Below are 253,507 nucleotides of genomic sequence, written 5' to 3' on the forward strand. Positions count from 1 at the left end.
TTCAAAATCTCATTCAGTATTTCCTCTTGACATACAGACAAACGATCAAATTTATCCTTTATTTGAAGCTTCAAAATTAAAGTAGCTTTCGAATCTAATGTCTCCTTTGAAAGCTCTACCTCCAATGCAGTAGCACACATGGTGAAAGATGCTCGAAGACCCTTTCGTTTGGTCTTTAAGGCTTTCATATCAAATTTCGCTACAGCTGTACAAAATATAAAGTTCTAAAATTCAGCCGTACGTAAGTTTCGCCCCTCGTTGGACACCAAAATATTTTAAGTGAAAATATTTTCAGAACAAATAAAATATATCTAAATAAATCTTCTCATCTTTCATGGGACTCTTGCATCTACCCGATGCCTTTACGGCTGTCGATTCAATCAAAAGATGCAACACTTGCTTAAAAAACAGAACAGTACAGTTTTATTTAAAAAGAAGACATATATACATAGAAACAGCAACACGTCGCTATTTAAAAACAACATCTTTTGCTTAAAACTGAAATTTTGACATTCTGATTACATTTATAAACTAGTATTTCGCTACACCTGCACAGCGATAAAATAATAATAATCAAGATATACATTACTATTTTCAACGACCATTTCGAGCTAGCGTGCTGCTATTAAGGAAAGACTGTACTCTAACCTTTTAAATTTCTACCTATTAATGAGCTCATTAATGTATCCATATTGTTGCATTTATTGCACCATTTCATGCACTGTGCAAAAAAAAAAAAAAAAAAAAAAAATACAATCTTTCTTATTCATCAGCATATGAGTACAAATGAAATAGGCAAAAACAGTTCAAACGAATGGATGTTTGATAGTACTTAATGGGAAAGAATAATAATAATTTTTAAAAAGTCCAAGAATTTGTGGTATTGAGTTTTATTTAAAACATTATTTATTATAAATTATTTATTGGTTGATTTGCTGTTTAAATAAATGCATTTTCACCCTGATTCCTTCAATTAATTGGCATGAAATATTTTTATTTCATTTTATACAAAAGTATGAGATATTTTACAAAATGAAATAGATGTGGAGAATCTAACAACTAATATGAAAGTATCATAGTCACTTTTAAGGGGTGGTACACAAAATAATTCATAGATGTGAACAATTTACAACTTGTAACTTTACTTTACATCACTATCGCTTCTTGCAATGAAGTGAAGATTCTTTTTTCACATGCTTATCAGAATCCAAATGCAAAAGTAAGTCTCTGGTAGACCGAAGATCCACAGAACACAACTTACATCGAATCAGTTTATATTCTGTGCTACTGTAAGAAGAAATAAATAACATGAACCAATAATAATAATAATAAAAAAAACTGTTATATTTGATTATATACCGGGTGTCCCATAAATTTGTAAATACTTTAAAAATTCATAAAAATTGAAGGAATGAGTATATTTTAATGAGGTTTGCGAAACTGTTGTTCTCATGAAGGGGGATTTTTTTTTCATACAAAAGAAAAAAAGTTCAAAAATTTGCCGATAGAGGGCGCTAAACACAAGCAAAACATACAATTCTACGGGAAAAATACTTTTATTTGCATGCAAGCAATTGTTTGCATGCGTATCACACCAGTACTACAGTACTTGTTCTATGTGTCCGCCATCACCACAAATAACAGTTTCGAAGCGGGAGACAACTCTGATAACTGCATCATACAGCATATCCGGATGAATGCATGAGATTTCGAGGCGAATGGCTTCCTTTAGCTGCACTAATGCAGTTGGCCTATGGCGGTACACTTTAGACTGAAGGTAACCCCATAGCCAAAAATCAAGGGGTGTTAAATCTGGTGAGCGTGGGGGCCATTCATGTGTAAAGTGACGGCTGATTATCCGTTCTTCAGTAAAAGTTCTTCTCAAAAATGCCTTTACTTCGGTGTCGATGTGAGGAGGTGCCCCGTCTTGCATGAATATCACTGTGTCAAGGACATCGTGTTCCAATAAGGACGGTATCACTTCCTTCTGTAACATTTCCAAGTAACTTGTTCCATTAACTGGACATGGCTTCCATCCTGCTTTTTTACTTGGCTTTTCAAAGAAAAAAGGGCCTACAATAATGGATGCAGTGAAACCACACCAAACAGTAACCCGTGGTGAATGCAGGGGCTTCTCAGTGTAAACATGTGGATTCTCATGTGCCCATATTCTACAATTATGGGTATTAACTGCTCCATGCAAAGCAAAATGAGCCTCATCTGTCCACAATATTTTCAGCAGCCATCGCGGATCATCTTCAATTTTCGCCAAAGCCCGATTTGAGAATTCCAATCTCTTAGCTGTATCATTTGGTAAGAGCTGATGTAGCGATTGCAATTTGTATGGGTACAATTGCAATACACCATGAAGAATACGGTACACCGAAGTCTTTGGTATACCAGTAATTCGTGCCACTTCTCGTGCGCTACTGACTGCACTTGTAGACTGTTCCCTTAGCGTGTCCATTTGCGAAGAGACATCGGGGGTACGGACTGTTGTTAAACGAGGTGCACCACTGCGTGGCCGATGACACAAACTTCCAGTTTCTTCGAAACGGCGTACTAGGGAAACAAGTCCAGCAGGAGTTATCGGACCTGAACCTTTCTTCAATCTTTTCTGAGTCCTAAACTTTCGTAAGGCTTCAGCCGCCGATTCGTTGCTGACATAAAACAACTTTACCAATAGTGCTTTATCCACCAGTGTCAACATCTTAATACAAACCTTATGCAAACCTTTAGAAATGATGTGTCAATCGCTCACTCTGCCTTTCATAAGACTTTAATTTGCATATTTCCACTGATTTGCTTGTGTGCAGCGCCCTCTATTGACAAATTTTTGAATTATTTTTTTTTCTGTATCAAAAAAAATCCCCCTTCATGAGAATAATAGTTTCGTAAACTGCATTCAAATATACCCAGTCCTTCAATTTTTATGAATTTTTAAAGTATTTACAAATTTATGGTACACCCGGTATATGTAGAAGCAGTTGTGACAGTCACCACGAGATGGCACAGGCAGGGCCAGGAAGAACGCTAACTCTAGTGAATATTGAATGAGATTAGAGAGCAAGTGCAGGACTGTTAGGGTTGAATGGCTGTGAATATTCCTATGTTTATGGTTATATATAAGGAACATTAAAAAGAAAAGCATGGTTAAGTGCTGTTCATGCCAACTCTATCATTAAAGAGAGTCAAATATTCTTAAACTTCAGCAAATTTAGTCATTCGTGCAACAGACAATCAAGCATTGCCAAATGACTTTTATATCAAGTGGATATAAGCAACATAACATAAAAACATATTCTAGATAATTCTTCAGATTAAATGAGCTTACCATTTTCTAAAAAGAAATCTTAATATTTTGACTCCATGGGGGACAACGATGTCCGATGGGCTCATATAAATTACATAGTAAGAAATTCAGAGTGGCAATCAATGTGTTGATCATAGCATTGATTAAATCAATGGAACTCAGTTAAGCGTGAAAAAAATTCAAATTCTTTGCCTGATTTGTATTATTCAAACATATTAAAAAGATAGTTTCTGACAATTATGATGAAAATTAAATTAATATCTCATAAAATGGAGTTGCTCTTTGTATTAGCATGAAGACACTCACAATTTGACTAGCCTTTACTATCGCAAGGACAAACTTTCCTTTGTGGGAATATACCATTAATGTTCTATGCTCATTCATGGAAATTTTATATATTGCATTTTCGAGAGTCAACAATCACAAAAATTGAAAACTTCAATGACAGAAGGAAAAGGGAAAGAAAAAGCAAATATTTGAAAGTTTAAAATATTTAAGCAAATAAATAATAGAAAAATTTAAGAATTTCTAAAATTATCCTTTGCAGGAACAGAAAATAACTTACATTCCATACTTCACCATTTTGTAAAGATTATTTAGATGTTCGGTTAAGTCCTCATCCATTTCAAAAGTAACAAGAGCAGCAGATCTATGTAAAGGCAGCACATCATGATCATTAGCTCCCTCTTCTGATTGTGCATCTAGAAGTTGATCTTGTGGGATCTGATTCCACCGACCAGGTCTGTGGTAGTATTTTGGCTCCATTGGGGTTCTTTTTTTCAGAAGCAAGCTTAAATAGAAAATAAAATTTTTAACCACTCAGTTAATAATAAATGCAGCATTATTGAAGGATTGCCATATACTGTGCTTCTTTTTTTTATATAGTTAAATAATAAACTATGACACTTTTGAGAGAAGATAGAACAAATATTAACGGTTCAATAGTATAGAAAATACAAATGTAAACAACATATAAATTGGGAACTCAAGGGACAAACTTAAATAGTGGTAGAGCTAAGTACAAGAAATAAATTTTTATATAATAATGCATGGGCACAAGGACAAGTGGAGGCATCAGAAATAGAAAGGAAAAATAAATTGCTTTTGTATGGTATTGATGATAAATAATTCAACACAATAATATTTACAACTTAAGAGATATCTAAAGAGTCTACTTTAAAAAACTCCAATTGACTTTATTAAGGGTCTTGCCATTCGAATCTCTTGTAACAACATTTTAAGAAATACTTTATATCTCACAAACTATATGCCAATTACTCCACAAATATTGCTAAGCACATATTATTGCTTCTGAATGGAATTTCAAGTAATTATTGCAAATATAGTAACTAAAAAACTAAGATTTACTTACTTATAAATTTTATATGTTTGTACCATAACAAGTCTAGTACCCTAGCATTCTTTTAAAAAAGTATTTCTTGCAGTGTGTTCCATCATGTCTTAAAATTTTCTGCAAATTCTGAAGAGCATTGCATATAGTATAAATGTTACTTCTCCATAGTGTATAGCTGAATGAGTTTCTTCCCCTCACCAATATATAAATATACATACACATATTTTAAAAGTGTGTGGTTGAAAAGAAAAAAAACTATTGGAATTTTAACTTAGATTTATTTTATTCCAAGAAGCCTACTTTGTACAAAGAAAAAGCGATAAGAGAGACGTCAGTCTATATTATAACACAAGAGCAAAAGAGATGGCAATTTGATCGTCAGTGATTGATTTAGATAGGGATTTCTTTTACATGTGTTGACTTAGGAAAGGGAATCTTAGGTATCATTAAAAGAATGTTGTCAATGTTAGGGATTTTTATTCCTTTGTTCTGCGTGTGGGAAATGCAAAAGTCATCAGTTTTCCAGGGTCATGTACAATTAAATAAAAAATGGGAATTGGGTTGGGAAATAAGAGGACATATTAGAATGAAATTAACATGGACTAATTTAAAATAAAAATTGGGAAATTAATTGGGATTGAATATATTAAAATTATCATTACACACACACACATATATATAAGAAAAGAAAAAAAGCCTCTTTCAATGACACGTTATGATGTAATTAGAGTCAGTGGATACCCCCCCCCTTTTCTTTTCGCAGATCCCTTTAAGAAATTCATTAGCATGTTTTATATCGGAATTCAGTAATTCTATACATTATTAGAATGAAAATGTGCATATCAAATATACACAAGATCCTTGTTACCATATTTTTTACCAGATAGTAATCTTAAAAAATTCATGGAAATAAACTGTTTCCAAAATAATTCTTTAATGAAATAAAAAATATTCTTTTGTACTCATTGTTTAATAGCATTTTAAGACTTCATCAATAAAATGTGCATTGAACTATAATTACAACTAAAAAACATTATTAACAATGAAGGTCAGAAGTTTAACCAAATAGTTTATGTAGAAAGGAGATACAGAGTTATGTGATACAATTTTCTTTAAGTAGATTTACTTACTGATCATCAATAATCATACATAAATATGTTATATATGGTTAATGATATATAAAATTATTATAAAAATATATTAAAATTAATATATTTATTATCATATAAAAGCCATTAATTATTACATATTCCAAACCATAAATAAATAGGAGCATAAAATGACTATGTATCAAAAAACATTGTCAAGGGCTGAAGAACTGAAGAATTTCATATTATATATATATTTTAAAAACTCATTTTTCAAACCTAATAAGTAATACTGAAAATATTAATCATTGTCTAATTAATAAACATGTAATCAAAATTTTGTTCTTCTTTCTTTAAGCAAACTTCTTTTTTTAGGCAATTACTAATATCTTTTTTAGAAACAATGGCTTTCTTTCAAACAAGTTAACAATTTTAATACTCAGAAATTTTCTAGATATATAAGCAATAATTCACAAATATTAATTTTCCAAAGCTGTTTGATGAAAATTAATATTCATTTTAATATGAAGTTGTCAAACAAATTGTTTATAAATCAATAAAATATTATGTAAAAAGATTTTATTTATTTAATACTAGCTATCTCAGGCACTGGAATTAATGCTAAAATTTTCAATATTTTATATAACTTGATCTATTGATATTTTCTTTAGACAAATATTTTTAAGCTTTAAATTTTGATAGTAATATAACTCCTATTTTTAACTGCCCGATTTTTAAATAAATAAACGTTTATCATTTAGGACTGATTAACTTATGAAGTTTAGAATATCACTATTTTATTACAATGAACAATTTCATAATTGTAGGCTAGTTTTGTTTGTAGGCTTGGGGAAGTTGTCCAGTGCTATTTAGCTTTTTTTTTTTTTTTTTTTTTTTTTTTGAAATGGAGCAATTTAAATCATGATACTAGCTAATTATATTTTTATGAGAGAGTAATATTCAAATTTTCACAACTTACTCAGTTTTAGTAGCAAATAGAGTGGGTCTTTCTTTTTATTTAAAATGTTAATATTTCAAAAATATTTTGCCAAATAAGAATCTATATAAAAATATAAAATTCGTTATTCATAGAACATTTATGGACTCAAACTGGACAAAATAATATTCTTTATTTCACTTAGATCAATTTCTCTTTTAGATGTATATGTCTATCATTAATGGTTTAGAAATTAGATGTTGAGTCGGATTTCCAATATTCATTAAAGAGTAGATATCCAGTATACATTAAATCAAATTTGCCTAAAGTATTGCAAAATGTTGAATTAATAATACAAATATTTTAAAAGTCACAAAATCTTTTCTCTCACATATATTTTTTCAGAAAATATCATGTTTTGTATCTGATTTCTTACAGACATGTGCTAACAATTACATTTTTCTATATTTGGCTTGAAGTGAGATTTATCTTAATCCTTTAATATGAGCTTTTGTCAGTGAGATGCAAGTTAAATTTTATTTTTATTGTTGGAAAAAATGCTTATAATATTTTTTAATTGAAAAAATTATATGGCTTTTTAGGTTTTAATTATATTAATGTCCTATCTGAAAGCAATTTAGGACAAAATTCATAACTTTGAACCATATTCAGATGATGAAGATGACACTTGAGCTGACACTCTCCCTCTCTAAACTTCTTCACCACATCAACAGTGGGCATCAAGCCCACATACATAACGGATCTTTAGCGGTATCGGGTTTCGAAGTCATGATCTTATCACTAGGCTATTAGAGCCTAAAATTTAAATGACAAAATAATTATTGTACTGTTTTTTGGCAACTAATATGGAAAACACCACAGTTTCAATTAATTTTTAATTAATTAAAACGTAAAAAAAAGGTCCGAGGTGCACATTTCCACCCTCCAAAGTATATATGTGCAAGTTCGGTTGCTCTAGATTTTACTGTGTGGTTTGTAGAGTTCAAACACACATTCATTTTTATTTAAAATAAGATAGGAGTTTTCATTTCATATGAAGAAATATGTCAGTACTTACTTAATAATTGTCTTTCGTGTTTCTTCATGAATAAGAGAAACAGGATTGGTTTGATATTGAAGTGCATCACAGTCACTATGCAAGAGCAAATTGAAAGCCATTCGAATTGAATTTATCTATTTAAAAGAACATGTAACATTTAAAATTCCATTTAACAGTAATCAGATATTTTTAACAGCATAATTTTTTAGCAATAAATCATGATTAAAAGTTGGAAATTTTATGCCATTGTAACAAAAGCAATTATAAATCCACAGTTACAGAGGTCAAACAGCTCTTAGGAATTTTAGTTGGAATACAAAAAGAAGCAAACAGTATTTTAGAGAAAGAATTTGTAAAAATATTTTTGTTAGAAGAAACAACAACAAATCGGAACAATATGATCATTCCAAATACTTACTTGCATAATATCCTCCAAATTTATTTCAACATCAAATGCAATTTCTATATCATGATCAGGGTACAGAGGTTCTCCAGTCATTGGATTAAATCCTAAACCACACAATGCACCAGTGTAGGACTTCCTTGCTTTATCAGTTCTAAATAAAGCAATAAGAAGTAAGTAATTGCTTAAGTCACATGACAGGCAATATAATCATTTGAATCAGTGTCACAGAATTATCATTAAATGCTTTGGTCTCTTAGCAAAATTAAATCTTTGATAGTTGAAGATTAATTTATGAATATAATCCACTTAAATTTGTTGTTCAAATGCAAATTATTAATTAATCAATCATCAATCTGCAAGAGATTTTCATAAAAATCTGATTAATTCATTTTGAAGATAAAATAAATAAATTGTATAGTGTTTTAATATGTTTACTTATACATAATAATAACAACACATTTTTAATTGTGAACACAATTCATTGCATTCCACTCATTTTAAGCACACAGTATTATCATTTTATTCAATAATAAAAAGGTCCAGAAAAGCCAGATCCATTATCATATTCAACATGCGAGGAAACCAAACAAAACAAAGCTTTCTTTGTACTTCTTGAGAAAATTAAGCATTCTTTAAGGACCTTCCTCAAAATTAAGTACTTTCAAAGTACTTAAAAAGGATTTTCAAATTTAAGCACCTTTTAAGTACTTTTCAAGTCGCTATGCATCCTGATTGTATAGCTATTATGCAATGCACCCTGAATATACACAATCCTAGATAGAGATGACATAAGCAACCTTCCATGCAAATAAATAAATAAATATATGTCATTGTTGCTTAGTTCAAAATATAAGTAAAATTATATTCAGTTCCTGGGAAGACTGTATATGAACAAAATATTCTAAATTTATTCATTTTTAGAAAGGAAAGACCTACATTTCTAAACTATGAGTTCAAAATAAATTTATATAATTTCAGACCACTTACAAAGTGAATAATTTATTTGAGTTATTTATCACTATTTTTTAAGTCAGGCAATAGATTGATGGCTAAAATATTCAAGAATTTCGCTCATATTTCACAAATACAATGGTATACTGCACTGGCAGATCTTTACCCATAAGAGTTTCTACAGAGTTTAAGTACATGAGCTAAGAAAGATTTGAATCTAATTTAACAAATACTTGAAAGAATAAATTAAATCTTTATTCAATAGCCACACATCTAAAATCTGTCATTGAGACAATGGATTTTAAATTACTCATAGTAAATGAGTATAAACTATTCAAAGATATTCTTTTTTAAGAATTATTCATTCATAGCTATTAATTTACAATAGATATTTATGACATTGATTTTTTGATTCATATATATGTAAGCATTATTTTATGTGAAGCAGAATGCAGGTGTGACAAGCAGTGAAGAGACTTTGTATTTTTAAGTTCGTTTTATTCTCTCTCCGGAGGCAGGCATGGTTATTTACAAGAAGGCGCAAACAAGGCACGTCCGTCACACACACACAAAAAAAGCGCAAAATAAATTATCCCTTGTCTTATATAACATGAGATATGGATAGGGAAAATATTTTTTTACAGTGCTAATATATAATTAAGATTCTGATAGGGATTTCTGATGCATGTCAATCACAAGTAAGGGAAATACTAGGATCTTTAAAAAAAAATGTGCTTATTGGACATTTTTCAAGTCCTTCACGTGTAGAGTGAGAATGTGTCAGCATTTAGCCGATTCAGCAAATATTTTAAAGCTTCTCTTGAATTAATTAAGTAAAGAAAGTGGAATTAGATAAAGAAATAAGAGAATGAACTTACTACAGGCTAAATTAAGATAAAACTTTGTAAATTAATTAAAATTGAAATCAGAGTTTAAAATGTCATTACAATTTTCCCACCACCACAAGACGTGGAAGTGCGTCAGGGCCCTTTCACACACAACCATACCCTACAGTGGTGTTCAAGCAAGAAACTAAAATTTAAAGACATATTAAAATTGATACCCCAGTTTCCCTTATCTTTACATTATATAAACATTAATACAAAAATCCTATTCATCATTTTATATTAGAAGTATAAAAAAGACCAAGAATTATATTTATGAAAATAGTATATAAAAACCTTAATAATCAATCATCAGTAATAACAAAATAAACTTTTAAATGATTTAGTGCACAAATGTATTCTTGTTATTATTCTGTAGTTCACTTAATTTGGTGAAAATAATCTGACAGGCTTGCTTATATTATTCTTAAATTCTAGAAAGTCTGACTCAACAAAATTATTAAATTAGAAATAAATTATTAAATATAATATCAATATTGTTAAGATTTCACCCAATTGAAATATCAGTATAATTATGATTTCAAATAAGGTATTTTAGCTGGAAATAAAAATACAAGATTCAAAACTTCAGGTAAAACTTGGACATGAAAATAATACATGCAGAATTGAAATATTTCATATTAAAAATAATACTTGTAAAATTGAATGGTTTCATATAAAACTTTTGGAAATATAAATGAATGTAAGATTCATGTGTGTCATATAAATCATTTGGAAACGGTAATAATAATTGCAAAATTCAAAAATATCAAATGAAAAACTTTGAACTAAAAGTAATAAATGCAAAATTCAAAGATTTCAAACAAAACACTTATGAATGAATGTAACAAGCACAAGATTCAAAATACTCTTATGATATTTGGGAAATAGAAAAAAAAAATGTAATATAGGAAATAGTTGAGAAATTGAAAAAAAAATATATATTTGTATTTGGAAACAAGTGTTTGGATACAGTGATAATAGAGGGTAGCTTAATGACTGTCAGAGGTGCAAAAATTTCCCCTGAGGAATTTACTAAATTATAATAATAAAAAGCACATGCCATTAATTAATAAATATATAAGCATCTTGGTATGCAATTTTTTTTTCATTCACAAGGTCTGTCTGCATATTAAAACAAAAAGCAATCTGACACAATAAATACAAGATTATAGTTTCATTACAATCAGAGGTGTAATAAATTTTCCTCTGAAGTATTAACTAATTTTCTCTCATATAATGTGACATGACTTGTATTTTTTTTAAATTTAAAAATAAATCTCAAATTCAACATTAATTACCTAGTGCTAATATTTTTGATTACTATATATATATATTTAAAAATATTTTATTCATATGCAATAATAGCAATCATAAGCAACCAGGGGAGGTGTAGTGAAATAGAAGCATAATGACTGGTGGCAAAAGAGGTATACATGCCCTGAGCACTGCTCTAAGAAGGTAGCATGGAAACAAAACATTAATATGTTATTTATTATTACAAATCAGCTGTAGATATTAAAAAAAAATGATTTCACATTTTCCTCAATTCATCTTTCTAGCAATAAAGCCAACAGAGGAAAGAAATTGCTCTACAAATGCCACACATAGCATCCCTTCTTTTGATGGTTCTTCGAAGCTTTAATTTCCTGAACTTTCTTTCGTAATCTGAACATAAGAATTTTTCACAAAAAAATATTTGTTACTTTAAACTCCCCCACCACCACATTTAAATGTTTCAAGTGAGAGTTAGAAATAAATTAAGAAATAAATTAAAGAGAGTTAATAAGCAAAAAAATATATAAATAACATACCTGAATTCAGCATACGGTGCAAACAACAAACAAACTATAGATGGAAGGCCTCGCAGTTTTGGTAGCAATGTAGTATTTCTGAGTATCAATTCACCAGTATTATGACCCACACCAACACGAGATGCAACTAACATACTATTATATGTATCTTGATATTGGGCATTCAGAGACACAGAATTAACACTGTCACGTTCAATTTTCACACTCCTACCAAATTGAATTACACATAGTTATTATTTAGGTTTAAAATATTTTTAAATATACAAAAAAAAAAAAAAAAAAAAAAAAACCAGTAATCAATGCATCACTTTATTTAGAAATCTTTTAAAGCTTGAAAAAATCAAGAGTTTTATCAAATCGGATTTAAAATTATTTTCAAAAATAATTTAATTTGACATAATTTCTATTAAAAAATTATGCTTGGGTAAATATGCTAAAAAAGCACATAATAAAAATATTTCTCACATTTAAGTTCATATATTTCATTAATTCAAATGCAGGGAAAAAGTAATTACCAAAGATAATTTAATAAAATAATTTATAAATCAATTTATATATCCAGCAATAAATATAAATTTAATTGATGATTTTCTTTAAAAAGGGGGCTTGAACCACCCAATTGATACTTTAAGAAATAAAAAAAAATTATAATTTTAAGTTCAGTTTTAACTACAATAAGAATTTTATAGCTTTATGAATTAGAATTAGAAAATTTGTGTGCTTTTATTTTTGTTACCTTTTGTTTAAAAAACATTTGTTACATTTTGCTTAAAAGATTATTAAAACTTAATTTTCTTACAGATATCTCAATCAAACAAATAAGAAATCCTGCAATTAATATATTTCATTATGAAATGATAAAGACTGCATGTGAAAGACATATCACTGCCTCACCCAAATACTTGTCAGTTTATTACATAAATTGAAAAAGTGCATCATACTCTATAAATCAGATACTATCTTCAGGTAAAAATGAATTATTTGGTCTATGTGCATTGTAAATTACACATGTACACACAATATGTTTTTCAATTTCATGTCGCAAAATTTTCAAAATAAGTTAATAAAAATACATATTTCAAATAATTGTCAGACCGTTTCTGAATGAAGAATTAAATAATCCTTTAAATTGCTATTTGATATTATAATTGCCAAAGTCATACATTTAAATAATTTTAATTCTGATAATAATAATTACATATATTTTATAAGTCTAATTAACTATTAAATGCAACAAGGTATTAATGCTGTGGTTCAGCAAACCAAAAACTTTATATGGATTATATTGTAGTGTAATATTGGTAGTGATATTTACTGAAATAATGTTAAATAATGAAGTTCATCCAACATTAAATTACCTTTATTTAATTTAATCACTTGTAGAAAATGAGTAGAATTTTTCAACTTTTTATTTCTTGCAATAAATATATAAGTATTATTATTATTTATTTATAAAAAAATACTTATGCCATTAATTATTTTTAAATTCAAAACATAAAGGAAAGATAAGTTGACTGTTTTAAAAGTACTATCTCTTATGCAATTTCTCTTTTTTTTGCCCCCCAGTATCTCAAAATTAAAAACTTTTAATATTTCTATCTGTACAAATCCATGCTTCCAGTACTTATATAAATATAGTACCTTTTCATCTATTACACTTCTTTTTCAAAAAGAAATGTGGTAAAAAAATTATGCACATACTGAAACAAAAATTTATAGCTGATAATTAAAAGTGAAGTTTAATCAAAAACAAGAAGTCTATACAAAACACTAAGCTAGAACTGCATTTTTTTTTAAAGTTGTAAATAAAAGATAACAAAGGAAAATGAAGCCATTTTAAAAAAAAGGAATTATTGCAAAAATTTATTTATGCATTTAATTTGTTAAAAGAAGTTAATAAAATTATAAAAAAAAAAAAAAAACACTTTTTGAAAATTTTTATATGTTTTGATGCCAAAGTTGATATAGAATAGCTGTGTTCAAAGGATTTATAATAATTTACATAAAAAAGCACTTAAATATCAAAACATACTTTCTATATGCAATAATGAAAAACACATATTTTAGTAAATACGAAGGAATTCAAAATATTTTCCAAAATATAATAGGTCATTTTGTTAGAGTCCAAAATATAATAGGTTATAAGCACAATACAAGGGTGAGATGAAAAGTTTCCGGCCTAACAAGGAAAAAAAAAAAAAAAACTCTCTTTAATGATTATTTTATTTTTCAACGTAGTTCCCTTCCAAAGACATACATACACTTGCTCCAGCAGTCCAGCAATGCTTGGATCCCCATTCTTTAAGAGCTTTCTTCTAAGGCCTCAAAGTGGGCATTCGTCGCTGAGATGACTTCGGTATCGAACAGAATTTCCTTCCAACTGGAAATTTTTTATGTAGGGGAAGAGATTGTATACCTGGGGGACCATATCAGTAGAATAGGCTGCATGAGGAAGAATTTCAAACTTCAGTTCATGAAGTTTTGCCATCACAATGTCAGCCTTGTGGACAGGAGCATCGTCCTGGTTAAGCAGCGTTCTTCTTAGCCAAACCTGCTCTTTTTGCTTTGATTTTGGAATAGAATTTTTCCAAAAGAATAGCATAATATTCAGCATTGATGGTCCTGCTTTTTTCTAGATAATTCAATAACAAAATTCACTTAACGTCTTAAAAAACTGTTGCTATATTTTTTCAGTTGGCACACTTTTTGCCTTTTTAGTGCTGATTTGTCCTTCGCTGTCCACTATTTTGATTGCTTTTTGGTCTCTCGAGTATAGTGAAGGATCCACTTCTCATCCACAGCAAGGAAACGCCACAAAAATTCAGTTGGGGTTGAATTGTAGAGCTCCGATATCGTCATATGTTGCAGTTTTTGATTCAAGGTCAGCAAATGCGGCCCCCATCTTGCTGACAATTTTTTCGCATCCAAAATATTGATTAAAATATGCGTTCATTTTTTGGATATATCAATAAACTCAGGAATCTCTATCAATTTCAACTGGCGATCATTCATAATATTTTTGTGAAGTTTTCTAATGATTTCTTCTGCAGCAGCTGATTTTGGTCTTCCAGAACACTTCGCATCTAGAGTGCTTGTACATCATGTTTAAAGTCTGCAACTCCTGTTTTAACAATTGTAAATGAAGGAACAGATTCCTTTAGTGTAGTATCTAGCTAAATTTTAATATTCGTTGGAAATAAGTCTTTTATAAAAAAAAAATATTTTTTATCACAGCTCGCAATTCAGTTTTCTCCATACTCGGCTAAAAACAAAAGAAGAAAATTTTAAAATAACACAGTATAAAAACAACCAAACACAAATCTTTTAAAATATGCAAAAAGTATTCAACAAAGATGGCACCTTGAAGTGCTTAAGTTGAAATTATTCCATGAGCGCCACCTCCAGTTGAGGCCAGAAACTTTTTATCTCACCTTCGTATATCATATAAGTACATCAATCACATTGCAAACAAAATTAAGCATGCATTCTTTTAAAATGAATAAATAAACAAAATATTTCATACTTGAAACGATCAACATTGGATAAACCACAGTAACTAACTTCAAGAGGATTATATGGTCCTCTAAGTTCTATCTACAATATAAAAAGAAGTATTTTTTAAATTAAGGAATAACAATACAGAATGTTTTTATCTTCATGAATAATGAAAATCAATTTCATGATATAAAAGAGTAACCGCAATAAAATATTATTTCATGATCAACCGCCTTGGTAAAATTACATCTTGCATCTTATTTTACAGAGCATGTGTATTAACCCATTCAGACCTAGCGAAAGGATAAAGAAGTATCCCCCCCCCCAAACTCCTGGAGTGTACACACCCACAGGCCCAAGGGATTTTCCCTGCTAAGCCTACTTTTATTTAAAAATTCACATAAAATCATTACTAAATATGCTGAAATTTAAAGTTTATTATCATTGGTAGTGTCTGAATATACTGTAATAAAATTATCGAGAAATTTAAAAAATAATTGCAAAATTTAGGAAAAATGAAAAATTAAAGAAATGTTTTGATTAAAATAATATTTTTTAAAAAGTTATGTATAATATACAATTTTAATTCTTCATCAGCTGGATCCGGACTATTTATGTAGCTATCACATTTCCAGAAAACTCCAAGGATAATGTCTTTTTGCCCATTAAATGGATTTAAATTATCCGCACTATTATTCCCACAAACAGTTATTTCAGTGTCATCTGAATAGTCAGATTCAATACCGCTTATATGCGAAAAATCACTTTCCTCTGTTTTACTCAGGATTTCTAATTTCAGTCAATATTTATAAATTGATGAATGAGAATTCATCAATTTAAAAATATCACTCTCACATAAATATTTCGCTCTTTCCATTGTAGCTATTAAAATAAAACTGCAACCAAAATGCACATGCACAAATTTCAAATGCAAACAATAAATTTACATCCACATAAATCAAAAAGTAATCTTTTTTCCAACTTAGTCAATATAAAAACGTAAACCCAGAGTGCAGTCAGTCAAGATAATTTAAATGTCCAATCCTCTTGACAGAGCCCAAAAAGCTCAATCGTTTATGTTTAGATACCCGGATTGAATTAAAAAAAAACTCAGAACCAAATGAACATATTGAAGATCAATGTTCTATGAAACACTATTCAAAATTATAACGAAATTCAATCGTCATTTAGTGTCATTTAAAAATTTAAATAAAACGTTCCCAAATTGAAATCGCATATACATGATCATGGGCTCCTGAGTAGGAAAGGCTTGTTTCATATATGATACTGTGGGTAAGAAAGGAAGAATTGCGTGATCATGTGTACGTGATCACGGTCCTGAATGGCTTAAAGCAGCTTTTATGTATAATATGAAAAAATTAAAGGTACAGATAAGGAATGGAAATGAGCTATAGCTTGAGCTACATGACCAAGAATAATCACAGTGAACGGTTATCAGATATGCAAGCAAAATTTTAATCCATTATTGCTCTACATTGTGTTCCTATTTTACAATTATTTGCTTCTCTTTTATCATGGAAATTATTTGTATTTGCAAACATCACATTTGGTACTGTTTTCATTTACCCTGTATTTCTTATTTGTAGTATCATTTTATTTCCCCATTCTTTTTTATAGACTTATTAACTTACTAGTGCATGGGAAGTAAACAGCTATCAAGAAAAATAGATATTTTCCAATGCAGTAGCAAGGTTTAATTTAGTTATATTAACATCCCGTTTTAAAGCAACACCAGGGCTATTTTGGGATGTATCTCGTAATTTTGAACTGCGGCCAGATGTCAAGGACAACACCTGAGCTGGAACCCCCTATCCAAACTTCCACACCACACCAACAGAAAGACATTTGACCCTGATGGATTTAACACGCACAAGACCCGCTTACACAACGGTTCTTCAGTGGAATGGGGCCTCGAACATGAAAACCCTCTACTTCTAAAGACGAAACCAGGCCACAGTGACCCCCAGTAGAAGCAAAGAGGGCAATAGCTTTACAAAATATGCCACCAATAATTAAAATGCAAGATATATTTAAGAAAAAAACATTAAAAACAAATTATACTTACAGTTCTTCCAGTTTTTGTAATGTCATTATAATTCTTTGCTTCCCTCCATGAAACTTCAAAGTCTTTGGCTATGTTGTTCTCAAAAATGATTGAGTTGGATGATTTATACGAAGCAATTTTGTCACGTTGTTCATGATTTTGCTACAAAAAATTTATGCTAATTTATTATAAATACACGCATTTGCATATTTTAATGATTAAAAGAAGATTTATTATTTAACAAAGTTATAATTAGTTTTAATGTGACAGAAAATTTAAATGATTCTAAAACTTCACATATCAGATATTTTGTAAATAAAACCATAGTATTATCAAATATTTTCCCCTTATTCTAATTTACAACAGGTTCATCTAAACAATCATTCAGAACTATCAGATTTAAGACAAAAACAAAAATTTAATACACCCTTTAAAATAATAAAAATTAATTCAGGAATATACACATACAAATGCAGAATATCTTTCCTTTCAGTCAAATGAAGTATAAAGGATACCTTTATTGATTTTACTTATTATTTCCCTATTTTTTTAAAGAAAGAATCTTTGAATGTTGGGAATACTAATATTGGGAAAATAATTACTTCTTGAAAAGAAAGCTTTAGAATCATACATATCATTCAATTGATTGAAACAAATTTTTAAAATGCATAATTAACTTATATAATGTAGAGTGTAAAATATTTATTGTTTCACAATATCATTAATTCACAATTCACTGGTATATGAATCAATAGTACATTAAAACAGTTGGCAATAAATTTTAGGTATCCCTGCTAATAATAAAAATGAGCATGTGTTTGGGTGTTGGCACTCTACAGGAAAGAGCATTTGATTATCTATCAAACTGGGCAATATCTACCATAGAAGTAGAAAATTAGTATTTCAAAGCGATTTTTTAAAATTTAAAATTTAATTTGAATTTTAGGATTTTTTCTCCAATAACTTCCGAAAATATTATTGCACAAAAATAAATTTAATCAAATTCAAAAATCTAAGAAATAGTTTTTATAATGATATCAATTTAAAAGTCATATGAATTTTTGCTGAATTTTGAATTTTTATGTTTGATTGCCAACAATCAATTACATTGTTGCCTTGAAATTCATAAGACAAATAAAAGAGTAAAGTTAAAACATTGCAAAATTCTGAAGATAGATAAACCAGACATTATATTTTTAAAAGTGATATCCTATGATATTATGGTTGTCTTCAATAGGAAGATTCATGAATACAATAAACAGAACAACAGTTTAATGCAGAACAATTTGATGAAACCATGTACATATATCTGAAATCAAATATAACCAATATTCTTGATGAACCTGCTCCTCGACTGAGATGATTAATGTTAGATGTAAAAGGCAAAAAATAAATAAAATGTTTTCAGAAATCCAAAATGTTTTAAAATAGCTAAAAGATTACAATTACATTCAAAAGTATAATAATCATTCCAAAAATAGAAGGCAAAATTATGTTAATATAAGCAAAAACACTTTATGGATGATTAGGTAATATGAATAGCACACCGACTATAACACACTCTTTTTTATTCTATATTATCACCCTTTTGATTTGCTTTTAATTTGTAAAACTGGTTTTACAAATGCTTAATGAATCAGTAAATATAAAAAATATGGCTTCAACAGCAAAATAATAAAAATAACAAAAAAATTTAAAATGTTCATCAATAAGATTTTTTTAAAACAAATTCTATCATATGCATGTACTACAAGCATTTATTTACATTTTAATTTAAAGCCAAATGGAATCTAAACAAATAACTTATACATTTTTGCACATTTCAAAAATTAGTGATCACTATTTCTACAAATTCAAAGAATTCCTTAAAACTCATACTTACTTTAAGAGAAAGAAACTATCAGGAATACTTATGAATATACAAATGGATACATCAGGTTCACTGTTACATAATTTCAATTGTTTATAAAATATCAAATGAAATTTAAAAAGTAAAATTCACCTAAACAATATTTCTAAGTTAATCTTGCATAATGGTGGCTACAGATTTTAAATAATAATGTAGTTTCAAAAACTAGCACTAATCACAGAAAAGGAATTTAGAAAATGTTAAAAATGGAATAATAATGTTGGGATACAAACTTTGGATGCAAGACTTTCTTCTGCTCGTTCAGCATATTCTAGGTCAATCAATGATTTGTTGAGACTAATAATTTGACCATCCTCAGCCCGTGTTACTAATTCCACTCTTATAACATTTTGGACAACAGAATACACCTAAAACAATGATAAAAAAAATTAACTGGATTAAATTTTTAAATGATCCTAAATACTTTAAAACTCTATAAAAATATATACCAATCAGCTATAGCTAAACAAAAACTAATATCAATCAGAGCAATAAAGCAGTTAAGCTAACAAAAATAATATATATTTCTTACTTTAGCAAACAGTTTTTGACCACTAACTTGAGTCTTGAACCACATATTTGCTTCAGGAGACCATTGTCCACTTGGATTTTTATATGATGAAGGCTTTATTTCAGCTAAATGACATTCAAAAGCCTGTGAAAGCAAATATAAATTAGAATTTACCTGACTGAATTCAGCAAAAATATTAGCAAAGAATATTCTTCATATCATTTCCAATTAAATATCTTATGCATAATTTAATGTTCATGATTCCCTTCAAGAAAATATTTTTAAGCATCAAATTGCAACAGAAATCAAATATGTGTTAAATTAAGTTTATTACATTCAGTGATTATATGAACTGTTCTAACAGATTCAAGTCCCATGACATCATAGAGCTGTTAAAAATGTAGCTCTCAGAATAATCTATTTTCTGACAATCATGGTATTGTATATCCACTTTCTTATTTTTCACGTAAACTACAGATTATAAAACAGAATCCTTTTTTTTTTTTTTTTAGTTTTTAACAAGAGGGGAGAAAAAATCATGCAATTAAGTATTTGAAGGAACAATGAAAATGAAACTCAAATGAAAATGATTTGAAAACTCAGAGCACTGAAATGAATAGTTAAATTATGGAAAAAATATTCTTAAAAATTAACCAAAATACAGAAAAAATTTATATGAAAATTGAAACATAAGTATTATAAAGAAGAAAAATTATAAATTTAAAATGGAGCTAAAATCAGTTTTGAGCAATAATATTTTAAGGAATCATCCAAAAAAACATTAACATTTTGCTGAATTTTAAGTTAATTAAATTTTTAAAGGAAAAAAGTAATGTGACAAATATGTTCACTCTCCAAATTATATCTGTGTCAAATTTGATAGTTTTCAAAAAATATATCCTCAGGGTGCATAGTGAGAACTGCTGCAAAAATTAAGTACTTTTAAGCACTTTAGTCCCAAAACCTTAGCACTTTAGCTTTTAAGCATACGTTAAGTGCGTATTTTCTATGCATAGTTTTTTTTTCTTTTCTGTTTTATAATAATGCATAGTTTTTATTGAAAAAAATTCTTAAAATTTAATTTCAAATGCTTATTTTTTTAATTTTAATTTGCATTCGCGCAACACCTTTTATTGTAAAATTATGGCATTTTGGATTTGACAAAATTATAGAAATAATCATAAAAATGGGGGGGGGGGGGAAAGCCTATGAATACCAAAAAAATTAAGACAACTTTTATAATATTAACAATAATAATCTGTGAGTTTTTTCAAAATTTTTTTTAATTAAAATAAAATATCGGATAGATAAAACATTTCTGAAAATGTTGATTTTCGATGTAGAAGCTCAGCATTGAAACGATTTTCACATTGGATCTTTATACAAGCAGTAATTTAGATAGAGCATGGCTGGGATGGAAAGAGTAAATTTCTCCCTGCACTGACTCATTTTAGTAAGTAATTTTACTTGTAATCTTAAAAAGTTAAGAACTAAGTATTCCTATGACTATCATTATACGAATGGTAAAACTGACATGAAATTGATGATAGAGCAATGCCAAGTTTTTTTAAAATCATTTTTTAATAGAAAAAAATAGCAATGTTCACAAATGATGAGATTAAAAAGAAATTATCTTATTGCCTTTTATTTCTCAAATGTAGTAAAAGTCTTTTTTTGAATGTTTAACCTTCTTAAAATTTAAAGAAAATCTGCTTTTTAATCTATAAACAAAATTTTTTATCTATTTTTTTATTAAAAAAATTTACAGAAGAAACGTTATATATATTTTATGAAGAAATCAAAATGCTTTAATAAGTCCGTGTTTTCATAAATAAATGGAAAAAAAAAAAAGAAAAACCCAGCTCTGCAGTTAGAAGCAAAATGGAAATAAATCAGCCACAGTATCTCCCCAAAAACTTTCTTGCATATTGCCAGGAAATACTTGCAAGGAATTGGCGTACAATAGTTATAAAATATTAACACTAGGCGTAAATTAAATATTTTCACTGATTCTATCGTGTAAATGTCAGTAAGTGTTTTGGGATTAATATCTGGCATGCAGTTGAAAGTATCCGAAAAGCGAATTTGGTTTTTAGACGCATTCTCCCCAATTGATTAAAACAAAAATTTTACTCAAAACTATACTAATAGTCACAAAATTATACACCAAATTTGATGTGCTTAAATCTCTGTATTTTTTAGTTATCGAATTTACATATTTCTGAAAGTACAGACGACATGCAGTGAATCCCTTGTTGGATTTGGCTCAAAAATTGGCAAATATTTATACAATAAATATTAAATCTGTGTACCAAATTTTAACTATGTAACTCTCTTCATTTTGTAATTATCATGCTAAATTATATTCGAACACTCGAACAGACAAACAGATTTCTCCAAATCGGATGAAAATTTGATCGAAATCTACAAGTTTGGCGTGAAGACCATATACCAAGTTTTATTCATCTAGCTCAAAGTGTTTCTGTGTTATCTTCGTCACAGACAGACATTTTCCAAAAATGTGTTATGAAACGTGGAGATTCATTAAAATCTCGAGTTCGAATATTTTGACGATTGCAATATTTTCTCTAAATTTTGTACACAAAAAAGTAAAAATGCCATTTGAAGCATTTTTTAAAAGGTCTTCCTTGAAGCCAGTGCGAAGCAATATATCGCATTGCTACAAAATTTAACAAAACTTACCAAATGAATAATTTTATTCAATGAACATGCTTTAAAATTTTCAAAATTTAAATAAAAGCAAAGAAAGTATTTTTTTTTTCTACATTTTTAACGGCTGCAGAATTTGATTCAACGATTCGAGGAAGAAATATTATTTTGAATTTCATTATAATAAGAATCTTTGTTATAAATTGAGTCCAAACCTAATTATTTTAGAGAAATTATTTTCAAAAAATTACATTCAACCAAACAAAATTTTTATTATTCAAAAGCTATTCTTTTTTTAACCTTTAAAGCGGTGTTAAAATAACTGTTATGCGATAATATGCTTTGATGCTACGATGAAAACACATCAAAATTCTATTTTTTAAATTCAACTTCGAATCAAAAGTTTGTGAAATCCATTCTTCCTCTAATGCCCAAATAATAATTTCCCAAAAATTATGCTCCTAACTTCAATGGCTTGATGCTAAGCGTTGTTCAGGGCAAGACTTTATATATAAAGAGGAATAAGACACAGAAAAAAAAGGTCATAATAAAACCTAAATCCTGAAAAAAAATTGCAAAATCCCTTTTTTTTCCCTTTAAAAATATTTAAGTACCAGATCCAGCAGTTTCTTTTTTTCTTAATCAAAATAAATTAGGGAATATTAGTCCAACAAATAAAAATGTTTAAATGAATAGGAACATTCAAAAAATACCGCGAAAGATATTGTGATTGAAAATTTAAGGATTCAAGTCAAAATTTCATCATACTAGATTTTATGCGATTGACTAACGCAAATAGATACCGCAATTAATTACAATTCAATATAGTACAGTTGAATATCTGTAGTAGGTCGTTCAAGCGATTGCTCAAAAACGACATATTAATGAGAATGATGATCAAATATGTTAGTGTTTTTAAAGCAGCTTTTCCCATGTTCGATATATCGTTTTGGTGCATCAAATTCATCCTGCTATTTTCATATTTTCTCTTGATCGGATTATACTGCATAATTTTGTTTAACAATACATAAAAGTTTCAATATATACTTACCAGGCATAACTTAAATGCGTAGTATGCATTTCGTACTGCCCCTTCCCGATAACCATTCCAGTATTTTAATGAATGGCAATGCACATTATTGAAGAAAAAAAGGAGAAAGAGAGAAAAACCCGCAAAGGAAAGAAAAAATAAAGAGGAGGGGGGGGGAGAATCATTAAGTTTTATCTTTATATGCCCTGGAACCCTGGATTACTTCTTCAGATTTTCCTCTTTTTTTAAACAACCAGCAAACAAGCCTTTACGACCATTATTTCGAGTTATCATATTCAACTTGTGAGGAAACAAAAATTGTTCTTCGTCTTCATGAGCAAATTAAGCACTTTTTAAGGATCTTTCCTCAAAATTAAGCACTTTTAAAGTGCTTAAAAATTATTTTCAAATTTAAGCACTTTTTAAGCATTTTTCATGATGCTATGCACCCTGATCATGTAAAGCATGCACATAGTCATACACACTTTTCTTATTAGAAGCGATAATAATGAAAATGAAAAGCATAAAACAAAGAAAGAACGAAAGAAAGATTCTTTTTAGATTATTACAATCATTTGAAAAATTACTTTTACTCAAATTACAAACAATTACTTTTACTCAATAAATTATTAACTACCATTACAAATTATTTTTTATTCAATAAATAAAAAGCAATTAAGTGTCTGCAACAAATATACACCACTGCCATTTAACACTAAGTTTACTAAGGGATCATCTTAAACCCTCAGAGAAACCCTTTTCATTAATTTTTTTCAAGAAATTGCCATATTTTATGAGAATATTTTAATTAATTTTTACTTACATTTCTAAGACAGACAATCACAAATCTTATCTTCTGTTAGTTTCGGAGGAATGTATAAATCTACTTTTACCAAGGGAGTCATTTTGACCATTTGAATAAATATTGTTGAGAATTCGTACATTTATATTTAAATATGTAACAGATTGATAGAGAAGAACACAGATATATGTATAAATACAGAAATAAGTATGTGTTAGTAAAATGACAGCAGAGTAGCAGCAAGAAGCTGAAGCCAAAAGTCAGTCAAACAGAAGCAATTATAGGTTGTCAGTAAGAAGACGTATGACGTAAATTAAGAATAACATGTGAATCATAAGCTTCAGACAATAAACCTTAACTTATTTGTTCATGGGCTTAAAATATTTAATCAAAAAATTTCCAAAATTTTTAAACTTCAATATTAAAATATTTCTTAGTGTTTTTAATTCGTTGCGTTGTATAGCAAGATTTCAAATAAGAAATCCAAGCATATACATAATGAATAATTAATTCTATAATGTGAAATCTAAAATATAAAAAGGCAATTTTAAAAATAATAAAATGAAATAAAAATGGTGAGGATACAAATATTTACTTTAATTACCAGCTTTTCTGTTAGGCGTAAAAAAAATCTTATCAACCATAAAATGCATCCAATGTTTTGCTTTAAAAAAAATTTAGCACAGATTTATACTAATTATTTTGTTTCAGAAAATAAGAAAAAATTACCTAGATTACAATTTTAAGTGAATATATATATAAACCATTAGAAGAAAATTTGTCTTTGAAAAAAATTACTGACATTTTGGATTTTTGTCACAAGCAAATATTAAATGCAAATATACATCTCTTACACACCAAACATTCTGTATGAAGTACATCTGGTGTTGATCTTGGAATCAGTCTTAGCTCAGAAATATCAATGCACTCCACATTGCCAAAATCCACATAAAAAACCTATAAAAAGGATTTTTAAAAAATTGAAAATTTCAAAACATTTAATAGCATTATAAAAAGGAAAAATGTTTGAGCAGAAATATGCTTACAGAAACTTTATTAGACTTTATTTCCAAGATTCGGACCCGGTAATACAGTGGTTCTTCACTGCCTTCAGCATATGGTGCTAAATAAAGCACATTAAATTTAGGTTCTCGGGTTAAAGGCTATGAAACAAAAAAATAAAATTATATTTTGCATTGTAATAAAAAAAAAAACCTATATGACATTACATATTTTAACGCACTATATAAATAATAATAATGTAATGGCTGCATACTGTACATGCAGTTCTTTATACAGCATGGTTTAAAAGAATTTAAACAAATTTTTGCAGCAGTGCATAAATGATTACTGGCTTAAATGATTCAATCTTTAAAGTACCACAAGAAAATACTTAAGAGTAAGAAATATAAATCAAAATAAAATACTTTTGCACTGAAACATATAAACATAAACAATAGCGTGTGCCGTAAGGCATTAAGTAAGCTTGGAAATTCCAGGTATTTTTTAATTAAATTCAAAGATATAATAATTGCAGTATGAATTTGTATAGAGATTGGCATACCTACATATAATGTATAGGACAGTAAATTCAAATAAGCAAGTAGCACTTATTTTTTAATAGGTTTACCTTGATATTTAGTTTTGATGTATTGGGTATAAGTTGATGATAATACTCAATTGTACCTGATACAGCCGGTAACAGAAACTTTTCCCATTAGAATGAAACTATGACTTGATGGGCATTGGTTCTCACATTAGGGTTGAGACTGCATTGCATCTAACACTTCCATATGATAATTTTAGATTTGATACATCCCGCAATTGATCTCTTTATATTCATCAGGTATTAAGAAAAAACTAGATAACAATGGAGATTAGTTTTTAAGATTCATACTTCTATCCAAATCATTCGTTACTTACGATTTTGGTTGCGAATTTTAATTTTGTCCTTAATTTTTTTTAAAGATTTATTAAAAAGTAAAATAATTAAAACTTAAAAACTGATAGCAAGATATTAGTTTCATTTTTATATTTAGGTATGTTGTCAAACTTTTTTTTAAAAAAATGTTTATTATAGTTTTAAAAATATAAATATTTTCTTTTTGAGTACATTTTTTAAATCTTTATATTTTGAAAATTCTATTCACATTCAACACTTAATTTTAATTTATTAATAATGTTTCTATTGTTTGAATTACTTATCTGCTTCAAATAAACCAAATGATTAAGGCAAAATAGATTTATTTGTCAAAAATCTCATCAATATTTTACACTTAAATATCTCAAGGAAACATTAGCACATCCATTAGAAATATTTTTCTATTACATCAGGATAAGAAATAATTTATAAAAGTAATTTGAAAAAATAATGTGTAAAGGTCAAAGATATAAAGGTGGACTAGGATTGAGTGATGCTGTGATGATTTGTTTCATGTTTAAACTGATGAAAGAACTCAATATCAACTTGAAACTCAGTAGATTTAGGGTCCAAGAAAACAAAATTAAGAATTTATAAAAAATATCTTTATTCAGAAACCTTTCATTTTACCGGAAATCGCGGGATATGCAGCGAGAGAGTTAACTACTAACTTATTTATAAAGTATACAATGAAAAAAAAAAAAAAAAAAACTCTACATGAGACTGCAGATTTATAGACTCCAAAAATTTGTCTATCACAGGACCAGATGACAATTTTCAAAACTTTACCAAAATTTCTTTTATCTGCCTCCATCAACGATTATTTCCAAAAGTTCAATAATCACTGAACGATCTGTCTCTGGTGAGAATAATTCAATCTTTAAAGACCTTTGGCTGGTCTTACCTCTCTGATGAGTTTAGTTTAGTTTAGTTTTTATTAACATCCCATTTTAAAGTTACACTAGGGCTATTTTGGGATGGGCTCTGTAATGTTGAACCGCAGTCCGATGATGAGATGGCACCTGAGCATAACACCACCCTCTCCAAACTTCCACACCAGCTGGAGGACACCTCTCTGATGAGAATTCAAACGGAAAAACTGTAGCAATTCTTACTTAAAAGAATTTTTTAAAACTAGATCTTTGCTGGGCCATCCTTCTCTGGCGAGAGTCAATGATACAATATAAAGAAATCTACTCTTTCCCTACATGGAAAATGCCTCAATATTTTGAAATATATCTGCTTCTTCTAGGCTAAATTTTTAAAAAGCATTCTTCATCCATTAAACCAAACCCTTGCCCAACTTTTTTTAAAAATTCATTGAATATTATCTCCAGCCAAAACTTGGAAAAGAAATCAAAATTGCTTTATCAAATGAATGAGCCTTTGTCTTGTGACAGCGAGAGGATAGTACCTGGCTATAATCTTTTTGAAGTAAATGAAAACAAGGCCTTTCCATCTAAGAATGGGACGTTGTTTGTCATATAAAATAGCTAAAGTATGAACTTTTAAAATTTGTTTATATCTTTTTTTGCTCCATGGTTTTATTATAAAACATATATTATCAAATTAGCATTTCACACATTTCAGCCAATAAAAAAAAAGTATGTATAAAAATCTTACCTTAAGATCTTTCCCTTTATGCATATTTATAGTAGTTTGCAAAAAATTAATAACTTCCTTTGCATCATCCGTGACAGATCGAGCCCAAAAAGTTCCACAATTATTTACCTTTGAAGAGAAAATTCATATTATATATAAATTTAGTTGTGTTTTTAAAATTAATTATTCTCTAAAAACTTGAATTCAAACCTTAATTTCTGAGCTACGCAGTGATTGGGCTTTCTCACTTTTGAGTATCTAATTTTTGCAATTTAAACTGTCTATTGTTAAATGTGAATATAAAAATAATACTAATAATAAAGAAGAATGTATGGGCAAGCACATTAGTGGTTTACAGGTAAGACCATTTCACTTGGAGACCTAATTTAGTAATTCTAGATATATTTTAGAAAGTAAAAATGTACACAACTTTAAAAAAATTGATCGGAATTTTTATTAATTAAAAAAGTGAGATTTTGATGTTTCTTCACAATAACTTCCAATAAAAATTATATTTATATAATAAATATTTAACTGCTTTGAAAGTTCAAAATTTGCCTTTTTAATATCTATTTGTCATGCAGTTCTTTCCTGAATTTTGACAGTCTTTAAATATATTCTTTTTCAAAATATTCAACAATGCGTTTTATTATTACTGGAAGGAATTCAAATCATTGTCATTGTTTCAGGAATTAAATTCTTTAAACATTTTTTTTTTTTTGTTCAAAAGAAAGAAAGATATATCTCTTCAAAATGTATAAAAGATAAGAAAGTGAATTTTCATTAAAGGAATAAACCACATTTAATTAGCAATATTATTTGGAAATTTAATGGCACTATGAAGATTTATTTACACAATAAACAAAACAAGTATAATGCTATTAAATTTCGTCTCTAATGTCTCGCACAATTTGAGCCCAGAAAATACTTTCTAAGGCAAGCAAGAACAAAATGAAAAGTGAAATTAATCACAACCTATAATCCTTTTAATCCATCTGATCAACAAAGATGATTGGTGTGTGCATGTATGCATATATCATATACTTTCCAAAATATTCATTTTTTTTTTATTGAATGTTACATAAAAAATATTAAAAAATATATACCTGTGTTATCAGAATGTGAATATGAGACTGTACCAGAGTAGGTAAAGGATGCTCTTTGTATGTTGTTTCTTCAGAAACAGTAATTCTAAATAAAAGTATTTGAATAAACATTCAAAATATATTTTTAAAAATAACACAATAAATTAAATAGCTTTTCATTTAAAAAAATCAAATGAATAATAATATTTGATACAAAGAATAAACTCTGCAATAATGTGTTTTTCTTCATTTACTATTTAGAACCACGGCTTTTCTTACTTATTATAATATAATATTGATAGTCTTGTTATTATCAATGGCTCTGAGTTACAAAAGTATCATGAAGATTTACCTAACAAACTGACCAATATATGACACAATGGAAATTGTTATTTAACACATTAAAAATTTTTAAGTCATTAGCTACATTATTATTTAAAGTAGAAAAGTTATTTGCACAATTAGCTTTTTAACTTAAAAACAAAAAGAAAGAAATGAATTCATCATACCTATTAGAAGATTGAAAAAGATTATCAGATGAGCTACTTCTTGAAGATAATAATTGTCTTGTTTTACGTTCAGCTTCTTCAGGACTAAAAAGTGCCAGTGATAATTTCATTCGCAGTTTCCTAAAGAAATATCATATACACTTGTTTGACAAATTTCAATAAGAAACAATAATAAAACTGCTAACATTTTTATAAAAAAGTATGGATTATTATATTTACACATAAAAATGAAGATATTTTATTTATGTATTTATTTAGTAACATGATACTAAAAACCAGTGATGTAAATTTTTTTTTGAAAAGATAAAGGTATAAACTTAAAACTTTTGACAGTTGAGATTCATTACTTGGGCACCAAATTCATCATCATCAAATTGTATGCCAACAAAGTTTTGAAAGTGATCAATTTTTTTTTCTTTTAAATCTTTAGCTCATTCTAGTTTTATTTTCAAAGATTTTAACCACTACCCTCTATTTTGGGGAGAATCTCCTCCTCAGCTTTCAGTAATAATCTTGTAAATTGGGTAAATAATTCAAATTTTGTTACTCTTAACATTAATAATCCAACACATAAATTAAGAATACAATCCATTATAGACTTCACACTTAGTATCACAAAAATTTTAACCAAAAATTCTGCTATGTTGTCAAGACAAATTTTGAAAGTGATCATAGTAATATCACCATTACTTGGTCGACTCTAGATATTCTAAGAAACATTTTAAAAGCAATAATCTGGTTGCATATAAAACAACAAACTCATGAAATGATTAATCCTATACACTAACTTTCAAAAGAAGAAATCAGAGAAAAAGTGACAAAGATAATCTCACAAAATATCTCAGTTAAGCCCCTACTGAAGAAAATTTTACTACTTTGGTGGAAGAATGTATGTCATAAACCAAAGTTGCCACTCAAATCTGGAAAAAAATTCTGTTTTTTTTTTTTTTTTTTTTTTTTTATCTACAGTGGGTGACAAAAAAACTCAGAGAAAAGGTTATTACATCTATTATAACATATTTTATAACGTATCTTTTAGTTTATGTATTGTTTTTTGGCTTTTTTACAATGCCCAGCAAAAGATATGCTATTTTAGAGTTGTTTAACCAAGGAAAATGACAGCATGAAGCCATTCGTTTGCTTACTGTGCCTCGTTCAACAGTGTCTGATGCAATCTATCGCTTCAAAGACCTTGGCAATGATGGTCAAAGCCCAAGAAGTGAATGAAAAAGTATGGTGAGCAGTTTCAATAGCCGCAAGGTTATCAAAATGTGAATTCAATGAAATTCGAGGGTTTCCATGAGAAAGATCGCTTGCGAACTGGAAATAAGGGACCGATCAGTGCAACGAATGGCACAAACAGAGCCTTAGAAGTTCCAAAAAGCTCAGCTTCTCACTGAAGAAAACAAACTCGTGCAGCTCCAAAGACTGCGCAAACTTTTGAAACGGGCCACAAGTCAGCGCTGAGAGAGATTCCTTTTCACCATAGGATCTAGTCTGTAGATGCTCCAAGCACTTCAGCAATTGTTGAATATCGCACAAATCCAAAGTCAGTCATGGTGTGGGGTGGAAATTACGCGTGGGGAAGCATCTCTGGTTTTTGTGAATGAGGATGTTAAAATAAATAAAAAAGTGTACCAGTGGAACATTCTAGAAGCTTTTTTATATTTCCGTGGATCAAAATGCATTTCGGCAATGTAAAGCGAGAGTTCAACAAGACTCCGCTCCAGCTCACAAGGCTAAAAAGACAGAAGAGTGGTGCAAGTTGCATTTTGTGTACGTGATATCATCTGGAGAGTGGGCACAATACTCGCCAAATCTCATTCTCATGATTTCAGTGTATGACCCATTTTGGAGTTAAGGACTTGCACTAAATGACATAAAAGTTTGGTCTATCTAAAGCATTGGCTAGGGCGGGAAAGGGATAGATGAAAGGTAGAAGACTTGCGGCCCTTTGCTGAAAATTTCAATAAACATCACTGCAAAAGGCAGACAGTTTGAAACAAATTAAATTTATTTATTAGAAAAAGTCTACTTTTATTATTATTTGTTATATTTTGTTAATTTATTTATTTTTAATCAATATATATTAAAATTGTTTGTCCAGGTTTTTCTGCTGCCCCTCTATAAATGTAATATAACAGAAATGTGCTTGTTATAATAGAATAACAATGCTCCGTAATTATTATCAGGGGGAAAAAAAATCAAGGGAAAATAAGCAAAAGTTTAACATTATATGAAATAATAGCATATAAATGAATACTTATACTTACAGACATTAAAAAAAATCTATTTATTGCTTGGAATTTAAGAAGACAAAATTCACACATTAAAAAGGGGAAAATTATTGATTACTTTCCTAATGATGTCTAATTTAAACAGGGGCACACAGTTGAAATAAACACACAATAACATTTTTGCTATTAAGAAAGAAACTATTTAATGATTTCTTAATAAAAAATAGTACAAATCAATTCATTTCTCTGAGCTGTAATAACTACTCTTTCAGTTTTTTTTTTCAGTCATAAATTTTATTTACTTTTTTCTTTTTTGCAACAATTTAATTTGCAAACCTGCTTTGTGCTTGTAGGACAATTTTTTCCCTGAACATTTTTCTGCCTTTCTAAAGTTTTATAATACTTCATATGCTAATTTTGGATACTGAAATAAATTTCTTGAGATCAAATAATTTAATACATCTGCATAAATGTTTACAGTATTATACATAGTTCTTAAACCAATTAAAGAATCTTCTGTCAGGTCTTCAACAGCATATCCTTGTTGATATTAAAATCCAGATTTTACAGCCACATTGCCAAATGATAATACAAATAAGAATTATTTTTACGATTTCCGAAAAATCAGAAAATTCTTTGGACTTCAAAATATAAGGCACTAGACACAAAAATTTCATATGTTTGTAGAGAAAAATGCTATCGGATAATTCATTTCATTTCATTTTTAAATATAAAACATGTAAAAAAACGTAAATAAAAAACAATAAGAAACTTCATGCAATCTTTTGATGTTTTGGTTTAAAAAAAAAATTTTTTAAAGCCCAAACTTGTAAAAAAAAAAAAAAAAAAAAAAAAAAATTAGTGCCTTTTTAACATGTTTTTGTTGATACATGGTATTCAAATAAATTATTTAATGGCATTTTTCTTCACAAACATATGAATATTTAGTGTCTTATAAGAGTAAACATATATGGGAACTATTTAATTTTAAAGACAAAACTTTTTGAGATTTTAAGGACAATCAAGTCTAAAATTTTTTTAATTGATACAAAAAATACAAAATCAAAATGAAAGAAGAATGAAAGTCTAAATTCAAATAAATTGACTTCATTTCCATTCCCACAGTCTTTCTTTCTTTAATATATGAATTTTAATCCAGATAATTTATTATGGATGTATTCTGCTCTCCCCTCCTCCATTGCAAATGACATCCTTAATAAATTATCTGGATTAAAATTTATATATAAAGAAAAGAAAGACTGTGAGAAGGAAATGGTGCCAATTTATTAGAATTTAGACTTTCATTCTTTTATTTTTAATTATTTTCGAATTTTTTTCAATGAAAAATTTTACAACCTCTAGAAACTTTATTGTTCTTCAAATCATTAAAAACTGTACTGTCCTTAAATACAGATTAATATTTTATAATAGTAAATATTATTCTTTCTAACATAATATTAATTACTTATCAAAATTTTATAGCAGATATCTAATATATTGAAAATAAATGTAAATTATGAAAATTCTAATACTATAACTTTAAAAAAAAATTTATTTTGTGTGGCATTCCCCCCTCCCTTGTTGCAATTTTTTATTTAAAAAAACAACCTAAAAAGGATTTTCAACCTAAAATTTAGATTTTCCTCTAATATTTATAGAGTGGGTCTTTTTATAATCATTTAGTAATTTAATTCTCTTAAGTGTACATGAATTTGCAGAAAATTTTCTTTTATTTTTTTGGATAAATTTTTAGATTTTGGATCATATTTCAATTCTTGTAATATTTCTAGATTTAGATATCTTTTTTGAAAATTTTTCATAATTCTTTCAGTTATGAGTTACCCCCCCCCCTCCCCTCCTTAATTGAAAAATTATAATATAAAAGGATTTTTATTCAATTATACATTATTATTTTACAAAGTCTCAGGGTCCGTATATCAGGCCCGAGAATTGTCTTCTAAATAATTAATACATCTTTCAGATTCCTTATTTTCGAGTGTATTTTAAAAGTCTTCTTCTAGTCCAAAATTCTTATATCCTTCATTTCATATTTAAGCTGAAAGGCTTAGTTAGGCTGAAATGCCTTAGTTTTATTTACTTTTTAAACCAATTTACCAATATTATTTATACATTCATCATTAAATTCATTAACATAAAAATTTGTTATAATGTTATTAACTTTTGAACTATATTCAGGTAACTGGTACTATGAGTTATTAAAATTTAAACATAACATAAGTAATCATTAACATAAAATATTATCAAATTAATGCATTATAATTTTTAGATATTATAACATATTTTTAAAATAAAACCTCCCTTAAATGTTTTCCTGGCTCCCAGGAGCCTTAAATAATCCAATAATTTTGGTTTTTAAATTAAAAAAAAAATCAATATATGGATGTTGATGAAGCAGAATGGTACAAAGCTGAGTGTGTTTTATTTTCTTATAGCAATGAAATTTCAAAAGAATCTGAAGAATATATAATCAAAGATATTTATATGAAAAGAATGATAAATAGATTAAAATATTTTAAAGGAAAGTAAAACTTATATTTAAAGGTATAGTATATGTTTCATCATCTCAATGATATTTAGTTATGAAAAATATGTATAATTATTTTGTTAAAAATATGTGAATATTATTCTATATCTAATAATATTACAATCAATAATATTCTTCTAAAATACAAATTATAATGTGGAAAGTTCCTGGATTATTTCAATTCAATAAAAAATGAAACTTTTATTATAAATGGTGTTTCTGTCAAAACAGGGCTTCATTTACCATTACTTCAACTATCCAAAAAGTATTAAAAAAGAAATTGCCTTGTAAGAAATATATTGTAATAAATGGAATTATCCAAGAAGACAAGTACCTTTTATTTACTTTTTAAAACTATAAATGGCTTCTATACTTTACATCAAAAGAAAGAATGCAACCTTTTGATTAAAATTCATTATCAATCATGTTGTAAAGACTGTGATTCAAAAATAAAATTTAAAAAAAATTAACTGTGATTGTGAAAAGAGTTATTCTTTTATGCATTAAAAACCTTTCAAAAGTAATTTTTAAATAATAAGTAACATTTGGAAAAAGTATTAACCCCCATCACCCCCAATAATTGAAGCTAGTCTTGAAATCTAAGACTAACTTTATTATAAGCAAAACTATAACAAGACAATAAAACAACTACATGAATATTGCTTTACAGTAATATTTGTAGATATTTAAGATTAAGAGAATAGTTATTTGATAGATTTTGCAATAGGTTAAATAAAAAGGAAAGAATTTATTTCAGCATTTAATACTACTACATTAATACACTATTTATAGATTTAATATTTTTATGTATATTTGGTGTTCATTTTATAATGTATCCTACAAATAATTTTTTTCTTTTTATTAAATAAATATTTAAAAAAATATATGATGAAAAGTAAAAAATACCTCATCTTGAGAGCCATATACACCGCTTTCTTCACAAGAGATTCATTGCTTTCATTATTGGTCATGAATTTAATGTAGGCTCTAAAAATCAAATAAATCGGTTAAAACTTCATGAGTGAGATAGGCAATAGTTTTATAGCAATTTTAAAAAGAAATAAATATAGATAAATAATAATTTGTCAGACTCAAAAAAGAAAAATAAGCATATAAACTAAAACAAAAATTTTGCATTTAAATGTTAAACATAGTATGAATCACATATAATTTATACTACATTTGTACATTTCACAAAATATAGTTTATTTCACATTTTTTTTAAAAAAAAGGCAGAGTAATTGCAATGCTCTTTCTTTCCTCTTTCTAAATTGTAATATCTCATGCTCACTCCTTTAATGAATAATTACAATTCAAGTTATCTACATATTATAATGTGGATAAAACAAATAATTGAACTTATAATAAAGATGAAAGTGTATTTGTGTATGTGTGCATTGGTGTTCTATAGTCTAAACCATTTGACCCAGATATATCAAACTAAGCATATATATACTTTGGAGAGTAGGAATGTGCACTTTGGGCATTTTTCAAATTTTATTTAAAATAAAGTAAAATTTTGGCATTTTTCTGTGATAATATCCAAAAATATTATGATTTTTAGATCATCTGAAAATTAAAAAACAATCTTTCCAATGGTAATAATTTTCAATACATATATTTTCAATAAATTTTTAAAAAATATTTTAAGTATATTTTCCAATAATTTATTTTACAGAAAGTAAAATTTAACCTGCATCAGCATGTTATGTGTGTATAAGAAAAATTATCTTTTATCAACTTATCATATTGAGAAGAGCTAAAATTAAAAAGTTAAAGTGTAATCTTCAGCACGTCTGAAAAAATATGAAATATGATAATGAATAAATATGAAATTTTTTAGAAAGATAAGTGCAAAAAGGAGCTTTTAAAATATCTACATTATTATTTCAATAAATCAGGAGTTTTTAAGGAAACATGGTTTATAATTATATAGGATGTTTAATTTTAACTGGGTCCCATCACTTAATTTCCAAACAGTCAGTGTTAGGTATATACATCTATTAAGAAATTTTTTTTTAAATGAAATAAAAAATGCTATTTTATGCAGTTTAATTCATGAATGTCATTCATAAATTTATAAAAAATGAATAACAAATTTTATATTTTTATACAGAACTTTGAGTCATAAGAGTTATATTTAGTAAATGTTCTTGAGACACTAACATTCTATATAAAAAAAGAGGTCCATTCCACTGTAACTTAAATTCAGTGAGTTTTAATAATTTAAGCATTATCTTATAAAAACACATGATTTTAGACCATTTCATTAATCGTCTCCAAGAAGATATGTCAATCACTCCTGAGTTTCCCAAGGCTGATAGGTCTAAAATTAAATTGTTTATAATAATGAAGTGATATTCAGAAGTTTTTAACTTAGATTTGATAGTAGAAAATAGAAATATTTTTCTTATTTAAAAGTAGGAGTTCCAAGAATATTTTACTGAATTCTTTCAGACCTTTCTGGATTCTTTTTCACACTTTAGGAACAAAGGATTATAGTAAATTTAGATTTCTTAATTTTTACAACAGTACATTTATCAAATGAAATAAAATATTACTATTTATGTCTTTTGAATGCAAAACTAAAAATTGAATTTTATGATAAACCAGAGAAATTTTATTGAATAATTCTTTGTGATATTGCATAAATTTTAAAAAATATTCTGTAGTGCACATAATGTAGAACAATATTAATTTCTGAATTCAGATTTCTAAAAACATAAAATTGATTTCAGTAGTGTAGATTCAGTAAAATTTTGATTTAGTATAGTTGTATTTGAAATTCAATCACACCTACTTCAAATTAATCAAATTTTAGGGGAGACAGAAAGTTATGGGAATGTACAATACAAATTACAGAATGCTGTGGGTTCTAAAATAATATGAGTTATATAAGTATCACAATCTTAAGTGTAAAAATATTTTGATGAAGAAATTACTATGAGATAATGTTACACAAAATGTTTAAGTGAAAATTTCAAGGAGTATTAATCCCAACAAACCAGCTGGCCAACAAAGAAAATGGTGACCAGCAAAAAGATGGCTAGTATAAATAAACATATGTCCTTGAAGAACCAGGCAGTTGTTAATATACTAATAAAAAATAATAATATTAAATATTCTTACTGTCACTTAAGTTAATAATCCATAAATAAATACATGTTCGAATTATTAATTTTTATGACAATTTTTAATTAATTCCTCATCATGACCATTATGAAAATGCTTCAAACATAGAAGTATAGATCATCAAGAAAGGATAATAATAGGAAAAGTATGGTAAAAAGCAGCATCTATGCCTTTACAATTTCAAAATGAGGTTTTCTTAAAAAGTACTTATTTTGTATTTTTAGGAATTTTCAGTGCTTATTTGTATTAACTTGTAACTGGAATCCAAAAATATTATGATTTTTAGATCATCTGAAAATTAAAAAACAATCTTTCCAATGGTAATAATTTTCAATACATATATTTTCAATAAATTTTTAAAAAATATTTTAAGTATATTTTCCAATAATTTATTTTACAGAAAGTAAAATTTAACCTGCATCAGCATGTTATGTGTGTATAAGAAAAATTATCTTTTATCAACTTATCATATTGAGAAGAGCTAAAATTAAAAAGTTAAAGTGTAATCTTCAGCACGTCTGAAAAAATATGAAATATGATAATGAATAAATATGAAATTTTTTAGAAAGATAAGTGCAAAAAGGAGCTTTTAAAATATCTACATTATTATTTCAATAAATCAGGAGTTTTTAAGGAAACATGGTTTATAATTATATAGGATGTTTAATTTTAACTGGGTCCCATCACTTAATTTCCAAACAGTCAGTGTTAGGTATATACATCTATTAAGAAATTTTTTTTTAAATGAAATAAAAAATGCTATTTTATGCAGTTTAATTCATGAATGTCATTCATAAATTTATAAAAAATGAATAACAAATTTTATATTTTTATACAGAACTTTGAGTCATAAGAGTTATATTTAGTAAATGTTCTTGAGACACTAACATTCTATATAAAAAAAGAGGTCCATTCCACTGTAACTTAAATTCAGTGAGTTTTAATAATTTAAGCATTATCTTATAAAAACACATGATTTTAGACCATTTCATTAATCGTCTCCAAGAAGATATGTCAATCACTCCTGAGTTTCCCAAGGCTGATAGGTCTAAAATTAAATTGTTTATAATAATGAAGTGATATTCAGAAGTTTTTAACTTAGATTTGATAGTAGAAAATAGAAATATTTTTCTTATTTAAAAGTAGGAGTTCCAAGAATATTTTACTGAATTCTTTCAGACCTTTCTGGATTCTTTTTCACACTTTAGGAACAAAGGATTATAGTAAATTTAGATTTCTTAATTTTTACAACAGTACATTTATCAAATGAAATAAAATATTACTATTTATGTCTTTTGAATGCAAAACTAAAAATTGAATTTTATGATAAACCAGAGAAATTTTATTGAATAATTCTTTGTGATATTGCATAAATTTTAAAAAATATTCTGTAGTGCACATAATGTAGAACAATATTAATTTCTGAATTCAGATTTCTAAAAACATAAAATTGATTTCAGTAGTGTAGATTCAGTAAAATTTTGATTTAGTATAGTTGTATTTGAAATTCAATCACACCTACTTCAAATTAATCAAATTTTAGGGGAGACAGAAAGTTATGGGAATGTACAATACAAATTACAGAATGCTGTGGGTTCTAAAATAATATGAGTTATATAAGTATCACAATCTTAAGTGTAAAAATATTTTGATGAAGAAATTACTATGAGATAATGTTACACAAAATGTTTAAGTGAAAATTTCAAGGAGTATTAATCCCAACAAACCAGCTGGCCAACAAAGAAAATGGTGACCAGCAAAAAGATGGCTAGTATAAATAAACATATGTCCTTGAAGAACCAGGCAGTTGTTAATATACTAATAAAAAATAATAATATTAAATATTCTTACTGTCACTTAAGTTAATAATCCATAAATAAATACATGTTCGAATTATTAATTTTTATGACAATTTTTAATTAATTCCTCATCATGACCATTATGAAAATGCTTCAAACATAGAAGTATAGATCATCAAGAAAGGATAATAATAGGAAAAGTATGGTAAAAAGCAGCATCTATGCCTTTACAATTTCAAAATGAGGTTTTCTTAAAAAGTACTTATTTTGTATTTTTAGGAATTTTCAGTGCTTATTTGTATTAACTTGTAACTGGAGACATGGAGTCAAAATGACACCATTGTTATTTTTCTTTTATAAACAGCATTGGAAGTTATTTTGGAAACACAATACATTCTAGAAATCATACAGTTACCAAAAATATTAAAATTATCAACGTTAAAAATGTTATATGTTCTAATATTAAATTTTGGAAAGATGTTATAAGAAAAAACTAAACATTCTTTTCACGAGTATTTACTTCGTTTAGATATTACGGAATTACATTAATGTAAGTTAGAATTTAACAAACAAAAATTAAGAAAATATTTAAAAATATTATTTTAAGTAAATTTCTTTATTCTTTTTGCATTATTCAAATTAAAAGCAATTTCAGAGATATGGAGTGAATGATTCCATAAATAACAACAACAAAAACTTTGAAAAAAAAATAACTCAGTTATATGCACATTTTCATACTTAAGACTATTGCTAACATACTGCTGAAAGAACAACTTGAAGGTACAGAGGAGATAATTGTATTTAAGGACAAAATACCACATAATAATCAGAGCTAATGAACAAAGCAGAGTCACTTTGACTCCAATCTCCAGTTACAGGTTAAACAACAAGTTTGACAATGAAAATCATAATTAGATTTTGAAAAATGAAAAGATGAAAAAAAAATTATTACATGTATTTCTACACTGACTTAAATTAAAAAAATCATCTTAAAATACAATTATCTAAAAAAATCTAATAAATCTTAATCGATTTTAGTAACATTAGAAGGAGATGTGGAGTGTAAAGGAGGAGGGGGGATATTTCATCAGGAACTACTGAAAAATATTCTTTGGCAGTTTGGCAGTTAAATGTATTATTCTTATTTTTACAGACATACAACTTTTAAAATCAAATGAGCAACAAATGTACAGAGAAAACAAACACTAAATAAAAAGTAAGAAGGTGAGAAATAAGACCAATCAATGGTTTGTAGTTATCAATTGAAAGCAAAATTAGATTACCAAATATAACCTTAGCATTCTTCGGTCTGAGTTATTTCAATCGCCTTGAAAACTGAGAATTTTTGTAATTTTGAATTTAAAAAAATACTTTAAGAACTTTTTCTAAGATATCTGAAACTGTTTAATGTATACTGCAGGAAATATTTAAATGTACTGAGAATTACTATTTAAAGTCAAATAATTGAAAAAAGCATATTTAAAATTAAAAAAGGTTCTGAAAAAAAACCCATCATTTTTTAAACAAATTTTCGAATAAAACTAATTTGAATAAAAAACTAAATTTGAGTAAAAACTTAATGACACCAAATCACAAACATCTGGTAAATCTAAAAATTGTTTACAAGATATAGCAAAATACAACAACTATCAAACATAAAAATATAATCAATTTAAGCTTTGTTTCTAGATTGTTCCATTTATAATACATTCTGTGTTCTTTTAGCATTGTCAGATAATATCTGAAGGGATATCTATTATATATGATAGGATATTTTATAGTCCAGAAAGTTAAAGGTTGACTCAAAAAAAAAAAAAAAATCCCTCATAGCTAATTTACTTCACCAAAAACTGCAATCTGAGTGACAGCTAGATTCGGAATTCCGTATTAAAATTGCTAGTTCAATAAGAAAAAATGATTAAAATTAACCAATTTCAGTTACTATTCTAACAGTACCAATATTTTCACTTTTTACAAGCAATATGAAGTTATACAAAATAAGAAGGAATATATTACAATTATATCCAAAATTAGAACAATTAGTAATCAAAAGCATAAAATCCAACTAAAGAAATAAAATAAAATTATCCCATAAATTAAATTTTGTTTAATTTTTAATTCACTTACTTGCACCCTTCAAATTCAATTGATATGTTTTCATCGCAGCAAGCGAACATTTCTTTCAAAGCAGTTGCATATAAAATACCATGTTTTGGTGGAAGTCCAGTAACCTGTTAAAAGTGAATATTTTGTAAATTATCTTTAATCATTTTTTATATTATCTTAACAAAGAAAATATTCTAATAAAATTTAAAAAATTTCACATATTTATAAAGATTAATTTGAAAAACATACTTTTATTGGCATATTAAAAAGCAGTTTTTTAAATTTAGTTTTTTTTTTCAATGCCTTGTAAACATCAGAGAAGTGCAGCATCAGAATATTTACAATGTAATTCTTTTGAAAATAAAAAATTAGTAAATATCAACATAATAATCATTTTTTAAAATTTTATTTACCATCTTTGGTGATCAAAAAATTTATCAACATGTGATATAACTTTATTAACATATCTTACAAATTTAAGATATTTAATAATTAAACTAGAAAATAATTATTCACATTTTTTTTATTTATAAAACTAATATATGTATGCCTAGATCATCAATTTTTAAAGTTGGATCAAACTCTTCTTTAGGCTCCGTCAAATCATTGAACAAATTTTATAAATTTACAAATTTGAATTCAAAATATTTTCAAAATTAACTATGCCTTCTCTGAAACTATCCTCAGACAAGCCTATCAATTTTAAAAAATGTATTTATATTATCTTAACAAAGAAAATATTCTAATAAAATTTAAAAAATTTCACATATTTATAAAGATTAATTTGAAAAACATACTTTTATTGGCATATTAAAAAGCAGTTTTTTAAATTTAGTTTTTTTTTTCAATGCCTTGTAAACATCAGAGAAGTGCAGCATCAGAATATTTACAATGTAATTCTTTTGAAAATAAAAAATTAGTAAATATCAACATAATAATCATTTTTTTAAATTTTATTTACCATCTTTGGTGATCAAAAAATTTATCAACATGTGATATAACTTTATTAACATATCTTACAAATTTAAGATATTTAATAATTAAACTAGAAAATAATTATTCACATTTTTTTTATTTATAAAACTAATATATGTATGCCTAGATCATCAATTTTTAAAGTTGGATCAAACTCTTCTTTAGGCTCCGTCAAATCATTGAACAAATTTTATAAATTTACAAATTTGAATTCAAAATATTTTCAAAATTAACTATGCCTTCTCTGAAACTATCCTCAGACAAGCCTATCAATTTTAAAAAATGTACAGTCATCAAAAACAACAAAAAAATGGAACACCTCTGTAACTTTATTTAATATCGCATCTTCATAAATTAGTGTCAATGGAAATAACTCAAGAGGTCAGGTTTGTTCTTTACAACTGATTAACCAAGTTAATTAACTACTATCTCAATTACTTTTTTTATTTATTTATTTTGCAAAATCAATTTGTTATTATGAAATTAGCATCTTATTAAAGTTCTATGGAATTCTGATGATAATATTGAGATTTAAAGAGTTTTAAAAAATGGCACTTTAAATGTTAAATGAGTTATCAAGTTTTGACAAAAACTCAGAAACGAATGAATATTTCTAAAAATATCTTTCACTCATTTAAAGAAAATTATCGTATTTCATTAAATTATGAAATTGATACATAAATAACACAAATTTTATAAAATTTTAAACATTATTATGCGAAAAAAGTGAATTGTAACATAGTAATATTGTTGCATTGGAGAAAAGCTAATCTGTAAATCAGAATCTAAAAAAATGTGAGCTTACTCAAAATAATTTTCAAAATATTCATAAAAATTGTAAAATTCTCACAATCAATTTGTAACATACCCTTTTTGAATAACTAATATTAAATTTACTTATATTTCTAGATCTATTATTCTCAACTTTCAATGGCCATTGTAATAATGCAGCATATTTCATAAATGCTAAATGAAAAATATCTTATCATTTGCAGATAAGATATTTTTCATTTAGCATGCATTTTAGTCTCTTTTTGAAAAAAAATGTTTTCTTTTGCTTAAAGGATATAAAATTTGATTGGATGATGACAAATTGTAGAAATGTAATATGTAATTAATTTTTTATTTTTTACCAGCAGTAATTGTTTGCAAGTAAATAAATAAATCAGCACAATCTTCAGCACATTTTACCATTCAGAAAGTTAATTCCAAAATAAACTAATTAGCATATATTTTTTTAACTCATTCCATCTTTGAAATTTGATATAATTTAAAATATGATTTTGGGGGGGGGGGATGGTTTTAGTTCAGAGAGGCCAGAAATATAAAGATTTGCTGAAATTTTATGATCAACTTATTTGAAAACTACAGCTGTTTGCCCTCTTTAATCATACAAGAAGGAAAAATGCTTATTTCAAAAAATTACTCATTGTCAAAATAATTTTCACATGCATTTCTATAATCAAATAAGTAGAATTTCAATCCGGAAATTAAAAATGCAAAATTTTCATAATCATTTCAACCTGAAAATAAAATTCCCTCCTTTTAATAAGCACTCTTTTTAATTTCATCAGCTTAAAATGTTTTTATGACATTTACATCTCAGCAGTCATGGAATGTGATGCATGGTTGCTTTGTGATGAAAATTATTGTGAAAAATTATTGAGCCAATTATTTGAGACATGCAAGGAGTACTGTATCAGCCATTATGATAGCATACATAAAATATGGTAATGTGGCATCTGAAAAGCATAACAGCAGACACAGGAAAGAAAAAAAAAAAAAAAAAAAAAAACCCTTATGTGAGGGATAAAAAAAAAATTTAACACATAGTGGCTTGAAAATGCAAGCAATCTTTATTTCAGATAATGTCTGAAATAAATAATCTCCAGAACCCCATTTCAGCAAAAACTGGTCAAAGGGAACTTCATGCTTTGAACATTTATGAAAGAATGTAACAATTAGAAAACATCACATCATACTTTTCAGCAAAGCCAATGGTGATAAATACACAGAAAATGAAGTCCACAATAGTGACAATAAGCCATCTAGTTTGATAAATCAACCTTCACCATATTTCAGACAACTGGATATGTTTACATGTGAAGAAAACTCATAAAAGCACTTTCTCCTAACTGCCTCTAGCAGATTATGAAGGATGATGTTGGTTCCTTATTGTGTTGGGATGTTTTGTCACTCTGTATGGGAAAGTTACAACTACTCACTATGTATATATTCTAGAGGATCAGGTGCATCCTTTGCTCCATACTTTATTTCCCAGAGAATATCCGCTTTAACAAAGCAACAACACTCCTATCCAAATAGCTAAAACTGTTCCAAATGGTTTGAACAGCATAAAGAGGAAATAGGACATCTTGCTTGACCCCTTCAGTTTGGAAATTTCTGGGAATACACAGAGTCACAACTCAATTTTTAACATCCTCCACCATCTATGCTTCAGGAATTGAAGACTATTCTTCAAGAATGACTTCATATTTCATTAATGTTGATCATGATCTCTCTGTATCTGTCTCACGTTGCATACGATCTGTAATTAAGTTAAAGGTTGGTCCATCTCTTTCTTAATAAAACTTTTCTCTTATTTTATAGGTGTTCAAATTATTTGGTTACCTATTTAAATATAAGGAAGGCTATGTTTGAAGATCACAAAATGATATTTGCTTTAATTTTAGCATACAACACTTTTTCTTATTTAAGACAAAACTTATTCAGCTAAAATATTGATAAATGTTATTTTCTAAATAACACAAAAAGTTTAAACGTACTAGTACAGTAGACCGTGGGTCATTCTCATTAAGATCTTTACTAACTTGAACTTCATCCAATGGCTGCTGAATGTAATAATATGGGAAGAATGCCCCAGCTATGACCATCTATAAAATAAAAAGAAAATAAAGAGTAAGAAGTTGCAAAGATTTTAAAATATGAAGAAAACTAGCAATAAGACAAATTTCTCATTACAAATGTCACTTCAAAAGACCAAGAGCTTTCTTTTCAAGATTTTCCCAAGCCTGAGAATACTATGGCTTTTTTTATAGAACAGAGAGAAAATCCAGTTTTCTGTTTGGTACAGAACATGTTCACATTGACAGATTTGATCCAAAAATTTATGCATATCTATAATTATAATGTGAAGACATTTCACACAAATAAGATATAGAAAATTGTAATAATATTTTTAAAGCCTTTTTGGCTATCATGGGATAATCGCATATAATGTTAATCCGAAATGAATTAATTTATTCTTCCAAATATTTTAAAATTATATCTCGATTATTTCACTTTATGAAAGGTCACAGTTATTGAAGATAAAAGCAGCTAAAAAAGGTATTTCTAGAAAACAGTTTTTAATTGTTGTAAAAACAACAGTTTTCTTTTACAGTGTACTTTTCTTTAATTTAAACAAACTTTATTCATATTAAAAAAAAATAGCATTCTAATTTTTACTATATACATTTCTAAAATTTGGTGGCACACTTTAAGAATATGGTAGCATACAAAAATTCAGCAGCTCAATGGTTGAGAATCACCGATAAAACAGTCAATAACTCTTGTATAAGTAAAATACAAATAAATACAGCACATTTTAAGTCTCATAAATTTATTGAATACATTTATGAGAAATGGATACACTTATTTATCACTATACAAATTTTGTACATTGTGAAATTAAATTTAATATATCTATTCTAATTTTCCTTTTCCACATTGCTTTTTGGACAATATTTTTGATTTTATGATAATATCTGAACACAACCCATTTCATACATATACAAAATAATAAATTGGAACTAAAATTTTCTGAGCTTTAGTACAAATGAAAATATATAATATATCACACCACCAAAGTAAAGAAGTTGTGGCTCCCAATAGCAATAAGAAGCTATTGGTTTACTCACTTTATTTTTGAATTATCATGTTTATAAATCCATAGAAATTAGTCTTCAAACTTATTGGTAGATTTTATACAAAATATGATAAAATGTTGATGCAAATGAATTTTATCAAAAATTTGTGTTTTGGTATCTATATAATAATTCCATATCTCACACTTTTTCTTAAAAAAGCTAACCAATTCTCATACATGATTATTGGCAGGAAAACTATAACTGCATATACATATTTTATTTTTATTTATTAATTTAATTTAAACCTGAGGAAATTTGCATCATGAACAGCTGACAGTTAATTTTTTGACAGCCATAGTACTTCATTTTAGATACTGGCAGATCTTCAACTAGGAGGCTTTCTAGGGCCACTGGTCTAAGAAGAGACCACAAGCAGATTAATCATTAAAAAACTTTAAACTTATTATTCTGACTGCTAATTAAATGAATTTGTATAAAAGATTTATGAGATAAAATATTAGGATAATATTGGCATTTCACCAAGCACAAATAATCAGGCTCCTATATATTTCATGATATTCACTTAATTATTAAAAATTTTACAATACCAAACATCTGCTTCAATAATATTGTGTGAATATATGAATGCAAGATACTTTGGAGTTGTAAAATAATGCATATAAACAAAGTTAATATTATTACAGTCACAAATGGATATTACAAATTTAAATAAAATAAAAAAAATAACCTAAAATAAATTATTAATAAATCATAATTCCATAAATCATGCTAAAAAAGTAAGACTAATTGATCATCTTATTAAAAATACAGCCCCAAAATGTTTTTTTAAACACCATAAATGAAAAATCAAAAATATACAGAATAAATATTTTAAAAGGTTATATATCCACAATTTTATTATCTACAATATGCAAATGTATATAACATCTAAAATGGAAAATGTTGACAGTTTTGGAGGACTAGAAATTATAGATCAAGTAAGAGAATCTGATATCAGGTTTAATAATAATTTTAAAAGAACATATTTCATTTTAAAGAATTTCAAATTATTCACAATTTATTACATAAAATTCTTTCCGAAACAACTTTTAATTCTTTTGTATATATAATTCTTTTGGTGAGTACAAAGGTATCTAAAACTATATTTTAATCAATTTTTCCAAATGATATAAAATATTTTTATCTTTAATATAAAATGTAGAAATATTTAATTTTTGATGAATGTATTCATTTAAACAAGGCTGCATTCATTAATAATAACTTTTAAAAAAACCTTTTTCTTTTCCCTTCTTTTTATAAAGAAATTTCAAATATCTTTATGGGATAATTCTTTGAATAGTTTTGCAGAACATAAATCTTAAACTAAGAATTGAATGATGTTGAGTCACTTTAAAAGTAAAATCACCAAAACAGATCATTAGAATTAATTTTTATAATCATATAATGATTTATTAGATCTGAAACTTGTATTTCTGATGTTTATCAAATACCGATAATGTCAATTCTGTTAACAGACTCCTATCTGGATTATGATGCAAAATTATTTCAAGGATGTTTGACATCAGATTATAATGCAAATGCATCCTAGCCACACTCATTTTAAACCTTTTGTGATGCTATGTTCATTTAACAAGGTCCATTCAGGTGTGACCCATTGAAAACAAGTTTAATTTCAAAAAAATATTTCAAGTTTCTGGTTTAATGAATAAAAATGTTAAAAGCAATATATGTAATCAGACATGAAAACATAGAACCTTACTGCAAACAATCTTTAACCAATTTGGCACAAAAATTCAAAATTATTTTTCACCATAGTTTAAATCATTAAAGGAGTGATAAATTAAAACTATTAGACATAAACAAGAACATTAATAAAAAAAGAAAATCACAAATTAGCAAAGGCAAAATAATAAAGGCTGTTATAACTATAGAAATGTCAAAAAGACATGAATATTGATTTCATAATATCAAAATAAATTTCATATGTATACATTACAAATGATATCAATCATTCTAAAACTGATGATATTGTTACATTTCATGAAATATAATTTTTTGTTTAAATTCCAAGCAAAGATTCTAAAATTCAAAGTTAAACATTATTTGTATGCAATTAAATTAACAAAATACACAATAACCATTGAATATATATGAACTACTTCCAAGATAATCATATCTTTATCAATTCGATTAAAAGGAAGAAAGGGATTTTAAATATAAAATTCAGCTACTATAATTATTATATAAAAAGTTAAAATATGACATCAAAAAATACCTTTAAAATAAGTATGTTGGACTCTTCAGCATTTGCAAATCGCTCACGACGATCAACAAAAATATTAAGTTTTTCCAATCGATTTTTTATTTCCTTAACAAGTAAATCAACCTAAAGAGAAAGAATTATTCATAAAGCACAAATAACAAACTAACACAAGATAACTTAAATGAAAAAAGTAAAATAGAATCCAATAAAACTTTTTTAGCTCAGATGAAAATTAAACATTGTTTGTAACTGCAATTCTGTTTAATAAAGGTTACAAATAAAACAATGACATAAAGCATACATATTTAAATAGCAACTACAAAGCCATAAATTTTCTCCAGAAATATTTTATAATATCTATATCATGTTAAAATTCAACATAATATAATGTATAGAAAATATAATAAAACTTACTTCCTTTATTCTTCTTATCTGAATAAAATTCAATATAGCCCAATTATTTTCACGAAGACCACCAGGCCTTTTAAACTGTCCTTGCACTGACATTTGCTTCCATAACTGAAAGAATTAGCAAAGCAAAATTAACTTCATGACAAGATATTGCTAGCAATATGGTAATTTCTTTCTAAACTATGATTATAAATTTCATAAAATTACTATAATCCTTTGAAGCTCTCAAAATAATTTTACTTTCACATCAGCATGAAACTTTCATTTATAAGAAAATATAAAATTTAATAGTCCCAAAAGAAGTAATTACAAAACAAGGAAGAAAAAAAAAAAGATTTAATCATTATCAGATATTAGATGTTTTTTATACATGATACAACTGACAAAGCACTGTTGTTAATGCGATGCGACTCAGGTCTGTTAAAGCTTAAATTCATATTATTTTAAAGAGTATATAAAATAATAATAGGAAAAAAAAAGAAAGAAAAAACAGGAAATACATATGTCTGCTAGTATATTATTAGAACTCTTTTAATGCAATGAATATATGAAATTTGCTATGAGATTTTGGCATCCATTTCTAGATAAGAGTCATTTTCAGTTGTTAAAAATAATTATTTCTTCAGACATTTAATTAAAAAAACAGATTATGACAAATATTTAAATAAAAATCATTATATTTCAAATCAACAGTGGATTTTCTTAAATATTTGTGTTGCTGGTATCTACTACCAATAAATAACAGAAACTATAAGAATAATAATACAAATAAGAAACTACTCCCCACCACCCTAAGACATGTGGAACTGTTGAAAGATCTAGATATCAAGACAGAATTGGTGGGAATTATAATTGAGCCCAAAGAACCATTATTGCCCATGATAAAAACCCCCTCATGCCATCTGAGGAGGCATATCCCATCTTCTGCAGGGAACAGTTAATCCCACACTGATATTATATATACTAGAGTGGCAAGAACCAACTATTACATCAGAAGCTTACTCATCCTCAGATCTGAGATGCAACCCCTCGATGGGACTAAGAAGAGTAATAAAGAAAATATGAATAAAAATTAAGTTTGAATCTATCTCAAATGAATGCAGACAGTAAAAAAGTGTTGAATCACAAATTGCCAAATGATAATTACTTGAAATGATATAGATTATTTTCTTCAGTGCTGATCAGAAATGAAGCATGTGCTAAATTTTGATTCCCATGCATACACTTTTCCTTATGGGATAAAAGATAAAGCGCAAACTCATTTCTGCATTAAACAACAAAATGAAAGAGGCTTATTTTGTACTTTGTGCATATCAAAATTGCAATTAACAAGAAGGTTTCGATATTTTAAAATATAAAAATATCCATCGCTTTTTTTTTTAATGCAACAAGCATTCCAATATAAAACCAGCCTATAAAAGCATTGTGATAGTTTCAACAATTCTAAGATACCAGTCATTTGCATAAAAGAAAAGAAAACACTCAAATTTTTCTCAACAGATACTTAATAGAGTTAGAGATCATTTCATATGTAGTCTGCAATCATCAAAGTACCAACTAGCCATGAAACACTATTCTATAACCATTTGGCAGATTCTACACTGCCAATTACATCTGAAACACAAAGTCCCCATGGTAATGACCTTGATAGGAAGAATCTGATGCTGTACAGATATGTCTTGATTACCTTATGATACATGAGCAATAATAATAATTTTTTTAAAGTTACTGCTTTTATGAACTACAATTTATTTTTATAGCTGTTATATCCCATGATATATAATGAGTTTAAGAAGGATGATTATCAAATAATTACCCTGCATAATTGGGTAGGAATCTGAATATGTAATATAACAATGCTCAAAGCAATTAAAAAAAAAAACACTCAGAAATCCCATCGAATATTTTGTGGACTGATATGGATCCAGCACACATTTGAAGACATTTTCTATTGGGAAATCAAGAGCAAAATTTGATATAGATCTACAATTCTCAAATACCATATGCCACTACCTTACTAGTTAAATGATATACAAACATAGAGATAAAAAAATCTAAACGTTGCAATTAAGTTTTCATTTACATGGATAGACAAATAATATAACAATTGACAGATTTACTCCAAATTTATATAAAGAGCTAGAGCTTTTGTTTTAGTCATCATATATTAAAGCTCTTCTATTCTGCTTATTGCATTTTTGAATAATTGTATTCAAAAGTGCATAAAGAGACATATTAATAGATAGTTAACAAATTCCTTGATTTGCCTCAGAATTTATAATTCTAAGAGGGATATTAAACAAACTCATATATCAAATTTTATCTGTATAACATGAAAACAAATTATTCCCCATTGACAGATTTTGATCAAAATTAAATAGTGATCTATAATTTAGACATAAATCAGCAAATCGTATTTCATCCTTCTAGCTTGTTTTGTTTTTGAGTTATGCTTTCAGACTAACAGACAATTACAAATCAAAAAATGCTCTCTATATATACACGTTTGTGTGTGTGTGTGTGTACATATATATATATGCAAAAATTTCTGATTATCTATATTCTAGAAACAATTTCCTAATCACACGAACCAAGGCTTCAATTTAACTTTCAAGTTGTACAGTTATTACTTTTTCACAGTGATCAAAATATGGTATAAGCAAACTCCCTTCTAAAACTACTTAAATTAAAAAGCTTTTTCAAAGTCTCTTCCTTCCTTTTTAGTGCATGTTATGGGTTTTACAAAGAAATATAAAGGACAGATTTTTTTTAAAAAATTGGATTATTTCTAAACAATTGCGAATAATAAAAATTATTACTGAACTCCGTGCTTATTCTTTCAAAGAATGTTTCACACACACACATAGATTATCTAAAAATTGAGAATAATTAGAATAATGATGCTATCACAAATCTTATACAAAAAAAAAAACAGTAAAAATACCTGAAACTATCTCATACACTTTACAATAAATTTTTATTTATTATCTCATACATAAAATTAGGAACCTTGGGTAAAGCTGTGAATACCTTGCACAACATTGGTGAATGATAGCTACAAAATAAAAAAACTTTGGTAGAAATCTAGAATTTTTACATAATCTAGCATGAGAATACGAGTTCCGGTGCATTTTTTGCAGACCGACTAAAATTAAATTTTGACAATTGCAAGATAATATACCATATTTCACTGATTTAAGTATTTGTGTTTTTGAGTTATTGCTCTAACATGCTTGTGAAAGTACAGACTGACAGACAAGATGGTAAATAGTTTGACAGATTATAGTTGAAAATTTGATAAGAATCCATATTTTAGATGCTAAACCTGACATCAAATTTTATTCATCTAGCTCTTAATGTTTTGAAGATATCAAATTCACTTGTACTTGAACAACCAGACAGACAGACTTTCTCTGAATGGATTTCCTTCAAAATTTAATATAAAATCCACAAAATTTTGGTCTAAATCCCACATACCTAATTTCATCTTTCTAACTCAAAACATTTTTGAATCACTGTTTTCATAGAAAAACAAACATAATACCAAAAATAAGTTTTTTGGATTTAGTGAGGTCTAAAACTTGTAGATTAGTCAAACTCTTGAGTTTCAACTTTTTAACGATTACAATTTTCTCTATATACTTTGCATATAAGAAAATAAAAAAAGGTAATACATAAATATACTTTTACATACAGATCATATAAATATATATGTTTAAAATTATTCTCTAATGTCTTAACTTACTTTGTATGCATTCAAGAAACATAAACAGTCACTAAAAGTACCATCTGTCCAAGAAAGTTTTGATCTATGGAAAGTAAAGTAATGATAATAGAAAAAATTTAATAAAGATGACATATATAATTCCAAAATATATATAAGAATTCAATTATTAAAGTATATATATCCTATACTGAAGATAAAAACTGACCTGTAAGCATCAAGATCTTTTTGAAATGATCTCGCAAAGAAACTTTGTAATGACAAACTTGCAGCTAAAAACAAAATACATAATATTTGTTCCTGTATTTCATAAACAATTAAAACAGCAGTAAAGAATATAATGATAAATGTATAATTTGCATATTTTGTACATAAAAGTACAAATTTTGATAAAACTTTATTTCATAAATAAATTTATTAAATACTTATCCTGATTCTTAAAACTAAGCAATGTTGTATATTTTCAATATGTAAAATGAAAATATATAATTATAATAAAGTAGTACACGCGAAAATTTAAAATCAAATTATAAAAAAAAAAAAATTTTAAATATGCTATTTCACATTGTCTTTAAATCACATAATTTCAATTTAGCATGGATAGACAAATACAGAAACAACTGTCAATCACAGCACATTCAAATTTCAGTCTATGTATTCAATCTATATTATATGTTAGAATCAGACAAATAGCATAAGAATGGAAAAGTAAAATTTTGTAACATGGAGATGGTATCTGTTTAAATAGATCTTAATGGACAGTTACATGTTTACATAATAGTTAAAAAAAAAAAAAAAAAAGAGCAGACTGAAGGGAGGGGGTGCTTTACAGAGATAGAGCAGTTTCTGAATGAAATTGAAAGAAACACGTACATATATTTAAAAGGATATAGATATTTAGAAGGATCTGAGAAAAGATTAAGACAACCTTTGATTATAAATTTTGTTGGAACAGCTCCTGCTATACATATATAAAATTTGTTAATGCATGAAAAAAAGAATTTGCTAATCAGTAACTTACCAACAACTGTGTAGATATAATGATAAAAATAAAAGTGGAAAAAGGGGCAGCCATGATATTAACAAAATACTTTTTCACCACTTTTATTTTTGTAAACTATTCAATGCATTAAATTTTAATTGAATTTTGAATAATTATATATATTTTTAATATATATCTATACATAGTATAAAATGAAGTCACCTGAAAGCGCCTGTATGTTTGAAAGAAAAAAAAATTGAGAAATACTTTACTGATATTGGAGATATTTTGTTGGGCATTTATCAGGGAAGGTTTTAGTATATTGAAGATACGATTTTAATTATTTTACTACTATGATTCGTGCATGTGTGAAACAGCATATATGTGCTTTGCACATATATCTGCACATGTGTGAAAACCTCAAACTGCACATGTGCAAATAGCAAGAGTTGTGGTATGCATATGCAATACATTATCTTTGTTTACATCCGATTTTAAACAGCAGTTCAACACTTATTTTGCACAAAAAAAGGAAATCTAACCTTGGTCGGAGCAGATTATGCCAAAACGCTTCGTTTGTTGTGCGATAATAAGAATGTACAGGAAAGAAACATTCACAAAAAAAAAAAAAAAAAAAAAAAAAAAAGCCCACACTTAGGGTTAGAAGAAATTTATGTTCAGCGAAGTAACCGTCTCTCTTTAAATCGTACTGCAATTGAATTTCAGATACAGAATAAATCTCATAAGGAGCGAAGTAATCAACCAGCCAATATAATTTACAAAGAAATATTATGAAGCAGGCTGAATTTTATTTTCATATCAGATTATACCAAGTTGATAAACAAGTATGGAACAGTGGGTACACTGACTTATTTGTATATCTGAAAACAGCATTTCTATTATATATTTTTAGTGAATTGTTTTTTACAAACATATCATGTGTTTACCTTTTTAACCATCAAAATATTTCTGAATGTGTGCAGTAAAAAATTGTTTTGTAGTTATTTTTGATGATTTCCAAATACATTCTTATGTTTATTTGATGTTACATGACATGCCCATGTCATATCAGGTGGAGGCTAGAGTTAACTTTAAAGCTAATTATCCCTCTTGGATGTTATGCCATGGGCAACGCTATGCGGATAGTTTTAGTAATTTTAGAAATTTTAACAATTAAAAACTGAAATGTGGCATCAAATATTGCAATATAAGCTGACACAATGTTTTCAATAAAGTAAACAGCAGTGTAAATAGGGTTATGTATAGAGATTCAATACAGAATAAATAAGTTAACTACCTATTATAATGCATTCTTCCAAGCAATGAAATACATATCCAAAAATAATCAACTTGCTCAGTTTGATATCCAATGGCAAATTTGCCATAACTCTGCCAACGAAGGTTAAATTTCCGTCAAATGGATCAGTTCCTTTTGAAGTTAAAGCTAATGCCTGAAAAAATATTGATAAGAAATTTATTACTATAAAGAATAATTAGAAAGTAAAATTTGCAAACAACTTATACACACAATAACAAACTGAAAATAATGTCATACAATAATACCCTTAACCCGTTTCCGCCCAGCGTCATATTTATAGGACAGTTCATTTTCACCGTTATAAATAAAGCTATTCTACGTTTCGTCTATTCTTTTTCTGCCCCCTGAAGAGTAAGGGTTTCATCCTACTTACTTAAACCGATTTGGACCGGATGGAAGCATTTTTCAGCCAGCTGCAGATTCGCCATTTTCATGATTTTTTCTTGCTGAATTTCACTGTAATCGTCCGAAAAGGTTTTAAAGGAAAATTTAAATATTTTTTCAGAATTTATACTTCAGATATTCTATTATCAGATATCTTATAACGTTTTAAAATTATTTTTACTTTTATTAGTTTTAATTACAAATTTAAACTACTGTCCTAAAAATAGGACGCTGGGCGGATTCGTTAAATTTTCTGATATATAGTTTATTTCATAAGTGCTCAAGATGTCGTGGATTTTTTTTTTTTTTTTTTTAAACTGCCGAGGAAGTTGTAGAATATCTATTTTCGGAGGAATTAGAGTCCAAAATGATTGCTTTACAACCTGAAGTAGATGAATTAACAGATGAAAAAGGTTTTGATGACACTGAAACTCGGGTATAAGATGTGGGCATTATGTGGGAATAATGGCTACTGCTATAATTTTGATTTGTATTGCGGCAAGGAAGTTGTCGGTGCTGCTTCTACCGTGGTTCTTTCAAAAAAGTTCTTGGGAACTCGAGTTGTAAAAAAAATGCTTCAGCCAGTTACTGATCCCAAGAGTCATATAGTTTATTTTGATATTTTTTTTTAATTCCTAAAATTTGTTAGTTGACCTAAGAAAGAGTGGATTTCGAGCAACAGGAACGATAAAAGTGACAGAATACAGCATTGTCCCCTTGAAATTGATTCTACTTTCAAAAAGACTAGCCGTGGTACACATGATTTCTACTTTGATGTGAAAAATAAAATTACTGCGGTAATATGGAATGATAACAAATGTGTTACACTTGCGACAAATTTTCACATAATTGAGTCACTAACATCTGTTTCAAGGCGTGTAAAAGGAAAAGCTGAAAAAAATAAAATCGAACAGCCATGTCTCGTAAATAATTATAACAAAAACATGGGTGGTGTTGATTCTCATGATTGGCTTTTAGAGAAACATACCATAAAGATCCGTGGAAAAAAACCAAGGTAGACAAAGATCGGTAGACCAAGTTATACAATTTCATCTCGAGTGAAGGAAATAGACACTGTTAGACGCGATGGAGTTGGCCATATAATTGGTAAAAGAGAAAAACAAAGACGATGTCAAATGCAAAATTATTTGGGAAAACTTCTTACATTTTAAATGAAATGTAATGTAACTCTATGTACCAAATGTTTTCCAAATTACCATAAATAGTGTGAATATGTTTAAACTTAATAAAAAATGTCAAATTTATTTCTGTTTCATTTTATTTTGCATTAAATATTAAAGTTCAATTGTTTGGGAACAGAAACGTAATCAAGTAACTAAAAACAAAGGAGAAGTATTAAGAGTTCCATATTCGCCCAACGTCCTATTTATAGGACAGTAATTATCTCGGATCCTAAATTAATGGTGTGGAGAGTTTAATTGCATATTATATTTAATTTAAGTGTTTAGAACATAATTTTAAAAGTTTTTAACAAAATTTCAATTTTAAATTAAGTTGGGCGTTAACGGGTTAAATTAAGCAACAGGTGTAACTGATGAAAAACATTGCTGAGGTTTAATTTTGAATATAAATACATACAAATTTTATTAAATGGGAGCAAGGCATAGGAAAGTAGGCGTGTGTTTAGAGAGTATGTATTTCTTACAACAACAAAATAGTAAATATTAAACCAAAAATACTTCATAAAATGAAAGCATTTCGACGATTTCTTAAGAGTTAAACTCATCTAATGATCTGAAGATTTCTTTATCTCTATTTAAATTTTTTCATTCCAAGTCTGGAAAAAAAATTCTCAGTTTTTTTCTGCATTTACCTTGTATGTGTATGACATATAAGAAGAAATGTATGGACAGTACCCATGTACTAGTTATAATACAATAACAATAGTCCACAGTTTTAATGGATGAAAAAAAGCAACATTCTTTAATAACTGTAGATTTAAACAAGATCTAGCTTCTAAAACAAAAATTTTTGTAAATGCATTCAAATATTTTTTATAGTATTTTTCAAATATATCTGCTCTAGTCTTCACATACACACTCTGCTAAAAAGCCTTATTGTTTTCAGCTTCAGTAACACCACTCGTAATCAAGTAATTTGTAATTATCCCAATATCAATACTCTTTCTCAGTTTTAGAGTTGCTTCAATTATGCTTCTTTTGACAATGTTTTTCATTAGCTTTTTAATAAAAAATGAAAAGATTTTTTTTATATATAAGAAAGGACCATTGGATCAAATATCTGAATTTTTTTAAAGAAATGGTTGAAGAATATTAATACCAATACAAGACCAATACCAATATTACCAATATCAATAATACCAATATAAGAATCATTATACCAATATAAGAGAAGTTAATTTTAGTCAAAATCAATTTTTCCTAACATGTATTTATAATATTATCACTTATGGCAGAAACAGGAATTTTTTTTTTTTTTTTTTTTTTTTTATTGTAACCTATGTATTTTGTTTTGTTGTCAAAATTTTTTAGAGTACTTTTTCAAAACACTGATATTTTCTACCCAGAGGAAAGAATAAAACTTCAATGAAAAATCAAAAGAACCAATAACTTTCAGAAAATTGGTACATCTAGCTGGACTATCTTTAAATATTCTACATATTGCTCTTAGAAAAAAAATCTACTTTTCATACAGTAGATTTATGTTCCTACATAAATGCTTAATGGATTATGTGTAGTCCACAAGTATCTAGATCTAAAATCTACAGTCATTTTTAAATGGAAGTTCTTTTTTAAAATTCTAAAAATTTTGAATTTACATTTGATCAATCCACACTAATTTGCAAAAATAACTATATGTCTAAACTTGGTATAAGTTCTTAAAAATTTTCAAATAATTCTTCAATAATTCAATAATAAATTTCAAATATGCCTTAAAAATATTGAATTCCAATATCTTGTAGAGACCCTATTGATTGATTCACACCAATATCTTAAGATAAGATCCTTTTGGTATTTTTGTGAAATGTGGTTCAAAGCTTCATCAAAGGACATTACAATTTTTTAAAAAGAATTTTTAAGAGATTGTTGAAAAAAATTAAGCTAATCTGTTACAAATAATGTATATTTTTGTACAACTTAAAGTGTACATTTTTTGACTATTTCGCTAGAAGTGAATATTTCCATCAATGAATGCATTAAAGGATGAATGGGATGCAACAAGTATTAATGCTCATAAAAGTTCAACTTAAAAGGACTGTTTGAAATTTGATGTTAACAGACTTGGTGTATCAGCTTTTTCTATATTCTTTTTACATACCAAGTCCAATATCAATTATGATTTTTTTTTTTAACTGGCAAGCAATTTTGTATGTTTTCCTCAATCGAAATGACTAATATTTTTCTATTTTCTCATATTGCTTAAGCTTATTATCTTCTTAGAAAGCATATATTATGCGGCAAACGGATTTGCAGAACTTATATAACCCATTCAGTAAAGTTAGAATTCATACTTTTATTTCATTGTTTAAAAAAAATTCTCTAAACTAATTTGAATAAGTTAAAAAAATTAGCAAATAATAAATAAACCATTCAATAAACATATGTGTGAATGACTAAATACCACCACAATGCTTCCGCAGATTGAATGTCATCATTCCCAACAGAGAAATTTATTACATTCTCTATCGCAATTACAGCAGTCTCATTAGCTGCATTCCTGGAATCTCATGAAAAGAGCAAAACTCTCTGAAGTGAAATTATATCGATTATTGAAAATAAGGGGAAACAACTACGATCCTTTATTCTTGAAATGTTCATAGATCGGCATTCCTTTAGATGGAAAAAATAAAAAAAAAATAAAAATGAGAAAAGGAAGAAAGAAACTAAGAAGCTTATAATTCCCTGTTTATTCCTGGTTTTATCAAAAATTTCAAATTTCTCTATATTTTCAATGTTTTTAAATGATTTTTAAATTCCATATATTTTCCCAGCACCATGGCAACCCTATCATAGCAAAATAGCAATTTTTTATTCATTCTTTGCATTATATTTAGAACATATTCTTCATTAGAATTTATGTCTCTTCTTATATATTCTTCGTTAGAATTTATGTCTCTTCTTATATATTCTTTATTAGAATTTATTAGAAAGACACTAAGAAGCTTACAATTTCCTATATATTCCTGGTTTTTATGGAAAATTTAAAATTTCCTTATATTTTCCCAGCACCGTGGCAAACCTGTCATAGCAAATTAGCAATTTTTATTCATTCTTTGCATTACAGTTAGAATATATTCTTCATTAGAATTTATGCGTCCAAAATATTTATCCTTTTTCCAACACAAATAAGATAAGACCTTTTATCGAATCAGTTTTCTATCATACCTGGTCTAAAGAGTTGGCTTTTATAGTAGCTATCTGTTCAAGCATCTCTATAAGTACATTGACTAAAAGTCATTTTCATATACGTCCAACAGCTCATTGCCAATGAAGTTCCAATTGTAATTGAACCTTTCTCTATTATAAGTGAAATTTGATCTCTTTCTGATATTTCTACCAATTTATTTTGAAAAGGATAAAACAAATTTTCTTTTTATTTCGGTTATTTGTTTCTATTTCTGTATTTTACACTTGTATGATATTTTAATAAAATAGATTCAAAGTAATAGAGAGTGTTTGGATTTACGATTAGCATAAGTCAAGATACATACACTGCTTAGAAAAATAAAAATATACCTCTTTCAACTGCTGGATAGCATTTCCAATATCATATATGTCAGGAGGGTCTAAAGCATAAGCCAGCATTTCTTGAGGTTCACAAAGATTTAATTTCTTTATGTGAAGAATAGTGTTGGTAAGTGGACATCGCTGAAAAGTTTAAATATGTTAACACATTTGTTCTGATTAACAGCTTTTCAGTTCATTATCTAGGACAACACATTTTAAGTTCCAAAAAATTAAATAAACATTGTAATATTAAAAAAATAGTGAGAACATTAAATGATAGCAAGTGCAATCAGATTCCTACTAAAGAAATTTTAAACTAATAAAAACAGAGAAATTACTTTCACAAACTTAAAAACAACAGAAATCATAAAAATATCACAAAAAATTATAGGGATAAATAAACTTTCATATGCATCAATAATTATCCTATTATGCTCAATAAAAATAAAAAAATTATTAAAATAATGGAAAATAAATGTTACATATAAAATTATTTTGAAATAAAATTGGAAAAGAATTGATAATTGTTCTTGATCTATAACAATAAAACCATTTCAAATGATTTTAATATTTACAAAACTGTTTCAGATTATAGTCCTTCAACACACCTTTATTTCAGGAATGCTATATTCAGGTAATTTATTGTAAAATGCCAATGGGACCAATCTATAAACTTTTCCGATATCAACTCTTCCAGCTCTGCCTACAAAATAAACAAAAATGTTTATTACTAAGTTTAAAAGAAGATAAAAGGAAGAAAAGAAAACTAATGTCTTTTAATATGTGGATGGCATATATAAACAGCTTTCTGCACACAATAAATCTATTATGCCACCTTTTACCCCAATCTGCAACTTTGCTTAAGGTTAAATTTCTATGCAATACACCTCAGTCATGAATCATTAAATTAAAAACTCTTTTTCACTCAGAATGTGGAATTCAGTTTCCTTACACATTAATTTCAAAGCAGTTTATTGCCATTTATGCATCCAGTTTGTTATCATTTGTGTAAAAATTCATTATATTTAAGATTAAAGTTTTTTCTTTATAAAAGTTCCTTTTTAATCAATAAAACATCTCCTAGAAAGAATATATCCTGTTCTTTCTGAAAAAATCATTATGCCGAGAATGAAGCAGGTCACTATACATTGGTTTTTGTACAAATGGATTGCAATATTTAAAAATTAGGGAAAATCACCAGGTATTGCCAAAGATAAAATAAAAATCTAGAAGAGATAGCCTTCTTAAAACAATAGTGTCATTTATAGATAATACTGAAGAGCATAAATGAATACAATATAAAATTAACAAACTGTTTCTTTGCAAAATCCAAAAAGTAATAATTTTAAAAATAATATATTAGTGTCTTTTACAGACAATACTGAAGAGTACAAATATATACGATATAAAAGTAACAAACCTTTTCTTTGCACACAATTGGATTTTGAAGCCCATTCTAACTTCAAGCAAGTATAATTTGAAATAGGATCAGTAATCAAATTCTTTGTCAAACAGAAATCAATCACTAAAATAAGGATACAAACAAAAGAAAAATTAAATTATTTTGTTCTTGGCAACAACACTGGAGGAATTTACTGTAAATACATACTAAAATAACACAAATTACTGCATTTTAAAAAAATGTAGAATTCCTGTAAATAGTTTAATTTTTAAAAATTAATAAATACTTAATTTTTAAAAATTAATAAATACTTAATTTTTAAAAATTAAATATTTATTAATACTTAATGTATTTGCAAATACCTAATTTTTAAAAATTTGCATAATTCTGTTTTGATGACTCACATTGCACCACTAGCAGAATAATGTTAGAAAAAATATATGTTTTGACTTAAGTCAATAATAGGCTTGACGCAATAAAAACAACTCCAAAGAACAATGACACTTATACCCAGTGACAATGACTGCAAATGATATGCAAAATATAAAAAGATTTTATTTTTTTTTTTGTTCTTTAGCCTAATCAATGGCTTCGAAAGTTTGTGAATCCGAATTAATAACTAAGAGTACTCAAAATAAAATATTAATTTATCATCTTATCATAATTGGCTGCGAAAAAAAAATATCCCTCTTTCTCACTGTTATGTAAAAATTTGTGCCTTCCAGCAGTAAGATAAAACAGATTTGTGAGATTGCTCAAACCAAGTAGTTATTAGGCAAGGTTTATTGTGAATTTAATTCAAAGTAAGCCTTAAATTCCGTTTTTTTTTTTTTTTTTAAGTTATGTAAATGTGCATTTTAATTATTTACAATATATTAGCCACCCTTCGCGATAAATTTCTTTCCCAAATTATTGAGTTTTTATAAGCTGTTTCTCCTTTACCTCAGCCATTTTTACATGCCTATGTTTATTATAAGAAAATTCAAATCAGTGCTTTTTTTTTTTGTAAAAAATTAGACAATATTCTATAATCTGATTTTTCTCTGTATTTAATAATGTAATACTTTTATATTATACTTTTCCAACATAAACGCTTCTTTAATTAAACATATTATATAATACTATTAAATATTAATGGAGGAACATATTAATTGAGGAAATACATAATATATTTTTTCTATTAATTAAATATTTTTTGTGTATCAATAATTGTATGGTATTCCATACTTCTCCAGCATTTAGATTTTTAAATATTTTACATTAGAAGAAAATGTATTTTTAAATATTGTTGATACAAAGAAAAAAATTTTTATGTTAAGTTTGGAAACAATTCATTTAAAGATTTAGCAATAAAATTTTTCAAAAATAGACATTTCTAATCATAATCTTTTAATCAAATACAAATGGTCATCAATATTTGTATCTTGTCGACTAATAATATGACATATCAAAGCTCATTTAAGACATTTTTTAATTTTCACTTAAATTAGTACCTAACCTGAAAAGTACTTAGAGATTATGTTTAATAAAGTGTTTCGATTTACGAATTATTCAACTTGTTTCATACTTACCATATTTTACATCTGGCACAGTGATTGAACTTTCAGCAATATTGGTGGATATAATAATCTGAAAATAGCATTTTATAATTAAAAAGAAAAGTCTCCAATAAATATGCACATTATAATAAAAAAAAAATATTAATTTTTTTAAATACCTTTCTTTGATCAGGAGATGCCTTTCGGAAAACTTTTGTTTGTTCCTCAACAGTTATAGTAGAATGAAGTGGAATAATCCAAAAACTACATAAATTATTTGAAAAAAATATATTAATGGATACATACATTCACAAACATTACACAAAATACCAACAAAAATATTATTTTAACTAATTGTGAAGCACTGAAATCTAAGCTGTATATATATACTAGCTATTATCCGGGACTTCGTTCACGTGAAAATTTTGATGTGTATGTATGAGAACCAACAGTCTGATCAAAATGTAAAATGTTATCAAACAGTATCCTTATAGTGCTGTTGAAAGCAGAGTCTGATACGATATAATCAAGAAACTTGTAATTGATTGATAAACTAAATAGAAAAATTCTTCTGAAAATAGAATTATCCAATCTGCATCCGTTTCTAGACGACCCTCTCCAATATGCAGAATCTTATTTGCAAAGACACCGGATTCATTGTCGTTGTACAGTTGGACGCGCATGTTGCTCGTAAGATGGAGCTTTTCAGTCCTAGACCACGGAGGCAACGCTTTGAAACATGTGTTTATTTCATCCACCAGTATGCCCTCTCAATAACTGTCAGTGTCTGAAATCGCCTGTGCGCAAAATGACAACGATCCCCATCACCACCTGGTTGTCGCGAATTTCCTGCAGGTTGTGATTTAATGCCGCTAATGCATGCATGAATTTTCAATGTCAGTTGGCGTAACGCGAATGCGTGAATTTTCTACGTCAGTTAGAGTAACGCAATGCAGATTAGAAATTTTTTATTTGTTTTATTTTAATTTAAAAGTACCTCAGAATGAATCCAAAAGATCGATCAATTAATTAATAATTTTTAATTTTAAAAGCATCAAATACAAAGAAAATGAACAGAATCATTTGAAATAATCGATCGAAACCATATTAAGCCTAACCTCTTTAGCGTGGGAAATGAAGACTTTTTGCGGGAAAGTTTTTAATTAATAAAAAATTAACCACTCAATTAACCGGAATAAATAGTAGCCTATGTTCTATTCCAAACTATAATTTATCTCTGTGGTAAATTTCACCCAATTCTGTTCAGCCGTTCTGGAGTGATTGACTAACAAACATCCATCCATCCATTCATTCATTCAAACTTTCACATTTATAATAGTAGTTTAGATTTTTTAAATGATTGGGTAAAGTATTAATATTGATATAGAATCATGCCAGAATGAAAAATTTGAGAACGAAAATTTAAATTTGCAGATTTTAAATAGTCATTTCCCACTGAATATCAAATGCTCATGAATAGCTATGAATGAATAGATGCTCATGAAAATATAGAATAAAATCAAACCCACTAAAAAGTGAGAGAACTTAATCAACTCAGCTCGACTTAAGAGTCACAAAGTAAAATTAAGAATTGGGAAGTTTAAAGAATCCTCTGAAAATATTTTGAAATCATAGAAAACAAAATTATTTATACTGATTGGTGGAAGATTATGTTAGTTAAGCATTTATTTGCTAAAATAATGAGCAAGAAAAGCATTTTCAAACATATAAACTTTCTAACCATAAATCAGTATTTATTGTTGAGATCCTTGATATGGAATTTACGGTAAACTTCATTAATAAAGAGAACTTTGAAAATGTATTAATTGCATCAGATTCTAGATTTATTTTAATGGCCATGAACTCTTTTGATGAACAAAGGAAGACATTCAATAACATTAAAAGAAGAATTATAGATATTATAGTACAGGAATACAGCTATAATGGGTGAAAAGGAAAAGTAGAGCTATAAATGTGAAAAGGTAGAGTTAAAGGAAAAACCACACAAATTCAAAGAAATGAGAGAACAGATAAACTGCTGAATATAGTACAAAGAAACCAGAAATAGGTATTACCCCCATGAAATGAGCAACCAGGTTAAATTCAAAATTAAGAAAAAGGTAAGGCAATGTGCAAGAAGATTACAGTAATTCTTCTAATGGATAAATAATTATAGAATATTTTAAGAAAGTAGATCCAAAAATAATAAAAGTGGAACAGATACTCAAACCAAGTTTTTCACAATGCATACATTTACAAAACTATCAGAAAGATTTTATATATATATTTTAGAAAGAATGATGTGGGGGCAAATAACAGTAATGTTAATTGCATCCTTTTGGAGTATGAAATCTAAATAAATGAACAGAATGAATTAATTAAAAATTGATCTTAACTCTCAACTAAATATTTCCCCCAAGATATCATCTATCCTGTCTATTTTTTTTTAATGTTATTTATACAAACTTCTAATCAAGAAATGAAGGAATGAATCTGTTATGTACTCAGTCGATTCTTATGCTCATCTTTTATTCACTTTATTTATTTAATTTCTGAAGTATTTTTGCTGTACTATTTTAATTTACTTAAATTTTTATTTTTTTTACTTTATTTTTTTAATTATTCCTAAAATTAAACTGATTGTTAGGTTTCTTATGATTTTATATCTGTATCCACCAATAAATCTTAATAATTACCATTGTACATTATTACTGGAAACTTATTGCAATATTCAATATACTTATAAGAACATTGATCAAAAAGTTAGTCACCTTTAAGAATTCATGTTAATATCATGTAACTTCACATCTGAATTTGAAAGCTATCCGTATTTAATTAGGAAGGCAGTCCACAAAATTTTGTAGATACATCATATCAACTTTAAACCACTCACTGCAAATTGCTCATGAAAAATTTGTAATAGTGGGAATGATGATTCCAACCTTTTATCAAATACTTCAAAAGGTTCTACAGATTTTTAATGGGAATGTTGACAGGTGTTTTATACATGCCAATAAATAAAAGGATGTGTAAATATTCAACACACCAGTCATGTATGCAATTAATGCAGAGATCTTGAAAAAAAAAAGGGGGAGGCAGGGGTAAACAGCATACTAATCATGAAGACTTCGACAAAACAACATTTGAGCATCAAGAATGTAAAATAAAAATACTGGTTATAATATTGATCACTTCTAAGGGTTTTTTTTTTTTTTTGTACTGTCCTTTTGTTTTTGCTATAACATAAGAATTTTAAAATTCTTTGTTAATTTATAAATTTTTAAGAAAGTAAAATTTTTTTATTACAAAATAAATTTGACTAGCTCTTTTAATACCTGTAAAAGAAAATTTAATTCTTTTGCTGTGACTTATATAGAATAAAAACATAACAAAATTGTATACACTGCATGTGTATTTGTGTATAAAATGTAAGGCAAAGCTTGATGAAATTCCAATGTCGTTATGGCATGATTAGTGCAGCAAAAATAAAACCCAGATTGGAAGAATAAAATTCAATTAATGTAATATATAAAATAAGTTTTGATTTCATTTAAAATTAAATGAAACTGTCCTTTACAATTCTCGCATCATTTTTTTTCTCCCTAAATGGAACATATAATTACATAACTTTAGAAGAAAAAAAAAAGCATTCAAACATTTCTATAAATATAGAAAATTCCCTATCATAAAAAATAACATTTCACTTACTTATTATTAAAGCTTGCTGTTTGGAGCTTATTTGTTAGAGCACAAATCTCTTCATAACCTAGGAAAAATTTTCAAATAATGATTTTTTTTAAGCTTAACATTAAAACAAATTACAATTTTCTATTTATTATCTAACTTTTGAGTTACAACATAATTTTTTGATACAAATAGTATTGCTAAAACATTTGTCTATCTGAAAACAGATTAAAAAATGACAGAAGTTTAAGAAACTTTGAAATAGAAAACAATTAAGAATAATCCTTTTTTCTTCATAAACAAATGTTACTATTACTAAGTACTTTGAAGCTGAAGCAAAATTAAAAATACTTTTATTTTAAATATCTGACAATATTTATTAATTAGAAATAATAAAAAGCTACAATCACAACACACATTAAATTTTTTTTCTAAAAGTGTTTAGGGGAGAATTAAATCTTGTTAATGTTCATTTTCCTTATCTATGAAATGCACGAGTGTGTGTGTGTGTGTGTGTGTATATATATATAACATACACAGAAGAGTAAAAAAAAATTGGTGCAACTGGTCATATGCAAATAATGGAGGTATGCAGCCAATCAGCATAACGTGATGCAATCGACAGTGCAATATAAGATAGTAGGTGTTCGAGAAGGCTATTACATCAGTTCTTGTTGCTATAAGGGCAGGTTATCAAAATTTAAGTGATTTCCAATGAGGACTAATCACCAAAACAGAAGAGATGGGGCATAGTAATGACGAAATTTGGATTTTTGCGCAAAATCATTTCAAGGGTGTACTGTAAATATCAGGTTTTCAGTAAAACTTCAAATTTACAACAATGGTACGGCCAGAAAAAGATCTTGATAAAAGCAGTTCATCGATGCTTGAAAGAAATCATTATACGAGACACATTCAACACTTCCTAAAATTGCTGTGGATTTCAATGTAATGCAACTTGTTTGCCATTGTTGACTCAGCAGCAGAAAGTTCTGGACCTCGCCAACACTGTCACTAGATTCTTAATGATGGTAAAAACGTTGTCTCATCTAATGAGTTACATTTCCAATTATATCAGGCAGATGGACATGCAAGGATGAGGAGAAAACCCCATGAATCTCTCATGTCTAGAGAGAGCTGTTCAATCTGGTGGAAGTTCTATGATGGTATGAAGGGTAGGTGCAGTTGGTATGAAATGGGATCATTGATACATCCAAACACATCAATGAGAGGTCAGAGGTACATTAACATCCTTTCTGATTACCTGCATCCATTCATGCCCTGTGTTCATTTCAATGGATACGGACAATTCCAACAGGATAATGCAACACCCCATAGGTCTACAGTAGCTACAGAATGGCTTGAGGAATACTCTTCTGAATTTCAACACCTCTCTTGGCCAACAAATTGCTCAGACATGAGCATTATCGAGCATATCTAAAATGCTTTGCAATGTGCTTAAGAGATCACCAACTCACACTCTCGTGGCTTTATGGACTGCCTTGCAGGATCATGGTGTGAACTGTCTTTAAAATATCATCACAAATCATCTGAATCCATGTTATGCTGCATTATGGCACTTCTGCATGCTCATGGGGACTCTACACAACATTATTGTGTAATGACATAATTGTGATATAAATAATGTTACAAATATATAATATTGCTTCCCTGTGCAGTAAGTCTTCTGGCAAGGAAGATAGTTTTACAGGTAGCATTAAAAGATGCTGAATGGATGCCAAATCACTGATCTCAGCCTTGGCGACAAAAACATAGGATCTAGAATAGTCAAGAATCTTGGTGACAGCTTCATTAGGACTTGAATTTTGACTACTGTTCTAGAAGATTCTTTGCTGTCATGGAAACCATAAAAAGCAGAGGGACAAACCTGAGATTCAGTCAGTCATGTGGTGTAGTGAGCCGAGTTCAAGAGAATTCTTTCTGAATCTTTGTGCTGTTTCAATTATTTTTTTTTATTATTTGTGTACTAAAAGTGCTTTTTGTTATGCTTCATTTGTGAATTCCTATTTTTATGTAGAATAAAACATTGTTATTTGTTATTAAGCCTGATGGACTCTTTTCATGCATATACCAAACAGATTCAGATATTTTCTGTAATAACATTCTAAAGACACTATCAAATAATATTTTCAAACATTTTTCAATATCATGTTTACAGTTGAGAGATAAAATTGAATATAATATCAATTGTGATACTAATTTGCTAAGTTTTTGCAGGCATACAAAAATGTGAAATAAACCATCCTTTACAAAAATTACAATTTTACACACATGAACAAAAGTAGTTGCAACCATGTAAATCAAAAGAACAGTAATATATCGCAATTGCTTTGATTAATATTCTACACACATTTAAACATATCAATTAGCATTAAATATATCAATATGTATTAGTGCAATTTAATTCAAAACAAAGGTATTATTTACTGATATTTTTTTCATAAAAAAATATATTTGAAATTTACCAGGAAGAAAAATCAGCACAGCTCCTCTAGAAGGTGCAAAATTACTATCATTGGGTACCCTGAATAAATTAAATGAGTAAAAAGAAATTGTTATACAAAGCATTTCCTTACAAATTATAGAATTATTATTTCAATTATAAATAGAACAGATTTAAAAATATATACTTTCTTACAAAAAAAAAATGCTATTTCATTTCATAAAAATTAAAAAATACATCTGCCTCTCAGTGACTTTACATATAACAAGTTACATTAAAGATAAAATAAAGAGGGGGGAATCAAGAAGCTAATACAATTATACTTCCCTTAATGAGCATCTCCCATAACGAATGATTAGTATAATGAGGAAAATAAAATGTAAAAAATTTAATGAAAATTTTCTTTTTATAAGGAATATCATAATGTTACAAGCAAAATTGTTTTGTACCTCAGATATCAACCTGTGCTGAGGATTTGCTTCAAGAGACTCCTTATTTCTGCAAGATTAAATTTGGTTGTTGAACATGATTTTATGGAATTTGAACAAGTGCCAGTGAAACCTAAATAGGCAAATTCTTTGGCCAGTGATTACAGGACTAAAGATAGATAGCAAAGAAATCAATGAGTTGGAAGAGAATAGCTAAAACTGCCAAATGGCTAAACTGTTTCATAACAAAAAATTGGGAATGAAATTAAGTCAGGACATCGACCTTCCAATGAAATATGGGAGAAGATAAATGCGAAATTTAATTTCATCATATGTTTAGAAGCATCTTCATAATCAGGCAATAACCAATCTGTCTATAAATTTATTTAAATGACATTTTTGTGTTATATTTTGCCAAATTTTGAAGCATACCCAAAGACAAATGTTTTTAAAGAGCTTATATATTGAAAAAAGCATGAACAATAAATAATAAATTATGTAATTATATATTTTGGTTTTTTTAATAGGGTATGATCCGATTTAATATGAATTAATAAGGCAAAAATAGTTTCCATTTAATGAGTATTTAACATTACAAATAAGATACAGGAGTGAATTAAGATAGATTTCACTGTATAAGAATTCAAATAAACAAATTTTTTAAAAAAAAATTCTATCAAAACTTATTGCAATTAATGACAAACACATATTTCAGAGTTCACTTTGACAAAAGTTTTTATTTTTGGGTAATTTGCATACAGCAGTCATCTTTGCATAATATTATTGTTTAAATTTATGAATCTATTAATCTAAATGATGCAATAAAAATATCTTTATAGTATATTTAAAATATTTGTTGAAGTTTTAACGAACAAATAAGAAATAATTTTAATTAAGAGAAGAAAAGATAAATCTGACAATTTTAAAAAGCTAAATTAGAGCAGAATACTACAAGATCAATATTAAACCAAAGAACAAAATAATAGTAGGAAAAATTTATCATTTTAATGCATCATTCATCTATAACATAACAAAAGAGAAATATTTTACTTACTGTTGTTCGGCTTTTTCTATTCTATCAAAGATGAATATCAGTTTCAAGACAACATCAAATAGGCATGGCTCTAAACGAGGATGATCCATGTCAAAAACAGGTATCTATAAAAATTAGAGCATTAATGAAGGAAACCAGTAAAGAAATACAATAAATTAAGGGTTTTTCTTTAATTAAAAGATCATGAAATTGTACATAAAAAAGTTATTTAATTAAAACTGCAAATTTTTTATTTCAAGATAAAATTAATATTTTGTAAAAATAAATCAAAAGCTTTTATAAATGCATTAAAAGGTTTAAACAAAAATTACAAGACAGTGAGATGCAGATATAAAAGCTTTTCATACATTGGAATCGTTATCATATTAGAATCGTATTTTTATTATCGTATAAAACTTCAGGATTTTTCTTTGCTATGATATTCATTATGGCAATATAGTCTATTTTTCCCCCTTACACTTTTATTTTTTCCTAGTTTTAGCCTGTATTTCTTATGATATTCAACGTGGCTTTAAAAAAAAGTCTTATTAAATTAACTGAATATTGTTACACTTGCATTATGCTATATGCAACAGCAACATATTATCACAGCACCAAATCGTCCAGCTTTTTTTACTCTACATTTGTATTTAAAAAGCTATACAAATTAACACCATGTAGAAAATTACATTTTATTAACATTCCAGAAATCTAAGAATCAATATGCTAATATGTATTCTAATATTCTACATACATATTCTATATATTTAATAATTCATACATATTCTATAAATTTAAAATTCTATTAGAAAAGTAAATATTATTATATTAAAATATATTCCAATTTTAAGAATATTTTTTTTAAATTTTTTTCTTTTATAATTTACAGCAAATTTATCTGAAAGATGCACACACACAAGTAAAAGACACTGCCACACAAAGGTAGCATTTGCAGAAATCAAGAACACATAACAGCAATAAAATCATTATTATATAAAAGTACAAAAAGCTCAAAGGGAAGTAAGTGGAGATCAATATTCAAAGAAAAAACTCAATGAACTATTACTTTTTATGAGTACGCTTCCATTTGTATCATTTTCCCTGACAAGATATAGAAATTTTTAAAAAGAATATGCGTTTTGGCTTTTTAATAAAGATATCTCCAAAATTTGTGCACTTTTGAGAATCAGCATTTATGTCACCAAACTAACTAAGTTATACAAAACTGGCACGTCAAGTTAGATCTGGAAAATTATCCAGGATAATTTTATATTGAAAGCCATGGATTTTATATATGATCTGAAAGGTACAAATCTTGAACTTGCAGAGAAATTGACTTCAAGATCACCAAGATTCAACTTGATATTGCTGATTTTCTTCTGAACTTTGCCCTTGCTTTCATCTTTTCATATTTTAGACATATTCTTTTAGACCCTGAACATCTATTCTTTCAATGTATTTGTTAACAAGACCACCGATTCCTTCAACTTGGGAACCCATCTCTGTTTTTCCAACTCAGATTAAGTTTCGGTTTCTTACATTTTCTTCTTGTTCTTATTCAGTTCTATTCTGCATTTTCTTCTTAACTCCAAGCATGGATCACATTTCTTTTCCCCTTTCGTACAGCTTCGATTTTATTCTGCATTTTCAACATTCCTTCATGTATAAATTTAAGTAAAACAATTAACTCTCTTCAAATCTTGTCAACACCCTATACTGTACAATTCCACTTCTCGACACTAGTGTCACAAAAAATATATATGATGGATATACAGTAAGAAGTCAAAGAAATTCAACAGCACATAACAATGCTTTACTTAACAAGAAAGCACAAAAACACAAGTAACAAAACATAACTTAAATGTACATGAAGAAACACAGAAATCAACATATGCAGGCAACAACTGCAACAGCATGGAGTGTTCATTAAGAACACATTAGAGATCAAAACTTCAAAGAGAGAATTCACTTGACTAGTGCTTCTGGCATGTGTGCCTAAATTTATAAACCTTCCATAACAGAAAACGGAATCTTGTCTTCTTACAGGGATATTAATAGAATTAGGGCAATTTTGAGAATCTTTATTGCCAAATGTACAATAAGATTGTTACCAAGATCGAGGGCCTTTAACCTGGCATTCAATAAAATGCCTGTAAAACTCTCTTTTTTATAATGAGACCAGCTGCACAGGAAAGCAATATAACAGATACATGGTAATATTCAGTCATTTCTGCTTTTTTAAAAAGCCTTATTTTTCCACAAATTTGAAAATAGAATGATTATAAATCACATAAATTTTTTAAAGATATTTAAGATATTAAGATTTAAAGATATTAAATTTTTTTATATAGTTTAGTTTATATATATTATTTACGATTCTACAAAATAGAAAAGATTTTTATTAAAAACAGTACTTTCAGGTTGTTGGAAATGGGGGATAAAAACCTTTGCGGCAATAAGCAGTAGTTTCTTAACATTTCAAATATATTCTATGCAAATCAGTTTGTTACTATATTTAGAAGCCATGCAACCCCAACAGCCCCATAGTTTCAGGGTTAAATGGAAAAATTCCAGGGTACTTATGAATGCTGCTGTAAATGAGACTGATTAACTGATAAATTAATTTGGAAAAGAAGTCTGTTTTATGAAATTTTCAGAATATAATCTCTTTTTCATCAAATATTATCATTTTGAATTGAAGTTGATGATGTCTGCAAAATTCGTTCTCAATTACACAGGTGCTTTACAAGATATAACTAATATTAATAGCCAAAAATACTTTAAATAAAAATAAGATCTTTATTATTTTTAATTATCTTCAATTTATCTTTTAATCATATTAAATGGACTATCAGCTTTTTAAAACTATTTAGATCTCTCTCTTTCTATCTCTCTTTATATATATATATATATATATATATATATAGTTAATGTTTCAAAAAATTATAGTTTACTCAATTATGAAATTTCTATATAAGTTTTGCAGTCAAATTCCAATAACAGCTAAAAAGAAAAAAATTAAAATAGCTATGAAGCTACAGAATTTAAAAATGTTACCGTTGGCAAAAGAGTAGATAACTCATGTAGATAGTGCTCAGTCACATCTTTGGATTTTCCAGTTATTTCCAAAATAGGAGCAGGATCACTTCGAGAAGAAAATGAAAAATAACGAGCAAATTCTGATGAATCAAATGTAGCAGACATTAAAATAACCTGGAAAACAATACAGTAAATAATTAAATAAATATACTGGTCCATACTAATCTTAGTTTAATGACTTAAATTTTTTAATCAGAATAAAATTAACTGAAGAGAATTTTAAAGAATGCCAACAACATATCCAATAACCAAAAATATACTTTATTTCGGTTATAATAATACATATCATATATTCTTATCCTATATATATATATATATATATAGGATTAAAGCTAGAAAACTATAAATAAATGAGAAGTTAAACATCAATATTACTAGAAAGGTTTAAAAATTAAATAAACTTACCTTCACTCTCTGTGAATTAGTTTTTAAGAATTTTTTAACCAATAAAAGAGCAAAATCAATATCTTGATTTCTTTCATGTACCTAAAAATAATATCAAAACTATTAAGAGCAAATAGTAATCTAATTTCTATCAGCATAATAAAAAAAAGACAATATATTTTAATTTACAATATATTTTATATAAAAATTCATAAACATTATACATATTTAAATCCAAATAAAAATTTAAATAATGTTAATTTTAAGTTAAATATATATAATGTGTTACTAATTTTATAAAACTATGTATTAATGTCATAAACAATTTCTTAGACTGCATTAAAATTTATTTTGATCCACAGATCAAACATTAAATATATCTGAAGTACACTATTCACTTCATTTCAGTTGAATTAATCATTTGAGAGCAGTAAATTGGTATTGTGCCGAAAAAAGAATTAGTACTTAGAAGTGCAATTATACTGCAGTTCGTTGCTATAATTTGTGCATTAATGGAAAATAGTTATACTCATACCAATTATGATTTTTATTCACATCATTCAATTGTGGCTTTTAATAAGATAAAAATTAATCTTCTAGGCACAATGTACTACTATAATAGCTAAGTGGATCATTGTTTGAAGAGAATTATCGTTTTCATATGTTCTAACTCTAGTGAGTCAATATATAAAGCAAACAAATCAACTTTTAATAAAAACAATTATATATTTTACCTCATCAATTATCACATGAGTATACATATCCATTCTTTTGGCAGTAACTAATTTTTCTAAGAAAACACCTGTTGTTACATAAGACAATCTGGTATCAGTCGATGTCTTAGAATCCATAGCCACCTGAAAGAAAGAATTAATAAAGTTTCATAATTTAGAACATTAGATTAAACTAAACAAGAAAAAATGTGATAAAAAATTGTCAATATAACTATTATAGCTATTATTTTACAGATATACACAAATATTGAATGCTAAATTATAGATCTAAATATAAATTTTTTTGAAAATAAGCATACTTTTATAATTGATGTTAATAATAATAAAAGAGTTAAAATCTAATCTGTAAAATCTTTTATTTTAAAGATTGTATCCTTTTCACATAAGAAAAATATTTTCTAATCCTGAGACAGCACTTATGGGCTTTCTGGTTTCTCAAAATGAGATTCCTAAAACAATTAAATTCTACGTATAAGGGTATTTCTAATTCTGTAATTCTATTTCAGGTATTAAGCATCTGTCCATGGTGATAAACAGAAGAAATAAATTAAATAATATCATATAAGAAAGAAAAATGAGAATTTATCACAGATGAAGTAAGAGCTCAATTTAAGCTTTTCCTTTAAAAAAAATTTATTTCCAAATATTCATTTTGATAGTGGAAGAAATGGCTCTTCAAATTCAGATAAAAATAATTTTATGAAGGATTCTGCCTTTTATACAGAGTATTACATTATCATTTATATTCTTTAAAAGCCCTTAAAAATAATTTTATACTTAAAGATTAAAGCATATGATAAATAATAAGTTCCAACAGAATAAATATTCATAATTAATTTTCAATTGGAAAAGATACCAGGACAATTTAAAATAATAAAACTAATTGCATGATTATTGAAAAATGATATCAAAAATAGAAAAATTACAATTAATATTTTACAGTCAATGAGGTTGTGTTCTAGAAAATCACACAGTGGCCCAATATAAAATCCCTAATATGAAAGAAAGCAAAATTTATGCAACTTTCAAAAAATTAAAGACTTGTAAATTATTTTTGTATCTGAATTTCTAAAATAAAAAAAAAAAAACACAATTTAAGACAATTATCTCACTTTTATATAATTTAATTAGAGCAACACACTATATAAAAATAAATAGATCCAAAAAAGATGGAATCATTGTCAAATGCAAATGTGTACTTTATTTAAATATAAAATTAAATTCTCAATTTTACTACACATAAAACATGTGACATACATCAAATATTTTTTTTGTTTATATTATGCACAAACATTTTGAATTTGCTATTCTGCTTCTGGTTGTTATACTGCCAAATGATAATATTTGGTACCTTACAAGCATTACAAAAGTATAAACTGACTTCATTGTATCAAAATTTGCAATTATTTTCGACAAAATATTATTCCCAGTCCTCCAAATCAGTCTATTTTTGAAGGTCTTGACAAGATTTTGAAATATATGTATCTTTAAACAGTGAAAAATGCAATTTGAACTAAGAATCTTCACCAAACCACAAATTAGAAATACTTGTTGGTAAAATTATATTAAATAACAAATATAGTTTCCTCATCAAAATTTTTTTTTAAAAAAAATCTCTTCTCGGAAGAATGTGTGCTGTTTGTTTCTGAAAAAAATAAATGCATTAGGAATGAACTATAAATATGAACTTTAAAATGCGATTTCAAATATTAAAAAGATCGAGAATCCATGCTCAAGCATATAAGTAAAATGAATAAAAATTCAGGCATAAAAATACTTTTAATACAATATGCATCTTAAAATTGAACAGCTTTAAATGAGTTATATCCAGAGAAACAAATCGATTAAAATTAACTATTCAAATTTTAATCACAATAGCATAGCAATCATAGCTGCTTTAAAATTTTATGCCAAATACATGGGAAATTTTTACATTTCAAGCAAAATAACTATAAAAAAAGAAAATTTATAAATCTATTATTTTGTCTATTATTGAAAAAATTTTGAAGTCTCATAACACACCTGATAACCAACTATGCTTCCTAACTGCCATTTTCTTTCTTGACAAACTCGTCTTGCAATACTGATTGCAGCAATTTTCCTAGGTTGAGTTACAATAATATTACAATAAACTCCTTTTGATTGGTGATAATCAAGAATATACTGGGGTACTTGTGTAGTTTTTCCACATCCAGTTGGTCCTTGGATAATAACAACAGGATGTATGTTTAGCTGCTGAAGAATCTGTGCAAAGAAAGAACATGTTTTTTAATTCAAAAATAAGTAAATAAAATATATTTATATATAATGTCAAATTCAAAATCTAACAAAATAAGGTTAAAAGATTATCTAAACCATAAATTTTTAGCATCAAGGAAAAAAAGTGAAATTTTAAATAAGCAAAGAAATTAGAAGAAAAATAATAAGAAAATGAATGTTGAAAAAATAATTTCTTTCTTTATGCATATTATATATATATATATATATATATATATATATATATATATATATATATATATATATAATTTGCTATCTACTTAGCTGATATTTACCCTGAGGAAAACATTGTTTTCAAAAATTATTTTTTAAACTATTCATTTTGAATTCTGAATTTCACAAGAGATTTCTTTTATTTCTTTAATTTTAATAACTCATCACATTGATAAAAACTTGAAAACATAAGAGTAATCTTATACATCAAATTTTTAGTGACCTGAACAAAAACACAAAGAACTTGAAATAAGATTATAGCTTCAATCATAGCTTATCTTAAAAATATCAAAACAGCCAATCAAGCAGATAATTAGAAAATTTAATATATATCTACAAAAAACGTACATTCTTTTCAAGTACAAGGAATTCAGAATAGAAGAAAAGGATGGACAATATCAATACAAAAAAACTTTAAGTTAAAAGCTGAAAATATTTTCTTTGTACATAAAAATGTTAGCAACAATTTTGGATCAATTTCATAATTTTTTCAATTTAAATAATTCATATATGTTCAACTTTTTATCAACTGAAAAGTAATAAGATTCATAGTTATTTACATATTAATATAAGGGTCGATTCGGTGCTAAGAAAGGTTATAAATTATTACCAATCTTGAAATTAATTCACAAATTTATGACATTCTGCAAATTTTATTCTACTCAAAATTACCAATGCTAACCTCAGCCATGAAAGAGATAAAATTAGACTAATCACAATATCATTTGAACAATATTCATCATAATATTATTTATCAATACATAGTAAAATAGTTGTGGTAAGTGAAATAAAAATTAATAAAAGATATTTAAACAAATCTACATGCCTCTTCTCTGTAACTTGTAATAGTAAGATCAGGATCATATGTTCTATTAGGAACATTAAAATAAGTTGAATAGATCTGTTGTGTTGTTTCCTCTTGTAAATCATCTAAAGCAGGTCCTCCTCCACCAATAATAGTTGACTCTACATCGTCAAGTGTATTGACACTTAATGTTGAATTAATCATTAGATTTTGTTGGCTCCGTCTCCTCTAAAAATATAAAAGAAAGGAATATTATAAGAAAGAAATAAACTTCAACCATTCTTCATAAATATCTAATTTTTTCCTTTTACAACATAGATAGATTCAATTTGGATTTGTAATTTTGCGCATATTTTATACTTAGGAAAGTATTAAAAATTATTCATCAAAAATATACAAAATAAATTATATCTATACAATAAAGAAAATGCATGTTCCAATTAGCTTAACATATCCAGCAGCCTAAGTGTTGACATAAAAGTTCTTACATCTTTTGATTTATTAAAGGAAATTGACATAGCAATCCTTATTATAGAGTATATTGCTTTTAATGGTCAAACATCAAACCGATTTAATTTTATTTTTCTGATAGAAGATCCTCAGATGGGAGAAGGTGCACAAGAAATTAAGAATGTGTATTAGAACTAGATATTTAGAATGTCTCAACAGTTAAAAAGAAAGTAAAGCTTTAAAAAAAATTACTGGAGAGTCAAACTGACTAACTGTAAACAAAAATTTGACAGATTTCCAAAAAGAAATTCAGTATCAAAATATAAAGCATGTAATTAAAAAAAAAAAATGACAACCCAGGTAACAATGACTTTGCTATATACTTTTTTTTTTTTTCCTATTTAGTTTAGTTTTATTTATGTTACATCTTCAAGTGGCACGAGAGCTGTTTTGGATAGAACTCATAATTTTAAATCATAATCAGATGATGAGGTGACACCAGAATGGTAAACCTTCTCACTTCAAATTTTTGTACAACAACAATAGTATGATATTCGGAACTAATGGTTATAAATGCAGTGGACTCGCATGCAGATTTTAGGTAGAATCGGGTTTCTCATCAAGAAACATTCAGCATCAAAAATGAGATCTTACAACTAAGTCATAGCAGCTCTTTTTTCTACTCAATAAATTTTAAATATAAAAGATACTACTACTACTACATTTTTTTATTTGTAATTAAACTAGCAAATAATAATTTATTATAATTAGCATTTACAAAAGGATAAATTAATGAAAAATCAGCATAAATAGTTTTGAAAAATACACGTAAAATTTTTGTATGCAAAATTATTTATGCTATACATACTTCAGCTTCTCTATCTCTGTCTAGAATTTGTTTCACATATTCCGTTCCTCCCTTCCTCCAGCTAGAAAAGATTTAAAAAATTTTTTCAAAAATTATAATTAAACACATACGACATAATATACTTAATATCATTTTTAAGCATTTAAGTTTGAGAGCACTTGGAAAAAATATGTCCAACAACATGTACAATCAGTGCTCTATCAAGATAAGCAATGTCATAATTTAGCATACCAATAGCCTGTATAATTTCCATAACATTACAGAGATTATCAATGTAATTTGTTTTTAGCTTCAAAAGAAGACTTTGTTTGCTTTAAGATTGTTTCTCAGGCAGAAACATGTATCCAAGACAAAATTTTATAGTGCTGCCGTCATAGAGACTCTACTGTCATCTTGTTTTGCACTTTTGTACAAGTATGAAGATGGAGGTGATAGTATTTTGCACTAAAATACTAATGTAATTTGAAAAGAATAACATAATAAAGATTAAACAATTTTAGAGACTGTGTACCTTGAAAAGGATAGCCCCACACAAGGATGATATTTTGGAAATAGATGCAGCATCACAAATTCATCCCATTTTCCGAATAAGAGAAGTGTAAATGATATTTTCTCAATTGTAGAGTTTGCATTTTTGACGAAGTCATAAATCAATAGTTTGATCTTTTTATCCATCACTAATGTATCCGGTTCTCGAAATCAGTTTTGGATAGAATTTTCATTTGCTTGTGGGAATTATGAATATGCTACATACTTCACAATAAAAACGACAGATTTCTTTCCATCTGCAATTAGTAAGCTTACCTAACTAGTAGGTGTAAGCTTACATATAGTTTTAAAAATGTCTAAATTTTAAGATAAAAACCAAAATACCTATTGCCTTTTTCTAAAAATCTTGTTTTAAAATGAACATCAAAGGATATATTCCCAAACTTCCATACAGAAATATTTTCCTCAAAAGAAATCTAACTCTGTACTTCTATAAGATTAGGATTTTCAAAAGATAAGACAGATTCAAGTTAGACAATTAAAGTTATGACAATTAGGCCCTAAAATACATAGGAAAAACAAAACAAAAAATTAACATTCAGAAATAAAAGGGTTTTTATTTTTGAATTTAATTGGCAAGAAACTGAATATCAAAATTACAAATAAACTGAATTTATTCTCACATTATATATATATATATATATATATATATATATATATATACACACACGCACTTTAAAGTTAATTTTTATTGCATAACTGCATTTAAATACTGTCCAAATTTATGACAACTGATAAAAGGGAAGGGGGGATATTTTTTTTTTTTTTTTTTACAAAGAAACTGTGTTTACTTACAAATCTATAGTATAAAAATAGAATTATAAGACGAAAATAACATTTTCTTCTGAATACTAGACATTTTTTCATTATTTTTTCCATTTTGGGAAAATTTTTATTTGAATTGACAATTAAAATAATTGTCTGAATTGACAAATAAAAATAATTGTCTGAATTAATAAACTGCCTTCACCACTTGCAAATACAGATATTTCTAAATATTAATTTTTTAATGTATCTAAATTTGGCAGAAGAATATTTTTAAAATTCAGAAATTGTGACTTTGCAGAATTTAAATCATCCACAGCCCAAATGAAAATCATTCTAGATTTCAATAGTTTTCATATCTATGTAATAAGATATTAATTCTGTCTAGAAGGGGAAAAATATTTTTAAAGAAAGAATAAAGAAAAGGGATTTTTTTTAATAAGAAAAACAACTAGAAAGAAATATTAAATCTACGAATTATATCTTGTTTTAAGTTTAAAGGCTTATTTTTAATAAGCCTTTAAATGTAACTTGTTTCAAATAAAGTGAAACTTCCTCTAAATTTGTTTAATAATTATATAATAAAAAATTCTAATGTAAATAAAATTTAAATCTCTAATTATATGATTATTACGTACTGAGAAAGAAATGTTTATAGACAAATTGTATTTATTAACATATAATCGAAATTTTACAATTTGGAGACATAAATCATATAATCACATTTAGTAACATGAAAAATTTTGAATAATTCACTCTGCAACAGAAATTTGCAAATGGAAAATAATCAGTCTGGTCATTTAGAAGCTTCAGATAGGTTTGAACAAAAACTATTATTGCACATAATAATACTGATTGATACATATACAGCCTGCAAATTTAGCATGCTTCATTAAAATTAAAAATACTTTCTTGTACATTTGAATGTTTAATTATTTAAAAATGCCACATAATATTTACCTGGGAGTAGACTGTCTTGGAGGTGGAAATTGTTCAATATTATTGATTCCAGCCCCACCTGTTGCAGTTGGAACAATATTCAGTTGCTGAAGTGGCACATCCAATGAAAAAAATGCATTTATATGATCAAGAGTAATTGCATTATTATCTGCCATGATAAAATGCAACTCCTTCGAATGAGAATCCTGGGAATGAATATAAAAAAATATGTTAGTAATACCCTAAGAATGAAAAATATCAGAAATATAATTTTTCATTGATATTCATAAGAAATTAAAATAGAAAAAAAGAATACACATAGAAGATGCCCAGTCATAAATAAGATGTTTGGAAATTTTGAGGGGGGAAAAAAAAGATTTTCAAACAAGGATGAATAACTTATATAATAAAATAATTATAAAATATAACACAATAAAAAAATATAATATATACAAAGTATTTACAATAAAGTATATTTCAAATCCTTGTATCACCTCAAAAATAAATCAAAGGGAAAAAAAAAACAGAAAAAAACTAAAAAGTTTTCATTTTAACATTTGATAGATGGGTGATAAATGCTAGTTGAAAATTGGGAAAATATATTAATTTCTCATACAAAAAAAATCTAAAAAAAGATCATCCACAAAAAGAAATAAAAGAATGCATTTGATTAATCCACAACAATGAAATGTAACTGCCATAAATAGGACAGTGGATATTAATTTGTTAAAAGAAGCGTTTCGATAATTCAAGATCTTAACTACATTGATGATGCCTATAAAAAAACTAAAATGTTTTGTAAGACAAAAATTTTAAAAATTAATATTTAAAATTTTGAAAAAGAAAAAGCCAAATTTATTTTATATTTTCAAAACAAGCTTGACAGGATAAATCCTTATGTAATAAATAGAGTTAATGATGTTTCATATTTTCAATATATGTAAATAAATAGCATTCGTCATATTTTTGTACTAAAATTTTTAATTTAACAAATGTCAAGTACATTATTTGAATTATCTGAAGTTCAAATTTTCTCATTTAGGCCAATAGAATACATTCTGCAGCCCTCTGAAATAGGAATTTATTCTTGCCGGCTCTGTAGTCAGAATTCATACATTCATGTTTGTAATATATCTCTTTCTTTAAAGTTCAGCATTTAAACATCATTCTATGAGGTCAAGTTAAATACTAATATCTGATATTTTTGTCTAGAAATTAAAATAACATTTTTAAAAGAAAAATCTAATAAAACATGTAATTAGTATAGCATTTCAAAATGCAAAAATCTAATAAAACATGCAATTAGTATAGCATTTCAAAATGCAAAAATTAGCTTTAACCATTAATTTAAAATACAACTGAATTGCAAGGGATCAAATGTCAAATTTTCTAGATTAGAACAAAACATTAAACATGATGGCTTGCATGCTACAAAATCTAAATCAATTTAAATTATGTAAATAAAGAAGAATAAAGGAAAAAAGACATTGTACATAATAAATCTATACTACTATTAAAAATGTGAAGGTTTGGATGGATAGATGGATGTTTGTTAGTCAATCACGCCAGAACGGAAAAGGATGAAATTTAGCACAGGGATATATTATAGTCTGGAATGAGATATAGGCTATTATTTGTTCCGGTTAATTGAGTGGTTAATTTTTTTATTAATTAAAAACTAACTTTCCCGCCAAAAATGAGTAAGGCTTCAGTTTTTAATCCCACACTAATGAAGTTAGGCTTAATAGGAAGGAATGGAGGTTTGTTTTCCGGCGTATGCTCCTGAACGTATTCTTAGCTTGTGCCGGGTTAACATAATCAAAACACGAATATCACAAAATTTTTAAAATCTGCCAGAAACCACAGTTAGGCTTAATATATTTTCGACCGATTATTTCAAAGGATTCTATTTTCTTGGTGTTTGATGCATTTTAAATTAATCATTGTTAATTAATCGATCTTTCGGATTCATTCTTAAGTACTTTTAAATTAAAATAAAACAGATAAAAGAAAATTAAAAATTTCTAATCTGCATTGCGTTACCCCAACTGGCGTTGAAAATTCACGCATGCGCAGTGTGTTCTGATTGTTGACAACTGTGTTTTCATTTTAATTAAAGGTTTAAAAATTATGTTTATCATACTGTTGTAGTTATCTCAATCTCGATCGATAAATAAAATGGACTTGACTTGATTTTAAAGACATATGGACTCGCTGTTTTGTTTTATTTCAGGTTATAATGTAAATCAATTGTTTTTAGGTTAGTTTGTTTTTGTAGCTAAATTGTATTTATGTTAATTATATATTTTTCGCATATGCTTATAGTTTTAAGTGCATCGGTTTTTAAGTTAGTTTTAATTTTTTTGATTTCTTATTATTTGACAGTTTTTCGAAATGCCCAGAAAACGCAAATCTAATCTTTCGAAGAGGAGTAATAAAGCTCGGGCTATGAAAGTAGCTAGAAGACCTGTTTGCAATTTTAGTGAGCACTTGCGGACTTCAAACCCCTCCCAGCTGTGGGTTAAATACAAGGAATCTTTGTCAAATGATATTGTGCATAGGCTGGATGGCGCTCACAATAACCTAATCATTAAAGAAACTTTGGTATTGATTTAATATAAAATGATTTCCATATCTGGAAAATGTCTCACTGATTTCGCCTACTTCACCGCAGCGAAGAGGGGAATTAGCAAGCAAAATTGTAAAGGAGCTAAACTATAAACTACGACACCGCGATTTTAGAAGCACAGGTCAATGAAATGATACCAAGATTACTTTCCGAGCAGAGTCAAACCTACGAAGCGATTCTGAATCGAGTAAATAGTGGAGAGGAGGGATTATTCTTTCTTGACGCACCAGGGGGTACGGGTAAGACGTTTCTGCTGAATCTCTACTAGCCCAACTCCGCAAGGACCGCAATATAGCTCTGGCTGTAGCTTCCTCAGGCATTACTGAAACTTTGTTTACCGGTGGCCGGACTGCACATTCCGCTTTCAAATTGCCGCTTAATCTTGCAAGCGAAGATACCCCGACATCATCCACAAGCATGCATCAGAGGCACAACATGTCACACAAGCATGCATCAGAGGCATTAAATCACAACTTGCAGGACATCCACTCCAACCAGGCGGTGATGGGCGGCTTTGCCGTTTTGCTCGCAGGCGAATTTACACAGACACAGCCGAGTGTTGATCAGACTATCAGTCCTCATACATACACATCAAAATTTCCACGCAGGTACTGTTGGTACAAAGCTTTGAGCAACTAACTGCTCTACAGTTTTTTAACAGTCTGATTTTCACTGTCAGGCCTGAGAATTTTACTTTAGTTAATTCTTCTTTTTTAGTATGAAATTTTGTTCATTGATTTTTAAAATTTTCTTTAAAAATATTTCACATTTTTAAAGTATATTTTAAAAATAAATAAAAGGAATATTTTTAAAACATAAAAATTCCTCTCAGCAAACTGGAAGGCAAAGGTAGATTCCATATTATCTAAGTTATTGTTCCCAAATTCCTTTCAATCTTTAGACAAAAACAATGAAATATTAAATTTTAAAACAACCATAGATCATGATTTTACTGTATTCATATAATTCGTATTTATTGCAAAATAAACACTATTAAGTAACAAATATATAAAAGTAACATACAAATATTATTTTGAAAAGCTTTGAAGTTTTTAAGCAAATTGAATTTTAGAAAATTATTTTAAAAAGAAGAAATGGCAATACAGGAGAATTGTAGTGTCAAGTTGTAACTTTTTTTAACCATATGTCACCAAATGCATTATTAATTATTTTTTTTCTTCTTTTATTTCTTATATTAATTAATTTGCTGAATTTTGATAGATTTGGTTCAAATTCTTTTCCATGTTTGTGGGAAAGTTGGTGCAAGATTCTCTTCTTTTCCTGGAGAAATAAAACACACTCTTGCTTCCAATTTTTAAATAAAATATGTTCCAAATAACTGAAAAAAATGTAGCTTTTGGAAATTTTTAAGCTGGCCAATATTAAAATATATCAATACCAATCAAAATATGAAAAAAAGTTAAAACTTATTTCATTTTTTTAAAAACTGGATATATACATTGATGATGTCAGAAACAGTCTAAATTAGGTCACTTCACTAAAAAACAATCACTATCATTTTTCAGCCCTCCTCTAAGCAATTGCAGCTATCAAAAAAAATTTATGTACAAAAGTTGTTTATCTTAATGGCATTAATTTGGCTAATTTCATTTATTTTTCTATCTTTAATATTAAGGAAATTATAAAGAAATGAAATTTTCAACCCCTCTCCAACCATTACAACCCACTTTCAGCTAAATAATCCATCTATGAAATCCTCTACCATTTAAAAACTTTTTACAACAAATTTTAAACCAATTAAAATCAATCCAAACAAATTATAATTGTTGTGTTAACAAGATTACATGTTCAAAGCAATATATATATATATGTAATATTTTAAACTCTAATTTCAATTCCAAATTAATTTCCAAAGTTTCATCGTAATTTAGCCCATATCAAAGTCATTCTATTCTCTTATTTCTTGATCCCATTCCACTTTTTCTATTTAATTCATTCAAGAGAAGCTTTGTAAAATGCTTTAGTCAGTGGCTCCCACCCTCCGAGTGAAAGGATAAAAATTGCTGATCTAAACAAATTCTTTTTTAAAAGATCCCTATGTTTCCCTTGCTTGTGATTGACATGCGTCAGAAATCTCTATCAGAATCTTAAAAGTATATTAGCACTGTGAAAAAATATTTTCTCTATCGATATCTCATGTATTATACGATCAGGGATAATTTATTTCAGTCTTCTCTTGCCAAATCTGTTGTTGTGGGCGGACGTGCTTTGTCTGTGCTTCTTGTAAATAAATTATGCCTTCTCGGGATGGATTAAATCAAATTTTAAAATGCAAAGTGTCTTCACTGTCTTCAAAACTGCCATCTTCCGATTCAAAAATTATATGTTTACATTATATATATATATATATACACACACACACACATTTTTAAGCAGTTATGTGGCCGAAGGGTGAGAAGACATAGTGAATATTTGAAACTTCACTTTATTCCATCCCAGTAGGCATAATTTATGTACAAGAAAGAAGCAATGATATACATCAATCTATAGCTATACACAAGAGCAAAAGAGCACAAAATATTTTCCCCTGGTGATTACATACTATGAGATTCTGATAGGGATTTTTTTAAACATATCAAGGGAACATAGGTAAGGGAATTATAGGTAACTTTTAAAAGATTAGCTGACAGATTTAAGCTTATTGATTAGCTGACAGATTTTTATCCCTTCTAACAACTGATTTAAGCATTTCTACAGAGCTCCTGTAGCATTAATTAAATAAAAAAGGTGGAATTGGGTGAGGAAATAAATTTTAGAAGCTAGTTAATATGGGTTAAATAAAGACAAAATTCAGGATATTAATTAAGATTTAACTTACATTTAATTATATATACATATAAATTTTTGAATGATTGATGAAGATCTGTAGAAAATTTCCTAAAATCGGCAATAAATAGTCTTCCTATAAGGAATCTATCTAAAAAGAATGACAGAATTGTTTGAAAAATTTCAATATTAAATAAATATAAATAAATTATATTCAATAAAATTCTGGAAATAATTAGTTAAAATACATTTAAAAAATAACTCAATCCTATGATTTTTAATTTTAAAATTTTAATTTTACTTTTTGAATATTAAAATTTTGTTTAATTGATTTTAAGATGATTTTCTGATTTTTAAATATTATTTTGAATTCTATCATATTGTTCAAAAAACACAGTTTTTAAAATGAAATTCCTGTATTACAATTTCAAAATTTCTTGAACATGAGAGTTTCACTCTAAATTATTGGAGAGGAAAAATCACAAAATATAATATCCGATTCAAAATTATTCTTATTTTTTACATCATTTTTAAGCTTTCAAAATATTAGTAAACATCTTTTTTTCCCAAATACATTTAATACCTATATCAATTTTTAATTTCTTTCTTACCAAATCAATTTGGTATGATACAAGACAATGTTTTAAAAATGTAATTTAATACTAAAATTAGAAAAATTTAAAGAAATTGAGAAGGAATTTCATTGAAATTATGTAAAGGTGATTTGACCAGGAAATCTATAAACTCCATGAGAATAATATTTTCATACCATCTTTTATCCATTATGATGAAACTAGAACACAGAACGTAATTCATTTTTCACACTTACTTATTCTCTACCAAAACAACATATCTTATTAATGAAAAATTTACTTAATTCATTACATGTTCCATTATTTTCAAAACAAGCAGCTCACAAATCATACTTGAAAAAGCATATAATGTTATCGAATATTGCTTTTGTGGAATGTAAGTCTTTCAATATTTTATTCCTTCTTATGTTTGAACTCACTTTATAAATTGCAAATCAAGATGCATTGTTAGAAAAATTATACTGGCATTAATAATTACTGAAGATATAATTTCAACTGAGAAATTTTCCTTCAAAACTTTAAAAATTTGTTTTGAAGTTAGTAAACCTTTGTTACTTTACTAACATACACAGACTGTACACTTAAAAAAGTAAATACAGGTTATCATCGATACATTTAAAGAAATGACTTAATGCCCTCTACCATAAATACTGAAGCTTCATGTTAAACTAGATGAAAATATCTAACCACTGCTTCATTGTATACTTCCTGATGAAAGTTATAACCCATTTTGCCATAAAAATTGGAGAGCTTAACACCTTCAAAGCTATTAATATGCAATCTAAACTACTAAATCTAATACTAATTATCTAAATCTACTATAAATATAATCTACTTATCTACTACAAAACTACTATACTAATGCTATGCAATCTGGCATTAGAGACAAATTTTAGCCCACAGAAACTAGTAATTGGAAGTATCTGAAAGATGAGATATCTCGTCGCTAGTGTTGAAAGTGTTAAGCAAGGTCATCAATGCCACAAATACAAAGATTTTTATTTTCAGAGTCCCTTTTTGGCAGGCCAACCAAATCTAAAATTTATGATAGAGTTACAATTTAAATATAACTTAACAAATTTCATTTATCTAAGCTGTGTGTTTATTATTATTATTACAGTGTTTACATGCATATGAGCATACAGATTGTAGGATAGTGAACTCTTTGACAGATTTGGTTCAAAATTTTGATAATCATCTATACTTTAGATACTAAAATTGTGTATCGCATTTTACCAACATAGCACTTTGAAGTTATCCTGTCCACTTGTGTCCAGACAAACAAACATAATACAAAAAGAATGAATTTTGTTCAAAATTTGGTTAAAATTTGCAAAGTTAGTATTAAGAAATTCCAGCTCAAAGTATTTTTCAAACTACTATGTTCACAGATAGACATAAAAATAAAAATGTGTTATTCAGATATTTCAATAATGGAGATAAGGCAAATTCTAGAGTTAAAATTTTTTGGCGATTATAATATTTTCTTCTTTGAATAGTTCATACATAAAAGAAAAGAATTTTGTGGGTATTAATTTTCTTTTGTGTTTTTTTGCAAGAGTAACAGATAACCTACAGGTAACTTCTGAATTTTATAAACACTTAGTCTGGTTTTTTAATTTTGAAAGTCTTGAATTATACAGTGTATTCATTTTTAAAAATATGTAATGAATCAAATGCATATTTTCTGACATATTATTACGAAATTTTAAGCCTTTGTATAAAAATTAATTGAAACAAAAATACTTACAAACAATTCACTTCACTTCACTAATGGAAAGACACTAAATGACATTGAAATATAACTAACAAATGCTTTACATACAAGTAATCCCATGCAGAAAAGCAAGGATGAACTGAAGCTAAATATTCATGTTACTGTTAAAAACATAACATGAGCATATAAAATCATTTCTAAAAAGAATTGATTTTCTCCTTATCTTAACAAGCGAAAGGATGTGATGAAGAGCCTAGCAAATGGAATATTTTCTGCAATCTATTAGTAAGTCCCTAAACTGAGATAAAACCTTTTTCACTGACCTCCAGATTCATTAAATCTGAAAGATCCAACATTGCAAAGAAAATACAGCCTATAATCAAGCATATTGAATAATTATAATGATTTTTTTTTTCATTACAAGAAAAATATAAGTACCTGGATAAAAAAAATAAGCACTTTTAAATCATTATATAAAAACCATAAATAATAAGTAGTTTTTAAGGACTTTTAATGATGTTATGCACTCTGATAAAGAGTTATATAAATTTTTTTTCAGAAATTATATTAATTAAATCAAGTGCCAGAGCACACTTTTATGTTTCTTTGAACAGCTGGTATATTTTACAATTATTTTTGTCATTTTTATTTATAAGTTATATTAAAAAAGGAAAGACAAACAAGTTTTTAATTCCCATTTAAAGACAACATTTTGTTGAAATTCATTGCACTTAAGAACCTATAATGATATTTACACACATTCCCTAATTATAAAATAACTATTCTCACAATATTATAGAGGGAAAATTGATGGGGAGAGACAATAAAATTACAAAAGTATAATTAACACAAATGCTATTTGATTTCAAAATAATTTATGAGAAGTCGATTTACAAACCAAAATAATTTATAGAATAATTATTTATTTGAAAAGAAACCGACAATTTTCGAATTTAAATGCTTTATATAAATAAGATTCATAAAAAAAAGATAATTTGTGTCACCCAAATAATAAATATATACAACAGAAGCAGAATTTTTATTCATTATCACAATTATGAGATTAATCTAAATTAGTTATGGGAATGGCTGAGATTTTTAACAATTTTTGAAAACGAAGAATAAACAAACATATAACAAGAAAAAAAATATTCAAAAGTGACATTGATATAACATAAGTTGAGGGAAAATTCTGCGAAAATATTAATGACAGCATTTTTGAAAATGAAACTAAGAAAATGGTGTTTCTTGATTGTAAACGGAAAAACATATATATTATATTTTAGAATCAATTTAAATTTAAAGAAAAAGTTATGAAAGTATTAAAAATAAAGTAAATATACAATAAAACCTAGAAAAACTTAGCTTACCTTTTAAAAAATTTGAAAAGTTCAATATGTTTACCAGTTAATTTGCTTCCACAAATGTATTATTTATGTCATATCCCTTTAACTGTTTAGTTGCAACACGTTTTATGAATACAGCTGCTAACGAAGCAATGAAACATTCGTCACACTTTAGTAAAACAGGTTATGTCCTTAGCCAATACAGAATTAATACAAGCATCGACTTAGACTAAATGTAAACATTTTTTTTTTTTTTTCTTTTTTCCAAATCATTTGAAGTAAATCTTTGAAAACATTAAGTTGAGTTAAATTGGTCTGTGGCAATTAATTTAAAAAAGAAGCAAAGGACATTTTCTTTTCTGGTTTTGTACAATTCTCTCTGAAATGGATCGTAAATTAAGTTGTAAATCAGGGCTTCTGATAAATCAGATAAATCTTATTTAAATAAAGTAACAAGTTTAACGCATTTTGAAAGAATCTAACGGCAGACAGTTTTAAGTAACTTTCCATAAAAGCTAACATGCAACTGGTACGCTGCTGCTACCAAACCCGAATAGTCCACTATGTAATATAATACAGAAATTGAAAAAACAATATTGTAAAACTATTGTTTTGAATGATTAGAACAATACAAAATTCATTTTTTGTATTGATACAAATATGGTTCTCATGTTATGCAATATGATTTTTTTGATCAACAAATTATTTTCCAATTCTATAAATACAGCCAAAATTAGTTTTAATTAACTATTAAAATAAAAAAAAAAGTTTTAAAAATTTACCATATTTCTTGTTTATTCCTTACATTAAAAAAAAATTCAGTATTTCTTTTTTTTCCTCACACCCTTACCATGTTATTCGAACCTGGGACTCTACAGAGTTATTAGCGACGTTTTTTTTCACTACACCACTGAAATAATAGAATGAGACGGTTAATTAAAGAAATTGTCTGTTTGGGAGATGCTAGTGTGGCCCGATAGGAATAATGTGAACTTACACATGTAATTTAATTTGTATTTTCCTTTTGATTTAATAACTTTTTTGATAATTTCGAGTTAAGAATATGATTTGACTGACCTATTCACTCAACTAATTCATTATACGACCAACTCCAGCTTCGTCTACTGGCTTTCTATAACTTTCGAAGCAGAATACAGAATGTCCACGAAGGAGCAACGTAATTTGCGTCCTAATGATATGATACTATCGCTACAATTCCTCATCATTCTAGAATCTTCTATTGTGACGTCAAAGTAGACGAATCGTTGCCAAGACCGAGAATTATTGATCCGATATCCGATCACAGCTCTCTGCAAAACTGCCTTTTATTACGATGGAACTTACTGCATTGAAAAGCAATATTATAGGTTCGTAACAATATTAAACAGCAAAAATCTTTCCCTAACTTTCAACAATGAAAGAATATCATGTAATCAAATATTTCCTAAAACAATCGAAATGAGATAAAAAAAAAAAATTTATATTAACTAAATTGGCTAAAAAATCAATCTTTGGATATGAAAATGGTATAAAAATCAGAAGTAATCGCTAAAAAAACATTAAAATCTCCCTTTACTTTTAATTAATTAAAATTCTATTTAAAGTTTTTAAAAATCTCTCGGAGCATCACATTTCCGTTCCCTCCAAACTAGGGATGACGAATATTTTAAGAGCGATTATTACGTAACCAATATCAAAAAGTCACAAATACAAGTGATCAATACTTTTCAAAGAGGGGTGAGATTCAAATCCTTGATACGATCTTACTGATGATATTTCGATTACAGGTTTTGGATCACGATAGGAAGTAACAATGATATCACTGAAATTTGCCGGAGCGGTGACTTCACTGGAAAGTAACAATCGATACGATCTGTCCAATGGAAGCTCTCGAAAGAAATCTGTGATTGGATTGAAAAGTGAACGGACCGGTTATTGGAATTATCGTATCGTATCATTGAATTGCATATCACTGAAATTTATCGGAGCGGTGATTTCACCGGAAAGTGCGAGGCTTCACTGGAAAGTGCGAAGTCACCGCTCCACTTCACAGGAGTGACCGATATTCGTATTTGATGCACTATTCCATACAGATCATTTTTAATTGCTCGTGACATGATTGACTTTGATTACATGTATTCTGTTTACTGCTGGCGCCATCTATTGGTAGAATATAGGACTAAAGTAAACATTTTAAAGAAATGACATGTATTTTTAACTCACTTTTTCCAGAAAATGGTTCACTCTAATAAATAAATTAAATAAATAGTTTTGAGAAAAAAATAAAATTTAAGAAGTAAGCTGAAACAGATAAATTAATTCAATCACACGTTACTTAAATTAGTAAATTAAGTATTAATTACAATTAATAAATTTTATATTTAACTAGCCGCCTTTGGCGACCTGCCGGTTAGCCAGTCTTAATGTCCGTTAAAATTTTAATAATTAAATATTTTATGCAATTCCTACTTTAATAGCTTCTTCATCAAAATATTTTAAAACTTCAAATTTTGATACTCATATAATTCTCTCATAATATTATAAATGCCTTCAGTCATAACGTAATATGTATCTCTCTAATTTTCTGTTAGTTCCCGTAGAATTTATACTATAAATTAAAGTGGAAAGGATTAATCTGCAATTAATATAATAATATTTTTTACTGAAAAAAAGTATTTTTTTGCAATATGATTACTGAAAACAGTCACTGAGCGTTTAAACTTTATGGGCACTAAAGAATATCTTTCCTAATTTATGTAATATTTTAAGAATTTGTCAACAAAATATTCTCAGATTCATTATGACCAGAAAGATTAATTAACAATGTTTAATTTTAAATGCATCAAACACTAAGAAAATAAAATGAATCGTTTAAAATAATCGGTTGAAAACAGGTTTAAAAAAACTAAAAAAACGATGTACTTAAAACTATAAGCGTATACAAAAAAATATATAACTAACATAAATACAATTTAATTACAAAAACATGCAACTAACCTAAAAATAATTTAAATTATCCGTTGATAATGGTTGCCATGTCAACAATCAGAACACAATGCGCATGCGTGAATTTTCAACGCCAATTACGGTAACGCAAATACGTGAGTTTTTCTACGCCAGTTGGGGTAACGCTATGCAGATTAGAAATTTTTAATTTCCTTTATTCTGTTTTATTTTAATTAAAAAGTACTTAAGAATGAATCTGAAAGATCGATTCATTAACAATGTTTAATTTTAAATGCATCAAACATTAAGAAAATAAATAGAATCATTTCAAATAATCAGCAGAAAAATCTTAAGCCTAGCCTCATGACTGTTGGGGAAAAAAAAACTTGAGCCGTACTCATTTGGCGGTGGGGAAAATGAAAAGATTTTTTGGCGGGAAAGTTAGTTTTTAATTAATAATTAAAATTCTAATTAAAAATTCAAAAAAAGGGCTATCCTATCTTTTAAGTTAGATCAAACTGCACACGGTGTGCAAATTTGATTAAAATCGGTTAATTAGTTTGGGAGTCCATCTCGAACAAACAACGTGACACGTAATTTATATATATTAAGATATTAAGTAAAAATTTTTAATTAATAATATGATTGAAATAACAGATATTTGGAACGCATACTTAAAAATAACAATAGCAATATTATTTGTTATTCAAAAAATCGTGGATTATGTATCTCTACTCCAAACTATATCTGTGCAAAATTTGGTAACTCTGGGTCAAGCAGTCTAGCCTACAGAAAATCAGTACAACTGACATGTAGTAATGTATGTAATGTACAACTGATAATTTAATAGAAGTTCCCTCAAGTTTATAAAATAAAGTAGTATATTGTGTTCATTAGTCATTTGGCATAAGATATTAAACTGCATTAATCCAATACGCCAGTGTTTCCCAAACTTTTGACATATGCGCACCCTTTCTATAATGTTTGTGACGCTGAGTAACCCTCATAAAAAAAAGGATGTATTTTAATAACAATCAAAAATATATTTATTTTTTGTGAGATACACAAAATAATAAGAAAAGAGAAATAAAATTATTTATAATAAAATATAAATAAAAGTTATATTGTAAGTAACATTTATTTGGATCAATGAGAAGGATGAAATTGTTTGCGCTGAGATGACAGATCGTCATAATTTGATTCCCTGTTTATTAATTTTAATCTCAGATGCGGTTCCACGTCCAAGAGTTTGTTCCTTTTTTTCGACTTAATCGCTATAAATGCTGAAAAAGCAACTTCACATAAATATGAAGTTGGAAAAGGCAAGATGTATTTCAGAACTTTTTCTGTTAAGACCGGATACACATGTTGCGTTTGTAACCAGAATGATGTTAAGGTACTCTCCCTATGTTTAATTTTCAAAAATCCGTCTGAAGCCAATTCCAACAATTGCTTTTTTTCTGCATGCGTCAAATCTTCTGGCATGAATGTTGTGTCAATGTTAAACGGATCTTTTATCCATTCAATATTTATGTTTAAATCAGGGAAATAATTTTTCAAGCCCACTTTCAAACTCTCCAAATGCTATGTTATGCATTTCCGAGTATCAGCATTAATTTTAGTAGTCGAACTTGTTATAAACTCATGAAGAGAGGGAAACGAGTCTAATTCTCCATTGCCAACTCTTTTTTGCCATAAATTTAATTTTGCGATGGAAGCGTTTACTTTATCTTGAACGTGAAACAATGAAATTCTTTGCCTTGTAACGATAAGTTGAGGCAATTTAAAAAAGAGAATATATCTGCTACATATGCTAGTTTACAAAGCCATTTCCAGTCATGTAAACAATTTCTCAACTCAAATCTATCAGTAAGAAAACATTGAAGTTCATGTCTGAGTTCAAACAATCTATTCAGAACCTTTCCTCGAGATAGCCAATGAACATCGGTATGAAAAAGAAGCTGGATATGACGACTTCCCATTTCTTCACATATTTGCGAAAAAAGTCGCGCATTCAAAGGACGACTTTTAATGCAGTTAACAATTTTCATACTTTCATATAAAAGTTTCGGTAGTTCAACGGGTATCTTACGTGTTGCCAAAGCCTTTCTGTGTATGCAAAAATGTGTGGATATGACATTCAGGGCAACATTTCGAATTCTTGCAAGGAGTTCTTTATTAATTTTGACCATACTTTTTTCTCCACCTGTGCTTATTCCAACACATTTATTCCAATCAATTTTGTTCTCTTGCATAAACTTATTCATAACATTAAAGATATCTTCTCGTGTGACCTAATAAAGGCTGGCAAAATAAAAAGTCGTCATAAATTCAAATCAAAGATTTCTCCAATTTCGGTCTCGGGGGGAGGGACAGTGGACCACAGATTATTGGGCCTTCTTTTATTTTGGACAGAGTCACGTGATTTTCCGGGGGTTGACTTTCGCCTCAGTTGTACAACCATCAAACTCTTACTGTACCCCTGGGAGTACTTTGGGAATCACTGCAATATGCAAATTAATGCAAGCAAAAGATTCTTACCACGCATCTGCACTTGATCTTTTACAAAAGAGTGAAATATTCTTTAAGAATCTTCGATATTATCTGATCAACAATCTTTCTGGGTCCTTTAATAATTGATGCAAAAAAGTTGCAATAGAAATTGAAGTTGAGATTACTTTTGAACTAACAATAATATGCCAGCGCATTTGAGGAAAAAATAAAATTCTTTTGTGCAAAGTAGATGACAAAGGTCTTCATCAAATTAATATTTCTAAATTACTTTCAATCCTTCAATAAAAACAATCAAAAACAATCATAATGGAGCGATCATAAAATTATGATTTTATTGATATCGCATAATTCAGCATTTATCTCTATTAATAATTAAAATGAATATATCTATGTGCGTGAGTGTTGACCAAATTGATTGAGTTGTACTCTACAAGCCAGACCGTTGAACTTACAAATACCAAACAAGGTACACTTACAAATGAGTATCTCGGAGTGATTTTTTAAAGATTTTAAAAAGAGTTTCATTCATTAAAAATGAATAAATAGCAAATCTGGCAATTTGCTGCAATAGGTTATAAAATTATTATTAAATAAAAATTAATTTTACACAATTTCAAAATTTAAAAAATCGTTTTCGTAATGATATCAATTTAATAAAGGTGCAAATCTTCGAATTTTGCAATATTTAAAAATATTTTTTTTGTCTTATTTTCAACAATAGATTGTTTTGTTGTCCTGAAATTCAAACTGTCCTCATTGTTTCAGCAAACATTTTATAGTACATTTTCGTCCAATGTTGAAAGCTTAAGAAAAAGAATTCAATTTAATATCTGTGTAATTTACAATATAGATATGGACAGCGAAGTTGCAATACCGCAAAATTTAGAAAATAGAGTCGTGATTTTGCATTTTTAATTTTATGTGACTCCATTAGAAAGGACGTATAAAATGTATGTAAGAAAAAGATCATATGTAAGATAACTGAAATAGCACAATCTTATTGTCTGATAATTTGGGGTAATTATGGACATGAACTAACATATAAGGGATTTAAGTGAAATTAAATATAACAAATATTCCGTGCGAACCAGCTAATCGCCAAAGGTTTGTGATTAGTTTAAATGTTTATTATGATTTACATTTTCCTATTTAACTAAATAAACAATTAAAACATTAAAATACAAATAACGATGAAAATCCGGCCCTAAATTTATTCATCTGAATTGGTCCGTCTTTGAGTCCTCGCATTCGCAGATAAAATCTCTCTCTCTCTTTTTTATACAAAACTTAAAGATTTATCGAAATCTAGAAATCGAACGCTTTAGTTTCAATAATTTCTCTTTGTATTCTAAAAAGCACTAGAAAATATGAAGAATTATTCAGTTATTAAGGTTTTCTTTACTCCATCATTTTCTAAAATTTAATTTAGATTCATTTCATTATTTCATAAACTTAATTATCTTATTTTAAGGAATGGCTGGGATTTTCTTTTACAGAAATAATTGCAATGCCCAATTAATTTGATAGGTTTTATATGATATTTCAAAAATAAAAAGAATATCAAACATTGTGTATATAACGATATAATCGAAATGTGATCGTCCTAATCAAAAATTGACAACGAAAGGGACGAATATGATAGGGTTATTATAAATAAGACTACATTTTTAAAACAATTCGCATTATCATTTTAAAACCAAATAAGTAAAACACGTTATATTTTTCTCACAAAAACACATAGAGATGGAAGCAATACTCGTAATTAGAGTCATAATTTATAAATCACGCATAAATTATTGTGAAATGTTTCGTTCAAATACAAGGCAATAAAATAATTTTATTAGATAGTTTATATTATGTAATTAATCATATCTAATTAAATAATATACCTTTTTAATTATGAATAATTCCAAGGAGTTGATTTAGAAGCGAAATTATTTTCCCATGTCTCTATTTATAAAGGCATTAAAATATTGCATAACTTAGATATAAATTGATAGAAGATCTATTTAATTCTTGTCGGCTTCATCTGCCTAAAAAGGTGTAAAAATAATGTATTAGGGGTGAAGATAATCAAAAACACATAGAACATATAGAACATACATTACAAACATAGAGAAATTATGAAAAGAAACTAAGTTCAGGAAATTATAATGTATTACAGACTAATCTGCAGAATAATACATACAAAATTTCTTAAACCTACAAGCAGCAAAACTCAAAATAATTAGAATATTAATTAACATTTACTAATAACAAATTCAGTAACTTTGGCCTATACCTATAGCACAGAAGAGAATAAATCCAAGATAAAGAAACCCGACCAATCCACAGCAGATATGTGGGTAAATAAGGAGAATATTTGATACAGAGAAAAGAACACGAGCAGTAATGATTCACAGCTAAACGTAGTTGTGTATTGTTTCACGTGCACAAACGAACACGAAAAGTAAAGAAAAAAAAACCCCGTATCATACAAAATAATTCTTATTTTTCGCATTTTTCGCAGTTTCCAAAATCTGAATCCTCCTTCCCATGAGTAAAAATTTATTTCCCCCCCCCCTTTTTTTTTCCCACTCTTGAAATGCAAATGAGCAAATTGAACGTTATTCTATTGTTACGTAACAAAAATGAAAAGTATCTGCTTTAGGAGAGTCAACAATACGATATCATTTTCCAATTAAGTCTCCAGCAGAACTAATTACTCAATAGAGAGTCTAGCGAGTGTCTAGTTCGTTGTTCTAGTTCTTATAAATCAAAAACCGTTTGTTTCACAGAGAAGAAGGATTAAGATGATGTAACTGACTAAAACGAAAACCGTTTGCAAAAAAAATTATTATTCGAATATATATGTTAATATCTGTTATCAATTAAATATGATTTCTTTCTTCTTTTTCCTAGAAAATTATTATATCATGCCATTCTCAGAGCTGATTTTTCAAAATAAGGTCATTTACTTTCTACAATTTATGAAATTTACTGGATTTATAATAAATGCAAACATACGAAGTTTTCGCTTGAAAATAAATAACTTGCTATGTTGTTTGTATAATAGGGCAATTAAATTATAACGGTTTTATTAATATAAATGTAAATGCAGGGGTTATGAGCACATCTTAAGTAAATAAATACGAGTATATTATTGCAAATGAAAAAAAAATTAAACTATATTTTGTAGATGAAACTTAGGGACAAAAATCTTCAGTATCTTTTGAAACAAAAATGTTTTTATTTAGTCTTTTGCAGTAAAAAAATTCATCCTTCAGAATCGTTTGGAACAAGAATAAATAAAAATAGCTTATTATTTTTTAGAAAATATGTAAAATAAAATTTTTATATTGAAACTGGTCGAAAAGCAGTTGAAGCAGATTTAGTTGAATTAACTTTCCTGTATAAAGTTTCGCAAGAATTTCTTTTTGAGAGATGATTGAAATTTTGAGCTGTAGTTGTATGAAAGAAACGACGCCTTAGCACACAATTCGCTCTCCATGTTTCTGCATTACAAAAGCAAGAGGAATTTTGATACTCGGCGTCATAATAGGCGTGTGCTTGGGCAAGGCAGATACTTGGATGAATTGATCTCTGAGCCTTTAACGAATTCAGAAGTCGAGATTATACCAATAACTGTTACCTATGAAATAGCAAATAAACATGTGGTAAAAGAGAGAGAGAAATTTTTTAAAGGAAATTCGAACATTATAGAATCGCAATGTATTATGATTGATTCTTCTATCTTTGCTTCATTTTTTAAATTTACTGTCTGTTACAATAATGATGGCATGTACACTAGCTTCAAGAAGGCCACTCCCTTAACCAATTGGAATTTGTCGCCCAAATTTTTTTGCATACCTTTGCTTAAAGTTGTTATCCAACTCACCCGGCATAAAATTGGTGGCCTTGAACCACAATTGCTCTGATTTTTATTTTCAGACATGAGAATAGCGCGTTTCGTAATATGGTTAAAAAAAACGTACTTGTTTATTAATTACATGCCACTAGCGAGTAATATCCATGAAAAAGCAGTCTTTAGCGAATCTAGCGAAATTAACTTGAGATCTTTGGCTACTAATGCTGACATGAGGTTAATGCACATATACCAAATAATTGAAAATGCATTTTAGATACAACTTTTTTCCCAGGCTGATTGAAACCAGAATTTGACGCAGAACTACAGTCGTAGTCATTGTTTAAATAATTTTAGAGTTATTGCGCATACAGTTTTAGAGTTGTCCCAATTACAGGCTGATAGACGGTCTATCTTTTAATGAATATAGTTCTAAATTCGATACATTATATCGGATATATATTGTAGGTGCTAAACTTGTGTATTAAATTTTAAACTAAATTTGTGAATGAAATCTGTCTAACTTCTTGCGTTTTATAGTGATCTCATTAATATCTATTCAGCCAGTTGGAAAAATACACTTCATCGCAATAGATTTCTCTCAAGATTTGGTAGAAATCTAAAAAGTGGTATTTATATCGAATTGCATCTGTCTGGATTAAGACGTATTTGAGTTACCGTGTCTGTAAGACAAACATAATATCAAAAATTCGTTTTTAAGAGCCCAGAAAGGTTTGAATTGTGGAAATTAGTCGAAATATCGATTTTTTTTTTTATGATTACAGTCTTTTTTTCTCTGTATACCTCATAAATGAGAAAGTAATGTTGAATTCAATATCATTTCAACGTAGGCGAGTATGAATTTAGTCATTCGAGCAATGAAAAGTATTGTTGCAATGTATACTTTAAATATTTTTTTTAATTGTTAAAATTAAAGAAAAAATACCACCATTAAAAAGCAGTATTTTTAAAATTTAAAATGTTTCAAAAATGATTTATGTGCTATTATATGTTTTGAAGTTATTAGGGAAAACTTTGAAATTATGATTAATCCTTAGTTAAAAATCCATTAAGTTGTCAATTTTTTTTTCCTGTGTACATTTGTCTACTATGAATTAATAACATTGGCAATCAACCCTATAGCGTGCTTTGAAATATTTTTTTCTTTAAATATGACACATGTATGCCATGTTTTACAAATTTTACACTATATTTTAAACATTATCATGTTCAAAATCAAAATATAAAGCGGAATTCAGCAAGGTTTTTAAAAATATAATTAACATTTATTTAAATAGATATATGCGTTTAAATATAACAAGCATTGAATTATATTGATATATGCATTTATATATAATAAACATTGAAAGGCGAAGATTTATTGCTATCTCAAAAAACTGCTTTTTTACTTATCACATTTGAACCAATCAATTGTTGATATTATTGGAATATGTTAAAAAAACATGACGTGACTACTTTCCAGGTGAATTGCAATTGTTAACACATGCCAACAAGAAAAACTTCTACATTAATGGTGAAACCTTATCAAAAATTTAAATAAATTTATCAAAATCTATCGATAAACATATAAAAAATTTCAGGAAGTAGAGAGTTACAGATTTTTAAGTCAACAACCTACACAGATTTCATCTTCCCATTGACCCTATTAAATATACCTGATCTGAACTGAATGCATTACCCAACCACTGGTAACATTCGGATTTCTGTTACTTTTATTTGCCACTTTCTTATGTTTACATCTTTCCCGATCGGAGATAAGCCAAACAAAGATTTCTACAGCTTTCCTATCAGAAATTTTGTTGAAAGTAAACATAGACCTGGAAATTTCCTAGCGGCTTCCGTCTGAAGTGTTCCAAACCCCGCGGCACACGTTTTATTCTTGCGTAACGATGTAAGATGTTATGAGGTTCGAATGCCCTGGGGAATGATAAGTCCTTGTAGTATTATCTGATTATCATCCTTTTTGCATTTCAGAATAATGGGTCAGTTTGATTAGCATTTTCAGTTGTTTTTTAGATTTTCACATCGTGCTAAGCTAACCTCATTTTATGCATAAACTGTAACGTTTTATGCACAGTGCATACTGTCCATATTGAAATAATGTCTTATACTAAGAGAACTACGTATGATTAGTAAAAAAATTGTTATTACACTAAGAAAAGCAATTTATCAAATTTCTTTGCAAGTTAGTGGTGTTTAATCTAAGTACCATGCAAATATCCAAATGGATTATTGACATCTTTCCACTTAGTAGTATTAAATTAACTCTTTCGGTTGTTTAAAACTATCCAAATTGCTGGTAAACGATCAAATAATCTAAATCATAAATATTTGGATGATAGACAATGATGATGAATTTTGATGAAGCTCCAAGGGAAAAAAATTTAATGGTATTATGTTCCCAGATCTGAATGTTTTTTTTTTTAAATTAAGGCAATCCTTGTGCACCACAAAGTGCAGCAGAATTTTTACAGAAGTAAGTAGAAACAACTACATACATAGATAAAAACAGATAAAAAAAAAATATGGATAAAAATAACAGGAAAAAAAAACAAGACTAATTAAAAATCAAGCAGGAAAGGCAATAAATTTACAGAATGAGAAAAAGCCATTTTGTGGTCGACCAAAACATGAAGCGGAGGTGGAAACTTAATATTACAGGCATCCAGATCCACAATAAAATCCCTCCTCCCTTCAATAAGTTTGGAGCAATCAAAAAGCAAATGTTCGACATTTTGAACTCCACCCACGCTGCAAGAGCACAGATCAGTGTCCGATAATCCAAATTTCTTGAGATAGTATAGATCTGAGTGGTTAAACAGCTAAATTTTCCCTTCCAGTCCGTTGTCTAATAAATATTTAGAATCTATTTTATTGCAAAGCGTTGATTACCATTTAGACTTCCACTGAAACATTAACTGTACTCGTAATGCTATTCATCAGCCTGCTAAGAAACTTGAAGAACCGCCCTCTTTAATGAGACTAAAATTTATATTCAATAAATGTGGTTCTTCCATTGTATTAGCAGTGAGTTACCTATTTTATTACGAAGTTATATGACCTTAATAAAGAAGAATGATCGATACATAGCAACTAATTATCGAGAATCTCGAACCACAAAAAATGTACTCCATGCACCGAAGTTCATCAGGAAAAAAATGTCCTGTCATTAACTAGGGTATCATTAATTAGACTCACCACCAAATATAATTATCCTTGAAATTTTTTAGCATTATTTATCGTAAACTTGGATCTGAGATATTGTGTTATAAGTTGCTGGCACTCACAATTATTTTCAGCAGTTTTAAAAAGCATAGCACAGTTTACAGTTATAATACAGCTGCCTATGAAGTGTGTTAATTCTCGATTGTACGATAACGCTTCAGTCTTTAATAATTTTTTTTTATTAAACTGCATTGCATATAAATTTATTTCAATTAACAACATATAACCACCATTCCATAAGGATTATATTGATTAAAAAATTTTAACAACATTCACTGATAAAATTGATTTAGCAATGGTTACTTGATTTTTCTATTTTCCACAATTCTTATATGTTTACAAAGCTTTCGAGTTCGATATTTGTCCAAGATCTTCAAACCAATTAATCAGATGCAAAATTTATTGACTAACATAGATATAGCTGTGATTTATCGTATTATTTTTTAAACAAATTTTAAGAATCAGATTTTTTTTTTTTTTTTTTTTTTTTGTTCTATACATGAACATTTATTTTTGGCTTTTGTTTTGAAAGATTAGTCTGAATCCACAAACGTTACACTATTCGCAATGCACTGCAGTTGTCCACAAGTTTTACATTTAACGAAATTTTCTATTTTGGCCTTCATTTTCATTTGATCTAGCTGTCGAATTAATAGCAACATAGTTTTTTTAATTTAACTCCTCAGTGCTCCTCAGTTCCTCGGGAACGGTTTTGATATCTATGCTTATTCCTTCCACCCGACCAAATGAAACTTATTTTGAGAATAATCGCCGTATGTTACAAGGAAGTTATAACAACATACTCCTTCCCCCTTTAATCAAATGTGATCCTTAATAGATCTTGGGTAGAACAAAGGATTGCCAGAAGCAAGTTCACACATAACCACAGAAAAGAAAACACCTTTGACAATCGGACTCCATCTTAGCATTATCTAGTAGCAGTTTTATTTATGACGGATACATATATCTATCTATAAAAAATTGAACACAAAGTTATTAAACAATCAAACAAAAACTGTGTGCGTAGGAATAATTTGGTTGAGAAATTTTTCTATGCATGTGCAAATATATCTGTATAAAAGCCCAACATCAGCAATAAAATCAGATAAACGAAGTAATGAATCAGTACCAAATGAGTGATGCCGTAGTAGAAAATTGTAGTAAATGATAATACAAATAACGTATTTATAGTATCGTATAAGTTAAATGATTAATTAATTCTCAAATATTAAATATCAATAAAACAAGCAATTTCTCAAAACAGTATCAATCTATATTAATATTTCTGGCTTCTTCCTTCAATAAAATCAGTAGGAGTGGTTTTACCTGAAACTTTCTCCAATATTCACTAATAAATGTACCTACATGTTATTAACCGCATACAAATATTAAACGTTAGTTAAGAAAGAACATATTAGTGGTCGATATTTGTTGAGTTTTTTTACAGATTAATCGAAGATATGCAGTTAATATACCACTAATGGCGATCTTCCCAAAACTTTCTTTCATGTTGTTGCTTCTTATGGCACTTGCCATGGACAAGCCCGCTGTTACAAGGGCAGCGATTTAAGCCGGTGGGGGAGCGTCTCTTATTCTTTTAGTAGGGCCAATTAGGACCAAGAGTACTACTCAGCTACTCACGCATCACATTCGCTTGCACAACCTCTTTTTACAGGGGGGGAACATTCACACATCTCACAGATATAACAGACGAAGAACAACCATGCCTAAACCGGGAATCGAACCCAAAACGCCCAGATCACGGGGAAGACGCGCTACCCTTATGCCTGGACGCAGACACTTTCTCATATACATTCCAACAAAGGTCAGATCTTCTCCCCCCTCCCCCGGCATAAAATTGCGAAATTTGGCTAAGATCACGAAAGCTTTCCATGCCATTAACGAACTATAATTACAAAATACTGATCGTTAATGTCAATCTTGCATTTTTACTAAATCCTTTGTGCGAATATGTATTTTGAACACCTTCTTCCCAACAAATTGGAAGCAAATTTTGACATCGAACTACAGTTGTAATCATAAGATCACACGCGAATTTCCTTGACTAAGTCATTGTGTTTATAAGTTATTGCATTTACAAGCATGCGAAAGAACAGACTGACAGATGGTCAATCCTTCGAAAGATTTAATTCAAAATTTCACATATTAGATGTGAAACCTGAATATGAAATTTTATTTATCTAGCTTTTCACGTTTTTGTAGTTATCGATTTTTTTTTTTTTTTTTTTTTTTTTTTTTTTTACTCGAACAGTCTCACAAATTTATTGTAAATGGATTTCGTTCAAAATTTGGTCTAAAATCCAAATACTAAATTTCCTCCCCCCAACTCAAAGCATTTTTGAGTTATCTTATTCACATATAGACAGTTGGAAGAACGAGTAGACAGACATAATGCCAAAAATCTGGAAAATTTGAAAGTAAAAAAATTGTTAAAAATCTTGAGCTCGAATTTTTTGACAATTTTTTGGTGGATTTGGTATACGGGAACCTTTTTTTTTACAATTTAAACCCATATTGAACATATGTTAAATAAAGAAATCATACATGGGAAAAAGTGGACAGAACTTTCTTGCAGCATTAATAAATATTTTCATTAAACACACCATTTTTAGTTTTAAACTAAATTTATATAAAAATAAAAGAAGGTGAGTTTGTAAGAACAAATTCACCTTTCATTTGATTTTCCATTTAAGATAATACTTTTATTTAGATATCCTTAAATTTATGAAACAACAACACGTATGAGCCTATAGTGAGCAATCTGAATGCTCAATGACTTGCGAAAAATTAGATAATTAACTTTTAACGTTTCAGAAAACTGAAATTAACTCAATGCGAGAAAGATTAGAGCCAATAAGGATAAGTCAAAAAAACTCATTAAGAATTATTTTTACTGTTTATAAGCACTTCATTTACATTGAAGAAGAGAGAAAAGAGAAACATAGTTAAATACAAAACAGTTTAAATATTACATAGCAGCATTTAGCAATGTTATATTTCATTTTCATATTCATATGCAAATATGTTTACGTACAATATAACCATATGAAATATAAAATTATATAAAAAAAACAGAATTATATTAAAATAAAAAGAGATTTGTCCGTTTTTTAAAACATAAATCAATGCTTCTATATTCAGCAAAAATTAGTTTACATCTATATCATATTTTGACTCAATAGCACATCTATTTTTTTTTCTCCTTTACTCAATAGTTATTATTTTAGAATCTCCAATCTTCCAGAAAGTTTAATTTTTTAGTTTCCTGTTTCTGTATTTTCACAGTCTTTATTTCAGAGAATAAATATTTTGTCACTGTGCAGAGAAAAATATTTGTTCATCCAAGCCCTACCCATTGGATGCATTAATTCCCAAACACTGCTATCTTCCAGGAGGGCTTAGTTTTTGCAACCACGTACCTCTTTATTTCATAATTTTGCGTTGTACGTGAAAAGATAAATCTGTTTTCTTTTCCGAGGTTCGACGCTGATGAGGGGGCAACTCTTCTCAAGTGGATTCTCTTTTATCTTGCAAGGTAAAACAGTGGCCCGCCGTATATTTGCCCTTATCTATTGTGTCTTTCTCTAAGGAAATTTAGACGGCAAAAGTAACTGATACTACAAAGAGAGTTCCGCTACGATGGACGCATGCGTCGTAAAGTCTTTCCTTCAATAGTGATCGCTGTCCACTCACCTGAAGTCTTCCATTTCAATCACCGCGTTCCAATAATCAATCAATTCCCTCTTCGGGATCTCAAATCAATAGTCTTCAACAATGTTTCTGGTAATTTCGAAGAAACTGCTGCTCTTGCTTTCCCTGTGGACGGGAATTTTCTGCAATTATGCTTGCTATTCTATCATCGCACCCTTTTTCCCTCAGTTGGTGAGTTTTTCTTTTTTTATTTCTCAAGTTATTTATTTAAAAAATATGCAAAAAAACTACAAAAAAAAACATTGTCATTTAAGGAGATTAAATTGAAGGGAATTTTGAAATATGTATATATATATGAAAGCTAATAACTTATCTCTAAATTTAATAATTCGATTTAGTCTTTCATTCCTCAAAAAATAAACAAGAAATATTTTGAAAATCTCCTTTTTTTTTCTTCTTGCTTATGCATATGTTAGAAAATATTAGAATTAATTATTTTTATATTAGATTATATTATTATTTTATTTTAATATTATATTATTATATTAGAATCAATTATTTTTCGAAATATTTCCTAAAATGTTTTTTATCCTTTATTCCGTTTTGAATATCAATAATAAATTAATTAATATTTTGAAATATTTTCAACAAATATAATAAAATAATCCTGAATAAGGAAATTTTAAAGATATAAACTTAAAAAAGAATTTTTAAAAACACATTGTAAATCTGAAAATATACTTCTTAATAATTGAGACTCTTTTGGGCGAATTTTTTCATAAATATTAACTATGTTGATTTTTTGTATTTTTTCATGAATAAAACTAAGATGATTATTTTATATTTGATAAGAATTCTTTTGATCTTCTGTTCTTTCAAGAATGAGGGAAAAGCTTTCGAGTTTAGGTAACTTTTTTTAAATTAAATATTATACATAAGAATATAGTTTTCTACTTGAAAAATTTTTTGCTTCTTATTCCTCCTTAGCTTTTTTTGTATATTTTCAACAAAAATAAGAGGCATAAATTTCATTTTATAAGTTTCAACATTAATTTTTAAAAACACTCTTTATGAATAAGAATACAGATCTTTATATTTAAGAATTTTTTTTTTTTTTTTTTTTTTTTTTTGTATTGCCTCACTAATATTCAACGCGAGTTCCAGAAAACATGTTAATTCTTTTCCATCTCTGATCATTTTAGTTCAAAAACTTTAATTCTTTTTTTAATTTTTAAAACTTTTCATAATCAAATTAAACAGTTACAAAAGGATTCGTAACGATTTGTATGTGGAACGAATTCCGGAATTTTAACTTTTTCAAATGTAACATTTCAGCTTTTGTGGAATATAAGCGTTTCATATTTTGTTTTTAACAAATATATCGTTTTCAAATTTATTGCATGAGTTTTTAAGAGGGAATTTGAAATATTTTTGGACATTGATTGCTTAAATCAAGAATGACTGAGGATTTGCTCAAATTCTTACATTCTGCGGACCATTTTCTTCCTATACGTAGTTCCTCATCTCCAACTCTGGATTACATACATTTCGAATTTTATTCTAATACTAAAAGGTCACTAATAGGTCATTCTTATGATAAAAATTTAGAAATTCTTAATTTTAGCTCCCTTTCCAAAAAAAGCAAACAAAACTTTAAAATTAAATTTTTATAATCTTTAAACTTTTATAAAGTAGTCCAATTTGCGAGACAGTATAGTAAAAAAAATTTAATTATCTGTTTAAAAAAAATTAAACTTTTTGTTCCATCATTGAAATTATTTGAAAATTATGTCCGTATATATTTATGAATGTAAATAATATTAATATTTTGAATTAATTAAAATATGTAGACATTTAATTTAACTGATTATCATAATTAATATGTAACATCTTTTATAAATAATTCATAAATAATTAATAAACTGGAAATGATATTAATGAATAGTGCTCAAAATGATAATGAATATTTTTAAATACTTTTAAAATAATAATCATAGTAACTTTGTTTTCATTAATAAATAACAAAATGCTGTTTTAAAACAGTAATTGTGCAATGAAACGTAAAAATAAACATCACAAAAACATTCAGCTTGTTCAAAATTTTTACTTACTATTAATGAGAACATTTCTATTGCTTTTATGACTGGATGCATTGTACCGCAATAAAGACTTCGAGTTAATGCAGAGCCTTAAATTAATTATTCATGTACTGTTATTGAGAATTTAAGATTTGTATTTATTAACTTAAGAAAGCAAATAATAAATCAAAATAATACTTATAATTTTTGATTTTGATTTCGAATTAAGTAAAATAAACTCAAATTACAAATGATAATTTGACATTTTGCCAACCAAAACTCAATGACCATTGAAAAAATTCAAGTTATTCATGCATTTGAATTAACCAAGTTCCATTGTATATTTATTCGAACTTATATTCTGCAGATAACATTGCTTGCTCTTCAGTTTATATAAAAATATATCTTGCTTGCAGAATGGATCTAAAATAAAGATTCACAGCAAACAAATAAACTTGAATAACAGAAATAATGCTTGATTTCAGCATTTATATAAACATTTTCTCTTTGATAACAATTTAAACATTTGGATGGAAAATAAGAAAGCAATAAAACATTCTTGAGCTTTCAGTTTTATTTATGGGTTGGATTAACCGCCGCGGATGTCATGGTCTTTTCCTCCTTATCCTTATCTATAAAATTAGCATTTGTGGAACTGCGAAATTTTTCAGAATAATAAAATTTACAACAGATACCGTATTTAAAAAACTATATATACAATTTTCAAGTGTGCATTTTTATAATTTAATTTTCACATCAATTTTCATTTTTATTTTCTATGCATTAAAAAGAATTTTCTCAATTTAATAGTAAATTAAAGTGAAAGTAAAAATGTTACTTTTTTTTTCGAAATATACAAGATGAATCTTTGAAGAATAGCATGTTGCCATTTTAACTCATTGCATTACCTTAATTTTCTTAAGAATAATTTTATAAATTAGAAATTCATCTTATAGATCAAATACTAAATTTGAACTTCCTCCGCAAATGAGAAGTGGAATATTTAATCCAAAATTATTAATAAATAATTTTGTGCTTGATAAACAACATATTTCTATCTCAGAAAACGAATATTATTTTTAAAAAAATACCAGTTTTTATTCTGTATTACAAAAGAAAATGGCACATTTGTTTTCTTTTTTTAAATTATTTATATTTTTTTTACTCGTCCCCAGATAACATACGAAATGATGAAAAAAAAAAAACCCACATAAGTGAAATTATAAGAACGTGCATATATTCCGTAAAATTTCAAAAACAATTGTAAGTAAATATTAATGGATTCTTATTGTCACTATATCGAGAAACTTTGGTTAGTGGCAGCATTAAATTCTCGAACTTTGAGAGGTCTTCATAAAGTACATTAAGTTGAAATTTGACAAGATTGTTCTTTTTTTTTAATTGGAATCTATTAGCTATTCAAATTTTCCCCTGCTCTTTCAAATCTATTAATATAATTTTAAAGTATCTTGTGTTCTTTGTGTTTATTTTGGTGACTTCGAAATCGAAAGTGTTAGTATTAAAAAAACAATTTTCATTTTTGAATTCTCTTTGTTAATTATCTTATCTTCTCGATAATGTAAATGAATAATTTCAAGGTTCATAATATATCAAGGTTAAAAATGTTTTGCGATATATTCAATAAACAAACTATAACGAAAAACTATTCTCTTTTAAAAGAAACTCCGCATCTAAGATGTAAATTAAATTGTTAATTTTAAAATTTTATTGAATAATTGCTATATTTAAAATACTTTATATTGGTGTATTTACATTATACACTTATGTATTGAATTGTTGTTTTTAAATTTTTAAAATATTTAATTATAATAAATATAGCTTTATTTAATAAAGTTGATTACTGTTTAATTAGTAATTATTAAAATTAAAACATTAAAAATCAATATTTATATTAAAAAATTCCCTTTTTCTCTTGTACTCATTTTTAGATTCACTTTATTTCTTTCGAATGTTTGATTAAATCAAATATTTATTGTATTTCCACGATTTAAATTAAGTTAACCGCCTTATTTTTTAATAGCATAAAAATCTAAGAATAGACACAAAAAAAATTCACTGACCTCCATACAATGACGGATTTACAAAGGGAAATAATAGCAATTATGGCCTGTGAAGAATTCTATAGAAACAGCAAAGCGAAACTATACTATTCTATGAATGAAATAAAAAAAAAAAGTTTATGCAATTTTCTATTAATTGAGAAAAAAATTTTAACATTAAATTTTGAGCACGCAATATTTTGTTTGCTAATTGCATTAGATATTTTCTAAAGTTTCTTAAGAACATATTTCCAAGTGCATATTTAGTAAATTCTATAAATTGAATTAAGTTCGGATAAATATTTTTTCAGAAAATAATTTAAAGGAGATTCTAAATTCTTGTCATAAATATCATATCATGGTATTGTTTTGGACTTGATTTGTCTGTCTTTATTTTATTTTTTTAAATTTGCTCTTAGTTATGCAGTAGCGAAAATGTGCACATAGAAATGTATTGCATATTGTCACAACGTGTCTGAGTATAAATCTATAATTAAAACAATAAAAAAGTACTGCTGAAAACTATTATTAAAATATCCTTGAAATTAGATTTTAAAAAGTATGTAAATAAAATGAAACTCCCTGAAAAATTTAATTTTTGTATTTTAAAATGATTAGAAATGTTTTTCTTTTGGCGTTTTAATATTGTCCGAGATTAATAAGGAAAATTTTAAAATTTCGATTCATTTTCAATAAAAAAAAATTAATCAAAGTTTTAAGCAATTTTTTCTTAGTGATCATCTATTGTCGAAGAAATAACAACGGACCAAATCTGATAACTGTTGGCCTAACAGTCTACTTATGAACATAAAAGGGTATGCTTAGTGATATAAAATTTAAAAAAATTACTTTCGAAAAGTATATCAATAGAAATTTTTCCCCTTTCTTTTGTAAGCAAATTTTATTTTGAAATAAAATTACAGATTTAAGATAACTGAAAGGACAAGATACGGCAGATTCTATGAAAGGGACGTAGTATTCGAAAACAGAAATTATCAAAAATTTATCTTAAGATTAGTCAAATGACGCGTTCTTTCAAGGAATATTTTTAGATTCCTTATGATATAAATGGATATTTTAAATTTATCTCATTGATAACCCGCATATAGAACCCGCAATTTTTTTTGTGCTTGTGTTTCTTATCTAAACTAATAATAGATACGAATTTCATTTTATACTGGTGCTTTATAGACCAGACCATTTGACCTACGACTACCAATTTGGCATGTATATATTTTGGAGGTCAAAAATGTGCAGCCTGGTGCGAATTTTTTGAAATATTAATTAGAATTATAATTAATTAAAAATTAAGCTGAATTTTGTCATTTTTTTTTCGTTATAACTTTTGAAAATATCACAGCACAAAAATGAATTTTGCACCATTTTAAAATATAAAAATGCCTTTTTAATGATGTAAATTTAATAGTTGTGAGAATTTCTGCTAAATTTTGGCAATTTTTAAGATTTTTTTGTCTAATTTTTAAAAATAGATTAAATTGTTGTCCTGAAGTTTCAAAATGTTTTCATTATTTCATCAACTATCTGATCGCGTTATTTTTTCCATTGTTGAAAAATAAAGAACAAGATTTTTATTTAATATGTATATAGTTTACGAGGTGTATAAAAATATTAAGTTATAACATCGCAAACTTTAGATAATAGATGAACCAAATATTTAAATTTTTAACAGTACCATGGTATCATGGAATTGGCCTTCAATAGAAAGGCCTATGTACACAATAAACAAAGCATGTGTAAGAGACAATAAAAATAATACGGCTTAGAAACTGATAATTTGTCAATATCAGACATGAAATTATGCGCATACGATTTAAAGAAAATTAAATATAACCAATATTTCCAGCGATTTAGTCGGTCGCCAAAGAGGAATGTTTAAATTTAAAAAATAACCCTCTCTGAAATTCATCGAGTTATGGAGTTTGAATATCTTATAGGATCGCTCGATTTCATCGACCATTTCATCGACCGTCTCAAAAAAGATGAGCGAATCAAGCCCCGGAATTTTCCCCTCAAGACTAAAATTAACCTAAATTTAGAAAAAAGTTGATTGTTCCAAAATTGTAGTTTTCAAAACTTCATAATTTGGTCAGATTTGAAGCAGAAGATGGAATTTTTTTTCTCTATTTATTTAAAAGCCGAAATGTCAAGAATATTTCGCAGAATATGATTCCTTAAGACCAAAGGATTGAATAAAATTTTGACCTTTTTCTAAAATATATTTATTGATCAAAGCAAAATTAAAAATTGAGTTTTATGATAAATCAGAGAATTGGAATTTTTTATGGAACAATTCTTTAAATTATTGCATAAATTATGAAAATTATCCTGTAGTGCAGATAAGACTTGAAAGCCGAATGATTATGTTTCCTTTACTCATAATTTTCAAAACACATACTTGGTTTCAGCAAAAATGCTTTTGTACTAATGGAAGTTCAATTACTTCCACTTTAGTTTAAAGTTCAAATTTTACAGAAGCTAAGAGAAAATTAGAAAGATAGCTAGTGCAATGAAAAAAAATGGCGCAAAACTGCTATATTGGTATGAGTTATATGACTATCGAAATTTGAAGCTTACAAATATTTTGCTGATGAAGCTTATATGTGAAATATACAATGAAAAAGTCTTATAAAATAAAAAAAAACGTTTTCATAATTTTGATGAAATTTTATATTTTAGACCGCTATGGGTACGAAAAGAAAAAAAAAAATCTTTTTTGAAATTGTGTCTAACTACCTGAGAACATAATAATTCAAAAACACAAAGAAGAATGAAATTTAGTGAGAGTTTCTTATACCAAAATAGTGTTTTTCATTCATATTTTATAAGAAAGCCGTACTATAAAACTGTCTATCTGTTGTTCTTATAATCACAATAATTCAGATATGAAAACAAGATAGAGAAACGAAATTTGGAAAATAACTTAGCCATCAGAATTCTAGATCTATATTAAATGCTAGACCAAATCATCCGGGTATACATTTTCTATCAGTTTTATATTCTAATTTAACAATACATTGAAATTACACGAATGAAATTTGATTTGTTGTTTAAACACCAAAATTATTTGTTGTTGCCAAATTTTTTATTCAATCAGTTACTGGAAAGAAATACTCGATTCTATCATCATATTAAAAAACTTAACAATAAGTTATCCATATTGTGTAACTACACGAGACGAACGAGGATTCAACACGTCTCCAAGTTTTTCAGATTTTTTAAACATTTGTGGGCAAAATTAACTGAGAAAATATTTTGGGTTTTGAAATTTGCCTTAACAACAGTTTGAATTAAATATCGATTTGATTATCATATATATTTTTCGTAAACTGATAAATTTCTATTACATTTATAATATACGGGAATATGTAATATAATATGGGAATATATTATATGTAATATAATATATGGGATATATCCTATAAAAAATATAAAATTACACGGGAATTATATAAATCTATAGTACCCATGTAAAATTATATGGAATTTTCTTGCTTGGAATATTTATTATTTTCTATAATAATATTTTCAGTACTTTAGGTTTTTATGTTTTGTTTCTTATTTCCGTATTTTTGATTAAAAAAATAATTTTTTTTTTCCTCTTTTACAGTATAAATGCATATTTTTACAAACTTTCAATTTTTACTATTTTTTTCATTTTTTTAGTCTGGAATACATTTAATAATTCAATAATGTAAATAACTTTAGAATCTTAAAATCAATTTTTCCTCAAATTCGCAATTAGATGGCGTTTCTCATATGGAATGAATATTAAACTAAAATTAATTTGATTAATTGTTAATTAAATCCTAGAAAGAATAAACGGTCGCATTTTTCATTTTGAACTGTAACTTTAGAAGATTTAATAACGCAAGTATATTCAGAATTATAGAACACAATTTTCATAAATATGAAGCAAATCAAGTTAAATACAAGGCTTAAAAAAGTTCTGGCTTAAATGACAAAGTATCACTCTGATTCTCATTAGAAGTATCTTGTTAAAAGCAGTGAAAACCATGTTTCACGTCAATGATGTCTAAAGTTCAGGCTTTGTTTAGCAGGACTTTACTCTTTTACGTAAGATCCTGCATATCCCTTGTAAAACTACCTTTAATAGAAACGGAAACTTAAGCAAGCAACGTACTAGGGGAAATGTTTCAAAAGATGCCGATTCTTTGTAGTTCCCGATTTATCATGGGCATCATCTGCGGTGCTAGTGAGGATCGTTTGAACAAAATCCATTGATCGCTTCTTTAATTTGCACCGCCTATTTATGATGTGGCGCATCCCAAATGCATTATCATTGGCTCTAAACATACCGCTAAATAGATAATGCATTCGAATAATTAAATTCTGGTTATGCTTATCAGATGAATTATATAATACGCATCATAATTTGGAACTTGTTTAGAGTTAAGATAAGATAATTTTAAAAAGATTTTTCTAATGCCGACTTTATCTGTATATAAATTCTCAATTCCACGTGTTGGAATTGTGTGATCTTTCAGAATAGTTGTTATTAACGCGTGTTTATGTGAGCGTGTGTGATTTCAATATTTTTTATTTACAATGTGAGACCTATTCAGACCACGATAAAAGAAAATGCCGATTTCATTCTTGAATTCTGTTTGTTTTAATTCGGCGATATTTTCAAATAGGAATTATTTAAATTTTGGAGTCTAATTTTATAATTTTGCCAAAATTTTAAATAATTAAAAAAAATAAAAGTAAAAAAAAAAATATTTGATTTTAAATAACATTTGGCTATTTTTATTGCGTTAATAGAAAATTTGTAATGAATGTCAAAATTACATTTCTTTGTTATTTAAAAAAAGGCAAACAATTCTTTCAAAGAATTTGTGGGAAACTAGCAAGGAAAAGTGAAAGGCAAAATAGGAAACTTCGTTTATATTTTTAATTTTGCTTTGATAGAGAAGATATATACCGATATTTAACATTTAACCGTTTATTTAAGAAATCTCATATCAAATACAAATCTTCAATTCATAGAATTCTTATTAGTTTTAATAAAAATAAAAGCCATTGTGTCTACTGTATATATAGAGACACAATGAACTTCTCTACATTGCATATATAGAGGAGTCTTATCAGTCTTAATAAAATATATATTTTATATACATGTATGTATAAATATTTCATATCTCTTAAAACAGATTGGGTCGAACTGAACCAAATTTTTCACACTTATTATTTAAGATCAAAGAAAGAATATTGTCAAGTTTTCGATGTTCAAAAGTTAATTAAATATTCAGTTAATTAGAAATTAACCAAATTTTCACTTTTTTCCCAAGGCAACTTCAGACAACTTGTTTTAGAAAAAAATCATCTTAAAATTGTTGAGCTTTCGTGTTTTTTTATTGAAATGATTTTATTAATCACTTTTATGATGAATTAATATTTAAATATTTTCAAAACAAAGCAGAATTTGAATATAATTATACTGTTACATGACGTTTTGCATATATATATAACTTATTCCAACCAAAAATTAAAAAATAATAACAATTTGGTAGACAATGGGCTAATAAATATTATGCTTTTTATCCACAGAAAGTTCGTAAGAAATTATCCTGAAAAAGATTTACACCAACTAGAAAATTTTATCTTTCAAACGGAATCATTTTTATTTTTGAGCGATTTTTATTACAGTTGTTATTAATTCTTTAGAAAATTTAGGGTAGATAATTTTGAAGTAAGGAAATTTATAGGTACGCCTTTCCTGAGACATTAAATCTTTATTGTTAATTGTTTATTATTATCAAACAATTCTACCATTAAACTTTTCTTTTATTAAATATATACGCTTTGGTGAGAGTTTTCTGTATATAAATATTTTTATACAAAAGTATTTTCTTTGTTAAAAAATATTATACATGAAAAGAATTTAACCCCTAGAAATACAGGGTATATCAGTTAATATTAATTAAAAACTAATAAGCCTTTTCCCTTCAACATTCTAGTATATTTATACAGTATGTCATAGCTTGTGTTTAGTTTCGTATTATAGAGAAGCGAACTAAATATTCGAATAATTTATCTAGACAACATTTAAAAAATGCAATACTGCTCATTAATTAACTACTGCCGTTGTTTGTTTTTTTATATATGTCTGAACTAGAAACAGCGAATTTCCGAAACTACTAAAACAATGTTATCAATTTTAAGGTAGCGACGATTTTTTTTATTATTTACTGTTAAGTTGCTTTGATGCTTTTATTAAAAAATATACAAAACGCAATTAATATTTTTTAAAAAAACTTGTTATAAATATTTATACCCAACTCTTAATAACTTTCTTTTTGATTGTGCATATAAAATATTTCTTAGAATGAATTCTAATTCTTATTTGCAGGCCAGGCAAAAAGGACTAAGCGCTGAACAATATTCTCTAGTCTTTGGAGTGTACAGTTTGTCTCAGATAACCTTCAGCATCATTGTCGGAAGAAGTGTAAGTATTCAGCAAATATTTTATGTCGCATTTTAACAGCATTTAATTTATCTATACCTATAAAAGGAAGTGTTTATTTGTACTAGAAGTTTTATTTTTTTAGTTGATTCGACAAAGAGCCAAATTATGAAATCAATAAAATTAATTATATATGATATAAATCCCAATAGTATCATCTGCAATATTTTTTTAATTTTATATCTCTATTTAAAGCGCCTCCTTAATTTTAGTTATTTATTTAATTTTTACATTTTATAACTTATCGGACGATATGATTGTCGCGATGGAAAAAAATGTGCAAAATTAATATCTGTCTTATTTCATTTTCATTGTTTTATTTTTTAAATGTGGTTTTGGCCCCTCTGACATTCATAATATCATGAGCAACACCACGCATGTTCTGCTAGTATTCAATAAAATATATATTATTATTGACAAAAAGTATGTATCTCATTTTTCAGAAGGTCTTAAAATTAACGTACGGTTACTAAAATCGGATTATTTTTGGACGATTTCTCATTAGTTGCAAACGTGACAATTTCTTGTTGCATTCCCAAAAGCTGTTTATTATCATTTCTGATACTAATCCAAGATATCAGACTTTTGGCGAGATTTTGGGTGATTGATACAATTTTGGCATGCTTGGCCAGAAATCGCGCATTAATCGTAACTCTTATCCCTTTTTCATTGAAGAAATGTTTAAAAGCTACAAAAGTTGCATATTAATGATTATTATGCCAACCTTTAAAATTGCAAACTAAATTAAAACACTTTATCATTTATCTAATTGGGCATTTCGATATACTAGCACATTAGGAATGTTTATGAAATAGTACTATAGCAATAAGGCTAAGACTCATTTACGATTCTTTTAAAATTACGAATTTTAAAAAATTCATTTATTAATTAAAAAGCATATTTTGCATTTTAAATACATTTGAAATTGATAAATTCCATAAATTTGCCTGAAAAGTAAATTATTCAAAGAATATAAATTAAGGCAGTGCGTTTTTCTTTACAGTTGACGAAAATTGGTCCAAAATTCATTGTTCTAGCTGGACTTTTCTTAACAGGAGGTTCAACAATTCTATTCGGGTAAGTTGCTCTTTCAGGTAACTTTTAGCTGTCTTGTATTTTAAATCAAAGTATGATAGCAAGATATACAATATTCTTAATAATCAAAGAACAGTCAAACCTCGTTAAACCACAACTCGTGTAAACCATCTTTCTGAATGTGCTTCTTGAGAGGTTTTTCTCAATTGAAAAGACTGAATTTAATTCGGTTGGTGGCTTAAGCGAAGGATGGATGACCTAACTAGAACAGTTGATTCTTGAAAAGCTGAAATAATATTCAATCTGACATAATATCATAAGGCATAAAGTCTTGAAATTAGTGGACATCGGAATGCACTTCAATAAGCAAGATTTTAATGCCATGTTTACTTTGGTGACGTATTATAGAGATTTGAGTACATCAGAATATACAATATTAATTAATGAATTTAAAACACTAAGAATAGTTACTATTACCGTTTAATCTTTTTTGGCAACCTTATTGTGCATCGCTTTCCTTTTTTTCTCTACTTAAAGAAGCAAGTGACGGAAATAATTCTTATTTATTGGATAATAGGTTTAAAGTCCAATTTTAAATAAAAATTGAAATCTTCTGGGTAAACTAAACATTTTTAATATGATTTAAAATTCAGCGACAAAGTATAACTTCTCAACAAATATTAAAATTATAAAATTGTGTACAAAATTATTGAAAAATAGAATTTACTGAAATGCAAACTAGTTCCAATAAATTTTAATTCCACAACATTTCTTGAGTCCCATAATATTTTTATTATTTAGACTTATTTGATGCTTTTTTTTACTGATTTGCACATAAAATACATTTCTCCAAACGTTGCATCGTGAAAATAAATAGTAAACAAACATTGCCATCATTTTTAGTACATGACAAAATTCCATTTTAGAGTTTAGGCAATCAAATGGCAAATAGTTGGCAAAGATGTGCAAAACTTCAAGAAACAAACTTAATTTACTAAACTGTATCTGATTTTTTTTAAATATAACAAATGAACCATACTAGATAAATAGAAAAAGACAAATCAGGACTCTTTTTTTTAAATGCAATTTCTTTGACCTATCCTGACAGAGACGATATCATGCTAGAACTTCATTTCAGATCACGATACCCAAAGTGTGGAAATTTGAAGTCATCAAGACACTATTCAATTGCCAAGGTCATGGCATCATGTAAGGTTATAATATTTTGAGATTAAATTAGATTTTCTCTGGCTTAATTTGTTTTGAATCTCAGCGCATTAAAATCAATTTATGTCAGTAGAGTAAAAGCTCTGGTTATGCATTTGCGTAATTAGTTATCCCTCGATGTTACAATGATGTTAAAAATAGATATTCTTTTCTTTACATATTCCTTTTTATTGGCTTTTTTATTGCGAAAACAATCCGATATGGACCCAAATAAGTTCCTTGTTTATTTTTTTTATTATTTTGTTTTTAATTTAACGACTTTCTTCTTCTTTTAGATGCTTAGAAAGAAGTCCAGGCGGTCCTATCTTTTTCTGGCTATGTATGGCCGTTCGAGCAGTGGAAGGGGCAGGTTTCGCTGCGTACCTCACTAGTTCCTTGGCTGTCATTGTCAGGACATTCCCCACCAACCCCGGATATTATGTGGTAAGGAAATTCATTGAAATTAACAAATTAACATGGAAATATTATTTGTTGCATGAATGCGCCTTATATTGGGTTATTTCTTAGTTTTTGATGAAAGTAACTTTTTTCTTTATTTTGCTTTATTATTATTATCATTTTTTTTTTTCATATTTAGAAACCATACACTTCGATTATCTATTGTGGGCTTATTGATAATGAATCTAAAAGACTGAAATTTCGTTTTAAAAATGGGCAATCGATTATTTTATTTCAGGGAACATATAGGAGCATTTCAGTATAAGAAAAGCATCTACGAAGATGACTATACGAAATTTAATTTCTCATATTCTTATTGAAATGTGGAAATTAATGAATTCCGTCGTATAATCAGAACAAAATATTTAAAATGCATAGGCTGTCTTTAAAGACGATAAAAAACATTGGTCAGACGGCGTAAGCTAAAATTGTTTCAGAAAAGTCTCCTGAATCTTCTAACTGATGTCTACTGCGAAGATAAAGTTCTGCTGTATTTATTTATTTCTGCATGAATGATCAAATTTGTTCGAAATATTTCGTATAGATGTCTCAAGCCTTCAGAACTGAGTTCAAATTAGATTTCACATTTCTTTGACAGAAAATATACAGCAAGAACTAATGTGCATGCTTATTTTCTATCTGATGTACAGAATGAAAACGATTTAATTTTCTTAAAAAGGAGTTATCATAATATTTATGTAGCTTCGGAGTAGTAGTCAGAGGAGTGTGGTGTCAAAAACTTTTAAACAGCTATCTTAGTTTTCACAATAGCAAACTCTTTTCGATTCATTTGAAATTATTACCCATAATTCAACCAGCGGAAGTGGTATCTTTAAAACTCTCTCACATACTCTTTAAAAGAAGAGAGTATGTTAGAGAAAGTCTTACATGACATTGGCGTGTAAAGAAATATTAACTCTTGGTGAAAATTAAGCATTTTCACTGATTCTATTTTATCATCCTTGGCGAGTTATTTGGCGATTACTCTCTGACATAAGTTAATAGTATGCAAAAATTGAATGTGTGATTTAGACATGTTCTTGTCAACCGATTGGATCAACAATTTGACATAAAATTGCATTTGTAATCTCAAAATTCCATATGTAATTTCATATATTTAATTATTACCTTTTGGAATAATAACGTTTACATGTTTCTGAAAGTACTGAGCGATAGATAGACAGCCCGTTGTTGGAGTTGGCTCTAAATTTGATAAATGTCTGCACTATAGATGTTAAATCTGTGTATTAAATCGTATATATCTAGCTCTATTCGATTTGTAATTACCGTGTTAACTTATATTCAGACAGCCTGACAGAAGGACTTCCTCTGAACAGATAGAACTCAAAATTTGATAAAAATCTGCAAATTCGGTGTAAAGACCGTATACTCAATTTTAAAAGTCTAGCTCAAAGTGTTTTGGACTTATCTTTGTCACAGACAGACGGATGTTTTCCAAAAACTTGTTTTTCAAATTTAGGGAAGTCTAAACCGTGGTGATTCGTCAAAATCTCGAGTCCGAATTGTTTGACGATTACTATATTTTCTCTATACTATGACTACGAGAAAGTAAAAAATTCGTATCAACGAATAAAAAGTTGTTCAAGGGTCAATGACTAGAAATGGCTCACTTATCGTGATAAATAAGCATGTATAAATTAATTAATCAAAAAAATGTTTAAATACGACACAAGTGGAGTATATCCTTCTAGAAATCATCTAATTCCTCAGTGATACATGAAGCACAACACGTTATCAACCATTCACGTGTGCATTTGAAATACTATTTAGAATAAGATAAAGCTTGAAGTATGCATTCACCTTTTGCGGGTAATTGCCGGTGCTTACATAACGTCAGTTTGTAAAATCGGAGGCGATATTGTATCCTACTCCATTGGCTTGTTTGCCGAGAGATAACAATATTTATCTTTCGAAATATAGGCAAACAATCCAGTTCATGATACAATTTATTTGAAATCCCTAATACTGACACTTGAAGAGCTGCTGAACAAAAGGTTAGTATAATGTCGGAGAGATAAAATCTGATAAAAATAATAATGGGGAGATGCCGTGCCTTCAGTCAATTGATTAAAATGGCATTTTCAATAATAAAAGGCTTTGCGGTAAAGGGTTTTAATCTCTGTTCACTTAAGAGTTAAGAACGATTTTTTTATATCGGTTTTAATCGCACCCTTTTTAACAACTTCTGGAATTTTAAAATATCTATGGTGACATGTGAGATGAAAAGATAAAAAGAACAACAACCTAACCATAATCAAACATTCCGATCCGCCACTAAGGCAGACAGAAAAAAAAAAAAAAATTAATGTCCGAACTGCCGCGACAGCAATACTGACAGAAACTATGGTTGAGTCCTAAGGACAATCACCGGCCACGGTACAACCCTTCCCGTGGGAAGTACCGATCGATAGGGGATAGCCGATCCCCACCATTTCTGTACCCACTAGAATAGCTCATCCTCTTTTCTGAGGTGCCCCCTGTTGTTTTAACTGATTATGACTTAAGTTATAATCATTTAAGTGTTATAACTCAGTGTGGAGTAAACCAAACTAGGAAATTAGAAAATAATTATTTTCTGATGATAAAATAAATTAATTTTTAATTGCAGTATAAATCTAGTATCCAACTGTAAAATTTCAAAACACTGGATGTGAACCGATCCACATTGCGTAACCCTTTTATTTCTTTCATATGTACTATATGTATTATATTTCATATTATATTATATATGTAGTATATTTCATATGTAGTATATATTCATTCTTTCTAGTAGAATTCTATCATCGTTTAAATAGAAACCTCAGACTTATTTAGTTGTTCTAAACCGAAATCGCACATTTCAAGGTTTAGTTGCATTTTAAATAACAATGCTTTCAAAATTATTTATTTATTTTATTTTTCTGAAATAAGTACAGTACACTCCTGAATATCCGACCTAATGTGGCGGAAGGACTGGCCAGATAACAAAAAGAACCCGGATAGGCCGGTGATCTATGATTTCATTTTTTTGCCCACCAACACCAGAAGACAAAGTTTTTGTACCAAAATTCACTGTTATAATAAGTATTTACTTACTTCGTATTGAGTACTAAGCCCTCCGTTTATCTCAATGTGAATGCATCCGCTGCACGGTGAATCATAGAAGCAATTGCCAGTAACGTGTCGAGTTAAAATAAAAGGCTCTGTGCTAGTAGTTTATATATGTTTATATACAGCAATGCCCGGTTCAAGAACTTATAAGATAAAAAAATAAGTTAAAAGATATAAACTGTTCCCATTTTAACATAAATTCTGTAATGCCCAACTTAAATGCAGGAAATATAAACAAAACATTAAAGTAAATCGTAGGCCTAAATTTTAAGAAAAATGTCTCAAATATAAGAAATAGCAAAAGGCATATATTTGTTAATCGTACAGTTTACACTTATACAAAAAATAAATAGAATTGATAAACGTTATGTTTGAAAAGTTGATTAAAAATTAATAAAGAGTTGCATAGTAATGAAATGGGTGTTTAGTATAAATTTAATTTTGTGAATATTAAAACAGTGTAAAAGTGATATTTGTGCAGTAATTTTCTCAGAAGTTATGAAGGGAAAATCTAAAATATTTTAGATTTCATCTCATTTCATATTCAGATTAGGTAATTGCTTGAGAAGGGATCGCTGGACTGAGGAGGGACGCAAAGGAGGATTAAAAAATATAAACCCAGCTGCCAAATAAATAAATTTGGAAAAAAAAAATACAAATTTTATTAATTATAAAATATGAAAACTACAATGTGAATTTATACTGAATGAGAAAAATATTAATTAAATAAATGAAATCGCCATTAATAACTTATTTATAATATAGTTAAATATCAATTAACCTTTTAGCTTATTGTATTGCATTTCATTTAACAAATATTGTAAAATAATAATTTTCAATGTTATATCTGTTCGAAATTTATTATTTCCTTATAGTTATTATGATAAATAAACGCTTTTATTTGCAAATAGGAAAATCGTTAACCAACAATTATGAATAGTTTTTTCAAAAATGTTAAATATTTGCTCATAAAATACATATTAAATAACAAATATGTATTTTACTGAAATTATTAAAATTAAAATACATGTTTTATATATTAATTAAGTTTATGAATGAGAAATTTACTAGTTACTAAAAGAGGGATCTCATAATGTTCACTACCTGAGTCACAAAACGCCTGAATCCGCCTATGTGCGGAGGTGTCTTTGTCGGAGACTAATTCTTGCGACTATTAAGATAATACAAAATATAATCGTAGTTCAGGCCTCCTTTCTTCATATATCTAAATGCTACCTGTAAGCTGATACTCCTGTCGGTTCAACTGTCTCCTTAATAAGGCGATAATGTTTGTAACGACTTGTTTCAAAAATAAGCATCTCCTCAGTGGTAAATCTTTATAGTTCCAGAACACAAATCACTCTCTCAACAGCAATCTATAGCTCCAACATGCTTCTTATAAATAAAACAAAATTACATTGAAAGACATTGCACATATTTTGTAAATAAAATAATTTTTGGCATATATTTGAAATTCAACTATTAAGCAAAAATACAGTTTAACCTCACGCAGCACGAAACTTTGGAGAGGTATGTCGACTGAAGTATCATCCTCATCATTTGAACATTGTTCAAAATGACGAAGTCCATTCGAAACATAGCATTTGTGTTGTTTCAAAATGATACGCTATTATAGTTAAACTAACCACACCTACAAACTGGCTACTCTGACCAGCCGGAAGGCACACGGAAAAATTTGAATGACTGGACCGCCACAACAGCAACAGTGGCGGAAGCTGTAGTTGAGTACTAAGGGCCATCACTGGCCAAGGGACAACCCTTCCCTAAAGAAGTACATCCCATCATCGATGGGAGGAGCCAGACCTCACCTTTTCATGTACCCACAAGGGTGGTGAGATCCTTCCACCATACCGGAAGCTTCTTATCCTCAATTACTTCTTATCCTCAATTAATAATTTGGCTATATTACCCCCCCCCCCCCGTGGGATAACATAGCCAAACTAAGCTAAATTTAACAAATTTAAAGTACAAAATACACTAAAATGTATCAGTGATGATATATTTTAAAGAATTTCTGCTAAAAAAAAGCAGCATTTTTTCCCCCATATAGTCTACAAAAATAATAATTTCTAATTTTCCGAAGTTTCAATCAATAAAATTCTGTATATAAGACTCCATAAATTAATTCAGAATTTTTTGTAAATGAAATTCTATATTTAAGTTACAATGCAGAAAGCACACTTAACGGATACAACAGTTTAAAAGATAATATTTACTTTTTACGGGCAAGAAATCATTCTGGAACATTTTGCAAATATAATCTTTCCAAAAAAAATTATACCTCTTTGAAAAAGTAAGAGATAGGTGGGGGGATGAAGACCCGTTATCAGATAAGCGTGCAAGTCACGGTCAGTGAGATTTATTTTCTTAAGTGCACCATTTTTAGTTTTTTATTTTTATTTTTGGTGAAATAGCAAACGATTCTTTTCCTTTAAAGCACACCTTTACATTATATTTTAACATTTCCATAACAAAGTTCTGGATTTTAACAAAGTTTCTTGGATGGCATCAGCACTGTTGAAGACATGTCTCAAAAGAAGGAGATTTTTAAAATTAATTCTAAATAAATTTCAGATCAAAACTATTAAAAGTGACAAAATTCTTAAAGATATGAGGAAATTTTGCAAATTAACATTAAAACTGAAATCTTTATTAATATTTTTATCCCAATTTAAAAAAAAATTATAGTTTATAGAAGATGCCTTGTGTTTTTTATAATTATTATCCATTTTTTAGAAAGTGCTTTAATTTATAAATTGATATTTATATCGGAATTTCAAATTATTACTAATTATTCCCATTAAAAATTTATGTATTTTTTGTACAATTAAAATCATTAAATCTTTTATTAAGATTTAAAATAAGAGGAAGTTTTTATCATATGCATTGGCAGAGAGTTTATGAAATAAAAAAAGTTATTATATGCTTATTATAAGTATTATATTAAAAGTTATTATATATAACTAGCCGCCTTTGGCGACCAGCCGGTTCGCCAATCTTAATGTTCGTTAAAATTTTAATAATTGAATATTTTATGCAATTTCTAATTTAATAGCTTCTTCATCAAAATATTTTAAAACTTCAAATTTTGATTATCATATAATTCATTCATAATATTATAAAGGCCTTCAGTCATAACGTAATATGTATCTCTCTCATTTTCTGTTAGCACCCGTAGAATTTATGCTTTAAATTAAAGTGGAAAGAATTTATCTTCAATTAATATAATAATATTTTTTACTGAAACAAAGCATTTTTTTATAATCTGATTACTGAAAATAGAGTCACTCAGCGTTTAAACTTTATGGGCACTAAAGAATATCTTTTTTAATTTATGTAATATCTCAAGAGTTGGTCAACAAAATTTTCTTAGATTCATTATGAGCAGATCGATAATTAACAATGTTTAAATTTAAATGCATCAAACACTAAGAAAATAAAACAAATCGTTTAAAATAAACGGTTGAAAACAGGTTTTAAAAAAACTACTTAAAAAACGATGTAATTAAACTATAAGCATATACAAAAAATATATAACTAACATAAATACAATTTACTTACAAAAGCATGCAACTAACCCAAAAATAATTTAAATCATCCATTGATAACGTTGTCATGGCAACAATCAGAACAGAATGCGCATGCGTGAATTTTCTTCGCCGGTTACGTAACGCAAATACGTGATTTTTTCTACGCCAGTTGGGGTAACGCTATGCGGATTAGAAATTTTTAATTTCCTTTATTCTGTTTTATTTTAATTCAAAAGTACTTCAGAATGAATCTGAAAGATTGATTCATTAACAATGTTTAATTTTAAATGCATCAAACATTAAGAAAATAAACAGAACCGATTGAAATAATCCGCCGAAAAATTTTAACCCTAGCCTCATTACTGTTGGGAGAAAAAAAAACTGAAGCCTTTCTCGTTTGGCGCTGGGGATAATGGAAGATTTTTTTAGCGGAAAAGTTGGCGGTGGGGAAAATGGAAGATTTTTTTGGCGGGAAAGTTAGTTTTTAATTAATAATTAAAATTCTAATTAAAATTTCAAAAAAAGGGACCCCAGGTGCACATTCCCGACCTCTAAGGTACACATGTACCAAATTTGGTAGCTGTATGTCAAACGGTCTGGCCTGTAGAGCGCCAACACACACACACACACACACACATTGAGCTTTATTATAAGTATAGATATAGATGTATATTAGATAAAAATATGTAATAATAATAGAAGTTATGTTTCCTTTCCTATGCATAATGTTCATGAATACCCAAATCAAAATTAATTATTAAAATCGGATTGAAATAAATAGTTATCTACTAACAGAAAAAAACTTCAGTACCAAATACAAATTAAACGAAAATATTAGCAATAATCTTCACTTTGGTGGGAAAGACAAAATGAATATTTGTAAATCGTTATTTATTCCAATATTTTATTCTATATAGTGCGTTTCTCCATCAAATGCTAACTATCTGGTATTTCAAATTATAAATTATGCGACCGATCTAAGTATTTAAAATAATGAGAAAAAAATCAGCCTAACACCGGATTGATTTCGCCATTTATAGTTACATATGAAAGCTCATGACTAATAGATATATCAACAATGATCACCTGTCTCTACAACTTCTAGTTTCAAATAAAATTGAAAAACACTATTCCATTGCACCTTCTCAATAAGAAAGACTATTCAATAAGAAGACTGAATCTCCCAACCTCAACCATTGCAGTGGTCACTTTTTTATTTTATTTTATGTGCAAGTTCATGAGCCATAGATACCTTATCATCCGTCCTCTATTTTCAAGAGATAGAGCAAAATAAAACTTTTAACTCAGCCCTCAGTGACAACAACGATCGATTCAGCCAATTTTATTCGTCATTAAATTTCGCAATTTTGAGTGAATAGCTAACGAATCAAAATGCTCTACGTTTATTGTGGTAATATAATTTAAAATAATACAGTTGTTTGGTGTAATAACCTTATTAACACAAGATATTGTATATCACTGTGACGCTGTTCAATATTCTAAATACCGGCCAATATCGTGACAACGTTGTTGGGAATTTGGTGCTAATAGTGAAGATATGTTTATCACACGTGATTAGTCAAACCTAAAATAATGATGTAATAAGGACGAACGACTTATATCCGAAAGCAGCTTATAAATTTTTATTTTAATATAGAAAAAAAATCCCGTTCTATTTTCATCCTTCCAGTGTAAACGTTATCTTTCTCTCTTCTTTCATTTGCGAATTATTAGTTTGTAAATTGCTATTAACTTTTTAACCACTGTATGAAAAGAAAATCAAGCATATATTGCTGAATGTTTTAATTAACGCAAATCTCAACTCCATTTGCAAACCTTCTTTACATTTCGTATGATTTAACTATCAGATGCATTTCGAATCCACTTTACTCTATTACCACAAAATGTCCCATAACATTATTACGATATCTTCAAAATATTTCCTGCAATTCAGAATATCGAAAAAGACTGTAGAGATTCGCACAATTTTTCTTTTATAAATTTCTGTTTCTCGTGTTGTCAACATGATGATGACATTTCCAATGCTGTATGATTCCAACTCGGACAATTTATTTCCTCTAAATCTTGGAAACCCGGCAATGAAATATATTGTATATTCCTGCTTCCTGCATTTTATAGTGACAAAACAAACATTATTTTTTACATTTAAATTTTATTTTCCGTATTACATTTTAGAAAAACTGCTTACTATTTCACTTGCTATCTTTCAGGGCTTGACAGAAACCATCGTTACTGTGGCCATGATTTCAGGTCCTCCCCTAGGAAGTGCTCTGTATACAGTACGTAACAGAAATATTATGCGCATTGTTTTATTTATTTATTTTTGTAATTTTACAATGCGCCATTTTATTTCAATTATTTCGTAGCTTTAAGCAGCATTTCAATTAAAATAAATTGCAAATAAGATACACAGAATCTCACATACAAATTTATAGTAATAAATAACCTTTTCTATTTTTTAGGCTGGAGGGTACAGTTGTCCTTTTGTGTCCTTTGGCTCTGTAATCATATTCATGAGTATTGCGTCTTACTACCTCATAAGTGAAGATAAAAGTGGTAAGAAATCTGTATATTTAGAAGGAAATTTTTCTTTTCCGATATATCTCAAAATTGTTTGTTCTCTATGCCACAAATCATACACTGTATGAAAATTTAACTTGAAAAATAACTTTATAAATTCAGGGGTCTATAAGACTGACTCCCCGAATCTATAGACTTTATAAATATTCTAGTCTCTAAAATTAACGTTACAGATTTTTAAATCTATAGAATCAGTTTTATCTATAAAGTACAGTTGTCCTGTACTTTATAGTACTCGATAGATTTTTGAATCTATAAAACTGATTCTACAAATTTCTGAATCTATAAAATTGACTCTACGAATCGCATACGAAAAATTAGAAAGTCATTCAGTCTGTTTTTATTCTGTAAGTAGAATTTTTGTGCAAATATCTTCCAATATTTTATTACGAAAATTAATTCGATACATCTCAGATTTGGTCATCCAAAAACTTTCTCGCATATTCTCGTATAAACTTGTCATGCCAGAGAACACATCACATGACATTGGAGTACAATAGTTATGAAATATTTTTTGGCGTGAATTTAGTATTTTTACTGAATCTATCGTGCCATCCTTGGCGAGTTATTTGGCGATTAATCCCTGGTATGCATTAGTAGTATACAAAAATCGAATTTGTGTTTTAAACGCGTTTTTCGCTACTGATTGAAACAAAAATTTGACACAAAGCTGCACTCTTACTCATAAATTCCCATACCAAATTTTATATATTTAAATCATGGTGTTTTTGAATTATTATGTTTACATGTTTCTGAAAATATAGACCTACAGACAGTCAACCTGTTCTTGGATTTGGCTCAATATCTGAAAGGTTTCTACACTATAGATGTTAAATCTTTGTACCGAATTTTATCTATCTAGTTCTCGTCGTTATCTAATTATCGGGTTAACTTACATTCGAACAACTGGACAGACGGACTTCCTTTAAATAGATTCTACTCAAAATTTTTCAAAAATTTGAAAATTTGGTCTGTATACTAAATTTCAACTATCTAGCTCAAAGCATTTTTGAGTTATCTTTATCACAGACAGCCAGACAGACGTAAACTTTCCAGAAATGTGTTTTTCAAACTTGAGGAGATCTAAAACATGAAGATTCGTCAAAATCTCGAGTTCGAATTTTTTGGTGATTACTATACTTTCTCTACATTTCGTATACAAGAAAGTAAAAAAAGAAGAACTTATGTTGTATTAATCCCCGTTTGGAGACAACACAGGGTCTATCTAAAGATGGATCTCATAATTGTAGATTGCTGTCAAATGAAGAGGACCACACTTGATCTACCCCTACAGCTTCGAAATTCCACGCCATACTAGAAGAGGGACGTTTAGCCCACAGGATCAAATTTAGCACACGTCAGCCCCACATATTTACGGATTTCAGTGGAATCAGATTTCAGACTAACGCCCTCAACCTTGAAACAAACGCAATGTCACTAGGCTGCAATAGTTTTTTAAAGAGAAAGAAATAATGAGGTTAGTGAACGAGAAATAAGTCCCCGTGTCTTAGAAAACTTAGTATTTCCCTCAGCGAAGTAATCTTTTTTTCCCCGCGTCATTTTTAAAAGTTTTTTTTTTTTTAAATAATAGTATTGGTTTTATGACAATAATTTCATTTCTTTTCCAGCTTTCCTTCTTTTTTTTATTATTTTTTTTGTGTCTTTATCCAAGTTAATTCTCTTATATGTCTGGAAAATACAAATGATGTCACAGTTTAATAAAAATGTGTATCTAAAAAAAAAAAAAAAAACGTGTTATTTTTCATATGCAAAGTGATATTAGTGTTCCAAATAATAATTAGTGTTTATTATAATAATTAGTGTTCCAATTATAATTAGTGTTCCAAAATAATTTCATTTGCATGTTATACAACAAAATAGTTTCAAATGGCATAAATAAAAATGCTCTAAAATTATATAATGCTCTTTGCTCTGACGACTGATCATGAATTCTTATTGCTTTTAATTTTCAAGCATTCCAGCATAATTTCATTGACCAAACAGAAATATTATAATATTAGCTTAATACTAACCGTATTAATCTATCCAATTCAGTCTGAACTTCCTTCTGATAACCTCCAGCTGTTAGAAAATTAAATTTCAAAAGACCATCAGTTTAATAATGTGAATCTTATTTTTGAGCATATTCCCTGGCTTCTAAAATTTATTATTTTTGCTTGCAATATTCTATAATATTTAAGGCAGCATTATTGCTGCGCGCTATAAATATCTTAAATATTTCCTGTGGATGAAATGACAACACATAGGTAAATAAATGCAATAATTAAATTGTTAATAATGCTCCAGTTCAGTGCGAATGGAATCATTTATATTGGACTTCATTATCTAAAGATTTGACTTGTGTTCTGTTTAATAAAATAGTGAAGAAACCCGAGTACTTCAGGAAATGCACCTTGTCTGATGACAATTTCGGTCAAAATTGAATACAAATCTTCCTTTTAAACATACATCAAATTTCACTCACCTAGTTTACTGTACTTTGTAGTTATTGTATTTACATACAGCCAGACACACTTAATTCCAAGAATAGTAATTCTTATTTATTTATTTTTTTGCACGTGGAAAAATGAATAACCGTGAATTTCGACAGAATCTTCAGATTGAGCTTTTGAGGAAATGTTATATCTTCTTTTAAATATATTTCGTTACAAGAAATATAAAAACGATAAACTTAATGTATACTAAATTTCAAAATTCACCAAGGAATATTATTCTTTTTTTATAGTCTATAATTTATGTAGCTTCAAACAATTTTTAATAAATTTCTAATAAAAATATTCTAATAGGATGCCCCCGAAACTTACTTTTAATGATTTCAATATTATCACTATCTATATATAATATTTTACTACACACCCAGACGATAGCTTTAATGTGTTTTTGAGTACTTCAGTTAGAATTTTATCTAGCATTGATTTACTTTGTTTTTCATTTTCAGATTCCGCTGAGAGCAAAATAGACCCTGGAAATCTGACTTTAAAGGAATACAAGGGGCTTCTGAAGCTGCCGGCAGGGGCGATGGTACTAGTGAGTGTCACGTGCAATGTGACGGCTGACGCTTTCATCCTCATCGCTCTCAGCGAGCATCTCGTTCAGGTGAGCATTCATGGCACCAGTGATACTTATTTTTTTACTTGAGTTAATCGATCATTTTCTGAAATATTAACATTTATATTGCATTATATTATATTCAAAGTCGGACATAATTTTATAGGAGACTAGCTTTTGGAAATATCTTTTGAAATCTGAAGTAGCTATCTCGTTTAATTAGGAATGATAGAAAAATATTTATTTTCTTCTCGGCGATGAAAACATTCATTGAAAATGAATGATTCATAAAGGAGAAGTATAAGTAATATTTATTCTACTTTTTGACTTTATTATTCAAGTGCTTTAGGGTAGACAATATTTTTTTCCGTCTTCAGCAAAAACCAATAAATTTCTTGGCTGTCTTACTCGTTAGCATACAACATGTAACTGGCCATGTGAAAAGCATGGATTTTCTAGATTCAATCCGCACTTGAAGTGATTGAAATCGCGCCTTGTTGATGGTCATCGAAAATGCAAGTCGAATGGGGAACTGCAATAATGTGAAATCAAAAGGTATGTCAGTGAGAATAATGGGAATGCGTGGAATGGGCACATCTTTAATCATTCGACTTTCCGTTAAGAATAGTTGCCTCGATTCATGCTGCATGTTGGTCTTCTGATTTTGATCGGTATGAATTAATGTCCTATTTCATAATATTATAAAAATGTCAATACGCTTGTTTACTCGTATATGAAGTACACAAAAAAGAAGTTATATAATTGCCAAGCATTTAGCCTCCAGATTTTAACGAATATCTACTTTTTAGATCTCCTTTAGTTCGATAAAAATATATTTGTTATTATATATATCTGGCATTATGTAAAATTAAAAATTTATCTTAAAAATTAGCTAAACATTTTTTTCCCGAAGTAAATATTGGTAATTTTTTTTCCAGTTTCACTTAACGCCTATGATGGTTGGCTCAATATACCTTTGCCTCTTCCTTTCTTATGGATTGAGTTCACCCTTGGCTGGAAAAATTGGAGATAAGATGGTAATTATATCTTTTTCCTTCAAATTGTTTGTTGCTTTAATTTTCAATATACTAGGGCAAAATGACTACCGGTAGCAAATTAGAATTAGTAATTTTTACAAAATTTAAGATGCAATAATGACATATTTATGCGAAAATTGCTCGGTGGGTGTTCGGTAAAATAAATCCAAAAAGATAGATAATGGAATAAGAAGACGCTTTATCCTATGAATGTTAAAGAAAACACAAAGCAGAAATATATAAAAAAAATCACAACCAAGATATACTCAAGAACTCTGTCTGCGTTATAGAAATTAACAATACAAGTAGACAGCAAATGTGGAAACAATAATGACGCTCAATATACATTACTTGAGAACTCACTGTGCCTGCACAACTCCAGAAATGTGAGCATCTCGGTTTTATTTAGTATCCTGACAAGGAGTGAAATACCATGTAATTCTCTAAAAGTATATCCAACCTTCGGTTCTTTATAAAGATATCACCATGATTCTTGCATTTTCCAGAATCTTTATTTCTGTAACTAAACTTTTCACCAAGAGCCGAAGTCTTCGGTTTATAACTTACTAAAAATCTTTTTAAATGTTTTTAACTGTAATATTAACATGACAGGGAAATTGCGTTACAAATTTGTAACAATATCTATGACTAAATCTAACTAATCTTATGATAGCTAATAGAATTTTCAATGCTAAAAGGATATTTACATTTTTTAAATGCTGCGGATATCAGTTCATTTGTAAGAAATGTAATCTCATGTAAAAATAAAATGCACAGTTTTGTTTCATTCATCTATTAAGACTTTTAAGGTAAAATTTTAAAATGTATATTCCGTTTATTATCATTACCGTTTGCTTTAAAATTCGGTTACATAGAAGAGGAAGAGCTTCATACTTGAACTGATTCCTTAATTTCTGAACATTCACACTTCACCGATGTGGAACAAAAATTCAGCATAAACCTTTAAAAACTATTATTGCTGTTTACAGAGTTGTTTATTTTCCACATCAATGGGATTGAACTGGAACAACTTCATGGACCAAGGAATGATTATTTACTTGCTTCATTAATGTGGCCGAAATAAAATTGCAACACGGATTAAGGAAAGAAATTTAAATTTATGTTTGCAATCTTAAAGTAATAATTACAATTGAATTTGTTGCTTACTAACCAAACATCCAAGGCACTTCAATACAAGAATATCTGAATATCTGAAAAATTATTACCATCCACTTATAAGTGTCAAATATATTGCAGATTCATTTTCATATATAAAGGCATAAATTGTGTGATTTCTGTCTCATAGTATTTACATTTTTAGGGAGGAGAATTTCTGCTGCAAAGTGGAGGGTGTCTGATCATGACTGTTTCTTTCATTCTAATCGGACCCGGTTCGTTTCTACAGCTGCAACCGTGAGTGCTTATTGCTTCAAGTGACTTTTTCATCCTTACGAACATAAAGAAAGGGCCTATTTTTTTTTAACCTAAGACTTTTTTTCTTTAAATTTGTAGATGACATAAAATAGTCTTTTGCGATAATATGTTCAGAAATTATTGAGGAAAAAATATCAAAAATTCTATTTGTTTTTAGATAACAAAAAAAAAATGTAATTTAAATTTCAAAAAACACTTTTTTATTGAGAATTTGTTGCCATAAAAGTAAAACTGCCAAATTTGGTAGAAATTGACCAACCACCTGTCATGGTGAGCCTTTTGAACAATTTTTGATTCACTCAATTTATAGAAATTCTGAGAGCCTAATGTATTTTTCTCAATGAAAAAGTTTTCTGCTACAGAAACATGATAATGTGTAAAAACATTTTCATATTAAAATAACGTAATAAGGGTAGTATTATTAATTCTGTCTTCATGAGATTGAAATATTTATAGTCAGTTTTACTTTATTTCGAATTTTAGAAAATTTGTGTAAAGATTTTCAAACATAAAATTTAAATCATAAACTGTTCTGCAGATCGAAATAAAAATTCTAAAAGTCTGAGATACTAAATACAATAAGATAGACCTTTAGCATAAGAAGGAAAATTCAAAATCATTCCTTAGAAATTAAATACCTCATGAATGTGAAAATTCCAAAACATTCATTAGAAATTAAATACCTTATGAATATGAAAATTCCAAAACATTCATTAGAGATTAAATACCTTATAAATGTGAAAATTCTAAAACATTCATTAGAAATTAAATACCTTATGAATGTGAAAATTCTATAACTTTCATTAGAAATTGGATACCTTATGAATGTGAAAGGATTCTAATTGAGTAAGTATACTATGAATTCAAGTTGATTAAGAATTGATTAAAATTTTTGCTTTGGTATCCGAATCTTTAATAAGATTATTTACACTGATAAAAGTGCGGTTTTTATTTTTATTTTTCACTTGTGTCTTTCAAAACGACTTTAACAATCTGTTTCTTTAATTTCACTGTCTCTTTTTAGAAAAGTTGGACTGATCGTAGCGGGACTTCTTCTGAAAGGCCTGGGGGCGGGTCCCCTCATTTCTTGCTCTTACTCCGCGGCACTCAGAGCTGCCAGGTAAGAATTCTATTTCATTTTATTGATTTGTAAAAGTTCGAGAACATGGTTCCGTATATTATTCGTTTATTCGAAATAACATGTTGTGTTTTTATATTTAGAGACAAAAAATTAGAACGACTCAGTGTGTGAAAAATACAGGTAATTTTAAAATAACATCGAAAATAAAGGGCAAACAGTTATAGGAAACAAACAAACAAAACAAAAAAACCCTTCAAAACTTAAGGCTATAAACACTATCTAAAAGCAACAGTAGGTCTGGTTATACGAACAAAGCAAGCCTATTTCATTCGAATGAGGTCTCATCATTCAAAACATCAATGCTTCAAGTACCTCAAATTTATGTTAATATTATGCGTGGCAATTTAATAGAAACATTCATAAAGGCAGCAAATTCTACTTAAGTTACAACTTGAAATTTCAAAGTTCTTTGTAAACATATGTGCAGCTACGCTTTCATGCTGGTCGCTGTGACCTGGTGGTAATTTCAGAACCGAAGTATTTCAGGTTCGAGACCTGCTACCATCACAGAGCCGCCGTGTAAGCTGATCTGGTGCACGCTAAATCCGCTGGGGCGAAACGTTCTCTCGTTGATGTAGTGTAGATGTTTGGAGACGGGTTGCCAGCTCAGGTGTCGTTATTGCCATTTGATCATGGTTCAAATTCGGTTCAAAATAGCCCTAATGTTTTAAAAAAAGGGAAGTTAATCTATATAAATCAAACCAATTAACTTTCGTATTTAATTACTAACACATTATATAGCATGACTCTGACAAGTTTGCAGCTGCCCTTTGACTTCCAACGAACAAGGGCATTAGCTGGAGGGAGGAAAGTTAATTAAGGGGAAGAGAGGTACACGGAGAAATGATGGGATTGCAATAAATATGATTGAATTGAACTCGGTTCATTTTTCCTTCTATTTCTCACTATCGATATATTTTCAAATGCGTTTTATGAAGGAGTGAATCTTGATCATATCTGGTGAACTTTGATTCATGCCAACTCCTAATTTGCCAAAACAGGTTCATCTGATACAATATATGGTACTTCAACTTTACCAATCCATCTGAACTAATGTATAGCTTAAGTGCATCCAAATTTAATAAACTTAAACTTTTATTTTTGAAATATCAATTTGGGAAAGAACCCATGAGAGTTGACTAGTCTCATTTCAGATCATACAATAAATATTAACCAATTAATAGCTTCGTCTTCTTCAGAAAATGCGTATCTAAATCGTGTCTCAAAAATTCAGCGATGACGAGTTTGCTCGTCAAACACAGAGTATGTGTAATATGAAATTATGTTGTAATGAAATGACTTTTATTTTTTTATTTCAGTAATTACATTTATTTATTTACTTAAACTAACATACATTTTTTTGCATATAAACGAAAATAAACATAAAAAATTAATTTATTATTTTAATTTGCTGTTAGAGAATAGTATAGAGCAAAACTTGGTACACCGCATAATAATCTTTTATTTGTTCCTTTGATTTCGACTTGGCCTCAAATTATTTCAAACATTTTGAAATTTACTAATATGTTTGAGTTTTTAATAAGATTGTAATTCAAAATGCAAATTGACACTACTTATTACTCCTGACGGATAAACTCGTCATAACGCAAGATGTTGTACTTTTTCCATGACGAGTATACTCGTCAAAAATAGTTAACTGGTTAAAAAGCATTTGCAAGGACTTGCTTTTTTATTTTGCTATAAATCATTTCGATACACAATATTTTTAAACATAAGAACATTTTTTCATTTCGAAATGAAGGGTGTTTTCAGGTCCAGAATTTTCAGTTTGGCTCATTATCTGGGGGGAAAAACTCGCATATTATTACAATATGATAACGCACATTAGATAAATTAGATCTTATCTTTCAAATTTTTTTGCAGAGCCTCAGGATTGCCCGAGGACTTCCGAACATACAGCTTAGTTTCTACATTAGTATCCTTTTCCATACCTTTAGGGTAAGAATTATTACTATACCTATTCTTAGAAATATTTAAATTAAATTTTCAGTTACAAATAATCTGAATTGCTATGAAAAAAAGGAGGTAAAATTAGAAAATATCTCATAAGCAGAAATAACAATAATCTTAAATGTTAAAATTAAAATATAACTCTTAAATTTGGAATGCATTTAACACCAGAGCTCTATTCTGTACTAGCTATATTCAAACAAAGAAATACAAAAATTGGATTTTTGCAATCGGGAAACAACTATCACGTGAGGTCATTGAAGTATGCCTAGTTAAAGATGCCAAATCAAGCCAACTTTAATTCATTTTGCAACTTATCTCTCTAATAATAAAGATGGATGTGTGTGCGTGTACAGGGCCTGCCATATGCGGTTTGCACCGGGGTCCCGCGATCGAGGGGCCCCAACATGAGCAAAAACTAAAATAAATTTCTGAATGGTAATAGCGGGATGGAAAGAAGAGAGGAAGAAATTTAACATGAACAATCGATGCGTTTTGAAATATACGAAGTTTACAGATATATTATAGTTTAGTACAAGTGTGCATCATATTATAAGCATAAAGTACGGTCATTTACCTCATCTACTAAATTAAATTGTATATATTACTTTGATAATCCATGTTATAAAATGTTTAATATTATTAGATTTAATCATGTCCATACCAAGGAAGTATCCCTCTGAGTGTCAAAACTCGATTTCAAAAAAAAAAAAAAAAAAAAAGAAGAAGAAGAAAAGCTATATTTCAAAAAGTTATGAGTAGATTTGTTTTCTTGTCAATGGAGTAATTCTGGCAATGGAATTGCTTCGTCTTCAGAAGTTACAATTCAAGCTGCAACTGGCAAAGAAAGTCCCGCACAAACTACACAATCTTGCAATGAAAGTGTAGAAACTCTGAAAAATCTTTGAAGAACCTGATGTTTATACAAATATGATTGAATCAGAAAATAATAACAATAACAAATGTCATCAAATTATAAGTGATTCAGGTTTATGACCTGAATCACTTATAATATAATTTAATGTCACTTATAATGAAATTTAAAATGTTTTGCGTTAAAAATAGACCTGTCAACACAAATGAGTTTTTGCTAAGAGTGCCGAAGTCAGATCATTTTCCACCACTTACTACTTTTTTAAAAAAAAGTGCCAATTGGTGAAGTGCAACTTCGCAGCTGACTAATTTATTGAAAAACGCAAAACTCGGTATTTCCTTTTTGCTGTACATTATTTTACAGAGGAAATGAAAAAATAATTGGATCTATAATAATTGGAGATATCTGTAATAACTGGAGAACGTTATCAACTGTAATTCAAAATCATGAGCGTTCTATCGGTCACTTAATTCACTTATTGTTTGGAAAGAGTTACTGAAACGACTAAATTTATGTTCGAATATTGATAAAACAAATCAAGTAAATATAAATAAGGAAATGGAATGATTTAAATTACTGTTTCAAAGAATTGTAGATGTGATTCTATTTTTATCATGTAATAATCCTCCACTTCGAGGAAACACTCAAATAATAAGAACGCCTAATAACAGAAATTTTTATCGACTAACAGAAGACTTTTATCGAATAACAGAAGTTTATCGACTCTGTGTTTATGGATCATATAAATAGAATAAAAAATTCCAGAAATAGGATTGTACATGACTTAGCGCATATACCACAAGAACAAATTATTCCTGCATTAGGAAATGAAGTTCTTAACAAAATGAAGGACGATACAAAAGTAGCCACGTATTATACTAGTATCCAAATGGATTCTACTTCTGATGTTTCTCATAAAAAACAAACTTCAATCTTTATTAGTTATGTAAATTTTGAAGAGAAAAGATTAAGGATAGATGAATCCTTTATAGGGTTTATTGAAGTAACTGATGTGACTAGAGAATGACTAACAAAAGCTCTATTGGAAATGTTAAGCGAGCTTGATTTAGATATTATGGATTGTAGTAGGCAGGCATACGACAACGGTGACAACATGAAAGGGAAATATAAAGATGTACAATCTAGAATAATTGCTCTAAACTCTCATGCAATTTATGTGCCTAACCTATGACACTCTTTTAAGTAATTAATTTGTGATGTAATTAATTCGCTTCCATCAATATATATATATATATATATATATATATATATATATATATTTGATATTGCAACGTTTATTTCTTATTTTCTGCATCTACAAAAAAATGGAAAATACTACAAAAGCATTTAAACATTACTCTTAAACCATTATGCGACACTCATTGGAAAGCCAAAATAGATATGGTTAAAGCAGTGCATATACAATTCGAACAAACTTGCAATGCCTTAGCAGAATTTATTGATGCAAATAACAATAATACAGCGGTATCCGAAGCTACAAGTCTATCGAATTCAGTACAAGAAATGACATGACATTTATTTTATGTTTGATAGTATAGTTTATTGGTAGAATATAGAACTAAAGTAAACATTTTAAAGAAATGACATATATATTTAATTCAAATTTTTCAGAAAATGGTTTACTCCAATAAAGAAATTAAATAAATAGTTTTGAAAAAAATTAAATTTAAGAAATAAGTTGAAATAGATAAATTAATTCACTCACACGTTACTTAAATTAGTAAATTAAGTATTAATTACAATTAATAAATTTTATATTTAATACTAAGTAATAATTTTTAATTAATAATAAGATTGAAATAACAGATATTAGGAACAAATATTTAAAAATAACAATAGCAAAAATATTTGTTATTAAAAAAAATCGTGGATTATAAATCTCTATTTCAGAATAGTCACACAAAAAATATTATTTAATTGAAAAATTAATTCAACAAATACCACTAATATCATAATAACCACTTTTATATAATTTTCTAAATTAATAATTCCTTTTTTTTCCATCTATTAAAGTGTAATAATTAAAGCATCATTATTCTTTCTTTCCTTCTTAAAAGTTAGCTTCATGTCTAATAATTTGAGCAGCAACCTTTTTTTGTTTGTTTGTTTTTGATAGTGTAAAATAACTTTCTAAACGCTAAGCAATGGTTTTTTTTTAATTTGAAAGTACTAGGCAAGTGAAAATAAAAGAAATCATTCATCTCTTATAAAACTATAACGATCTGTGCATCCGCATTAATATATTTAATTGCTGAATGAGCAATATACAAATTTTGAACTTTTTATACAGTTTATAATTGAAAGTTCTTCATGATCAAAGAAAAAAAAATGTGGACAAGTATGCAATCGGAAATTACTCCAGTATATTGTTATGAATCTATAATATTATTTTCATGCAATATTAATATCATCGCTGGAATATTAATATCGCTTCATTTACAGATACTATTAATAAATGTTGAATTGATGTCAAGACAATGCCCTCGACAAACTCGACAAACCTGTCGACCATTTGACAAGAAAATGAAGGTTCAAGAAAATACAAGAATAATGGTGATATCTCATTAGGAAGCGAGATCTAGAAATCTTCTTGGAAAATTCCAGACCCTATTAAAGGACTATAAAATTCAAAGGTTTCACTCGAGACATCAATTCACTCTTTAAATTGTTGAGAGCAGAGCGAGCTCTCCAGTAATTGAGGCTATTGTGTTATCTTTAATCAGCTTTTGGTTATCTGTTAATGTGTTGTTAATGCATTCTTTCACATGATGATATATCTGACCATGAACTGGCTGACGAAGCTTGCGAAATCTACCATTATTGTTTTAAACTGTCCTCGCACTTTTAACGACAATAAAAGGAATGGAAGAATCACTGTCAACTCAAAATGGCAAACTGAGTGGAATTCTAAAAAGGCAGATAAACTTCATTTAGTGGTTAGAAACACTGAATTAAAACTCAACGAACGATCGTTCGGGCGCAGTGTGTCTAGCAAAAAACTAGGCACAATTCTTACCCAATTAAAAACCGACCGAACTCAATTCACGTATAAATATTTGTTATTGGAGGAACCCACCCCTTAATGTATAGTATGCCACTATCCATGCCAATTCTCCTCATTCTAATGTAGTATGCACATTTCAATTCTCAACACGTTTGTTGTTTTCACACTTTGTGGATTACTCTAAAAAATATCTCCTTCTTAGTTCTTCAATCTCAGCCTTTTATATTTTATAAATGATTTTGCTATTTGATCTGAATTACTTTACATATTTTGAAGGTTATATAAACGTTTCTTTGCGTCTTACACAAGTTGACTACTCATGACACCAGATAAAATCTTAAACAATCTCTCAACATTGACCATATGTTAGGTATGAACTATATTCAAGCAGTTGGTTTTGTATAGCAAACTATGCATAATAATTGGCAATAATATGTCAAATCAGGCAATAATATGTCTGATTCCTGATTACAATTGCGTTCAATTTAAGTGCGTTCATTTTTTTAAAAACAGCCACCATAAAATAAGCAAGAAATATTTAGGTTTGAAAATCTTTATGCTTTATATTTTTTTTCTCTAAATGAAAACTGATCCTTTTTGCCTTTTCTTTTTCATATAATAAATTAATTTTTATTACAAATGTTTCATGCTTCTATTTCAGAAATCTTGTTGGTGGGGTGACAACGGGAATAATGACTGAAAATTTGGGAATGAGAGTTTCAACAACTGTTTATGGTGGAATATTCCTCGCACTGGTAAGTCGAAATCAGTTCTCTGGTGTGAAAAATCATACTGCTTAAAAAATTTATTCATGTCAATTAAAAAAACTGGTAAAAATGATTTCCCATGAAAAAAACAAACAAAAAAAAAACACGAAATTGAATAGTTTGATGGATGACTCCATAGCATTAAAAAAAATTATTTCAGATAGTATATCAAATTGAATTAAAAATATTATTAAAATTAAGTGAAAACAATACAGATATGAAATTGATATCATTAAAAAGGTAATTTTTTGAGTTTTAAGATAGTACAAAGACTATTTGTTGGAAGACAATTGTCTTGGAAAATATGAATATCAATTTCCGTAAGAAAGTCATAACGATTACAATTAGGCTTAAGATTAATGCACGGTCACCAAAGTTGAAATATTTGGAGCGATTTCTCACCAAATGTAATCTTTATTGCAACCTCTAAAAGCCTTTTATTATCGCTTCTGGTATCCATCCAGGATGGCTATGAGAGTTTTGGGAGATTGACACAATTTTGACGTACTGTAAAGAGGGGGAATCGGTTATATGGAAGACATTCGTGACAAGATGTAACTTTTTGTTGACGATAAGTCGCCAAATGTGACAACCTTCTTTATCAATTTCTAATAACCCTAAAAGCTAAAAATTGGTGTCTCAAAAGCGACAAATAGACACTTTTCAGCCTTTACATTTTGGGGCTTCAAAAACCGCAAACCAAAACAACATGGATCACGTTCTCACATGATAATATTTTAATCATTTTTTTGACCAAGAAATCACTTATGACAGTAATTTTCGCACATTTCTTTCATTTTTAACTCTTCGAATAGCTACTCCTTTTCTGCAATTTCAAAAAATAATTTTGAAGTCCTTTTCTGATACGAATTTAACTAGATAATCTTAATGGAAGACAATTAAAATTTTAGTTAAAAACTTCTGAATTAAAAACCTTTTTACATAAACAGAGGATGCAATTATTAATTTAAAATTGTATCTCTGATGACTTCACTATCATGGCAGCAATACGCAGAAATATTAATAGTAAGTTAGATACTATCAATGCAATATATTTTAATAGCAAGTTAGATTTACTATCAGTGCAATGCATTTTAATTTCATGTTAGATACTCTCAGTGCTTTTAATTCATGTTAGATACTCTCAGTGCAATGCATTTATCATGAAGAATTTGTACTAATATTAAAAAATAACGAGAATTGCGTTTCTTTGGTCAATTTGTGATGAAATGTTTGTTACTTGTATTAAATACTGTTTTACAAAATATTACAAAGAACAATATTTAGAATTTTTATTTGCGTCCGTTCATGTATTTAACTTTCTTTCTCTTTTCAAATTACTAATGAATTTTCTGCCCTAATTTGTTATTTATACTAATAATTGCTACTTATTCTAAATAATCACTTACATATTTTCTACGAATTTAAAATTTCTATGATACACCTCTCATATGTTATCAAAACAAGACCACCATATTTAAGAATTATCTCGTAATTGCTAATACATTTGCCAAATTCTTCGAAGTGAAGTTCTACAAATCTACTAAGTGAGGCATATGTTCAAATATATAAAATAAGTATATCGTCATTATTTAATTTGCATTGTAAATTTAATTACCTACTATGGTATAATGAGATTAATTGTAATATGTTAAACATAAAGTACAAACTGATTTGTAAGATAATCGTACTTCTTACATGAGGAAAAAGACATGATGTTACTGTACACATAAAACAATGTTTGTACGGTTAAATATACGTGCACCGTGTTTCAAGTTTATCATGTGACTATGACGGCACATGAACTTACTAATTCAAATTATAAATAAATTAGGTAATGCGATGCAACTAATTTATATGAAAAGTAAATCATTGGGTTGTGATGTTATCAAGTATCAAACCTACATTTTATTATTTATTATAAGTATATATTAATTCATTTGTGCCTTGTAAAATATTTCGATTGAAATCTACTTTAATGTGCATTTTGAATCGGCTGTCAATTTGATAACCCAAACAAATGAACGGAGTAATTCTTTTAGGATACTTATTGCTGATTTGAAAATTAAAATTTTGCTTTGTTAAATGGCATGCCTTCTTGGCGAGTTGACCAATATTCACATTGTTGCGAATGTGAAAGGGCACATTAAAGTAAATTTCGACTAATATTTCTTAAAATCATAACAATTAACAATATGATATGATATTTTGTTGTTTTAGGCAATAATCTGTCTCATAGTTCACTTCTACGAACCTTATTTACAAAAGAAGACACAAGAAATGAAATGGAAGAGAATGAAGCAAAATTTACTGCAAGGAGAGGAGATGCCACTTGTGAACAAAATCAAGCCCATGTGCATGACGCAAGAGAACGGCAAGATAATTGCCCAAAACGGGGGTTTCGGCTCCGTGGACAATCACTGCTGCGTACCCTTGGAGGAAACAAATACAAACGATTTAGCTATTGGTTATGAAAGCAATCCTAGGCTGGAGTGGCTGGACGACCCCGCACAAGCCAAAAACTTTTGGCTGACGTAAATTCTTCTGAAGAGAATCGAACAGATTGTATTTCATTGTAAAAAAAATGTAGGAATGTATATGCATTTAGGATTAATGTGTTCATTTCGTATTTTTAACGCCTTTTAATGTAGAGTTAAAGATGTTTGTAACTGCAGAGAAAGCAAGATGTGAGCATTTTTATTTAAGTATGCAAGGTAATTAATGGTTTTGAAATAATTGCATTTCATTTTAACGAATTATTTTCGAGTTTTTTCTTTATACGTGCAATTGTTTTCCATGAATTTTCTGTTTAAATTGTTATCTTTTGTTGCATTTGAATATGGGTACAAGATGAAGAAAACCCCTTGGAAAGTGTATAGATTTGTCACTCTGGTGTTTCTGAATTAACTTCTTTTTTATATAGCAAAAACCTACCTGACATTTCATGTAGATATATATATCAATAAAGGTATTTGATTTCCTAAATTTTTCCGAGCAATATCGTTTCTTAAAGTTTCATACTTCTACTAATCACAAGATATATATATATATATATGTGTGTGTGTGTGTGTGTGTGTGTGTGTGTGTGTGTGTGTGTGTAATGATATTTTAAACTCTTAATTTAATCCAAATTAATTTCCAAAACTTTATCTTAATTTAACCCTTCCTAATTTCATTCTAAAATATTCTCTCATTTCGTGATCCAATTCCACTTTCGGTTTAATTAATCCCTTTGTAAAAATAATGCGCCATCAGAACTACGTTTCAAATGAGAGTGATACTTCGGTACCCTTGAACAGGTGTCAAATGTCATTCCATCGGCGCGTGGCAGGAAATATATAAGGCTAGTGATCATCAGTTCGTCCCTTTTTCGCTCATCTTACTTCTGCTTTGTGCCACACTGCGTTTTCTTGTATATAATCATGCCTGCCACTCGGAATAGAATAAAACGAAATTAAAAATACCAAGTCTCTTCACTGCTTCGAACCTGCATTCTACATACACCAAAATATGTTACATATATACATATATATTCAAGCAAATATAGTTCAAACTATTATAATCCACTATTGACAAATTAAATTGTAAACAGATTTATGTACAGTTACATACTATATATATATAATATAAAAAACATATCTTTGAAGCAGGACCATAACCGAAGAGAAAGAGAGAAATTTGAATTTTTTTAAAAATTCGCTATTATTTCATTCCGGGTGGCATAATCTATGTGCAAACAAGACGCGACGAGGCATCTCAATCCACAGCGCGACACAAGAGCCAAATTTCAGAAATATTTATCTACGGTCATTATAGACCATGAGATTCTGATAGGGATTTTTTTACACGTGTTGATATAGGTACCTTTTAAAAGAATTTGTTTAGGTTGGCACATTTTTATCCCTTCACTCTAAGTGTGAGAACCGCTGAATTAAGCATCTTTACAGAGCTTTTGTTGCATTAATTAAATAAAAAAAGAATGAATGTGATCAGGAAATAAGAGACAATTTTTGAATGAATTTAATATGGGTTAAATTAAGACAAAACTTTGGAAATTAATTAGGATTTAAATTAGATTTTAAAATATCATTATGCACACACATATATATATAGATATAGATAATTTGTGCATTTAATTAAGTTATAAATATGAACTGAATTAAATTATCCGGATCTTGCCAATTTCACTCCGAATGTCAACAACGAGAAAGAGAAGAAAAGGGGAACTATTCAATGTCACTTCTACTTCTTTTTAAAATACCTTCTGTACCGTTAAATTCACACATAATTATTATTTTTATTATTAAATGTAGTATTTATGTGATGAAACTGTAACATTCTTCTTAACGGAAATTCAACTTCAAAATTTAAAAACTGGCATAACCAATTAAAAGTGAGGGGTTTTTTTTCACCTAACTATATCCAAATCGTTATCCTGGAACATCTCATGAGTTATAATATTCACCAGATATTAATCCATACGATTTCTATCATTTGAACATATGGAGGCGGAAATTGTCCAAACACACCGCATGACTATAAGTTTGATCCTTCCTTTATTAAAATCCTTTCCTTTAATATTTACTTTTCTTTATTCCCTTTTTGCGTTTATTATTTGTGTATCTTTCTATATTTGCTTGTTTTAACTTGCACTTTTGATTTTATAATTATTTATTTTGTATGTCAATTTTATGTCGCTATTCCATCACTATAGTTTTGTTCTCTATAGCATTCACTGCGAAGACAGTGTCATTTCACGAGATTCGTTCGGTACTGTTTGCAGAAAATTCTATATTTCATTTACAACCCGCACTGAGTTAAACCCCCGTTGAACAATTAATGCATTGTTTTGCAAATTTCATATTCTGTTTCCGCGTTATAAAAGTGATTTACTGTTTGTTTCCACTGCATTTCTTGAATTGCAGCATTTTGTCCATTCGTCTCACGTGTATCTTGGCAATTTTTATATGCTTTTTTTAAACACCACAAAGCATGGAGGTAGCAATTAAAATAAAAACATTTTTTAGGATTAATTGAATTGTGCAATAACTTTTAAATAAATTAATATTTATTTAAAGAATCGAACTAAAGAAAGGTAAGAGAGGAAACCTCATTTTACTGTTGGTATTGATAAAAGAAATTATTTTACTAATATATTTTTTTAATTTTTAAAACCATTTAAAAAGATTTTTATTAACTATGAGTAAATCAGGAATATTAAGGAAACCAATTTTAAACAGGAACATGGTATCGGAAACATCATGGATGCACCCTCATAATAAAGAAGAGAAAAAGAAGAAGTAGATGTGTAATCGCATGTGTCATGTGATTATATCATAAAGTTACACCATAAAATAATATGAGTGATTTGTTTATTAAAAAGATGCTCAAGATAAAATACGTGAATTCATAAATGTTGTAGAAACCGCTTTTAGTATCTGCAAGTACAGATAAAATCTAGCTAAATAATCTCTTATTACAAGAAGAAAAAAACTGAATAATGTTAAAAAAAAAAAAAAAAAAAGTTTATGACTTCAGAAGCGAGCTTAACATTGAAGCAAAATACTGAAACACCTATTTAATTTTTTTCATTCAGACTCTACAGCTATTCATGTAAGCTTGCACAATATTCATACATATAAGCATACAGCTCATATAAGCTAACGGCATATTTCCTTTGCTAACAGCAAAAAGAAATAATTTTAAATTAGAAGATGTCTATATATTACAAAAATACAACTATTAATTTTCCAAACATTTTTGAATTTGTCAATAATTGTGCACAGATGCATATTTTGATATACTAAGAAAAAATAATCAGAATTATCCATTTACAAGGTTATCTAAAAAATTAAAAATTTTAGTGTATGTCTAATTAGAAGAATCTAATCAAAAAATGATGTTAGAGGATTCTGTGATCAGATGTCTGTTTCTTCATAAATTGTTTTCTCAAAATAGCTAATTAACCTACTTAATTTTTTTTTTTCCCTTCCTAGAGCAATAATAGTACTATTAAGTCATTGTGCACAGATGTTGGACTTCCCTGAAATTAATGTGTTGTTTAACCCATTCTATAGTGTTTACTCTATAGTTCCTTTATCAACATATATGGATAGAATGATTATGCTCCTTGCCGATGAAAGAATGAGTAGTCCAAAAGGCAATCAAGAGAGAACAAGATCGTAATATAAAATTTAAAAAAGAAACAGTATTAAACTTTTAATATATGATATTGTAGAAATATTAACTAAAATTGCATACAGAGCATAAGGTAAATGTTAAATTATTTGCATTAATCAGAAAAAAAAAATTAGTTAAGCACTTTACATGGAAGAAATTTACACGGAACTTTATATGAACAAAGTAAACATTAATGCTAACCCAATTATATATAAAAAAAAATCCTTTCCAGGTTTGTGGGCATTGATAAATTGTATTCTTTAGATTCCCTGCCCTCCCTCAGCCAACACACTGAACCGAGAGCAATAAATTAACTTGCAACCTGTAAATGCAAGATGGGGGGGGGGGAAAGACGATTAAAAATGAAGCACTTTTTAAACAAAAGGATAGTGGAGAAAAAAATTGATAAATTACTAGCCGATATACACTCAGGCTTGTCTGATATAAAAATTTTGTTTCCCACATATTACTGTAAATTACAAAAAAGTTCGCTGATTTGCGACTAAATGTTTCACTACACTTTGGACCAATTGGCACAAAAATGAAAACTTTTGATCTTGTATTTTTTTTTTTTTTTTTACTGCCTGTCAAATGGCAGCAACAGAAATTCCTTCATATCATAATTTCGGTTGCCATGATTCATTCTCATTTCTTTTTGTGTATGTATGGGGAAGAGGGCACTCACACATTTTTTCTATTTTTCTCCAGCTTTTATCACCCTTTTTCAAAACATTGAAAAACTGCAAACGTGAACGACTTACCCATTGATTAAAGAACTTGGGAGAATTCAACAAAACGTCAACTGACAATTAATGTCAATAGAAAGATAAATATTTACATTTTTAGTATATAAATTACTTTTATTTGATAATTATTTCAAAAATTATTGGCAAGAAACTGAACAAAAACATCAAAGTTTGAATTGATTGTTGCAATTTAAATGCCTAAAAATAATTTTATAAGCTAATTAGCACAGTTCATTAAAAAAATGTATCCCAACACTGCATATGCAAATTTTACACTTACTGTTCACGACTTTGGAGATTTTGCAATATAGAAAAATATTTTCTTACTGCTTATAACAAATGAATAGGAAATAAAAGCCAAATAAAATAAAGGGTCGAGGGTTTAAAATATGAAAGTTATTACAAAAACTAAACAAAAAGCAAGAAACTGCAAAATCATGTAAAATAGATAGTTTATTAAAATGATGAAATTCATTTTGAATGGAATGTTTGAAAATACATTAAAAACTATAATGTCCATATCATGATTGAAATTTTCATAGAAATCTGTAATTGGTCAAATAATGTTCACATGCAAATAAGTAGTTCATTTTTGTCTAAAAACCAAAACAAATAATCTAAAAAACAATACTGAATAAAACTAAGTCAAATATATATAAAAATGCATTCGATGAGATTCAAAATTTTTTAACATGATAAAAATCACAAGTTTGTCTTTAAAATCCTCTAGATTTCTGTGCATTAACAAACTCTGGATAGTCAATAAAACCATCCTTGTTTTTGTCATCCATATCCAGGATCGGATCGATCATAAGAGCCAGTTCATTATCTTGAAAAATTTTTGTTGTTCCTTGCTCAGGGGCATTGGCTCCCATTGCATTGCTTTCTTCAACTGTAAAAGAAATTATCAGATGAGTTTAAAGTTTCAAACAGCAATGCAAATACAGGATGTATATTTTATGAGTAGCTATTGAGAGAGAGAAAGAAAGAAATGCATATCAAATTAGAAAAATAATCGAAATAAGGAATAGTATCCAATGTTACATCAGCCTTAAAGTATTTTTGAAAAATTAAGATAAAATTCTCGACACAGTCTTTGTTTATCATATTTAAATAATACTTATTACTCAATATGACAGTACCTATAACTCAATAAAATATTCTTGAAACACTAAAAATTTAAACAAAAAAAGTTTCACTTTTTTTTTTTTTTTTTAATAATCAAAATCAACTAAGCATGCAGCTTTGAATTTCTTTATTTTAGATCAATTATCCACTGCCTCAAAGAAGTGTTGACATTCATTGGCAATTTACCACAAGGTGATTAAAATATTGTAGACAGCAGCAATAATCTCTTCTAGGAGCAACACTGACTAAATTAATTTACATTTTGAACAGAAGCACAAAATATATTTTATTATATATGACTAATAGGACTGGAGAATTATGTAAAAATAATTTGTTCTGAAGAACAGTTACTGATTCAAACATAAAATATAATTATTTAAATGATTTAGACATTGACTTCCAGTTTGAAAAATGTTCTATCGTTAATGTTAAAGAAAATAAATTGTTGGATCATGATTAGAGTAGGTATCTGGATAAATTATCTAGCATATTATATATATGAAAATGAATACCACATTACTATATTTATTGATTTAATTTTCTGAAAACCCATCACTTTATTTCTTTTAAAAAATAAAGCCTTAATTATAAATACTGAGAAATTTAGAATTAAATTATGACATTTTAAACTAATAAACCAAAATTAAATCACCAACATGTTACGATTCAACACAGATGAAAGTAATCCATAAACATCTGAAATGGCATCTTAAAAACACCTCATCTTAAAGGCATTTTATATAACAAAGAAACTTATTAAAAAATTTTTAACTATATAAATATGATTATCAAATATTTCTAAATTTATATATATATCACAACTTATGTATATAGCTTTACCAAATTATGTTCAAGATTTTGATACTAAGTACTTTTAAGATTTGAATTTGGATATATTTTTGATATTGGATATATAACGATATTTGGATAAGAATTAAAATGATACTATAATGTTAATGCCAAAAGATTAGAAGGAAACACTATATTCATAACTTGCTAATTTCCTATAATAGAAAATTCAAAAACATATGGACTTTTTTTGAATTAACATAAAAACATTTATAAAATAAAAGTTGATCTGTGTAGATAATAGGGAAAGCAACACAAATGAGAATTAATATTCATATGAAAAAATATTTGATAATTTTCTTGAGATGCTTAACCTATCACGGTTGGTTACTCTAGATAGTCAACTCGCATAATTATTTACATCAGTTATAGCTGTTTGCTATTAATGAAATTTAACAAAGTACTTTTATATTATAGTTAAGAAATTTAAACAGAAATATTTCAGGTTAAGGCAATTTTTCTACATCGACATTTTTCTTTTAATTTATAATAAAAAGGGGGGGGACATAGTATTTTCTATTCTACCAAGAATGACATTAAGAAAAATTGGTTCATAATTATTAGATAAAATAATTATAAACATTTTAAATTTCATGCAAAACAATTGGTAACTGAATGAATTTTAAATAATGTTTAAAAAAGAGACCTAGAATTTTCTTTCAAACTTAAGGCATTGGTATAACAAGGAAATTTATTAAAAAAATTTTAAATATAGAAATACGTTTCTCAAATATTTCTAAATGCAGATCACAACTTACGTGCATTGCTTTGTCAAATTATGTTAAAGATTTTGATACAAAGTACTTTTATATTTAAATTCAAACAATATTTAGATAAGAATTAAAATACTAAAATGTAAATACCAAAAAAATTAGGAAGAAAAACTGTATAACTTGCTAATTTCCTATAATAGAAAATTCAAAAACTAAAAGCAATTTTTCTAATAAGATATTTTTAAGTATGATTAATCTATGTGAACAACTAAAAATATGCCCCTCCAATTTCTTTAAGAATTTTCTGATTAAAATTTTTTAAAGCAACCCAAATGAAAATAACCTTTCACTGTGATTAAAACAAACTTGCAGCTAACAGTAACTACAATTGCTGAGTAACTTAAGAAACAGAAACAAGCATCTAAATATATGCAATTTCTTATAAATTAAACTAGCAGTGCATGCCTATAATACATCAAACGTTTACAAACTGAATTCAAAAGTTTTTTGGGATAAAAATTCAATATACAGATATATAATTTTAGAAAATAGAGAATTTGCAAGATAATTAAATCTTTTAGCATAAAGACTAATTTTTTTAAACTATCAAAGAATTTTTCTGAAGTTAAACATCATATACATAGTTCCACGTTACTTCTAACTTTGCTCAGACTGAGTAGTCAAATTTTATCTTATAATAAGTACTTTTTAAAAACCTATAGCATATACCTAAGCAGTATAGTAAAGAAAATCAAATCAAACCAATACTACACTTTAATAACAAGATTATTTACCAAATTTTATTTCTCTTAATTTGTTGCATCTTTGAGTTACAAGCAAGTCAGAGCACTACTGACCATGACAAATGTAGAGATAATCAGCAGATTTGATCTAAAAGTTATTTTTTTTAACTGCTAAGACTGTGCATCAAATTTTACAAATACAGTTCTCAGCATTTTGAAATGCTGTGTGTCTGAGTGCAAGTGAACATGATACAAAAAGTTTTTCTATTAATAGATTTTATTCAATTTGACAGAAATCGGGAAATTTGATATTAAGATAATTCATTTTAAGTACTAATGCATACTAAATTTCATCCATTTAATTCAGAGATTTTGAGTTATCATTTCATAAATTAATGCAGAATTCGAAACATTTATTTTTCAGGGGTCTAACTGATGGCAATGACACAAAATTTCAGACAATTTTTTTTCTCTTGATAATAATTACAGTTCTTTTCCTTCAAATATTTTGTATAAGAGAAAGCAAAACAGGAATTTTATAAGAATTTATTTTTTTAATACAGTATAGGCATACATAATTTAAGGAAAAATTTTGTTTAGAGATTGAGAAATTGATATATTAAACTATTTCTTATAAAAAAAAAATCAAAATTCTTGAAAAATTCTATTATATATACTATATTATACAGGGATTTGACCATAGTTTTGTAGCTATGTTTTTCTCCATATTTTTAGTCAGGCAAGGAAAGGACAATAACTATTAGATGCTTTCCACAAATGTAAAATTGAAAACCAAGACCTAAACATTTAGAACATTCATAACATTATTCAATAACATTATTAAAAGTACAACATTTTTCAAAGTAGCTAAGCTTTATTTTCTGCAATTTAGCAGCACAAAAATAATTATCAAGTAGACTCTATAATACATTCTGTAACAACCACATAAAATAAAGAGACCAAACAATTTTATGAAAGTAAGATAGAAAATTTATGAATTATGTCTGCACAAGTGACACAGACAAATACAAAGTAGAGAATGTGCTAATAACTGAAATATAGATAGATATTCTATTAAAATATGTAGAATTGACACTGAGTACTGAATAATGAAAGGTGTCGTAGAACAATAAATGTTTATATGTGAACATTTGTTACAGCTAAGTTTAGAAAATCTTCGTTACATTTTGGTTAAAAACATTTGATTGAACTTGAAAAAATAGAAAAAGAAAGATTAGAAATAGTGAAACTTAAAGCAAATTTGAATTTAATGCAAGAAAAAATTATGAAAACTGAGGTATAGTACTTTAAGCCTGAGAAAAGAAAGAATTTTGTAAACATACCATGCCAATGAAGAACAGATTTGATTAATTCACAACCATCGAGCTTGTTATTGTCATCATTATCATGCATTTTAAAATAGTGAAATTGAAGCTCTTCTTCTGACATCTTGCTAACATCAGGCTGATTCACTACACCTTGCAAATGTTCTTTAATATGTCTAAAAAAAATAGCAAAAGATATAAACAACTATTTCAATTAAATTTGATATTTCATACAGTAAAACTTTTGTTATTACAGCATTTGATAATTACAGCCATACAACAAATAAATTTGAAAATGTTTGTCAATTATAGTGGAAAAATTATATTTTATATCATTTTGCTAAAAGACAAGTATTGCAGGAAAGAAATGAGGACTTTCAATTCACAACTTATATTTATCCATCAGCAGCACACAAGGTTATAAAAGTTTTTACAATGTATTTTTAAATTTTATCATGCAAGCCAACTAGATAATTTATAAGAATAAATTCAAATAGTAGAAATAGTAATAAATTTTGAAATAAATATGTTATATGTTTGTTACATTATTTGTAAATATTATCAGTGGATTTATAAAATTCCAAATATAAAAACACTATAGTTTCTAGAGATTACATAGCAAAATATCAAATTAAGGTTGTTTTTTTTAATGCATACACATTATAACAGAAAATAAACAATTATTACAATTACAATTTAAAAAGGATACAAAATAATTGTGCCAATTAAGGGATTAAATTCAAATCAAATTAAATTAATAAAACAGTAAGAATAATTAATCATATTTATTCATTTCATTTTCCTCTGTGTAAAAATGGTTTATTTTAATAAAAGCCATAAATTCATTTGAATTTATGTCCAATGCAAGGAAAAAAATTTCCATTCTCATTAAAATTTAATTAAAAGAGTAAAACAGCAAAAAATAATATATGGAAAAACAAACAGAATTATTTTTAATTCTCATCTTCAAATATTATGTAATTCAGATACAAGAACAAAAATATAGTCTAACACATGACCTTTTAGTCTGCGTTGTTATACTGGTATTTAATTCTGTGCTATCCCAGAGGCCAAATCTCACAGATGGATCGTTTTTGATTATTGGAAATTAAATTTAAAAAAACATTCATAAAATAACTACAGTTAAGTAAGTTTTTTTATTGAAAAATATTTTAAAAGGAATATAAATATACACATTACCATAACATATTTAAATCCATTTAAACTTCTATTGTACAAAATTAAATAGACCAGTCTCCGAGTTATATAGAACAATTTTATAACCCGACACAAAAATGCATCGTAGACAATAAATCCAATTTCTTGAATTTAATTCAATAGTTGTTTATAACTTAGTGTCATAGGTATTGTCAAGCTCAGCTGTCATAATTTTTAAACTATTTGTGCAAGATAAGCCTTAGATCTACAGATAAGATATTGTTTCATACACTTCCCAATTTTAAACGAATTTAATGTTGCTGGGGGGGGGGGAGGAGAATCGTGTCATTTAATTAATGAAACTGAATTTAAGGACTTTGAAAAGTAGAATAAAAACTAATACAGAATTTATACCAAAAAAGAATTAAATTTACTTACTCTCTATCTTGAACATGAGCTTTATCTCTGAGTAAATTAGCCTGCTGGCCTTGATGAACATGATGTGTGCCTTGAGGTATACCAGCTGCTTGAGGTACACCAGCTGCCTGAGCATGTTGTGGTACTTGTTGTTGATAAGCAGGCTGAGGAGGAGCTTGATAAGGTTGCTGGTGAGCAAAAATACTCGCACAACATAAGGATAATACTACTACTCTTATCATTCTGTTCATCCTATAAATAAAAAGTTTACATTGGTTTAGCTCAATTTCATTTTGAAGTTTTATATGTATGCAAGCATTATACATATACAATAGTGTATTTCTTGCGTGAAATGTTACATGTATAAAGTAAAATAATATTTGTGAAATCTGTTATTTACTAGTTTTACTGCAAATTGCAAAATTTATCCAATTATCAAATGCATACTCAAGTTTAGTGCAAATGAATTTATTCCTCTTTTATGTTAAAGCTAAATGAGTTGCAAGAAACTTCTTATATTATTATTATTATTCCTTTCCTGCATAAATTTATTCAATATTACTTTGCTTACATTTTATCAAAGAATACTACTCGTAACCAGAAGCATGTAATAAACTAAAAGAATTCAAACCGAATTGCTAGATAGATTTCATGTATTTATACATTCAATACTAGAAAAGAGATTCTTTTACTGTAATAATTTTTCACATAATCTAATTTGAGACATAGAGCAATATCTATGTGAAAGATGTATACATAATAGTTAGAATGACAGGATGTTAAAATAAAATATTTCAAATAGCGTTTTTAAAATACTATATTCTAAATAGAGACTAATTTTTAAATATTTTGTCATACAAATTCTGAACAAAATTCTTAAAAGTAACAACATTTAATATAATGTTACTGGGATGTGTGTATATATTATAATAGATAAAAAATATTTACTCATATTATTAATGAATTATCTTTATATTCTAATAACCCATTAATGTATTGAATATTTTTTTCTGAGAATTTTAAATAAGTAAAATTTCATCAAAATGACTAAAATTTTTATTAGAAGATAAAGAATTAATTGTTAATCACTTGTCAGTGAAATCTTTAATTTTTACCATTAAATTAGAATTTTATTTATTATAAAGTCAACTATTATTATATATCAGCAATTAAATGACAGGCAGGCTATTTAAAAAGAATAAATTATTAAAAGGGAAATCAGTTAGCTTCTCAACCATTCAAAAATAACAGCTATGTTATTCAATCAGTCCTGACAAGCAGCCAATAAGACTTGGCAAAAAGCTCAACAACAGTAAATTTGTTTGACATAATAAACTGTAACAGCATAAAAGATTTTATCAGACATGTATTGAAATTAACTTCAAGCAAATAAATAAGAGCTAAATTTACAGTTTATCTTAAAATTATCGAATCCAATAATTAGAAAAGCTATTTGTATATATCTATGAAAAATGAAGTGGGAGGGGAAAGGATGAAAAAAAAAAAAAAAAAAGTATTTAAATTACCAACAGAAATCTGAATGAAACCATGAATACAAAATTATAGACTCTTAGCATCTTTTATAGCACTTTCATTACGGATAAGCAGTTACATCCATCAAATCAAAAATTACTAGTCATTTCTGATGTTTTAAGATACTCTTCTAACTACATGTATAAGCAGGAATTTCATCCAGCCACAGCTTTCTATTTTAACATACGAGAGAATTAAAAGACCCATGATATATCAATAAAGTGAGATGCATCAAGTTCATCAAGGACCTAAATGATTCAAATAAGCATCCGAGATTTCCTTTGTACTTGATAAATTAACATAAATGGGGTTGAAAAACCATAGTACATCCCGATCAAAGCAACCACTAACCATACCCAACTATACTTTATGGGAAACATTTTTCCTTCGGGCTTTCTTTAATTCTGTTTCAATGTTTGTTTTCAATTCACCTGTTTCAATTGTTTTCTTTTTCAACTTTTAAATTTAAAGTTATCATAAAAACAAACATTAAATTCTGTGCATGTAATATTCTTAAAAAAGGAAATTTAACATTTGAAATATGATGAAAGAATTAAAAAAAAAAAAGTGAGGCTATTTTTCCTTGTTTATTTTTAATTGATGCATTTGTATTCGTTTTGGAATTTAGAAGCTTATATTATCAATGATGATAGCAGCAACAGCCCATACATAATACAGCACAAAATGACAAAAATGCATCATAGAATCAAGTGATCATATGTTATATGCGACAGATCCATATACAATAGAATTTAGTGCAGAGGATGTTTCAAAGGCTACTTTACATAAAATAAATAATTTGAAAAAAACAACTAATTATTTTGCCTAAAGTAAATATTAGGAAAATTGGGAGCATTCTAAACAAGGCCAAAGTTATTAATTCTAAAATATTTTTGAAATTCTCTAATGGAAAAATCTAAGTCACTTATGCTATTAAAGCACTGGTTGGAAGGAAAGAAATAAAATTTCAAGTTCGTTTTGATTTTCAGATTAGACAATTATATTATATAAATGGAATGAAAATGCTTAAGGTATGTCATTCAATATACACATGCCTCTTTTAATCAAAATTGAAAATTCGCTCTATGTTTTGCGAATTCTATCGAGTAAAATATTTCTTGTGTGAAAATGAACGAACAAATAACATTGCAATAAACAAGAACAAGTTGAAAAATCTATAATTTTTTTTAAAAAATTGTTAATTTTTTTTTTAAAGACGAAAAATTCAAATAGTCTAAAAAATTTTTCAGTTTCAAAAATATGTTAACAGATTTTTCTCATAAATATTTTTGAAATAAAATAAGCTATTCTTAAAATATGATATTTCAAAGTTGGAAACAGTATTATATCTAGAAAGTTTTTATAAAATAATGAAAGAGAAATTTCAAAAACCGGTTACATTAACAAATACACGTCAGTATAACAAAACCCAGTGTTTTTTAAAATTATTTATTATATGAAATTGCAGTAATTTTATAAAAATAAACCTATAAAAATATGCAAGTTCCTACAAATAAAAATTTTGGAATGACAAACAATAATAAACGAAACGAATGTTAAAATTACTATAAATCGCCTACGTACATATTGCACTCCACGTCGTATAACCCTCGATACGGAATAGAGGAAGAGGGGAAAGGAGTGGAATGCACGTTCATAAATAAATATTAGAAAAATCACGTTACGGTTATAGTAAAATTTCTTTCATCACTTATGTGTCTTGCCTCATGAAAAGTTTTGAAACTGAAATGTAATAATAATCAAATATGAATTGAAAAATTTAGTAGAAATAAAATATCAAATTTTGTATACAAAAAAAGGCATTGATTATATTTATATCCATTTTCTATTTACAAAAGAGAATAAGGCCTTTTTTTCTAATCTTCTATAAAGCATTTGAAATTTTTAAAAGTATATTTATACATATATATATATATACAATTTGAAATTGACACTTTCTAGAGATCGGTCAGACCATGTCAACTTAAATGAGTACAACCTAGGGGTGAGGGAGGTTCAAGCGACAGGCGCCTCAATCTCAAGAGACACCCGAGCACAAGTCGAACCTGATTGGTTCGTTCGATCACATGACTTCAAACTATACGTCATAGGAAATCTTCTGTTGGCTATTTATCTTTCATTTTGGCAATTAGATTTGTACTTTGGCGAAATTAATTTGGGAATAGATATCAGTGCCGCAGTATTTTGCTTTGATTTCAGTTGATTAAAATTTTACACTCACATCTGCTTTATAATAAAGATGATATAAAAGAAAGCAGGGTCTGCAACGTGTTTGTAAGTTTATTTACAAGTATAAATGCATATTTTCCGAAAGTATTATATGAAATAAATTAATTGTATATGTTAACAGAAATTTTTCTTGAATCTTTATTTTCAATTTTCATTTATTTTCAAATCAAGAATTCCTTACACCCAAAAAGTGATATGTCATTTAAAACTAACAATACTAAGGATGTATGCACTTCATTTTTTTGTTGCATGTTGACTATAGTTCCTAACTTTATTTCAGCTTAAAAAAGTAATTGAAGTAGTAAAAGTGAAAAGTAAAAATAAACCATGTAATGACTATGGCAATTAGTGAAACTAATACTTTAAATAAAATATTAATTATGAAAGTATAAGAAAATTTACCTAAATTGTATTAAAGTTGTGAAGATTTCTGAATAATTATTTTTCTTCTTCATTACAGAAGATGCAACCAGATCTTTCCTAAATAAAAATTTTGCCTAAAAATTGTTATTTGAGCAATTTTAACTCTTTAAAAATTTGATTGAGAAAGAACATTGTTGCATAATAGGTATAATTTTTAGTAATAGGATGAACATTGTTGATGATTGTCAGTGTAAAATTTAAGGCAATGGGCATCATTTGCTGTTATTAAATTTAGAAAGAAATCAATAATATAACTAGTTGCATTTTATTACCATAAGGGTTAACTCAAGTTTGAAGTATAATGGGCAATTTTGCTTTCAATATCTTAATAAATAAACTTGTATAAAAGATTATGAATTACAAGAGCATAATAGACAATACTTTCAAATTTTAAAATACTGTTTCCTTTGACTTTTCGTATATATTGAGGGCACTGACATTGTAACTAAAACTCTTATTGCCTTGAGAGATTCCCTGTCCTTAAGATAGCCATATATTAAATGGGCTGAGTATTAAAGCATAAAAAAGCAAATTATATGCATTTTTTATGAAAAAAAAATAGAATTACTGTTTTCTTTATTGAGAATAATTTTCATAGATTTGAAAAACTTTACATATTTTGGATAAGAAGAAAAAAAAATCCTAAAATACAAAACCTTTTCAAATAAAGCTTTATATAATTAAAAAGGTTTAAAAATGTTGTCTTTCAATAAAAATGAAATGCTCAGATCTACAAAACTCTCACTGGATCCATTTTAATATATGTGTTCAGAATTTAAGGCAATAACTTCACAGGGAGAAACTCTTATTTCTATATTTGAAAAGAAAATATTATTAACTGTTCTTAGTGATATAAATGGAAATAATATATATATAGGAATAGATACAATTTAAGAGTGTTCACATTTTAACTTCAGTCCGGCATCACCCAATATATTAAAATTAATAAAATGAAATGGATGGCTCATGTAATATATATGAATGATAATATTGATTCAGGTGAATTTTTCATTTGTTAATAAAAAGAACTAAAGATAAAAAATAAATGATCCAGTAGAAAACATTTAAAGAAGGCAGTGGATCACAGTAAAATATCTCAGAAGTTATGATAATTATGTTTCCTTTGAAATTTTTTGTTATATTTTAGTTTGATTTTTCTTTTTGGAAAAAATATACATTTTTATAATTACCTTTTCCTGAAAGCTGCATATAAACAGAATTTTTAATGCTAGAATTCTTTTGAAGCAATTAGAGAAAGAAATGTTTTTTTCAAGGACATAAAGCGAATGTATTTTTGTATCTACAAAATTTGACAGCATAAAATACCTATTGAGCACAATCAATAATTTCAAATAAAAAAAAAAATGTTATATAGAAACAATAGATTCCTTTTCCTTCAAATTATAAAACGATTTTATCCATCTGAATAAAATCGTTTTTGCTTAAGAATCTTCTTATTTGATGGTTCAGAAGTTACTTTAAGATGACAAGGAAAGGAATATTCAAAATTAACTCCTAATAAATGCTTAATTGCTATTAAGCGATTTTTTATTTGATGTGACACAACATCATCCATTGTTGTTAATGAATTCAATTTATTATAAAGTATAAATAAATTGTAATCTCAATACATTCTAACCAACTAGGGCCTACTTCTGTAATCATTTTAGGTTCATAATTTCTAATAGAAATAGTGGAACTGCTTTTATTTAGTGGACCGCACAAATTATTGTTTAGCTAGAATTTATTGAGATGTAATGTATATACTTACATAAAAAATTAGAGATCATGTAATCATGACAAGTACAAGCATATGATTTCATACATAAAATTCAATTTCTGCAAGCAATTATACAAGTGTCATTGCAAAAATGAACTTTTATTATATTATACACATTTTTACATGAAGTAATTTTTCACTCATTTTCTATAATTTGCTCGAAAGTTGCTAGTAAATTTTTACCATCCCTGTGACTTTTAAAATTTTGAGATGCCTTTTTAGTGATTTTACCCTTTTGAGTTTTAATATAATAATCAAAATTTTTATCATTTACTAATCTAATTAATTCAAAAATAACTTTATTGACACTTTTTGTCTTTTTCCCTTCTAAATAAATATGTTTTCAACTTCTATGAAAATTTTGAATATGCATATTGGTATTTGTTTTAGCTCCCTCATCTTAAATGATAAATATTAAAAAAATACTCATAGAATTTTGTCATATTGATATCTTTATTAAGCATCTCACAAAAGCTGCTAAGCATATTTTAAAAATTATTTTCATCCAATTCATACATCAGTCTTTATAGTTTTATATATAAATTCCCGTATTTCCTTTTTTACAGAATTTAATTTTTTCCTCCATGCTCAATCTACATGCCAAGCACATAATAAATAATGGGTATTTGGACAAACACACTAATCCAAGCATTTTTAAACATAACAGCATCATCACTCATAAAATTTTTTGGAATGATGCTGGAAGACATTGCTGTCTTAATACATTGAAAAAAGAGGGTTAAAATTACAGTGTTTAGTGAAGATGAAATACAAAAGGCAACAGGAATACCTTCCTCATATTCATCAATCGCAAGCACAGTAACCAATTCAAAGTTATAATTTGAAATACTGTGAGTTAAGTCTACACAGATTCAATCTGCTCCTAAACGATAAAATATAGATTTCTGAAAATGAGTCACGAGTCTTTATTTTGAATTGTAGGGTGAGCATCATCCTGTCTTTTATAGAACAGGATTATCCTTCTCGCTCTTCATCTTATGGACCCAAGCACAGACACTAATCTTGTTATCTCGAATAACAGATCCTCTATTAGGAAGCATAATTCCATGATAATTTACACATCTTTCCTGGTAGTTGAGTGTTTTCTTTCAAATGACGTATCAAAGGACTGCCAAATATCTTGCAAGATATTTTTTCAGCAACACCTTGAAGAAGTTTACCTGGAATACATTTAAGAAAATAATCTGGTTCCTTTAGGCATAAAAATTTTAGTAACATTTTAAAGATTAACAACCATATTCATTATCTGTAGTTTAACATCAGCTAATGATAATTGTTTTATTTGTGCAAAATCATATGAAATAAGTTGTTTCTTCAGTTGAAATAAAGAAATGAATATGATATCAGAAAACTGACAGTGCTAGAATTTTAAGATAGTTTTAAATTAATGACATTACTCATTGTTGTCAAAATGATAATAAAATACTTAAAGTTTATAATCATGTGACATATTAAGACAAATGAAGATCCACTACTGGGACAAAATCCCAGGAAACGCTGGCCTGTTGGCTTGATGCTAGATCACATGTTTGTGCGTATCAACAATCAGCCGTTGTTAATCATTCAATGATCATTGATTGATTAATTGGCTCTTTAGCAACCAGTTTGGTGAATACAGGCATAAGAGCAATAAAGAAGCTGTGTTAAAATAATATTAGTTTTGTATACCAGATGCATATATTTATTTCAAAATGAGATATCAATTTAATGTGAAATTCGTTAATTTAAGAAATTATGATTAATTAAATTTTTAAACATGTCAAAACAATTCTTTCTATAATAACCCATGTATAAGTAGAATTTATTTATACAATAGGGAATGAAGTCTAATCTTTGGAATGTATATGCCCATTAGAGTTCAAAAGATTAAAGAATTATCAATTAAATTTTAATATATCTAAAAGTAGATTTAATGGTTTGTTTCCTAAAGGACATATTTATTTAACAATATTTAAAATAGACTACTTGCAAATCACTCAACCCACAACTAAGAGTAGATTCTTATTCTCAAACCTAAATTCTATAATGCTACTAAAAATTGCAGTATGAAGATTAAAAAAAAAAGCGTTCTTCTTATTCCCAGCAATATTATTTTATTTTTTAAATGTTATTCTAAAAATAACCTTACCTGCCATTAAGTCTTTCTCAACTTCAGACAAAGGCACATGGCATAATGACTTCTCATGTTTATAATGTTCCTTGTAATAGGAAACTTCAACATGAGAATCAAAATATTTCACAAAAATTGCAGCTGTACAGTGAAATCCCATCTTCATAGTTCCTTGGGCCTTTAGTTGCCTTTTATGTGATTCAACCTTTGGTTTGTAGGAACCACTGCGATTACACCAGAAAGATATACGTTTTGAACAGAAAGATGTAAAAGTAAAAATTATTGAGTTTATTTATAAATTTATGATTTTGAACCTAATTTTAAAAGTATAGAAATTAGCAGATGAGGATGTTATCACCATTTTCTGTTTATGGTTAAAATTAAGAGGATTATTCCAAAACAATGCAACTTGAAGTTATTAAACTTAATGGCAATTATTACATTACTAGTTGTTGTTATTACAGTACCTCGTGTTTTGGTTTTTAAAATAGCTTATGAAATCCGCCATATACTCTCTATGCTTATAAGATATTTTTATAATCTATAGATTTTGGAACTAAAAATAGATTTAGTTCATACACATATATATTGAAAGCAATAATAGTGGGGTTTTTTTTTAATATGCTTAATGTCAATGGAAAATTGCATAGTACTATGTACATCTTGGTGGCTGATGCGCGTTAAATCTGTCGTGGTCACAAAGTCTTCCATGTCAAGAGTAATACCACTGGGGGTACTGGATCAAGGGTGATTGTTCTCTGATTCAGGTCTAAATTACGATCTGTGGTTGAGTGAATGAAATCCGTCCCGTAAAAAGGGTTGTGACGTGTGTGTAGCTAAATCGTTCTCTTGGCCCTAGATGGCGCTACTATAGAAACAAGAGGCGCTCTCCCTCAGGCTTAAATCGACTGTTTTCGAACAGCGGGCTTGCCCATGGCAAGTGCCATTAGAAACAACAACAACATAGTTACCAACTATGTACCAATATTTTACTATGTACATAGTTACCAACATAGGAAAAGTGGTACATATGCATTCTTTATTAAGGGAAAAGTGCTTAGAGAAAAATAAAGAGTAACATTTTTGGGTCTAAATTATTTTCTTAAAGCAAATACAGTTCCTTATTCTTAATTGTAAGCATTAGAATTGCTTTCAGTTTACATTACTTTCTCAAAAAAAAAAAAAAATGTAAGAGATTATTCATAATTTGGAAACAATCTGTATCAATAGAATTAGAAAATCTATTAGTTAGGAAGAAAGGGAATCATTTAGCATCTAGTTAATGGTAATTTTTTTTCTCCTTTTCTATCATTGAAATTCTATTTAACTATTTTAATTCTCTTTGTATACTAATATATATATGCAATATTTAAAAATCTAATTTAAATTCTATTTAATTTCCTAATTTTTATATTAATTTAACCCACATTAACTTTATTCTAAAATGTTCTCTTTTTTTTTATTAAATTCTACATATATTTATTTAATTAATTCCAGACAAGCTCTAGAAAAATCCCTACTTTTGCATTTTTTTCATGCAAATGAAGGGATAAAAATCTTTAATGCTTAGCATATTCTTATAAAGATGCCTAGATTTCTCTATCCTAAATCTACATATGTCAAAGAAATCCCTATAAAAATTTTATAAAATCACTGAGGGAAAAATTTCGGTCTCTTTCACTGTTGTATCGCAATGTAGACCAACATATTGCTTAACTTTTTTTATCTGTACATATTATGCTTCCTAGGATGGAATAAATCAAAGTTAAAAATTCAAAAATATCTTCTATGCCGCCACACAACTGCTAAAAAATATGTTTACACTCACATTTATGAATGTTTTATTGCCTACTAGCTAACATATTTGACATGAGATGTAATGAAAAAATTTTCATGCCTTTATTAATAAAAATTTTATGATTTAATTAATGATCATAATTCACTGAAATCTTCCTTATATTTTAATATTTGTGAGTAATGAGTGGAATATACATAACACGCAATCAAAACTGCCAAACTGGGACCCAAGCAAGCTCTTCATATATGCAATACTTGATATGCAAACTCACTATATATCCAATACTTGCTCTTGAAAAAAAAAAAATCCATGTCTTTGACCAACAAACTACAATATATTTTGTTTCCTTTCTTTTTCTCTTAGAGATTGGTTAAAGTTATCACATCAAATCAATTGTTATTGGTTACAGAAATCAATGTTGTATGTGAAAAAGTAAAAACAAATTTAATACGAATTATCAATGCTCTTGCAAATACTCACATAAATTAATGCATTTTAATGAATATAATATTTTTAATAAAAAATAATTCATTTATTAATTTGTTTTATTATTATTAAGTAGCACAACTTATTACTAGTTTGACAAACTTGTGGAAGATGCAAAGGGCTCAAAAACCATTTAGAATGAGCATTGCTGGGTCCGAAATTCTCTTTACACAAATTACAGTTAATGAAGCAAAGAAAAGAAACTGTGTTATTGTAACAAAAATTGTTTTAATGACAGGTTTGATTTTGAAAAAAAAAATGGTATGCTACAGAAAGTATTTGAAATGTCAACCAGAATCAAAAACAGGATTCACAATAGTACTGTCTGGAATTCCTTACATTCTGGAAGATATCTAGAATGCCTTGCATCTCCCTGACAGCTACAGAGATATAAATGGCAAGACCTCAATCGAATCAACCAGTCTTCATTTGGCCCGAGCAGAAGTTGAGGCATGATTGGTCTGATGATATAGCAAGCCGGAGTACTACAACTTTTGCCCGGGTAGCGTAGCTTTTAACTGACTTATAAGCTTTCACCACATTATCCAACTGTAATGTTTAGATCAGTGATTCTCAACCACTGTGCCATGGCACTTTTGTATGCCACCAAATTTTAGAAATGTTATCCCATGATTTATGGCAATTATCTTAATTATATTAATTTTACAGTCACATAGTACTTTTTTTTTCAGATGAGTTGTACAGATGGAAAATATTAATAAAAGAAAAATTTTCAAATAATGTGTTATAGTTATTTAAAGAAAAACATAACATTTTTATAGATAAACAAAAATACTTATTCCAAAAAACAATATCGCATGCTTCACATACGTAAAACATATAAAATAACATAAATGGGAGAATCCTTTTATAGAAACTTTGCCTGCATAGAACTATTCTTTTATAAGAGAAAGTACATATAGGACTTTGCATATAGTTCTAATCATTAAATCTTTTTATCACATGTTTCAGCTCTCCAATCTTCAAGTCTATAAGTAGGACTTTAATATAAGTTTTTCAGAAAAGCTTTACTTAACTTTCAACTTACCTAAGGTTGTCTATTAATACTTGTGTGCATGTTTTCTTTTTTTTTCTGCAAGTTTTTCTTTTTTCAAGTACTCTTTTGAGAAAATTCCTTTCCTAATACTTTACATGCATAATTTTTTTTTTCCTTTGTGTGAACAAGTAAATGCGATTTTAATTGTGCCTTTTGTGAAAATGCTTTTCCACAAATATCACATTCATGAGGTTTTTCTTTTGTGTGGTAAAGTAAATGTTGTTTCAAATTTGATATTTGAGAAAATGCTTTCCTGCATATCTCGCATACATAAGGTTTTTCTTTTGTGTGAGTCAGGAAGTGTGTTTTTAAAATTGACTTTTGTGAAAACACTTTATCACAAAAAAGACAGGCATGGCATTTTTCTTTTGAATGAGTGATTAAATGCTGTTTCAGCCTTCCTTTGACAGGAAAAGTTTTGTGACAGTGCTCACATGAATAGGGTTTTTCTTTTGCATGAATCATTAAATGTTGTTTTAGTGCATATTTATGAAAAAAGGTTTTTCCACATTCTTCACATGTATGGGATTCTTCTTTTGTGTGAGTAAATAAATGTAATTTTAATGAGGACTTTTGTGAAAAAGTCTTTTGACATATATCACATACATGAGATTTTTCCTTTGTATGAGTTATTAAATGCTTCTCCAAACTTCCTTTAAGAGAAAATGCTTTGTGACATAGCTCACATGAATATAATTTTTTCTTTGTGTGAGTCAATAAATGTGGTTTTATTTGCGACTTTTGAGAAAATGATTTTCCACATATTTCACATGCATGAGGTTTTTCTTTTGTGTGGGAAAGTAAATGCATTCTCAAATTTCCTTTAAGTGAAAAATTTTTTCCACATATTTCACATGCATGAGGTTTTACTTTTGTGTGGGTAAGTAAATGTAATTTTAATGATGACTTTTGTGAAAAAGTCTTTTGACATATATCACATACATGAGATTTTTCCTTTGTATGAGTTATTAAATGCTTTTCCAAACTTCCTTTAAGAGAAAATGCTTTGTGACATAGCTGACATGAATATAATTTTTTCTTTGTGTGAGTCAATAAATGTGGTTTTATTTGTGACTTTTGAGAAAATGATTTTCCACATATTTCACATGCATGAGGTTTTTCTTTTGTGTGGGTAAGTAAATGTATTTTCAAACTTCCTTTAAGTAAAAATTTTTTCCCACATATTTCACATGCATGAGGTTTTACTTTTGTGTGAGTAAGTAAATGTATTTTCAAACTTCCTTTATGTGAAAATTTTTTCCCACATATTTCACATGCATGAGGTTTTACTTTTGTGTGGGTAAGTAAATGTATTTTCAAACTTCCTATAAGAGAAAATTCTTTTTCACATATCTGACATACACATGGTTTTTCTTTTGAGCGAGTCATTAAATGTGGTTTTAATTGCAAGTTTTGGGGAAAATGTTTTCCACGTACTTCACAGCTGTGGGATTCTTTTGAATGCTGTTTCAGATTTCCTTTAAAGGTAAAAGTTTTGTGACATTGCTTACATGAATATGGTTTTTCCTTCGTATGGGATAGTAAATGCTGTTTTAATGCATGCTTATGAGAATATGCTTTTCCACATTCTTTGCAAAGAAATGACTTTTCCATTATGTGATAAATCAAGCTGTAATGAATGCTTCCAGGAAAATATTTTCATATATCTCACATGAATAGTTTTTCATTTATATGAATCAAACAAGCGGTTTAATGTGCACATTTGAGAAAATACTTTTCCACTTATATAAGACAGTTCTTCTTTGTGGGTCATTAAATGTTCTTTCAAATGCAAGCTTTTTAAAAGCACTATTACACTCATCACAGGATGGCATTATTCTTTTATATGAGAAACTAGATATTGTTTCAAAATTCTTTTAAATGAAGAAAACTTGTGATATAGCTAACATGAATGAAATTTGCCTTTTAACTAAAATGTTTTAAGCATTTTGAGAAAATGTTTCTTCATCATTTTTATGCATGTAGTAATTCTTCTTTGTATGAATTAATGACATATTTTAGAAAAATACTTTTCCATATAATTCACATGTATATAATTTTTTCACAGTATGAGTTTTTTGTTCTTCATGCGAATGAATACGAATGATTAAAAATTCCTTTTGAAATCAATTCTTTATGACATAATTCACATGAATGGAACTTTTCCTTTGCCAGAGTAAGCAAATGTCTTAATAAAACTTACCACTTAATACAATTAATACCACATACCTAAGATTTGTTCTTTCAGCTACTTACGAAAATTTTGATTTTTCTTAGTTTTTGATAAGATAATTGTTTATCATTTGACTTACATGAATAGTGAATCAGAATATTACTTTATTTGACAAAAATTCTCTTGGAAAAGAAATTTTTTCGTCAGGAATAATCTTGAAGCATCTTCATTCGTCAGATGTTCGTTCACTAATATTGTGACTGTGATCACAGTACTATAATTTGTGATTTTTGAAGCATGCTTGATAAATCGCTTACTTAATAATGTTATCATGGTTGCTCATTATTACTTTCTAGGAATAATTATCTGTTATTATAAAAGTTAAAATTTACGGAAATCAACACGTGTAAACTCGTTACTACAGACTACAGAATACGTGCAGACTTGTTATCGCTTGAACAGAGGCGCCACAATTTCATGAGACACCCGAGCACAAGTAGAACCTGATTGGTTTGTCAGATCAGTGAATTGAAAACCGCCAAATGTGTTTCCCGCCAATTTTCCAGCAACCAATTTTTATCTGCGAAGCGGTAAGCATTGTTCCTTATTGCAAGGATAAACAATAAACATGGATTTTAAGTGTACATTATGCGGCGCTGAATTTTATAAAAAAACTCAATTTACAAGTCCATTTATCACGCATTCATGGAATAAAAAGTGATAACAAAAATTTTGAAAGTGATTTTGTGATGGTAGAATATGGTATAAGATAATTCCAACTACAGACAAATAATGAGGAACCGATCGAATTTCTCAAATATAGTCATTCACATAATTATTATTTTCTACTTTTGAGTTGACGTGATTATAGCGCAATCACGCATGCGCTCAAAAAGCTGATAAGTGCTTGCCTCAACGAGAAAACTACACAAGCACGGATCTAAGAATCTTAACATTTATTGGTTGTTCAAATCATGTGGGTAAATTCTAGGTTTTTACTTATCTTGGTAGTATTCTGCCTCTTTGGCGAACAAACAAACTCGCTATGTATTTAAAAATTTCTTTTTTTCCCCGCATTTTTATATTTGTTTTAAAATATTAATATTGCACAATGAGTAGGTAGCACAGAGAATAGAAATTAAATTGTTTATAATTCTTTTTGGATTAATAAATCAAATTACCACATAGTTTTTGTAAATTCAAAAAGATATTTTTTAATAAGCGAGTATAAAATTTTTTTAACTCGTCACAAGCTATGAACTTTGTTTCAGGAACATAAGCTTGAGAAACCTCTTCGCTCTTCAGATTGCTGATAAGTCCTACATTTTTTTTTATGTGAATTCCGAAAGTATATTCATTCACATTATTTTTAATAAAAGAATTTTTGTAACAAGATTTCAACAGAAAGAATTGTAAATTACTTTGTAGCTGAATCTGTTGTATGTAATTGATCCTATAGTAGACATAAACTCCTTTTTTTTTTTTTTTTTTTTTTGCACTTTAATAGACAGGATTTTTTTGCATCGTGAATTTATGTTTATTTTTTAAAAATGAAATGAAATAAGTCAAAGGATACAAACATGTTTATTTATAAACGAAACTGTGAAAAAAAAATGTCACAAAATATCAAATTTAAAAAAATAAAGAGAATATTATACATATACTTTATTTACATAATAAACAATTCATTTTTATACATTTAAAAAAAAGGTAGCGATTAATTTATTCTCTTCAAGATGCATGCATATTTAAATATATAAGTGTTTAAAATGTCCTTTATTTATTCAAAGCTCATTAAAAGAATAGATTTTTTTTTTACACAATTTTCACAGAAATGATTACCACACATGTAGTCTTAAATAAGAAATAATTTTAAATGCAATTTTGACTTTGGCTCTGAATTGGCAAGTTACTGTCATTATGAACGTTCTGACTAGTGAATAGGTGTTTGGACGTGTTTCTAAAAGAAAATTTTTCTCACAATAAATACACGAAAAGTTTTTATATTGTTCTTCAGCAGATTGCTTACGGACGAGGGACAAATAGGTATTTAAATATTGTTTTTTTATTGAATTCAGCGTCATGTAAGTTCCACATGTAATCGATTTTACGTTACATACATACAAGACAAAGTGGAAGGCTAATGGCTATGCTTATTTTAAGACGATACAGATAACTTGCCAACCTTCTATGGTGGCCGAGCTTCTAGTGACGTCATATGAGGCATTTAATCAGCGTTAGGATGCACTAATTCCGAGCTTCTGATATAGGCGTTTCTGGTTTTTGCGCATTTGTGATCTTGTTGAATCGATTCTACTTCAGTTATTCCGGAATCAATGAAACGTACTGTCGCTAACGTTTAACGCTTCCATTCTGGTTCCTGTAGTGAAATGAATAGAAGATAACAATAAACATATTTAATTTGTTGCCCTTTTTTTTTTTGAGACTGTTTTAATCACATTTATCAACTGTTATCTTATATTTATTATTTGACTTTTATATACTTACTATGGCTAGTAATAAAGAAGATATAGAAATTCCTAGCGAAATAATTGATAAACTCCAAAATTTTCATCAGTCACTGGAAAAAATGCAAAAAATCCTATCTCCATTAATATCTACTAATATTAATTCTACAGATAATAAGGTATGGTTGTATACATTATATTAAAAAAATATGATTATTTTTTATTTATATTCATAAAATTACAATTAGCTTGGAAATAAAATCATTAAAATTCTGAATACTTATGTATTAGCCACATGCCAATGATTAATCCCATACGAATAGGTTCTTTCATTATTAAAATTTGATAACCTCAGCAAATAACATAGTGAGTTACTTAAGTTCAACTATGGCATGCGATTAATTCCTAAATACCTCATTCAGAAAAATTTTCTATTAATCTTTGAAGCTTTTAAATCCAAACTTCTTTTGTATTTGTTTGCCTTTCATGATTTAAAATTAATGTAATAGATGGCCAAAGTCAAAAAATGCACATTCTTAATATTGCATTTCTAAGAATCGAATGTAAATTTTGCTTTAGCCTATTCTTTTTTTTTTTTTTTTTCCCCGATCATTGCAACGAAAACAGCTAAATAGTATTGAATATAAAATTTTATTTATGTCCAATATTACATTGAAAACTTTAAAATTACCTCAATTTTTTGCAAAATTAAACCTATTAATCCATTTTTTGATTAATGTATTTATTTTTTTCTACCTTTCTTTTTCTTTATTAATGTATGGTTAATGTTGAGTGCTGCAGCTTACTTATCTTTTTTGGCAGTAGATGCAAGTAAAAATATATTGCTATATATTTTTTAAAGTCATGCTAGGGTAATTTAAGCCTCTTAATTATTCTGAGTATGGCTTCTCTAAAATTTATCTCTATTCAACAAAAGATTATTTTAAAAATATAATCTTCATTTGAGAGAGACAGTTCGAAAAGGATTTGATTTTTGACTCTCCTTCTTTCCCAGCTGTGGAGATCCAATGGAGAATGTAGAGAATGGATTCTTATCAATCTGATTATCTTATCTTACTGACTGACCACTTTCCTCCCCACCTTTTTTCTCTCATTAATAATATGTAGTTCAATACTGAACTCTGGTCCAAATTCGTTTTCGAGAAACTACATCTTGGAAGGGAAAAAATATTTTCTATTAGAGGTCTTAATTTTACAAACTAAACTTTTAAGTTTTTTCTAAACTTAATTTATGATATCTTTTGTGTTGAAAGGTGAATATTTTACATCTTAGTGATGAAGCCGCCACAATTTTTGTCTTTGTCATTTTATAGAGGAGGATATATCTGGACAATTTTTTATGAACTTTTTAAAAAAGTATATTGAAGCTTTTGGAATACATTTGTATATAAACTTGAAAGTATCATTTAAAAGCATTCCTACAGTTACTTACAGTGGGATCTTTTAATTTTGAGTGTAGAATTCAGGAATTTTTTGCTAGATTTTGATTTTGGTAAAAATTTGAAACTGATTGAAGCAGATAGAATTTTAGTGAGATCTGAAGCCTTAACATTATTTTGGCCACAGCACTTTCCACTATTTAATTAATATATAAGTGCCTATGTCATCGAAATTTTGCCATGAAATAAAGCAAAACACTTTTGTAAAAATGTATTGTTTGCTTGTTGGTTTTTTTATATAGTTTTACTTACTTTATTGAAAATTTTCTTATTGTAAAAATTCTTATATGCAAATATACTATATATTTTTTCTTATTTTACATTAACAGTTTTTCTTGTGCATGGTATGAAAAGAAATGATGGGGAAAACTGATGTTTATTAAAATAAATTAATTCAACATATTTTCACTTTGAGGTTTATTGAATTTTATGTCTGAATTTAGTTAATTTAATGCTTATTAATTTAATAGTTCAGTTTCAGCAACTTTGTTATTATTATTTTAACTTAATTTTATGCAAGAGATAAAAAGTAATATATTTTTTATTCATCGCTTTTATAGTTCAGCTTGTGTTTGTTCTCTTCATAAGGTACATGTATATGAAGAAACTGTATTGCTTGATACTACTGACATGACTGTACTGCTTGATTTGTATGAACCATAATTAATTTTATCTATTAGAAATAATTATTATATATTTTTCTTCCTTTTAGATGGAATCTCTGGATAAAGCAAGACTGAATTTAATTAGTGGTTATGCTTTAAATTCCTTGTTTTGGAGTAAGAATTTTTTGTCTTCTAATTTTGATATTGAAATAATAATCTTTAAAAAGCTTAGTTTTATTTACTTTTTATTGGAATAAGTTACTGGAAATGTTTATCCATTGTTATTTATCTTTGAAATTTAAATAATCTTTTATTTTTAAAGGTAACTCAATTTGACAGTATAGAAAAAGTTACTGAGAGCTGCATCACGTTTCTCCTCTTATGAGCATAAGAAGGAGCTGATGAAGTTAAATAATTTTTATTTAAATGTAAAGTTTGATTTCACAGAATATTATTTTTTCTTAAAATTTAATTGATATTTTGGAATTTCAGTATTATTCTCTGGATTGTTTATATGGTCTTCTGGCCTGAGTAGATTAATTTTTAACACATTTTTATGAACTTGCTTTCTTGTCTATCTGTTTGTTTGTTTGGTATAAATTATAGACTCATTTTTAAATTAATCTTACTATAAGCTAATTTGAAACTTTAAATATAATTTAGAACTGGATGATAATACGATATTAAGGTACGTTCCTGTCTGTTCAGTACAAATTTTGTCATTGGATGTATCTTATCAAGAAGTTGGTATAAAACTGGTTGTAATTTCATGCACACAAGACTAAAAAGAAGAAATTTAATTAAATTTAAGTTAAATTTTTAATTATTTAAATAAAAAATTAATTCCAAGTTTTTAAAATGGATTTATGGGTATAAAATAGTATCTCCTAATCTCGTATAAATTTATATTCCCAAGCAGACTGTCCTGAAAATTTCTGATTTTGAATTTTAAAAATTCACAATGGGGTCTATTAATTTTTTTACTTAAATAATTATTATTTATTAAATTGAAGTTATAGAGTAAAGCAGTAATTAATTATAAAAAAAGGTTTCTGTTATTAAAGAAACACCTTTTAGAAACTAAAAAATTCTGACTTTTTTTTAAAAAAATTTAATTTACAGAAATTGTTAAATTATTGAAACATGTGCTTCAATGTCTGGTGGAAAGGGTTATAATGAGATCATTGAAAGAAATCATATAATGTTTCAAGATCAATGTTTCTATAGATTTATTGGTCATTGCTCATTGTATAAAAAGAACAGGCTTGAAGCCATTATGTACTAAATGACATACTTTATGTTTTATTAATATTAGAAGTGTTAATGATATTGAATAAATAATTTAAAAATTTGATTATTTATATATTTTAAATATAAAAGTCTGGAACTGAAACCTAATTTAGAAATTTTAAATCATGTAACTAATTTGTGTCACGCATGCATCAAATTATCTAAATTGATGAACCTTTAGAATTGGTCATTCATAAGCATTATGCTTTGACAAAAAGATTATATGGGATGCACAAGTACTTCAAGTATTCTGTAGATTTTTAAAACCAAAATTATAACATATTTCAAAAATAGAGTAAACTATTTGATTAATTAGATGTAAAAACTAATTAGTTAAAACAGTTAATATTTCAAATAATAATAAATGCTCATTATTTTCTATAGTACATTTCTAAAAGATTAAGACATTTGTGTTTGTATAACCACAAGGTTCAAACAGGGACATTTTTAGTTTCAGGGACATTTTTAAAAAAATGATAATTTGGTGCAATTTCTTAACCTCCTGTCTTAATATTTTCTTAACATTTGTATCCTTGTTTATTATTGTTATTGCATCCTTGAAGAAGTTAAAAAATCTTAGAAATAATCCATCGCAAAAAACTCAGCTCCACTAATTTTGATTGTATATGCCAAAATTTTCAGAATTTTATTTTTCTTTATCACATATTTAAAAAAAGTGACTATTTTGCAAAAAGTATCTTATAACTTTAAACGTGCTATTCTAGCATGTATGCATATTATATATATATATATATATATATATATATATATATATATATATATATATATATATATATATATATAAAATATGTATTTATTTAATGTATCTCGGGAAATGGCATTTGCATTGTGGATTAAATTTTAAAATTAGATAAGGTTTTGCTTTTTAAATTTACCTGTATAGGTGTCTCCCCAGAAAAAAAATTGCAATTTCTCTCTCTCTCTCACTCACACACACAGACACACATACACACACACAAAAAAAAAAAATTATAACTAAATTATTGACATGTGGCTATACATGACCTGCATAAGCGTATCAGAGATGGAATAGTGGTTAGGGCTTCAGACTCGGTTGCACTTTTCTTATGTTCACTTCTGTGTTTGTAGTTTAATTAGATTTATAACTTTAAATGAGCCATAAGATATTTCAAAAAACATTTTTTTTTTAATGGTTTAAAAAAAGCACTGCCAAACAAAGCTTGGTTTTCTAGGCACTTGGATTTTTATAAAGGACACCTTGAGAAAGAAAATAACATAGATTCAGCAAAATTGCTATGGATTTTTCTAAAAAAAAAATAGAAATCACTGAAATAGTCATTCCAATATTTCTTTATATTTATGGCAATAATTATTTCTTATCTGCTATAGATGTTTTCAACCATTGATTTGTATGCCTTTTAAAAAGTTATGTACATATATTTGGAATATAACATTTATATTATAGGCATTTTGATTAGTATTATGATAAGTAATATATTCATTTATTTATTTTCAGTGTACTTGAACACTCTTGGAATTGATCCAAAAGAGCATAGTATAAAAGGAGAATTGGTAAGATAATTAAAAATTCTGAAACACTTTTTCTGATTACAGTGGTAAAATTTTGCAGTCATTATATTGATTGATGTTATTTACTTCAAAATTGCGGCTTCCTTTTCAGATACTCATAATCAAATTTTTATATCAATTATAGATGCTCATTTTGAGGATAATGAAATTTGGATATTACAAAATTGAAGATATTATAACCTCTTTTATTAAGAGTTTTAATGATTCCTCTTCCTATACCCGGTTTGGTGCAGCTTAGCCAAATGTGGCTCTTGTGCCAAAAAACCTCACAAATCAAATCAAATCCTATACCTAGTTTCCTAAGAGGTTGTATTTTACCAATCATTAATAAAGACTTTATTGTAAGTTATATTTTGAACATTTTTTGTTATTCATAATTTTCTCATTTAAATTTGTATGTAGAGTTTGAAATTTCCATGTGTAAATTTATTTTATGATTTGTCTTTACTGCATTAACAGAAAATTATTTATTTCTTGTGATGAAAATCTATCTTCCTTTTCTAACTAATAAAACAATTTGTCTTTTTTAAACAGGAAAAGTATAAAAGTTTTATGAAGACAGTGAAAGAAATTGCTGACAAAAGTAAAGCTCCAATTCTTAATAAAGGTGCTGCTAGTCGATTTGTGCGCAATGCATTATGGGAACCAAGTGAAAAAAATGGTATCTATTCATCATTATATAAAAATGCTCATAAATTTGTTCATGTCTATTTTGTTAAAAATTTATCTTAGAGTAAGGTACTGTTAAAACAATCCTAATTATTTCAAAACCAGGGTTTTAATATATGTAAAAGTATAATACTGTTTTAAAATGCTGATAATTTTTTTTTCTAATGAATCTTTTTGTTGTTGTTTCTATAGTATATTTCTTTCTTTCTTAAAATATATTACTTGATTATGCATAAATGGTAAACCGATATCTTTTTTTTAAACTATTATATATATATATATATATATATACAATAGTACTAAAATAAAAATGCAGTCTCTTTTTTTTTAACTAAAGGATTTTTTTTTTTAGCTATTCATTGGAATGGCAACATTTATATGAAAATTGATTCAAATATTTACAAATATAATATATCAAATAATGATAAGTATCTTCAGAACAGGTATCAAAATTTTTAATATAGACAAATGAAATAATTTAGATACTCTAATTCTAATGACTAAACAATGAGATTTAACATTTATTAGTTATCTCATTATTATTAGTTATCTCATATTAATTTATAGAATTAATTTTGGTTAAAAAAATTTTGAAACCTCTTCTAAAATTCAATTTTAATCTTATGTGCAATCATAAGTTATTTTAAATACTTTGCTCTATGATTTTTTTATTTAATTGAAAAGGAATTCCATCTAAATGAACCCAACTATAATTATTGAAAAAAGGAGAATTTTTATTAGAATATAAAATTAAAGAAATTCTATATAGTTGTTAAATATGAAAGCTGAAGTCTTAAAATATTAAGAGTTTTAAATTCTTCTTTAGTTGGAAAGTTAAAATTTGCTATGACTAGTATAGAAAAAAGTATGCATTTTTGCATTATAAAATGAAATGTTCATTACACAAAACATAAGCTTTTTGTGATCACTTTGTATCTTTGAACATGATAACAATAGAACATGGTTGTGTAATGACTTTGGTTATGTAAATTCCGTATTCATGCTAAAGTAAAAAGAGTCTCAGTCCGAATTCCATACAGCATTGTGAAATAGATTTTCAATTAAAAAATCATAACATTATGGATTAAAATATTAATGCATAATAATGTTAAGTCAATGTATAAAAAAATACATAAAAAATTACTTCAAAACACAAATTGCAATCCTGGTAGAATATGTAAGATAATTTATAAAACTCCTTAGAAATCTCATATACCATAACACAAAATAAAATTAATATCATTACTTTAATTTATATTATTTCTACAAAAATGTTTGTTCATAATTTTCTGTAAGTTTTTCTTTCTTCCTGTCTCAAATAAGAAATTATTGATTTAAATTCTAAACTTTATTTGCAGACATACATTCTATAAATATATATATACAAGGTAGTATAAGTTTTTTTTTCTCATTAAAATTTAATCCTGAATTATATTGCATTTTTTGCAACATTTATAAACAGAGATGCCTTACTTACCTATCCCAGAAACTGCCTTGCATGCTATTGGCATACAATAGTTAAAATATATTAATCAGCATTTAAACATATAATTCAGCATTTTTACTGATTCTGTTGTGTAATCCCTGAAGAGTTTAGGGCGATTAAACTCTGGCATGTGGTTAATAGTATCCTAAAATCAAATTGGTGTTTTATACACCTTTTTCTCCAATTAGTTGAAACAAAAATTTGACCAGAACTACACATGTTGCAAAATCACATACCAAATTTTGAATATTTAAGTTATTCCATTATTGAAATGTATGTTTCTAAAAGTATATTCCAGCAGACAGTCAACCCTTGTTGGATTTAACTGAAAATCTGATAGATGTTTTCACTGTTGATGTTAAATCGGCATATGAAATTTTATCTGTCTAGTTCTCTTCATTTTGTAGCTGTCACATTAACTTATATTCGAATGTCCAGACAGACAGACTGCCACTAAATGGATTTTGCTCAGACTTTATTAGAAATTTACAAATTTGATGTAAAGATTATGTACCAAATTTCTTCGTCTATCTCAAAAAGTTTCTGAGTAATCTTTGTCATAGATGGACAGACAGACTTAATACCAAAAATGAGTTTTTTTTTGTACTCAGTGAGGTCTAAAATATGGAGCTTCATCAAAATATCAAGTTTGAATTTTTTTAATGATTACAATATTTTCTCTATATTTAGTATATAAGGAAATAAAAATGAACGACTTTGTTTCAAATAACAAAGAATACTTTCAAAAAAATCTTCCTGTGCAGTTGTAACACAATGTTTTAGACTCAATTACTCTGCAATATTATATTGCATTATTTATTATTATTATTATTATTTTCCATTCCATGATTCAGAATTTCTGTTCAGATCAGCAGAACTGATTGTTATTAATATACTTTGCATTGGATAAGCTATTATTTGAAATAAAATTCGCCCATATTTTATTTTAAAGGTGTTTTTTTTTTTTTTTCAATTAAAACCTAAATACAATTATTAAATCATCCCCTCTCCTCACCAAAAAGCTCAATAGTTATTAATATTTATCTTACTAGTACATCTTTATATAAATTTGTATACTAATACAAACTAATTTTTTTCTGTAAATAATTTAAATATAGTATTTTTGTAAAATTTCTGTAATAATTTAAAAACAATGATGTAGGTAAGCAATGGGCTTTAACTTTTTTAAGTAACAACATAAATAATTTTTTTAATTAAATTTTATTTATTGAATCTTTTAATGATGGCTTTCAAAATGGTTTTCAAAGATAACCTGATAAAAGATAAGATTAACCTGTATTTTATTTTGGAGTGATATTCTGTGGAGAAGAAAAAAAAAATAATAATAATAATGAACAATTATTTAATGTGGTTTAAATTTGAATTACATAAAATATTTTTTATATATATAATATTTTTCTATCATATTTTTAAGAAATTTATTTTTAAAAACTGGGAAAATTTTATGTAATTGTAAATATTCAAATAATAAATAATTGTAATTATTCAATGTAATTTGGCAATGGATTAGTTTATTACAGCATTATTCCTGAAAATAATAAAACTGCAGAGAAATTCAAAATTATTAATATGACTGGCTAAACATTTCTTTATGAAGATTTATGCCCATAGTTGTGTAATATAATACTGCATTTTCACTGTAATATTATGCAGTAAAATAAAATTGTAAAAGAGGTAGACAAATAGATTTTTCAACCTTATCAAATTACATATATTTATTTTATTTTTCATTGTAAAGTAAATAATATTTTCAGTTTATTAAAATACAATCATTGAAAGTTCAAATTTTTCATAAGTTTTTGTATAAATAAAGTTTTTTTTTTCTTCTTAACTTTTAAGAGAGCTTTAATAAGAATTATGTCTAAATTTTTCCTGAGTTGAGACTTTGTCTTTTTTTATTCCATTCTGCACCAAATCAGAGAGGAAGAGAGATTTTGTTATTTTAATTAAGTACCATTTATTGAACATAAAACAAATTAGTTATTGTAGATCCTTAAGTGATGAGGTGATATTATTCATTTCATGTGGGTTTTTTATAATTTGGTTTGTATGTTTACAACTTTTTTTTCAATTGTTTATTCAATGTAGTGTAACAAATAATGACGAAAGGAATATTGTGTTCATGTAACTTGTAATCTGTAGACTATGATTCAAATATGAATTGATTATTCCACAAAATAGCATTTGTACTCACCTTGGAGATTTAAAAGCTTGAAAATAAATTGTCTTTATTTTCATTGTTAACTTACTTTTAGTGTACCCATAATTTTTTTATGGTTAGTATATTACAAATTTTTAACACTGTTTGTAGATTATTAACTAATAAAAGTGTTGTGCTTGTCTTGTAAAAAATAAAAAAAGTCTTGTAAAATATAATTCTTCTTTTATATAAGTCTGTGATATTTGAAAACTTATATTTATTTTTAAAAAATGATTTAAGTAAAACAAGTATTTTTCAATTATATATTTATTGCTAGTCACCTCGGGTTACCAGCTAGTTCCCACAGAATATTGGCTATTTTCACATCAATCATTTAAATATAACTTCATTTCCTTAGTTTTGCCATATTATATGACACTAAAGCCATGTTATTTCAATTGTTTTACTCATGTTCTGTTTATTGTTTGTATAAACTTCTCTAATTGGGTCAGTTCCATAGTATCATAGTCCTATTAAAAACAAATATCTGGTTTATTTATCTTCTAAACTTTAGTATAACTTCACTTTTTTATTTCTTCTTGTATACTTCACAGATAATAAATAGAATTTTTCTGTTTTCAACATAATCTTTCTTTTCAGCAATGGAAGAAAATTATGCAATTAAATATTTCATGAAGGTATAAAATGATTTTGATTTCAGGGCAACACTGTAATCTATTCTTGGAAATTAGGTTTTAATAAAAGCTGCCAAAATTCAGGAAAAATTTACACAGTTACTAAATTTGTATTGTTAAAAAGACAAATTTGAAATGATGTAATATGTTCGGATATTATCGTGGAAAAATGCTGAAATTCAGTGTAATTTTTAATCTATTAAAAAAAATTTTTTTAATTTCACTCCAAGTTACTCATTCTTACCCTCTGAAATATACATGCAACAAGTTCTAGGTTAGATGGTTTGACCTGTAGAGTACCAGCACAGATGTACATATATATTAATTTTTATCAGTAGTAGAGGGTACATACTGCTTGTTGAGAATCATGATGGCAAAAATTAGAAAAATAATTTTAAAAATAAGGCTGCCAAATGGCATTTAAATAAATTTTTTCAAGTGCAAAAAGACCAAAATATATTTTAGCTCTTTGCTTTTAGAGGGTAGTATATATCATATAGAAAGGGGGAATATCTTTCAAACATGATTTTCACCAGATGATAAGCTTTCACCATTATGATTCTCAGCAGACAGTATATGGCATATATATTTTTTGCTTTTTTAGAACATGGTATGTTATGCTGAACATGATATTCAGAACATATTATATATGATATTTCAGCTTATGAAATTTATATTTATAAATAAATTATTAAATTTCAAAATAAACGAAAAATTTAATGGAATATCTTTTGTTTAGAAAAGTCTTTGAAACATAACTTATATAAAAGTTAAAATATTAATTAATATTTTTTTTATTAGAAACTTCCATGAATTCTAATAAAGAGACATCTAACCAGCAAGAGAAGAGACCAAGTAATTCAAAAGAAGATTTTAAAAAGAAGCGGCGAAATTAGTAATTGTATAACTTGGCATATGTACATAATTTTACTGGACAAATTAAAATATTTCATTTTCTACCTGGCTTTATTTTATTATTATCAATTCATATAATCCATTGTATTGTCAACTAAAGCAGTTTGCATGCACTCTTGAAAATAGTATGCCATTAATTTATAAAACTTCTAATTCAATAGTATAGAATATATAAATGAAACAAAATAAATAATTATATAATTATGTTCTGCTGAATCTGCATCACAATGTATTTCCCTTCTCTAAAAAAGAAATTATTTAGGTAAAATTTTAAGTAGGTTAATGTTCAATATTTACTAGCTTTATCGTTACAGTTAAATTGTCCTTTATTTTAATCCACACAACTTCATTTTTGTGATGATAAATATATGAATGATAAACAGAGTTTCTATGATGCTGTATTTCTTAAATTTCTTTCATTGATCAATCAGTATAGATGTTTATTGAGAGATCAATTTCATTGTTTTGAATTATTGATTTATGAAACTATTTTTCAATTCATTGGAGCTACACAATTTAAAAACAAAATTCTTGGATTATTAATTAATTTTGTTTTCACTATCATAGAAAACAATTTTCAAGTTATAAATATTTTTAAATACCTACATAAGAATTGAAAATAAGATTTTAAAGTCAATTCAAGCTATTAAAGGCCATCTCTCTAAATATAGTTTATATGAAAATAAAATGTTTAAATAAATGATTACAAGCTAAGACATTAATGAGGATTATACCTTTCAAAACTTTTTAAAAACTAAATTTACTTAAATTTTTTTATCTATCATTTCTGTTTTTCTTTTCTTTTTTTTTACATTTTAGTATAAAAATATTTTAAAATTTAAATGTAATAATTTTGACATTAATTTAATTTCTTGTACTTAATCTATGCAATTTATTATATATTAATTTCTGAAATATCATAAATACTCTTGCATTAGTTAAACTTCAGAATGTTCATGTGTTAAAATAAAGATCAATAAATAGACAAATGAAAGTTTAAAACATTTATTTAACATTCATAATTACATACAATGACCAGCACTGGGATAAACAGAATAAATGCTAACACAAAGCAGTTTTTACATAATAGTATAATGATATATAAAATGGATTTGAGTATCTTTACACTTGAACAATCTTTGTATGCGACTATTAACACTCATGCATAGGAACAGCAATAGACAAAAACTAAATTAGTTATAACATTCTTAAATAAACTATCTTGTAATGCAATAGCAAAAGCAGGAATACTAATTAAAGCTGTTCAAATATGCTCAATTGTAACACAAATTTTACTTGCCATCAGACTTTGATTTATCCACTGCGACTTCAACTTTCCTTTCTTGCTTGGGTGGTTCTTCAATCGCTTTTTTAGGGGCTGAGATTTTCAAAACTCCATCTGGTGTTAAACTTGAACTTACAGTCTCTGCTTGGCACTCTTTTGGAAGCATGTAGCGCCGTGTAAACTCTCGTGAACAGAAACCATTCTCGTCCTTCTTTTCTTCATGTTTACCATGGATGACTACATAATTATCCACAATTTTAACCTCGATTTCCTCTGGCTTGAAGTGCTTCACATTTAGAGAAACCTGGAAGTCCTTGTCTGTATTCTTGACTTCTGACATTCCTGAGCTGGCAATGTTTGTTTGTGTACGAGGATGGATGAGGAATCCATGGTACAGAATGGGAGCCAACAAATCTTCATCTTGCAACTGTGTTCCAAAAAACTGGTCCATGATTCGTTCTGGATAGTCCCAAGTACTCCACCAGTCTCCTCCAAGAAGTGCAGGAATCCATGCTTGCAAAGCCATTGTGACCAATTTTTTTTGTCAGAACTTCACTGAAAAATGGAAATGCGATCGAGAAACACTCAAATCAAGGCACACGATGTTTGTACTTCAGCACTGTATACTCGCACAACACTAGAACAAAATGTTTGCAGCAAGAGCAAATCAGTAGTTTTAAGTCGCTAGCTGTTTTCAGCTAATTTGTTTCAATTCGTATAATCCTGGAGACCACATGTTGTTTGGGGGTATTTATACTCTTCTGCCGGCGCTCGAGAATTTTCGCGAGAAGAGGTGAAAATGATGGGAGAGGGGCTTCTCTTTTTTTCGTGTTTATCGCATTCCCGTTGCTAGGCAACGGCTCTCTGAGAGAATAAAGGCTCTTCGCAGTAATGACTCCGTTACAGCGCATGCGTTCAACAAGCAGCGATTCCAAAATATCGCTTAAAGGTTGTTGGGGTTTTTTTTTCGGTCGATTAATTGCATCTTGTATTTCTTTTTTTTTCATAAATTCGATTCGATAATTAAAAATAATATTTCTGATCTCCTCACATCAGAATTGAGTATGTATTACAGTGATATATGAGAAGAAAACATTTTCCCTTTCAATCTTTAATATTCCAAAATGCCTTCAAAATTGTATTGATATTTTCCAGATACTGTACAGCATTCAAAATATCAAGTAATATAATGGAGATATTGTATAATATCTTATGCTAATGTAGGAATTTTTTGTTGTAATAATTTATTTTAATATTTAATAAAAATGTTGATATTTTTTTTAATGAAATTATGAATAAATACAATTCAAGCTTATTTAAATATTTTAAAGTAGTCTTGAAATAAATTAAAGTATATTTTAAATCATAATATAATAACAATTTTTCTTATATTTTTAAAAATCTATTCTTAATTATAGTAATATATACACATACTAAAAAAATACGTTTAATATCTTTTCACCGTGCGTATGCATAATCTCAGCTGTTAAAACAATATAAAAATATCGCGAGTTCGCAAATTGTACAGACTGTCTATGGCAAAGGATACCGACGTGCTCTGATTGGTTTAAGCCTTGGCATCTTTTTGGAAATGTTTTGCACTCATAATAGTGTAGTTTTCGCTTATTTGGCTCAAACCTTGTGCCTCTCATTAGTTTTATGGAAGATACGAGTGAATATCAACACGATCTAATTTTTATTAATATAATTGTTTTCTCTAAATATTTCTAGTAATACTACTAATACTAATTAATAATAAATATTACGAATAATACTAGTAATACAAATAACTAATGTTGTTTATGCACGGAAGTATAAAAACTAAATGAAAGTAATTACTCAACATATGATGCAGTAATTAAATAATTCTTATTTTTCTATGATTTTCGTGCCTTTATTAGATAATTCATGCAGTCATTGAAACTTGTTGCTGAACGTTTGTTACTTTCCCATCAACTACATATGGGGAGATGATTACTTATTGCCCAAAACGTATAAATATGTAAGTTGTTACAGCTTCACGCCGATAGATGGCGTATCTGTCGAGTACAAAGTTCTGTTAATGCTTTTGTGTATCAGAACGTAGTGTGTGTAAGAACGATTCTGAGAGGAGACGAGGCATCCAACTGTGAGAGGTGTCCTAATCTGTAACAGTCTACATGAAGTGGCACAAAAAATGTGTCCGAAATAAAATGGTGTTCACCAGAAAGAAATGAGTAATTATTTGTAGAGAATTACATAAGTTTTAACGGAATATGTGATTTCGTAGCTAATTTTTTTAGTTATATCAAAATAATATTAAAAAGAAACACACAAAAAAAATATTTTTAATAAATTTTAATTTTTATATTTCCTGAATTTAGGTTTCAGGATTTGATCTTTTCTGCTTTATACGTGTTCCAGATTAATATTACATGTAAACCGTAAAAAATAGGAGGGCAGATAAATTCACAAATTTTATTTATTTTTATAAAAATACATTTCGGTATGGCATCTTTTTGGCGAAACATTTCCAAAAAGATGCCAAGGCTTAAACCAATCAGAGCACGTCGGTATCCTTTGTCATAGACTTAGTCTGTACAAATTGCGAACTCGCAAAAATATCATAAAGTATGTTTAAAAATATGAAATCTCTATTTAAAAAAAATGGAAAATTATATAGAATTAAAATCAATATCACTTAAAAGTTAATTTATTAAATTTTAAAGTGTTGTAAAAATGATTTTTGTGGGATTAATGCTTCGAAGTTGTTGATTTATTATCTAAATTTAATTTGTTAACATTTTGAAAAATATTTTTATACTGATCAAGTTCTATACAATCAGTAATGATTTATTAAATTTGATAGCTCTAAGTTCGATGATCCGTCCTGTGAAGCAATTTGTGCGATTTAAAATTAAATATGTAGCAGTTTACAAATAATATGACAGCCTATAAATATTTTCATTTTAGTATTAAAACTGCAATCGTGTGTAGAATCTTTCAATATTTTTCGTCATTTAGAAGGCAAAGTGTTTCAAGCCTCTTTTATGGATATTAAAATGAAATATATGAAAGTGCGCGCTTTCAAAATGCAACTGTTGCTTTCGTTTTTTCATTCATAATCTTTACAGGCAATTTACTTTCATTCTAGCGACGAAAATGAATGAAGAAGAGTGTATCGCTTTCCAGAGCATGCGCACTACTGCAACTTTTCCTTTGCGTGTTAATAACTATTTCCCTGGCGAAATCTTGGCGCTTTTTCAGAAGAATTTTCTAGATGCTCCTCGTTCACATGGCAAACATAAACAAAGGCACGTGGAAGCTATTAAGAATGGCGCATAGAATTGTCACAAAAAAAAAAAAAAAAAAAAAAAAAATACAGGTAAAAATTCTAGATTTTTCTCGGTGGGAACTTTTTTTATCTCATAATGTAATGCAGTTTCATTTCCTTAAAAAATTTTTTGTTGTTGTTGTAGTTCATTTTAAATACTGGACGAACGGGAAAAGCATTATTAATTAATTGTGTTATAATTTTCTTTATTCTTTTTTATACTTTAAAAATATTAAAAAAAATTGATAAAAAATCTGATATATTTTATATGATAGATATTATTTCGAAATCTCAAATATTTAAAATGGAATTTGTGAACATTTTGGATTAAAAATCTGCCTAAAAATAAAGGGAGAGATGTGAAATTACTATTTACCTTTCTTTTCATGGAACTGAATTTTTTTTTTTCTGGTAGGATTTCAAAATATGTGTTTCCTTCTTAAATTACTTTTAATATAGTTAATTATTCGTGGATTTTTTTTTTATCAGAAGGTAACTTCTCATCATAAATATGAATATTTGTTCAACATTAAATTTATTAATATACTGTGTGATTCAGAAATAGTATTTTTAAAATCATTTTAATGTTAAATTTCTATTAAAGTTATAACAATCGATTACGATATATAAATGCAGTGGAACTTGTCTAATTTGATTTATCGAAAAATTTGAATTTAAGAAGTGCGAATCGTAAGAGAAAACTACAACTTTAAATTAAAACTTTTCCCGATATTTAAATATTTAAATAAATAGTACTTAATTAACAAATAAACTCTGATTTATTGAAATTAACAGTTTCAATAAAAAGGCAGGCTGGCAATTTAAGCATTTTGAGTGCAACAAACTTCATTGATGTAATGTAATAATTAACCGTGTACAGTTAAGGGAGGCGTGTTTATTAGAAATCGGATCCTTCATGTTTCGTAGCCCCCTCTACCTACAAGTGAGATAAGTTTATGCTGGGAATTCAGATTTCCGACAAACACATTTAACACTATTCTTAATTTTTTTTTAATACAGTATATCAAGGTTTTAAAGAGAAAGTTGCCTTTAGAATTTATAATTAAAATTCTTTTTTTAAAATTGCTACTTATTTTTTATGAATATTGTTATTAAAAAAAAATAAAGATGATCATTCTAGCTTTTAAAGTCGCACCTCCCTCTCCCCAAGGAATTCTATGTTTCTTGTATTTAATTTTTCTGTTTATTCCAATGTGGAACAATTTTTCCACATTGGAATATTTTTTAAAATATTTCCATATTTTTTTTCTTTTTATTCCGTAAAAAAATTCGGGTTCTACTATTCGTAAACGAATAACGTAATATTCCTATCATATACAATCTATCTTTACGTTGTCTTAGTTGTGCTTTGTGACGTCACTCCCCTGCATGACGCCCAATTAATTCTAAAGTTAATTTTGCACAGTTTGTTTAACGCATATCACGTGAGCATGAATTGACTCCTTAATAGTTTATTCATTGAAATCAGTTTTAAAAATATAAGGGACTAATTTGAGGTACTTACAAAACACTGCTTTATACGCCTAGAATCAAAAGTTTTTTTATAGATAGTTAGTGTTTAAGCGTGTCTATAATTATGGGCCGCGATGGCCTGTTGGTAAGGTCTTGGTTTCGGAACCTGAGGGTTTCAGGCTCGAGACCCGATTCCATTGAAGAATCGTCGTGTAAGATGGTCTGGCGCACGTTAAATGTGCCTGAGTCAAATGTCCTCCTGCTGGTGTGGTGCAGAAGTTTGAAGAGGGGTTGCCAGCTCAAGTGTTGTCCTCATCATCTGACTGCGGTTCAAAATTACCAGGTCCGACTCCAAATAGCCCTAGTGTTGCTTTGAAAACGGGACGTTAGTATAATTAAACCAAACTAGTGTCTATAGAGTCTATTATTCTATGTCATTAACCATATTGGCAAACAAATAAATTTGTAAAAAAAAAAAAAAATGGAATTTTTTATAATATTAACATTTAATCGAGTATAAATGGTTCTTTCTATTCCATTACCTTATTTTAGTTTTCACATTATTTATAAAAACTAAGCAGCTGCTTTAATAAAATAGTGTAGAAACCTGGATACTGCGCAAATATTAGTCATAATGAAAACATATTATTTTCTCAAAATGACTAAAATAAGAAACAAATCTCAAGTAAATCCTTAACATGCTGATTAAATTAAACATTTATTGAAATTCGGGAGGTAAATTGACCAATTTATTCAAAAAAAAATTCTGCTTAGGACATATAAAAGCCTTAATCTCCTACTATAAACTTAGCAGAGACGAGTTATATGTGTAAAGGATAGGATCTGTTTTACAAAATTTAATGTAGACCTAAAATGTTAGTGTATAGCCATGTACCGAATTTCATTCATCGAGCTTAGTGCATTTTAACTTTCTCATTTACGAAGTATAGAAATAGTACTGTAATCGTCAATATTTTTAAACTCGAGATTTTGACGAATCTCCTCGTTTCAGGCCTCTGAAAAACATTATTATTTGGCATTATGCCTATTTATTCATGAACATGAAAACTCAAAAACTCTGAGTTAGACAGATGAAATTCGGTATAAGCATTCATGACCAAATTTGTAGATATCTATCAAATTTTGAACAAAATCCGTTGCTGTCTGTTGGATTACAAATGAGTAGGTAACTTCAAAACACAAAGAGTTAAGTTGGTAAAATTTGTCATATGTCTATCATGTAATATGTAGATTTTTATTGAATTTTAAACCAAATAAGTCAAATGCCTGACTGTCAGAGCCTGGCAAAGGCAGGGGCATACGGGGCAGTTGCCCCGGGTCTCCACATCAGAGGGGGGATCCAAATCGAATCGAAAGTTTATTTTAATGAACCTTTTTTAAACAAAATATCAGCACAGTGTAAACTTTATGTTAGCTTCTTCATTAATCCATCGTATGAATACAAAAAAAAAAAAAAAAAAAAAAAAAAAAAATTATATTTCGTAAATCTATCATTTTCTAGGGTGAAATTTAGCTAAATTTTCGCAATAACGGTGGACAAATTTGGCCAATCAAAAGCCTGTATTTTTACATATCTCAAAATGTAATATGTTTACAAAAATACGGGCTTTTAATTGGCTTTATTGAGCCATCGTAAAATTGTGAAAATTTAGCTGTATTTTTCCCTAATGTCAGCAAAAATATGATTTTTTTGCAGCTAGATAACCTAGTTAACAATCAGAAAAATGCATTTCGGAAACTTATGAAAAATTCACAAACTGCAGCAATATGATTGTTAACTAGGTCATCTTAATCACAACTGCGAAAAATTAAGTTGCATCGTGTTCAGTGGATTCTGTTGGATTTTCGTAACACTGAGAAATCACAATAATCAATTAATAGTTGTATTCTCAAAATTCTCACAAAAAATCAAATACTCTTTTGATTAATTAATTTCATTTGCAAGACTGTGGAAATCTACCTGGATCTCTTCCCAAATATCGAATGATAACGCATAGTGAATTAATAACCTTTCTTAAATAATGCAGTTTGTTTTGTTTGTATGCAATAAATGCAAGAAATAATTAAATACTCCTACATATGAAAATAACAGTTAAGAAATTTGCATATTTTTCATTTAAAAATGTACTATTTATGAGATTTAGGAGTTTCTCTTATAGACAGATACTTAAGATAGTTGTAGAAAGCTTTCTAATATAAATCTTGCCTTAGCATTTTGTCAGATTGCATTTTAAATTCAATGATTAAATATGGTACTTCCAAGTGAAGACTGAGAGTGTTTTTAATTTTAAGTTTAATTAGCATTTTGAATTAATTAACGAAAAATTATGGCCCTAAGTCGGGCCTTGCTGACTGTCTTTCGGCCTGTACCTTCGCATGCATCTGTGGTGGTAACTTCATAAGCCAGATAACAACTTCCGGACATGAGTGTACACTTTTGTCTAGTAGCTATGTTGCTCGACTATGAACCCTAACGTTGCGAGTTCGAACCTCAAACTTGCACATTGGTGACCCTGGTTCTGAACAACTGTATCTTTCGTTCAGCTGTCGTGTTTCCATCTCCCGGCAGCAACCACTTACACACGCTCACCGTCGCCCGTCATAACGCTTGGCGCGACAAACTCCACCGACTCACTGGTGGGGGAGTATTGTGGTGGTAACTTCATAAGTCAGATAACAACTTCCGGAGAGGCGTGTACACTTTTGTCTAGTGGCTATGTTACTCGACTATGAACCCTAATGTTGCGAGTTCGAACCTCAAACTTGCACACATCTAAATGCAATAATTCATAAACAGAATGATTTAAATCGATGAAATTCGGCATGCTAACTAATGACTAAAACTGTAATTCCATATCAAATATTAGTTTCCTTCAGTCACCAGAAGAGCGTACAAAATAAATATTCGCATGATAGATTCAGTAAAATGTTAGAATCACGCCAAAGATCTGTATTTCGTAACTATAATTTACTAATGACATGTAAGGTTTTTGCTCCTTTCTTCTCGTTATTTCGCTATGACTTTAAAAGAAATAATGTGAACATAATTTGAATAATAAAGATAATAATAAGAAGTACTATAGAATAATAATGATAAAGAAAGTGAATATAATTTGATTAATTATATTCTTGTTTAAATTATCTTCAATATGATGTTATAGCTTTGTAGCGATCGTTCTAAATCTCTCGGAGAAAGCGCGCCAAAGTGTGGCACGCGTTTCATATCCGTTAATAATAAAATGGTCCTCGAGGCCGCAGCTTGACTCAGTATTCCCGCCTCTCAGGGAGCGCGGAGGAATACATTCAGAGTAACTCCCAACGACGAAAGTGCGCGATGTTGTAGTGTGTGGAATAAAGGTATTTTTTTATATAAAATGGAGAGTTATTGCCTCTAAACCCTTATATGGATAAAGAAAGGGAATATAATTTGATTAATTAATTAGATCATGACAAATTAATCAATGACAATCATTGATTAATTAGATCATGACAAATTTAGCAATGACAATCATTGAATAATTAGATCATGACAAATAATATTATGGATTAACCAATCCTCTTCAGCTTTATGGTATTTCTACAATTACCATTGTTGTTATGAGTCATTAAATCTTCAACTTTTTTGAGGGAATTATGAACATCAAAGTTATAAATTAGTAGTTTAATGAAAATTAAACATAAACAATATTTTCGATTAACTATCTGATCACCAAAGACAGCTAATACACAATAATAATAGTGGAATAGTCCGGTTTGTGTTCAGCTTTGTAGCAGATCAAATGCACATTTCAGATCTCTTCTGTTTAGCCAATTGAATCTAAAATTTAATATCGATCTTCAATTTTGGTGTCAAAATTATTGGATTTTAATTCAAATAAATAATGCAAACAAAAATACAAATTCAATTTTATTATCTTCATTTTTTTGGTATATAATGCAAAGGTCTAATAATATTACAGATTAACAAAGCTGCAGAAAAAAAAATTTCAAAATTTTTCACCAGATCCATAATATAAAATAAAACAAAGGTTGAAAATTAAAAGCAACATTTCATGACACAGAGTCCTTGAAATCCATTGACCAGTACACTCAATACGTGAAATCCCAAAAAATCCAAAACCGAAGACGCGATCCAACAGAGTAACATGCACGAATAATACGATTCTTCCATCATCCAGCTGTTTCTCTTCATGCCATTTGCAACTGCAGCTATTGCGAACAGAAACAAAAGGAAATCCTTCAACAATGTTGGACCTTGACTCATTTCAATTGGTAAGAAATGCCTGATGCACAGCTGGAAGAAATTGGTGGGGGCGAAAAGATTCGATATTCTGGAAAAAAAAAAAAAAAAGAATAGTTTAGAAACAAATTTGCACTTAGGAAATGAAGTAATATTTCGTCTCAGCAATGTTTGTTATAAGAACGTAAATCTGGGACTTTTATTATGAACCAATAACCTTTCTTGTTTGGAAGCATCTGCAATGCCAGGTTTACACTCGGCCAATGGGCAGGGCATGGGTAGAAAGGGACTGATTTATGTTTGCCACAATTTCATAAGATAGTTCAGGCATTACATGCTTGACTATAAATTGCCGTTTTGACATCACTAAGTTTTACACAAAGAAACACGGTAAAATAAAATAAAAAGGTTCAGCATACCTAAATTTGCAAAACTATAGAAAAATGGCATAAAAATCTTTTAAAAAAAGGACAACCTCGCATCAGAAAGAACAAAGACCGAAAAAATGTCGGAATTAATTTATGATAAGTGATCAATTCTTTCATGCCAAAAAACCCGCCAAATTCTACAAATGCACGTGCAGTAAGAAAATAATAATAATAATACAATACAATACAGCGGCATGTGGTTGTGCCGTAGGGGCAATTATTTGCTATCGGCTGAATAACATTTTTCAGTCTTTCTACGCATGAGCTGTCTGCTGGCCGTCTTATAACTGGCCGAATGTAAACCGACATTAGAATGGAAAAAATTCATGCCCAGACTAAGAAAGACATGTGGAGATAAACTTAAAATAATAATAATAATAAATATATTAAAATTCAGTGATGTAATACCTTGAACAAAGGAAGATCGAAGGTTTTTAAGATTGCTGCGACTGGACCAGGGGACCTAATTGATTAATAAAGGTGTCTTTTCTTGAATTTTATACTGTTAGGTTATTTAATTCTCTACATGCATTTTTATCACTCAGAAAATAGTGGAATTTTGCATAATCCATTTATGACTCAATTCAATTACAATTATTGTTTCGAATCTCTTCCAAAATCTCTTCTAACGACGACTTTTCAAGAAATTATTTTCTTAATTATTATGTAAGGTATAAGAAAGAATTCACAGCAATTCTAATTCACACACACAGTATTCACAGTCATTCTAATATTACATCCATTCTAATTATATAAAAATTTTATGTTTGATGTTGCATCAGAATTTAGTATCGACAAAATATTACAAATGTAACTTCTCTAATTGCCAAAATGCGGGAATAGCAGATTCTTTTAAATTGATATGGAACTAGGTAAATTTGCTTGTGTGGCAAAATAAGGATCCCATTTGTCAGAAATTTTTTTTTATTAAAACAAAAAAAAAAAAAAAAAAAAAATTCGGGAAAATTTTTTTTTTGTTAAATTATTGTTTGCGTTTTCTCCCCCAGAAATCATTAAATTGAGTTATTTAAATCAAATCGCGTACTCGGCATTTGGTAAATTTAATGCTTAGGAGATTGTATCTGATTTTTGTATTTAAGTGGTATTCCATTTACTTTATATTCACTACCAATAATAGAACTTTATATTCACTGACAATTTATATTCAATGCCTATATAATACCAATATACTGTAAAAAACTATAAAGAAAAATTGCAGTTTTTACTTATTTAAATGCATTTATCTATTCTTATTATTCTAGAATTTTAGTGATATTATTTTGAATTTTTGCATTTCTTGCAAAAAAATTAAAGATAAATATCTAATAATAATAGCATCGAATTTTTTTTTTTTTTGTGTGTGTGTGTGTGTGTATGTGTTGGCATCCTGCAGGGCAGATCTATCAAATTAGATATAAGCTTCTTTAAAAGGTAGGCATTCATACATTTCGGAAAGATATTTAAAAAATTTTAATTCGAATTTTAACTAAATGAAAATTATGGAAAATGGTGACATTTTCCGGTAATAACTTTGGAAAATATCAAACAATTTTTTTTTTCAAAATCCAAAAAAAAAAAAAAAAAAAAAAAAAAAAAAAAAACGTCATATTAATTTAATTTTCTTGCAATTACCACAAAGTTATCTCATGAAAATAATTTTAACATTATTTCGAAGTTTTAAAAATTGTCATTTCTGTGATATTAATTTACTGTCGTACATTTTCTTAATTTTTATAATTTAAAAAATATTTTTATTTATAATTTGCAATAATACTTTTCATTGTTGTTACAAAATTCAAACTTTATTGTTTTTGCAGTTATTTAATTGAGTGTTTTTCCTTCGTCAATAAATACTAAGGAATGAAGATATATTTTTTCACATTTTCACAGAAGAAGATCTTTATCAATTTTTAAAATGTAATTTGAGCAAAATTTATATCACTTCCATTTCCTTTTATAGAAATATTATGTAATTTTTGTTGCTGAAATACTTTATCGTATAATCCTATATATCTTTCGTGTACATTTGCGAGTATTTTGTTTTAGTAAAGCTGGCATTTTCATTTTTGCTTTAGATTCTACGTAATAAAAGTAAAATTGTAATATAAGAGTGCAGTAATTCACCATTTAGTTCACTTTTTAAGCTTGTAATTTATATATATATACATAGATTTTTTAAACTTATATTTTTACGCTCTTAAAATTTTAATGCACCCAGTTCTCAAATACAAACGACTTTTCCGATCCGCCTTTGAAGGTACATAGAAAGAAACTGAAAGACTGGATTGCCGTAAGAGCATTAGCGGGAATTAAGGTTGAGTCTTAAAGGCCATCACCGGCCACGGTATAACTCCTCCCGCAGGTGGCGCGTCCCGTCATCGGTTCGGGATAACCGACCCCAAACAATCTGTGTATTTATCAGGATGGCGAGAATTAACCATCATACCGGTAGCTTCTCATCACCATGTCTGAGACATGTCCCCCTCCCAGTGGGATACCCAGTTGACACATTATTTTTTTTTTTTTTTTTTTTTTTTTTTTGAATTCATTGACTTAGATTTTATATGACTTGATAACTTTGTTCATTTTGATCATATTGGTTCAATATCGTACTTTTCAAAATGCATTCCCGGACATTTTCTTTCAGCTTTGCATTTTGCAACTACATTTTTTTTAAAAATCTCTTTTTAACTTAATATCTAGAATTCGGAATTTGCATCAAGTCAAAACTATTTTCAAATATATGTCCATTTGTGTACGCGTTGACATTTTTTTTCAACGTGCATATGGCATTTCATTCAATAAAAATTATTTACGAATTATCTGAATTTGTAATTGTTGGAATTCTGTTTTAATAGTAGCTAATATGACATCTACGTGCATTATTGCATTAAGTATCAATAGAAAGGACTATTATCCGAAACCAAAAGACTTTTAGTTCACAATTTCTGAATATTGTTAATCTCTTAAGAGGGACCAAATGAACCTAAAAACTTAATATTTCGCCAACTGCTAATTATACGTTATTTAATTCTAGAGTGGAATCTCCAAGTAATCTTTACATAATTCTTTTAATTAGTAATGATTAATGGCACTTTTAATTAGCAATGATTAATTATTCTTTTAATTAGTAATGAATCGTATTTAATCTTTTAATTATTAATGAATCATGAATATTTAAATTTTTAATTAGTAAATATTCATGATTGACGGTCTTAAAACTTCGTAAGAGTTGGATATAAAAATTGTACAATACTATTGGAAATAAATTGAAGCATATGTGTTTTTTCTTGCCAGCATATTGAATAATGCTGACAATTGAATAATGCTCCAATTTAACTCCAATGCTCCAATTGAATAATGCTCCAATTTAACTAAGAAAAATATGAAAAAAATTTAAATCATGCTTGGTTTTCAATTTGAATAAGTTCGAATCCAAGCCCGTGTAAATCAAATGAAAACACAAAATTATATTATCCTGATAAAAAAAAATCCTAATAAGAAAAAAAAAAAAAAAGATTCTAGAAGTTTTTATTGAAATATATTATAGGACTATTGGGCAGTTTCCTAGTTCATGTATTTGAAAATAATGCCTTGCGAACAATAAAATGATTTTTTTTAAAAACTATATAACTAACAAATACGAATTAATTATACAGAATATAATAAATAATACCCTATTCTAATTTTAGCAAAAATTAAAAGCTTAAAAAATATACTAGTTTATCATATTCATTCTACAATTTTGTCCGAGATGATAAAAAAAAAAAAAAAAATAGAAACAAACGCAGGAAGTGATAAATAGTGACGTTTGCAGAATCGGAAATGAGAGATAAAAAAATGTGCTATTTCAGTTTGTTTTGGAAATAGTATAAATAACTGACCCAAATGTTTTAAATGCTTCCATATTATTCGTCGATCATTTTTTCATTCCAGATTATATTGCAAAATATTATTAAAATCACTATTATTAATTCGCATTTAAATATTTTTGCTTAACATAAAATATTTACTTTTTATACAACTGGAATTTAGTAATCGTTCTTTCATTTACAGTGGCTCAAACAATTGAGAGTACACATTACTTTTACTTCATAAATCCGACTTTCAATATAGATAACACATGACATTGAAATGTAAACATGTTTTAATTTTTGCACATAACAAATGGTTTAATTTAAAGTAAAAATAAAGAACAAGCAAGGAAAAACTTCTAAACTTAAATGTTTCAGAAGCATTTTAAATAAACATACACAAATTTTTGCCTCAAAAAAATTCAGATTATATCAATGAAATTTTGTAATATCTCGCATAGAAAGTGTCAATATTAATTTGCTTGTCTTTTGGCTTTTATAACGGCCTTTAAACATTGTGGTACCGATTCGACCAATTTTTAGTGGTATCTGAAGATATTTTACCCCATTTTTCTTGCAACACTTAATTTAAATGGGTATTGTTTCTAATTTTGTGTTTCGAGTGTGGTCCACGAATATTCAATGGCATTGATGTCAGAGTACTGTGGTGGTGTGTGTAATTGCTGTTTACAATGAAAAAGACACCACATTTTGATGTTTTATGCAGTGTGTTTAAGTCTTTATCCTGCAGGAAAATGAAATTTCTATCTAAACCCAAATTTTTAGCACTTTCCTTTAGAATGCTACAATTATATGGTTCATCCAACTTCCTGCAGAAATTACTCAAATCAGAGGCAGAAGTGTAAGTGCTGAAACGTGCGAAATGTAATCAGACAAGCTGGATATAAAAGTCGAATTGTTAGAGAGAAACAGTTCGTCAGCTTGCAAATTCAGAAAAGGCGTTTGATGTTTGCAAAAACTCATCAATTGAAGATCAATAACTTTTTTGGGGAAAAGTTATATTTAGAGATGAAAGAAAACTCAACGTTTTTGGCAGTGACAACCGTCGCATCGTATGGAGAAAGCCTAATACTGTTTTGGATCCAAAAAGTTTACGTCCTACAGTTAAATATTGTGGCGACTCCATCATGATTTGGGGTTGTATGGCTTCTTCCGGTGTAGGAAATTTAGTTCTTATAGATATCATTATAAACCATATGGTTTACCTGGATATACTTCGCAGCAATCTAAAGAAAAGTGCTAAAAATTGGGGTTTAGATATCAATTTGATTTTAAATTAAGCAAGACCCCAAACACACTAGACACAACATCAAAATGCGGTATCTTTTTCATTGTAAACAGCAGTCACACACGCTGCCACAGTCCGCCGACATCAATATCATTGAATATTTGTAGGTCACACTCGAAACAATGGTCCAAAAACATAAAATTAGAAACAAAACCCATTTAAAGCAAGTGGTGCAAAAAAAAAAAAAAAAAGAGATAAAATATCTTCAGATACCACCACAAATTGGTCGAATCGATACCACGATTAAAGGCCGTTATAAAAGACAAAAGACGTGCAATTTAATATTGGCATTTTCTTTCCATGTGGGATATTACAAAATTTCATTGGTGCATTCTCAGTTTTTTTAGACAAAAATCTACCATGTTTATTTAAAATGCTTCTGAAACTTTTCAATTTAGAAAATTTTTCCTTGCTTGTTCTTTGTTTTTACTTAAAATTAAACCATTTAGTATGTGTAAAAATATAAACATGTTTGCACTTCTCAGTAATGTGTTATTTATATTGAAAGTCGGACTTATGAAGTAAAAGTAATGTGTACTCTCAATTGTATGAGCCATTGTACATCCTAAAGTATTGAAGTTCCGAGTATCATTACAGTTATTTATTGTTAATGACAGCATAATAGCTAATAATTTTTAAATTCATTGTTATCAAATAAGGCATTAATTTAACAAAAGTTTCATTTCATATAAGTAGCAAAATCTAGTATCATTCTGAGAAATATTAACTGAAAGTAGATTCCTTTATCCTTTTAATTACGAATTTTAAAGCACATTAAAGACTAAAAAGTAGAAAATAGTAAAAATAAAAAGTTTTAAATCTATTTTTATTAAAGTGTCACAAAAAAGTAAGAAATGATATTTGTTTCAGAAGTTAAGTAATATTATAAAGAAATTAGGACCAATAAATACCTTAAGAAAGAAATTCCTAGATATTCGTTAAAAAGTTAAAATTTATTTTTAAACTGGTTATAAATTCAGTTTGCTTCATTTCTATAAGAATTTAATGATTTTGCAGTTTAGTTTGACAACTATATTTTTGATAAAAAGATTAATTAAGGCGAGAAATTAAGAATATTAAAATATAAAAATTAGAATATTTATTCTTAGATTAAAAATATTACTTGTGTGAAATAGAATATTTAATATTCCAGAACATTAAATTTAAGACAGTGTAAAAATAGTTTATTTATTCTTATAAATCAAGAATATTAATAGAAGGTGAAAAATGAAATTTTATAGAATTGTGCAGAACATGGTTGTAAATGTCAAGAAATTCACCTAATTTTTTAATATGTTTGCGTATAACTTTGCAACATCAGAGTGGCTTGGTTTGATTCCTGGATAAGACTTAATTATTTTGGAAGAATGTAAGTTTGACTACTACAGTCAGATAACCGAAAAAGGAAAGTGGCAACACTTTTGATGAACATGTTACAATTAAATCTAGGATATAATAATTTTAAGCAAAAAAATAAAAAAGTTTTTACAGATGCAATGAAATGAAAAAATAAATATTTTTTATCAACATTCTGGAGGTTAAAACAAAAATCGTAAAAACTTGAAGGATAGACGAATATAAAGCCACAGTATACATAGCATAAAAATATTAATTAAAAGCACTTTAAATTCAAAATTAAAGTGCATTATAAATAATTAAATTCCAATTCGTTTAAAGCATTTCTATTCGTGAATCACGCTTTTATAATTTTAGTTTCAATCTTCAAGTTTTGAACTTCTTTTTTAAAGGTTTTTTTTTAATTTATTATATTTACTATCTATTCTTTAAAACAAACAATACAGAATAGAATTCATTCAATGAATTTTTATTACTTCAATTACTTACAAAATTTATACAAAAGTTAAAAAAAAAATTTCAATAAATATGGTATGTGAGCAAAATCAGATTGTAAATTCGATGTATTCAATTGTTTTTTTCATCTGATATCGACATAGAGAAAAAGAAAAAAAAGAATACAGAAAATAAACTAAGTAAATCAGAAGCATTGCATTAATTATTATAAAATGAGAACATATAACAAGTTTCATGTTCTCACATTTTGCAAGACTTTATATATTTGTATTCCAATCATCGACATACTCAGAAAATACAAGCCAGTACACTCAGCAAAAGATGACACAATGCTACAAAGCAATAAGATAAGACCACAATCCTGATACGCTGCAACAGGTAACCTTAATCTGCTGTAACTAGCTGGATTCATTACGACTGAAAAGATCATGAGTATTGCCCATGAAACGAATGTATGCACACCTAAAGCACCCATGCTCCAAAACAAATGCTTTGCCACAGAAAACTTGATTAAAAGAAAAGAGAAGACTTGAATAGATGCTTTTAATATCTATAAAAGAAGAAATGAAATTATTACTTTAAGTACCATCAAATCTAATTAAAAAAAACAATTGTATGCTTTGATTAACTTTGCCAAGTGATAAATCTGGCTTATTGCAGACTGATTGAGCCATAGGCCCATATTTAATAAACCTGAACGGCCTGAGATAGAGTAATTCGGTGCTCCGTTAGAACCATAACAAAAATTTCAGTGCCTAGTCTTATGACAGAAATATTTTTTGATTCAAAATTAAAATAAAATCAGTATAGTGAGACATTTTTGGATTACTGATACTCTTAATCCACAGCCTGAATGGCAGCTCTAGGATGTTCATTAGATGATGGCTTGCTGAGCTATACAATACACGGTAGTCGTTATGTAAAGTTTAAGTTTTCTGAAATTGCAAATTAAAGAAGAATGTTTACCATTTTAATTCAGGTTTCTTCAAAAATTCGTTCTATAAACATTAATTATGTCACCATCAGTGAGAAAAATAATAATTAGTTAGTACTCGTAAGTTTTTTAAAATTGTCCATTTCCTTTTACCTGCCAGAAATAACCGTTTTTCAGTAAAAAAGAGAAGAAAGGGAGTGGCGAAACGTTCCTTCTTCATCAACAATATTTTTGTGAATTTATGTAATAAAAAATTATTATTAATACATTAACATAAAGTAAAGAAAGAAAGGAAATGAAAATTCTATGAATGATGTTCATTTAATTAGCTGTAACTTTAAAGCGTATAATAATTTACAAAATATAACTATATAAAGTTTAATAACATCTCAGTGGAAATGAATGCTATGCTTTGTGAACTAGCTATCAGTCTTAATAGAAATAAAAATCATTACGTCTATGTATGTTCCACATCTTCTTTAGCAAATCTTGCGTGCTTATTAAATAGAACAAAATAAAGAATACTGACCATTTTTCAAAGTACTAAAGTTCATTAGATATTTAATAACTAAAAATTAACCGAATTTTTATCTTTTTTTTAATGAATTCCACAAAAAATATTTTTATATCATTTTAAAATTTTACCTTTTCAATGATACCAATGTCATATCCGTGCAATTTTTCTTCAATTTATATTAATTATCCAAAACCGAATAAATAATTGAATAGATGTACTTCAAAATACTTTTTGTTTATTTTTTTGTAAATTTTGCTCTATTTTGCAAAAAAAAAAAAAAAAAAAAAAAATTTTACCTTTTTTTTTCCCCTATAGAATTCTACAAAAATTATTTTTATATCATCTTAAAATTTCACTTTTTCAATAATATCAATGTCATATCCGTGCAATTTTTCTTCAATTTATATTAATTTTCCAAACTTGAATAAATAATTGAGTATATGTATATATTTTGGCAACGTTTTTATTAGTTTTGAAACAACAATTTGTACAACATTTGTAACAATATTTTCTGTTTTGATGAACAAAAGTGCAAACAAAGAACAATTACAAGAACACATTAGCAGAATTTTGGAAGAATACCAAAAGAAAAATATAAAAGCAGACGATTAAAAATTTAAATCAGGAATTCAATTGATATTCTCCTTTTAATATAAAAAAATGCTTCCAACGACAAACGGATTATGTGTATTTTAATATTTTATATAAAAGCAGTTTTTATATTACAAATGTTAGACATGACAGTATTTTAAATGTGTGTAATGCGCGTGTATATCAGCTAGTAATAAGTATAGAATTTTAACACTTCTTTATTTCAAATATATAAAAGTAAAAAAAAAGGTTGTTTTATAATCTGTGGAATTTTGTCATCTAATGAAGACAGTTACAAATGTTTACTGAAAAAGTCCACAGAGTGAATTTAAAACATAATTTATTTGAAAGAAGAATGAAACATTTGCTAATATCAATGTGGTAATAGAAACAACTATTAATTTATATACGACTGACAAAAATTAAACATATTATTCATATCTTTGCAGTAAAATTAAATATCAAATATTTTTTACAATTTTTTTTAAAAATTTCTATTTAATAATAAAGATGAATGTACAGTGCCTCAAACAATTGATAGTACACCTTACTTTTACTTGATAAATCCGATTTTTAACATAAATAACACATTACTGGGAAGTATAAACATGTTTTTATTTTTACACAAAACAAATGTTTTAATTTAAAGTAAAAATGAAGAACAATCAACGAAAAACTTCTAAATTGAAAAGTTTCAGAAGCATTTTAAATGAGCATGCGCGGATTTTTGCCTCCAAAAATTGAGAATACACCAATGAATCTTTTGCAACATCTGTCATAGAAAGAAAGTGTGAATAATTCGTTACATGTCTTTTGGCTTTTATTATGGCCTTTAAACGTCGTGGTATTGATTGGAACAATTTTTGGTGGTATCTAAATACATTTTATCCGAATTTTCTTGCAACACTTGTTTGAAAAGGAATTTGTTTCTAATTTTATTTTTTTGAACCACTATTTCGAGTGAGACCCACAGATATTCAATGGCATTGATGTTGGGGTATTGTGGTGGTGTGTGTAACTATTGTTTTCAATGACTAAGATATTACATTTTGACATTAGGTGCATTCTGTTTGGGGCCGTTGTGCTGCAGGAAAATGAAATTTCCATTTAAATCCAATTTTTAGCACTTTCTTTTAGATTATTGCGACTAAATATTTCATCCAATTTGCTGCAGAAATTTCTCAAGTCATACGCAGAAGTGTAAGTGCCGAAACTGTGCGAAATGTAATTAGACAAGCTGGGTATAAAAGTGGAATTGTTAGAGAGAAACCGTTCATCACTTTGCAAATTCAGAAAACGCATTTGAAGTTTGCAAAAACTCATCAATTGAACATCAATAACTTTTGAAGAAAGTCATATTTAGTTTTGAAAGAAAATTCCAACATTTTTGGCAGTGACAACCGTCGCATCGTATGGAGAAAGCCTAATACTGCTTTGGATCCAAAAAATTTACGTCCCTACAGTTAAACATCGTGGTGATTCCATTATGATTTGGGGTTTGTATGGCTTCATCCGGGATAATGGAATTTGTTTTTATAGATAGCATTATGAACCATATGGTTTACTTGGATATACTTCGCAGCAATCTAAAGGAAACTGCTTAAAATCGGGTTTAGATGGAAATTTCATTTTTCTGCAGGGCAACGAACCCAAACAGAATGTACGTAATGTCAAAACGTGATATCTTATTCATTGAAAACAGCGGTTACACACACCACCACAGAACCCCGACATCAATGCCACTGAATATCTGAGGGACACAGTCGAAATAGGGGTCCAAGAACACAAAATTAGAAACAAAACTCATTTAAAACAACTGTTGCAAGAAGAATGGGGTAAAATATCTTCAGATTCCACCAAAAATTGGTCGAATCGATTTAGAGGCCATTATAAAAGCCAAAAGGCATGCAACTAAATACTGACACTTTCTTTCCATGCGAGATATTACAAAAATTTCATTGGTGCATTGACTAAAAAATCTGCATATGCTTATTTAAAATGCTTCTAAACTTTTTTATTTAGAAATTTTTCGTTGATTGTTCCTTGTTTTTACTTTAAATAAAACCATTTGCTATGTGAAAAATTAAAAACACATGTTTGCACTTCTTATTAATGTGCTATTTATATTGAAATTCGGATTTATCAAGTTAAAAGTAAGGTATACTCTCAATTGTTTGAGTCACTATATGTGTTGGCATTTTACGGTAGTGGGACAGATGCGTACAACCATTTGCGTACGAATCATAAAGCTGTCAATCAGTTGTCTCGTTTACAATGCGGTTGTGTTACTGAGAAGGTTCAGTTCTAGAAGAGGTTACAACATCTTAAACGTTATCTAAAAGTGTCAGATTTGGCGAGAGTTAGCCTGATGTTTGACACAATTTCGAATACTTAACGATACGTTCATTAATATAATTTCATGCGTTTTAATACTATAGGAGTAATTTCTACTTGCTTTTTATGAAAGATGGATTGCTTTTCAATGTATATATTTAAAAATGTAAGATAAAAACATTGGGGAAAGATATTTCTGCTCATATAAATAGTGTACCCACTTCGAAGTAATAATCATTTTTTCTAGATTTCAGATATAAATGCATTACTTTATATAAATATAACGTTTTGCATTAAACGAAAGAGTTTGCGTTTCATTAATTTTTGATTTATTTCTTCTTGATAAGTTTATTTAATTCAATAAGTTCGTTATTTAAATATAGGCAATTAAAAATTATTTCTTAAATTTAAAGTACAATTAAATGAGGTTAGTGGAATTGGAAGGATTTGTAAGGAGGGATTTGTATTTGTTTTTAAAAAATCAGTTTCCAGAGTAGAACGCCATTCAAATTTAAACTTTTCTGTTTATCATCGTAGATTTAATTTAAATGTTGTTACATTTTTTTCAAAAATCTGTACTCTGATAAAGATAAATTATTTGTTCATTATACGACTTTGCACTTTATGTATGAAATATTTTAAGTATAAGGTGCGTAAAATAAGCAGCTTACTAAATCAGAAGTATATTAATATTTTGCTAACTGATCATTTGTACCTGCGAAAATTTGTAGGAAATATTAGCTGAATTCAAATTTAATTTTCTTCTAGTTGCACTATTCATTAAACTATAATCGAAATCTACTGTTAAATATAAAACAAAATTAAGAAAAAGGATTTTTACATTAATATATGTAGTATATGTTCTTCAGAAACTTTAATTTCATTAAAGATCGTTCTTATATGTACAAAAAGTCATTAAAAATAGTGTTGAATGAAGTTCTGGTAAAATACTCTTCAACAATATACATCTACCCCTTTATTGAAATGTTTACTTATTAGCTATGCGTTTTTTTCCATATTTTAAACAATATAATTATTTCTAAACTCAAAAGAATTCATGGCCGTTTTAAACCTTCCTGGGGCCTTGAGATAATGCAAATCTCAAAGCCCCCCTTTCCCTCCAAATTTTTTATTGATTTTAATTTAATTTTTATTCACCAATTTTAAGTAGTAAATTTTGAAAACTGAAGTCGCAAGTCCCTTTCTAAAAAGTCCATTTCAATATTGTACAAATAAAAAAAGTGCACTGTCAAGACGTAAAATTAATTTTAAGCAAAATATCGAAAACAAAAGAAAACTTTCTATAACACTCTAAACAATATTGTAAAAGGAGGGAATATATTTCTTTAAACTGTAAAGCTTCAAATTTTTTAGAATTATAAAATAGCATAACGAGTAAATGGTAATTAGAAATATTACTAGAGTAAAGTCTCAAAATTAATTTATAATTTTGATTATAACTTGAATAAATTTGACTGCACGGCCCACTGTCATTAAATGAAAGTATAAAACTATTTACCTTTCTACAATTATTAAAAATTATCAAGAGCTGAGGGGTTCCTTGACAATTGCCAACTTTACCTATTTAAAAATCTTGTCCCCTCCCCCCCCCCCCAGATTAGAATTATTTAAATAATTTTTTTGGACTGTTGACATAACAGCTCCTGTATAGTAGATTCAAATCTCTTGGGAATTTAATTATATTTAATAGAAATGGCTTCAAGGGCATCTTTCGATTTTACCATTGATTCGGACGTTCTTAAGCGATTTTTTTCGTGAAAACAATGCACAATTTGCAGATATTTTGCTATGGAAAAAGTCTGGTTATCTCACAATGAGCCCATAGTTTTCAGAAGTCCAGTCGAGATCCATATAAGATTTTAAGAGCAAATGAATTTAGAACATTAGTTTCTTTATTTAAAAAAATAAAGTCAGACTTCTTTTACTGCATTGCAGAAGAAACTCTTGCTGTAACATTAAAGAAGTTTTTAAAGAGATGTTTTATTTCTTCATAACTATATAAGTGAACATTCAATTCTATTTCTGTAATTTACTTTCATTCATAATACATGAAACTTTGATTAAATCTTCAGTATTCCATTATAGTATTTCCATTATAGAAATTTGTAATCTTGTAATTAAAATAAAATGAATAATTTCCTATTAGTATATTGCTAAATAAAAAAAAACTGCATTATAATACTTATGTAACAGTTATAATTTTTTTTCTCAATATAGGCTAAAAGTTTGGTGAGTTTGTATTGGATTTGAAGGAATATTTCACAGAGCATTAATTCTTTAATACTACTATGTACAAAAAAATAATTTAAATGATTTCTTAGATCATAGTATTCAATACACTGCAATATTATAAAAATCAAATAAATAGTAAATGCGGGATAAGTTTAAAAATTGTGAAAAATGCTTTCTTAAGTATTATTATTCCATTTCCATTTGTAATGTTCCATTAAAATATCCTGAGTTTTATTTTTAATTCATAAAATAAAATAAGGACTGTTTTAGGAACTTAAATAAAAAATTACCTAATAACATACGCACACACACACAAAGGATGGGGGGGGGGTGGAAAAAATTGGCTTTTAACACGGAAGCATATATTTTAAATTTCACAGATATCTCCAAATTTTTCGCTTAAAATTATTCAAAAATTAAAGTGTGGAATATTCAGACTTTAATCTAAAAGTTTTAATTAACAAAATAAGATTTTCTTCTAAGAGTGAAAGTGAATGTATATATATGCGTCTATCATTCTATTTAAAATATCGACCATTGGACGTAGAGATACTAAATTTAACACACGTATATTTGGAAGAAAAAATTATGCAATTCAGTGCATTTAAAAATATTAATACAAAAAATATTATGTCTTACGTAAATTATCTTAAAATTTTAAAAAAATTCATTAATTTTATTGGTTTATCAGTCTTTGCTTAATTTTATTCTGTAAAAAGAATACAGATCTTAGATAGCATGTATGTTTTATAGTCAAGATCTTCCGTTTATATTTACGTACGAAAAGATAAAGTTTTCACATAAAAGAGAATACTAGATTTTTTAAATATAAGATAAGATGTATTTTTATTATATCAGGCTTCTTAAATTATTTATTTCATGTGTATTTGAATTATTTATTTGAGTTCCAGAAATTCAAAAGCTTTGAACAGATTTAATTTCAAATAGTAGTAAATTTATCACTGTTAAATTCTCTTATTGTTTATGTGCTATTAATTAGCTGAAATGCACATTTAAATGATCCACTTATTTTAAAACAATGGGAATCGTTTGTGATGGTAATAGTTAAGTTCAGGTGTATTTTTTTATTTTTTTTTTTTATTTTAGAATGGAATTTCTATTTCGGATTTTTTTAAAGTTTATTGATTTTCATTTCATGAGAACTATATTTAGCATACTTTGATTTTGAATGAATAATGCAGAGAATTTATATGATTTGGAAGTAAAAACTATTTTTTACTGTAAATTTTTAGAAAGTTATCAAATAATTCTCTTATTTTTTGATAAATTAAAATTCTAATTAAAAATTCAAAAAAATCACTTCCCTACCCTCAAAAATATATATTTGCCAAATTTGATAGGCAGACGCCAAGGTGTGTACAGAGCCAGCATATACACATAGAGACAAAAGTTTTTTCCCTGTGTTTAAGCATCAAAATTTAGTTAAAATACCAATACATTTTCTCGCCAAATACTCTTGCCAACAGATAACATATGTTTTAGCAAACCTAGACTAATTACTCCCTACCCCCTTTTTTCAAAGAGCTACGTGTGATTTATTGGCTTTTTTATGAGCTGTACGGAAATGGTTGTACGCATCTGTCATACAACCGGCATTTTACAGCCTAAGGGTCTAATGAATTAATGATTGGACAGGAATTAATCACAGGAATTAATGATTGCTAAAATTCTCGATAGAATATTTTGTGTAAATTTGTCTTAATGGCTTCATGAGCAAAATGGTTTTTAAATTTTGAAAGGCATACTCACTTTAAAAGCCTTACACCATTCTGTCCATTGTACGTATTTCCCTAATTTTGTATCTATACCTTTACCAATTCAATAATATCACAGAAAAACAAATTAAAAAATGGCGCACCTTAAAAAGTATTCATCATACTAAAGTACGTGGCTCAGAAATTGCTTTTATTACTTGTTGCTGAATAACAATTATCAAATATACAACAATTCGCTGAAGGAATGTTTCAGATTATTTCACAGAACATTTCTGCAGCTGCATTTAATTCAACTTTTCGCAAAAAAAGTTTCACATTATTATTAGAAAAATTCTGAAGGGGATTCGTAGTGTCCCCGAAATTCCATTCAGTCAAAGAAAACAAGATGTAAAAGAAATCAAGAAATAAGAGTAAAACAAAAAGTTTAATTGATCACAAAAATAGGCTTTCCGTCGTTAGATGAGGATTCCCGATGACATACCTATGGAATTCATGGCCATATTTTGCAAAACTATTATTTCACAAATATGATGTTTGCATTATCTTGAAACTCAAAACATTGCCTTTTAATTGATTTCAATATTATTTTTTTACATTTTTTTATTTTTAATATTTTTTAAATTCATTTAATGTAATTTCAATAAAATTTAATATGAATATTATATAATTAGAACTTATATAACCATATGAACTTATATAACTATTATCAATATATTAATTTACTATAACTAGAACTGCGCAAATTAATGCGAGCCATTTGATCAATTTATAGACAATTTATCAAAGAAAAATAAAGATCCCTAAAAGCGAACGAAACTCCAAAATCCGAAAGTTCATAGATTTATTACTTCTCCGTTACTTAACATTTCTAATGCTTGTATTTGTACAACGAAATACTTGCTTTATTTCCTCGTGTTTAAAAAGTGATTTTTTTTTTTTTTTAAAGCTTTTATTCCTTATTTTAGAAAAATATTTTGGAAAACTGAATACTTCGGAAGTTAATTTTCTTAAATAATTCAAAATAATTAAACAATTTTTAGAATTTTTTAATGAGAACAAATTTTATGAGTAAAATTGAACAATCTGGAACAAATTCAGACACTGACAAATCAGAAACAAAATTCAAATATTTTTAAATTCCATATCCAATTTTAAATTACTTCAGTTAATTCAGGAAGTCACTTTAGATGAAAAAAAATAATCGCTTTAATAGTAAAAAAGTAATACTTTTATATATTAATAAATAATAATAAATCTATACAGTTTTAGATAATAATAAAGTAATACTTTTAGATAATAATAAAGTAATACTTTTAGATAATAAAATAATCACTTTAGATTATAAAGTAATTCGAAATTCTTATTCAGACTATTAAGATTAATGCAACAAATACGAATGAAAATTTGTTTTAGTTCAAAAGAAAACCCGATGTTACTGGAATTTATCGCAAATCTCCAATTTGGTAATAATTTGACTTTCAAATTTCAGAAATCTGTATCTATGGTTTTATTAGCTCTTCGTTCAATAAATAAAAGCAAAATTTTATTATTATCATAAATTGAGCAAACACGAATTCATACAATTTCATTAAACTAGAAACAATTTTTTTTTTCTCGTTGAACCCTTTAAACGGCCATTTTTTTCTAGTCATATAATGTTAAAATATTTTTAGGCTTGAAATTAGAATAAGAAAAGGGATTCATTTAGCATATTAGATAAATTTAATTTGATTCATTAATTAATTTGGATAATTAATAATTAAGCAACAAATCAAGACACATCATTTTGTCTGAGATCAAGAACTGAAGCATCTAAGTTTCTGACTTAATAAAAAAATTTGTTAGAACTTATGCCAACCTATATAATTTCATACAAAGATTGATACATTTGGTGGTAAGCATAGTTCCCACGGCCCTAGGAAGGGTTAAACTAGAAACAAAATTTTTTTTCTCGTTTAAATAATAAAAGCTTTCCATGGCTACAATTCCAGCTAGGGATTGGCTTACAAATAGTCAAACAAATCTATGTCGTTTGATCATTAATGAAACAAAATAATGAAATAGAAATGGCGCGGAAAGGACATAAAAATTACTGTTAGTGAACTCTGAAGTACCCTCAGTTAATTAAAATGACACAAAAAAGATGGAAATCGTGGCTTCTTACCCGTGAACAACTCGCTGGCACTCTGTTCTTGTTTATTAAGCCCGGGAATGTTCTTTTTTTCATCAGCGGAATTGCGAACCGAAACTTATCTTCAACCAGTAAGCGCTTTGTTTTTAGCGGTCACTCAGCGGCATCCGGACAGTCAGACGCATTGCAACACATCTTTCGATAGAAAAGGGGTCGTACTCTAGTCTAAATACTATATTACTTTTAATTAACCTACAACTTCGGATTAATTTAACTTTATATTGTTGCCGATAGTTTTTTAAGCTGTTTTAACTTTCCCTTATACAAAGTAAAGAGAAAGTATAATAATCGTTAAAAAAAGAAAAAAAAATCGTACTCGAGATTTTGACAAAACTCCATGTTTTGGGCCTGTCCGAGATCGAAAAACACACATTTTTGGAAAATTCCCATCTGACTGTGACAAAAATAACTCAAAAATGCTTTGAGTTGGACTGGTGAAATATGGTGAATCCCTAATATCACAAATATTAGGGAAAAGCTATTCATTTCAGCATTCTGCGGAGTTATTCTTCTGCAGATCTTTTTCCAGTTATCTAAAAGATTATTGGAAAACAAAGTAGGATATACAAAGTGACCAAAAATGGTGAAAATCCAAATGATACGTATTAAGGCTTTGATAAGTTGTGTTACTTCTAAGTTATAGTTTAATTAAGCCTAACACTATGATACACTGATATTTGTTATTCTTGATAATAATATTTCTGTAATTCCGCTAATGAACCCCCCCCCCCCCAAAAAATAAAGACTTAGAAATTGAAGAGGCATTATAAAAGGACATAGATATTCATAGATTTATCACGATAATTCTTTAACAAAAATTTCCGATGCAAGTTAAACGGCGACTGATTACCGAATGGAATCACACACATAAAATACAGTAGGCTGAAAAAAAAGTCGTAATTTTATACAGTGATTATCCCTTGATATAGACCGGAATAGTCGCATATCCGGAACTGATTGCAATTTGATGTTACGCGCTACGAGCGTTGATTATGTACAGAATCACTAGAGACCTATTTAATGAGGATGAAGTTAATGGTTACTTTTTTAAATTTAAGATATTTTATTTATAGTAATCATAAAAAAAATCAGAAAATCAAAGAACAACAAAAAATAAAGCAAAATCTGTAATTAATTCGGCAGTTTCTACAAATAATATAGGAGTTTTGTGTTTGTGTTGGCACTCCATAGGCGATACTGTTTAATACAAAGCTACCAACCTAATAGAAATGTATCTTGGAAGGTGGGAATGTATATCTAGGGTGATTTTTTATAATTATAATTTTAATTCATTAAAAACGAATAGATTTTATTTTTTTTGCCATAACTTCCAAAAATATTTTTACACAAAAAATGATTTCTTACATTTTTTTTTTATCTTCAAATTAAAAAATACATTTTTTAACAATACTAGTTTATCTGTCGTGCAATTTTTTTTTTCTTGATTTGTCGAAATTTTTGCATTATTTTCAATAATATATTTCATTTTACAGAGAGATTATAACTGTTTTCATTATCTTAACAAATATTTTAGCACATAATTTTCATAAGGAATAATTTTACTTAATTCGAAAGAAATCACTTACAAAGAAACTAAAAAGAAGAATTTCAATTGCAATGAATTAGTTCATATTAAATTAAACGTTTTTCAATTATTATAAAACCATCGACTGAGTTGTAATTTTAGTGAAACAAAGAACCACGAGTATGTCGTTATAGTCTTAGAAATCACACACACCTTTGATTCCTTTGATACAAAAATATTTATTTAATGTAACAATATAAGTTTCTAACATTTGAAATAGTAAATGGCATATTTATTGTACACAGACTAGAAAACTAAATATTTATTCATATATTATGTCATAATAAAACATTTATTTATTATAATAATACATAAAAATATTTATTTATTATAATAATACATAAAAATATTTTTTTATTATAATAATACATAAAAATATTTATTTACTATAATAGCATAAGTTTTTTGCTTTTAAAATATGAAATAGCATATTTAATTAGAATTTTATTTAATCTTTCCATTTCAAATAAACTCCAAACTGAACACAGATTAAAAAACAAAAGTTTTAATAAAAATGCCTAAAAAAATGAGTTAATGTTTTGAATTGCGATATGTATTTAACTGAAAGTTTATCCAGATATTTTTGTCAAAAAAAAAAGTTTAAAAAAAATTCACATCTGCTTTTGAACAGGAGAATTTTGAAATGAGCATCACGCTCCAGAATAAAAGTTTAAACAAGATTTTCTTACATTCAGACAGTTAATGTAGCCTAATTGATCATGATTCTTTAGAAAGTTTTAAAATATTTTTTTCATTTTATTAAAAGACTGTAATTTTATAATATAACAAAAAAATTTCCAATATAATGTAAAAATTAAGAGCCAGTAAGTAATTTGCTGGTCATTCAGAAACTCTGAATACATCTCTTACGAGATCCGTAAGCCAATGATTCCACGCCTCTTATAGTCTGTGTATTTTCTGTAGGCGGTTCAAGGTCATATTTTCTACCTCGTAAAGGTTGTCTGCCTCGCAACGCTGAGACAGATAAGTGTCACTCTTTTTCTTTTTCTTTTTTTTATACAGCTGTTAAGGTATTCCCGAAACGTACTGGCGCGGTAAAAAAAAACAAGCTTTGTCGAAACCATGGCAACGGAGAAGGAGAAAGAGTGAAGAGAGGGAAAACGAGTGTCCTTGAAACGCCTACAGAAACTACACAGACTATAGTATGCAGAATAGTCCAAGAAATCCTCCATAGCAGAATACTTCAGTGACTTCTGGGTCCTTTTAAAACAACATTAGAATTTTAAATACTCAATATCACCTTTTATATTTCTGCATATTTTTACTTCTTTTTAATGATAATGTTTCATTATTGCATTTATAGAATGAGTCATGCGTAGCTTTTGTGACCTCACAACCGAAAGGAGATGAAGTGAAGGGAGAGAGAAACAGTTGAGCGGGAGTGTGTGGCCGACACTGGTAAGAGTATGTATTAGTAGAAGCTCCGGTAAGAACTCTGAGAAATGAGTTCAGATTTAAATCGGAATTTTAATTATATAGATATATATAAATAGTTATCGATAACTAATAAAATTTTAATTCTTACAATATAATAAACTCGTGTTGCCAAGAAAAATGCCATCACTTGTGTCAAGTCACGCGATAGAATGCATCTTCAATTATTTTTGTTCCAACAAGTAGTTTATCCAAATGATTGTAATTTGATCATGTTTTTATTTTCCCATTCTATTAATTTCATCATCCCTGTTTGGGGGTAGGATTACATTCGACAAGCATGTAGTATGTCATTCGCAGTATGTCAGTATAGTGCAGATTTACCACAAGCCATTAGGACAGAAACTCAATCAGCATGCTTCAGCGTTAAATTTTGCGAAGCATGATTCGCAAGCAGTGTCGCATGCTGCCGCGTCTCATCGTAAACAACTGCACTGTGTTGATAAACACACTGACTCCGTGCCATCCAATGAAGTCGAACAAACTCGATACGAGGAAGAATTTCACGTGGTACCCAACTTCGTTGTCGAATATCTCCGAGTCTTCACAGTAACACATAGACATGGCAATGGAAAGGGATAAAATAATAAGATTTTTTACCACAAATGGAATCATATTTTGCAGTTCAAGATCGTTTCAAATGCAAGATGGGCGTACTCAGCTGGCAAATGGTATCGATGTACAAAAATTAAGAAATATGTTCTTCAAGACAGAGATGAGACATCAATATGATCTCCAGTAGTAATTTTTTGCAGGGTTTTTTTTTTCTATTTTTAAATGTTGTTTATCTTTCCCTTCTCTGATGGTTTCAGTAGAAATAAAGAAATCAAATTCCGAAGTCTTTTTCTTCTAAAACAGAAATAAATACATAATCAATAAATGATTGAAGTAATGTACAAGTACTCTCATTTTACTTATACTGAAATAATAACTCTAGAAATACCTGAATTAACAACAGAAAAATATTAAAATTTGTACATTTCAAAATGAATGTTAACGGAATCCTTCGAACAACGTACTAATAAATTATGCTACTCAAAAATTTGAGCAGTTAGAGAAAACATTCTGAAATCACACCTTGTTTAGATATACCTTTAAGTTTAATAAACAAAACCGTAAATGTAAATATTTTAAATTAAACTGATTGGATTTTTATAATATCTGTAAAAATCCAGAAATCGTAAATTTATTACTGGCTATCTGAAGGTGTTGGCGTTCTGCAAGACAAATTGATAGACCTAGAATCAGCAAATTTAGTACGGGTTTGTTTTGGAGGGTAGAGATGTGCATCGCATAGCAATTTTTTGAAATTTAAATTAGAACGTTAATTCATTAAATTTAAGAGAATTTTTGTTGTTGTTGTTTCTAATGGCACTTGTCATAGACAAGCCCACTGAATTTAGAAGTCAGTGTTTTTAAGCCAAGGGCGCATCTCTTGTTTTTCAGTAGCGCCATCTAGGGCCAAGAGTACGACTTAGCTACACACACGTCGCAACCCTTTTTATAGGGCGGACTTCATTCATGCATTGCATTCACTCATCCACAGATCAAAATCTAGACCTGAATCAGAAAACGATCACCTCTGATCCAGGACCCCCAGTGGTATTACTCATGACATAGAGGACTTTGTGACTACGACAGATTTTTACGCGCGCTAGCCACCACACACACGGAGAGTCTTCGGCCGGCGAAGTTCGGCATGGGTTGCAACCCATGGGACGCGAATCCAACACTCTACCAACCAGGTTATCCCGGCCCACAAGAGAATTTTTAACGTTCTTTTGCGATTTGTCAAAATTTCGATTTCGAATATTTTGATGATTACTCTACTTTCTCTATACTAAATGTACTAAAAAGTGAAAAAAAAACTGAGAAAAAATAATAGCATCAACAATGAAGTATATTGTTGCAAAATACGCTTAAATTATTTTCACGAATTATTTAAAAATAGAAAAAAAATTAATTGAAATAAAATTGGTATTATGAATGAAAGGATTTTTTTTTAATTTTAAGTAGATATAAAAAAAATCATCTTTGTGTTGTAATATTTATAGAAGTTATAGTGGGAAAACGTCAAAATTTTGCTTATTTTTCCAAGTATTAAAATTAAATAATTTCTAAATGTCAATCAATAGTGTCAAATTTCACCTATAAATTATATTTTTGCGCCGTTTGGTAGCTCTAGGTCAAAAGGTTTTGGCCGGCAAAATGTTAACACATTCACACAGATATTCATCCTTATTGTTTTTAGAAATATTCATCCTTATTCTTTTTAGAGATATTCATCCTTATTGTTTGTAGAGATATTCATCCTTATAGTTTGCATTTATTCTTGTTATATTGGATATTTTTATTTTCATACTTGTATATGTGATTTGGTGCTGTGGAAAAATTTTCTATCCCTTTGTATAATTATAGAATTTCTTACAGCTGAAAAGAAGTTGAAATTACTAAAATCTTATGCAATTTTGTCTCAATGATTGGGGACAACTTAATCATACCGTTTTCAAATGATTTCTATTGAATATGAAAATATTAAATAATTAGTTGTCTTTGGCGACTAACTGTTTCGGCGTGAATATTGGTCATGTTTCCTTTCAATTAAATCTCTTATGCATAACTTAATTTCAAAGTCATAATAATAATTAATAATAGAACTGTAACTTCTCTTTCTCATTCGTTAGATAAATTACATAGACATTAAGCAGAACCATTCTTCCTTAGTTTTCATTTAAGGGAGAAAATCACGTGATTGACGAAATAATGAAAATGATTTGATTTTTTAGTTTAACAATAGAATCCATTGTTTGTACAAAAAAATCTTCAAAAAACTGCAAAAAAAATGCACGACAATTAAATTGGTACAAATGTTTTAAAATTTTAATATGGTATAAAAAATCAGTTTTGTGCGATAATATTTTTGGAAGTTATCATGGCGATAATACTGAAATCTCTCTTAATTTTTAATTAATTAAGACTCTAATTTAAATTTCCAAAGAGTCACCTCAAAATGCATATTCTCACCTTCCAAAATATATTAGCATACTAAATCTGATAGTTATAGGTCAAACGGCCTGTATTGTAGAGTGACATTATATACATATTTATTATAATTAGAGATGAAGGTTATTATAATTAGAGTATCAAAGCACATTTAGCCTTAATTTCGTCTACTTACAAATAAGAATGATTAGGACCGGCATTTAATTTTTGGATGCCGCCTTTAGAGACCAAATGGTCGGCCGGGAATATTGTTGGTGCTAATTTAAAAAAAAATTTTACACGACTTGATACTCATGATTTATTCAATAAAATGTTTTCAAGCTTCAGCTTGTGAAAGATATTAAAGTCCTGTTATTTTAAAAGCCTTCTTAATAAGGTTTTGGTTTCTATGACATTAGATCACCTGTGATGACAAGATTAAGTTTTTAAAACATGTTGTTGTTGTTTCTTATGGCACTTGTCATGGACAAGCCCGCTGTTACGAAGACAGCGATTTTAAGCCGGCGGGGGAGCGTCTCTTCTTTTTATAGTAGCGCCAACTAGGGCCAAGAGTACGACTTAGCTACTCACGCATCACTCTTTCGCTTGCACAACCCCTCTTTACTGGAGGGTACATTCACACATAGAACAACGGAAGAACAACCATGCCCAAAACGGGACTCGAACCCAGGACGCCCAGATCACGGGGAAGACGAGCTACCCCTATGCCAGGACGCCGGCAGTTTTCAAAACATAAATGTCTGAGTAAATTATTTCAAATTGCATGCTGTCTTTTTTTGGTAACGAAACTCCACTTTCTGATTCCCCTTATAAATTATAATGACAAAATAAGAATAATAATAACAATCAAAATCTTTTTTTCTTAGTTTTCTTTTAAAAAAATCAAGCAATTAAATATGTATTGAAGAAAAGAGCATAGTTTGAATCTCATTACGTCAATGAAATTTATACTTGAAAACTAAGCAAAAAAAAAAAAAAAATGAAGCACTTAATTAAAATTTCAGAAAAAATTGAATAGCAATTACATTGATGTCATTAAAAAATACACTACTTTAAAATCTAAAGTGGTGTAAAATTCAAGTATTATCGTGGAAAACCGCAGCATTAATCGCTTAATTTTTAGTCAATTCCTATTAAAATCCTCCCAAAAAATTCTCCAAAGAATGCATTCCCACGCTGCAAAATGTATCATTGCCAAATTTGGTAGCTGTGTGTGAAATGGTTAGTATCAGTTGAATTCCACCTCACACAGGAGCACACACTTTATGCTAGATAATGTCAAAGAAAATTGTTATTTCCTTATGTTTATTTCAATGATATTTTACTTTCTAATATAATAAATATAGAGAAAATATTGTAATTGTCAAAAAATTGGAATTGAGACTTTTGCTAATATCCAGGTTTTAGATTTCCCTGAGTTCGAAAACACACTTTTGGAAAATGTCTGTCTGTCTGTGAAAAAAATAACTCGAAAATGCTTTGAGCTAACCAGATGAAATTTGGCATATGGCTTTTACTCCAAATTTTAAACAAACTCTAGGCGGAAGAAGTCTGTCTGTCTTGCGGTTCAAATATAACACGATAACTACAAAACAAAGGGAACTAGATGAATAAAATTTGGTATACTGATTTAACATGTATTGTCGAAACTTATCAAAGTTTGAGCCAAATTATACAAGAAATTGAATGTCTGTCAGTCTGTACTTTCAGAAGCATATAAACGAGCAATTCAAAAACGCAAAGACTTAAATGTATCAAATTTGATAAGTGACTTTACAACTGCAATTGCAGTTCTGGGTGAAATTTTGGTTTCAATCGGTTGGGACACAAATTCAACATACAAATTCCCCTTTATTATAAAGTATGCAATAAAGTTTGCAGAAGACCACTTCCACTGATTTTGTTCCATTACTCCTAGACCCTTGTAAATGCATCTCTGAGATTCAAAATCACTGATATAGATGAATTCTAATATTCATCTAATGTATTGAATTGCATATTCAATTGTCAATTGTATATTCAATTGTCAATTGTATATTCAATTGTATTGTCAGTGTATTGAATTCTAATATTCATCTAATGTATTGAATTGTATATTCAATTGTATTGTCAGTGTATTGAATTCTAATATTCATCTAATGTATTGAATTGTATATTCAATTGTATTGTCAGTGTATTGAATTCTAATATTCATCTAATGTATTGAATTGTATATTCAATTGTCAATTGTATATTCAATTGTCAATTGTATATTCAATTGTATTGTCAGTGTATTGAATTCTAATATTCATCTATTGTATTGAATTGTTTATTCAATTGTCAATTGTATATTCAATTCTATTGTCAGTGTATTGAATTCTAATATTCATCTAATGTATTGAATTGTATATTCAATTGTCAATTGTATTGTCAGTGTATTGAATTCTAATGTTTATCTACGAATGTTCCAAATTCTTCAAATTATATGATAGCATATTTTATCATTCATATAAAAGTACACCGGAAAAACATGCGAAATCCCCTCTTCAATTCCCGTTGACTGTGTATTGCGATCTTCTCAAAATTCATTAGTCTGTTTCGTCATGAAAACGAATTCGAAACTCCTGTAAACAAGGTTTATTCGTTATCCATTTCGCAAGATACGTAGAATTATTTCCCAACAGAATAAATAAAAATAGCGAAATTATTTCTATTAATGCTATTATTTGAGGGAAAGGAACGAACAGTTTTGGTACATTTTTACATCGCCTTTAATTTTTTTATCCATTTCGCAAGATACGTAGAATTATTTCCCAACAGAATAAATAAAAATAGCGAAATTATTTCTATTAATGCTATTATTTGAAGAAAAGTAACGAACAGTTTTAGTACATTTTTTCATCTTTAATTTTTTTAAAAATTTAGATATTGATAAATGTCCGTTATCAGTAAATTTGCAGATTTCTTTATCTGAAATTCTTCATATAACTAATTTGTGAATTACTATAAATTTATTTTAAATAGCGATTTCCAGTTTCAATAAAAATATTTAGGTCAGAATGATTTTTAAACTTAATTTCACTTACAAAAAATTAATTTGGTTAAAAAAAAAAGGCGAAGAGAAATTTTTTCGAATTCCATTCCTTTATTATCGAAATCTAAATTTTTAATTTAATAAGTCTCGGATTTATTTCATTTTCTTCAAAAAAAAAAAAAAAAAAAGAAAGAAAGAATTTCAAGCATTCTTTTATAACATTTCCTTTTTAATTATGACTTTTCTATTTACTTCTTATTTTTACTTTCTCCAATACGTAGTATAGAGAAAGTATAAAAATCGTCAAAAAAATTCGAACCCATGATTTTAAAGAACCGCCATGTTTTAGACCTCCATTTAGTTTCCAGTTTAGTTTAGTTATATTAACGTCCCGTTTTAAAGCAACATTAAGACTATTTTGGATCTCCCTGAGTTTGAAAAACACATTTTTTGGAAAATATCCGTCTGTCTGTCTGTGACAAAGATAGTTCAAAAACGATTTGAGCTAGACGGCTGAAATTTGGTATACGGCCTTTAAATGCAGATTTCTATCAAATGTTAGTAAGATCTGCTCAGAGGAAGTCCATCTGTTCGGGTATTCGAATATAAGTTAACCCTTTAAAGGGCCATTTTTTTCTAGTCATATTATGTTAAAATATTTTTAGGCTTGAAATTAGAATAAGAAAAGGGATTCATTTAGCTTATTAGATAAATTTAATTTGATTCATTAATTAATTTGGTTAATTAATAATTAAGTAACAAACCAAGACACTTTGTGTGAGATAAAGAACTGAAGCATCTAAGTTTCTGTCTTTCTAAAAAAATTTGTCAGAACTGATGCCAACCTACATAATTTCATACAACGATTGATAAATTTGGTGGGAAGCATACTTCCCTCGGCCCTAGAAAGGATTAACACTATAATTAGAAAACGAAGAGAGCTAGATAGCTAAAATTTGGTACACAGCTTTAACATCTGTAATGTAGACACCTGTCAAATGTTGAGCCAAATCCAACTGCGTGTTGATTGTCTGTCAGTCTGTGCTTTCAGAAATAAGTAAACGCGATAGTTAAAAAACGCAATGACTTAAATCAGAGGTGGGCATTAAGTTGACGGGTGGACCAGCGAGACATTTTGGGGTGATCGACTTTATTAAGACTTAAGATACTCATACTAAAAGAAATATATTTATGGAACATTGTTTTCTCTTTATCTCTTAAGGAATACGAAGTTTTTCTCCTTCAAAATGACATCATTTTTTAATTGGTGCATAAATGACATAATTAGTTCGAAACCTAAGAAGAGCCTTTGGAATCTAATGGACATATCCTACTTTTAAAAAAAATTGCATATCATTTAACATCGTTTTTTGGTTCTACCCACCTGTATGAATCTGCATTTTCAACGATGAATATAATTAGGACAACATATCGTTCCCGTCTCAAAGACAACCATTTAGAATCCAGTGCAAAATTAGATGTTAGTAATTATATACCAATATATTCAAGATTGGCAGACAGTATTCAGACTAAGTCTTCTACTAATTATAACTACAAACATTAATTTTAGATAATAATTATTAATTTTTAAATTTATTTTGAATTGTTTGATATTAAATGCACCAATTGATATTATTATATTTGTGACAATTATGATTATGTTTGTTGTTATGTAGGTAAGTACATATTCCGTATTTATTATTAAGTTATAACAAATATTGTAGACCTACACCACTGGGTGGACCACAACAACTTGAAAAAAAATTCGAAGTAGCCCGTTCCTTGAAAAAGTTTGCCCACCCCTGACTTAAATATACCAAATTTAATATGAGATTTTGTGGCGACAAAAGTAGCTTTGTGTCAAATTTTATTTCAGTCAGTGGGAAAAACGCATCTAAAACACAAATCCAAATTTTGGATACTATTAAAGATTGCCAGGGATTAATCGCCAAATAATTCGCCACTAATGACACAATAGATTCAATGAGAATGCTAAATTCACGCCAAAAGTTAATACTTCATAACTATTGTACGCCAATGCCATGTAAGGCATTCTCTGGCATGATAATTCATTAGAGAGAATGCGAGAAATTTTCAGGGAGATCACTTCCGCTGATATAATATTGGAAAAATTAAAAATGATGAAATATGACTAGTTAAATAATGTTGTTTTTTTTAAAATATGATTGCAGATAAAATTGACTAAAAAAAACTCATGAAGTACTTACTTGTTTGAGTCCGAATGACTTTCTTGTTTGCGAAATGACCGCTAGCCGTGCTTTGGCTCTTTATCAGCCTGAACTTCACTCTCTGTTGAATCAACTTCCGTGAAAAATCCGAACTGAAACCAGCGTTCATTATACAAAATGGCTTCACAGATAAGACGGAACGTATTGATGTTGTTGCCGAGTGATATTTTTCTTGTAGCTTATTTGTGTTAAACAATTCGATTTTCTTCATGATTTGATTACTAATTATTGACATAATAACTAGAAAGAATAAAGATTGTGATCTCATGAAATAATACATAACATTATGTTTTCAGCTTTTTTAAGTTGAAAAATGTATTGATTAAAATAGTTTTAAAGTAATTTAGGAATTATTATTAAATTTTTTAACTGGAATTTTTATTTATAGTTCTTCATTTTGTAAGAAAAGTTACAGAAATATGTTATACAGATATTATTGTCATTGAAGCCAATAATGTATAAAAGCATGGAGGGAGGGGGTGGGGGATCTAGATGGCCAGCCGCATGTCTTTGGCGTGGGGAGGGGGACGCCAGGACGGCAAGATATTAAGGATCTTATCTAACTTTTTAAATTCAAACATGGCGGTAGCTAAAAACATGCTCCGGCCAAAATTTGTTAAACTTCTGATGACGACTGGTCATCAGAAGTTTATCAGAAAAATATCAAAATATTTCCCAGGTGCCACTTTTCTTTTTTGGTACATCAGTGGTTGAAGGAAGCCAGTTGTTCATGATACTTTAATGCTTATTTATAAACTTTCTATGACACCGAAAACATATTTTTCAGTTTTTATATATACATTATATTGTCGAATTCGACCAACAAATTCAGAGAGGTGATAGTAGACATCAAGAGGATAAAAAATCACCATACAACATAGGATACCCAAACGACGTTTAGTAGGTGAAAATTGCAAAAATATTGGATGCCAGAGAATTATTGGAAACTGTAAAAAATAAATTTTAAAAAAATTATGTTTCATCTCTGAATTTTTTTGAAAGCACATTCTTAAAAAGTTTTTTTTTTTTTTTTTTTTAATGTAGGTAACATGACGGTTCGATTATCCAGGGGGTCGTAGATTCCAGAAAACAAAAAAGTAGTTTGGTACCCTTATCTCCAAAAATATTAAAACTTGAAGAAAAATAAAAGCTTTAGAATGTAAGGAATTTTATACTCTTTAATTTGATATAAGCATGTAGTGTGAAAACTGAGGTGTTTTTAAGATATTCAAGAATAACTAAAACAGGTACCAGAAAACATCGCAGAAACATCTGTACCGATGTTTGCAGAGGATGTTACCAAATTCGAAAGATAAATTCAGAGAGGTGATAGAGACATTATGGAGATGAAAAATTACTATTTACTGTTTATTTCTTACTGTTACTGATATCTTTTACTTTTTCCAACAATCCTCGAGCACCCTATATTTTTGAGATTTTCAATTACTGGACGTTGTTAGGGATCTTATGTTGTACGGTGATTTTTTTATTCGTTTGGTGCCTACTATTATTACCTCTCTGAATTTGTCGGTCGAATTCGTCAACACCCTGTATGTATATATATATATATATATATAGTTGTTGGAACTTTTGAAATTTTAACTTCGATTTATTTTACCACGGGAAGCATAATTTTCATACAAAGAATAAGCGAAGTATCAGTCTTATCATCATCAATGATGTATCAAACATCAAACAGCCCATCGTGACATAAGAGCAAAAGAGACGGACATTTGTCCCTTCAGCGATTTTAGTATGAGAGTTTGATAGGGATTTCTTTTATTCGTGTCGACTTAGGAAAGGGAATCTTAGGTATCTTTGAAAGAATGCTGTAAGCATAAGGACTTTTTATCCTTTCATTCGGAGCGTAAGAAAATGATAAAGTCAACAGTTTTCTAGAGCGCGCGTTAAAAATAATTAAATAAAAAGTGGGAATTGGATAAAAAAAATAATAACATTTCAGTTAATATGGGTTAAATTAAGATAAAAATTAGGAAATTAATTACGATTTGCATTAGATTTTTAAATATCGCTACACACACACACATACATACACACTCATATTATATATAATTGATTGACATAAGAGTTTTGACAAACAAAAATATAATATTCTGATTGAATTTTAGTGCTGTAAAAAAACGCAACAAAATACTGTCAAACATTTTTTTTTATTAATTACATGAAATATAAAATGTTACAAAGTAGATTTAATCATACAAAATTTGTCAAAATCGAAAGCAAAAAAAGGTAATTACATTGACATTTTAAAATGAACAGATATTTAATCAATGCCTAAGTAGCCTTTACGGTCAAAAGTGTATAAAGCAAATATCTGAAGTGACACAAATAGTAAGCACGACCAGTGTAAGAGAAAATAATCAGAAATAACGCACAAAATGAAGTACTGTAACGTACACATCCAGCAGTGTTTGTATACAACTATGCGGTTCCAAATTATAAGTATTTGTGGTATTGTTGCTAAAAGGCTCATAAAATAACTATCTATAACTTCGAGATATAGGCAAATACAGCTGTACATCAAGAAACAGAACATAAAATCTTGTTTTCCAGAGTATATCCGTCTGGCATAATATTTCGGTTCAAATATAAGTACAGAGATCACAAACAGAATCATAGCAATGAAGGACCAGAAACCAAATGTTCCATTCGTGTACGAGTCAAGCAGAAATTCTCCTAAGCGAGACATGGCTGGAAAAAAATCGAATAAAATAGCCGTTAAAAACAAATTTTTATCAGTATTCTAAATAGTTTTATTTTTTAAACTTTCATTATGATTTATTTTTAACTTTTAAAATAATTATTCAATATAATTAATATTAAGAAATTTTGAAATCATTTTTTGTTTTGTTAAATTCACGGTCAAGTGCCGCCATGTGCATGGAACCAAGATTTAAATAAGGGAATTATAGGGATCTTTTAAAAGAATGTGTTAGATCGACAAATTTTTACCCCTTCACTCGGAGTGTGGGAACTTGTCAATGTCAGCAATTTTACAGAGCTTCTTTTGCATTAATTAAATAAAAAAGTTGGAATTCTGTCAGAAAATAAGAGAATATTTTAGAATAAAGTTAATATGGGCTGAATTAAGATAAAACTTTGGAAATTAATTAAAATTAAATTAAATTTTAAAATATCATTATATATATATATATATATATATATATATATATATATATATATATATATATGATGAAAACATGAAAAAAGAAACATGAAAAAAATCAGGTCAAAAGTTGAATTAAAAATAAATAGATAGGCGAGGGTCAGAAGAAAGAAAATTATCTCCACATGGGGAAAAATGTCCTAAAATTGATGTTGGTATCAAGTAAAAAATGAAAATATATCTATTTTAAGAAAATAAACTGATTAAATTCATGGTGTTTAAAAATATCAATAGATGCTAAAATATATAATAAATAAAGATAAGTAGTATATAAAATTTTTGAAAAACTGAGTAGGATCTTTCACATTTCAAGTGCATAAAGCGAAATGTAAGAGAATTAAAATATGACAGTATATTCAGTAAATTCACAATGAAGAAATAATAAACAATAAAATTATTCCAATTTTCAAACAATTATGGTAATTTGTTTATTTTCTGCGATATTTTTAGTAACATGATAATTTTTATAGACTAAAAATCACCTGTAAAAATCGTTCTATAGGGTAAACCGATAGAATTATAAGTACTAACAATGCAAAGGTTCCTTTACATAATCTCATTTTTTAAATTAAAAATTAATCGGGATTAAATTGTTTTTCTTCAATAACCTCGACGCATATTATCGCACAAAAACCATTAATACACTTCTTTAAATTTGGTGGTGGTGGGGAAACTTTTCAGTAGTTCTAATTTTATTTTCGTACAATTTTTCTCTATCTTTAATGCATTTCAAAAATAAATATACAATAATATTCTTTTTAGTGACTGGTATCCTTATGACAAGTGTAACGTACCGAATTAAAGGAATCACTGGCAAAGCCTGTTTTATCTTGTATTCACTAGCACGAGCTAGTGAATACAAGATACGAGCTAGTGAAGAGTTTATTCACTAGCACGAGCTAGTGAATAAACTCTTCAACTTCAACTGGACTTTTACTTATCTGGCCAACTGTTTTGAAAAAAATTCGCCAAATATTTTTCTAGCAATCGCCAAAGAAAAACTGATATTTGGCAATGAAACCCGGAAATTTAGTCCACTTCTATATTCATACTCCTGCACGTTGAAATGATATAAATGCATTATCTTTGTGCATTTTAATTATTGATATAATTAATTTTGAAGAATAATGAGGATGAATCATGTTTAAAAAAGAATTACGAATTAATTTTCTCATTATCGTAGTACATGTTCGAATCACTTTCCATTACATTATATACTAGCCGCCTTTGGCGACCAGACGATTCGCCAATCTTAATGTTCGTTAAAATTTTAATAATTAAATATTTTATGCAATTCCTACTTTAATAGCTTCTTCATCAAAATATTTTAAAACTTCATATTTTGATAGACATATAATTCACTCATAATATTATAAAGGCCTTCAATCATAACGTAATATATATATCTCTACTTTTCTGTAGCTCCCGTAGAATTTATGCTTTAAATTAAAATAGAAAGGATTAATCTGCAATTAATATAATAATATTTTTTACTGAAACAAAGCATTTTTTTATAATATGATTACTGAAAACAGAGTCGCTGAGCGTTTAAACTTTATGGGCACTAAAGAATATCTTTCTTAATTTATGTAATATCTCAAGAATTTGTCAACAAAATTTTCTCAGATTCATCATGAGAAGATCGATTAGTGTTTAATTTCAAATGCATCAAACACTAAGAAAATAAACAGAATCGTTTAAAATAATCGGTCGAAAACAGGTTAAAAAAACTACTTAAAAAAACGACGTACTTAAAACTATAAGCATATACAAAAAATATATAACTAACATAAATACAATTTAATTACAAAAGCATACAACTTAAAAATAATTTAAATCAAGTCCGCATCCGTTGATAATAGTTGTCAACAATCAGAACACAATGCGCATGCGTGAATTTTCAACGCCAGTTACGGTAACGCAAATGCGTGAATTCTTCTACACCAGTTGGGGTAACGCTATGCAGATTAGAAATTTTTAATTTCCTTCATTCTGTTTTATTTTAATTCAAAGGTACTTCAGAATGAATCTGAAAGATCGATTAATAAACAATGTTTAATTTTAAATGCATCAAACATTAACAGAATCGTTTGAAATAATCGGGCGAAAAATTTTAAGCCTAGCCTCATTAGCTTGGTAAAAAAAAAACTGAAGCCTTACTCATTTGGCGGTGGGGAAAATGAAAAAAATTTTTTGGCGGGAAATTTTTTAATTAATAATTAAAATTCTAATTAAAAATTCAAAAATAGGGACCCCAGGTGCACATTCCCGACCTCCAAGGTATACATGTACCAAATTTGGTAGCTGTAGGTCAAACGGTCTGGCCTGTAGAGCGCTAACACACACACACATTGAGGTTTATATAAGTATAGATTATTATTTTATTATTACATTTTGGGAAAACAAAATTTCCAAAATTATAATTTAATTAATCTTTTTTAGTCTTTTTTTTCATATCGGTACCAGAGATATCAAAACAATTAATCAAATTTTCATAGATTTAAAAAAAATAATTTGAACAAAGAAATAGAATAAGGATAGCATATACAAATACAAAAAAAAAAAAAAAAAAAATCAAACTTTCCGATGAATTTATTGCATTCCTTGAAAAATACTATTATTAACTAAACACTAATTAAAAAACAAAAAATGAGCCGACGTCCTGGCATAACGTAGCGCGTCTTCCAAGTGATCTAGGCGTCCCAAGTTGGAATTCCGGTTCGGGCATCGTTCTTCATCTGTGTTCTATTTGTGAGGGTGTGTGAATGCGCCCCCCCCCCCCGTGTTAAAAGGGGTTGTGTAAGCGAATGTGACGCATGAGTAGCTAAGACGTACTCTTGGCCCTAAATGGCGCTACTGAAACAGAGACGCCCTCTCTTGGTTTAAAATCGTCAGTGAGCTTGCCTATGACAAGTGCCATAAGAAACAGCAAAAAAAAAAAAAAAAAAAAAATGAAATAAAACTATACGTGAGAATTAGAATTATATTGCAAAAAGGGATATAAAAAAAAATTCACGGAATTTTTTTTCCTGAAATTTTGTTACATATTTCTTTTATAAAAAACTTCTCTTTCGCACATAAATTTTGTGGATTTGAACAATTACAAGAGCGCTCAGATTTTTATTTTCAGAGTCCGAAGCACCAGCATTTTGTTATATAAAGAAGAATTTCGAGTATGCATTTTGAATGTCTTTTTGTTGATCTGTTGACACCAAAATTTGTCTCAGAACTAGAATTTTAATTGCGAGATCACAAACAGGATTTTATTTACTGACCTTTGCAATTTTTTTTTCTTTTTATTATCGCGTTAACATGAATGAAAATATACAGAACGCTATTTGATCAACCCATTGATAGATGTGACTCAAAATTTAATATATATCTATACTTAAAAGTTGCTAACATTGTGCATTGTGTATCTCACGTTATGTCTAGTTCCCCCTTGTTTTCTTTTTCTTTCTTTCCTTCCTTTTTTTTTTTTTGCAATATGCAATGGTGTTTACTTACACTCGGGCACACACACAAAAACAAAAAAAAAACAAACCTTTTGCCAATGGATTTCGCTAAAAGTTGAATAGAAACCTACAAAACTAGAGGGAAACACCCAAAACATTATCGCATTCTCTCTGATAAAGATGTTATCTCAGTGAACGCCTTGCATGGTAGCGTACAGTAATTATGAAATATTAATCTTCGCCATCAATTTGGCATTGTTACTGAATCCATTTATCATCCTTGGCGAGTGTGTTGGAGATTAATACCTGGCGTACAGTCAAAAGTATCCAAAAATCAAATTTGGATTTCAGACGCGTTCTTCCGAACTGATTAGAACAAAAGTTTAGCATAAAACTATACTTAAAGTCGCAAAATCACGCATCAAATTTGATATATTTAAATAATCGCGTTTTTCAATTAACGCATTTTCTTATTTTTGAAAGTACAAACTGACAGACAGTCAACCCGGCTCAAAATATCTTACTAAAGTTTAGCTATCTAGCTTTCTTCGTTTTGAAATTATTCGAACAGTGCGACAGATATACTTACTCTGAATAGATTTTACTCAAAATTTGGCAGAAATCTGAAAATTTCGTATAAAAACCGTATACCAAATTTCAACCATCTAGCTCAAATCAGTTTTGTGTAATATCTGTCACAGGCTGACAGAGAGACATTTTTCAAAAAATGTGTATTTTGTATTCAGGGGGGGGGGTCTAAAACGTTGAGATTTGTCAAAATCCCGTATTACAAATTTCAACCATCTAGTTCAAATCGGTTTTGGGTAATATCTGTCACAGGCAGACAGAGAGACATTTTTAAAAATGTATTTTTTGAATTCAGGAGGGTCTAAAACGTTGAGATTTGTCAGGATCTCGAATTCGCATTTTTGACGATTACAATATTTTCTCTATATTTCGTATACGTGAAAGTAAAAAAACACCACATACCAAATTTCACTCATCAAGTTCAAAGCGTTTTAGAGTTATCAAGTTTACAGAAAGACAGTGTCCAAACACGTTTTTCAGACTCAGAGAGGTGCCCGCTTTGGGTTGCAACATCATCGCCGTAAATACGAACTGAAACCAAAATATATGAAGAGAAGATGCTTTTGGCCAAACGCCAAGTGCAAAAACCGAACCGACCCGTCTGTTTCGAAACGTCTCCTCTCATCACTTTCGTTTCCTCACATGGTAAAACTCGCTACTTTTTATAAAAATGAAGTTAGTTCTTTACTACTGCTTTTTAACTCCTTTGGTTAAAGGTAAATAAAATTCCAAATTCATATATTTATTCTTTATTCAATACATCAACGTTGAAAAAAAATACATTTTTATTCATCAAATTTTAAATATGAAATTCATTGTTCATTCTTACTTATAGCTTTATACGTTTTCGAAATTATAATCCTACTATCTTATATATTAACCAGAAAGAGTGATCCCGCCAAAACTTTCTCGCATGTTGTTCGGTAAATATCATAATCTAAATCTGTTAATAGATATTTCGCAGACGATTCCTTTTTAGACATTTTATAACTGCTACTATTTTTATTTTGTTAAAATATGATTAAAAAGTAAAAGAAAAAGATTTTTTTCTTTGATAAACATATTTTGTTCATATTATTTCGTTTATTTTTTGTACAATAGCTGATGATCAATTGTAAACCTTCTGGAATCTGGCAATGTTTGTAAGATACGCTGTGATGTTGAAAGAATAAACAAGCCGATGGAATTCTAAATTGCGTGGAGTATTATTTTAATTGTAAGAATTTAAGATGCTCTGCAAGCTATAGTTTGAAGTTTAAGAAAACGGGTAGTTTTCTAGAAAGCATGCAAAACATGTTCTCTAATTAAGATGTTATCTTTAAAAAAGCCTTGCTTGGCATTGGCTTACAATAATTGCAAAGCACGAATCTTTGATGTGCATGTAACATTTTTTTTTCTAAATCTGTCGTGGGATCCTTGGCGATGTTTTTTTTTTGGGGGGGGGAGGGCGCTTAATAGTTTCAGAAAATCAAATTTGTGTTTTAGACACGTTTTTCCCAACTGATTGAAATAAAAATTTGATACAAAACTATAATTGCAGTCCAAATTTTACATATTAAAATCATTGCATTTTTGAGTTATCGCGCCTATATGTTTCTGAAAGTACAGACCAACAGACGGTCAATCCCTTCGTAAATTTGGCTCAAAATTCGACAGATGTCTACACTATCAATAATAAATCTCTGTGCCGAATTTTATTTATCTAGCTCTCTCCGATTGTAAATATCGTGTTAACTTATATTCGGACAGACTTCCTGGGAACGGAATGAGTTCAAAATTTGATAGAAATCCGCTAATTTGGTGTAAAGACCGTATACCTAATTTCATCCGTCTAGCTCAAACCGTTTTTGAATTATCTTTGTCACCGACAGGCAGACGGGTGGACATTTTCCAAAAATGCATAAAAACATGTTAGAGAAACATCTAAAACATAGGTTCCCAAAGTGGTCCAGGTGGACCCCCAGGGGTCCATAGGAGATCACACGGGGGTCCACGTAGACGTGAAAAGAAAACAGGGGTTACGAGTTGTAAGTGGGGGTCCACGAAAAATTCTGGTTTTCATAATAAAGAACAAAAATTTTGGCTTGGATTTACCTATCAACGTAGGCAGGTAGCATCATTCACTAGGTAGGAATCAGTGATAGAGTGTCTGGAAACTAAAGCACCAGATTTAAAAGAAAATCTGATCAAATATAAAGCGGACATTGCGTACTTAACAGATTTGTTCATAAAATTCAATGACGTTAACTTGCAAGTTACAAGGGGATAGCCTTAATTTAATAAAAACAAAGGGTGTAATTTCGGCTTTTCTTGGTAAATCGAAATTAATGAAGCAAAATATTAGTCGGCGTGAATTCTCCCGGTTTCCGCACTTGTGACAGATAGAATGCCTTGATAAGGATATTCAGACATATTCTCAATATTTAAATACCCTACATGATGACTTCAAAAATAGATTTTAAGATATTCTGACGGTGGAAATACCACCATGGATCATAACCCCATTTGATGAAACGGAAGAGGCGAATGTGGTATTACAAGAGGAGCTACTTGAGCTCAGCACCAACGAGGAACTGAAGGCGAAATTTAAAAAAGGCTATCAAACATTTTGGCTACAGGCAGAAATCCCCGAAAAAATATCCTGGGCTGTGGGAAATTGCGAGAACATTTTTGATAGCGTTTCCCTCGTCATATCTTGTTGAAAGAAGTTTTAGTGCCGTTACCAACCTGTTAACAAAACAAAAAAAAAAAAAAAAAGCAGATTGAACATCACAGAACGGGGAGATTTGAGATTACTTCTTACAAAACTGAAGCCAAATATTGATAATTTGCTGTCAATTCATCAAAGTACATCCGTCTCATTAAAAGTATGACTATTTTTTTATTGTTGATTTACATTTCAGAGTTCATTGTTGATTTTTTGACAATTGTTGATTGCTTAATAATAAATGTTTGTAATTTTGTATAACCACAAGTATTATTTTAATAAATGGGACACAAGAAAATGTGCTACTTTTCCCCCCTTTTAACACCCCCAATTTAGGGTGATATTTTTTAGGAGTTTTGGGAATACAGTAGAAATGCAGCAGCAGGGGGTCTACCGAAAATAATAAAACTTTGAAAGTGGTCCACGAGAAAAAAAGTTTGGGAACCTCTGATCTAAAACATAGAGATTCGTCAAAATCTTGAGTTCAAATTTTTTTACGACTACTGTACTTTCTCTGTACTAAGTACACAAAAAAGTAAATTTGATAGGTATCTACACTATAGACGTTAAATTTGCGTACAGAATCTTATCTATCTAGATCTCTTCATATTGTAATTATCGTGTTAATTTATACTCGAACAGTCGGACAGATAGGCTTCCTCTGTACGGATTTTGTTCAAAATTTGATAGAAATCTGCAAATTTGGTATAAAGACTGTATACCAAATTTCATCCTACTAGCTCAAAGCGTTTTTGAGTTATTTTTGTCGTAATATATAGATTGATGGACATTTTCCAAAAAATGTGTTTTCGAACTCGGAGAAGTTCGTCAAAATCTCGAGTTCGAATTTTTTTTTGACGATTACAATACTTTCTCTATACTACATATACATGCACGAGAAAGTAATAAGAACTGATACAGTTTAGTCGTTCGTCTGACGCATTCTTCTTCAAAACTAGCACATGTCCTTCTAGACAGGCTGTTATCGTATTAACAATATTTGAGATAAGATTGTCGTAAACAATTAACTAATGGAAGTTATAGTAAAAATCCTTAGACCTATTAGCATTGAGCTTAAAAAATAAAAAAAAAGGAAGTTAATATTTATAGTAAATTTTAGGCGTAAATATATAATACCATTAAAAGTTTTTTTTTTCATCGGGATCTTCACTATCCATAATGCTCACGAACACTGAAATAAAAAAAAAAAATCCATTTTTAAAATCAGTTTGAAGCAAATGAGGGTTCAGTGACAGAAAGAAATCAGACATGACACAGGCTTAAAATTTAAAAAAAAAAAAAAAAAAAAACTGAGTTTCATAAAATAATAAATTTTGCCAACTTTAGTTTAGTTATATTAACGTCCCTTTTTAAAGCAACACTAGGGTTATTTTAGGATGGACCAAGAACTTTTGAACCGCTGTCAGATAACGAGAACGACACCCTCCCCAAACTTCCACACTATACCAGCGGGAGGACCCTGACTGATTTAACGTGCACCAGACTCATTTACACGATGTTTCTTCGGTGGAATCGGGTCACAAACTTGAAACCGTTGGCTTCCGAAGTCGAGACCTTGCCACCAGGCCACCACGGCCATATAATAATGTTGAAAGAAAATATCAGCAGACTTCAGCTCATTAACCTGCTCTAAAATCCAGTGTAAGAAAATGTAAATAAAATATGAAGCTTGCGATATATGATTTTCAGTAACACTGAAGTTAAAAGTAATCATTGATATCGGTTTGAAACAAATGGTGGATCTACTCACTAAAAAAATGTATTGCCAAGGGCAAAAAAAAAAAAAAAAAAAAAAAAAATGTCGAATATAAAAAAAGAAAGAGGCAAATATCCGTATGTAAACACTTCTGGGTATATTTATTCATTATTCCCTCACATTCCCTCCAACCTTAAAACTCTTCAAAGCGGCCATCTCACTGAACAACAGATTTTGTTTGAAACAGAAAGTGGTCATTTTAAAAAGATTTCACTGTGATAGTTTTGATGCCATTTCATTTATAATGCATTGCCTCTTCTATTGAGGATGCTTCTTGAACTTCAATATCTATGCCAGGATAATGATCGTTCTTACAGGCTTCCGATTTTGTCCATCTAAAAAATAAAAAGTTAAAAACTGCTTTAAAACTTTTTTAATTAAAATTCATGTGTTATTATTGTTGTTTGGATGAAATTATCTAGTGTAACACTTTTTACTTTCTAGTATATGTAGTATAGAAGAAAGTATAGTAATCGTCAAACAATTCGAACTCGAGATTTTGTCGAATCTCTACGTTTTTGTCTTAATAGAGTTCGAAACACACATTTTTTGGAAAATGTCCGTCTGTCTGTGATAAAGATAACTCAAAAACGGTTTGTGCTAGACTGTTGAAATTTGGTGGTACGAATTTACCATAAGTTTAAGCTGGTTCATTTCGATTTTTTAATAAGTGAACTGTAATCTTATTTAAAATCAAACGACAATTCGAATTCCAACTTTTCATTTGATCGAGGTTCAACCGACTCCGCAACGATTCAATACGAAACTGTTTAAATAGCTGATCCCATGTCAGCAGGGTTACAATAAATATAATCGCTTAAGCCAAATCAGTGCATGGTTGCCTTTTTTTAACAAAGAGCGCCAACGAAGCGGTAACATTTGGTACACAGTCTTTACACCAAATTTGCAGATTTCTATGAAATTTTGAGTAAATTCTGTTCAGAGGAAGTTCCCCTATCTGGATGTCCGAATATAAGTTAGCATGATAATTACAAAACGATGAGAGCTAGATTGATAAAATTCGGTACACAGATTTAACATCTATAGTTGTTGTTATTGTTCAACAAAATCTATAAGTATAGACACCTACCAAAAGTTGAGTCAAATCTTACTATGGGTTGACTGTCTTTCTGTTCTTTCAGAAGCATGTGAAGGCGAACTCAAAGGCGAAGTTACTTAAATGTATCAAATTTGGTGTAGGAATTTGTGAACATAAGTGCAGTTTTGTGCGAAATTTTGGTTTTGTAGCGATCGTTCTAATTCTCTCGGAGAAATCGCGCCAAAGTGTGATGTGCGTTTCATCTCCATTAATCATAAAATGGCCTTGAAGGCGCAGCATAACTCAGTATTCCCACCTCTGGGGGAGAGCGGAGGAATACAACCAGGTAACTCCGAAGGACAGAATGCCATGTCAGACATTCCTTGGCATGTTTATTGGCATTATTTCATTAAATAGTATCCGAGAAAGGTTTAAAAGTGACAACTTCCGCAGGTTAATTAATTAGCTCACCAATAAAATTTGAAGACATATAAACTGCATTAGACCCCAAACCTTGATATAAATTTTGCAAATTGGAACTTGTCAATATGGAAAGATCTCTACGAAAAAGTGAGTCATTAGGCTCTTTTAATAAGCACTCAATGAAGAAGAAGTCAATCATATGTATGAAAAGAGATGTCTGTCATAAGGACATAAAATCTCTTAATAATCTATTCAGTGACTATGAATCCAACTTAAATCACTGATTTCCCATTCTGGTACTCGAGATGCTCTCCTATTGGAAATGAATTATGTTAGGTGAGACCTTTTCTTTAAATTTTTTTTAATTTCTGTCAAATCAGTTGCAAAACCTTGCTACGAAATTGGAAACGAAACATTAATTATTAAGTAAAAGTAAAATTCTCCAATTAGGGGTTAGTTTATATTTATCCACTTTTAAAATAATTTCGTGGTACTTTTAAAACATTGTCTGTACTTTGTATATACTCTTGTACGGGGAAATATATAGCTGTAAACGATTTACATAACGTTGCAAATTTAAAAATGCTTACAAATTTTGACAGTGAAATTTCTAAATTCCACAATATTGAGTTAAGTCGTCACGAGTTTATTTTAAACTTATTTCAGACTTGTTTACTTTTCATTTGAAAGACCTTAACAGGCAAATGAAAGGTCACGAGTAACGGTTTATATTATTCAAATCAAATCAATAAAAAGATGTCAATATTTTTATTAGATATTTACACTTCATAGACAAACACTCAAATTAGCCGATGAAAAATTGTTTTTAAAAAATGGTCATCTGACACTGCAAACGATATAATTGTATTGCGTGTCAAATATTTTTGTAAGAACTGCTAATTATTTATCGATTTCCGTGAAAATCGAATACCACTGCACATCAGAAAGACACAGATGATAGATTTCTTCCAGGCAAATACGACAAAAAGGAAGAAAAATAGAACTGTTTTGAACATAAATATTTTTGTCTCTTTCTTTCAGTAGTGATCGTGTCTATATACAAGCTAATATATCCTATGTTCTTAGAGAGACTATCATAGATTATTACACTTTCTAATATGTGCATTATTCAAAGACAATATGTGTTTTGTCAAAGGTGCTTACTGACAAAATAGAAATTCGTTTCAGTTGGAATATCTTTCACGTCAAAAGATTAAAGAAGCCATACAAATGCCATCTTTTATGTTTGCAATAAATACGCTTTGTCTATAAAAGCCCTAAAGAGCTCAGGCTGCTTATTTGTATCATTGTTTCATGCAAGTTGATGTAACTGCGAAGTATGAAAAACTTTAGATAAACATAAAAAACGTTCCAAACATTTATTTCTGTTACTTTGAAGGATTACATACCTGACACGAAATGCACAAAAGCTAGTTCAATCATTCTGTCAGACTGAGTCTTTCTATTATAACCATCCACTATTGTGTCCATTAGTCAATCAACTTACAAAAAGGAAACATTACTTATTATTTACTGTGGAACCTCAACTTCATTCCACATGTAATTTCTTTTGCAAGACAGAAGAAAATCTAATGTTTTCTGGCATCTTGTAAAGTATTAAGTAACATACCAGTCTAAAACACTGTTTGTTGGAGGAAAATTTGAACAGCAAAAGAAACTTGAACTAATATCTTGCAAAGCATTGAGTAATACGCCAATCTAAAACACTATTTGTTACATGGAAGAAAAAAAAAACCCTTGAACAGCAAATTTTTGAATATTATAGTTTAGATTAAGAAATTATTCAATGGATCTTGAATTATCTCATGCAAAGAAAGAAGGATGGATAGAAAGAGCATTTCAAAAAATTATATTGAATCAAAATCAAGAAATACGGCTAAAAACCATGGCTGCATCTCCAAGAAAACTGGCAATATGGAAAGAAATCAATAGCGTCTTGAAACTTCTGAGAGCCACAGGCATTAATATAGCGCCAAATGATGATGACTATCCTCGCCAAGTGAAATCTCTCCATGCATTATGTTCTATTGCTGGAATCTTGGCTTTTGCTTTGAATTTCTCATTTATCGCATCAGAAGTTGCTTTTTGTGGGATAACAAAATTTGTCAGTTCCTCTGTTGTCATTTGCATGGGATCAACACTTTGTTTGTCATTATTTCTATGGATTGTTATGTTTAGAAGAAGAAAGCTGTTTTCGCTGCTTATAGATAGATCTGGGACTATTTACGATTTATTTCGAGTGAACACAGATTTGAAGCTGCGTCGGTGGTCTACAATTTCTGCTTGCTATGTCTTCTTTGCTCCTCTGGTTGCGTCAGTATGCAGCGTTTCCTCAATTCAGCATGACGATTCTTATTATTATCTTCATTGTTACACATTTGGAAATAAGGTGGCAACCACTAATTATTATTACAAAGATGTCTTATTGTTATTTTTCCTTACAATCGAAAACTACATGCAGCTCTTTCTCCCAAATCTTGTCACAGTTCTCATATACTTTCTTTGCGAGCATTTAAGTGATATCATCAATACATTTGTGGCAAAATGTAAAAGTGAAAATTGGCGAGAGTATTGCATGATACATGGAGAATCCAAAACTTACAAGATGCTGGAACTTTACAAAGGAATCAGAAAGAACTTCGATGCTTTGCATCAGCTTTCTTCTTTACCAATCTTCTTGATCATTTCCCAAAAATTTCTCACTTTGTTTTTCACCCTAACAGTAATTCTCTCGTCGAAGAAAAAGAAAATATTGATACAACTAATCGAGGCTTGTTTCTTGGCATTCAACGCTTTGATATCTTTGGTTCTTTTGATTACATCAGGATCAAGAATCAAAGAATCCCATCACAAAATTCGATCTCTTCTCTTTGAAATGTCTGAGTTTAGAGATCGCCATCGTTGTTCCATCAGACAGGAAGTGTTTCCATTGTTGAAAACTTTCGTTGAAAAAGAAGAAATGGTCATGACAGCAGCTGGAATGATACCTCTCACTCGCAGTCTATTCCTACAAATTGGCGCCGCCTTAGTGACTTATGGAGTGCTCATAGCTCAGCTGGACACAAGCGATAGTGCATGAAAAAATCAAATTTTCGTCAAAATACGTGATAAAATTAGATAACATTATTTTTTCAGCAATAATTAACTCACAAATTACTAGTGATAAATTGCTTAAATTTATCTTTTGCACCTAAAAATGTTCGGGAAATTTAAAGTGTGTCAAATTATCGTTTGCACTTTGCAGACGATAATTTGCAAAATGCAAATAGAGTCAATTTATTACTGTTTCAGAATGTGTTTTTGTAATTTCTTTCTTGATAGTATTAGTTTTGTTTCCCATGTATTATAATCAAAGTTATTACAATCTGTTTTTATGTAATTCACTTATACAATGTGGAAAAATTGTGCACGGTTTTTTGAAGCTACTCCTTAATGTGTTAACTTGTGTAGATAACTAGGTTAGTATACACTGATGTTCTAATATAGTGTTTAATGCCATGGAGTTCGCTCATGTTCCCATATTACATATTAATTTAATAATTAATATGTAATTGTATATAAATTTCCAAATATCATGATACATATTATTTGTTAATTGATATGGAAAATAATCGCCAATTTAAATTTGGAATTCATTTCGAATATTGAATTTGCTACTGGTAACATTAATAATAATTCTTTCCATATCTTTAGTAGTCTTTTTTTTTTTTTGTCGTGTGACTATTTTAAGCCAAATTTTGCGCAGTAGCTTCTGAGGGTAAAGACCTCTGAGCACCCGAGGGCAGAAATCTGACTTCTAGCTCAAATGAAGATAGCACGCGCGCGCGCGCACACACACACACACACACACTCGCTTGCACAGACCCTTTTTACAGAAGGGGGAGGGGCTTATTCACGCACCTCACAGAGAGAACACAAGGAAGAGAACAACCATGCCCGAAACAGGACTCGAACCCGGAACGCCTACATCACGGGGAAGACGCGCTACCCCTAGGGCCAAGACTCCGGCCTTTAGTAGTCTAGTTCTTAAATTAGAAGTTTTATTCTCTGATGTGTCTTTTTGTTATTTGTTCACAATATTTATTTGATTTGTTTGATATCATTTGCTGTTTATATTACATCCATTCCTATTTTTTTTATGTTCCTTAATGTTATCAACCTAAATTTATTGGCATTTTTTAAAAATTTGTATATTGATCACAATTTCCTTAAACACTTTATTATATTGGTTCTTTATTAAGTGAGTTAATAATTTTCTACATAAATGTGTTAATTAAGTGTACTGTGTCTTTCATGCATTAAAAAGCACATTACATTGTATGATGTGGGTTTAAAACGTCACCTGTTTATCGTTCATGCATTTAACAAATTAATATTGATAAAGAGAGAATGAAACGCATTTTTTCGTTCGACAATGATTACTTTTTTTATCATAAGTGACAAAAGCTGAACAATAATTCATTTTTTATATTTAAATAATTTACGCAAAGGTACATCAGGAAATAGAATTTTTTTAATGACAGACATCAGCTCAGTATGTGAAATAGTGCATTTTTCGTTTTAATTTTTCAAGTCTCTCAACTTACTGTCTGGGATGTTAGTGTAAACCAATCTCGATTTTATTTAAGATTTGTCTCTTGTTTGAAGCTATAGACTTTTACTTTACAACACATGATGATGTCAGTTTATTACTGTTTACTTCCTAAAACAAAAGTTTTATATCATTTTACAAAAGAAAACGCGGAAAACTGGTAAGTGTTGATCATCTGAATTTAATATGTAGAATTCTAAAACATTTAGAACCATTTAAATTTGAAAACGATCATTAAATTATTACCAGAATGCGTCAAATTTTCTTTCTCCATCAATATAATAACGGTGAACAATGTTCACTGAACATATATAGAATAATGGATTGGGGTGTAGGGAAAAATTCAAAATAAAAACATTAGCATTTTGTAAAAATGAAGCAGTTAAAACATGTGGAACCTTCAAATTTCATTAGTTTTATTGAATTTTCATTTCTGTCACAAGAACATTTATACTTTTCGTGACTGACAATTCAAGTTGACAGAATAAAGAATAATACACGGTTCTTTATTCCAACAAAAAAGTTCAGAATATGATCCTAAGGCAGCTATGAAAATAATTAATATATCTTCGTCATTCTGCGAATTTTTATTTGAATTCATGGAGCTCTTTCTATAACTCTAAGGCTCACGTTATTGCATTTCGTTATTGACCTGTAATATAGTTAGTCTCTCAATACTTGTCAAATTGAATTAAATCTGATCGTAGTGTGATTTTAAATTAAGCCTAGAATCGCAAAGGAGTGTAAGATTGGAAACGTCATCTAAATGAGCTTGAAACAGATGGAGATTGACGTGCCAGTAACAAGGTCTTTGTGTTATGAGATCATAAGCTGAATTGAGAAGCTGCAATATCAAGGGAAATGTATGCATGTTTCACTGTCAGGACTTTCAGAAATCTCCCGTTTTTAATTCGAAAGCTTTTAGTGATGTAATATACCTATGCTCGATAATCTACCAAATACAATTGTGCCGGGACCTTCTGTTGCTGTTAAATTCTCTATTTACAGGGAGAGAATTCGGCATCTCAGCATTCAATGTCAGCTACATGCTCTACTTGTGCCATCGGGATTCGCTGAGGAACAGTGTAATGTCCTGATCTAGACTGATCAAATAACGAAGCAGAATTTCCAGACAATTCTTTATTTTACAGCACTATATATACAAAGAACAACTTGTTCTAATCTTGGTTAAATAAATAGTTATTTACACCTGTAGTAGAAGATACAACAGTCAAAGTCGAAGGTTTTTGTCGAAGGTCGCCATCACGTCAGCACGACCACTCCAGGGGTAGTTTTTCAGACTCCGAACTCGTGGGCGTAGTCCAACCGTCTCCTGCAATCCGTTTCTTCTCTTCCCCTAAAAAATCTCCGCAACGGCAACGGCAACGTCGTGATGTTTCGGAGTTCCGCGATGTGACAAAGTGGTCACGAGCACCTCCACATCATAATTTGGAATAGATACTTTAATTTGTTAGTTTAGGGAAAGTTAAATTTAATTGAACTAGTTTAGACGAGCGCAGTAAAGCTCTAACGTCATGAAACTTGGTGATTAATTTTATTTATACATATTTTACAATATTTGATCTAATTTATTTAATTAAAATAATAAAAAGATTATTTATGGGGTAGATAGATAATTTTAATGGATTTACGTTGCACGTGCCTTTTTCTATGGGCGCCGCTTTATTTCGGCGACAATCTCCGCCTCTTAATTTACATTGGTCATTTGAGCTCTCTTTCGGCCAATCGGGGTCCAGCAATATGCTCTCTCATCGGCGCCAGTAGGTCGTGGGAAGGTACTTTCACAAAGAGAAACATCTAGCATCCAGATGTTTGGACATCCCTTTCTCTATGAAGGTACTATCAATACCTCTTGGACGAGGAATTCCACATGTGGTCTTTCATTGTAGTCGCTAATGAACAGATGCGAGACCACCCAGGTGAAAAGATCCACCATCTGACTATCTCGAGGAGTTTAGTAAGTAACAGCGACGACATAGCTGGCTGAAAATGTCTTATCAGTACTAGGAAACGGGGAATGTTATAACAGTGATCTGTAACTCATATGGTTAGTATATCTGAATATACGATTTCAACTTTTTTTTTTTCACGTTTCTTATCTTTCCTATAGTTCCGTGCTTTGAGTCAGCAGACTGAGGAATAAAAGCTCACCCCCTCCCCACTGTCGTCACAAGAGGGGGTGGAGGGATTTTTTTTATCATTGATCTCACAAATATTCATCTTGTCAATGTAAGATAATAAATATTAAAATTCTCAAAATATAATAATAAAAAGAAGAATCGCGAAAATGAATGGCATTTTGAATCCGTTCTAAGAAATGATCCGAAGAACATAGGGTGGTTTCTTCTAATGTATATATCATTTTCCACCAATGGTACCAGGAATTTTTTTTCAGAAAATAATAAGATATTCAGTTGTTTATTCTTATCGCATTCCATGTTGTATGCGATTAAACAAAATTTATTTTTCATTTATTTACATTATAACGATTTTTTTTAAAAAAAATTAAGAGCTGTGTGTGCTTTGTTTGTTATTAGCAACAATAAAAAGTGGAATTGCTGATTTAAAAAAAGTTTTAGTTTTCATATTTTAACATTAGACATTTTTGTCAGGAATATTTAATTTAGTTATATTAATGTCCATTTTCAAGCAACACTAGGGCTAATTTGGGACGGACCACGTAATTTTGAGCCACTGTCAAATAACGAGGACGACACCTGAGCAAGCACATCACACCAGCGAGGAGACATTTGGCCCTGACGGATTTAACCTGTACCAGACTTGCTTACACGGCAGTTCTTTGGTCGAATCGGGTCTCGAACCTTAAACCCACCGGTTCCGAAGCCGAGGCCTTGCCACCAAACCACCGGACCTTTTTGTCAGGAAAGAACAAGATGGCGTAAATAAAATGTACTCCTCTGCAATGAGAGCATTTTAGTGCAACAACTCTAGACATGGAGGCATTGTATATATAGAGGCATATAATTCTTTGGCCGAGAAAAATCAACTTCTTTAAAAAAAATTGCATTTTTGCAAAATTAACTTATAGTTTTGCATAGTTTTTTTTTACATGTCATTTGTTTTGTTCTTATAACATTTATTCCTTATCTTACTCCGTTGATAAGAAAAAAATTTTCTTAATGATTATTCTTTAATTTTAACGCACTATTTTTCATTTTATTAAGCATTTGAAAAATTAAAGAACTTTGATTTTTAGAGAACGCTAAATTATTCTTTGCAAAATTTTGAAAATGAAATACAGATTAATATTTCAAAAATAATATTGAAAGCTCTATTAACAGATAACCTAATAGACCATTATTGCCATTCAAAATCATCATACGCATTTTTAAAAAAATATTCAAAATTAATTTAATTAAACTAACAATTTAAAGATGGTTTTAGTTAATATGTTACTCATTTTTTGTGTGCAAAAATAAATGTTTTGTCTCTTATACTAATTAAAAATAATTTAAAACTAATTGTATCTTAAAAACAATTAAAAATGTAAATTCATTTTTCTTTAAAAAATTACAAAAATTATTTTTTTAAATTGATTTTTTTATTAAATTACTAATTTATAGATACATGCAACCTACTTTTTACTCAAAAATTATGTTCATTCATACAGTACTTGTATTATATTTGTAATTTAATTTTTAAATGTTAAAATAATTATAAATATAATCTTAAAGATGAATAATAATTTAAATAACTATTATCATCTTAAAATCATTAAAAGTTTTAAATTATTGGATTTTAATAATAACGAATTGTTTGTTAGAACTCAACAAAGCTGTACTTGTATCGAAAATTAGACAGAGCAACTGATAATTTATTAAATATATTAGCAACCATTCTTAATATTAATAATCGAAAAGAAAAAGTAGAAGGCAGATGTTAAGTTATGGAATGTGCAGGCAGATAGTCCGAAATTTTTACAGTTTGATACGGTATGCTTGGCATGTTACTCAATTTTGTGAAGAAAGACAAACATATTTTGAAAGTAAATGAAGTTTGTTTACCAAACGATCGTTTTAATATTTTTCTTGTAAATAATCATTATTTATCAATTATGCAAGAATATCAAAATGTATCTTGTTTCCAATGTTTTTACGTTTCTAGTTCTTGTAATGTACTATAAAATTAACGAAATACTTTTATGATGATAATAATTATAATTAATATTTTCTATCATTTGAGTTAGATTTGTAATTATGTTTCCTGCTTGAAAATAAAATAACACGTAAATTATTATCTGAACGAATATCTATTTTTGTATTATACAAGAGTTATATATGAATTGAAATTGTCTGTAAATTGTTAATTTTATTGAAATAATTTTTATAATTTTTAAGACGAAATTATATTTTAACCCTTTTAAGGACCATTTTTTTTCTAGTCATATTATGTTAAAATATTTTTAGGCTTGAAATTAGAATAAGAAAAGGGATTCATTTAGCTTATTACATAAATTTAATTTGATTAATTAATAATTGTCAAATCAAGACGCATCCTTTTGTGTAAAATAAAGAACTAAAGCGTCTAAGTTTCTGTCTTTCTAAAAAAGTTTGTCAGAACTTATGCCAACCTACATAAATTCATACAAAGATTGATAAATTTGGTGGGAAGCGTACTTCCCACGGCCCTAGAAAGGGTTAAATTATTTTTCTTCTAAAAATTAAATTAAAATTCATTTAGAAACAAAACATTTATTTTTGAATACGAAATGTGTAAAATCAACTAAGACCGTCTTTAAATCGTTAATTTAAGTAATTTCAAATATTTTATTGTAAAAAAACGCATGTAAATTTATAATTATTTTTCTTCTAAATTAAATTACAATTTAAGAATCAGCAAAATAAATATTTATTTTTGCATAAAAAATTAAAAATTTATTAATGAAAGCTATTTGTATATTATGATATTAATTGGAAACAATTTTTAAAGAAAGAAAGAAAAAAAAAAAAAAAAAAAAAGACAAAATACGCGAGCCAATGATCGAACTCAGGTCACCTGAATGCTACTCCTAAAGCATTTTTTAAATACGTTGAAGGTCCAAACGTTTGTATATGAGCTATACTGAAAGTTTGAACCATTTTCTCGATATCGGATACCTATTGCGTTTTAAAGTTTTAGTGAGTGTTCTAAAGGCATACTACCATAATACTAAATCTCATCCCGAACTCAATTTTCAAATCTGTGTCCTCTTTTCGTGAGTAACATATATAAAAAACTTCTTTCGGATCCGTGCAGCAAAAATGGAGTTAGAAATCTCTAAGTAATTTCAGTTTATTTTTTATCATCCTGTATATAGCATAAGTGTGTATACATATGTAAAAAAAAAGTTTAATGTTTCGTATATCTTTTTACAAAAATTTATAATTTTTGCCTAATTCGGATAAAATCTGACATATATGTTCTTCAAACCAAAAGGAAAGTAACAATCAACTATTCGAATCCCCAAAGCTCGTTAAAATATCAGTTAATTAAAGATTATCCAATGTTTTGGTATTTTTCAATTATATTTTTTAAAAATATTATCTCTCAAAAATAGTTTTAAACTATTCTTAAAACTCAAAAAATTACCTTTTCAATAGCGTCAATTTCATTAACAAAATTTTTTTTCTCTAATTTTAATAAAAAATTAAAATTTAATTTGACATACATATTGTTACAAATGCATTTATAGTTATGATGAATTTCTAGTTCCTTACTCTCCAGACTTTCCCGCTACATCATCTTCATAACGTTTGACCCAAGGCAGCTGATCCAAAATAAATTGGACCCATATACAATTCAGATTTTCGACGAAATCGAATTTCAAATCTGTCCTGTAGCAAGTTCATAAATTAATCCTTATTAATTCTTTCATAATAAGCGTCTTTGAATATTTTTTGTTGCTTTACCAGGAAAAAAAAAAAAAAATCAAAATGTATCCGAGAACAACAGACTCAGATATGAAGTTCCATTTTTAATTTAATTAATCATACCTTGTCTGCGTTTGCTAACTTTTCATTTTTTTTAGATGAAATTATCGTTTAAAAACTTAATTCTACCAATTCAGTCTTGGCTAACTGCCAATTTCTTTTGGCTCACTTGGATGACGTCATTCTCTCCACTTCTCCAACTCCATTCCAGATCTTTCGAGATATTACTTACGTTGCATAATTCATTATCTCAGGAATGAAAGATAATGGATGATAATGGCTTTGCACTCGCTCTTGCACATTCCATTGACGTAGGGAGCTTATTTTTCATTGGTGTCTTAGTTGCAGAGTTCCGTGTGGAAAATGGATTCCATTGGTCCATACCAACGACCGTGTGCTGAATTTTGCGCACGGCATGCAAGAAAGGTGTGCGCAAAGTTGCAAGCACCACCTTGAAATTTTGAAACGGCACACCAAAAAGGGGGATAAAAAGAAGGGGTGTTGACCTAACCGGCATTCGATATCGGCTGAATCTTAGTAGCGAGTTCTTGAGATATATCAAGGCCTTTTTTTATCGTTTGACTGCTCATTCTACTACCGGTAAGTACTTTTTTACCTTTTTATTATTTTTTCTTAATATTTTAGTTTGGAATTTTTCTAATGATACGTTTCGACGAAAATGTGTTTGAAATTACAAAGCTATTGAATAATTTTTTGACATCAATATTTCGACTGCAATAAAATACTATTTTTTTCATAAAATTAGCAATTGTTGTAATGTAACTGAGAAATGTAACCATTAAAAAAAATTATATCTCTACGACAGATTTGTACACATTAACATACATATAATATGGAGCAAAAAGAATAATATAGTTTCAACTCATTACTATTTAAAAGTGTTTTATTTTTTGTCATTTTCTTCAAATTTTAAAAATAATTATTAAACTTCTTATTGATAGAAACTTTCTACTTCAAATTATGTATTGAAATATAACAAGATAATTAGAATAGGAATTCGTATTATTTCGACGAAAATTATTTTTACTGGCACTCTTTTAGATTTCATGAGTGACTTCTATCATATTGGTGATTTATATATGACGTCGGCATAATGTAATATTTGTACACAAATTTTATATTCGATGAAAATGTTTTTAGATTCCTAAAAAGATTTATTGTTTAAAGGATTTTTTTTTTTTTTTTTTTTTTTTTTTTTTACAATATTCTTCTCCAGTATTAAAGAAAAAAAATTTAGGGAATGACTTTAGAATTGTTTTGCTTTTTTCCATCGTAAACTTGCTTTCTTTTCATAATATGCAGAAAATAAGAAAAAGAAAAAACTTTCAATTTTTAATTTCTAAATTCAGTATCTAATTGAAAATCTATTTAAATATATTTCACAATTAAAATAAAAACAATTAAAAGTAAGACTGGCAAGTTCGTTTCCAATAAAATTTAAAGTGTCTTTCTATTCAGCTGTCAAAATCCAAATTCCAAAACTGAAATCTAATATTTATTAAATTAAATTTTTTTTAATTTTCAATTTTTTAAAATGTATTCCATAAATTGTTCCTTTCGTATTCCTTGCGCAATAACAAACGCAGAAAGTGTTTCTAATTGCGTTATTGTATTTTCTAGTTGTGTTAATTTAATGTGCTAGACAAATTCCCAATTGAAATGTATGCAGCTGCGGAAAACTTTTTGCTCGTATTCTTATTTTTTTAAACCTCAAATAATTTCCGAATTTCGAAAATTATTTGTTCTTATATTACCTGTTTACTGCACATCTTCGGACATGCCGGTATTGTCTTATAGTTTTGCATTAATCGTATAAAAATAAGTAGTTTCTATACTTTCTAATTCCGATTTAATAAGAAAGTCATTGATAACTTAAATTGAAGTGTAGATCATGAATCTCACTCTTAAGTATTTCTGCGAGTTAAAAATATCAAGCCGCCTTTGGTAACCAGCTTGATCTCTAAGAATATTTTCTTTTCTGGCTGTTAAACTAATAATATGGAATTAAATAATTTAAAATTTCTTTTTTATTTGAAAGATATGAAATTATGGAATAGATCGATACTAAATTAAAACAAACTGTAATCCAAAGAAAGCCTTTTTTTTTTATATATTGACCTTGCGAAAATATGCAATTGAATGGTTTGATTTGATGAAATGCCAACGATTAGATGTGAGTGATTTCGCCATCAATGAAATTATTTCGTCACAACTAAAAAATTGTATATAATAAACGAACATACTTGGCACAAAAATCAATGTTGTTACTTATGAATCAGTGTTATTCGATTGGCAGCAGTCAAATGTAAACAAACGATTATAAGAACGTTTTAGACTACCTCTATTGAAAGCTTTTATAGTTGCATTTAATTCGCCATTTTTCTTAGTTAATTAATGGAGCTGCAAAATATAATTAGAAATTATCGGGAAAGGATCCCCGTTACATCGGAACCTGCACTCTATCAGAAAGAGAGGAAAAAAAAAAAAAAAAAAAAAAAAATGTAAACGAAATCAAGATTCTGGCACCAACAGAAAGTCAAATTGTTAAAAAAAAAAAAAAAAAAAAAGTCAACAACAAATTGTTTAGCATTAAAGTATGAATTCATTTAATTCATACGATATGATAATTCAGGAAAAATCTAATTATTTTATGAAATAACCGAACTGATAAATAATGATTAAATATTTTATGATATAACTAAAAATTCTATGAAATAATTGAGTTATGGGCTTTAACGGCAACATACACATTTTAATTTGGCCGAGCAATAATTTATTATTAGCTGATTCCATTTAATTTATATATTTGAGATGAACTTACAAAGTGAAATTTTAATGTATTCCATACTAGTAGTTGAACAGTGAGAAAAGTTAGTATTCTAGATGAACAAGCTGGTCGCCAAAGGCAGCTAGTTGAACGCATTTATGTAATTCTGGCAACAAAATTTATTGCATCTGTTAAGAACATTAAACATTCTTCGATATTAACTTTATCTTTAACGATTTTCGTGATGGAATAGTGATAAGATTTAAATTTATAAATGTAAAAAAAAAAAAAAAAATCAAAGATATTTTTTACTTATCGCTTTATTAACTCGATGAATGCTTTGGCTTGAATGATGTTGATTTGGACGATATCTACAGCTACTTTAGATAAATTCCTCAAAAAGGAACGAGATAAAAGAAATCATTGACTTACAGGAGTATCTTCAATCTCCTTGGAGGAAAAAAAATTATTATTACCAAGAATTATACGAATTGAAAGTTTGAAACTATATTTTGTTTCAACTCAAAAATAGAATGACTGCAAAGCACATAAAAGAATTTAAAACAATTTTGATAAAGGAATATTGAAATCAAATTGTATTTTTTAATAAAAAAAAGGATCTTCAATTGAAATAAATGAATTACCCATTAATCCCTTCTAAAACTTTATAAATTAAATTTACATTACAAGACATATTTAGAGATTATATAGATGTTCTTATAAAATAAAAGCATGTAATTGTTATAATATAATAATTTTTTTAAGTCAATTTCAAATGTATTTTTTAGCAATATTTTTTCTTTAGAAAATTCTAATTATTATTTTATGTCGCCTTTTTTCTAGGAGGGAAAAAAATGGCATCTAAAGGAGAAATAAAAACAACAAAATGCTGTGCAAACAAATTGCAAATTGTTTGCCCTTGCTGCAGAAATACATCACTCCAATCACAATGCGTCTGTGCAGAAAAATGTCAATGCTGCGGCAGTGATATCTGCAAGACATCTTCGAAATGTGTCTGTGGAGACCAATGCCAGTGTTGCGAGAGTAAAACCTGTAAATCCAAATGCGTCTGTGGAGATCCATGTCAATGCTGCAAAGCTGACACCTGCAAATCATCTTCCAAATGTGCCTGTGGAGACCAATGCCGATGCTGCGGAGCTGACACTTGCAAGTCATCTTCCAAATGCGTATGTGGAGATGAATGCAAATGCTGCGGCGCTGACACCTGCAAGTCTTCTTCCAAATGCGTCTGTGGTGGCCAATGTCAATGCTGTGGAGCCGACGCGTGCAAGTCAGCTTCGAAATGTATCTGTGGAGACCAATGCCAATGCTGTGACAGTAAAACCTGTAAATCCAAATGCGTCTGTGGAGATCAATGTCAATGCTGCGGAGCTGACACCTGCAAGTCATCTTCCAAATGTGTCTGTGGAGACCAATGCGAATGCTGCGGAGCTGACACTTACAAGTCATCTTCCAAATGCGTATGTGGAGATCAATGCAAATGCTGCGGCGCTGACACCTGCAAGTCTTCTTCCAAATGCGTCTGTGGAGACCAATGCCAGTGTTGCGGTGATGAAGCCTGTAAGTCTTCTACCAAGTGCGTCTGTGGAGACCAATGCCAATGTTGCGACAGTAAAATCTGTAAATCCAAATACGGCTGTGAGGATCAATGTCATTGCTGTGGTGCCGACACCTGCAAGTCTTCCAAATGTGTCTGTGGAGACCAATGCCAGTGTTGCGGTGATGAAGCCTGTAAGTCTTCTACCAAGTGCGTCTGTGGAGACCAATGCCAGTGTTGCGGTGATGAAGCCTGTAAGTCTTCTACCAAGTGCGTCTGTGGAGACCAATGCCAGTGTTGCGACAGTAAAACCTGTAAATCCAAATGCGTCTGTGGAGATCAATGTCAATGCTGCAGAGCTGACATCTGCAAGTCATCTACCAAATGCGTCTGTGGTGCCCAATGTCAATGCTGTGGAGCCGACGCGTGCAAGTCAGCTTCGAAATGTATCTGTGGAGACCAATGTCAATGCTGTGACAGTCAAACCTGTAAATCCAAATGCGTCTGTGGAGATCAATGTCAATGCTGCGGAGCTGACACCTGCAAGTCATCTTCCAAATGTGTCTGTGGAGACCAATGCGAATGCTGCGGAGCTGACACTTGCAAGCCATCTTCCAAATGCGTATGTGGAGATCAATGCAAATGCTGCGGCGCTGACACCTGCAAGTCTTCTTCCAAATGCGTCTGTGGTGACCAATGTCAATGCTGTGGAGCCGACGCGTGCAAGTCAGCTTCGAAATGTATCTGTGGAGGCCAATGCTGTGATAGTAAAACCTGTAAATCCAAATGTGTCTGTGGAGATCAATGCCAATGCTGCAGAGCTGACACTTGCAAGTCATCTTCCAATTTCGTGTGTGGTTACCAATGTCAATGCTGTGGGGATGACGCGTGCAAGTCTTCCAAATGTGACTGTGGAGATCAATGCCAATGCTGTGGGGATGACGCGTGCAAGTCAGCTTCGAAATGTGTCTGAGGCGCCCAATGTCAATGTTATGGTAGTGACATATGCAAGTGACTTTCATATTGAAAGTATATAAAAATAAGTAGTAGATAATAGTCTCTATTTTGATCAAGATAAAAGATCTAAATAGCAGTTTTGTTTTACATTCCTTTTTTCATTTTGTGTTTATTGGTTGATTACTTGTTCGGAAGGGAAAGATTACTTTTTAATATCTTCATTTCATAATTGAGCAACTGTTTTATCGATTGTATTTTTTTAAGAAAATTTTGTATGTGTATATTTATTTGTGCAAGTGTAACCAATATTTATTGAAGCAATAAAATTTTGGAACATGTAATTATATCTGTAGTCTATCATTTCATATTTTGAAAGTTTTGCTTTAAATGAAAATTTTCTGCAAATATGGCCCATATTTCAGTTTTAGAACTAAAATTTCAAACTATTTCAATTATTTTTAAAATCTTTAGCCTAACTGACCAACCACACTTTTTACAAACATAATAAAGTAATGTCAGTAAGTTTCAAGATATATATATATATAAATAAAATAGGAAACATTACATATTCTATTAAATAATCAAGTAAAATCGCATTCTTGTTATTCATACAGTTATAATTACAAGTAAATGAGTTTAATTAATACACCTTTTCAAGACTAGTACATTCAGTAGAAAAGCAGGTGTTTTTTGACAATGACCATAATAAAAATTAACAGGAATTAAGTGCGTTGGGTAAACAAATAAGTTTCAAATTTGGTGAGTAAACTAAACTAAATTTTGCCCTGGAGATGAAATTCTTTAAAAAATCTTACTAAATTTTAAAATTAAAAAAAAATACCATGATGACAGGGGGGAAAAAAAGATTCAAGATTTCTCTCTCTTTAAAATAATATAGTATTCTTCATAGGCTATATGTTCTTAGAAGAATTTAAAAACTCATAACTATTTTACTTTAAAAAATGAATCAGTTTTACTTTTAAACAGTTATTTACTTTACCCGTTTAGGAAATAAAAGCAAACTTTTTACATTAATCATAATATTATATATATATATATATATATATATATATATATATATATATATATATATATATATACGTGTGTGTATATATAAAGCATATTTTAGAAATTGCTTGGCCAACTAGAAAAAAACGTTTAAAAATTTCAAAACTTTTATTTATTTCACTACGGGGAGCATAATTTACGTACATAGTATAATTGTTAAGAAATATGTCAATCTACATCGCGACACAAGAGCAGAAAAGACCAAACTTTTTCCTTTCAGTGATTTTACTATGAGATTTTGATAGGAATTTCTTTGGCATGTGTAGACATAGAAAAAGGATTTTGATGTATCTTTAAAATAATGTTACAAGCATTAAGGATTTTTATGCCTTCACTCGGAGCATGGGAAAATGCTGAGACTGGCAGTTTTATAGAGCGCGAGTAAATTAATTAAATAAAAAGTGAGAACTGGATCAGGAAATAAGGGAACATTTTAGAATGATGTTAATATGGGCTAAATTAAGATAAAAATTAGGAAATTAATTAGGCTTTAAATTAGATTAAGAGATTTCATTACACACACATATAATGCAATATATATTGCAAATGCTTTTCGCTTCCGACTTTAAACTTTCTGAGAAACGATAGTATTAAAATTACTTACTATTTTCCAGGTATCCTGTGTTGAAGCAATGGAACATACTTTCAGACATTGAGGCAATACAATAAAGCATAGTGGTCATAAAAAATATGCAATTAGAACACTTGCAGGCATCTTCAAGGTTGCATTTCTTTCATTCAAATGTCTTCACTATGCTACTTGAATTCAATTGATTAAATGCTTATTTTCAAAATAAATTTAACTATTGTCTATCTTTAGAACAACAGTGAATTTTCCTTAATCTGGAAAGAACAGAAA

General features: G+C 28.2%; 7 protein-coding genes and 1 long non-coding RNA gene across 10 annotated transcripts; 2 read left to right on the forward strand and 6 right to left on the reverse strand.

Annotated features, from left to right (window-relative positions):
* Positions 1-973: 973 nt before the first annotated feature.
* LOC129983747 (ATP-dependent RNA helicase TDRD9-like) lies at positions 974-91,790 on the reverse strand. Of its 2 annotated transcripts, none has more exons than XM_056093359.1 (38): positions 91,663-91,790; positions 81,535-81,719; positions 79,261-79,321; positions 77,964-78,170; positions 76,670-76,891; positions 74,648-74,770; positions 73,935-74,015; positions 73,488-73,643; positions 70,452-70,555; positions 68,992-69,050; positions 66,530-66,587; positions 63,001-63,085; positions 62,855-62,912; positions 61,302-61,406; positions 60,490-60,584; positions 59,891-60,022; positions 54,768-54,921; positions 52,697-52,760; positions 52,510-52,573; positions 48,768-48,872; positions 48,366-48,476; positions 44,987-45,094; positions 41,247-41,350; positions 35,095-35,175; positions 29,407-29,526; positions 28,919-29,003; positions 27,834-27,941; positions 25,336-25,452; positions 25,148-25,246; positions 19,809-19,931; positions 19,510-19,644; positions 17,389-17,529; positions 15,331-15,401; positions 11,808-12,014; positions 8,171-8,309; positions 7,771-7,886; positions 3,879-4,103; positions 974-1,287 (listed from the first exon to the last, which is right to left on the reverse strand). In XM_056093359.1, the coding sequence occupies exons 2-38, from the start codon at positions 81,687-81,689 to the stop codon at positions 1,155-1,157; spliced, it is 4,311 nt and encodes a 1,436-aa protein (XP_055949334.1). In that variant the 5' UTR covers positions 81,690-81,719; positions 91,663-91,790; the 3' UTR covers positions 974-1,154. The 2 variants fall into 2 exon arrangements, with proteins under 2 accessions (XP_055949334.1, XP_055949333.1); XM_056093358.1 differs by lacking the exon at positions 91,663-91,790 and adding an exon at positions 90,610-90,854.
* Positions 91,791-106,737: 14,947 nt separating this feature from the next.
* LOC129984139 (MFS-type transporter SLC18B1-like) lies at positions 106,738-145,707 on the forward strand. The gene is made up of 13 exons (XM_056093937.1): positions 106,738-107,038; positions 117,337-117,432; positions 118,454-118,527; positions 119,988-120,135; positions 129,044-129,112; positions 129,296-129,389; positions 132,373-132,530; positions 133,421-133,519; positions 134,841-134,932; positions 135,978-136,073; positions 137,979-138,053; positions 142,626-142,719; positions 144,952-145,707. The coding sequence occupies exons 1-13, from the start codon at positions 106,931-106,933 to the stop codon at positions 145,267-145,269; spliced, it is 1,521 nt and encodes a 506-aa protein (XP_055949912.1). The 5' UTR covers positions 106,738-106,930; the 3' UTR covers positions 145,270-145,707.
* Positions 145,708-150,092: 4,385 nt separating this feature from the next.
* On the reverse strand, positions 150,093-159,226 carry LOC129984281 (multiple coagulation factor deficiency protein 2 homolog). Its single transcript, XM_056094133.1, has 4 exons — positions 159,108-159,226; positions 156,012-156,242; positions 154,434-154,591; positions 150,093-150,549 (listed from the first exon to the last, which is right to left on the reverse strand). Exons 1-4 carry the CDS (start codon positions 159,179-159,181, stop codon positions 150,374-150,376), a joined length of 639 nt encoding a protein of 212 aa, XP_055950108.1. The 5' UTR covers positions 159,182-159,226; the 3' UTR covers positions 150,093-150,373.
* Positions 159,227-166,501: 7,275 nt separating this feature from the next.
* Positions 166,502-170,059, reverse strand: LOC129983598 (zinc finger protein 84-like). The gene has a single exon (XM_056093130.1). It carries the CDS (start codon positions 169,060-169,062, stop codon positions 167,503-167,505), a length of 1,560 nt encoding a protein of 519 aa, XP_055949105.1. The 5' UTR covers positions 169,063-170,059; the 3' UTR covers positions 166,502-167,502.
* A 1,900-nt stretch (positions 170,060-171,959) lies between these two features.
* Positions 171,960-182,986, forward strand: LOC129985364 (nuclear nucleic acid-binding protein C1D-like). Its single transcript, XM_056095370.1, has 5 exons — positions 171,960-172,268; positions 174,262-174,328; positions 176,943-176,998; positions 177,551-177,677; positions 182,829-182,986. The coding sequence occupies exons 1-5, from the start codon at positions 172,131-172,133 to the stop codon at positions 182,921-182,923; spliced, it is 483 nt and encodes a 160-aa protein (XP_055951345.1). The 5' UTR covers positions 171,960-172,130; the 3' UTR covers positions 182,924-182,986.
* A 998-nt stretch (positions 182,987-183,984) lies between these two features.
* LOC129984551 (alpha-crystallin A chain-like) lies at positions 183,985-185,019 on the reverse strand. Its single transcript, XM_056094459.1, has one exon. The coding sequence runs from the start codon at positions 184,751-184,753 to the stop codon at positions 184,235-184,237; it is 519 nt and encodes a 172-aa protein (XP_055950434.1). The 5' UTR covers positions 184,754-185,019; the 3' UTR covers positions 183,985-184,234.
* Positions 185,020-192,928: 7,909 nt separating this feature from the next.
* LOC129985123 (uncharacterized) lies at positions 192,929-211,398 on the reverse strand. Of its 2 annotated transcripts, XM_056095041.1 has the most exons (3): positions 211,207-211,336; positions 200,922-201,227; positions 192,929-193,365 (listed from the first exon to the last, which is right to left on the reverse strand). In XM_056095041.1, exons 1-3 carry the CDS (start codon positions 211,267-211,269, stop codon positions 193,300-193,302), a joined length of 435 nt encoding a protein of 144 aa, XP_055951016.1. In that variant the 5' UTR covers positions 211,270-211,336; the 3' UTR covers positions 192,929-193,299. The 2 variants fall into 2 exon arrangements, 1 of the variants encoding a protein (XP_055951016.1); XR_008785536.1 differs by lacking the exon at positions 200,922-201,227 and having other exon boundaries at positions 211,207-211,398.
* Positions 211,399-224,690: 13,292 nt separating this feature from the next.
* Positions 224,691-230,289, reverse strand: LOC129984637 (uncharacterized). Its single transcript, XR_008785513.1, has 2 exons — positions 230,171-230,289; positions 224,691-225,250 (listed from the first exon to the last, which is right to left on the reverse strand). It is a non-coding gene; the product is annotated as an uncharacterized LOC129984637 (long non-coding RNA).
* Between the last annotated feature and the right edge of the window lie 23,218 nt (positions 230,290-253,507).

This window comes from Argiope bruennichi, chromosome 9 (genome assembly GCF_947563725.1).
Source record: "Argiope bruennichi chromosome 9, qqArgBrue1.1, whole genome shotgun sequence".
NCBI classification, from domain to species: Eukaryota; Metazoa; Arthropoda; class Arachnida; order Araneae; family Araneidae; genus Argiope; species Argiope bruennichi.

What these genes read in the sequence shown, in the direction of transcription:
- LOC129983747 (XM_056093359.1), bottom strand. Translation starts at nt 81,689, where the DNA reads ATGGCAGATAATAATGCAATTACTCTTGATCATATAAATGCATTTTTT. An exon ending in ATAGAAAAAGCCGAACAACA is followed by an intron (nt 69,051 to 70,451) that starts GTAAGTAAAATA and finishes TAATTTATTCAG; the next exon opens with GGTACCCAATGATAGTAATT. An exon ending in GCACCGTATGCTGAATTCAG is followed by an intron (nt 8,310 to 11,807) that starts GTATGTTATTTA and finishes TGCTTTATTTAG; the next exon opens with AACTGATAAAGCAAGGAAGT.
- LOC129984551 (XM_056094459.1), bottom strand. Translation starts at nt 184,753, where the DNA reads ATGGCTTTGCAAGCATGGATTCCTGCACTTCTTGGAGGAGACTGGTGG.
- LOC129985364 (XM_056095370.1), top strand. Translation starts at nt 172,131, where the DNA reads ATGGCTAGTAATAAAGAAGATATAGAAATTCCTAGCGAAATAATTGAT. An exon ending in TTAATTCTACAGATAATAAG is followed by an intron (nt 172,269 to 174,261) that starts GTATGGTTGTAT and finishes TCTTCCTTTTAG; the next exon opens with ATGGAATCTCTGGATAAAGC. An exon ending in GGAACCAAGTGAAAAAAATG is followed by an intron (nt 177,678 to 182,828) that starts GTATCTATTCAT and finishes TTTTTTTATTAG; the next exon opens with AAACTTCCATGAATTCTAAT.
- LOC129985123 (XM_056095041.1), bottom strand. Translation starts at nt 211,269, where the DNA reads ATGAAAAAAAGAACATTCCCGGGCTTAATAAACAAGAACAGAGTGCCA. An exon ending in TGCCAGCGAGTTGTTCACGG is followed by an intron (nt 201,228 to 211,206) that starts GTAAGAAGCCAC and finishes CTTCTTTTATAG; the next exon opens with ATATTAAAAGCATCTATTCA. An exon ending in TATATAAAGTCTTGCAAAAT is followed by an intron (nt 193,366 to 200,921) that starts GTGAGAACATGA and finishes TTTTTTTTCCAG; the next exon opens with AATATCGAATCTTTTCGCCC.
- LOC129984281 (XM_056094133.1), bottom strand. Translation starts at nt 159,181, where the DNA reads ATGAACGTGCATTCCACTCCTTTCCCCTCTTCCTCTATTCCGTATCGA. An exon ending in TACGACGTGGAGTGCAATAT is followed by an intron (nt 156,243 to 159,107) that starts GTACGTAGGCGA and finishes TTTTATTTATAG; the next exon opens with GATGAACAGAATGATAAGAG. An exon ending in ATCTGTTCTTCATTGGCATG is followed by an intron (nt 150,550 to 154,433) that starts GTATGTTTACAA and finishes TTTCTTTTACAG; the next exon opens with TTGAAGAAAGCAATGCAATG.
- LOC129984139 (XM_056093937.1), top strand. Translation starts at nt 106,931, where the DNA reads ATGTTTCTGGTAATTTCGAAGAAACTGCTGCTCTTGCTTTCCCTGTGG. An exon ending in TAGGAAGTGCTCTGTATACA is followed by an intron (nt 129,113 to 129,295) that starts GTACGTAACAGA and finishes TCTATTTTTTAG; the next exon opens with GCTGGAGGGTACAGTTGTCC. An exon ending in TCAGCGAGCATCTCGTTCAG is followed by an intron (nt 132,531 to 133,420) that starts GTGAGCATTCAT and finishes TTTTTTTTCCAG; the next exon opens with TTTCACTTAACGCCTATGAT.
- LOC129983598 (XM_056093130.1), bottom strand. Translation starts at nt 169,062, where the DNA reads ATGGAAAAGTCATTTCTTTGCAAAGAATGTGGAAAAGCATATTCTCAT.